The following is a 245383-nucleotide window of genomic DNA, read 5'->3' as shown; positions in this document are numbered from 1 at the left end:
TTTGCAATATATGGCTGAGATTTTTAACAGAACATTTAAATAACCAGTTCAATCACATTAGCTGTAATCGATAGCGGCATTTTATGATGACTTTGTTAGAGTTTGTTTTCTTCTTATTTCTCTTCTTCTTCTAATGATAGAGTATTAAGATGAATACATTTACAAAAATATCATTGTAAGATTGGAGTCATGTATTGTAATTTACAGATTTAGTTTAAACTTTGTTTGGCTTAGTGAACAACCATATTTACCTCTATGTATGTCTTTATCTCATATATCCTCACAGTTAAATATACACTCATGCATGTATAAATGTCAAGTTATAATTATCAGTCAATAAATATATTATACATTTTTAACAATGAAAATTTTCCTGAAAAGAATGGCAAATAAAAAAATAGTCTTGATTTTTTTAAGTTACAATATATTTTTAATTAAATAACAACGCTGCTCGCAATGTTAATATTCTTTTTGTTGTATTCCTTTAAAGCTTGATGGCTTATAAAATCGATTTTTCAGTTCTGTAAGTTTTATCGCTCTCCATAGCTCGGTAGTGCTGAGACACTTTTAAAGATAAATAACTGTAGTAACGTAAACTTGAGGCCATAATAGATTTTGTTCAGCACAAATCAAAACAAGACCGTAGAACATTTTTCGATTTTTATGGGTTCACAACTCTCAGAGCATTTGGCGATTTGGTTCATTTATGACCATTTGAGTTAGGCTTTTAAGATTAATAACAATGCATGATTTTGTTATTGAAAATTCAATTAATGGTCGATATTAGATTTTGGATATTTTTTATAGCTGTTGATATGAAGGTTTCAGTGGCGTGTTATGACAGGCGATTAAAAGTGGCGACAATGCAACTGCAAAAAGTCGTGAGTTACCGGAAGAACCATCCACCTGATACCACATGATATCAGAGCAGAATATTCACGACCACAAAGTCTTGCGATATATATAATGGGTTCAGCAAGGTGTATTATACCAACGCCAAATGCTTGAATAACGACAACGCAATTGCCAACAAATTGAACGACTTATTGTTGCAAAAATGATCGTTAATAACGAGTAATAGATTTCAGTCATTTTCTTGCATAATAAAGCTCCTTTCACGTTGCAAGATTTGTGAATGATATGCTGTTGCAATTAGGATGAAAATTTTCACCACAGCCGAGGTATTTACCAGACAACATCTTCTGATTGCCACTTATTCGGATCGATGCATCATGGCTTGGCACATAATTTCGATATGACGAAGAAGTGCGAAAGTGGTCGATGATTTTCGTCGAAAATTAATTTTAATGAAATAAATATTGATTATTTGAATCTATCATGTCAAATATGATTGAAACCATTTTAAATTCAATTATATAACAATTTGAATTTGAATGAACAAATACTTCAGTAGCCATCACGTAATTGAATTTGATAGAAAATGTTCGAAAATCCTAGCCAGGCTAGTTTACGTTCAAGATAATAAATGACAAAAATGTTATATTTCCCAATTCATTAGGGACCATGGTCCTTTTGGTCTAAGTGTTTACTTATCCTACTAAAGAATTATTATATAAAATCAGACAGTATATTCATTCTCATTTTATTCTAGTTAAAAAAGATACAATGCTCTCTAATACGTTCGAATAAGTAACCGAATCAGCATACAAAAGTCGTCGGATTCAAATGCCTAAAATGTTATTCAAAACATTAGTGATAATAATTACAGAACATAAACTGGCCAACATTGTTTACGCGCTTTGCTTGTTTTGATAAATTGCAAATTGCTACTTATTATAACTCTGATTGAAGATATCGAAGCCATTAGATAGTCAGAGTCAGAAACTGATTGCGTCTCTAATCAGTTATTTCGAACAGGAATGACATAGTGGAGGCCCCCTCTTCCTAGTAAAATGCATTAGAGAGTTAAATATCGATACTGTTAAATAGTAAATTGCTGTGGTTTTATACTGTGTTATATCTGCACTCTATATTAGTAGTCACCCTGACTAAAATATCTCTAAAAAATAAAAAAATCTTGGATTTGGTGAAATAAAAGCTTCCTCATAAGAAGCAGGTGACTAATCAAGATCGCCTTGATTTAAGCGCTATCTGAGATCAAATTTATGAAATGTATAAAAACTGTTTAAAGGAAACTTCATGTATTGTTGCGAAAGATAGGATTTAAATGGTATACAGATAACCCACGAATAGGTCTAATGGAACTTCCATATATATGTTTTCAGAAGAATACAATTTTTAAAACCATATAATAAGATTAAGGAAGACTTGATATTCTAATTTATGCATTTAGATAAGATATTAATATGTCGAAATAGATCATTGAATCACTCAAGGTAAGATGATAATAAAAATAGTATAAAGACTACAAAAGTTGACGGAAAAGGTAAATGTTAGAATAACGGATTAGGTTTTCTTAGTCATAATATTTACTAGTAATCAATTGAAAATATATTGTCCTTCATGCTAGGCTGACTACCATTGAGAATCGAGACATAATATGTTTTTGCACAGATATATTGAAGAATAAATTGACAAATCGTAAAATCATGTTACATAGATTGGACAACAAGCGTTAGATGGAAATTACCAGCTTAATTATTGATTTGAATAGCGACTCAGAAAATGAGCGATGTTAACTGTTGTTTAAGTCCTTCGAAAAATATATGCATTAGGTGTGCTATAATGTTATAATGTAATATAATATTAATGTTAAATAAATTATATTTGATAATGTTATATTTGTTCCACTATTTTATATAGATTAAAATTTTGTTATATGTCAAGGGCAAAATGTACTAAAACTCCAAGTTAAATGACGTGAGTTCATTGTTTTATTGAACGGACTATATATCAAAATAAAACTGAATTCTCGCATTTTATCTGATTTATGGAGTGAGTATTCTATAGGTTTATTTTAGATATATGCCAATAGTTTAACGTCGGTAACAGTATTACTTAAGATATTGAAATAGCAAATTTTTTTCCTTGAAAATCCGTATTGGGCTAACTAAATATTCTAATTGACTTGTAGGTTCTAACAGCAGGCCGCAACGTGCCACGTTACACACCATTCGCGGAACAATCGATCTTTTACGCATTAAGTTTGGTAACTGTGTTATCAGTTGTTTTGAAGGCGTTTATTGGCCAAGTACAGCTATGATTTTATGGTGTTGAGCTGATTTTATAGATATGTAAAAAATTATTTTTTATAGGTTAGTAACATAATCCACACATAATTAATGAATATTCAGCGCAATATAGACTTAAATATATTAAATATATGTTATGCAAAGATTTGTTAAAAAAATAAGGGGGCAACACTGTCTGTATATAAATTATTGCTCATGGCTCATTTCACCCTATTTTATAATTTAAATAAAAATATATGAAAAAAATCGACACGTGATCTACTAGTCTATTATATTGAAGATGTTATTTGTTTATGATATTTCTTTAATAAGGCATTATTTATGCACAGCACTCAACATATTAATTGTAATATTTTTTACATAAGATGCTGGTACTTGCATAATAATAATTAATATGCCACACTAGTAATTAATATTTAATCTTATATGATGGGAATGTAATAAAGATATTAAATATAGTCCTTCCAATAAAACAGCCAATGCACGTCATCAAAATTAATAACTTTACAACATCGCAATGTTGCGGCATTATATTTGAGTTTTGACCTTTTGACTTTGACAGGATACTAATCTAAATCAAATAATGAAATAATAATTACGTTATAAAATATAATTTATTTTAACATTATAGTACATTTAATGCCTATATTATCGAAGGACTTAAACTATAGTTAATCAAAGAGGCACAGTTGTTTCTAGACTAGAGTTGTTTTATTGTATTTACATTGATCAGGAGGTTAAAAATATCTAATGAATATATTCATTAGTAGATTTATCTTTTTACGTTTATTTATTCTTTCCTTCGTTCCTGTATTTCCTTATCGTTGTAATTTTTTCTCAATTTCTTCTGTTACTGCCTGTGTACATTTTCTTTCATAAAACTATATTTAATCACTATATTCTCCTTAATGCATCTGCCATATATGAAACAGTTAGTATTAATTGTATTCATTGAATACAATAATTGTATACATCATTGTATTTATAATCATTGTATTCTGAACAATTACACACATATATATACACAAAAATCTTTCTATACTAATCTTATATTAATTATATACTTATATTTAGTTTCTTTCAGTTACTGTTACTTTAACTATCAGATTAACATAACTGTTTAAGCCACTTTCCAAATTGTTAATTGCTAATATATGTAACAGTTGTTTACAATTTCACCAATTGTCAATTTCTTTTTATACCTATATGATGAAGTTTATCCAGTCCAAAGGTGTTATTATAAACAATGCTTCTTCTTCTTTTTACAGGGTATCATGTGTACAGTGTAAAAAAATAAAATACACAAAAGAAATATTCGATTTATATTTATCGAGTGACAAAATACCAATTCTGCTCCAGGAATAAAGCCATGCCTGTTTCTACTATGAACAATAATATATTTGCAATGAATGATTAAAAGATATTAAAACTAACCAAACCTAATGAAACATTATTTTGGCTTTTACTTTTTTCCACCAATTTTTGTTATTTTAGAGGCTTTATTAGCGTTTTGTTGTCGTTCGACCTTCGTAGAGTAAAGACGTGTTTGGAGCGACGGTCAGTGTAATAAATTTGAAAGTGTACTACCTGTGCCACAAATGCGATTTTAAAAAATAAGTAAAAACCGTGACGACAATAACAGTGTTAAAACTGCGCGTTAAATGTTTAGTGAAAATGTGTTTAAAACGATGGTCACTGCAATAAAGTAACAAAGGTAAAATTTTGGGGGCTGTTAAGGGTCGGAGGTGCATCATCTGTACCACAAATGCGGCGTTATAACGGTTCTGAAACAAATACCGGTACTGAAATTTTTGTAAAAACGTGAATTAAACTATTCATTAAATAAAAATGATTGATAGAGAGAACCAGAGACTAAATGAGATGGAAACACAATCCTCAACGTCAGGTGAAGCTCATCTGGCACAACAGAATCAAATCTTTTGTCAAGAAAACCATAAGAGAACGCAAAATGAGCAAGCTCTCTATAATGCGTATATTAACGAAAAAACAGCCCGACGGAATCTGGAAATTGCACTAACAAATATGCAAAAACAATTAGATGCACTACAACTCCTAATAAAAAACCAAAACACATACAATCCAACTAGCATTCCCGTAGTGAACCAGTGCACTGAAAACAAATTGCCTGTAAACTATGAAACAGACGAGGAAGAATTGCAAAAAGAAGTAGGCTGGATAACAGTTAAAAGAAATAAGAAACGAAAAGCAAACTATACACCTGAAGCTTCACCACAACAACCAAAAACCATTAAAGCACAAGAATTGAATAAAGAAATAAAAGTGCCGAGACCACCTCCAATTATAGTAAGTAATGTCACAGACTTTGACTTGCTATATGAAACAATGAAAACAAATAATATACTATTTAGAGCAACAACATTAAACAATGGACAAATCAAATTAAACGCCGAATGTCGTAAAACTTTTACGAAAATTGCTGAGTGCTTGGAATTCCTAAAATTACAATGGCACTCGTATGAAGATAAGCAAACCAGAGACATTAAAGTAATGGCAAGAGGGCTTCCACCGACAGCTAAAACTACTAAAATAGTGGAAGAGTTAATAAAAAATGGACTTAAATGTACTGACGTCACAAATATCCTGAAAAAAGAACGAAATAAAAATAACAATGGAGAAATAGTTGTCCAGAAGAAGCCTTTACCACTGTTTATGTTATCATTCCAACATAACACGGACATAAAAGCAATTTATGAAATTAAACAAATTCTAGGAGTCGAAGTAAAAATAGAACCTCTTAGAAAGGCAAATCTTGTGCCACAGTGCAAGAGATGCCAATTACATGGACACACACAAAAATTCTGTAAAAGGGAACCAAGGTGTGTAAAATGCTCAGGAAAACACATCACGGGAGAATGCAAAAAACCCAAAGGAACAAAAGCGAAATGTGCGAATTGCAATGAAGCGCATCCAGCAAGCTACAGAGGATGCGTAGTTGCGAAAACATTCCAAGAGAGAAGAAATAAAATCAGTCAGGCTAAAGAGCAAAAAACAGTGACTCAAAATAAACAACCAAAAATGTACAACGAAGTCAACGATGAAATGACCTATGCTCAAAGCATAAACCAAACCGCTCAAAAAGAAACAAAAAAAGAAGACGTTACAACCAACGAACTGCTATTGAAACTTATAGCAAAGCTGGACAACCAGGAAAAGATTATTGAATCGTTTTCTGAAAGATTACTTAAACTCGAAAACAATAGGGCGGTGGCCTCAAGAACTAAAAATGGCAAGTAAAGACATCCGCATCGCAATTTGGAATGCTAATGGGATTCAGAAACATCACGCTGACCTACAAGTATTCCTAGAATTGCAAAAAATAGATATTTGCTTAATATCTGAAACCCATTTGACAAAGGAATCCTTTATTAAATTTAGAGGATATCACTTTTACCACACCATTCATCCAGCTAACACAGCAAGAGGAGGAAGTGCAATAATAATAAAAAATAATATATGCCATCATCAAGAACCCGGACTCAGTTTAGCAGAAAATCAGGTAACGGCAGTAACTGTTATATCTAGCAAATACAGGGTTACATTAGCTTCCATATATAGCCCTCCAAGATACAACCAAAAAAAAGAAAATTACTTGAATGTTCTAAACAACCTAGGAGAAAAATTTATAATCGGTGGTGATTTCAATGCTAAAAATACAAGATGGGGATCTAGAATGACGACAACTAAAGGTAATGAATTACATAAAGCAGCTGCTGAGCTAGGGTGCAGTTACATGTCGACAGGAAAACCAACTTATTGGCCTACCGATCCAGAGAAAACTCCAGACCTGTTAGACTTCTTTATAGCTAGAAACATAACCACTAACTACATGGAAGTTGAAGAAAATTTTGACTTAAGTTCAGATCACACACCTGTGATTTTGACGCTGAGTGAAAACATTATAAGAAAACAACAAAATCCAACATTAACCAACAAGAGGACAGACTGGGAAGGATTTGTTGAAGAAATAAACAATCGAATTCAACTAAATGTTCCCCTTAAGACAGAAGACCAATTAAATTATGAAACCGAAAAATTCGTTGCAGACATCCAACAGGCTGCTTGGAATAACACTCCAGAAATTAAAACTTCAACCAAAGGAATAAATTACCCGAAAGAAATCAAGGAAATGGTAGCTGAAAAACGAAAACTACGGAAAAAATGGCAGCAAAATAGAACACCTGAAAATAAGAATATCTTAAACAACATAACACAAAGGTTGAAGAGGGAAATTTTGGAAATTAAAAACAATTCCATAAATAACTATCTACGAAATTTAACAGACGACAAGAACACAGACTATTCGCTCTGGAAAGCCACTAAATACCTAAAACGATCCTGTCTACATAGTCCTCCGATAAGAAACATGCATGGAAGTTGGGCACGCAGCAACCTGGAGAAAGCAGAAGCATTCGCTGACCATTTAGAGAAAACTTTCAAACCAAACGAAAGTGAAATTGAACATACTTTACCGGACATAGACGGCGAAAATTCGACAATTCAATTAACAACTCCGAAAGAAGTCACCAACGTTATTAAAACAAACATCAAGCCAAATAAATCACCAGGCTATGATTTAATAACAGGGCAATTGCTGCACAATCTGCCAAGAAAGGGTATTATAAAGCTCACTAACTTAATCAATGCAGCATTTCGACTGAAATATGTCCCAGACGTTTGGAAAATGGCTGAAATAATAATGGTTCCAAAACCTGGAAAATCACCAAATGATATAAAAGCTTATCGACCTATCTCACTGTTACCGATGATAGCTAAGGTATTTGAAAAGCTCCTCTTGAAAAGATTAAAACCAATTATAGAGAGAAAAAACCTAATACCAACACACCAGTTTGGGTTTATTACCAAACATTCAACGATTGATCAAGTGCATAGAATAACAGATGTTATTGAAAAAGCCTATGAAGATAATAAAGTATGCTCAGCTGTATTCTTAGATGTAGCACAAGCTTTCGACAAGGTATGGCACAAAGGCCTCGTCCATAAGCTACAGAAAATATTACCGAAGCAACACACCGAACTATTAAAATCCTACATCACAGCCAGAATGTTTAGAGTGAAACAAGAGGAAGCTTACTCTACAATAAAAGAAGCTAAAGCAGGTGTACCACAAGGAAGTGTACTGGGGCCAATTCTGTACCTACTTTATACATGTGATATACCACAAATCGAAAACATTACAATGGCTACATTTGCTGATGATACTGCTATTCTTGCTGTCGGAAACAATAGCGAAGATGCAACCAGAAACCTACAACAGGCTACTGACGCTATAAATAAATGGACCCAAATCTGGAAAATACAAATTAACCAAAACAAATCTGTGCATGTTCAATTCACCTATAAACAGGCCGCGCTTACACCATTGACCATAAACCACACTGTCATACCATACAGCAATAATGCTAAGTATCTCGGAATGACACTTGATGCAAAACTACGGTGGAAGGAACATGTCAAAAAGAAAAGAAAAGAACTTGAGTTAAAATATAGAAAAATGTATTGGCTAATTGGAAGAAAATCTCAATTAACTATACATAATAAATTACTTCTATATAAACAAATATTAAAACCTATATGGACATACGGAATACAATTATGGGGATGTTCCGCAAAAAGCAACATAAATCTAATACAAGTTTTCCAGAACAAAGTCCTAAGAAGCATCGTAGGTGCACCCAGATATTACCGGACCATTTATTTACATCGAGATCTTCAGATACCGACTGTCAATCAAGAAATTAAAAGAATTGCAAAGAGACATGAGGAGAGACTTCACTCTCATGTTAATTTCGAAGTATTACAACTCTTGGACAACACCAAAACCGGACGCAGACTCAAAAGGACCAAACCATTTGAACTTGTGTAGTGTGTTGTAGTGTAGTGCAGTGAGGTGCATTAGAAAAAACTCAAAGTGTTAAAACAATTATTATTATGTTAGAGACTATGTAGGACTGATGAGTCCTATTAGATATATACCTAGATTTAAGCTATTATAAGGACAAATTGTAGGTTAGTCGGCAACGACTAGTAACAATGTATATAATTATAAAAAAAAAAAAAAAAAAAAATTAGCGTTTTGTCAAGAGTGGTCCAATGTTCCATCTTGAAATATTTACGTCTCGTCTAGATATATAAATTGAGATAAATAAGCTTTTAAAAATTATTTATTATTTAAAACATTTATTTAAAAGCAACGTCTTAAAGTTTCATTAAACCTCTTCGTGGGTTATCTTTACACCATTTAAATCCTATGTTTTCTATCAGGCTATGAAGGGATGACATATATTCCTCAAAGAACTGCATAACCTAACCTAACATAAGTGTTCTATGGATGCTTTCAAGATTAACAGTTTTCTCTAAAATGAATGGTGTTAAATGGTGTTTATATCGAAAAAATCGCACATTGTTTTCATACAATTCATAAATTTGATCTCAAATGGAACTAACATCAAGTTGATCTTGATTCGTCACTCGCTTTTTATTGTGCCGTTTTTTGTACTTCCGTACTGGTGTACTATCAGTTCCGGACACTGGCTATTTAATGGTTTTGGTATTTTTATTCCGAATTATCCCACAATCTAAACAAAAGTCATAAATTTATCAAAACAAACGCCAAAAGAACATTTACCGGTTTATAACCACTGATTATTATCATTAACGTTTTGAATAATCTTGCAAACATATGACAACGGTGTCGACCAATATCCACACAAATCGAATTTTATAGATCGATTCGGTTATATGTTCGGACGCATCATACCTTATTCTGTCTATTGAATTATAGTATTGCTAATTAGTAAAACGAGAAGAAACGAACGAAAACGAATTTTACGCTTTTACAAACTGAATTTGGCATGAGTGCATTCGATAGCATCGATGATGTGGTTGGGCTGCTTTATTGGAAGCACTACATATAGCTTTCCTACATTTTAATAAGCACAATTTAATTTATTAAAAAAATGCAATGGTGAAAAATTACTCAGACAATTAGTCTAATAAACTAAGTCTAATAGACAAATAAGCGTTTGTGTTATTATTATTCTTTCTTAATGCTACATAGATATGTATTGATAATTAAAAGTAATAATAAATTATTTTTATATATTAGATGATAGATTAATTTATTATACTTTTTTGACTACAAGCTGTTTATTTACTTATATATATATATATATATATATATATATATATATATATATATATATATTTATATATATATATTTATATTACTTTTTAACTTTTTATCGAGACATAGTTTTCAACCAATCTTAAATCTTAAAAAGAAACAAACTTCTGCCCAGTTAGACCATGTGCCATTGTCCGAAATATATAATCTGGATAATACGATAATATCCTATGGAAAAATATTTAATATTTTTATATAGATTACTGATTTTATATATAGATGACTGATTTTTATTCGTTAAATACTAGAAGGTCTTTCGGTGTCCAAAACATTGATGTTGACAGTCTTAAGAATTTCCATTAATGAGCTTTCATACTCATTTAGTGTTATCAAAGAGCACATTATTTCCTACACTTTTTCACTAAAAATTGGATTTGAATCAAATCGTAGTACACATTGGAGGTAGATAATTTTTACTCTCTGATTTCCGGACTAGTTGAGCACTAAATGTCACCTTTTCTATACCTTGAACCTTAGATTAATTTTAGCTTGGTGGATACAGCCGTATTTTTCCACGTGGCCAAAACTTCCCGAATCTATATCCAATGAAGCAAGACACCTTTTCATGTCCTTAAGCTCATATACTTAGTACTTATAAAACATATCTTTTCAGTATTGCTTTCAGTAACTCTGTAAGCCTTTTTCGTTTTAATTATTTCCTTTTAAAATGAAATTTAATAGTATGTTGATTTTGCAACTAAACCCTTCTTAATTTTTAAAGCTGCCCGTAGCCTTGTTTACTCTTATGTGTGATGGCTTGTTTTCGAAAGTCTGACTAAATTAATGTTGTATGCTGCAAATTTCTCCTTTATAATTATTAACTAACATAATTACATTATCTCCAGTGGTTTATAAGTTCGTCATTCGTTGAGCTTAACCTTTGCCTCTCAGTACTAATCAAAAATCAAAATAATGTAAATCAAAAAATGCTTATCGGGAATTAACAGCTTGATGTGTCATTTACTTGCGTGTACTTTACACACTATCCAAATTCTAAGTTAATGATAGTTCGGAATATTAAATATTTTATTTTAGTCACCAATTTAGTTTCATTAATATTATCGGAAAAGTTATAAAATAAAATTATAACTTTAAACAAATAAATTAATATTAAACCAACAAAAATTGCGACGAGAGCCAATCCTGATGGATTACGTCGAGATAGAGCGGAACGGGTAGGCTTTTAGATAGGTTTAAAGAGTAATCAGATCCTTTGTATACATCTTCCGACTATATCTGACAGTCAGAGTGCACTGGTGCCCTAGAAAGACTGACCGAAATACCATCGGCGGGGGACGCGATAGAATGGCGAGGGTTGGATGTGCAATATGCATACAATGGATACGATATTAGTTGTCCTTCACACAAACAATCTAGTAATTTATGTTGAAAAGGACGACTGATGTTAATGAATAGTATTGTCTGAGACAAGGATTATTTAAATATATCAATTTAATAATCTTTTGACGCTATCCTTTTAGATGTAAAAATGATATGGGAAAATTTTAATTTTTTCAAAGTTTGTATACCCTTTTTCAACAATCCACCGGGAGACAATAAGTGTTTTTATGATTTTATAAATATCACGCCTATACTTTAATTTTAAAAGATTTACAACAGATGATTTTACTGTATGTTAAGTCGCATCGGGTACATTTGTAAATTTCATGTTGTAGCTTCACCTACGGGATTCATTTTTCAGTATCATTTCGTCGAAGTGTGAACTTATGGTTACCATGCTCCATCGATTTTAGCATGTGAATACTGGTTTCGATATTTTAAAAGTGGCGATTTTGACTCCGAAGACAAGGAGCTTTCTAGACAGACAAAAAACTTGACAACAGGGACTTGAAGGCATTCCTCGATGAATCCATCGCTGTCGACAATAGTTGATGTATTTGAGCTGAGCTCTGCGCAAAAAATGACTGGAATACGAAAATAAGGAAATACGAGCAAATACTCAACAATGTTATTCTTCAGCATGACAAGGCTTGACCATATGTTGCAAAATCGATGAAAATATACTTTTAAACATTAAAAGGGGTAAAAGTGCTGTCAATTAATTGTATGTAATGGTGGAAAATAATTAGTTTACGCACTTCGCTGCTATTACACACATTTAGCGCAAGTGAGCGCTTAAGTGAAAATGGATCATATTCTCCAATAACGTGTCAAAGAAATTTTGATTGTCGAGAGATGCTTAATAAACTATTATAAAGCTAGGAAGGTAATTCTAAGCATTTTGTGGAATAACAAACTATTATTTCGATTTTATACTGTTAACAAATAAAGCTATTGATATAGGTTATTATATGTTAGGTATATGAAATATGACTAGAATTTATTGATAGTATAATCGATTATCTTCTATCACGACATCTTTACTAATTCGGCAAATATCAAAAGAGATCAGTTCTGATGTTTTGATGCTTTCACCGTATAGAACAATGGCGTAATCATGTTTTTTTTTAAATTAAAACGGCATATATATATATATATATATATATATATATATATATATATATATATATATATAGACAGTGTTTGAAATTTATATGAATAAATTCGCATTAAAAAACGCGAAGAAAACCTAAATCATATTAGGAAAATTAAGAAATCATCCAGTTCTTATCCATATTAATTTCCCTCAGTGTGATGAAGCCTTTAGAAAAGGAATGACAAAAAGAAGATGCAGAGGCCGCGTGTATCTAAACGATTCGTTTGAGTTAACCAAGTGCAGCGGCCTCGAGCGCCACTCCAGTCGGGCTGCACTTTAAAAATGCAGAAACGGACGCCCTCGCCGCCTCCGCGCTGCCTCAGCACCGCCTGCAGCGCGTCGATTGCCCTTTTAATTCGTCCGTCATCCGGGGAAAGAAAACAAATGACGAATTAAACGGCTATGAGCGTGTTGGGCGGATATTGCCGGTTATTGTTCGATTGGAAATTAACACCAACGATGATATTACTGTTGAAACAATCAAAAAATTATAGTATACATCTTTTTGGTTAATAAGTATAAAGGTAGAACTAACTATTATGATCCAAATACTGTAATTTACTTATATAAGAAATCTCATTTATATTTAAATTCAATGTTTTCCATATAGTACAAAGATGGTTCAATAATTCCTTAAATAATTCAGAGACATTTGTAGTATCGAACATTGTTAGTTTTTACTTTATTCAACTGTCAAAGTTTCATTTTAAAGATTTAATATTTGTTGTCGATTGGAGTCGATTGTTGTCTCGATTGAAGATTGATAAAGAGAACAATTTTAAAAATGTAGTTTTGTGGAATTACGTACTTGTGAATTGATACTCAAGGATATTGTTTTGAGTCATCTCTAAATCATTGTGTCGAAATATTTGATATTTGATGCTTGATGGTACAGTGTTAGTAAAAAGTCATCATTTGAAAATTGGTACACATTGTAATTACAATTATAGAATTAAATTATAATAAAAACTTGCTCTTTTTTATTTTTTCTGTGGACTTTTTCACTTGAATGAGTTGATTAGACATATTCATATTTAAATCTAATTATTTATTTATTTGGTAGTAATGAATGATATCGTTATTTGTGAGAATGTTTACCATTATTCCACATTAGCTGCATTCTGCGGCCAAAAAGTATTGAAACTATTGTTACGATTCGAGCATTCTTCATGATATAGTTTACATTGCACAGCCATATTGTTTGAGAAATGATAAGAAAAGATCAAAGGTTTGACAACTAACGGATAATCTGTTGTAAATATTGTATATTTGGACGGAAGAAGCTCCATCAAGAGTAGCCTATTAGTTGGAAAGTATACATTTTAGGTAATACGGCTATAACTATCCGGCCATCTGGTTTAAAACTACCTGTATGGTGAAAGAGTGAAACGGGTTGGACTGTTTTCTAGTTGATGAGAACCTTCAGTATCACTTTTTATCGCCGTTCAATAAGTCGCCCTTTCTTTCTGTAAAATAAAACAGTTTTTGTGTAAAATAATAGTTTTTTTGTTTAATAGCCATTCATATATTTTAACTTAAATAATAACTAAATAAAATATATAATATATTAATAAAACAACTTAAAATAATTAACGATATCTCCAAGTGTGGTCTATAGATAAACGGTAATGATACAAGATCTAAAGATTATATATATGTTATCAAAATATTTGTTTAGTTATATATCTTCAGTTTCTTAATGTATAATTAATATATTGATGCTAAACCGTAAGCCGAAATAAATAAAATAAAGTAATTATTCTTGCTTGGCGATATTAAGAATATCATGAATTTTAAATATTAAAAATATGTATAAAATTGAAATTGTTGGCCTTAAAATTCTTAAGTTTGTTGATTAACAAATATAATTAGACAAGACCTATACCGAAATGTCAATTAGTTTATCATAATAACGCAGAATCCTTCTACTAATCTATAAATATAGGAAGGGCTCGAAAGATTTTTCGCCCAATTTTTTATCTCAGAATCCGAATTTATGATTGTTAATAATACTTATATTTGATAAAAATCTATTTCAAATTAAACAAGATTAATATAAATAATGAAATAGAATACTCATTAATGTTGGCTTTGTTTTAGCTTCTGCGGGGGCAAGAGGGCGAAATGCGGCGACATCTGGCGACCACCAGGTCCTCGTGACAACATGAACACGTCGCCGGCGACGGAGAACACCTCTCTGGTCAACTTTGCTCCCCACGAGGCTACATACACAATCACTCAGATCGTCCTCATCGGTACCATAGCGGCGATCCTCTCACTGGTCACGGTGGTGGGAAACATCATGGTGATGATCTCCTTCAAAATCGACAAGCAACTGCAAACGATAAGCAATTACTTTCTGTTTTCTCTCGCGGTCGCCGATTTTGCCATCGGCCTCATCTCCATGCCGCTCTTCACCATTTCAACGCTCCTCGGTAAGCTCTATTACTTAATTGTTTTAAGTGTTCGAACCTTATTACCCCCTTTTCTATCATATTGTTCAGTAAAAATAAATACGTTATTTTTCGAATGGTTCGTTTTGATAAATTGTATCTCGTGCTTTAAAAGCTCGATCCGTTCGTATAAGTTAATATTTCGTAACAAAACATCTTATTTGACGGTTTTATGAATGGCTGACTTAGTTTTGTTAAAGATGGACACCAGTAAAGTTAAAATACCCTATATTTTATAGTTTTTCTTTGATAAAGATGAAAACTCAAGCCAAGCGGCTGAAAACGTACATAAAGTTTATAATTAATCAACAGCCAATAAAGTACAGTTTTTATTTTGTTAATTCCGCCCCGTTAACTTTGATCTGAAGGGAGTATCACTCTCTGGAAGGCTTCCAATTCCCTCTAATCATCCTGTAATTATTGAAAATGTGGATGAAATCATAAAAATATCCGAGTTTGATAATCATTGTAAGCCTGTTGTTATTAAACAGGAGCTAAATATTGCAGCACAACCCATTTAAAATCGTTCCGAAAAGCGTGTATATAAAAAGGAGGTAGATGTGACCCATACGAGTTAAACCAAAAAATCTCAGGGATCAGTTTCCATTCAAGAGTCGAAATTGTGTTGAATTACAATAAAATAAAGTTAAAGAGAAAACGGCCGTGCTTGAAGCTCAGTGAGCCGACATAACATGGTATCAAGGATTGATGGTCAGGGAGGTCTTGCTGAACGTTTGGTGTGATTGGCAAGAAATCATATAGTATCAGCTGCTCCTTACTGCCAAATTCTTAGTTCGAACCTGTACTGTCAACAATTGGAACGTTTGAAGGAATAAGCTGACAACTTAAACTTTTTTAATTAAGACTACACCAAGCCATACGTTTCGATAGTAACTCGATAGAAGTTCCTGAACGTTGGTTGAAAATTGGTACACACTTGTGATTAAAATAAAAGTTTTTTTTCTTTGGACTCTTTTCACTTGAATGAGTTGATTAGACAGATTCATATTTAAATCTAATTATTTAATTATTTGGTAGTATTGAATGATTTCGTTATTTGTGAGAACCTGAATGTTCGTTGATGGTTCTTATGCGTCTACCTTACAGTTTGGACCAGACACTAAATGATTAATTTTTCTTGTCTATGCTCAACTATCTTGCTGCTGAAAAATCTGTGTCAAGGGTGGCTGGTGAAGATAGACTATCCCTAGATTTTGACAACTCTAATGAGGCGGGCACAATGGAACTTTCAAAATGGTAACAGTATGGTACCTGGACAGCTCTTTGTACCAGGATAAATACTAGCACCTAGGTTTACGCCAGTTATATATACATATTAGTATTCTACATCTAGAATTCCATACCTAGCATAAATTTTATAATTTATTAATATAAACTATTAATGAAATAAACAAATCATGTTAGTTAATTCCAAAATATTTAGAATCATTAGGAGTACAGTGCTCTGGTATCTGGCTCTGGTATTCGGATAGGGTTAATTCTCGAAAACTCATCATATTTTTATGTACGATCTGTTAACTATAAATACCATAAATATCGATGAATTCTCATTACGTAAGATTACAAAAAGTCATAATTACATTATTACTTTCCGATTATATACTAGAAAGACAGCAATAATGCTTACTTGAGAAAATATTAAAAACAAAGAATATAATGAATTTAGAATCAAGTAATCTCAAAATGGAAAAGCTGCGGTTTTATTTGGATTGTGGACGATTTAATAAAAATTATAAATAAATGGAGAGATAGTATATGAATACTCATATTTGAATAGTTGTCATCTTTTCCTGCACCCACAAAAACACATGCGTGTACAGTTGATGTTAGATTTAAGTCAAAATAGTATCGGAGGACCAATCGAACTAACAGTGCGACCTGCTATCATGTTCGAGATAGTACTAGGATAACTGTTTGTACCACCTCGTCCTCGATTTTACGAAGAGAATGGTAATCTATGAGGTTGAAAGGGATATCTGCCCAAGGCTGGAGGGGCTGTATTTAACAATATATTGCTGACTCTAATTTTGTCTTTTTCAAATATTTATATATAATTAACATAAAATTTATTGGAATCAGTAAATTTTATCTGGAAAAATTATTAGTTATACAAGGGTTTATATTATATAATTACTGATAATAGGAAGTTTGATGATTTATCAACTAATATTGTAATAAAACTAGCTATTGTAAATTATCTTTGTTGTTTTATGTTGATTTATACAGTATATATGAACAGAAATATGTTTTTTTATATTAGGGTACTGGCCATTAGGGCCTTTAATCTGCGACACCTGGCTAGCCCTGGACTATCTGGCCAGCAACGCTTCAGTATTAAATTTGCTCATAATCAGTTTCGATCGTTACTTCTCGGTAACGAGGCCGCTGACATACCGCGCAAAAAGGACCAATAAGAAGGCTGCTTTTATGATAGGGTATGTATCAAATCAGGTCCAGCTTCATCAAGACTTAAACATCTGTTTTATGTTCGCATCCATATTTTATTCATTTGTAAACCCGTTTAGTCAATATGTCTCATTTGAACTATATACTTTAGATTTTTATTGTATGCTTTGCCTTCCGTATGCTTTTTTTATTTGGTTATCTTTCTCTTTGGTATCATAACATTATTGTTTGTAATACTGAAAATTGTTAGCCTTTTTATATATGTTATTGTGTTAGAATGATATTTTGTGATTTTTTTTGTGACAGTGTTTGTATGGTAAATTTTAACAGAATTAAAAATAAGATTATTACACATAAAAACAATTAGCTATTATAAATAGTTTATCGTAATGGTCTTGATAGATAAGGGTTATCAAGTGCCAAACCAAAACCCATTTTAACATTCAAATGCCATAATTTTTTAGTTTATTATTTCACATTTTATACAGTGGTAATCGGGTACTTAAAGTATATAAAAATATGCTTGGCTATGTGCTATTTTATAAATCCTTGGATATATGTTACTTGGATATCTATTTGAAGCTACTTTCTAAGTAGCCACTTAGTATCCAAAGGCTTAAATCACTTCCTGGACATAGTTAAAGATCTATTTTAGCTATAAATATAAATATAATAAAATACAATACTTGTAACATATAAAATTCGTATATTATAAAAATGTATATGTGATGTAATATACTTTAAAAATGGTATCCTACTTTATGGTATGCTGGGCATTTGGTATTTTTTTATCTCTAAGCTATTGTAAGATATCCTAGTGAAACTGTAGAATAAACCAGAAGTATTAAAAAAATAATTGATATTAAAATGATATTGAAATTATTGATATTAAAGAGTTCAGCGAAAGAATTATGGATCTCGTCACTGCTGTTATTTTTCGGAAGATTTGCAAAATACTCTACTGCAGTTATTAGCCGTTAAATTGATGAAAATCATTTTGCACGAGAAAATTTGTTGGATAATTTGATTTTGAAAATGTCTGGCGTCAGAGGGAACTAAATAATTTACAGTATTTTTTATATCCAATTGTCTTACAATAATAATCCAAATTCAGTGTTTTACCAAGTTGAAGATAACATAAGAATTCGTTTTCAATTTTAAAAAATGACGTTTACATTTTCTTGTCAAATACGACTGGCCCTTAGCATTTTGTCGTGATACAGTGGAAGATACATATTTTATCCATAATGATGAATTTGTGCACAAGATCCTTGCTTGCTGTCTAAAAAAATTTACTTTTAATTTATTAATTAAATTTTAGTTATGTTCTAATTAAACATGGGATATTCATAATATTATATTTAATCTATTAATTTATTATAACGACAATTGACTTATTATTATCGATTCAAATCCATGCCAAGATATTTGGTAACCTCTGGGGAAAGTGGCAGTTCTTTATGTACCGTCCAAGTCATGAAATATTACATTAGCTTCAGATACATATACAAATATTTTGACAATATCTTCATCCTTACATCTTCCAAAAAAAACAATAATCCTCTTGACACACTCTCTCTCTCTCTTTCTTTGTATACAATATTCAGATTATAGATATCCAATCTGCTATAATATATAATTTACTATTATAGTTTATTATTAATAATCAAAATTGGTTAAGTAAATATTGTCTGTTGAGTGATGAGTGAGAAAATGATTGAACTGGATTCTATAAATATTTATCAGAATTCGCATAAAATTCTATAGTTCTATGCAGTTCCTGAAGTATACTGATAAGCAGGATTTTAGTTTTTAATAAGAATTTTTTAATAAAAATATAAATGATAATAAGTTATAATTAAAAGTTATTTGTTGAATGAGTATATTAGTGTTTTAATACAATTTTAGGAGTGCTTGGGGTATAAGTTTGCTTCTGTGGCCTCCGTGGATCTACAGTTGGCCCTACATAGAAGGCCAACGGACGGTTCCGGATAATGAATGCTACATCCAATTCATCGAAACTAATCATTATATCACATTTGGTAAGTTTGTTCGAAATTTTAGTTAGAGATATACTACTTTTTTATAATTTTAGAACTATTTGTCGGTTTACTTGAACAATACTTATATTATTCAAGATGCGATTTAATTTGTTGTTTATTTAGGTACTGCAATAGCTGCCTTTTATGTACCAGTATCTGTCATGTGTTTTTTATACTGGAGAATCTGGCGAGAGACTGAGAAACGACAGAAAGACCTGCCCAATCTACAAGCAGGAAAAAAAGATAGCAGTAAACGCAGTAATTCTAGGTAAGTATGCTGCGTTCATTAATATTAGGTAATCTCATATCGAATCGAATTTATACAGTATTTGGTATCATTGTGCATGAGCCGTTAGGATGTTCAGATTTAGAATAATCTGAGTATTTTTATATGAAGTATTGTAATGAGATGGTGTCGATCGTTATACAAAATATTTTGTTGCCTTTATTGGTTTGATATTACCGAAGAATAAATTAAATTTAGTAATACACTCTTAGATCTTTTAAATTGGAATAACTCACTTTTCTTGTTCATGGTGAAATTATGGACGGTCAACTTAGTGATTAATAAGATAATATTAAAATATAAATTTAACAACGTGGACTGAAGTCATCGGATAAGTGAGTTCAAAATGAAATGAACTCTTCTTGTAACTTTTGATTGGAACCCCTGCAATTAGTTCAAGAGTTCAACGTATTATTTTCGTTTTGATAACATTATTCTAATGCTTATCAGATAAATTATATGTTATTGAAGTTAGTGTAGTGAACGTATGTCTCATTTAAGTAATATCCTGTTGAGGTAAATGCAATTTTAATTTATTTTATTATTGCTAGTATTTTAAATTGAAATGAAAACTTAAAAGCTGCAAAATTATTATACAAATATTGACATTATTTTAAGATGAGGGAAAATAATAGAATATATTATAGAACATACTAAGGTAATAGGTCAATTGAATAGTCCATGTTTTTTTTTTAGTTAACCCTAACCCTCAATGCGTGTATAAATTTGACAGCTGTCGGATCATTAGTTTGTGAATTATAGCATTTTGAGTGAAGCAACTTTTGTTACTGCGAAAAAAATGGATAAAAAGGAATTTCGCGTGTTGATCAAATGTTGCTTTTTGAAGGTAAAAATACAGTTGAAGCCAAAACTTTCGCAGTGGACGCCCAATAGAGGTTGTTACCGACGAAAACATTAAAAAATCCACAAAATGATTTTGAATGGCCGTAAATTGAAACTGAATTAAACAGCAGACACTCTAAAGATATCAACTGAACGTGTACATCATATCATTCACGAATATTTGGGTATGAGAAAGTTCTGTGCAATGTGGTGCCGAGCGAGCTCACATTTGACCAAAAACAACGACGAGTTGATGATTCGGAGCAGTTTTTGAAGATGATTAAGCATAATAAACCCGAGTTTTTGCATCGATATATGACAGTGGATGAAACAAGGCGCCATCATGTCACTCCGATGTCCAATCGACAGTATTCCGAGTGGACTGCACATGATGAATTCGCTCCAAAGCGTGGCAAAACGCTGTCGCCTCGCAAGGTTATGGCGTCTGTATTTTGGGATGCGCTTGGAATAATTTGAAGAATGAAGAGGTGATCGACGAAATTGAGGCCTATTTTGAAGCAATAATCAGTGTATCATCATTGAAGGGAATTATGTTGAATTAAAAAAACTCATTTTGCCAAAAAAATTTGTTTTATTATGGTAGGCTATTCTTTTGTAATATCTGATATTTACATGACCCTTTTATTATGTTTTGGCTCTGCATTTAGTAAAATAAAATAATGAAATGCGATTTTAAGAGATTATGTATGTATAATTATTCCTAGTATTAATTTTTGTTTATATTTTAACCGATTTAGAAATGTTATGCAGATTAGATCTAGTGCTTTGAGTCCTGAACCTACAATTTGTTAATCTTAAGAAATAAATTTTAAAGCTTACTATAGTCATACATTTTTACACACTAAAACTTTTGTTTTTTGTTAGGTGAGCGGATACACATATTTTTTATGGGATATTATTTATTTCTCAATTATTTTTTAAATTTAACTTCATTTTGTCATATCACATGTACTATTAGTTATTGTACTACTAAATATTTATTTTGTTTGTTAGTCTAAAGCTCCTTTAAGATATTAATTTAACTAACTGCATTTCAATACATGTCATAGTGTTACACTTCGTTTTCTTCTCAAGATAAAATATAGACTGACGGCTCTTCAGATATTCAACTCACATAAAATCCTCTATTATCTCGATTTCTTTTCGTAGAACTATTTTCAATTAATTATTAATTATTATTTGTTATTTAACATATTAAAAGTAATTCGAGAAAGTTGTCATTTGAGTAAAAAAAGGATTGAATCAGCTAATTTTTATTATGGTACTTGGTTACATTATATTTACGTTATGTGATTTTTATGTAAAATATTTAGTCATGCTTCGCTTGAAAAGAAAAGTTTTGCTGTTTTGAGAGACGATCTTGAGAAAAATAAAATGAAAGAAAAAACTCAATGAGAAAAATCTGAATGTAGAGAAAACTCAGTTTCCTTTAGATACTGAAGGGGAAGTTTATTTTTGACTAACTATTCGCATAGTCCTTCAAACGAAGAATGAAATGATACAATGATACAATGTGTTAGGAGAGTGAGAATAGACTTATATTAAATGCATTTTGGTGTGAATATTGTTTATGTTTACATGAACTTCAGCAAGGATCAAATTAATTAAGTTACTTTTTTTCAATAAGAAGTTTATTTAAGTTTCGTTTTCATTTCTATGAGAGTCCCACAAATTGATATGTTTTTGTTCCCATATCTCGCATGTTTTATTATGTAAAGGTTTGTATAACCGATTGCCTCAAGTGACCGCTTTGGGTAGTTCAAGAGACCCTGTAGGGTCTAACACTTTTCTATTTTTTTCTCTGAATCGATCTGTGCTGGTTTGAAAAAAAATTGATGAAGACTCTGCTCTACCTAAATTTAAAACACTTCGAAGACAAAGTTAAAACCTTGATGAGATTATTAGCTCCGTTCACCAACTGTTTATAAAATACTGTATTCTAAGGGAATTACTTTAGAGAGGATAAAATAAATTTGTGACAATAAATACATAACTCGTTTGCGCTTTATTTCAAAACTTTTTTGTAATATAATTTAAATGGATAACCATAATAATAGTGTATATTTGGGGAATATATTCCTATATAATTGATAAGTTTCACTATATACCTGCAATTTTATTAACTGTATATTAGGCCTATAAGATATCTTTACAGGATTTTGAAGCTTTACTGTGAAAAATCGGTACGGTGTATATTATTCAAACTATTATCCATTGATAGTCGCTATTTTTTCTCATCTTTTACGGATATCATACTTTTACATCTCGAAAGTACTATGTATCTCTTGAGTTTATCCACGAATCGATCTGTTTTTTTCGAATTTACAGAAATGAAGCGGTGCTCAGACAGGTCATGATTCATATATCGGAACAAGTAGAAATCATATCTAGGCCTGGAGAATACGGCGGGTAGGATAACATTTCGCATTTTAACGTTTCTGAGTATGTTTTCACCAGTGAAAAATAACGTTGTTGGGTCTTTGCTCGGACTCGAACGCATCAAGTTTAGTCGATAGTAATCCCTATTGATAGTTTCATCGTGTAATTAGACTTAAATTCCCGTCTTCAAATATTTTTGGATTTCGAGAACTTTCTTTGTCAAAATCACCTCTTTTAAAATGTCGAAACCTTTAGAATTTTTCATCAAATTAAAGTAAAAAAGTAAAATTCGATATTTACACAGTACAAATTCGGACATTCAACGCACTGAAAACAACAATTTTTGTTCATTTTTGCGTAATTACACACATATATATACTGAAAAGTGGAGCCTGTTAGCAAGGCTTCTTCATGAGGTTGGTTATAAATGTAGTCAAAGCAATTAATATGCACTAATACCATCTGTTGTAAATCCTTCCTAAGGCCTGATAATTATTAGCTATATTAATTCTGAGCCTTAAAGTAAAATCACAATTATAAAGTATGTTTTTCTAAAAATATAATCAAAATCAATCTCATTATAAAGTGTTTAGATGTATCGGACCTATTGCGAGTAAAATATAGTAAATTTTTTTTGTTATAACACTTGACATCACAACTAAATATTATTCAAAACTGTGGTTAAGTAATGTTAAGGTTTATTAAAAATATAATAATTTGGGTTTACCCTTACATCTTCAATATTATTGATTTAACGCACGTGAGACACGTGAATCAAAAATAACGTTATTCAATCAGGAGTATTAACAGTACGAAGGTTACATCAACGTGGATGCGAAAATGAAAATCGAGTCAATAATATTGCTGATGATAAGAATATAAGAATATACAAAAAATAATAAGAATATTTAACGATCCACACTGTCCATTGATAATAGCAATTCATGTTAGGAAGTGTTCGTCGACGGGGTCTTGCCCTTTGGACAGGGCCCCGTTTTCGGTAGCCTGCACATTTAGACGCTTCTAGGTAGCACAGTTCAGTGTTTACGTTCCGTTTTGATTCTGTTCGTTGGATGTTCTAAATGTGAAAAGGCCGAACGAAACGATTCACTTAGCTAATACCCTGCATACAGTGTATTCGTCTGCAGCGATGAGGCTACGAACGCCTGTTCCACCGTAGACGTGGAGGAATGGCGGAGACCTCGCTCAGAATCGTCTACGGCGGACACGGACTCGGTCTATATGCACAGTACGGTCAGCGTGGATCCACAAAGAAGAAAAAAGCCGGTAAGGGAAATTAGTTATTTATTAGGTATTTTATATTGATCAACGATATACATTCGTTATATTGCGAAGAATCAATGTAAACAACTATTAAATGGTTTTGATTTTTTCTACATAAAATGATAGTTTTTATTAATATTTTGAATAATAAATGCATTTTCAAAATTCATTACTTGCATTGTTTGATTTAAACAAATCTGTTGTGGAAGTTAATCAAACACTTTTATTAGAAACTGATGGTAGGGCTCCATCATATCCCAGTTGCCGGTATTCTTTTCAAAGTTATGATTTTTATGTCAATTACAGAGAATGACCAAACAAGTTCGAAGGCAATGAATTAAAGTGTTATTAGACGAAAACAAGCTAAGACAATTTAGGGGTTGGTGAATCGGTATTTCCAGACGCTTACATGAGATGGGAAAGATCAAAAAGAAGGCAAAATGAGTACTACACGAATTGACTTAAAAAGCTATTTCACGCATTTCAAATATTTTACCAAAGACGTTTCATTACTTGCAAGATAAAAAAGACAATTTTTTGTGACATAGTGTGACTGGCGGTAAAGAGTGAATCTACTATAAAAATTTAAAGAGTTCATATATTATGTATATATGAACTAATTCATATATTACCGCAGGTGTTATTCGATGCCATTTGAATAAATTGAATGACATGTTGTTGCAACAGCAAAGCAAAAAGGCAAACAATAGTAACAGTCGCAAAATCATCCTTTTGCATGACGACGCTCGTCCACACGTTGGAAGAGTTTTGATGGATATACTGTTATAGCAAGTTACATGCGTACTCACCAGACAAAGTGCCTTCTGATTACCACATATTTAGATCTATGTGGAATGGTTTGGTTGGAACACGGTTTTGGAAATGCTGAAAAAGTGATTTCAAAATGTGTGAAAACGGATCGATCGCTGTCAAACCAATATCGTTCTTTCGACATGGTATTGCCATGTTGCCAAAAATTGAGTTTCAGAAAATAGTGGATGATTATGGTTTCGGTTTGATTTGAATATTTTGAAATATTATACCAACTTTTGCCAATGAATGTTATTTTAAAGCGGAAATATATCAATATCAGAATACGTGCATCCACCTATAGTTTCCTAATCTTGCGACAGAAATAATGGCCATTCCAAAAATATATAATTTAAATAGATAATATTGATCTCGTTACGCAGCAAACTCAATAATCCGTTAAGGCAAATAAATAAATACACATATGTAGCGATACAAATAATTCTTATCAAACTTCTTTTTAATTTAATGCTTTTCCAAGAGATTTTTTAAAACTTTTTTAACTTGTCTAAAATTCTTCAAATTAGTGGTCTTGTTGGACAAATAAACTTACTGTTTTTTTAAGTTTTTAAGCCATTTTTTAAGTTAATTGTTATTCTAAGGGAAGCAGGATAATGTTTTTCATCGGAACTGTACAGGTTTTTAGAAACATTGCCTTAATTGAGGAAGAAGATAGCTTTTCTTAATTTCGTTCGTCAACTGGTGCAATAATGACAAAATGACTTTTTAGTTATAGTGTTTCAATGGAAACGGTAATTGGATTAGATTATTTGGTTTGTATTCTTTTTAAGAATTAATTAATTTAAGAATATTTTCACTTTTCTTACTTCCTTATGAAATACTTTATTAATTTATTCAATTAGAACGTTACATCGAAAATCAACAGGCCGAGTGAAGCCATTATGGGATTTTGTTATAAATTTATCTTGATTGGTTTGGACTGCGAATGCCGGTTTTATTAATTTTCGTTCTGATTTCCACTGTATATATTCACTTTGGGCAGATTTGGAAGCTGTACATATCTTGCTAATAATTATTAAACTTTTTCATGCATCTTACGATGGTTCCGTGCGAGTGATTTGTGTGAGTGCTATATGATTTGTCAAATTCAATTGGCAAGTTGATGTTTACTAAAGAGATGTCGTCTCGCCATTGTTTCTTAAGATTGAAGTTTTTGGTACTTTAAAGTCATATCATGAAGAATACTAAACTTTCATGATATATGCACCGTAAAGACGTAGAACTTGAGAATTAATAAAGAAAATACCAATGAATTGCTAACTAATGAATGGCCTTCTATTGTAAATCTCAATAGGATTCAGTTAAAGCAAGTACAAGAGTTCAAGTGTTTATAATTAGTAATATATGAGAAGATAGCAGCATCTACCGCTAACAAGTCGAATCGGCCGAGCACTTGGTTAAAATAGTGGGCACGGAAGAGAGGAAATATTGCAATCAAGACTAAAATCCGGTTCTTTCGAATGCCTATCTTACCATTCCTTCTGTATAGCTTTGTGTTTTAGACACTACTATAATTGGACTTCTTGAGTTTAGATATTTCAAACGTAATGCTCAAGGCAAATTCTTCATGTTTCTCACTGAGATAGAATTAGAAAAAAGTCATTCTTTAATATACTATAAGCACAGATGTGAAAAAAATTCAGCGATGCAGATCACAATGGTTTGTATATAGATGTCGAATGAAAAGTCAAAGAATTGCTCACAGACTTTTGTGGCGAAATCATTCTTTTGTGTTGGAGATACAGAGAATAGCTTCGAAAAAGATATGGATATAAATAATAAAAACTGATATAATAAATAGGATACTATCATTGTTAGAGGTCAGATCAGTTGCAGCTGACCGCCAGCTGTGGCGAAATTTAGTGAAGAATATTCGAATTCCTGTGGCACTAACAGCCGCGGGTTGGTTGAGAAGTAGAAACCCCTCCTGCGCATCGGCTGTGTAAAAAGTACTTTTTTACGAAAAGAGTCAATACTTGATAACGTAGCTTAATGTTCAAGAATAGCTAGCTTATTTTGAACAGATTTTTTTTGTTCTGGCCTAAAACCAGGCGCTGGAATGCATCCCGCATGCCTGGTCGCGGAAACTTGCCCTGGAGTGACAAGTTGGACCGGGTTATGTGGGATTGCCTCTGGGCTTACCAATACACTAAACCGAAACCGCCTCACAATTGACCCCTGTGGATCGCTACTGCTACTGCATTAAATTTGGGGATATGGCACCCAATGATCGAGCAGCCGTTATTGGACACGAGGACTCGGCGATTCTATTGATTCACGAACCTGAGTTAACGCACAACTGGATATTGTCGCATGTGTGTGGTGCCAAGCTCCCAGCATGTCGACCAGCTCGCAAACAAGCGCGTTTTCAAAGGAACTTGAGCTGAGTGGTTGTGGTGTGGAATGATTGAGATATGAAGTGCCTGATTTCTAGAGTGTCAGTTTCCCTATAAATTTGATTATTTCTGGCAAACCATGAAGCGTTTAATATTCTTCTGTGGAGCTTATTTTGGAAAACTTGAAGCCGTTTGACCAGATTGGGTGTAACAAACTTGAAGTAGCCATTAGATCCGTAGAGAAGTACAGGCCGAATTAACATCTTGTAAAATAAGCATTTGATGGAAAAGGGAAGTCTGCTAGAATGGCAGATCAGAGAAGATAGGATAACTTTCTGGATGAGACCTAGGTATGTGACATTATCTAGCCATGGAATTATTGCGGTGTCGATCTTAAGTTGCGAGACGCGCAGTGCGGAACACTACTTATTGAAAATGATGGCCTGGGTTTTTAGGGGGTTGATTTGCAACCTCCAGAATTTAAACCACTTGACCGCATGATCGAGCTGCTTCTGTAAACGTTCATGAATTGTAACTTCGAACCTGGCGGCCGTGAAGAAAGCAGTGTCGTCAGCGTAAAAATGTGCTCCTTTCTCGGCAGATCTGAAATAAAGAGGTTAAATAAGGCTGGGAATCTTGAGGTACGCCAGCATCGATTTGTTTTCGACTGGAAAGTGTTTTCCTGATCTTGACTTGTCCTGTCCGAGAGATAGGACTTGATGTGAGTGGACCTAACCGCTCTTCTGGGAGGCCTAACCACACGCATTTTGCGACCAAACCGTCGTGTCAGACCTTGTCGAAGGCTTTGGTTAGGTCCAGAAAGACTGCTCCAAGCTTTTTACGTTGGTCAAGTGCGTGATGGATGTGTGTGGCCAGATGCGTAGCCTGATGGACGAATGAATGGTGAGCGCGAAAGCCGAATTGTTCATCAGGAATGATGTTGTTTTCCTTTGTGAAATAGTTGAGAGCGTAGAGTATTGCCCTCTCAGCAAGCTTCGAAATGGCATTGAGAAGGCTGATGGGCCTGCAGTCAGATGGATGATTTTGCTCCTTTCTTGGGAATAATCGCTATATGTGCATGTTTCCAAGACGCCGGAAAATGTTGCAGTCTCATGATTGAGTTAATGATGTTTGCCAGTTCCGCGAGCTGCTTATGCGGGCCCTTTTTAACTGGGTAATCGACATTCCGTCGATACCTGGAGAAGTTTGCCGATCATAGTCTGTAGAGACTTTGAATTATTAGATATTTTAATTAGAGCGAATATAGCTTTTTAGATTGAATTAAATGAATTACTTCATTGCGATAGATAACAAAAAATAAAGACAAATATCAATGAAAATATATCTAAAAATATACCTAATAACAAAGGTATAGAAATTATAACATCTACATCTTTTTAGACCGGTTTGAGATGAATATTTTACGAATAATTATTTCACGAATAAAAGGCTGTCTTAATTGCTTTAGATCCAATATTTTTACGCTTTTTCAAGTTAATACATTAGGGTTTTTATTATAATATTTTATGTTATTTTAAGACAAAAAATATTTAGCCTGGATTCATCCAAATATTGACATAGCAATTAAATACATATAGTATATTTATTTAGATTATACTGGTATCTCAAAGAGGTGCTCGAGCTCGAGGTTTTAGAGGAACACTACGTCGAATCCACAGTTGGTGCGTGACTTGGTGGCATTCGGGGAGAGATGACGGCAGCGACACCGAAGAGGAGAGCCCTAGCGAGCAGGGCCAAGGCTGCATCACTCCCGTTTCTCTCGACACACCTCTCCAGAGTTCCGTATCCAGATGTACATCGTTGAACGTCATCAGGTATCTTCATTATATCGCTCTCGTTCTGCCCTAACTAGTTTTTATGTTGTTTTAGGGACCCATACGCTGCACGAGACATAGGCTGGTCGGGAGGTGGTCAAGCCAACATGACCCCGACACGTTTTGTGCCTAGGGATACTCGAAGTTTACCGATGGCGAACAGACTGGGCGGAAGATCGTCCTCGACGGACAGCGTCTACACCATCCTGATACGGTTACCGGGCGACTCAAAGGATGGGCCGCAATCCACGGAGGGACCATCGATCAAAATGATTCCCGAGAGCCAGGTGGAGGAGGATGACTTCAAGGTGAACTCGAATTCGGTGGGTCACGTGAATCATTTGAACAGGAGGCCCTCAGCAATGCCTGATATTAGGATACCATTGAATGCCAAGGGTAAGTGCTATGATGTGATATTTTTTTAAGTTTTAATTTGTCAATTCATGCAAAAATTAACTAATTCATTCGCTTTAAATCTTAAATATAATAACGATAAAATTATTTTATAATTTATAAATTGTGTTAAATATATATATATATATATATAATATATTAATATAATATAGTTAATATATATATATATATATATATATATATATATATATATATATATATATATATATATATATATATATATCGGGGCGATCCGATAAGTACTTAGTCTCACCACCCGATAGCGCCACTAGCGCAAAAGAAATTTACGATCGTGTAGTAGTCACTCTCGTAGACGACTACTCTCGAACTTTCAGTCGAATCGGACTCGTAGTTTTGTTTTGACTGCAAATCTGGAAGCAGGCGTGTCCGCGGATTTTTGAAAAATAAAAAAAAAAGAATATCCGTCGGTGATTTGGTTCTTGTTTTTTGGAAAAAAAACTTGTAAATCGCGCAGTAAAATTAAAGAACGTCTGGATGCTGTGTACGTTGACTCTTCTCCTTCTATAGCGATCGTCAAAAATTGATTTAATGAGTTTCAACGTGTTCCCGTGGTTTTTGATGAGCCACGCCTAGGTACCCCGAAAATGGTTGCCATGGAGGATGATAACATGACAAAAATTCACGATTTTATATTAGCCATATAGCTGAGACAGTAGACATCTTAAAAGACCGCGTGTCATATACTACATGAAATTTCGGGCATGAGAAATCTGTTGGCGTGTTAGGTGCCGCGTTAATTCACTCCGGACAACAAGCGCTACCGTGAGACCACATCAGAGCAGTGTTTGGCGCTGCTTAATCGCAATGGGAAAGTAGACACCAGATACCAAGAAACAGTCGAAACAATGGACTTCATCCGAACGTGCGAACGTGTTCTGAAGAAAAAGATACTCTTCCAGCATGACAACGAATCGGTTCACACCTCCGTACTCGCTACGGCGAACTTGGTCTAATTGGGTAGTTCATAGCCTAATTACCATCCACCGTATTCTCCAGATTTGGCCCCAATCGATTTTCTTTTCGATTCCGAACTTCACGAAAAAGTCACTTGCCGGCAGAAACATGAGTCGAATGAGGTGTTCCTCGCCGCCACGGAGGCCTACTTTGCAGACCTCGAGAAAGGGTATTCATTCTTCAGATGGGTCAAAGAAGTTACAGCATCGCTAGATCAAATGTATAGAGCTAAAAGGAGACTAATGTTGAGAAATAATATCGCTAGTTTTGCAAAATGTTCGTTTTTCTTTAGTAGACTAAGTATTTATCGGACTACCCAAGCATAAAAAATAAATATTCAAATTATCATTTAAAATAAAAAAAACTAATGGAAACATTAACTACATCATTGCCTTTAGAGCTTAACTAAAAATAATATCGAATTAATATTTTAAATTTATAATTAGTAATTAACTTAAATATTAGATTTACGCAGTTTTTCAAATAAATATTCAGATAATCATAACCAAGAAAAATCAAATTAAGCTAAATGGAGTCTTCTTTATTGAGTATGGGTCAAAAAAATAAAAAAACTCTAGAAGGTACTAAAAAAATCATTGAAAATGTAAAATATAAAAAATTGCTTTAATTGAATAACACTCAGAGTCATGACTTGAAATATAAATGGATTGTTTAACCATCAGAAAGAACTCCAAGGAATCCTTGATATTAATAAGATAGACTTGTGTCTTATATGAGAAACATAGTTTACTAAGTAATCTTTTATTTCTAATTAAGAGGCTATGAGAATTTATTCAGGCATATGGTTGTGAAACTATATCGACAGGTAAACCCACATATTGGTCAACAGCTCCATATTATATGGAAATTGAAGTAAATCTAAAACTAAACTCAGATCATTCACCAATTGTGCTGACTTTAAGTGAATACATCATATGAATGCCAAGTAGCTGTCTGGTTAATAGAAAAACCGATTGAATAAGTATTCGAATAACATTAGAAGAAAAAGTCAACTTTGAGATGGAAAAGTTGATCAAGGATATTTAGCATTCAGCGGAGAAAAATACAGTAGGAATATACGTCTTGTCGGTCGGAATGTGTAGCTGTCAATACGATTGTTTAACGTATCATTCACCAATATTTTTGTGGAAGGAATTCGCACGGGAACAGAAAATACCGGTTGAATAAAAACTTGTTTATTTTGATCTTAAATGATACATGTGTTCGACGGGAGAGTGGACAGGATATTAGGTTATGTATAGGAAGTACGGAATCGCTATGGAAGTGGTACTGTTACAGGGGGTAGAGAAAAAGAGAGAGAAGTTCTTTTCTTTTTCCATGATGACCAGCTAGAACCATGGTCCCGATTTCGCTTCGGGTTCAGGATAGTGAATGTTTTGCGGGCAACAGAGACCCTGGGTTACGACTAGGATTGTCTGTCGACTAGGTTTATGGATGAGTAGGGATTTAATCAAGGTCGTGTTCTAAGACGTCTATGGAAAACCTTACACTGAGCATGTTCGTAAAATTCTTCACAAACGGGATGCCTGACTCGAGTGTTCACGTTTCTCATAAACCATGGGGCATTGAGTAACGCGCAGACTTTTTCGGATTGGAGCACTTGGAGTAGTTTAAGCTGTCTCTCAGAGATATACCTGTAACATAGCTGTGCTCCGTCCAGAGTCGCTTTTTGGGGATTGGGAGAAAGAGAGACTTGTATGGCTGGGAACCGCATAGTATCAATCCACCAGCGTTGCCAACCTTTGAATTTAATATAGATGTAATAGTGGTGGTCTAAAGGGTTGTAGCGGTCGTTACAATACTAAGTATAGATGAAAACTAGACCCCAATAACTATTGAAGAGCCAGGAGGAAATGGTATTATTCCAGAGCTGAGCAAGTTAAAATTAAGTTGAATACATTCCAACTGAGACATGAGATTAAATAATAAAAAAATTACACCATGAATGAATTTCTGCGTGGACTTTGATCCAGCCTCCACAAAAATGAGGATGGAGGTTGGGCCAGAGATAATCAGGACACGACTATAAAATTTGTAGATCACCCTGAGATAATGTTTCATTTCATATAGTGGATAACATTAAGTCATTACTTTACGTGACTGAATAGGAAATGATAAAAATTTCTTTTGTCACATCGACTAAAGTTAAAAGTGAAATAAAAAATAATATTAGCGCAAAAAGGCGGGGTTTGACCTCATTACTGGAAAAATCTTAAAGGAACTTTCAAGAAAAACTCTAATTAAAAACATCAACCTAATAATGCTTCATTTACACTACTACATGTACCACAACTGTGGATGGTGACTGAAGTAATTTTCATTCCTAAACTAGGAAAGCCATCTCATGAAACAGCATAACAACATTACTATTGCCGACAGTGTCCATATTATTTGAAAAACTTGTATTGAAAATTATTATTAAAGCGAATTATTGAAGAAAAACGTGTTATTCCAGATCGTCAATTTGGTTTCAGGAAACAACATTCCACGATTGGTTAGGTTTATAGAATCACCAAAGTCATATAAAAATCATATAAGTGAAAAATAAACTTTGTTGTTTGTTAAAACATGTTGTTCAAGCTTTCGATAAAGTATGACATGAGGGTTTAAAGCATACGACTAAAATGCTTTTCGCTGACCGATTTTCCAAAATTTTAGATACATTTAACTAACCGATACTTCACTATCAAACAAGAAGTTACCTATTCTAAAAATAGGAAAATACAAGCAGGTGTGCCCACAGGGAGATGTATAGAGATAAGTCCTTTATCTGTGGCATATTCAATGAAAATATCGTTGTTACATTTGCAGATGATACTGCAATTCTAGCCATTGAAATAACTGCACTAAATCAAGTGAAAGGTTACAAACAGCTATTGCTCAAATACAATGCTGGACAGAAAAATGGCGCATTAAATTGAATCAAGATGCATATTACAGTGCATACTGATTTCACCAGCAAGAAACAAGCACAATCCGGGATAAATAAATCAGCAAGTAGTCCCTTATGTAAATAGAGCCAAATATCTTGCATGATCCTTATGTGAAACTCAGATGAAAGCCAAATGTTAAGAAAAAATGTGAAGAATTCAAGCTGAAGTATATAAAAAGCTTTTGGTTTACCAACAACTCTTGAAACCAGTATGGATTTATGGTTGTTCAACTTTGGGCTTTTACGAGCCAAAGCAATAGAAATATTATACAAGATTTCAAAATACGGTACTGCAAGATATTATAATAACAAGATATCGTATCCCAATCATTTTTGAATTCAACTTCATCAAATTATATCTTTCTTATGGCTAATTTTCGATTTCTGCGAAATAAGTTGACTTGTAATACAAGCAAGAATCGAAAGGATTAACATTCAGCAAATATGGCGAATGCGAAAAAACTTGTCGCGTCTTTGTTAGATTCTTGGTTAGAAACTGGAGAACTGCTTCCGACAATGAGCGGAAAAATAATGATCCCGTATTCTTAGACCTTTGTTAATACTCTGGTCTTTCAGATCAACGGCGCAAATTTGGTTTCCTGGAGTTATCATAAATCTCCATTAAGATAAACATTAATTCAGAGGCTAAAATGGGGCTTTGAGTTTTTATAAACATCCTCTCACTTGTATATTAAATAACATCATCTTAGATGACGTTATCAATATGATTTGTTATATTATAAGCGGCTTAGCGCTAACAGTCTTTAATTCTAAGATCATCATTAATTTTAGTCTACACAGATCCCTGTAATGGAATTTTCGACAGACTCATAAGACTTTTTGTTCTTGTGATTGTTCACAAGTTTACATTGTCATTTCCATTACAATACTATGTAAAATATTCTAGAAACTGCTTCTTATCCAATTTTTTTAAACCGTTGTCATTATACATTTCTAATAGCATTTAATACGGTTTGGATGTACTTTTCTTCAAGTTAAATCCAGAAAACTACAAACTTCCGCAAATACCACTTAAATATATTCAAAAGGGTAAAAATCCGTTTTTTTATATAAAACTCCGAACTCAGCTTTCGCTATAAAATATCCATAATAATCAGAGTCATCTTTTAAAAATGGGTGGAACTAATTTTTAGCCAGCTCTGCTGGTGAAGCAATCAAGGTAACAGGAAATTTCCTGCAGAAACTGTTGCGATAGTTGCCAGTTTGAATCTTGTTGCAGCATGGTTATACATTTATATTGGTCATTGTGTATAATTGTGATTGTCCATTAGGCAAAAATTCAGCAAAGAAAATCATTCCAGTCATGCCAGTAACTAGAATGGGTTAGACTACATGTCTTCTGGGACGATCTCTAAGTGACGCGGCAGTTGGTTCTATCTTGAGGACCGTGGTTCGAAGCCCACATTAATTATCAGTCCAGGTGAACCTTTGTTGGTAAACAGGAGACTTACAAATAAAAGAGTCGAACTAATTTTTACTCTCAATAACATGAACAATAACCTATAGGTTTATTGCCTATGTTATAAAAAAATGTTTTTTGTAAAATTATGCTTATTATATTAAAATATATATTGGTATAAAAATAAAAACTACTATTATTTCATAACGTTCTAAAAAATACTTAGCAATTCTAGTAATTAAGGATATTTTATTAAAAAAAATCAAACAAAAATTTTTAAATAATTTAATGACGTCCTCGAATATTTTTTGTAATGTTAAATTTGTTATTATTAAAATAACTCCTTTATTCTACTAAATGAATGCTTAATTTATTAAAAAATATTATATAATAATTACGACATTAAGTTTTTTTACCATTAAAATATTAACCTAATTTTTTAATTACTAGAGACTTCAAACAATTTGTTTCTTTCATGTACCATTTTTTATGCGGTTATCTAATATATAAAAAAGCAGTTTGGTACAATATTTAGTGTGCTATATTGTAATATGAATAAAAAGTTATGTAATGTATTACAATAGTATAAATGTCTTATTTGAATGATTGTCTTATAATCATTCAAGTTCAGAGATGCAGATTATAATGGTGTAGACATATCTATCGAATGATAGGTGAACGAATTTCTTAAAAACCTGTGTGACAAAATCGATCTTTTGAATCGAGGACAGTGAGAAGCTCAGAAAAAGACATGGATCAATATCGAGACCTGAAAAATAGGGACTAATATTATCTGAGACTAGAACGGCTGCGGCCGATCTGTAATTGTTTCGTGTTGGTTGGGAAGTACTCGTACTAGTGACTCCCTCCCCGACTGCTGAGGTGATGATATACAAAGAATAATTTTTAGGTTTTATTTTAGTGTTTATATGCTTTATATAATATATATATATATATATATATATATATATATATATATATATATATATATATATATATATATATATCTTATTCTATCTTATTCGCTATTTAGTCTTCGTCTGTATCTTTCAGATAATTTTGTATTTCTCCCAATATTGGTTTTATATATTCTTAATCTATTTAGGTTTTCCTAAAAACTCAAAAATTAATACTAATGGAAACTCCAAAATAAGGCTCCAAGGTAGTTTTACATAATCAAGCCTGAAGAAGCATACATTCTGTTATAATTTGGATAGTGATATTAAACCTTCACTTATGTTAGACCCATAAACTATTTTTAAAGGATTTTCGCATATACTAGGCAATTTACGGATTTCATCTTGAAAGAAAGATTTTTGAAGCTATCTACGAATCAATACATTTTTTAGTATATTCACTAGAAGAGAAGCGCTGTTTAGACAGATCATGACTCATATCACACTACACTACACTTCCGATTTAATGTTTCCAAGTATGTCTTGCACCAATTTAACATGCGGTCAAGCGTTGTCAAGCTGAAAAAGAACATTGCTGCGTCTTTGCTCGTATGCTGGCTGTGTTTCTCGCTCAAACGCATCAATTGTAGTCGATATTGGTGGTTGCGTTCTCGCCAAATACTCAGCATTACTTTGGAGCCATGGCATTGCTGTGTCGATGTATCAGGTGACTGCCCTGATTATTTCACTTTGGATTATCAAAATGGATCCATTTTTCATTACTAGTAACAATACGATGCAAAAAACCTTCCTTATTTTGCCGTTCAAGCAGCATTTCACATATGACCCATGTCTCTTAGCTTCAATTCATACAGTGCAAAATATGCAAGCTTTTGGATCATTTACATGTTCTTCAAGTGATGGCAATAGTTTCTTGTGTTACTTAACAATCAATAATTATGCATGCTGTTAATAACAATTTATGCATACTTTGTTGCGTTTTTCAAGGATCATCATCGAGTAATGCCTTCAAATCCTGGTTAATTTTTTTTGCTGTCCAAAACACTCTTTGTCTTCGGTTGATATCGATGGATTGTAGTTGTCAAAAGCTTCACATAACAACTTCCTTTTTTTACAAAAACACAACACACAAAACTTCCCGCAAATGCGATTTACTCGTTATAAATGCAGAAATTTTCAAAGCACTGAAATTGTTCATACTTCAACGAAATAACATACACTGAAAAGTAGAGCCTGTCAGTTCTCAGAGCCTGTATATTTGACAGCATTAAGGCATATTCATACCTAATTTCTGGCTAGTGCAATTGTCATATCTTAAAATCATTCACCCAACACTCCACGAATCTATTTCACCAAGAGTTACAGCTTCTACACAAAAAAAAAACTTAACGCTTAAGTAAGAAAACATATAGACATTTTGTGTCTATGTCAGCATATGTTCTGTACTCCCATCATCATCATCGACCATATTTTAAAATTGAAAGGTTTATTTATTTTCTACTTATTACATTAATACAATGAATCTATTTTTTCTAATATGTTATTTCTTAATTTCTTCATTAACTTTGAAACCGAAATACTTTTTTGGTGAAATGATATTCGCATGTCAAGAGATTGAAAACATAAATTAACATTTTATTAAATTGTTAAGTATTTGTTATAAAATACATCAGTTATTAATCTTCGTTTTTATTTTTATTTTTTCATTTTTTACAATAAAGCTTTGCTTATTTTGCTTTAATTAAATGAAGAAGTTAAGTGATTTCAAAATTACGTCTAATATAAATGTGATTTTATGTGGATGTCGTAGGTATTCCGAAGCACATGGGAGGTAAAACTTTACTAGCAAACGCGACCAAGAACCATGGCAAGAAAAAGAAAAAGACGCAGGAGAAGAAAGCGGACAAGAAGGCGGCCAAGACGCTGAGTGCCATCCTGCTGACCTTCATAATCACGTGGACGCCGTACAATATCCTGGTACTGCTCAAACCGGCGACAGCTACGAGCGCCCGCATCCCCCAACAGCTATGGGACTTCTTCTACTACCTGTGCTACATCAACTCGACGATAAATCCCATGTGCTACGCGCTGTGCAACGCCAGTTTTCGACGGACCTATCTTAGAATTTTGCAGTGCAAGTGGCACAATAGAAATCGAGCGGCCGTCAATCGTGGATTTTACAATAACTGAGCACTCATCGTGATTTTTTAGGTTAGGATGATGGCGGTGCCTCCCTACTCGTCCGGTCACGCGACGGCGCGTCCTGAAATCGATCTCGAGGACGACAGACTCATCCGTTCACCAACCACTCAATATTTCGAAATTTACAAATGTCTATAGTACAAAATGCCCACAGTGTTGAATACAATAATCAATTCTCATATCTATATCGAACCAAAAATAAATGAGTCTAAATATGTATGAGTGAGGAAAAAAGAAACGCACAAAATATGATGACACGAACAAATTTAAACGAAACAAAAATGGCCTAAGGTGCGAGGCGCGCCGAGACAAGTCGGGTGGGTACGGAGGCCCGCCATGCCACACGGTTTAGGATAAACAAAATATTTTTTAATCATGAAGGGTATTAACTATATCGATGGGTAATTTAAGCATAAACCATTGTAGTGAATGGGTTCGGTATATTTGGAGAAATATCTTTTATATTACACATTTTCAAATTATCAAAAATATGATTTTCTTGTAGTATTTTTCTTTAGTTTGTGCTCTTTTGTCAAGAGGATTTGTATGTCAGCAATGGAGCTACAGGTAACATAATTCATTTAAATTGTCTTGAATTGGCTAATTTATTGGTAAAATCTGAAATATTGTTTTTTGCATATTTAAAAAAGAATTGATAGAATACCCAGAATCTTAATGCCATTAAAATTTGATTAAATAAAATCTCAGTGGCTTCTTTATATCACTTTTGATGGCCATATGCAAATAACTGTTTGTTAATGTTACTTGTAAGGTTATATATTTTCTATTGTTTCGTTTATCTGCCTCAATGGATACTGTTTTCAATTCCTGTTATTTTGCTAAATATGTTTTATACATTACTTTAACAGCAACGTAAGAAAATGTCAGTCTTCTCAGATCTACAAATCTTAAATAAATTTCTAACATATCTCCGGTTGCATAATTATTGATCTATATGTAGTTTTTATTTTACTGTTATTTTCCATTCATTATATAAACGGAGTGAAGCACATTAGGTTAATACCGAACTGATTATGTTTATTTGTGGTTAATATCACTGTCATTTCATAATCCAATAGTTCCTTGAAACGCTAATTGATTATATTCACTCTACTTATTGGCCTGAGCTCTTAACTTGGTTGACATTGTAAAGATTTTGAACTAGACTGTTTACATATTACTGAGCATCAAAAGGAACTCAGCTGTTGACTTCATCACGCAATGTCCTAGTTCAATTCGGGGTTTTATCAAATTAATAGTTTTGGAGAATAAGGCAGTTATTACATCCATTTTCAAACTTTTATTCGAGTAACTGATATAAATAAAAGTTTTTGGAGCTAATCTAAAATATTTTCAAGATCGTTATATATTATGTCAAACAAAAGTCGTATTGGCTTTATTTATTACAATTTTCTGATATGTAATCAAAAGCTTTTCCAGGCAAATACCATCTCCAAATGTACCGACTAACCATGTGAGCAGAGGAAAGTGTACTGTTAACAAATGAAAATCATAATCATCACCTACCCAACTAAATGTCGTGTTGTAAGTCGTGGGATCCCACAATGCCCACCCTTTGCCCTCTTTCAATCATCTCTGTATTCCCCGAAACCGAACCGGTCCTATTCTAAACCCCGGCATCCCATTCTAACCGCGACGAAGAAGACGCGCGTTTCTTCCTAGCTGTTTTTTTTATATCTGTACATGTATTTCGACGCTCAATAAGTGTATAATATATTGTGCGTAACAAACAGTTTGAACTCCAATAAACAGGAATAAACTCTGATGCAAAAGGAAATGAACCTGGCCAGACCTCTAAGGAGGAGGAACCTTCGCGAGCTGGCCACAATTCAACCATCCTTCTTCGTACTCCAACACCCCTCCCCCTCCCCCACTCCTCAACCATCTACTCACTAATTTTAAGGTATAAAAGAAATTTGACAAAAATATGTGAATATTTATACATATAGAGGCTGTGTGTTAGATTTAGTTGAAATTTATTGGTATTACGACCAAGAACAAAATGAATATTCATGTGCAGAAATATGGGTTGTCTTCCACTCTAGTCGAGGGTAGTTTTCGTTCGTCGCACAACGCGTATAATCTTTTATATTAAAAGATTTATTTTTGTCTGGACGTCTGTGTACAGGGGATGATTTTTGTTGGTTGGTTCCTTAAAAATATAGTAGGTTAGTTAAATATTAAATGCGTTTAATTAAGTTTATATTTGAACTATTTGTATATCAGTTTTACATTGGATCTATTCATCATCAAGTAAAAATATTTATTTTTGAAGACTTGTTGGTAGTTTTGAATCTCGCTGGGAATAAAATTGTATATATTCGTAGGTGTCCCTAGAGTCTGAAAACCCTCTGATATGATTCACCGTAAAGTCACGGGAGGTTGATAACTAATCTTAATAAAAACTATAAATAACGAATATATTATTAAATTGAATTAAAGTTTAATTTTCCGATCATTTAATATGAATTATTTATCATTAAGATCAAAGTTTAATTGTTTATCAAAAATAATAGTTTATGGTAAATTATATTGTTCGTGACTCAATCAAACACTGTATATCTTGAGATTAACAAAATACCTTTTTAAAACATTTCACTGACTTAATACTGGTAAAAACCTCAATTGTAAATACCATGATTAGAAAATCTATTGAATCTATGATTTGATTGAAATTTTTTTGTGAAATGTTGTCTTTCTCCCCCCTAATATAATTTGTTGAATTGTTTTAATGAAATTTGTATATCGAATTTTATTTTTGTGTACCTACAACTTTTAAGGATCAACATTTAAATGTTTATCGATAAATTATAAGTATCATCATGATCATAAATCGAGGTGTTGATTGAAGCTGGACAACATTTATGTTAAGAACCAAAAACGATCGACCGAAAACCACCCTCGCTGCTGTTTTGCAAACTTCTTATTTCTCGTCGTGGCGTTTTAGGCTGCGAGGAATTGCTCGAGATCATTTTTGACCACTGTTTACGTTATTTTCTATGACACGGTCAAGCAGACTCTCTTTAAATATAAACGTGTAAATTAGTAGGGTAACAAACAAAGATGATACAAACACAACAACCAACAAAAAAGTCAAGAAAAACACTACTCTCTTTGTCTTCAGTTGAGCCTTTCGACAATAACGATTTCTTTTTACCCTCCACTAGGCGCAATAAGTCGAATTTTTTGGACTCATCATCAGGAAACGAGAAACGACGAGAGGGACACGAACGAGAATCGACGGGATGTTGTATTTAGGCGGACGGATTTGAGACTGAGACTCGCTGCTTCGAGCGGATGTGAGCGAGCGATGGGAACGATGTAGATTGATTGGAACGTTTTTTGCTCATTTTTTATGTGTGTGCGTCCTAAAGTTGTTGTTTTTCGTAAATCATAATGAAAAATATATTTTATAATGAGACAAAGTCATTAATAAGGATTTTAGAGAGAAGACACTATATCCTCTGAATCCTTTGTATATATACGTTTTATTTTGTGAAATGTGATTTGATATTCGGTGCAATAACCATATATATACTAAGTTATAAATATTTAATAAACTCAGCAGCTATTTATATCATATCAGAGGATGTTTTAAAATATTGTTTGAAAATATAAATGTTTTATTCAAAAATACTGTCGGATGTATAAAATACATTGCATTACGCCATCTATCCGTAATCATCATCAAATTTTTACAGGTTTTTATTCGGATATGGTCTTTATATATATATATATATATATATATATATATGCTATCCTATAAGTAGATATTTAAAGGTTATATGAGATGTAAATCTAACACTATTACGCCAATTTGTCATCATCATCACCATCATCATGTCTATTATCTCACTGAATTGATTATTTGATAATTAGTATTTTAAGTAGCACAATCGTTTTTTAATTTTCTGCGAGTTCGTAACTATCATTAAGTTTTTAAGTTTGTCATAAAATGTATCATTTTCTGCTTTTTATTTCTTTAATTATAAACATATCCCTGGAAAATAGTTAAAAACAAATACCTACACAATACATTTTCTATTGAGTATCGTTTACACCAGTATGTCAATTTATAACCATTATTAGGTGTCTTATATCACTCATCGAATTTTTAACACTAGTGTACAGCCATCATCAGGGCTGTTACTGACACAACTTTTTTATTTCTTCAAAATTTTTAATTTAATGTAATATTTGAAAATAGTTCGATACTAAATGTTTTTGCGTATATATAATTCATATTCAACTACTTCTCTAGTTATTGTTAATATTTTTGGAAAGCGATATATGCATTTTACAAAAAACTAATAACATTATTTTTCAGAAAATCCTATCGTCGTGATCATGTAGGCTTTGTAAATTCTTTTCTACAAAACTTCATTTGCTAGCAGAATTCGTAACATAGTAAATATTCTTCATTTTGTGTAACTCTGTATCGCAGTATTTAAAAAAAATTAATGTGATAAGAAAGAATTTCAGTTTAATAATATGTAATTTATTTTAATATATTATTTTGTTTGTTTTTAATCAGCAGTGTGAGTTTTTAAAGGTTGAGTATTATATTTTTCATATTACAAAACTGAAATTGCTTTCTTTTTGATCTAGCGGATCCAACAGAACCAGAAACAGATACAATTGATAAATAGGTACGTGAAAACAACAAACACAAGTTTAAATTAATAGAATCTCTTTATTATTTATTGACAAATCAGCAAATACAAATTAATAAGTCAGAAATGAGTAATAATATATTTTTTAGGACATCTTTATTAGGTACTCTTAACAAAATCTTAATTATAAATTAATTTTTTACTACATTTCATTTGTACTTAGATTAATTCATAAGCAAGACGAGTGCGAGAAAATACATCAATTTGAATAATAATATGTGTAGCAGATTTGATTTATTAAAACAGATTTCTGTTTTTAACTATTTTCCATTGGTTAATCAAAAGAAGAAAATTTTTGGCAGGTAGTTTTTAATTCATATCTGGCATATTAGATTTTTTATTACAATTTTTAATAGTTTAAATTGTATTATTTATATCTAAATGAATAATCTAATCTTAGGCATTATTTTCGTTATACATTCAGGGTTTGTCAATTTTCAATTTTCATCTACTACCTGATCCATTTTATTATTATATATATAATTTTATTATTTCTGATAGATATATATCGGCTTGATAATAACCTGATTGTATTTTGATCTTGAGGTTCCAAAGTGCCACATAATATAAAAATTTCTTAAATAAAATTTTAATTTAAACTAGTTTTAAACTATTTTTAAAATAATAATTTTCGCTAGTCAGCTCCTCGTTCTGAAGCTTCCTGGTATAATCGATCAATAAAACGGTATATTTAGGAAAATAATGAGTTAAATTCTATGTTCTGTATTCTTTAACTCCATGTTTATTCATTACCCCATGTTTTAAAATCAACAGCAACTTTTACAGCATTTTTGCATTTTTTCAAAGCTTTTAGGTTCATAATTTCGCTTTTTCTACGACCAACAACTTAAGTTATTTCTGCTTGTTTTTCAGTTGTCAAAATGTTATGTCCGGGCTTAGTTATTGTGTAATTGGAATGAGGTAACCAGATATTAAAAATTTCAGATGATTGCTATTAAAACATAATATGAAACATTCAGATAAGATATGACGAAATAACGGAATGAATACGTAATGCTGATGCTAAATACCAGACTTTGTTGGTTAGCAATGTAAAGGTATTTTTTATATATCGTTTGTTGAGAGTAGCGCACTGAATATCACATCATCATTATATAGGGTGTTTGTGCTGATAGTTTTGTGTTACGCTTTTGTTAATTTCACACACAAACACCAGTGTAAATGTACCATTCCTAATCGTATCAACTAAAACTTACGACATGTGTACTTAAATGTTAAACATTTATTAGTTTTTTAACAATTTTGTATGTTGTAAAATATCTAGTCTATAATTGTAAAGGAGAAAGGTGTTTAGGAGCTTTTTTTAATTTTAACCGGAACGGACCGATTGTCGCCGTTCGAACTTCCAAAAACCTTTCCCACACATACCCCCCCCACTCAATCGGGGGGAACGGTGACGGTCGTCCCGACGGTACTTATATATCGACAAGTCGACAAAATAAAAGCAAAAAACCAAAAACAGACAACAGAAATTGTGCAAAAAAAATACATCTTTATGCGTGTAGAATCTGGTGGTAATTTTTTCCTTTTTCTTCTTCTTTTCTTCTGGCCTTCCATTACGAGTCGAATCTTTATTATGTTCTAAAGCGAAAATAACTAAAAAAACCCACACACACATACATACTCACACTCAATTATACCGACAGACGTCATGAGTTTGATAACATATACCACCTCTGAAATATAATACTAATAATAATAATACTAATAATAAAAAGGAGAAATAATATACATAGTGATTTGTAAATGATGTTATTAAATAAATTGTTGTTTTATATATTAATTTTAAAAAAAAGTTTTATTAAGTATCCCATTAAACTCACTGAAAAACATACGGGTATTAATATTAGTGTTAATAATGAATTATTGTATAAAAAGTGAGATAATAAAATTAAAACCAATTTAAAAAGACCAATCACATTTTTATTAACGTAGTATTAAGTGTTTCTTAGCTTTATAAGACCCACACAGATCGACGTACACTATGATCCTATCATTTCCAACGTAAACAAATCTTTTTCAGTTTATCTTTATCTTGTTTAAGAGCATAACTAATGTAGCTCATGTGGATGTGATCTCATTGATACACTACCGGCCAATGTCTAATAGATTTTTAGGAGCCCATAGATACAGAATTCAAGTAGATCTGTCAACTCGTTCATAACTTGTTCACGTTAAAAATTGACGGGGTTACCCCGTTCTTTTTTATAGGCAAAATAGAATATCGTATAGTAATAAAATTCTTATTTCTAAAAAGTGTAGTATTATACAGTTTCACGAACAACCGTTAAAAGTGTATAAAAAAAGTTTTTTAATAGAAATGTATCCTCTCCACTTGAAATCATAGCCACTTAACTCTAAGGATTTTAGTAGTCTATGTAGTTTACCTAGTTTGCAGGGTTATACTTAATTAAAAGTATTTCAGTGCGAGATATTTTCTCGCAGAGTTTAAGAAACGATCGCGAGAATCGTAGAAATAAAGAACGAATTGTTGCGACATCCGTTCGTGGAAAACCAGTTTTATCGACAAGTAGCTAATAGCAGTGGTAAAAGTACGAGAGTATACCATTCAAGAATGACTGAAGTTCTTTTATCAGCACTGTCACTACGTGGCCGGTAATGCCTATGAATAAGAAGATATTTCTTTGTTATTGCTTTGATGTATTTCTTCTGAGAATTTTTTTTAGATTTTTGTTTTGTTTTGGGCTTATATGCATATAAGTTATGACATATGAAAGGGTTTAAATACAGAAAATATTAATTTACTTTAAAATAGTATTTAGTTTAAGGAACGAAGAGGCGACTTGTTGAACGGTGATACAAAACGACACAGAGTGTCTTATTACAAAAGAGGTAAAAACATCTCATCGTTTGCACATTCAGTCTTAAACATGCAGCGTAGTTCATAGCCAAGGTCGCAACTATAAAGAAACGATCACAGGGATGGACGTGGTCTAGACAACCTAGAGTTTTAATACAAATATTTTAAAGTATAGCCTGTACCTTCCTCCGCAAGTTTGCTTTTGTTGATCTTATAAATGACACTGTTTTTACACAAATTTCCATGGTATCCATATAAGGAATGGTTTCCCAAGTTTTGGTGACTCATAATTCCAACAGCCTACAGATCATAAACTAAACCACTGGAATCCGCCTTTGGTGGATGTTTTAATTAAAGTGTAAGGTTTTGTCCAAATTCCAGTAGGCAATGTGAGTTCACAGTAACTCCAGTTCGCTTTTGGTGGTTCCGCACCTTGAACTGGGCTAGGGATGTGTTTCAAAGCTTGAGGGCTTCCTAATTCAAGTAATTTATGGTTAGCGGTCTTTGAAATAGATATTTCTTTATAGTATCAAGTAAAACATTGATACTTTATGGCACAGCCTTTTAAAGAATTAAGTTCATCGATACAGTATTGTTTTGATTACCCACAATGCACGTCATAAGTTCGAAAGTCGATATAATCGCACAAAATATTCACAAGCTAATTTCATTGTTTGTTTTTAAACATTGCCAAACATTGCAAATAGATATATAAACAGCAACCTGCATATATTTCGACAGCCTTCGGAAGTTTTTATTTTTCCTTTTTTATTAAAAAAAATTATTTCAAACCATGAAATTACAATTTTCTTATAAATTGACAAAATTTATTGAACAATTTGTATTTTTGGTTAAAGAATCGTTTTATTTGACTATTCGCCTGTTTAAGTTATAGATGTTTATGATTTTTTACAGATTAACAAGAAGTTTAACATGTGACAAGGATGAACCCTATTTCAGTTTTTGATTTATCACTTATCGGCTGATTTTATGTACGCCGAAGCGTAATAGATTTTGGAATTTGATATTAGATTATAACTAAGTTTTAATTTTTGCAATGGAAATAATTACTCTAGCAAATGCCGTTTTACATATTTTTTAAATTATAAGACATTGTGAAAAAACTATATACTGATGAATTAACAGATTACAAGATTAACAGGTTTTGGAGAAAGGTTCAAAATGTGGAAAATGAAAATGAAGACTACTTTTCATCGCTGGTGAAAGATAATAGCTGCATTTGCTCATTAGGAAAAAAATATGTTTTTTATTTAATATTTTAAATTTTTATTTATTACGATATTCTAAACTAAATAATATAATGGGTTAGTCTCGGAGAAATATTATCGCAGTCAAGGCTGACTAAAATTTGGTGTGATCAGCATCAAAAAATTAAATTAAGTGAAACTATTACTTTGGTGGTCTGAAAACACAAAAGTTACTTTCTGATCAGCTCAAGAACTTAGGCATACAGTTAAAGAGAATAACACAATTGAAAAATTAAAATATAATACAATTAAATAGAATTAATATTAAGCCGACAAATTAAAAAGACACATTAAGAATCAGGCTTTACTTATTTTATGTCCTTTTTACTTTAAATTTTTTAAACCAATGTTTATTTCTGATCTAATTTTTGTTATTTGTGATAATTGTCTATACATATAGTATAAGAGTTAACACGCATTTGGGTTATAAGCTTTTAAAAAGTTTTCACATTTTTTCAATAGAATTAATGAGGTTGATATATTGACTATATTAAATATGATTTACGTTGATCATGTTTTGTTGAAAACATTGTTCTAGATGCTTCAGAAAGTGTTATTTTAATGTTGAAGATGATCAACATCGCCTATCATCGGTTGTTCTTTACTTGGCCAGACTAACCGAATTATATAATTTTTTTTTTAATTTAATTACAATATTGAAGCAGGTTTTAATATATTGTCAGTTGCACACATTCATGTTTAAGCGGAGTGTTGAAAGAAAATAAGCAAATATATAAGTCCTTGTAACATGACGGATATTGTATAATAACCTCTGAAAAAATCTGTAAGAACTAAAAGAGTGTTATATGGCTGGATATTCATATCTAGATAAATCTGGTTATCTAACGAATTAGCAGGTGTACTGTGACAACAGAGAACAGATAACCTCAAACGAGACCGGCCACCAACTTTTGATGATAATCTTCTTAATAACGTAGTTTACTTAAAGTTTGCCATATGGCAATAATTATCAACGAAAAAAGTAATCAAGAAAACAATATTATTGGTACTAAATAATTTAATTTAATTACAAAGTATATCGAGTTAATTATAATATGCTTATTTAGTTAACAAAAATTACATACGTTGAATAATAAAAATAATTACTTCATTTATGGTTATTACACCATCAACGTTCAATACATCTGTTACACCTTAACAATATTAAAATTTATTTAATTAATTTTGGCGAAAAAAAGTTAACTCGATCGAAAACAGTTTCGAAACTGGTCATAATCGTGCAACACAAAAGGCAATAAAAGTAACTGAAATAAAAGTTAATAATGGTTATAGAAATTTATTATTTTTATTATCAGCACAAAGGAGAAAGTTAAAGCAAACGGCGACATTACGACACAAAGGTAAATTTGATTTGTATTAATTTTTGGTAGATATGGATGCGATTCAGAATGCACGTAAACAAATTGATGATGTCTACGATCAGGCTGGCGAAACGTTCGAAGGATTTTTTGCTCCGGTTCGGGTTTATGTGAAGAGTGCCTTCTTTTTTTTGTTGGTGATTATAGATGCAGTTTCTTACACAAAATGGTATGAAAGGTAAATATGATTTTAATAAATTTTAGATTAATTAAAATGTGTGTCATCAATTATGTCGATTAATTTGAAATCGTCTTAAATGGTTTTTTACATAAGAAACTATGAATTGATTTTGGATTTTTGTATATTGAAAGTATTATTGTGAAAAATTGTGTGTGTTATATTATTATTTTTCAGTGCTGTCTCTCCATTAATTGTTCTAATTTTCGGACTGAATTTCACATTACAGTAAGAACGTTCTAAAATTAATATAGTAGCTTAGTAACTAACGCGTTAATTTAGTATGGCTCAAAAATAAAGTGGATACATTTGAACGGAATTTTATAATATGAGGGTTACCATTTCCAAGATCCAGTTAAAAGTTTCCAAAGTGAATATTTGAAATAATTTATTGTCCATGTATATGGGTACTAAAATAATAAAAATTTCTCAAAATACTTTCTTTAGGTGTCAATATACTTTTGGCAGTGTTTCTACCAATACTGGAAGGCAGTGGATGAACCACCTTTTAGCAGCACACGAAAGTGTTTTTATTCCCCCTAGATATCTTCCTTCAGGTGTCGCTTGACAAGGGTCAACAAGAAGTTCTGGACATCAAAGTACCTCTAACATACATTTGCAATAGTTAATGCAATGAAATGCTACAGTAAATAATTAAATATTCTTAAGCTATATGGTAGATAATCCACTAAACTGGCATTAAGTTATATGATGATAATAAACAAAATCAGCCCAATCAATGTTTTCAATTTTTGACGAGTTCGTAAAGAGATGTAGTAATTAAATTATCATGGAGTAAAAACTATAGTTTATATTGACCAATATTTGACAATTTTTATTGAACTAAAACTAAAGTTTAAAAGTGAACTAAGAAAGTCATGTCCAGTCGTTTAATAAGTCACAAAAAATCTAAGATATGCTACTCATAGTAGAGAAAATGGTTTGTTTTTAGTAGGCACTATGACTTCTCCATCAAGATATCTGTAAAATATTTAGTTATTATATGATTTGGTTGCTTCATCATATGATTCAATTTATTGTTGATGGAATTAAGAAATATTGTTAAGAAAAGTTATTCAGAGCCTTTATATTCGAGTCCGATAGATGTTTTTGTGTGATGTATTTTGGCATTTTATAGTCTCAATCTTCAGATCCTTATCGATATATTACCGTATATGCGGAATTACCTACACCTGGAAAAGAGGAAGCAATAACTGGAGATAATTATGCATTGTTATTGGTGCAACTATGCAGTTTTCATTAATAAAATTATAAAATTAAAATTGATATTATTACATTATCTAGTGTATTTACCAAATTAGAAATTAGAACACTAAATTACTTTGTGTTTTTAAATATAAATAAAAGTTTGACGAGAAACTGCTCGTGTCCTTTCAAAAAAGTGTTTATACAAGATTATACGATTTAAGAAGATTATCCAAAATTTGTAAATCCAAAAAAATTTATTTATTTGTTTTTGTATTAAAGTAAGGACTTATTAAACGACATTTATCATGTATTTTAAACATTGGATCTATTAAACTATTAGTAACACCAGAATGGTTACCATTTCCACGACAGTGAGTTTGCAGCAATACAAAAATTCTGGTATGTTTGTTTTAGTTGGTATTTGTGACTCGGCGTAGAAAGCAGGACCTATCATGAAGTAAGTATTACATATTAGGGTTTAAAATTAAACAAATAAAATTACATATTTGCAAGCAAGAACTGATATTTATTACTTAATTGTTCCAGAGTCAAAACAGTTATCATATTCAGCATCTCGTTTCTGTTCTTTACGTCTATTGCAATATTAATTGGTAAAAGCCCTCCCCAACATCCTGACGTCGGACTAACACTTGTAAATAATTTTCTTTTATAGAATTATATAATATACGCATAAAAATATTGTGTATTTCCATTGGTTTAACTTTGTTGGCAATATGATCGTGTTATTCATTACTAAATTTGTTACAATGAAATAATATGTGTATAGTAATATATTTTTTCGTTTCATTAGAAAATTAGGTGCTAATACACACACTGAAATATGTATTTCATAACAAATATGCAATATTTTTGTTCGGTTGTTTACTGCATTCGATGATGATATAGAAACTCTAATCTATATTGATTTATATTATGAAAATAGACATAAGTATTAACATGATGAGTAATATCGAAGAATAATTTTATAATACTCTAATGTATTTAGTAGCGTTGGGAATTATCGATTGAAAACAGTGGAATCGCCCAATAGTCGCAAAACAATCGAACTAGTCGATAGACAAATAAGTATTCGACGAAAAATAGTATAGTCTATTCAAAGTTATTTTGTACATACGTCATCTAAATTTGTGACGTCAACACGTCGCAATGTTGCCGCATCAACTCTGAGTTTTAGTTCACTTTGGCTTTGACATACAACAAAATTCTAGTTTAAATAAAATAACGAAAGAAAACTGTTAGCAAACAAATATAGTTTATTTGAACTTTATAGTATATTTAATACATATATTAACGAATGACTTTAAACTAAAATTAAGAACACAGGTGTAATAGTTTAATAGGTTAGAGTTGTTTTATTGTATTTACATTGAACTCTTATATCAAATATATATCAAGTAATGTATCATATAAAAGTAATGTATTTTACTTTCATTAGAGAGCATATTTACATTTTTATGTTTAGTTCTTTTTTCTTTCGATGATGTGTTTACTTGTCAAGTCATCTTGATATCACTGTATTTTTTATTTGTTCTGCTACTACCTGTGTACATCATTCTTGATAAAATTAATCATTGAATTTTAATTAATGCATTTACCATATCTATAAAATAGTATTCATCCTGTCCTCATACATTCTAACCTAATGCTCATGTTTAATTCTGAACAATTACAATCATATCTATGCACGTATATCTTTCAGACCGTACAATACCATTTTCTACAGTTATACTCTATTAATTATGTGCACAGCTTTAGTTCTTTCCACTCTTATTACTCAGTTTCAGAAATGTCCAGAATTGTACAGCATTATCACATATCCTGAACGTTTCCTTTAGTCTCTATCACTTTCCGAGTCTCTGTTCTAGTCAATCACTAAACTGTTAACTTCCAATCTGTCTAAGACATGTTCACGATTCCACCATTTATCAATTTCTTCCTTTGTATGTTTAATCGAGTTCATCCAAACCGAAGGTATTATTGTCGACAATTCTTCCTTCCACATATCTAAATAATTGTTGGAATATCTTTTTTGACCAGCACCTCTATTATAATTTATTATAATTTATATTTATATTCGTTGCTATCCCCCATATCAACTCGATTGAATTGAATATACAGTGATAGGAAGGAAGTCATAATATTATGTGACCATACTGTTGAGCCATCTGATCTACTATATATCTTTTTCAGGCTTATTTCTCCAGGTTCTTAACAATTGATTTTCAAACCATAACAGACACATGTTGTTGTTCATTTCTCCATGTTATTAGCCTTGGACCAAACCTTGGGCCTGAAATAAAACCATTCTTTTTCCCTGCATGAATAACAATATACCTGCAATTAATTATTAATAAATATTGTGACCAACAAAACCTAATCAAATTCTATTGTAACTTTTACCTTTTCCACCAATTTTTGTTGTCTTTACACTTTCTTTTGTTACTGTCTTGTAGCCCCAATGAACCATTTTGAAATATCCAAGTTTTATCAAGATACACAAAGTCAAATAATTTATCTTCCTTGATTTTATTCTACGCTTAAAAATTGATTTCTTTTAAAGCAATGTCTGTAGTGTATGAAGGGATGTCTTATATCCCTCAAAAAGCTGCATGTCCCTAACTCTTTTACATTTTGTATACTTTTGTATACTTTCCAGACTAACAATATTCTCTGAAATAGTTTTATTAAATTATGTTTATATCGATAAGATTGTTTGTGTACTCTCTGTTCTTATACATTTCGTATATTTGATCTCGAATAGAGCTACTGTCAAGATGGTTAAGATTCGTCACCCACTTCGTATGTAGACGGGTTTACTTGGTTGAATCTAACATATTGTTATTGATTTTGTAAGCGATGTTAATCACAGTACTCACACTAATATTCAGGGCAGCAGCAACGCGCTAAAAACATTTTCAATAAAATTACAGCAACTTATAATATTTAATATCATCAATATTCACCTTTCTAACGGTATTTACGAGCAAGAAATTTATTAAAGACCCAATCAGTTTAAGACCCTGACTATTTGTTGTTTTCGGCATTTTCAAAGAAAGTAATATGGTGTATTAGACAGAGATCTAAAATTTTTAAAAATAATCAAAGCACTAAAATAACGTATGCCGATTTATAACCAGTAGTAATTATAACTAACATTTTGAATAATTTTGCGTACGTTTGACAACCGGACGACTTTGACAGGTTAATTCGGTTTCACGTTCAAACTTATCATACAGCATTATGTCCTTTTTTAACTACAATAAAATGAGAAGACAAATAGACAGGCACTACATTAAACATCTTGATGACGTATGTATAAAAAAACTTTGAATAGATTATAATTATTATTTCAGTCAAAGAAGCGTGCATCGATGGTTTCTTCTATTCGCAATAACAGAAGGTGTACGAATTCCTTTCTGTGTTATTTTTGAGAGAGGAAAGAATGGAGGCAATTGCTCAATTCCATTACGTTCCAAGCAGCAGCTTCATTTTAAATGATGTAAAATTATTCTTATACTTCATAATATATTTTATTTGCTTGTAAAGAGGAATGGAATAAGGATCCCAATTTTTTATCGTATGTTCTCAATCAATCTTTGTCAACTATTTGACTGCTTCGCCCTTTTTAAATAAATTAATAATTTTATTTATCGTTAAACAGGAATATTTTTAAATAATTATTTGTTGAAACTTCAAAATCATATAAGTAAAAAGTCAGACATAAAATAATGTATTTTCTTGTCAAAACCAAATACTTACCATGCAAAACTCACCAATAAATCCGTCAAGTAAAATAATTTTTTAAAATATTTGGATAGGTTATAGAAAAACATTGAATTTAATTTCTGCTGTAATAGATACTAAAACGAAACATTACTTATAAGTTTCTGTATTAACGGCAAATGTATCTGATGGAATCCATAAAACAATATCAAATGTTTTTAGTTTCAATTTTGCGAGAAGTACAACTACTCTTTGGAGGCGGTAGATCTTACCACAGAAGATGGTTATGTGATAACAGTACACAGAATTCGATGCCCCAGATATAAAAAATCATGTCCAGATCAACGTCCTGTGGTTTTGATGATGCATGGAATAACAGGTACGAACAGTGCCCTCTATTTTATCTAGGAATTCATCAGTTACTTAAATTCGTTCTTTTTGTTACGTTTAATGAAACTCAAAACCTAAAGTGTGAATAAAAACATTATGTAAAATTACATAATATAGGTAGTTCAGCTGATTTTATCGTACAAGGAGTTGGAAAATCTCTGGCGTTTCAATTAGTTGACCAAGGTTTCGATGTATGGATAGGAAACCAACGTGGTAACTTTTACTCTCGAAGGCACATCATGTTGGACGCCGACTTTGACCAATCTTTTTGGGACTTCAGGTATAAATTTACTTATGAATACTATATATGTTTATTCAGTGACAATTTTAGTTAGAAACATTGCTATTTCGTTTTGTAAAATTATTTTTGAAAGTGAAGTGAAGTCTGTTACTGATGTAATGCATATTAATTATTAGGTCCTTATAGGAGGACGAATAAAGTCCATAAAACTATTTTAGAAATTAGTGGTAATGCTGCTCCATCACATTATTAGAGACTTTTTTTAATATACCAATAGTCATTGTTAGTCACGTCTTGTCAATTTATATATACGGCGTAGAGTACCCTTTTTTGGGATGTTTCTACCACAACCACCATCCTCTGAATCTTAACTATTTCACGGGAAGGACTCAAGTGTAGAGAAACACCAGGTTTTTGCACATTTACTGGGAGGATTCGTAAATCTGTTGATGGGATAAAGTTCTTGGAAAATATAGTATTATCTCAGGATCGAGTTGTGTGTCCACTATGTTACGATGCTTCCAGAAAGCATCATATAAAAGACTCATGTACAAGACATTGCGTTGGGAATACTTCGACAAACCATCGCCTTGATTCACGTCGGTGTATATAGTTGATTAATAAATTAGTACAATAGTACAGTGAGTGATAATATAGTCTAATTGAAATCGTCAAGGAAATTTGAAGTTCTGTCTGTGAATTGCTGGTGCAAATAATATAAACCAAAAGGCTCCAATGGGGCTACCCATGAGGTTCTCCAGTATCGACAGGAGAACAAATTTTATTAACACATATTATAGCTTAGAATTTGATGAATTAATTGTTCAAGGCGCTTATATTCGAAAGGAAAGATCGAAAAAGACGAAAGAGACGATAATTGACTAAACATTCCATATACAACCATTTCAACATCGCGGTTTCATTGATTGCCAGAAAAAAAAAGAGTTTTCTTCGGCGTATTGCGTCTGGTGATGAGAAGTTATATACTACGATAATTTTAAGTGCCAAAAAGCATGTGTTAGTAAAATAGACCCATTTATATTGGCATTTAAACAGAATACCCAGACCATAAAGTCTTATTTTACATATGATGGGACCAGCTAGCTTTAATGTATTACGAGTTGCTAAAACCGATAAAATTGTGATAGTAGATGTCTATCGACGCCAATTGAAAGACCGAACATTGTGTTGCTACAAAAAAACAATGTCGACTAAAAGATGCAAAGTCATCCTCTTGTATGATAAATCTCGGCCACGCGTTGCAACAGATATGAAGATATATATTTCACATATGTTGTAGTTCGATAGGAATTCCACCGTACCCAGTCTGTTCACCAGGCATAACACCTTTTGATCACCTGTTTAGATCGACGTAATATAGTTTGACTGGTACAGGTTTTGAAATAAATAAATGCAAAAAATGATCGATGATTGAATCGCTGCCAGTTCAACATCGTTCATTCGACACAATAAGTGTTTTTTTAAAGTGATTAAAATATATACAAGTACCTAATATGAGGTTAAGGGTGTAATCATATTTATACATATAATAATAGTTCAACTCTTCCGGTTCAACCCATAGTTCCCTAGCTATGCAATTCTAAATATAAAAGGTCCCTGATCCTAGTGACGTTTTTAAAATAGTAAAACCTATCATCAACTTTGATATCTATTCATACCTCCTATTCGTTCTTATATTTCATTTTACATTTATCGTATGTGGCACAAGCTCACCAATATCTCACACCATCATTTCACTTTTGTGAATTAGCTTTACATAATTTTTTTTCGGAATGATATAAAACTTCAGATAAATTGATTGGCTAACCAATTATTTCTTTTTTAGCTATCATGAAATAGGGTTATATGATCTACCAGCTATGATCGATCACGTTATAAAAACGACCAACCAGACGAAACTAACCTATGTGGGACTATCTCAGGGCTGTACGGCATATTTGGTGATGACTTCTCTAAAACCACAATATAACAATAAGATATTGGTGGCGAATTTGATGGCACCGGCTATTAGTTTATACAACAACAGAAATATCCTATTTAAGCTGTGGCAATACACCAATTTTATTGTAGAGGTAAATTTGAGTGATAATGCAAAGAAACGGCAAATTGTTTATATTTGTTATTAAATTCGAATTTTAGTTTGAGAATTTTGGAAATCTCAAATGTATTTATTCGAAGATTTTAGTTCGAAGTCAATTAGTAATTAATTAAATTATTACAGTTACTAAATAATAAATTTATAGCTAAATATAGTTATAAAAATAATTATTAATTAATTATCAATTGTTAGAATTTTACGTGCCCAAGTAAATATTCCGCTATTTGACAAAAGTCGTAATCAATAAGGGTTAAATTACACATTCGTCTGTAGTGTCTTATATAGTGTGATACTACGTAGTACTGATTCTGTTGATACTTATATTTTTTCTTGTAAAAAATGTTATGTTTTCAGCCGATTAAATCTTGAATTTACGAGATTTTTTAATATAAATTTACACCTTTAAACTCACTCCAATTTAGAGCAAAGGTCTTGTAGTGTGTGGTTTAAAAAATAACAAAGATAAATATAATATCTATTAGTTGCTTGCATGTATTATGATTAGCGATATCGATAGGTGAAAAGAACCTAACAGAACTCTATATTTAACATATGGCTTGAAAAGTCTCGGGCTTAACACATAGATGGCGCTAGTTTTATTGCAATCACCGCTTTTCCAGTTAATACTTCAAAAAAATTGTTAAAATTTTATGAATTTCTACTCATAAGTTTGTGAGTTATTGTGCTAAGAGTGACACTGTTTTTGTTATTTTTAAAGCAATGGACCAAAAATGATTTCGTGTTTTAATTTTACACTGCTTCTTGGTGGGAAAAAATATCGTTCAAGCGAAACAATACCTTGAAAAATATCATAAGGACTCCGTTCCATCAAAAACAACAATAAAACGTTGGTTTGCTGATTTCACACGTAGTCGTAGACACATTGATGATGCAGTGGACGCCTAATTGAGATGGTAACACCAGAAAATATCAAAAAAAAAATCACAAAATCGTTTTGAATGATCAAAAAGTGAAGTTGTCGTTGTTGAAAAAGAAGTCTCTGTTCAAAGCGGATGGTGCGTTTGCTCACTGTTGACCAAAAACAAGACTATGTCAATAATTCTGAGCAGTGTTAGGCCATATTTAAACCTAACAAACATCAATTTTTAGCGTCGATATGTCACAATGGATGAATCATGGATCTATAACGTCACTCCGGTATCAAAACTATCGTCATCTAAGTGGATAGCAACTGATGAACATTGTCCAAAGCGCCCGGAAGCACAACAATCGGCTGGAAAGGTCATAGCCTCGACATTTTGGGATGTTCGTGGTGTAATATTCATCGACTATTTTGTGAAGGAAAGAACAGTAAATATTATATAGCGTTATGGAGCGTTTGAAGGCTGAAATTACAGAAACGACCGCAAAAAAAAATTGGTTCATCAAGACAAGGCACCGTCTCACAAGTCAATCAAAACATTGCAAAACTACATGAATTGAACTTCGAATTGCTCCCACATCCATCGTACTCGCCAGATTTGGCTCCTACTACTGACATTTCGCAGAAATCAAAAAAATACTCACCGGTAAGAAATCTCGCTCGAATGAACAGGCTATCGCTAAAACTGAGGCCTATTTTGAGACAAAATTTAAATTGTAGGTTCGTCCATCGATCGATGGACGAACCTCTAAATAAGTGGTAATGACATCTTAAAGCGGCTCTGGAATGATTGTGTGGCTCTTGATGGAAATTACGTTGCTACGGAGGCTAATTTTGAATTAAAAAACCGCGTTTTCCAAACGATCGTCATCTAAGTGGATAGCAACTCGTGAATCTTATCCAAAGCTCCCGAAAGCACAACAATCAGCTGGAAAGGTCTTTGTTACGGCCGGGACTTTTCAGATCATCTATTATACATAAGCTAATCACGGAAGGAAATAATTCAGAAATTAATTTTCAACATTCAATACTTTTGTTATTTGATTTGCAGAAATCCAAAGCCTATCAAATACTTTTAAAAAGAAGTACTGATGCTGATCTGTCATAAGCATATTGATACCTTTGGTTTGAAGGACAGAAAAACCCAGTTCAAGGTTTAAAAGAACAACTTAGTAGTTCAATCAACTGATTCTACATGTTTACATATGATGAGAAAGATCTAAAAAGAGGATACATAGCGATGTAACTGGCGATGAGAAGTATATGTACTACTAACTCTAAGATTAAAAAGTCATAAGTTGGGTTCAGGGTAGCCATCTACATTGACACCGAAGAAGAATATTTATAGCTATAAAGTTTGCTGCGCATATGGTGGGATCAGCAAGATAATTAGTAGAGCATTACGAGCAGTTAAAACTGTTACTGCAGATCTCTGTCGACGTCAGTTGAATGAACTGAATGACGCAGTGTATCAACAAAAGCAGTAATAGTAAGCAACAGACGCAAAATTATTAAAGTAGATAACGGATGGCTGAAAGTTTATAAAGGTGTGATTTTGTAATCAAATAAACTCACTATCGGATTACTAGTTAGTTTATAATTAATGTATTTCAGTCGAATTGTTACAAAAACAGAATGCGATCAATTGTCGATTAAAAATTAGCGTAGGCAATAATCAATCATAATTCAACAGACATTACCTCTTGATGAAATATGACGTAGATTTCCTTATATGCTCAGTAGTTGATGGAAATTACTAAATAAGACAATCAATAATTATAATTAAATGTTATTTAATAATTTACGAAATTGGTCATTATTATTGGTGATTAATTAATAATTAGTTCAGTTAGTATTTACCAGTACAGTCACTTGCTAGTATATTTTTAATATTAAATATTAACGTTTTAGCCGTTGTTTAACTTCTTTGAGATCCACGAAATTTTAAGAAGAGACCACATCACATCCCAACTTCTGGCGTATCTCTGTGTCGGGCCTCACAAAATAGCCAACTGGATATGTACGAAACAAGTGGGTAAAATTCTGTCAGGAATGAATGGAGATGAAATAGATTATGTAGGTTATTTTTGATCATCATTACAATAAAACGAAAACTAAAATATTTCTTTCAGGATATATTCCCAAATACATTTTACAACTATCCATCTGGGACTTCTGTGAAACAATTACTTCACTTTCTCCAAAGCAAAATATCTGGTAACTAATCAATTATTATTGCAAAATTTAAACAAAACCTGTCATCAAATCTGTCATCACATATATCCAGAGATAATTTAACAATCACAAATATATGTCAAAAACTACCATATCCATAAATTATATGATTAAATAAAACATAATACAGAAAAGAATATATAACTTACTGTATTATTCAATTAAATATAATATTACTAAATTATACTTTTAAGGTAATTTTAGCCATTATAATTACTATGACCAAAATCCAATAATTTACAACAGCCTAACTCCACCCCTATATGATATATCAAAGTCGACGGCACCTGTAGCGGTTTATTTTAGTCGAGGAGATGATTTCTTAAACGTGGAGGTAAATCTGACATTAGACAACTAGTAATACTCTATATAAATATCTTTACTATAACTTTATATAATTTATGCAAAGTAATAACAGATGGCGCCATGAATCAAAAATGTCCTTAATATAGACATATTAGAAACAATAATGGATGAAAATTATTTTAATACAGAAACTTTTTTCAGACTTTATATAACGAGCTGAAGAAGATGCCAAATGTCGTCCTAAAATATAAAGTTCCTAATGATAATTTTAACCATGCGGATTTCATACTCAATAGAGACATTAATAAACTATTATACAACAAAGTTATTGGAATTATTAAAAAATATAATTAAATATTAGTTTTATTTACTTACCCTACAAATATGGCTTATTATACTATTTTTTTAAAAATTCAAGTATGTTGTAAATGAAATTAATTAAAGTGATTGACATTTTGTAACAATTAAATTTCAAAAGCTGAATTCTGTTTTGTGTGGGCACCTAATGAAACGCAAATATTTTATGTTTCTTAAAGTAAACTTTAATTGTAATTTTATTTCTTATTTTACGTCATTATTTTACAAATCAGAAGGAAACTCATATTAATGATATTTTTTAAAACATATAATTGACAGCGTTTCAAAACAAGAGATGGTTACTTCACAGGGGTGCGGAATTTAAATCAATAAAAAATTACGTTCACGTCAAATTTTTAATATCCGGGTTTCAATTAGAAAATATTTGAAGAAATAACTTTTTTAATTATTAAGGAATAAGTTTTATTTTTTTATGTATATTTTTTTATCTCTTTTTACCAACTATGGGTTTATCTGGACTGGGCCTAAAGTTTAACGTGGGCTCCGAACCACGGTCCTCAGCATTAAGCCTACCGACTGGCGAGTGATCAACTTTAGAAATAACCTCGAAGAAGACATCCGGTCTTACCCAGCCTGGTTATTGGCGTGACTGGGATCATTTTCCTTGCCAGGTTTTACACTCTTGCCTAGGACAATCACAAACATAAATTTACGACTATGCCCCCAGTAGGATTCGAATCCGCGGCTATCACAACAGTTGGAGGACAAACATTTTATTTTGTGTTAGTTTTATGCGAATTGTGTTCTACTGGTGGTCTCAAAAATATTGTAAGAAAAAAATGTAACTTGAATGTGAAACAATTTGACAGCCATTTTAGAAGAAAGAAGGTTTTCCCATTTTTGGGAAGACCTAAGATAGACATACTTAAAATTTAAAATGTCTGAAAAGAGGTTATAAGGATTTCGATGTGAAAGAAATATTTGGTACATATTAAAATAATGTAGATATGTTTAGTTAAAATTTATTTTCATTCACAAATTCACAATATTCTTTCTACTTGTTTTCTTGTTTCAGAATACTTCAATTGCTGTGAATCATTTTAAAGATAAGTGAATTCTTTTATTATATCAACGTATTTCATATTCTGAAACTGTCTCGTCAAACAATTATACAAAAACACATTTTTTTAGGAAATAATAATCTTTATAGAATCAAATCAGTAATATATTTATTATAGATAACATAACAAATAATTGGTGTCCTCCAAAAAAATACTCGTTTCCAAAAAAACTGCAAAAAGCATTTTTTATTATTAATAATGTGTTTCTCTAAATAATACCTTAGTTAAGTCATAACAACTAAAGATAGTTAGGACACTTGTATATAATATTTTACTAAGTCGTAAACATTTTTATTATATTATTATATTTGATTAGTTTTATTATTTTTATCATTAATTATAAATATATTAAAAAACTACCTATCTTAAAAAACATTAAAGTTTATTGTTCGTATAAGTTTTAATATTGAATAAATTATGTTAATTTGGGTCAGTTCAACATATCTACTAATATGTACTTAAAAGGGCAATTATTAAGGAAAATTGGTATTGAAAGACAATATATAGACATATGAGTTAAAATATTTCATCATTTTCTACAACTTTTTCTTTTCTCTCTGGTAACACGTCGACACCGTATCGATGTTGGTCTGGCGATGATGAAGTAATCTATTTTCGAGGTTCTTTAGCATTTAGAAACCGTGTGCCAACCAAGCCATGTTGAATTGATATGAACAAATTGTAATCCGAAGGCGCCATATTTGGTGAGTACTCTGCTGCGCTTGAACATTTTATTCCAGCTGTAACAGTGTATTCTCCACACATTTTGTAACGAGTGAATTCTCTTGCATGTCTGATTCTGCGTCTGTTACGGGCTATTTTTAATTTTTTGTAATAATAATTTATTGAATTTATTCAAATGAAATCGGTAGACATCTGCAGTAACAATTTAATTCGGTTTTAACAGTTCATAATACACTACGCTTTGCTGATCCTACTATATTCACAGCAACACTTTATCGCCATAAATATTTTATTTCGGTATCTAGGCGGATAGTGCTTCTGGTCTAACCCATGACTTTTTGTGCTTGGAACTGTCCTACTAGCGCCACTTTTAATTTCTTTTCTATTTTTGCCTGGCCAGCAATGAAAGCGCGATATTGAAACACTTTCACATCATTCTTCAATTGCTTCTACACTCTATGAATGTTGTTTGAGAGTTTAAACTGGTTTGTTGTCCAACGAGTCTTGCTATTCAATATCTTCGAACTTTTTTCATTGACATTGACATTCATTTTGATTTACTTTCAAATGTTGATAATTGATATGTTCAAATCAAAACAACAAAAGTAATAAATATCTAAAATGCAATTTTGATCGTCCCATAATTTGAGTTTTGGTACACTGAATACTAAATGAAAAATGTAGTTACTTTAGGAAAGAAATGTTAAGACTGTCGAATGTAACAGTTTGAATAGTTTCTATTAACATTTTAAACAGGTGTTTCTAAATCATTGAGGAAGTTTTGTTCTACAAAATTAAAAAGTTTATTTGATACGACACAAAAGTGTGATAATTTATAAAAACAAATGTTTTAAGTAATCTTAATGGTATGTATTTAAAAAGAATTATTTGTTACAATAATTAAGTAATAATAATAATTCGTGCACTGTTATTTAATGGTAGTTTTGTACTTGTATGTTGCTAGTGAAGTTCATATTTGTCACGGCTTAACTATTTGTAATGGCACTATTTTAAGTTATCATTTTTCCTTTTTTCTAAAAGCTGTATAAAACAAATAATTTGGAAGTCGTATTTGCCAAAATAAATGGCGAGCATGTACTAAAGAGGTTCCGGTGATGCAGACGTATGACTTGGCGTTACTGTCAATGGATTAGGTGCTGAAGTTTCTTCTCTATTTTCTGGAGTGATAGAGCGTAATGTCTCCTGTGTTCTGGGTCTGCTCTTGAGCTTAGCTGATTGAATGCGCTGTTGCAAGATCTGGAACATAAAAATAGGGTATTAGTTAAGTTTATTGAAAAATAATGGAAGCAGACATACCTGTTGTCTTCGGGTTTCGGCCTCATCTAGCTTCTCTTGTATTTTCTGCAAATTGACCGGACTGCTTTGGGTTTCCTGTAATTGTAATATGCGTTTGGGTAGTTGTTTGGAGGTATTGTTATCGTCATTGTTGTCGTTTTCGTCAAATGTTATTTCAAAGGCTAAACCATTAGCTGAAAGATGTTTTTAAATTAGCTTGTTATTTTCGATATTTTGATTTTTCGATATTTACCTCCTTTTTGGATATTATTGACGTTGGCGTTCTCCAAATCTTCGAGTTGCGAGCTGTCGATTTTGTTGGACGCATTTGCGGATCTAAACGAGAATTTTAAATTTATTTATTTAAGGTTTTCCATAAATGATATGCAGTAGCGGAGGGATGGTTTTTCACGTATTCTACGATTCTTAGACACCAAGATGGATATTATAGCATTAGTTCAATCTCAGCCGGATCTAAATGGCAAAATTATTTACAGTCAGACTACTTGGATTTGTGGATTTGGATCTAACTATGCTGACCAAATACAGCTCTGGCTATCCGACGAATATCTACAAATGGTAGAAGATCGAAAATAGGCAAAATGAATGGATGTTAGCAAAACTAAAATTAGAAAGGAAAGCTTGCGAGAATTGTGTGCGAGTCAGTGAGAGTGTGAGAATCAGTGGGCGATTTGGAATTTACTGCGTTGAAACTTGAATATCGAACGTTGTACCAAACACTTACGTTAAGAAACTGAGTGGCAGGAGTAAATCTACCAACAACAACATTCAAAAAGCAGCTGGAACCTTCGTATAACAATATCTTGAACGATGGAGGGAGATTTTGCCGAGATTTTGAGATTTGATTTTTTGGAGATGCCGCATTACAATCATGCTCCACAGAGTTCCTAATCAGAATTAATCGTCGAGCAATTGACGTTCCAGAATTTTTATTTCCTGATAACGAGTGACTCACCGTAACGACGGACTCGATCAAATGACGACAAAAATGATCAAGGCTTGTGGGAAAACGTTGCTTCAACATGTCATGTTCTAGTCACACAAATTTGGCAGTCGGAGTGAGCACCATCACCATGGAAGAAAACGACAATTGTTTCTATTCTGGAAAAAGGCGACTGTAGATACTGTAAGAACTATCGAGATATAAGTATCCTATCAATTGTCTAGAATGTTTTATGTGTTTATGAAGATTGTATAAACAAGATTTTAAAAATCTTTCAATGTAAAAAGCTGAGAAGAACAGGGTTCGACACCCAATCAAACCAATGCAATACAAATATATAAATTCCTTGACTTATCTGATGTTCACTGATGATAGCACTCTATTCGCTGATATAGACGTTGAGGTTTTTAGAATTTTTTATGATATAGATGGCATCACAGAATAACTGATGGATCGCTTGTCCATCGATTGATATTGGGAGTTCAAGTACTTGTGATTAAAATAATATAGGAGGAAAAGATGGCTCTACTATCGAATAATCCGAATTGACCAAGCTATAGTAGCTTTTGTTTCTTTAAGATGGTAAGTGAGGAAGAGAAGAAGTATTGCAAAAAAGTGACAACTTCTGTGGCAAAACCCATGTTTCGAGTGGATGATGTAGAGCAAGCAGCTCCGAAAAAGACATGGATCAAAATTATCGAATGGATTGATGTTGATGATGATAATATAAAGAGTGAGTTTTTGATATTGTTAACGAAATACTATAAATAAGACCTTAAAATAATACTGCAGCATATTAAATTGTAATTGTAGTTACATCATGTTATTCTCCGAATGTTATGTTACTAGGCAACAATGATTTTTTTTCCGAAACAAGAAGTAAACAAACAATTTCGAAAATGTTTAATATACAGTTAATTTTTAACAAATTGGGGTGGTGATACAAGAGGAATTTAGCTATAAAGTAGCTATATTCAATTATTTCACGGAGATGATAAAGTATTTTCAAATGTTATTGTTACTATGGGATGACTAAAATATATAGATAATATACGGTTGTTTTTGGAAAAAGGATATTTCCATCAATAATAGGTATATTAATGCTGGCGTAGCCGACTGGATTATTCCAGCGAGACTCTTTTTTTCCTCATTTAATTGATTCGCCGTAATAAAGGAATCTTCGCCTTGTAGATTATTTGAATGTGATTCAAAAAAAAAGGGCGAAAATAGCGAATTGATGCAAGAAACTCATTGCTCTAATTGCAATTGCTTTCAAGTTATTCAAATTATCCCTAGACTGTTGTAATAATTGTTGACTGTTCGTAACAAAATGAATACTGCTGTTCCACAATTTATGTACATTTACATTATTTTTACGTAGAAATAGCTGCTTCAACTTTCGATGATAGATTATTTATATCATATCGTGACTGGTGCCCAAAGTCTGATTTTATAAGGTTGTAATGCTCAGTCATATTGTTGAAAACCAATGAAAACGTTTCGGACGAAAAATACTGTTTTCCGTAATAATTAGTTAATTAACTTATGAATACTTTGAATCTTATCAACCATCCAATAACGGTCAGTTAAATTAATTTCACTTAATAAATAAACAAATAATTTCAAAATATAGTAAAAGATAATGAGTAAAGATCGATAGACATTTTTAAGACATTTTCCAAAAAGAGCAAAATCTTGTTGATTTAAACTAATAGTCATGAAAATATTTATTCAGTATCTATGGACTTATGAAATTTCCAGATAGATGGCGAATGATTAAACAATATTTTATAACACAAAACTGAAATTACATTTCGTTTAAACTTACACAAAATATATATTGGCTTATTGACACGACACGATAGTTTAAAACGAACAAAATTACTGTACAAATTTAACAGTTTTTAAATTGTCAGATTAACATTTAACAATTTAACAACTTAAAAAATGTATAGTCATACCTGGTTTCGCGTCCGCGGTTGGTGTTGTTATCGGTGCCGTTCTCCATTTGTTCCACGGTGACGTTCTTGGCCGCACTACAACCCATCCTTCCATGTAATGGATAAGCGACCGACTCGTGTTACCGACCCAACTAAACGTGGCCGCTTTCCACACTTTCCATGAATGTCGCCGGCGATTCTATTGATACAGGCGATTGATCGATTCCCATTATATGACCGGCGTCAAATAGTTGTTAATGGTGGCGATTTTTTTTGTTGTTAGACTCGCTGATTTTTTCCGAGAAACCTGACGCGTTCCTCGAACTCCAGACCTTCCGGGTATCTAAGCTGGCGATGACAGTTAACAATTAAAAATTCAATTGCGATTAGGAATGTATGCAATTTGTTTGTGGATAAGGAGGCCGCAAACCAAGGCCGAAGTATAATAATAAAACGGTGAAACGTTTTTATTCTGTGTTTCTCGGTTTTAACTTAGTCAAACAAATTAATTAGCTGGTAGTTAGAATTTCGATGAAGTAACAATTAATAGGTGGGACCTATTAAAACTGATATGGAATGCGTTTAATTTATTATAACTCTAGTGTTTTCAATCAATTCACGGAAATTAAAGAGATATGAAAACTAGATTTATAGTTGCAGAACATTATTTTTCAACTTGTTAAAGAGGTCGTAATAATAATCTGAGTCTATTGTTTTACTAGTTTAATGCTAACAACAAAAGCCCCTTTTTATTCAAAACACTTTTTAGCCGATTTCTGAATACCAATTAGCTTCGAAGCTGATATATCCGTTCCATATTATTCCTTAGCCTTATTTTAGTTCAGAATTATGGCGGTAAACTAGAGACTCCTCCATAGTGGTGAAACGAGGCATGCAGTATTTGAAATGATGTTGAAACTAACATATGAATGTATTTTTATTTCATTATTCAGTTTCATTGATGTCTTAGCAAAATATTCATGACAACCTAGGCTTCAAACTGTTTTGTGGACTCGGGAACAAGGTACAGTTGACTCTGGAGTTTAAAGTTAGTGACAACAAGCAACGGCATTTGCTGCTTGACATGGAAAATTTTGGATGAATATCTTTTAACTATTATTATATCTTTTATCTTAAAGTTAACAACATAATTGCTGTTTATGAAACGGCGTTAATCCATAGGAAGTCTACTAAGTGGCATTGCATGTACAAAAAGATATTGTTTGATAGGCTGACAGTGTCATTGATCTGAACTTTTCAAAATACAGGGTCTAAATAATATCTCCGTCAACGACGAATATTCCAAAACGATAATAGCTCATTTCTTTCAATCCAAATTGAATTTTAACCTAACTTATAGTATTTATTTAACTTAACTTGTACTTAAAAGAATATGGATAGCACGCCGTTCCAGAACAACATTAAGTGCTATACAGCGGTTGCCATGATGGACAATTTTCATGAACAATTGATCTGACCCCGCTAGATATTTTCTAGATTTTTTTAAATCTTTGCTAATAACAATCTTCAATGCCAGATACTCAGACTCAAATATATAGAACTAAACCATATTTTATTCTTTCATGGATTGTAATATTGAAACCATTTGATTATATTTTGTCCTTAAATACCTCCTTAAATAGTATTCCAAAAAAATGCTTGTTATGGCCTGTAAAGTACGAACTTAAATAGGATACATATATAGTTAGGGGAGGCAGGGAAAGCTCTATGAGAATCAACCACTGAAAACAAGCTTTAAATAAATGGATATTGGAATTTAATAAGAAGAAGATATATGGACATTATAAATTAGCAATAGACACACTATTAACATGAAAAATAATGAAATAAAAGTTTTCCAATCTAAAAGTATAAGTGAAAGGACAAATATCCAGATATCAATAAAAAGCTTAAACTTCAGAAACATAGAAAAAATATTACACTTACAATATTACACATAGAAGTATCTATATTATGATAGGTGCTTGCACGTTTTGTAATTATTATTTCACCTTAAAACATTTATGGAGCAAAATTTTTACAATATATATATTTATTAATTATTGCAATTGTAAGCCCAAATAATTTTTACAGTTTTTCCTGTAATTCCAATTGCAACATAAAAAAACGATGTTGGTTTAGCAGCAATCATTAATTCATATTTGCATATCTTCAGCATTTCGTAGTCGTGCTAGCCAAGCTTTGCTATATGGATTTGAACAAGTGGTAATCAGAAGACACTAGTTTAGTGAGTATTCTGGGTGCGGTAGAATATTCCATTCGCACTACAATCGTTAAAAATTCTTGCAACGTGTGGGTCAAATGTTGTCATGTAAGAGGATTCATTTGTGTCTATTTGCGTCTGTAGCGACCTTGAGGCATGTCTAATTTTATATCGTGGAATAACTGTGTACAAAATACAATCACATAATGTAAACACCATTATTTCATTTCGTTTTTACCTCTATTCACCGAGCCATATAAACAATTCCCCAAACGTCTGTCGCTGTTTCTTTTTGTCGAAATAATACTTTGTTTAATTGACATCAGTAGATATCTAAAATAACAGCTACGTGTGGTTTTAGCAATTGGTATTATACTACACTTTGATGATTCCACCGTACAACAGGTATGCAGGGCACCCTATATAATAGCACCATCGCACAGCACCATATGTACAACTCATGAGTTTCTGCTCTTGGAATTATTGTAGTGTATCCACTTTTTATCACTACAATACGCCACAGAAAACTCGTCCTTTCGCCAGGTAGATAATAAAATCGCGATGTAGAAACTATTCAAAATAACATTTTCAGATAATTCGTAATTCTTCGGCCGTATAATACGTATTCGTAATAAATTATTTGAGCTGGGGTTTTGTCAAATAAATGTTGCAATTCTGCAATTGCCTTCGATTTTTAGTCCTCTAGGCTGCATTTTATTATTGATATCAAAAGCTCCAATTTTAAATCGCTGAAGCTAAAACCAAATTGGATATGATTGATAATTGAGATTTAGCGGTGCCGCATCGCCCTAGGTTTCTAAATGTGTTTAGTAAAGTTGAGAAAAATGTTGAGTGTTACTGTATTTATAGAAATATTAAAACCATTAACTTTAATAGTTAGGCTAGGTATTTAAAAGTTTTTACATTGATACTACACATTTTTCCAAATATATATCGCTGATCACAATACATGCAAGCACCTATATCCGTTAATTTTGAAGCCTAACAAAATCAAGAGAATTTTTGAAAACAATAATGGAAACAATACAAAATTATAGAATAATTAAAACAGTAAAATAATGCAACTGCAAAAAAATCCAAATTTACTAATAAAGGAGAAGATTTTTTTCTCTGTTCAATAAGACGGAATAATTAGTTATTTGTAGTCAACTACAAACATAGAACAGTCAGGTTGACAATAAAAGTATGATGATCAACATTTCAATCTTAACCAAAAAGGAATTTTTACGGGAGAAATAATGCTTATACATAATCTCTCATTACAACAAATAACACATAATTTGGTTTAGTGCTCTTATATAACAGGTGAATTGAAAAGTCCCCGGCCTACCATAGTAAAACAATTTTTTTTGCCAAAATTAGTTTTTTTTATTCAGCATAATTCCCTTCAAGGGTGATACACTAATTATAGCGGCCCTTCAACTTTTAGATACCATTTTTGTAGTACGATTTGTCCTTTGCTTCAAAATAGGCCTCAGTTTCGTCAATCACCTCTTCGTTTGACGAAAATTTTTTCCCAGCGAGAATTCTTTTGAGAACAGGAAATAATCACTGGGTGCGAGATCTGGAGAATACGGTGGATAAGGAAGCAATTCGAAGCCCAATTCATAGATTTTTGATACGGTGTATTGTCTTGGTGAAGCAGCACTTTGTTTTTCTTCAAATGCGGTCGTTTTTCGGCGATTTTGTCCTTCAAACGATCCAATAATGCTATATAATACTCGCTGTTGATGGTCCTTCCTTTTTCAAGGTAGTTAATGAAAATTATTCCATGTGCATCCCAAAATACAGACGCCATAACCTTGCCAGCCGATTTTTGCGTTTTCCCACGCTTTGGAGCGGGTTCATCGTGTGCAGTCCCCTCGGATGGCTTGTCCACGCTTGATCATCTTCAAACACAGCTCCGGATCATCAAGTTGTCGTTGTTTTTGGTCAAAAGTGAGCTCACGCGGCACCCACTTTACACAAAATTTTGTCATACCCAACCATTCGTGAGTGATTTGATAATGATGTAAACGTTCAGTTGATATCTTTAGAGTGTCTGCTATTTCATTCAGTTTCAATTTACGGTTATTCAAAATCATTTTTAAATGTTTTCGTCGGTAACAACCTCTTTTCATTTCACCATGTCTAAACTTAACATAGCAACCCTTGATAGTTGATTTTCCTGGGGCAGTGTCCGAAAACTCGGCATCAAGCCAATTTTTTGCTTCAACTGTATTTTTTCGCTTCAAAAAGCAATATTTTATCAATACGCGAAATTCCTTTTTATTAATTTTTTTCACAATAACAAAAGTTGCTTCACTCAAATCCTATAATTCACAAACTAATGATCCGGCAGCTGTCAAATTTATACACACATCTTTTGAGGATTAGGGCCAACTAAAAAACATACGGATTTAATTCTAGTAGTGCCATTTATGTGTCAGAGCGGGGGCTTTTCAACTGACCTGTTAATAACAAGTCTTGTTTGCGACATGAAATTCAAATATTGACTGTTTTAGAAGATAAAAACATACCCAATTATACATCATTGCACAATGCACACATTTGTAGAAAATACATGATTTGCATATGTTAAATGTATAGACATTTATAGCTAGGCGTTGAATTTAGAAAAAAAAATCATTTATAGCTAATTTAAATCAAGCTTGGGGAGATACTAAAAAATACTTGATTTCCATGTAAAGAAACTGGAAGAATTAAACATCAAATAAAAATATTTTGGATGTAAAAATAATTTGATCGGAAACAAAAATAATTTGTGAAGATGTTCCGAAATAGTAATGTACTATTAGTTAACAAACTTTAGATAAATATACTAAAGAACATTGGCAAGGTATTCTGGCACTCCAATGAAAATGATCAGCACATATTTGGAAATAGACTTTGGAAGACTATAAGTAATTGCAGCCTGAATCAAGAACGAATAATTCACTATATTAATAATGACAATGATGAGGTGATATATTATATATTGTTATTATAATTCATACATATATTATTTAGGAGATTATGATACTGAGGAGATCATCCAATTTTTTTTTAATAAACAACACTAGAGGACGATTTTTCTTATCAAAACTTTATGTATTATTGATTCTCTGTATTAAAGAAAGCTAAAAAATAAAAATAAAAAATACAAAGCTCAAATATAAATAACTATGAACTTACTTGTACAAACGTTCACTTGACATCAATACTGGAAAGCTTCAAACGCACTTTGGACTTCTAAACGTGGCAACTAAATTGAAAAATTTCCCTTACACGGCACATGCGCTCCAATATTCTGAAGACAGTCATTTGTTTACATTCAATGGAGATGATTGACGCCTTCGTTAACTATTCATTGTGTGTGTATGCATATGGAGGGCTGGGGAAGTGGGAGGCACGACCCTTGATGGATTTCCATACGCGTGGATCAGGTCGATGGAGGTCGAAGTCCAGTAAATGGCGTGAAGGCGCCAGCAGGCCGTTCGATTGTATATAGCTATGGGTGATTGTTGCTTTTTGTGTTGACAGCTAATGGGATTTCCATTTTTTCTATAGCTTTCATTTAGAAATCGCGTCGATCAATATTTTCTGAGTCTTTATTGATTTAAATTTTATTCACCTGCTTCCATGTTTTATTTCTGTTTTAATAGAGTGAAGTTTATTTCAGTAACATTGTTGTTTTTTGTGGAATATTAATTAAACTTCTTTTAGATATGCCGCATTATTTACATTACTCATGTTTTTTATAGCAAAGCCAAGACTGAAATATATTCAGAATAGGTATGATAACTAATTTGGAAAATCTGTTAAGATTCACAAAATAAAAACTCACAATCCATTAAGTAGCACTTTTCTAATAACAAAAATTCTAGTACTAATCAATCAAGAAGTTCCTTTGATATTTATCAATAATATATGAAACAATACTTTTAAAAATTAAATTTACGCGTCCTGAGATTTCTGATATTGTTACATTACATTTTTAAGCTTCTTCTATATATTAATCGGCTTAGCGAACATTTTGCCTCCCTTTTTGAGGAAAATAAGACTATCGGGAGGCTAGGACTTTGGAACGATTAAAAGTTATATGGATGAAAACATTCTAGCCTAACATGTTTGTATAATATGCTCTAGAAATAAGTAAATTCCAATAAAACGAAATACGCCCAAGTCAAGCAACCAGGAGATTTGAGAAAAACTATCTCAGTTGAAGTTCTCTAGCTTCTTCTCTAAAATTAGGAATTAGAATCCATGTTTTGAAAAACATTCCTAACACAAACATCGCAGTTCACGATCTAAGTCTAACAAAGACGGGTTTTAATGATAAAGTTGCATGGAATTAAACTAGTCTACTAGACTGTGAACACATACTTGTAGTTCTGGATGTACCTAAGTAAGATTGCAGTAGGCCAGTTGCTCGGTCGTAGGCTATAAGAACGATCTGAACCTATAAAAACCTGTGAAACTATTATATACAGGCTATACCACGAAAATTTAGGTAAAAGGAATAAAATTCATAAGGTCTTCAAAAGGCGGCGAAAATAATTGTGCTACTGCTGCAAGCTATTTAGACGGGACAATGACCACGTATGTATTTTATTTGGCCTTTCAGAATGGTGTTGCTTCATTAGATCGGTAATATTGTCCATACATTTTAAAAACTTCTTTCAGTTAAGATAGTAGTTTTCTAGTAAACTAAAAGTTTTTGTTGTTGACCCTTCATCTTCCATGGCTTATATTTATACATTAGGATATGACTTGGTTTCTTGGATTCTATTAGTATCGTATAATTTTCCTTCCTTACCAGAAACTTTTGCTTTACTTTTTTAATTTGAAGGAATCTGCAAATGGGATACATTCGATAATTTTAGAAATACATACGTAATAATTCTGATTCTCATTAAATTCTCAGCAGTTCTTTCTAAAGTTTAAATTACAAAAGAATAAGAGAAGACTCAAAATGTATGAAGCTATGGAAATGGAATTTTAGGCCAAATTAAATCATCAGGTGAGCTAGCTCTACATTTAAATTAATGCGCTGAATACAAATTGCGGCTATGTAAATAAAAAATGTAGTCAAAGGTATGTTCAGTCTGAATTATCCTATCGTCAGATATTGTCTCTACAGACTGTCGATTGAGTGGATTTTTGGATCCTATGGGATCTGTTCGAAAGATAGAGAAAAGTCGTAGCTAGCGATGAACAAAATTTGTAATGAATGGAATGTTTAAATTTCATCTTTTATTCTTTTTGAAATGACATGATAAAAATCATTTATCTCAACATTCTAGGTTCTAAAGGCCAGGTTCATATCAGATTCTAAAAATTTCTCGTTTTCAACAATTCTTTTCATCGGTTTGAATAAAATTTATTGTTTTATTCAAATTCTTACTGTACATTCTGATTCTGTCAGTAATCCACAATCGAAGAACAAAGAGAGGAGGCGGACGATTCCTTATCGGGTACAAAGAATAGCGATCAACTGTTCTTCCTCTTTTATCCCACCTCCGCCATTTTCGTGATCTTTTTCTTATTTCCCAATTCGGACTCTACCACCTAGCGCTTCTTCGTTTTTTAGTAATTGAACATTTGTCGCCACCAGATCGAGCAAATGCCGCCTCGGCCGCGTTTGGCTTACGTCGTCATTAAGGTTTTATCGTTATTTGTTAATTAGAGATAAGTGGTTTCATTTCTATAGAAAGAAACTATTGGACCTATAATAACAAAGAACGTTGATCTATTTACATTGTGTGATAATATTTTATCATCTTTCTGACAAGAGATCTTCTTTATTTCAAATTTTAGCGAGAGATGACCAATTTAAGTCAATATAAGTAGTAAAATTGTTCTAGTTAGTATGATATTTAAAATAAGTAATATTCAATTGAGGTCAAGTGAATCTTTAATGAGTCTTCAAGTACAAGGTATTTTTCGATAAAGGCCGGTTGACATGGAAAGAAGCTGTGTGTAGGTATTGAAAAATATTCTGAAAAATTCAAATATGATATCTTGAACAGAACATTCTTTAGAATGAAATTTCTCTCAATGTAATATATCTAGGATTTGGAGGAAATTTGAGTGATAATCTGGCTTATGTTGAGTTATGACTTTAGAAAACCCCAAAGAGGTCTAACTCTAATCTAATGATAGTCAGACGCCACATGTAAAGCTATTCTGCTAGAAATAAATATCGTATATATTTATAATATTAACTTGGCTTAATTGATGATCTGATGATAATAGGATGAAAGAAATAAACCGGCTTTTTTCGAAGAAGTGTGCATTAATGAAGGCGTCAGTCCAAATTCTGCTCTAAACAGTCAGAGAGCACGTGTGTTTAGGGTGTATACTGACCATACATAGTTCCTTTAAGTAGTAGAGTAGAGTTCCTTTAAGTATTGAAAATGGAATACTTTGAACTTGCAGATGTCAGACTGTAACTGCCTGAAAGTCTTAAATCCATGTTTTAGTATTAGCTAAACAAGCCTTTGGAAAATCATGTATTGTTTTAATTGAAATATTTACTTTTCTTCTATGCGCATCATTTAAAAAAAAGTTCTCTCGACATGAACTGAAGATATATTTCTTTGAGAATAATAATTCAAAAGAGAATTAAGTACTTGCAGTAATATTTATTTGCTTTAATCAGATGTCTTAGAGATTTATTGCAGATCTTTACGTAATCAATAGTTTGGCATTCATTTATCTTGAGGTATGTGACAAAGCAATGCGAACTATTTAAAGTAATGTGAATTGTAATTAACCCATAACTTTTGCTCGAACGTAACCTTTGTTTATAATAAATGCTTGTGTGTATTTTGTAATCAGCGATATCTATCTGTTAAAATATAATCAATATTACTATATTAATATTTAGTTATATATAATTTAAGTATCAATATAAACAACTCTTAAACAACCTAACCTTCTAATGGACTTTTTTTAGTTAGCCCTAACTCTCAAAAGATGCGTGTATAAATTTGACAGCTGTCTGATCATTAGTTTGTGAATAATAGCATTTTGAGTGAAACAACTTTTGTTAATGTCAAAAAACTTGATAAAAAGGAAATTCGCGTGTTGATATAATATTCTTGCCGAGTTTCTGGGATACTGCCCTAAGAAAATCTACCAACAAGGATTGGTATGCTAAGTTTAAGCGCGGTGAAATGAGCACCGAAGACGGAGAACGCCGTTCATGCCCAAAAGAGGTTGTTACCCACGAAAACATTTTAAAAAATCCACAAAATGATTTTAAATGTATAACTTGAAACCGTAACTTGAAATTCAATGAAATAGCAGACACTCTAAATATATCAACTGAACGTGTACATCATATCATTCACAAATATTTGGGTACGAGAAAGCTCTGTGCAAAGTGGGTGCCGCCCGAGCTCACTTTTAACCAAAAACAACGACGAGTTGATGATTCGGAGCAGTATTTGAAGATGATCAAGCATAATAAATCCGAGTTTTTGCGTCTATTTGCTGCTGGCAAGGTTTTGGAGTCTGAATTTTGGGATGCGCATGGAATAATTTTCATTGATTACCTTGAAAAAGGAAGGACCATCAACAGTGACTCTAACATATATGTTGAATTTTAACATTTTATGTTGAATAAAAAAACTAATTTTGCCAAAAAAATGTGTTTTACTATGGTATGCCGGGGACTTTTTAATTGACCTGTTATATAGGCGCTATTAATCAAAATTGAATTTTCGGCCTATATTTTATTTGTAATTTGCTTCGAAGAAATCTGCTGTCAAAGTACTCTACATGACTTATCATCATATATCCATCCTCTCATTATATCATTATTATCATCTCACATCAAGCTCCGTCATATCTCAATTGTCGCTTTTGGTTTCAACGATTTAAAAGTGGTGATTTTAATGTCAATGTCTAAGAAAGGCGTAGAGGATAAAACAAGTCTTGTTGGATGGAAACATAGCTTAAATTCTCAATAAATTTTTCGATAGTTCAGCTATTGATGAATCAACTCCTTTTAAAGGTTTATATGCGATTAAACTCAAACGGATGGAAAATAGCTACGACACAAATTGAACAGGAATGCAATTTAGAACCGTTTCAAAAAGTGTTCTGTGGCGTATTGTAATAGGCGATAAAAATCTAACTTGCTATGACAGGAGAGACATTCATCCAGCTGTATTGACATAGTTGCCAAATATTCATGGTCATAAAGTATGATCAGGAAGATGTAGAGTATTACGAGCCGATATAGCTTGGATTAGCGCATAGCATCGAAATGCTGAAAATGTGCGAAAATGAGTCACTATTTAATCAACATCGTCTTTTTGACACAGTATCGCCAAAACTTTGGAAGAAACTGTCTAAAAATATAATTGAAACCATTTTTTCAATAAAAATGTTTTTAAATTGAAAAAATTATCAGAATACATGCAAACATCCAAAAAAAATGTATAAAACAGCTTAATAACACATATATTTAACAGTTCCCAAAGCGGTTCCAAGTCAATAACAACAATCTACCTAATCTAGTCTTATTTATACCGAATACAAACGACGATGCATTTTTCTTTGATCTATGGCTTAGTTCAATAGTTTTATCATACGTTTTCATCAAAAGGAAATGAAGTTCTTGATCATACACTGTAGAGATAAGTCCTTAAGTTTTGTTACTGATCATAATTCTACAACTGCCTAGCTTAGTAATCTATATACATATTATTCATTAGTCGGATTTTTTAATGCTGAACCTTTCTTTTCGGGTGGAGCTTTTTTAAAACTATTTAACTATTTATATATTTACCAAATAGAGAACGCGATTTGTTTCAATCAAGCAGGCAACTACTAAACAACTACCTATATTGATCAGATATGATGAATATATACACCATAGTTAAGACTCAGGATAAGGCTGATAGATGATATTAGATTTTAATTAATTTTAATTTCATATGTTAACAGTTCCTTTCTAATGCCTGCGTTTAAATATCTCTCATCAAATAATCATCATCAATCCATAGCGGTCACCCAGAAATTATGTCTGCTTCTCAACCAATTGAGATTATCTATTCTTTACTAAATCTTGTTACAGTTGGAACAGTCGGAGTGGCCGACAGCTGTTCTGGCTGGTCTCGGCTATTGTTAATTTTCACTTTGTTAGATGATTTTTTATGATAATGATCCGTGAATTTTTCCGCGCTGTTGGCTGCGTCTGCCACCTAAAAAGCTGATTTCGTCACAGACGTTTGTAGAGAATTTGTTCACCTTTCATGCGAAAGACCTGCCCAAATCATTGTAATCTGCATCTCTGGATGTTTTCCTCAGCTGTGCACTGATTGTCGCATCTTAAAGTAATAACTTCATTTAAAATACGGATAAGAATATGTAGAATTTGCCTTTAGCATAGGTATCCCACATTTTTAATGCTTTTGAAAGTGCCTAAGTCTCAGAACCATGCAGTATTGCCAAAATAAGCGTTCGCAACTTGAATTCTTGCATTTGCTCTAACATGATCCCATTAAGATTTCCAATAATAGGTAAACCGTCAATTATCAATATTTCAGTCTTTTCTCTCAGACATATAAATTAGCTTTAAAAGAATTATTTTAAATTTGAAACTCTATTGTAAAAAACGGTACAATGTTTTATTCAAAGTATTGTCCATAGATAGTCGCTAGTTTTTTCCACCTTTCAGGGAATTTATGGATTCCATTTCGAAAGAACGATGCATCTTTTGATGTTCTCCATAAATCGACCTATTTTATGGTGTATTCATAAGAAGTGAATCGCTACTCAGGCTGGTCACCGATTACTGTCGCAACAAGTAGTCATCAGAAGGAGGAGGGTTTGGAGGATACAACGGGGTGGGGTAGCACCTCCCATGTTTTCCAGTAAGGTTTTACCGGATTTGTAACATGGGGTAGAGCATTGTCATGCTATTGCATATGTAGAGCATATGTCATAGCATGCAATTGTAGTAGATATGGATCCCCATTAATGGTTCCATCAAGTAATTTCTTCTTTCAACTTTCAAATCCTCCTCTTCAATTTTTGTTGGCTCTCCAGAACGCTCTTTATTTTCGATGCCAAAATCACCACATTTTAAATACAGAAACAAGTATTCACATATTGAAATCGATGTAGCATGTTTTTCATAAAGCTCCACACAGCACTGGATGAGCTGATGATTTTCTACAAATTGAAGCAAGAATGTATAAAGTTTCCGCAAATGCGATTTACTCGATACAAATACAGACATTTTCAATGCACCGAAAAAATTATTTGTTTACAATTCGATGAAATGGCTTATACTGAAAAGTGACTCTTATCAGTGAGGCTTCAACATAAAGTTGTTTTCAAATATTCCTGATGCGATTTAATACACGGTAAAACCATCTACTGGAAAACATTTTAGATGAACGTCTCGGGGTTGCCCAGCTATTCGTTATCCTGTTCTAGTTGTCGCTGCTGGCACCCCGCCCGTGTTCAACACCTGGGATTATATTTCTAGGTACTTTGTTAACCGTTATTCCACGATGTAAAATTCGACATGCCTCAAGGTCGCTACAACATTTTAAATAAATTTACAGGTCTGATATTAATTTTCATTAATTCTTAAGCTATATGGTTCATCAAATATAATGACAATGACAGATTTATTCAAAACAAGGCTGATTAAAACCTGATTTTTTCTTACCAGAATCTTTTACTGGAGATTAATGTACGCTGAAAAATAAACACCGCTCTTATATCACCCTAACAATGTCTCCTATTACCATATCGTTTGTTCGTGATGGATAAATAACATGAAATATATTACAATTTGTCTAAACGAGCAGCAGTCGCAACATGGCTCGCTACCGCCGTACAAGGCCCGACACGTCCAACAAAACGAATAATCAATCGCGGTAATTGTTGATTTAAAACAAAACGCAATCGTCGACCAATGACATATTGACCAATCGAAATGGCAGCGACGACAAAAACCCGTCACGTTCTTAAACGCGAATGCGATTGGTCGTCGTGGGACAGAACAATATGCCCCTAGAAGGGCAACGCAGAAAAATGGCCTTTTTCTGTCTCCCCCGAACACCTGTAACAGAGTAAAGAGCGTTCCTTTTTTTGCGCTTCTAATTATTGTGAACGCCGCCTTCTGTGATCGGCCAGACGGCCTGGCTCCTACAATGTGGCCTGGTAAATCTATCCATCGTTGTTCGTCGACTATTACCGATGCCATTCGGCGATTTATATAATTGATTGTGCGGCTCTGTACGGAAGATGGCGCTACTGGTCGAATGCTGCTACTTATTAACAGACTTGTTTATGACTGGAAATGCTGAATTTATACGGGAAGGGTAATCTGGTTGGTTACAGAGGAATTTTTGCCACTGGTTAGGTAGACATATTCGAATAAAAAAAATCAGATTATTGCAATTTTATAACACCTTCATATAACCTTGACAATCTTAAGCTCTAAATTAATCATTATGCAGTCAGCATTCAAAAGAATGTTTTTTAGTCAATAAGTTCTCGCTGGTACCGAAACTGTAATTCCTTGTCTATTCAGATCATGCTTGATATAATCTCTTATGATATCATTCAACTTTCCTTTTACTATATTACTTATATCGAAGGTATTTTTTAATATCTATAAACATTATTGAGGCACAAAATATCAATTATTTGACTATTTAAGAAGTCAAATATAAGTTTATAACTGAAAATACGATAATTATGCCTCTTTGGAAGTATTCTTCACATTATATACTTTTTAATTATTGAATCACCATATTTTGATCGAATGTCTCAAGAAGATATTGTAAAGCTAAAGTAGAAAAATGTGTTTTAGTAGTATTCTTGTCGAGCATCCTGTTGGATGCTTATTTTAGCCTTGATAAGAGTGGAGAATCAAAGAATCAAAGAATTCATTTAATTTCATTAAGATTTAGTTTCGAAGGTTAATCGAAGATCAATCGAAAAGTCGGTGTTAATGTTTTTGAAGATCTGATAAAATTAATAAATGTAAGATTAACAGCTGATTTAGCGTTCAAGTAACTAATAATTCCATCAAGTAATTACTTAATTCAACTTTCAAATCCTCCTCTTCAATTTTTGTTGGCTCTCCAGAATGCTCTTTATTTTCGATCCTGTCTGAGTAGCGATTCACTTCTTATTAATACACCATAAGATATGTCGATTTATGGAGAACATCAAAAGATCGTTCTTTCGAAATGGAATCCATAAATTGACTGAAAGGTGGGAAAAACTAGCAACTATCTATGGACAATACTTTGAATAAAACATTGTACCGTTTTTTTTACAATAGAGTTTCAAATTTAAAATAATTATTTTAAAGCTAATTTATATGTCTGAGAGAAAAGACTGAAATATAGATAATTGACGGATTACCTATTATTGGAAATATTAATGGGATCATGTTAGAGCAAATGCAAGAATTCAAGTTGCGAACGCTTATCTTGGCAATACTGCATGGTTCTGAGACTTAGGCACTTTCAAAGGCATTAAAAATGTGGAATACCTATGCCAAAAGCAAATTCTACATATTCTTATCCGTATTTTAAATAAAGTTATTACTTTAAGATGCGACAATCAGTGCACAGCTGAGGAAAACATCCAGAGATGCAGATTACAATGATTTGGGCATATCTTTTGCATGAAAGGTGAATAAATTCTCTACAAACGTCTGTGACGAAATCAGCTTTTTAGGTGACAGACGCAGCCAACAGCGCGGAAAAATTCACGGATTATTATCATAAAAAACCATCTAACAAAGTGAAAATTGACAATAGCCGAGACCAGAACAGCTGTCGGCCACTATGACTGTTCCAACTGTGTCAAGAGTTAGTAAAGAATAGGTAATCTCAATTGGTTGAGATGCAGACATAATTTTTGGGTGACCGCTATGGATTGATGATGATTATTTGATGAGAGATATTTAAAGCAGGCATTAGAAAGGAACTTTCAACTATATATGAAATTAAAATTATTAGCCTTATCCTGAGTCTTAACTATGATGTATATTATATTCATCATATCTGACCAATATATGTAGTTGTTTAATTTTTGATTACACGCTTCCTTTTATTACTTTGCCTGCTTGATAACATTATTAAATTATTAATAACGATTAATATCTTTTCAGCATATAGTTAAAAAACCGCGTTTACGTTTAAACGTAATTAAAACCGCGAGAATATAGTTGGTTTATATATATATATATATATATATATATATATATATATATATATATATATATATATATATATATATATATATATATATATGTTGAAGTTTTAAGTAAGAAATTCTTATTTAAATCTAACAAAATGTTGTAATTTGGTATAATATGCAATAAATGTAAATAAATCTGTATTTAATTTGTATAGGGAATTTTAATTTTTTTAATAAGATTATCTTTAATCTCACTACTTTTCTCTTGTCTGCCTCACAATGTGTTAACCACATTGTCCGTCCAGACGTCCATCCTGCCTTTTAAAATTATCATGGCTTTTAATAGAATTCGTTTTGAAGGTTTTTATTATTTTTTGGGCTCAAAATATTTCGGAAAATTCACCAAAGCTATTCAGTCTCAGAAGAAGAGTTAATGGAATACAGAATTATTATAAATGGCCTAGGTAATGAGCCAAGAACTAAATTTCCAATTACTTTATAAAATAACATACTGATTAAAGAAGTTTACCCTTTTTTATATACAGTTTGGTTTATACTTCTTTTGAGTTTTTGTTTAAATATATCTTTTAATATTACAATCTGACTCTTGATTCTAGACTTAGCGGTCGTTCGTAGATTATTGGTTTTCGAATTGGAACCGTGTTTACTAATTAAAACTCTGTAAAGAAGATGAATGCAGTCTGTAAAGATTGCGAAGCGTAGTCAAGTTTTAGTTAATAAATACAGCTCCAATCCGGAAGCTAATATTCATTAGCGGTTGTTTTTTTTGCAATTTTTTCCTAGCAGTGTACTAATCAACTTAATTTAGTTTAAGTTCCTCAATAAATAATTTTATTGTACATCAATATAAAAATAAACTAAAACTCGAAAAGAGTTAATGCAGCAACATTGCGACGTTCTAGTGTTATTAATTAAGATGACGTGAGTTCACTGCTATTTTGAGTAGGCTACATTTGCACTTTAGCCACGCCAACTTCTTGAAATGTTAGTCACTAGATTTGGTGCTAGATCTTGCAAAGAGTAGAATCATGTGGCTCTGTAAAAGTTTCTGATGCACTATATTATATAAAGTGTTCTATTTTTCTTTTTTATATTTTCAAACTGCAATTATAGTTGATTCTTTAAAATAATTTACTTGGCCAACTATTTGGAGTTGTGTTTTCCAAGAAGGCAACTAGTTTCGAAGACCCCGACACTCTGTTACCTGCGGTATGATATGTATCTACAGAAGGTATGACCTTACACTATGATTATTTTGTATGGCAATTCTGTGCATTTTTGCAAATTTCTGCATTTCACAACCAACTTTTCATCTTCTGGTTCTAATATTCAAGGGATTTTGAACTGTATACTTAACCTTGATCAATATCAATGTGAGCCATTGTTGGGACATCATTTCCAAAGATTATTGACTTATGGAAAATTATTGATATTATATGTTAAATATTATTATGCTTTTCTAGCAGGTAATCACCAAAAACATCGACTGTGCTATTTGAGAATAAGTCAATTTAAAATTATTTACGATACATTTCAACGTGATTTTTTTTATGATGATGTACATGAATGTATTGAGGAATACAAAATAAAGGCGAGTCGAAGACGAGCACGTCACTTCGTGAAACACCAATTATCCTGATCGCGTATCGGTTTTTTTCTTTTTCGTGCAAAACGACGATAGACCACACGCATCACTAATTATTCTAGGATTACCGATAAGTGGAAATGAAAGTTTTGTGGTGGGGTGTCGAGCTCACCCATCGCCAATTAAGTATGTTGTTTCGATTTGTTCGGCTACTGCCTTAATGGTAACTCCACGAGCGAGTCCGTTTCGAATGAATTACACCGTAGAAGGATTAAAATGGCCGTTAAATGAATGTCACGTAGGTGCACCAAGATAAAAGGTAAAATCCACCCACATTAGAATGGTACGGTAGCCGAGCGAGGGAGGTTTTTGCTTAGTGTCGTGATGAAACCGAGAAATTTTTAAAACATCTTTCACACCATATATTTTTTAAACGCTATTAAAATATATACATATGTTAAAAATGTTTTTGACATAGATGATAAAGAGACTTATTGGTAATTTTTTGTTTACTCGTCAATATACGTAATATATTTTTATTAATCTGTTAGAACTTCAACAACCTGCCCATGGGCACTAAGTATTTTTTAATTATTTCCTTTATACAGTATAACTATAACGACATGTAGAAGGTCGCTTCAGTAAGTGATCTGCTGTACAAAATTATAATTAAAATCTTATTCTAGAGACTTAGAGACCGGACTAGAGACGTACTTTGCATAAACACTTTAAATCACACTCGTTATGGGTTCTAAGGCGAAATCGCGCTGAATTAGTTTATTGGTGACGTAAATATAGGGAATAACTGTGAATTAATTTCGACGCTTTTTCAATTCTGCAGCTGCTACTCTATTCATTTGGTCAACTGTTGAGTGGTGATTTCAAAATTTGCACTGGGAATCCGGTATTTTTAGTTATAGTTTTATTAACACGTTTTACAACAACATTAATTATTTAATAAGAAATAAAAACAGGTTGACGTAGTTTTGACAATCTTTCCACAATCACTCAAAGCATTCCTAGATGTTGTCAAGTGGAGTTCGGGTAAAAGTATCGTAGCTGAAGCTGTAAGGTCACAAAAGGTAGATTAAAGATTAAAAATTCTCAAAATTTGTAAAACTATTCCATAGAGGGACATCATGGAAGTTTGAGTAGAAAGAGTGCTATTTCGAATATTCTTAAAGGCAAGCAGTCGCACGAAGTTACAATCGATACTCAGAAAACAATTTTCATAAAAACTATAAGCTAACCTGACGGAACAATGACCACGTACATCCCTGTGGCCGTTTCTTTAGAGAATGACAGGAGGAGGGTTATATAATGCTGGTTACATATTCATGCTGGCCCTGAATATCTCGACCATGTGCAAGGGCCATCACCTTTAAAACTACTTGAATGGTTAACAGGTGAAATTAGTTGATCTGTTTTATAGTAGATAAAAATCTTCAGTGTCGCTTTGTATCGCCGTGCGATTAGTCACCTCTTTCCTTCCCGCAAAATAAAATACTTTTCAAGTTATGAAAAATTATATGTATATGAATTAATAGTTTTTGGAAGTAAAACCCTTTATCATTTTATAACTTATATGCGTATATACTGTGCCATGGTTATAAGCTCGGAAAAACCATAATTGTTAATCTTACTTAAAATCACAAAACCGTTAATGATTTTTTTCAATATGTAGGACTGTTTGTCTGGTCGGTCGGAATGTGTGGCTGTCGATAACGATTGTTTGTCCGAAGACTCAGTACATTTTTGTGGAAAAAATTCGCACGGGAACTGAAAACACTAGTTGAATAAAAACTTGTTTATTTCTTGTATAGTAGTAGTAGTCTTTTATATCCGAGAACCGCATGGTGCCAATCCACCAGTGTTGCCAACCTTTAACTTTGATGTAGGTGAATGCGTGGTGGCCTAAAGGATTGTAGCGGTCGCTACAAGTATGACCAGCTAAAGACTTACAGTCACTTATACAGATTACAAATAGCATCGATTGTATAATTATAATTATACCGTATATATATACATATATATATATATATATATATATATATATAACCATGTACCATATATATATATAATAATATATGGTATGTGAACTTTTCATCCTAAATCGTATCAAAATAAAGCCAAAGATGTTCGGATCTTCGGAAATGGATTAGATCATGATTGTAATATAAGATGGCTTAAGATTTAACAATGAGCTGAAGTAAGTGGCTAGTTCAATATTAGCGAAATCGTGTTGAATCGGGGTTGGTGAGCGGACTGTTCGTGTCTAGATAGCTCACGCGTAATTATTGCTTGCGACCAGGCCTTTTACGGCCAATTATGTCTCCGGCGTAGATCAGCGGTCAAACCAGATGCAGCTGGTCGGCTCCCAGACAAAAACAATGGTCGCTGGTCGTCCAGTTCGGCCTCCGATCGATAAAAGGCCTTTCCCAGGCCGATCGATGAATAATTGATGGTGCGGCACCGGCTGTCGACATCTGGCACAGACAAAAACCGTATTTATGTGCGCTGACATATATTTTCTAATGGCACCTACCAGGGTGCCATCGTTGCTCGAGAGCGGACAGTCTTCCTCGCGCTCAACTTACCTTTTGTCTCGACCGGATTCTGATAGCGTTTTCGTTTCTTATTCAGTTGACGTCGTACATCAAAGACGATAGTTTAAATTTTTTCCCGCGCGTGTATGAGTGATCGGAAATATGCGGATTTTAAGATTTCTTTTCAGGTTACTTCTATTTTCCCTCGTTTAGTTGGTACATAATTTAGATGGTACATCCAATCCAAGTCTCGAGGAAGTCGAGGAATGACTATACACCTTAGTAGCCTGCTCTACGTTGGCCGCCATTTTTTTGTAGCTTACTTTTCTTCAAACTCAAATTTCTATACATCTCAAGTAGGCTACTCGTACGACGCTCTTCGTCGGAGAAATCCGTGTGTCTTGGGTTGACGTTTCTTTTGGGGGGTTTTGCTCATTAGGCGCCATGTGGTTCTGGGCTCTCTCTAATATCTCAAACCACGAAGGGGATAAGGAGTGCACCAAATAAATAGCACTAATTGGATAATACACGGAAAGATATTTTGCGACGGAATTATGGTTATTTACATTTAGGAAAATTGTTTAGATTTGTGACAGGGAAAAGAATTATGATTTGAAACAATATAAAATATCGCATTGTAACAAAAGTCTGCTAGAAACACTTATCTATCAAAAGGGATGTCTCATGGGCTCGTTGTCAAGTGTTCCGGATAATGAGAGTTTAGGAACCGGGTCTAAATAAAGTCGTGCCAGAAGTTAGACCTGGTAGAAGAGAAACCTGTCAATCGGTAAAATCGTATAAACGAACGTGCAAAATACTTGGGCTTTAAACATGGATATTTAAACAAGTTAACTTATCAGAAGCCCATTTGAACTAAGCGTAAACAACTCGACAGCAGGGCCATTAGTGTGAATTGGTTAATAGGTCACTACTCGCATTTAAACAATGAGTACAAACAAGCAATTAACTATGAGGCACAGCAAGTAACAACAACATCGAAATATTGGAACTGTTGGGCGGTCAGTGGGAGAAGACGTAAAGCTCAAGATATGTAAATCCCACTCTCAACAGATTCATATAGAGGGATTGCAACCGCGCTCACAGATTGAAGTTATCTTATAAAAAAAAACAATACAAATATTTTAAAAGATGAACAATACAGTAGCTTATTGTTCTGAAACATATGATCATGAGACAGAAGAGAGAAAAAGAAAAAAATACGAACCGATTTCGATACGTCACCATGTCACTTTATTTTGAAATGTCCTCTTAAGGGCATGTTTTTAAAGGGTCAAGCTTTGAAAATATTTTAATTTTTTTTATAACATCTTTATTAGATACGCTTAGTACAATCTTAATTATTATTATTATTACAATTAATTTATTACTACTTTTCCTATGTGCTTGGATTAATTAACAAGCAAAACGAGTGCGAGAAAATACATCAGTATGTATTCCTCAATTATAAAATTATAATTATTTATTAATTATTAACTTATAGCTATAGTTTACACTAATAATACACACTAAATGTTCACACAAGTTCGTATGGTTCTGTTCGTTTCAATCTCCTGACATCCTGCGCGCTGTCCAGCAGTTGTAATGCTTCCACGTTAGTATGATTTCGTAATCTTCTTTCGTGTTTCAAGGCGAAATCCTGCACAACTTCGCAAATCCATTTGATTTCCAGGTCATCGTGCAGTTCTTCATTGGTTACATAGCGATAGGCATTGGTAATCAATCGAAGAACCTTGTTTTGACAGCGCTGTATGACTAACTGATTTGAATTTTACTTTTAAATAGCCATTTTTTTTTAAATGTATAGACTAGAATGTCCTAATAAAATAATAAACAAATGACGGCACTGTAACTGTAATGGTGGGTACAGACCTGAGCATTTGAAGAAAATTTCGTAAGAAAATTGAAAATGCGCATGAGCAGAACTGAATTCGGCGAACATTCATGCCGAACAGGTTTCAACATTGGTTCAAAGTCGTAGTGCGCATGCGCTTTGCCTAGTTCCAGTGGTTGCCACATGACTCAGCGCTTGACAACGAACAAAACTTAGTTCTAGGAGCCGCGGATCGGGCCAACAAATTTGAGCGAACGTGGATAAAATTGGCGGGATTACGAATGACATATGTTTTGGTTTCGAGAAAATAAACCTTTTTTCCTTGTAACTTAATTATTACTATAAAGATGTTTTCTAATGATAAATATGTGTTTAATATCTATTAATTATTAATAATAATATATATAATTATATAAAAACCTCATAAAAACAAGAAAGCTTGATTCTTCTTGATTTCTATTTTGCCAATGGTAATTGCAAAAAAACGTGTCATAAAAATATGATTTGTTTTTCTTATTTTTCATTGAAGGAAATTACATTTATTAATACTCTCCATGGTACAATATTTGTCAAATAATACGGAAAAATATTTCGCAACTGGTGAGAGAAAATATGTTTAATAATAATCCCATATAAAATAATTATTAACAACATAAAAATAGTATGTTTGCCAAGGGTTGTTGGAATATTGTTTGTCGATATATTAGTGTTCAGAGCATATATGAAAGTTGTGTAAATACTAGAAATAGCAATTGAAAAAATACAATATCATATTACTACTAATTTTATTTAAATCGTAGAACAATGCAAACATTTTAAAATCTGACGAAAACATCAACATGTAAAAATAACCACCAATCAATCGCACTATATTCAACAATGGCTTTTAGCTTCTGTCCAAAAAGACCTTCGACCTAAAATATAAAGTAAAACTCATTCAACACAGTAATTTTATAAAAGAGTCACTTACTCATGTTATCCTTTAGCCAGCAGCTTCAAGGTGTTACTCCTTAATTTTTTCCAAGATATTCTCAAATGTGCTTGTTAGAAAGTTTATATCTTACTTTATAATTTGAAAAGACACTAGCTTTTTTTTGTTCTGGCCTAAAAACCAAGCGGTGGAATGCATGACGTATACCTGGTCGCGAAGACTTGCCCTGAAGTGACAAGTTGGACCCGGTTATGTGGGGCTGCCTCTGGGCTTACCAATGCACTAAACCGAAACCGCCTCACAGTTGATCCCTGTGGATCACTACTGCTACTGCATTAAATTTGGGGATATGGTACCCACTGATCAGGCAGCCGTTATTGGGCACGAGGGCCAGGTGATTCTATTGATTCGCGAACCTGAGTTAACACACAACTGGATACTGTTGTATGGGGGCAAAAGTTATGACTGTAGCGACGGATGAGGTCGTTTCAGCCTGGAAAAGGGGGGAGCTTGGCGGTGACGCGGTGTTAAGCTCCCAGCATGTCGACCAGCTCGCGAACAAGCGCGTTTTCAGAAAAACTTGAGCTGAGGGATCTATAAATAAAATACTACAGTGGTATAAACATAATAGTTTTATGACATATTCATATTCATATTTTCTTCCTTATCATAACTTTGTTTATTATGTTATCGGCCAGAATTACAATAATTTCATATTCTTTTATAAACGCGTAGACCGTACATATTACTTTAGCAAAAAGAAGAAAAAGAACACTACACGTACCATCGAATTCGAATCGATTCACAAGATATGTTATTTTTGTGAAATGTGTGGTTATAAACAGAATAATACATGCCGAATGAAACGATGAAAACCGTCAAATGATTTTTGGAGATTGACACTTTCCGAGAGGAATCAAACCCCGAATCCATGCCGAATCTTCTCGCGGACACCGAACGTTCGCTTTGTTCAAGTCCTCACCATAATATTTTTAGAAGAGATGAACACTGAAAACATCTTGCCTTTGTTGCATAGACGGGTGAAAAAAATGCTCATTGTTTCTTGTTTGATTTTTCGCGAACGACGATCTGGATGGAGCACGTCTCCTAGAATCGATCGATCGATAATGACGGCGGTTATTGGCCACATGATGGGACCGCTCCGGCGGACCAGACTGCCTGGCTCTGCGCCATTACGCAGCGTCCCGCATAGTTTACGGTCGTCGCGAAGCGTCGTCTCGTGAGAACGGCCGGCAAAAAGTGGCGGCCGCTGGTTGCCCGCAGCGCGCATTACGGCCCCTGCCAGATTCTATCGCGTACCCGATAAAACTTCTTTCTTTCAGCCGTTTCATTAAACAAAACGGAATTTATCTACTCGTTTGCCGGCCGTTTGAATAATGCCAGCATTTTTCCCTTTTTGGGCCTCGCATGGATACCGGACCACAACGCACACCTGTGCAATAGGTACGACTTCAGGCCGCGCACTAAATCGATAGATTTTCGTTTGTCATAACTCCGATTCAGGGGATCGAGATATGAAAACGGATCAAGTTAGTTTCCATCGAATCCCCATTTCAAGGTAAACAGGCTGTAAATAAATAGGGTACACAAGTATAGTAAACAAGTAGAATAATATGATGACTAGATAGATATAATGTTAAAAAATAATAATTTTTGAAGCTACCTGTATAGCTGTACAGGTTGTATAATAACACAAGTTTTCAAATTCGGGTCAACATTTGAACTCAAGTAGATGCGAAAGATTCTTAATATTATGTAAATGTCTGATTTCAGATATTCAATCCGTATGTCAACATTGGTTCTAGTTATAGAACCGACTTCAAAAAAGAAGGAGGTTCTATGTTTCTGGACCGATTTTCAAAATTATTTTTTCAGGAAGCAAGTCAGGATCTGATGGGGGAAGGGAGGTAGTCGAAAGAAACGCTCAAATTTCAAACGCACGTACAATGTTTTCACATATTTTTATCTAAAATCATCAAATATTTGTGTATAATGTTATTGCTGAGCTGATGTCACCGAAAATCGGAAGTCGTTCAGTGCAAAAGCCGTTCAATTAGCTTTTTAAGCACTAACCATGCCATATGTGAAGCCCTAGAAATATTGAGGACACCTGATTCTAAATTGTAACGATTCCTGGCGCGGTTAATAACTTTTTGTTGTTCTGATTTATTTAGATTGTCAAATCATCTAAGCGTAGCGGGTCCTGGGGCCTGAAGCGCTCGTTATTTTCAATCATTCCTTCTTTATTCCTATTTTTCCTCATGCTTGGCCTACCCCTTATAATATTAAATAAAATAACTGCGTAATTTATTGAGTATATATCTGACACTAAAAATAGTACAATAAAAAAATTGAACCGACTTATATAAATAAATAAGGAACTCACTAAAAATTTAAAAATAATCAAACTTTAATAGAGCACCTAATATTAAAATTTCGTCAATTTTCCAAAATAAAGAATTTCTTGGTAAGGTTTAAAGGTTTGGGAACTAGTGTTTTTTTTCCAATTTGATGCAAACTCTTGGAAATAGCTGTTTAGATTAAAGTCTTATATTACTAGGGTTTCGTTAAATTTCACAGTACCTTAGAGCTTGTACATGTCCACTAAGATCAAAATAATAGATTATAAACCGTGTATACTAATAAATACACATTTTATAGGACACTACAAAGATACCAACAGGAGTGCAAGTTGATTTTGGTGCAGTAGAATCATTTCTCTTTGTTGGAATTCGTATAGAATATATACATTGTCGAATATGTTTAATAACATACGTTTGAAACGCTTGTATGTTCATCAGTGTTCTAAAGCTTTATATGTTATCATTTCAATGCCGTAATAAAGACCGTATAATAGTTTTATTCTAAATATAATTTAAGCTCATAAAAAGAAATATGTAAAAATAACAATAAATATGATAATATTGTATATAATATTATTAAAAGCACGTAAAAACAAACGAACAATCGTTACAGTCTTCGATAAGTCTAATTCTAGAGCCGGTCGGCTTAATCGCGCCATCAGTGTTTAATTGATGCATTTTTGTCACAACGCTGTCCGGGTGCAGATGGCCATTCGCGGAGCCCTGCCACTAAAAATGGCCATCTACGATGTCGACCGGAAAATCGAACGGATGAGTTTATTAAAAATGGCATCGGCGAGTGTCGGGCGAGTGATTAAATCCAAATCCGATCGCTGGATGCAGTCTAACGCGTTGCCGATTAAAGGTGTTCGCGATGATTTATATAGATTTTTCGTCCAATTAGTTAATGGCGGCGATGGAATTGAAATTAAGTGCGAATACCTGTCGACGGTGCGGTCACATTTCATTTGTTCATTATTTTTAACCGTTTTTCTGCATTAATTTGATACTTATTTATGTACATCTATAGTCTAAACAGGTTTTTGTTGGGTAGTCTCGTATCTTTAAAACTCTAACTATTCTTAAGATACTTGAAACGGAGAAATTGTTCTTTAATGATTATATAACACACAAGGAATAAAAAAAGAACTGTAAATTGACTTCCGTAATTTTTTTAAATCTGATGATTTTTTAAAACTAATTATTCATTTATTTCTCAAACCTATAACTATATTTTGACATTCACCATTCCTCGTTCAAAATGATTGATTCATTTTTTTACTTTTTTCTAAGACCCATAATTCGCTCGAAACGTATCTTAAAATTCACTTGGAATTGTCTTAGAAAGCGTTTAAGTGTTTCCACGCAGGGTTATAAAAATTTTGTTTAAACATTTGTTAAAATTTCCGTGTCCAATTTCTATAGAAAACGATTTAAGGCATTAGTTTCGTGTCTTCATGCAGTTTCTACTGTGTTCTTTTCTAGAGTTCTAATTTAGAGAAATGCTGCTATATTACAAAAGTAAAAAAACATATTTTTCGCCAAATTATGTTTGTTCGAGGAAACGAGAAATATTTTTACCATTTTATTACATGTCTTTTAATATAGTAAAAATCCAAATTTTGTTATAGTTTTACTTTAATACGACAGAAAAATGTCTAGAGAAAACTCACAACTAATTGCTGCTATGGCTTAATTTGAGTCGTTATATCTGAAAAAGCGTATAACGTTCTTGAAATGTATATGATTTAGTTAGACATTCGGTCTAACCCACCCTGGTTACTGGCTTGACTGGGAAGAATTGTTCCTTGTCAAATTATTCACTGTTGCCTATAAAGATATTTACAATTACAGTCACAAACATAAAATACATCAAAGCATCAGCAGGATTCGAACCCGCGGCTATCGCAATAGTAGGAGGACCGTCCTGTCACCTTGACCACTGCGTTAACGAAGACCGCTCAGTGATATTTAATTTCAATCCTTGTCTATATTAGGTCTTAAAATTATACATAAGATAGAGATATTTCCGATTTTTTTTGTTTTGAAAGCTCTCCTTAAAATAGTATAGTTTATGATGGGAACTAATATCAGCACATTCGACACTATAATTAATATGAATTTCTATATAAATTTAAAAACTGTTTTATTTAACGGAAAGAAGAGGCGACTGATTGAACGACGATACAAATCAACGCTGTGGATTCTTTTCTACTAGAAAACAGGCCAACCCGTCTCAGTCGCTCACCATTCAGGTAGTTTTACAACAGATAACCGGATAGTTAGTGCAGTATTATATAACAAATATAACAAAATGATGATCTGGGTTTTCTGAGGGTTGATTTGCAACCTCCAAAATTTTAACCACTTGGCCGCATGATCGAGCTGCTTGTGTAAACGTCCTTGAATGATACCCTCGAGCGCGGGCTTTTGATGGAGCTAGATTCGTTGATGACACAGTGTCGTTGTCTTTAGGTTTGGTGTTTTCTGCGAGATGGAGGTATTTCATTTGGGCCTCGTAGGTTTTTGCGAGAAGCTCTACTTTTTCTTGGTCAGTGAAATATCATGTAACCGCTGACTGCAGTGGGAGGGATGACATTGTGAATTCTATATCATTGCTTGCCAGGTCGAGACGGCCTCCATGACCCCCTTGCATGCTCTGTTGGCCTGCCTTTTGTCTGCAACATCGAGTACAGCATAGACAATCTTTGATGCGAATTTCACGTTTAACAGAAACAGGAAGGTTGTTTCTCTACGGTTGAGGTTGTGATGAAATTTCCACTGAGGCAGATTCGTGAGCAGATTGAATATCGCGAGTTAGCTTGAGTACGGCTTCCTCGAGCTGTTTTGTAGTGTTAATTTTCGGAATTATATCGGATTCCAGGAAAAGAGATTGGTAGTTCTGCCAGACGGTCTTTTTCTTGAATCTTGTGAGAGGTGGCGCAGTTCCCGAGTTTGAGAAAGACCGGACGATGGTGGGGGCCTAATTCGTCAAAGAATCGAATTTTGGAAGGGCGATTTACGTCTTGAAGAACGAAGAAATCGAGGAATAATCTCGCATCAATCGCATTTAAAATACTTTCTTAAGTCAACATATGTTAAACTGTAACGCAAGAAAATATACGCACCATCTTCCACCACCGCAAAAAAGCAAAAACTCCTGTAGCTTGGCCGATTCGGCTTATTACTTTAGCAGTAGATTCAACTATATTCTTCTATGTTACTGATCCCAAATATTGATCCACTGAACTCCTGCATTTGCTCTAACTCGTCTCCACTTAAATGTACAATAGCAAGTTGTTGAGGCTTTTAACTCGCGATTTCAGTTCACCAAATATTTAACTATATAGAAATTAGACATATTATCAAGCTCAAAGGGCCAATTTGCTTTTAATGAGCTCTTTAGGTGTATCAAATCATAAACTATGTTTTTAACTCTTTATGAACTTTATTCAATATTTTTAATTCTACATGTTATGCTAGACGACTTAATTATTATTTTGTACACAGTACTTGTTCCGTTTTTACACATTTCTTAATACTCTATTTTTAACCTCTTTTTTATATATGTCAAACGTTATTTCTAATTATGTCGAGGGCATCTGATCTACATTTAAATATGTAAACGCAACACAGGCCATCTGTCAGTTATTAATGCTTTCTATTAACTTTATTAACTCTCAAACGAAAAGTTTCTGCATTGCATATTCTATCTTAAATATTAATAGAAGCCTCAACTATTCTCCCAGGGAATATACTGATGTTATCAGCGAACATCAGATCGGTCAAGGAGTTTGTACCATCATACTGAACGCCAACAACTTTCAGTCTTTTTCATATGAACAGAAGAAAGTATTTTTTATAAACTAGATCGAATATTACAAGCGTTGTAATTTTGAATTAACAGCAACTTTTGAATGTACACTGAGGTATCAAAGTATATACCGGACAGATGATAATTTTATGACTTTATCTGTACATATCCAGCAACTATTTGGTACATTTACTGGTAGTAGATGGCGCCCGGGCAAAAAAGGCCGTCGGCTGAGTCACCGAACAGGTCCTCGTTATTTATGCAACCGGCGCGAAGACAATGGTCGCGAGGGACTTTTGACCGCGGCCGGTGACCACTCCGGAACGACGAAAAAAGCCGACTTCAGCTGAGCGGCCGCTCCCGCACGCCGTACGGGACTAATTGGATATTTTCTGGGCTTTTTTTGCCGCCACCGATGCGGTAGCCGCCGCCGCCACCGCCGCTGTCGCCGCCACTCGCTACGTGCCCGAAATACTGAATGTCTTGGGGGGTCAACCATTCCTCCGTTACGTCGTCCTCATCATTTTAAGTACAACAACAACAAGATTAACTTCAAATATCTCTAAACTACTATAAAGGAATAAGTAGCTCTTTATCAAGCAACCATTCCCCACTGAAAACATGATACGGTTTTGTTACATAATTTTTCTCAACCAAATCTAAATTAGCCAAATATTAGGAACAACTACATACAGTCCGTTCAATAAAACAGTGAACTCACGTCATCTGAATTGATGACGTCAAAACACCGCGATGTTCCCGCATCATCTCTGAGTTGATTTCTCATCAACAAAATTCTAATCTAAATAAATCTAATTAAACAAAAATACTATTGTGAAATGTAAGTACATAAAACTACAATTAATTATACAGTTATAATAGTTTGTAGGTTAGAGTCGTGTTCTAGGAGCGCTTTTATGTAGTAATATCCCCTGGAGGCAACTGTGATTGAATGATTTTATAAAACTAGATTTAATCATTGCATTCTCTCTAATGTATTTGCCATATCTGCAAAACAGTTAGTATTCTTTCTCTTATTAGTATCTATTCTCATGTATATTCTGAAAACAATTACACACAAATCTATCAATCTCGACAATAAGATTTCCTACAGTTATCGTATATCACTACATAGTATAAAACAAAGTCGCCTTTTCTGTCCCTATATCCCTATGTGCGCTTAAATCTTTAAAACTACGCAACGGATTTTGATGCGGTTTTTTTCAATAGATAGAGTGATTCAAGAGGAAGGTTTATATGTATAATACATGCATAATATACTAAGGCAACATTGCTAATTTTAGAGGTTTCTAACGTGATGTCGTAAATTAACCTATTTTTTTAGGCTTATTTAGCAATTAGCAAAAACGCTGCCTAACCCTACGAGTTAGATCAAATTAATGTACTACAGTATTGTACACCATAAAAAGGTTTACAAAAAAGTCCGCGATGGTATATGTTTATCTTTTAGGGATAACCCACATTAACCATTTTTATTGTTTACTTTTTACGTGAGAAAATGGCTTATTTACGAAGCTATTTTAAGCAATACGGCATTAATCCTTATCGAATTAAGTACCTTAAATACAGTGTGCAATTAATATAGATCAATATGGTTCCTTACAGCATGTAAATTAAACAAATATTTTCGGAGATATTACAAATTTAAAATTTGCGTTTAAAAATGTGTAATGTAATAAAAATTGTATGAATTTAGATATTCCAAAGATAGCAGGAAATCTTCATAGTAAGTATAGGGGAAGAGGAATTGTTTTACTCCAAATTTAATGCGTGCAGGCCAAGGGCAGTAATGAATGAACCAAAAATACTGGATCGATTTTAATCATGTTTTCATTGAGTGACATAGGCATATATATTTTATGCCCGTGCAAAGTCGGAGCGGGCCGCTATGTTTTTATATACAACGTTCATATTTTTTCTGTAGTGTATTTAATTTAGTATCAGCATTGCACCCGTGCGAAGCCGGGGAGGGTCGCTAATGAATTATATAATCATCTTTAGTTGTTTCGACTCTCATCATTCTTTCTTGGAAATTGTCACCATTCCTGTTTCTAGTATGAAGAACAATATATCTGCAATTAGTTATTAATAAATGTGAGGACTTATAAAACCTAATTAAATTTTTCAAGTTCAATTTTTATTCGAACGTTCACCTTTTTCCATCAACTTTTTTTGTCTTAACACTATTTTTATTATCACCTTTGCCATGGGTAACCATTCACTAGTCACTTATCTAAATAAGCATATTGAAATATTAAATTCCCCTGATTATATTATAAGCTTTTAAAAATTGTGTTCTTTTAAAAGCAATGTCTGGAAGTTCTATTAGACTTTTTCGTGTTTTATCTTTACGCCATTTAAATTCAATATTACGTAACAGTCTATGAAAGGATGCTCTACATCTCTCAAAGAGCTGCATATTACCAAGCTACCTATGTAATAGTAGTAAATTATGTTTATGTTGAAAACACTACTCACTGTTTTTAACATCTCATATCATTTGATCTTTGATACAGCTAATATCAAGCTGTTCTTGATTCGTCATCTCTTTCTTCGGGATAAGGACGGTCTCATTTCGGTGAATCCAAGAATATATTTTTAATTTTTTTAGATTTTTCAGTGATTATCTCCATACTAATATTCAGCGCAGCTGCAACACGCTAAAAATATCTTCAATAAAAACCGCAGCAACTTAATGTTTACCTTAAATTTTACTGGAATTTTTTTACTCCATTATCTCGTTCCTGTTTGAAGTAACTGATTAGAGACGCAATCTGTTCCTTCTGGCCTCGACAGTTTCAATCAGTGTAATATTAGGCGCGATTTAAAATTTGTTAAAATAAGTAAAGCGTTAATACAACGTTTGGAGGTTTATAATCTGTAGTTATTATAATTAATATTTTGAAGAATTTTGCAGACGTTTGATAACCGGGCGACTTTAACAGGCTGATTTGGTTAAATGTTCGGGTTTATTAGACAGCACATTATCTTTTTTAAATGGAATAAAATGAGAAGGAAAATATTTCCTGACTCGATCTACCAGTATATGATGATGAGCTTTACTTGATTAAACTTAATGAATCGTAGTATTTCGCACATAATGTATTGATAAAACAGCTGGCGACGTCGGGAATGTTATTATCTTGATTATCCCGGATCATCAACCGCTTTGCATAGTACCTGTCACTAATTTTTTTTATTTAATATTTAAATGATATAGATATCTCCTTTCTACTTATATAGATATTAAAAAGCATCATAAGAACGATAATCGTCTTGGATACACATGTTGTCTCTGTATGGGATACATATATCTCGACGTTTATGTAAGTTGCCAAACATAAGAATTGCAAATTTTTTAACAGTTGGCATATTGTATCCTCCTAAGTGCTCCCTATATGGAAGTTTGTCTGAGTTAATGGTAACGTAGTTGTCATTTTGTAATCTATTAGAACCGGTGTTGAACAAAGCGACCAATTGGTTATGAGTTTGTAAACACATCCCCAAGGTTGCCACAATATCTCTCTTCTCAATCTGCTCGATGTAATAGTATAGACAGCGTGCGTTAATATTTACCCTCCGTCACTCATAAAATATATTGAAAACAAAGAACCAATTTGACTGTATACTTATCCTTGAATCTTGATGTTGATTCAAAATTACGATGTAATAAATTACAATGACGCAATTTGGAAGTAAGAATTGAATTTACGAATTTTACGTAAAAGAATTTCGATTGAAATGTGGCTTAAGCTAATAGTATTTTGAATGGTTCTGCTGACCTATTTAATAATGGAAGTGAATCTTTTCCTGATGGGCAGCAAATACGGAGGCCCACAAAACTTGTGAGAGCTTTTTAATAAATTTAAAGCTTATGTTAATTTTATGCATAAAGAACGCCCCAGGTACCCAGGTACTAAAACATATTACAAAACATTGAATAGTAAGCAATTGGGTTTAAGCCGAGTATAAATAAAAATCTTTTGAACTAGCTAGAATCGAATCAACAGTTAATAAATGGTTTTATTGTATGGAAATGGTTTTAAATGAAGATAATTGGCTGCAATAAAAGTTATCTGATAATCTCGAAAAATAAGAAATTTTCATTGGTTTATATATTTGGTATTAAAATCAAATACTATGATAATTAAAAGTATGTGTTCCACAGTCACAAGCTCATGCTTTAAGAAGCTGAGGGAATCAATAGCTTCATTTTTGCATGAATAAAGAGTCAAAATCAAAAGGTGTAATATATAAGGAATCACTTCTAATAGTCCTCAGATTAATGGTTTCTCTATAATTGATTTGAAATTTTCTTTTGATTTTATCTTTTCCAGTTTAATGTTTTTAATTATTTATTAGATTGTTCCTAAACTCTAGTAACCTAAAGAATAAGTATACATAGGTATACATCTAGTACACGTCCTAGATATATAAAGGAGATCTAGGACGTGTGTACACATTTACTTTGGTTAATTTTAATTTTCCAGGATTGGGTCCAATTATTTATATTGTTACTCACTTGTTATAATATTCGAGTTGCATCTTCGCCATTGTTTTCGACAGCAAGAATCGCAGTATCATCAGTAAATCTACATCAGCATCGTGGAATTAAGGTAAATTTTGGTTTAATGAAACATGGATATTTATCAGTCTAGATGATATAGTATTCCAAAATATTGCAAAAATTTGGAAATAGATTAATAAATATCCTCAAAATTAATATTATTTTACCTAAACTATATTCCTGTTATCATAAAAATTGAGAAAATATTTGTGCGTATAAGTATTTATAAAATGTAAAGAACTATGTGGGTGGGGTGGAGTCAGAGGGGGCAAAGGCGAATGTCGCGCCCACGCATCGGTACCAACAAAAAGAAGTGGCGGTCTCTAGTTAGTGCGGCTACCGCTTTATCCATTGTAGTCCTCCTCGGGCCAGTTGCTTTATGGCGCACGGCATCGCTGTTTACGACCACCAATTACCGCCATTTTATCTGATAGATTAATGAATTTGCGAACGGCGAACGATGTACGCGATACATATGGAACAAACCGCGGAGCGGTGCACTGACGCGCTGCGAAGGAACACCACCTTCTCTTTCGCGACAACTGCGAACATTTTTGCTCATTCATTTTATTTTCCTGAAAATTTTCTCAGCAATGAGAATATAGAGAACGATAAAAAAATTCATTTTCTTTTCATATCTTCAGTGTTCACTTAAATTTAAAAAGTTACTGATACTTATTTTTAGACCACAATTAATTATAAAAAAAAACTAGCGGATCCAACGGATATTGTTTCGCACCAACATTGGCTGTTTGTTTGGTTGGAATAATTTATTTTGACAACTATTTAAAATGTATTACACCGCTACTAGTCGTGACCGTCTAACCTACAATATGCTTTTACAATAACTTAAATATGGATATATAACAGATCAATTGAGAAGTCCCCAGCTTACCATAGTAAAACATATTTTTTGGCAAAATTAGTCATAATACATAATTCGCTTCAAGGTTAATACACTGATTATAGCGACCCTCCAACTTTTCGATACCATTTTTGTAGTACGATTTATCCTTTGCTTCAAAATAGGCCCCAATTTCGGCGATCACCTCTTTATTTGACGAAAATTTCTTCCCAGCGAGCATTCTTTTGAGATCTGAGAACAGGAAATAGCCGCTGCGGGCCAGATCTGGAGAATATGGTGGATGAGGATGCAATTCGAAGCGCAATTCATGGGTTTTTGCTATCGCATTCATTGACTTGTGACACGGTGCATTATCTTGGTGAAGCAGCACTTTCTTTTTCTTCAAATGCGGCGGTTCAAACGACCCAATAACGGTATGTAATAGTCGCTGTTGATGGTCCTTCGTTTTCCGAAGTAGTCAATGAAAATTATTCCATTCGCATCCCAAAATATAGACGCCATAACCTTGCTGTTGTGAGTTAAGAAAGTGAGCTCGCGCGGCACCCACTTTGCACAGAGCTTTCGCATAGCCAAATATTCGTGAATGATGAGGTACACGTTCAATTGATATCTTTAGAGTGTCTGCTATTTTATTAAATTTTAATTTACGGTCATTAAAATTCCTTTGTGGATTTTTTAAATGTTTTCGTCGGTAACAAGCTCTTTTGGGCGTCCACTGCGTTAAACATACTAATCCTTGATGGTTGATTTTCCTGGGACAGTGTCCGGAAACACGGCATCAAGCCAAGTTTTTGCTTCAACCGTATTTTTTTTCTTCAAAAAGCAATATTTTTCCAACACGCGAAATTCCTGTTCATCCATTTTTTTTCACAATAGCAAAAGTTGCTTCACTCAAAATGCTATAATTCACAAACTAATGATCCGATAGCTGTCAAAATGAGCTGACACGCATTTTTGAGAGTTAGGGCTAAGTAAAAACATATGGATTTAATTTTAGTAGCGCCATCTATATGTCAGGCCGGGGACTTTTCAATTGACCTATTATCTAGAAGGACTCATCGGCCCTATCTTCTATCTCTGATGTAATAATGTTTACGTCTCTAACACTGCTGTTTTTCTATTAAATGCACCTGTTACTCTACATTACACTGCAGAAGATCAAAGGTTTTGATTCTGTTTCCTGTTCTGATGTTATCCAAGAGTGGTATTATTTTGATATTGATATGACAATGGAAGAATACGGAATGGAGAATCTCCTAGAAATGTTCTTGATTTTCTGAGTCATAATCGGTATCTGGAGGTTTCGGTGTAAGTAATTAATACTGTAGTAACTGGGGTCACCTACAATACTCCTAAGAACTTTGTTCCCAAAAACCTAGTTTTGCATTTATATTACTATTCGCGCAATATCCCCATAATTGGCCATATGTCCATTCCATATGTCAATATAACTTTTAATACTTGCTTGAATAATAGCACTTTATTATGTATCGATAATTGTGATTTTCTTCCACTTAATTGATATATTCTCCTATATTTTAACTCCAATTATTTCCCCTTTTTTACATTTTCCACTCAGCGAAGTTTTGAATTAAGTTTCATTCCGTGATACTTAGCGTTGTTACTATATGGAATTATAGTATTATTTATTGTTACTGGTGCTTCTGCAATCTGATTATATATGCTGCACATGCACATTTACTTTCGTTAAATATTATTTCCCAAGTTTGGGTCAAATTATTTATATTGTTAGTAGTCTGTTCTAATTTTCGTGTGGCTTTTTGTAATTGCTTCCTACAGCTAGTATAGAAGTATCATCAACAAATGTGGCCATGGTAATATTTTCCATTTGAGGTATATTACATCTGTGAACTAGATTAAGAATTGACTCCGATACTTTCTCTTGGTATATCTCCTTTAGTTTCTTTTATACTGCATTGTTGGCTGTAACATTTTCTGTAGCTTATGAACAAGGCTGTTATGCTATCAAAGATTTGTATTACATCTAAGACCATAGGAACATACCTTTATAGTTTCAAAGGCATTTTTGACAATAAAATAAATACTATGATAATAATAATATCCAATCAGTGATTTTGTTGATAAAAAAGATGGAACCTTACCGCAGTGCCACCTACCGAGTCCAGTTGTGAATCTAAACTATTCTTAATCACACAAATTCATTGATAAATTGAAAAATTATATATAAAAAGATCAGCTATACCCAGTATGCGTAAGTACTATAATGGGTTATATAAACTATTTTACACAAATGTTTTTTACCTATTTTTTTTGTTGTTCTCTATGTTAAACGTGTAAAAAGCTACCTACACTTGTCCTATTGGGAAAGATAGTTAATCTAAATTTAGTCCAAATGTAATAATTTTTGATCTCAAATTGCATAACAGGTCAATTGAAAATTCCCCGGCCTGACACATAGATGGCGCTACCTTTATAATTAGCCCTAACCCTCAAAGGATGCGTGTATAAATTTGACAGCTGTCGGATCATTAGTATGTGAATTATAGCATTTTAGAAGCAAGCTTTTCCTATTGTGAAAAAAAAATGGATAAAAAGGAATTTCGCGTGTTGATAAAATATTGGTTTTTGAAGGGAAAAAATACAGTTGAAGCAAATACTTGGCTTGATGCCGTGTTTCCGGACACTGTCCCAGGAAAACCAAGCATCAAGGATTGGTATGCTAAGTTTAGATGTGGTGAAATCAGCACCGAAAACGGTGAATGTAGTGGACGCCCAAAAGAGGTTGTTACCGACGAAAACATTAAAAAAATCCCGTAAATTGATTGTAAGTAAAATGGCAGACACTCTAAAGATATCAACTGAACATGTAGATCATATCATTCACGAATATTTGGGTATGAGAAAGCTCTGTGCAAAGTGGATGCCGCGCGAGCTCACTTTTGACCAAAAACAACGACGAATTGATGATTCGGAGCAGTGTTTGAAGATTATCAAGCATAATAAACCAGAATTTTTCGGTTGATATGTGACAATGGATGAAATATGGCTCCATAATTTCACTCCGAAGTCCAATCGACAGTCATCCGAGTAGACTACACACGCTGAATCTGCTCCAAAGCGTGGGAACGCAACAGTCTACTATGCAAGGTTATGGCGTCTGTATTTTGGGATGCGCATGGAATAATTTTCATCAACTACCTTGAAAAAGAAAGGACCATCTACAGCGACTATTACATAGCGTTATTGGGTCATTTGAAGGACGAAACCGCCAAAAAATCGGCTGCATTTGCAGAAAAATAAAGTGCTGCTTCACCAAGGCAATGCACCGTGTCACAAGTCACTGAAAAGGATGACAAAAATCCAGGAAGTGGGCTTCGAATTGCTTTCTCATCCACCGTATTCTCCAGATTTGGCCCCCAGCGTCTATTTCGTGTTCTCATATCTCAAAAGTATGCTCCCTGGGAAGAAATTTTCGTCGAATGAAGAGGTGATTGCCAAAACAGGCCTATTTTGAAGCAAAGGTCAAATCGTGCTACAAAAATGGTATCGAAATGTTGCAGGGTCGCTATAATCTGGGTAATTTGGGTAGAAATATTGAAAAATTTCGGAAATCATCAAGGGCGAGCTGGAGGCTATGGCAGTACCGAATTAATACTACTCCATGCCCCAAGTATTGCACGCCTATGGGCCCCCTATCCATAAGAACACGGAATGTCAAATATCCTTAATTTTCATGTGCTTGCAATTTGTTTTCGTGTTGTTCCTGATGCCCCTAAGACCCAATACTTTGTTAATTTGCTTATAGGATATTGATACTGCACCAAGGTATTATCAATACTCCATTTAATGGTTGTATTTGTATGTATTGTAATGGTTACATTTTTTCTTCAAAAGGGAGGCATTATGCTACATTTCAGATATTTATTTTCAAGTTTATAAATATAATGTTTAATACAGACAATACAGGTAAGTTACAATATCAACGAATTTTTTTGGTATCTGAGTTATTATAAGCAAGTTACACTATTATATATGAACATTTATAAGCCGTTTAAACAGTTTAAAGTTCATAAAGAAGGTATAATAATGGGGCACAATTAGAATAGTGCAAATAGTGGAACAAGTTCTGCATATAAACGAAAATAAGGCATGAATTTATAAAAAGTATACTAAAAAAGGGCTTGTTAGCAAAATAATAATAAGGAAAGTTATAAAACACTTTTTCAATATTTTCAGATTTTGGATCATAATTTAGTTAATGTAAAAGCATGATGTAATTCTTATGGTATCTAAAATTTGAGGCGCTACCCAGATAAACCACTCATTATTCGCCAAGAATGTTACTGTATGTGGTTGAAAGAAATGAAAAGAAAAGAAAGAAAAACTTGATAATACACTCGTGTTTTCTAAAGAGCACCTAATGAACCTTATGGATCACCAGTTGGCATCTGTGGGGTATCATTGAAGTTAAATGAAGTGTCTCCTAAGTGATAAGGCATATCGAAATTATATTAACAATATTAGACTTACTGAACAATTTAATTAAAAGGTGCAGTTACAAATGTAAGTGAGAGCATATTTGATAGTAATCACTATATAAACAAAAAAGTATAATCTTAAAACTTTGTAGTAGTAAATAAATTAAGAATAAACTAATAAAATATATTTTGCCCGTTAATAAAATTAACTGATTCAGCCTCATATGTAATGGTTACATCACAAGCTGATGAAACATTATTCACCAACATCCTTTTGTATGATATAATAATAAGTCACCGCGTGGTTATTTTAAACAAACAAAAAAACAGTCAACTGCAACAAATGAAGATGAGCAAGAGGTGCGCGAATTTAGAGATCCAACAGTGGAGGGAAATAAGAATTAAAGAACAAAAAACCCATAAAGGGAGACTGTAGAAACAAACGAAAATTTTGAAAATCACTATTAAAATTTAGATTAATTACCCATCGTAATCGCAGTTAGACTTAGTCTAATTACCATTGTACTCTAGAGACACAGAATCGATACTTTTTGTTTACAAACGGCATATCTAAGAATAATTTGCAACTATAACAAGCAACATTTCACAACATATGCTAATGTACAATATCAGGCAGCCAGCAATAATAAAAACGCAACAATTACAGAGGACTGAACCTTGACAATCGCGGCGTATTTACTTACCGCCCACCGATCAAACGAATAGGTATGGGGACGACAGTCGCAATCGCGGTACCACGTAAGCGACGCTTCGCGGGCTTCGGTGCGCTCGGAGCGACCCCGTGGGATCGGCGATGGTACGGTACGCACGGTCGTCGTTCGCGACGAAGGAGGGATTTCGACTTGGCTATATAAGGACACCGCTCCATATAGGGTCAAAGTGCTAGTCCGTTTATGGCGTGGGGCTGGCCCAGGGAGACGAATGGGCGAGTCCAGGCCTGCGTTCAACTCGACGAACAGACCGATTTTCTGTTCCCGTTGGATGGACGTGTACCACTTCAATTATATGCAAGGAACTATGTTTAACGCTAAATCAAAGGTTTATTGATATTATCATTGTTATAAGTCATAAATTGGATGTTTGTTTTATTCCTTGGAAAGAATAGACATGTTGATACTTACTTATGATAATTACAAAAACTTTTTATTGATAATTGAAATCATCATCGCCGTCATCAGTTCATAACGACGCTGGAGTATATCATCTACTTCACAATCAATACGCTGCAGTTTGGTTGATAGGCCAACATTGTTGGGATCACAGATACTATTGAACTTTTATTCTTCAGACTCATCTTCGATTCTCTCTATGGTCTTATACAAATTATTGTAATCTGCGCTTTACTTTTGGTTTATGAGTCATGGCATCATAACAATATCAATTTGTGGTTGAAATCATAGAGAATGAAACAAAATGTACCCACGTAACGTTCATTCTACATAGAAAGAAGTATTTGGATTAGCTTAGCTTGTGAAATATATATTAATAAAACGTAAATTTGGGCTTGAACTAAAAACTGATTATAGGACGTAAATCGATATTATCCTTATATGTCAAGGTATTGAAAAAATAAGCCAATTCTTATTTGTCACATGTAACCATTATTCAGAATCTTTAAAATAAAGTGATCTCAATATCTCCTTGGAACCTTTAACGAGTATGATCCACAGTAGCTTCTCCCTTCGCTTCTTCAACAGTGATATGTTCAATACAACGTTCCTCTATTTGGTGACCATATTTGGATTATTGATAGGTAACGAAGCAATTTATTCAAAATTATCATCGTTTTCATCAACTTGTAACACCATGTATTAGTGTTGGTGAAAGAAAGCGACTTATTTCTAGAACAAGCAAATTTTTAAACACGAAATTCAATATCTGCCAAACAACTGTTTTTGTAGCTCCATAAATTTGAACAGTTTTCTACTTAATTTATGGATTTCCTCACCAGTGATTCGAATGATTCCATCTTTTAGTTTTTGAATTGTTTCTATATATTTTACCTCCAAAAATAAATTATCAATATCATGGTTTTGAGGCGTATTAATATAGGACATCAAATATCGAGCACGTACTAAATTAGTAAGTGTAATTAATTCCTGTTATAAAATTAAAACTTATAAGTGTAGTTTTATCTTCCACTGAAAGTTTCTTGATATTTACATTCAAATGAGTTTATATAAATTACCCTTAGTATAGACTTCAGTTATTTGTTAGCTATAAATTACCCAAAAAATATTAAACGGCCAACGGAGATAGTTTCTCATTTTCAAAATTGACCAATCACATGTATTATAGGCGATCATATAGTGTTCACATTTGATCACATTTGATGTGTTTACGAACTCCAGTATTTCCCCTGTTCCATACATCTTATATTTGAGAAGCGAAATCTCCCACAACTCTAATTAGGCAAATTATTTTAGCAGTGTATGCTATTTTCTTCTCTGAATGTATTACTGATTCCAGATATTTGAATTCTAATATACGCTTCAACAGCGTGACATGAAGTTGAGTTTTAGAATAGAAGGTTATTCGTCGGTTGTCATTACCTGAAAAGACACATCAATTCTGATTGTTTCTGAAACTAAAGTTGTTATTTTGAGATGTGATACTACACAATGGAGAAACAAAGTCAGAAAGTCTAGAATGGAAGGTGAAGTGGCCTCAGAAGAGTAAAGATCATAGAAGGCGGTCAGAAAAATCTTGATTAAGAGTGAGATTTGACGAAGTAAGTTGGTGCACCAACAGAAACGCATTAGTTCGATTTGGTAGATAATCTGCCAAGTACTTATCATGGGTTGATGAAAATGATGAAGTATACTATGGGATTAAAACTCCAAAATTTGCAGGCAAAACATTTTAATTAAACCCAAATGACAAACCGTGCCAATAGGCGTATGATCAAATGCATTTTCTATATACATGGATATTGTCAACAGAAGATACTGCAATATTTTGTTGCTAAATTTGGTATTATTAGATTCGAACCCGCGACATTCTTGGTAACTAAGTGGGCAATCTAACCAATATTGATTAAGTATTATTATATTTGGTTATTAATTTTAATGTTTCTTGAATAATAATTCATTTGACTTTATATCACCAATTTTAAGCTATATTTAAACCAGTTTAGGACATCATCTATAAAATAATAGCTAATTATTCACAATATAGCAATATAATTTATAATATTCAACTTTAAGATAAAGGCCTAAATAAGTCTTTAAATTAAATAATTGTATTATTAGGTTATAAAAAAAAATAGTAATGCTTCTACTGTTTGTTTATACAATTTTCAATAAATTTTCTGTTTTTAAATATAGCTAAAGTTATAGTTAACTTTTATTTTTAACGAGTCTTGATATCTGCTGATATTCATGCTATTATTTCAAACAGATACAGAAAATCATTATTATAACGTACATTAACTATTTCTGACTCAGATTACTTATATATATTACAGCAGCTTATTGAGACTTGAAAATTTTCCAATATAACTTGTACATAGCTGCAATTTCTCCGTATGATGAGAATATGCAGACAATAGAAAGACACTAGCAAATGTGAATATCAGTTGCATCTAGTTAGATCAAGCACGAGTGTTTAAGTACTTTGAATCATTAATATTGCTCAAGAAAGTGGACATCGGTGGCTGAAGTAATCAGTCAAGTTGGTAAAATTTCGAATGCGTTCAGTATTTTAGAATAATATGCTATGACAATGGTGCTCTGAAAAGCAGCTTTCACAGACAATAATTCTGTATTGGAATCATACAACAAGCTTCCATCGAAGCATTTCAGGCAAAAATATTGAAGAAAATATGTGTATTTTTGTTATTTCCGATAACGCAGCATCAACATTCGAGACAAATTCATAATCAACATCCATTAACTGCTTAGCAAAGATTTAAATTGTCACGACGGAGTATAATCGTTAAATATTGAAGTTCATGATCGCATTCATCGCAGTTTTGGTGCAACCATTTTTCCTTATCAGTGATGTTTGACGGGAGAGCATCAATTTTGTCGCTATCCAGTATTTTTATTGTTGATTTATTATATTAAATAAATCTCCTTTAATTACTAAACGTATGTAACTATTAAAGGGCACTAGAACATTTTAAGTTTGCTTAATTATTTTCTGTGACATAAAATATTAGATAGTAAAACGTCTTTAAAAGTTCCATGGCAAATCTTTTTCATGGCAAAATATACAATTTGCCTTTCTAGAAGAGTTATTAAAGCAGAAGCAAGTTGATCGGTGGTACAACCAGAATATATTATATAATTCGGTAGAGTGTCCCGTTTATTTTTATGTCGTGATTTTTTAGCAACTTTCTATCACTGCTCATATCCCTTTTTGCATTTGATACACGTTCACCAAATAACTGAACAAGAGGAAATAAACTAATGGTACATGACCGGAAGTAACACTATTCATTTCTTCAATTATAATTATGATATATTGGCCAGAGTATACTGTAAAATAACAAAACCGTAATGGATATTAACAGTTTGCCTGAATATATATTTTTAATTATTGCCGTTTCGGTTTAAATTAACGTTAGGATCAGTTCTTTTTTATGTTATCTAGATTGTACTTTTGTTATTTAGATTATTTAGATAATTAATTATTTTAGGCTTGGTAAATAATTTTACTTTATTGCTTTATTTGTTTTTATGGTGGATTGACTAATATTGTGGTTTGTCTCCTCAACATTTTACATTTTTTCTTTAAAAGATGCAGTCTATGTAAATTGTAGTAAGAAATCAGATATAAAAAAACTAAAGGGTTAAAGCTTCTCGGTATATTATACTGTAGCGACCTTGAGACACCCTTACAAACTAACTACCCAGAAATATAATCCCAGATGTTGAACACGGGCGGGGTGCCAGCAGCGCCAACTAGAACCCGATACCGAATAGCTGGCAACCCCGAGACGTTTATCTGGGATGTTATGAAGGGTATTTCCATTCGTTGAGTGCTCAACCATCGTTTGGTTTAGACGTGCCACCATCGACTGCCCAAGCCTCGTCTCCAGGTAACACCGCTGTTATCCGTTTTATTATTTGTATTTTTATATTACTTCAATAAATAAAGGTCACATAATGTAAACACCACTGTTTCATTTCGTTTTACCTCCATTCATCGAGTCATCTAATTTACTCTAAAGTGGTGACCCCGACGTGATCTTTCGCAAAATTGGGTTGGACTCGTTAATGGAGGGTACGTGCAACATGTTGTATTTTACGTGGCCGTTATATTTTTTGTTCCAACATTTTCAACATTTTTAATTTCGATTCGTTTTCGATTTTCCCGTTATTCCTTCAACATTACATTCATTTAAACATTTGTTCCTCATTAAATTTTATTTTAGTGCTGGAACAATGAACCTTAAATTTCATTTCATTATTTCAAATTCATTTTTATTTAATATTTTGTCCAAATTTTATTTCTTTCACAATCTTTTGAACTCTTAGAGATTTTTACATCACTGTTTAATCATCAGCGTCTCATTCAAGTGCCAAAGCGACGATGAAGCCACGGTATCTGTAGGACGGGAAGATATCAACTGCCGTACCAGATCGCAACCGTACCAACCACCACCGTTTCGATTTATCATATGTTTCAAAGCCCTTTTCATGTAGCACATTTTGTTTGGTATATCAGTATTTTGTATTTGATTTTTTTAATACATTTTTGTATCTTTATTTGCTTAAAATAATTGTATGTAAAATTCTGGCAGGGGAGTATTGTAGCGACCTTGAGGCATGTAGAATTTTACATAGCGGAATAACGGTCTGCAAAGAAACATCCTTACAAACTAACTACCCAGAAATATAATCCCAGATGTTGAACACGGGCGGAGTGCCAGCAGCGATTATATTCTGAACTTGATTTATATTATATTAAAAATATCCATTCATTTTCATCATGTCCAATCTATAGGTGAAACTTGGGGAGATTGTTAAACTTCTCAGCCAATACGCTGCTGTTGGTGCCCCAAGCCCTCGAATCTTCTTGACCAAACTTCGTCAAATTTGACCTCGGACAACATTAGTCTTCTATTTTTCGGATCGCTTTTGTTGGGCTTGGTTCATGTATTTTTTGATGCTGCAACTTCCAACCATATGGCTGATTCCGTCACAGAAGACTCTGAAGAATCGGTCTACCTTCCATTCAACCGACATTTTTGTCAAGATATCAGAGAGAAACACGTAGAATATACCTGAATCATCATATTTGAAAGACGCCAAGCTTATAGACGTCAGATTGTAACAGTATCTAAGTGACAGAGCCATACAAAAGAATTGCTGATTGGTTGTCATATTTCCTCTCTTCTATACGAAATATTTTAGAGAAGATCCTGTAACTTGGCCAATTCGACATATAATTTCTGTAGTAGATGTCAATTTCTTCTCGACTATTACTGATACTAGAACAGGCACAGTAAGGTACAAGGTACAACGGGATTCGATTCAGCGACATTTTACTAGCAAAGCAATACAGTTTTTAAATGTACCTAGTTAACTATCGTGCCTCTATTTCACTATTAAATCTTGTAAATGTGTATTGGATAAAAATGAATTTTACTTTTCTCATGTTTATTCACAGTAAATGGATTCATAAACACTAAAAAATGATTGACGATTGTTTTCACAAACCAATTTTGAAGCCTGCTTTGCAATATTAAAAGAGTTTTACCGATATCGGAAAAATATAGTCGGGTGAAGTAAAGTACCTCGAGTTACATTGTGGATACAAATTGTTGTAAGTTGTCAATATTTTGGCGTTTTTTCTCCATAAACTGAGGGGAGGGCAAAAATATCTGTCCTCCTCGGCTTGTTTCTTTGCGAGATCTTTCTGAGAAGTCTCATTCGTATGATTTTTATCAATACTTTTCTAGCAACTGATAGGAGACGTATTTTTCAAAAGTTTGTATTATTCTTACTACGGTTTGCTTTCAATGTTGAAATAATTATTACTTTTGTACATGCTGGCAGTATTATCAGTAGAGTATTACCGATCCTTGGTAAACTTGATGAATTCAAAATTGAAGACCTTTACAATTCCACCAAAATGAAAGAATTATATATTTTTACTAAAAAGCAACGCAAGTTTATAGTTTGTTATGGTTTATGATCTTTAAATCATGATCTCTTACTCTCTGTTAACATCATCAATCATGTGTTTATACATAATATGAACTAATATTAGTATTGTTTATTTCTTATGTTTGTTTGGCTATTGAGGATTTACAAATTTACTTTAATTATTTCGAATTATATATTAAATAAACCTTTCGGGTTTTGTTGTTTTATTATTGTTAATGAAGATTTCATATAAAAGGTTCCATATAAATATATTTCTTAGCTGGGTGTATAAACTGTGACAGTTGAACACTATCAAAGAACATTACATCTCGAGACGTATTACTCATGATAACAGTAATTTAATTTAAACAATATTTCAAGATTAACAATACAAGTCCTAAGAAGTTAAATAATAATAAAGTTATGTAATGATGTAACTGGTCATGGTGAGCTCTATAAAAAGTTAAAAGAGCTAAGAGCTCTATAAAAATATAAAATCTATAAACATATTTTCAAAAAAAAATCATATAAAATTATAATAGTTTATAATAGTTTAAAAGAAAAAAAACTTATTAAAATAAAGGGAAAATTGTTGCAATGTAAAGTAAAAGGCCTTTCAGATAATTCAACCAAATTGGTATTTTTTAGTAAATTATGCAAATCGAGCGCAATAATAAACAAAAAATTGCTTAAAATAGACCAAATGTGGAAAATATTAGGGAATATTGTGAATAAAAAATCCCCATTTTGTTTTAATTATTTCGAATTATATATTAAATAAACCTTTCGGTTTTTGTCGTCTGAAGTATCATCGGTGTCCGAATTATGAAGCGAGCATATTTTAATGGTTATTATCTAAGGACACTTAGAACTTCTTTTATATATACCCTTCTATAGTGGCCTTTTTTAAAGTAAAATATTATAGTAAATAACAAACTACTATATAAAATTTTACATACTATTGGTTCAAACAAAAGATAGTAAGACGTTTTTATTTTCCGTATTAAAATCGTCAACTCCAAACCTCCTAAATTGGTATTCATATTGGTACTGGAATTTATTGGAGTAATGTTGAATGTTGGTGGCTTGTAATGTTATTCAGATCAGCTATATATGTTTGTGTTAGTGTGATTGCTTGAGCTTCCTAAAAAGTGAAAATATTTCATCGGTAGTGTCATATTATCCATATAAATGTAAACTGTCGAAATTTGATGAATTTTTCTGAGTGAAAGTTCTTGTTTTCGAGGTACATGCAGGGTTAACTCATTTTGTGTAAGTTCTATATATTTCGTGTTTTCACTATTAAACTATTTACTAATTGATATTTTCAACCTCGTAATTAAGTTCAAGAAAAGCAGCAGTTTAATTTACTTGTTTACCTAAATTATTAAAAAAAAAATAAAAATAATTATAGAATCAACAAATTCCCAAGAAGTTAAAACTTTAATATTTGCCCTCTTATAAGCTTTATTTATTAATTGTTAAAATCTTTAACATTTCCAACCTTTAATTCCAATATTGTTCCCAATGATTTTTTCCTGTTTCCTGGCTAATTTTCTGTCTAAGAATATTGTTAATTAAGTATGTAAATTATGTGAAGGTATGCCTATGTAAATTAATACATTATTTTAACAGGTATTTTTAACTACAATAGATTTTATATACAATACAATACAATAGATACAATATTTTATACAATTTTACAATATATATATATATATATATATATATATATATATATATTTATTTTTTTTTTTTTAATATCATTTGGAACATCTTATAATACTTTAATATATTATAATATTGAATTGAATTCTGACTGTACAAAAACGTTTAATCAATATTTTAAATGCTTTAATAGACAGTCATATTTTATTTAAAAATATATTATGTAATAGTATTAAATACCAAGTATCATAATTAATGAATTTATAGAATCTTGAAAATGATTGTTAATGAATATATAATATATATATTTGAGTAGTTTTGTCACAGAGATAGAAAAGAATTTAAAATGTCATCTAGCATTTACATCATGGAAACATATAATATTCTATAAACAATATAAGATTGGTAAATATTAATGTAGAGATATATGTAACCTGAAAATAACCTAACAGTATACTTAACTTAAACAATATAATGTTTTATAAACAATATATCACGGCAATTAAATTTATAAATATTAACTCAGTGATATAAATATATAACAAGATACATAACTTAGTGGGATGAAACATCCACAAATCCTTTTATATTTATTTATCAATATATCAATAACAATTATAAATATATATTTAGTAACATATCAGTCTAATACTAGATTCTCTATGCAGATTTATTAGCAACAGTGTAATATTTGTAAATATAACGGCAACAGGAAAGATAAGTAAAGTTGTCTGGCAAGTTGTAAACGTCTTATAGATGGTTATGTAAAATCACATTAGTGAGATAAAGTGTTGGCTTATATAAAAAAAAACTTCATGAAGAGTATGTCTTATCTCAATGAAGTATGAAAATAGCATTTAGGAATAATAGCTTAGTCCAACATAGTGTCGGTTTAGCTAGATTACAATTTCAATCTTCAAGTCTCTATTCAATGTTTATATTGGGAAAAGCAAATTTTATTATAATCTTGTCAATTTCAATTTAAATATTAGCTCATTGTTATAACCACTTTAATAAATAAGGCGTAAACTGGCGCAATATCTTAGTGAATTATTATGAAATTAAAAGCCAATCAACGAAAATTATTTCACATGAAGAAAAAACTAAGGCAATAATTTTTTTGAGCAAATAAAACTTTTTCTTTTTTATTTATTATACATTTATATATTATATAGAAACATTCAGTTTTGATGCTCTAAAATATAGTATTGCAGAAAATTCTCACAACACTGATTTTGGTTTCAGTTTTTGTTTTGATAAATTACACATTAGTTTCTCATATCTAATACCATAACTCATATCTAAATCCTATTGAATTGACAACTCCATTCACTCTATTGTATTTTGACTTCTTTTGGATATTTATCTTATGTCCATTCTGCTGCGTCATCAGGTTCTTATGTTTCCTATATTTTATTATTGTTAATGAAGATTTCAAGATTCCACATGAATATATTTCTTAGCTGTGACATTGACTGTGACAGTTGAAAACTATCAAAGAACATTACATCTCGAGAGGTATTACTTTTGATAATAATAATTGAATTCAAACAATATTTCAAGATTAAAAATACAAACCCTAATAAAATCAATAAAAACAATTTAAAAAATTGTTCATGCAAACTTAAAATAGTTTAAAAGAAAAATATTACTTATAATCCTTATTAATATAAATGGAAAACCGTTACAGTGTCAAGTAAAAAGCCTTACAGATAATACAGCCAAATTGGTATTTTTTAGTAAATTATGCAAATCGAGAGTAATAATAAACAAAAAATTGCTTAAAATAGACAAAATGTGGAAAATGGGGAATATTGTGAATAAAAAATTCCCATTTTGTAATTTATTTGACTTTTATCATTTAGCGCATTATTCGCTCTTACCTAGCGAAGGAAACAAGATCTTCTTAACAAAATAAAGTTTATCATTCTAGAGCAGGTGTCACCCAAGTTATACCAGGTTATTTTTGCCGTCAGTAACTGAAGAGAGCTCTTTGTAATATGGTATGTTTAGAAACCGTTCCAAGCCACTGATCGCCGATATAGTCTCTTCAGTGCTTCAGATTGAGTCTAATATTATGTCATAAAGCTCTTGAACGATCTAATGCTGATGAGGAAGCGCTATATTTGTTTGCTCATTTAAATATTAAAGTTTAAAACATATGGACTATATTTATAACTATATGGACAAAAAATTAATAAATTAAATACTAAAATTCTGATAAGTGACCAATCCAGTTATACCAGCATCCAGTTAGAACAAGTGCAGGAGTTCAAGTATTTGGAACTAGTAACGGAAGAAGAAAGTAGCAATTATGTCTGAAGTCGCATCGGCCAAGAGGCTGCGTATGAAAGAAAAGATCAACTAAAATCAAAATTAAAATGTCGCCCTTCCAACACATATTTTCTGAATGCCTTTGTATGGCTTTGAATCTTGGACACTGTTATAGCTCGACATATTTAAATTTGAAGTCTTTCAAAAACAAATTTAAATTAAGTTTTGAGAGTTTTCGCCAAGATGGAGTTAAATATATTTCATTGATAAGAAATAGGGATAATTGGACCATTTGTTGAATGAAAAGAGAACGAATTTCTTCCAGATTTTTGTAGCGAAATCGATCTTCAGTAAGGAATATGCAGCGAACAGCTCCAAAAAGCTAAAACAGATACACTACCGACCATGACACTGCTGGACCGAGAACTATTTATTTACCAATGATGATGGAAAGAGTTGTTCATTTAGAATAGTGTTTCTGGCAAAAAATGCACTAATAAGTGGTATTAAATGCCTCTGTGACTTTGTGATTGAAATACTTGATTGTTCGATAGCGAGTTTTTCTCATGTTTTAAAAAAAGTCCTACCTAGGCTAAGCCTCTTGATATTCCTTGTTGTAAATTATCACCGTATATTATTTAAATCAGCTACAACCAGATTTTGAAAATTCGCAGGATCTTTAATATGAAAATGCCCAGTCAAATCCTTTTGAACTGCAGAGCCCAATTTATATTTGTAACTTCTTTGTACGTCAGATCTGATTTCGCTCATCTATTTCAAAATTTTATTTTGAAAATTATATAGTTTGTAATAAATCTTATTTTTGTTTTCAAAGATTGAATTAAGAAGGGCAGTTGACAACCTCACTGATTCTGGAATGGAAACTGAAAGCGACCTATCACTTCAAACCATCCGAAGGCGTAGTAAAAGGGGCAAAATGGTCCTGATCGAAAGAAGTAATGGTGGTGGCGAAAGAGAGGCATGTGAGATATTTTGTCCTATGTACAAACTGATAGAAGTCACGAGTCAGTTGATAACTTCAAAGAGAACAGCCTTTCTGTATCAGATTTAATAATTATTATGATATCTAACAAAATTTTAGAAAATATGTCAGGTGTATATGATTTTGTCTATAATTTTACAAGATGACACTCAGACCAACAGCATAATTTCTTGAACAAAAGATTACAGTTATATGACTGACGTTGCTTATCATTTTCTTAACATGGCACTTTTACATTCATAGTATCAAAGTTAAGACTCTTTGATTTTAACTTAGTAGGTTAAAGTAGACTTGCGTTTTATTTTAAATATTTTTATGTCGATAAAATAGTTCGTTGAGTCTCAAGCCCTACAAAATTTTCGAGGAGGTTTAAAAAGGTTTTTTATCTTTAATAACAATGATTTGAATATCTATCTCTTGTCCATTAAAGGCTGTAAAAACATTAGCTACATACATGAGATAATTAGGGGCTTGCAATATTTCCCCTAAATAGATCTGAATAATTTTATAGTGACTAGTACTTTAATCACCAGGTTTTTATTGCTAGATACTATTATAAAATCTAGTTTAAAATAAAATGATTACAAAAATTAAATGGGACAGAAGTTTTAAAAGTAGGAAATGTTTTTGAAGTTTCTAACGGTAACTACACGACGTGCGTGTTGTGACAATACGACGGCGATAAACGATGGTCGGCACGTCTGAGCTAGACGCCTGCGCACATCCATAGTGCGAGTATTGGCCGTGGGAGAGCGCGCTGGGCGGCGCACGGCCCGTCAGTCGCTGACCAGATTCCGTTGGTGCTTGTATCGTTGCTCGACGAACCTGTTCGCCGACGTCGTCCACTCTCGTATCGCGTGTCGTCGATCTGAGCTGTCACCGACTTTCGCGGCGCGTGTTTAGTTTTGTTTACAATTCCCAAGCTGTGGTGCGCGATGGAACCCCCCGGCGGGAGAGATTCCCGGTTCAATCTCGGCTACAACATGAACCTGCTGAGCGGCGAGCCAGCGCCTGAGATCTACGGCAGCTCGTTGGGTAGACCGTCCACCAGCCTGCAACAGTTGTCGCCGCGGCACACCATGGTGACCAGCGCCTGTGGCACGAGGACCACCCTCGCCAAATCGGATGTCTGCTATGATGACCGCGGCATGACACCCGGTCAGCAGGCTATGGGCCTGGAAGCCTGCGGCGTCAACGACATAGGCGACGAACCCTACGGCTCCATGCAGGCGAAGAAATCACCGCCCAGTAACGGGAAGAAGACCAAGGGACGTGTCAAGATCAAGATGGAATACATCGAAAATAAACTGAGGCGGTACACAACATTTTCGAAGCGAAAAACAGGAATAATGAAAAAGGTCAGCTATAACCTCAATTTTTGACAGTCGAGTCCCCTCTCCAACGTTGCCGTACTTTCTTGTTTTCCTCGTTGGTTATTCCCGGTTTCTTGGTGTTATACACACTTGAAACAAGCTACAGTTTTCATCTGTATTTCATAACAACAATTATTATTGGTTAATTTTAATTAAAAGTAAATTTGCCGATATTTATAACGGGGTAAATATTTCCATTGTATATTCTCGACACGGTATGGCAACACGATCCACATGTGAGAGAATGCGCGCGCACCCGCGGCCGTCTGTTGCTGCGTTGCCACCAATTGATAAATATTAACTAGCATCAACAATATGCGTCTTTAATGGGCAAATATCTGTATTAATGCGGTCCAGATCGGGATTTGGAGCGAACTATGCGATAGACCATCGGGAAAAATGCCGATAATAGACCGGTTCCTGTGGTTTTTCCGGATAAGACGTCGATAAATCGGAAAAATATGGCTTCACCGTACGTGTCGAAACGACGATTTAGATAAAGATGACTAATGTGGAATTGGTCTTTTCTCTTTGCAAGATTTCGTGTAGGATATGTGGAAATTTGCGTCGCGATCTTTTCTGTAACAGGAAGTTCGGTTTTGTAGGTTAATTTTTACATGGTTTTATTCAATCATGAGTACCTTAATGATTTATAATTATGGACACTCTGCTGTATGGTTTTTTGGATATAACTCAACTTTGTAATTTTGTTTGTTTGTTGCGATATTAGATATTACCATATTTTGTTACTGATGTTTTTTTTTTTGATTGGTGACTAATACTGCGACGTGTTATTGATTTCGATTAATATTGATGGTTTTATTTGAATATCAAAGAAAAAGAAGCCTAAGTAAATTTTATACTTTATTACTTTATATATATATTTATTTATATGTAACTAATAGCATTTCAACAATTTATTACCATATATGCAGGCAGGTCTGTTTCCAAATATTCAGACTATGAAAAAATGCTTTTAGTTTTTTATATTTAACGTTTTTTAAGTTTCTTTTTGATCCTAATAAGTAAATGACAGCATAAATAAACTGCTTAGAGTGCCTTTAATGCAGTGAAAGCTTCTCAAAACGTCAATCGGATTATCTGGAAGCCATCGGTCTATTTCTGGTTTAATTTTCAGAGCAATTCCAGTATATTTTGGATATCACACAAGATCAGTTGCTAAATTTGGATGAAATACATTCGATTAATATGATTTTCATGAAATTCTTTATCATATTTTTTTTCGATTGGACATTATGGTCGGTCACTCAGTTAGTATTTGGAGTTCATTAGGTTGAATTTTATGAATAAAGTTGAACCCAGGTTGAATATTACATATGCTATTTAATTCTAATTTTCCTATGGTTTATACAAAAGTATCTGTTATATGATTCCATGAAAATATCAAATTCCTTCAAATTTATGTAGGATTAGACATATTATTTGACTTAATGGGACTTATAGTGCTATGTAAATAGGTTTAGGCACTATTCATTCAAAAGATAGTTAGAAGGAGCTGAGAATGTGATTGATGAAGTAGGACTTCCTAGCAAAGTATCCATTATACACTTACAAATGCGGCACCTCTTTCAGTCGCAGCTTTTTTTGCCGAAGTATTAAAGCATCATTTAGACTTGAAATTTACGTTGCAGTTTATGTCTTATGAATGAATTATTGGCTGTCGGATTGGAGCAGCGTTTATTGACTAAAACTAACCTACGTTTCACGATCATTACACATTGCTTTTTAAGAACGGGAATTTTGATACTCAAGCTTTTCTAACCAGGTTATCCAATTTAAGTAGGTGTGTTGAGCTACAGTTATTGATTGATCAATCGATTTTGTAAAATATTAATATAATAGAATGTGATAAGGCATTTATAACTTAACTGACAACATAACTTCATTTCTGAATTCTATACCATATCTTACTCAATGTTGCCATTTATTAAAAATCCTATTTTTATGTATCGTATTTAAGATGCTGTTATAGTCAATCGGGTTTGAATGTTTTCTACTCATATTACTTTCCATATTTCAAAAGTTCTTGTAACAGTCCTTAACACATAAAAATAGATAATAATGTCTAACTTATTTTAGTACTGTGGAGAATAGTAACACACTATAACATTTATTGTAATGTTAAAAAACACAGTATATTTATTATATTTTAGCCACATTATTCACTTAATATTGATTACGTATCTGGATGTTACGACACGCTTTTTCTTAACAGTTAGGAGATAATTAAATTAATTTTGATTTGTTTATCCAATCTAACAACTTGACTACGATACAATTTTAATTACTCACATATCGCCAGTAAATAAACATATCATATAATCATATTCCAAACTAAAAGATTTTATTTCTCATTTTATAAGTTGGTATTGTATTTATAAACACTGCTAATAAAACTAATGCTAACTATAATTGTCGTAATAACTATGAAATAACATTATAATCAAAAAAATGTAAATTGTAAAACGTTGTGGTCCTCATTTAGCTGTTTCTATTTATATATTCGGGGATATTTTAATATTTAAATTTATTCCGTGTTGTATTTTATGAAATTTGATCTCAATCTAAATCTTATTACAGTTTCTGAAAACAGAGAATTCATTTTTATCGTATTCGTTGGAAACATATTCTAGGAATACCGCCCATGGATGGTCGTTTGCGTTTTAAGGTATATCTGTTACTACAGAATCCGTTGATCAAAAGTGTAGACGTTGAGTTGTGGCGTTGTCGTAATAGTGCATTTTTTGAATCAGTACAAAAACTGCTTTATTTTTTGGTTGCCATCAAATATGTGTATTTTCATTCAAATTATCATTAATGAGACTTAATATCTCAAAAATGTCCATTTGTTAAATTTTAGTGTGTTTGAAAGGATTATTCCACGGGAAACAATTTTTTTATTCTTGACTGACAACTGGCCAAACCAAAAATTTTACTTTGATTATTATTCCGAATTCGCAGTGTCTGCTGGTTTAATACTGTGTAATCTGTACCATTTGAGTTTATATTTGTATTGTATGTATGTGTATATATTTGCTAATGAAAGGAACACAAGAACGCTGTAAAAAAGTTTTCTAGGATATCTAGGATATGTTGAATTATAGCACTCAAGTTTCTTTCATTTATTTAGAGACAAATGGAACACGAAAAATATTTTTTCTTTAACATATTTTTATTTCAATAATGATCATCTCTCAAAAATAATGGTAGTACTAAAATAATATTTGGTTTTTTCCATTAATAGGATTTTTCATTTATTTTCTGACTTCAAAAATATTGTTAGATTATTTTTCAACTTAATGTTGACTAACCATCGTTTGTTTATCAACAACAAATTTGTTTATTATAGAGCTGTGCTAGTTTCTAAGTTATATTTTCTCTAAATATAAATGATAAGTATTTAAAATCATATTTCATACAATGGGAAAAAAGAGAATATTAATAAAACACAGGTCTATGTGAATATATGTTATATTAACAATATAATAATTGATTCAATCATAGCAATATCAGCTCTTTGATAAACATTGCGCAGGTCATCTCAATGAGTATACTACTTGAGAAATTACTAGAAAAATATATGATTGTGGAAAACACTGAACCTAAAGAATGTCGAATATCTATCTTAAAGAGAGCTCTCTATCTTAAGCTTTATTAAAGTTGATGGTTGAGATAATTATTATTGATATCGGTGTCATATGGAAACGTATATGGATGTCAATTTGAAAGTACTGTTCACATTTGTTATGCAATTGATTTAATACCGCAAAATCGTAGCGGAGTATATAAATACGACCTTATTAGTGAAAAAAGTTAAATATGCAGTATTTTGGATATAATGTATGTTGCTTAATATATAGTAAGACAACTTATTGGGCTCTTTAAAAGAATACGTTATCTTCTATTAACACTTCATCATCTCCATCTTCGTTGTTCCCGTGACAAAATTCCATTTAATTTTAGTATACAGAGATCAGAACGAATGAGTATTTGATTTTTTAAATATTTTAATTATTATAGGTCGAAAAGTTCACATTTAGTAAACAGGTAGTTTTGAATATATATATGATGTGTTTGCATATGTGTAAAAAATAGCAATTTTAAAACTTCATGGATTGTGTGATCCAATTGGATGATGATTTTTTGCTCTAATATGGCAAATATTTCCAGAAATTATGTGTAATTTTCAGCCATATTGCTTTTTACTCTTTTGAAAACTGCTGAAAGAATAATGCGTATTGTACTTATAAATATCAGAGACATTCAATTCTGTTATACAATTTGTATGAAATGTAACCAAATATTTTCTCAAATTTGAAAGTTCAAATTGTTTGGCGAAGAACACTTTAAGTTAAAATAGAAGAATTTGTAAAAATGCGTATACGGACTATTAGTGTATTGTGTTGGCAGTTCTTAGATATTGTCTATCTTATTATTAGATTAGATTTTATATATTTTGTTCTTAATTTTCTTCAGTAAATTAGTTTTCACTTAAGTATTATTATGTGTGACATTAGAGTATGGACAAATTAATAAAAAAAAACAATATAGGGTGTTAAGTATAAATGATGTAAAATATTTTTAGCTTGAATTAATGAATCAAGTTATACACAATCAAGAATCAAGAATAAAAATAGTAATAAAATTCGTAAATAAATATGTAAAATATGTAGGAAAAAATCAGGTATAGAAATAAACAGAATATAGGTTCACCTAAATAATGTATTACATTTTAAATGTATAGTTTCAAATAAAGAATATTTTCAGTTATAATAAAGCTATGAAAGCCAAATAATGTTACAGTTTCATGACAAACTCCTCAACTGAAATGGGGAACCTCATTATAATATCTTAATAGAAAAAAATACCGAATTCATCTGAATATAAAAATAAAGAATATCAATTTAAATCGGTCGACGGTGATTTCATTGTCATAAAATGCGTGTATAGCGAGGAGTAACGATAAGATGTTCGAAGAATACATGTTTCTGGGAAACTCCGCGACGTCCGGCAACGCCGCCGCCGACCGCGAACTTCACCGATAAAAAATCGGGCGTCGATACGCATCTGTCCGAAACCGTCGATCTCCGAGCCCCATCCCTATGCGTCCCGGCCCGTTTGCTCCCCTCGTTTACCTTTCCCGACGAAACCGTCGACTCCCGTTGTTCGCACCCCCCGGGGTAGGCCGTGACCGTAGTAATCGAGCCCTTTGTGTGCACGTGAACCGCGTAATTGGCGCGCTCTCGGCCATTATTATTATCCGGGTACTGTTAGGTGGTACCGCATCGTCTTCGGGAGTCGTACGGCACTCGGAAGTGGACTCGCTCGTTTCGTGCCGCTCTACGTCTGTCTGCGTGCTTTTTTCGTCTTCTTCTTCTTCCTCTTCGTCGTCACCGTTGTCGTCTTCTTTTCGATGTCGGTGTTTTTTGTTTGCTGGTGTCTTGTACTGTTGGATACGGTTTGAACATATGGTCGATGTTGGAGATCGATTGATCAACAATTGGCCATGGGCCTTTTTCTGCTAGCAATTGCTGATGACATTTGTTGAGTGCGCGGGTGGGCTGCCGACTGAAGATCTCTACCAAGCAATAGTTTCTTTATTGAGTTTCTTTCCTTTGTTACAAGTTTATTTCATACTAAAAGTAATTAAAATGTATTGGGTTATTATTTTTTAAAAATAATTTCTATATTTTCAGTCTTTCAAAATAAAGTATATACACATTATCACTTTGAATGTTATATGTATCTCTTCACGCATGCTTTTGAATTTGCATTGCATATATATTATTTTACTTATTCAATATGAAAATTATGTTCTTATATATGTAGCATTATATAGACTAGACAATATAAAATCTCTACTGAAAACCATTTACAGTTTTATAATTTTAATTATTTACATGTTAGATTACGTTGCTTAGTACAACTTTAATTTATAACATTATTTATTACTATTGTTCATTTGTATTTGCATCAATATGCTAACAAGTAGGATAAATGTGGGATAAATACATCAGTATGTGTATCATATATTAAATTGAAATTAGACTACTTAAGCTAAATTTTAGTTTAACGCCTATACACTATACAAGTTCGTCTGCCTTGGTGCGCTTTCGTCTTCTCATTTCTTGCCTGTTGGCCAGTAGCTGTATTGTAATGTTTTTCATGTTTTAAGGCGAAATCTTGAATAACTTCGTAAACCCATTTGGTTTCGACGTCATCGTGCAGCTCTTCGTTGGTTACGTAGCAATAAGCATTGGCAATTAATCGAAGAATTTTGTGTTGGAATTGTTGTTTAGTTAAAGGTTGTTTTGATGATTTAGTACAACTTCATATTAGAATCCTATAAGGCCATGAGATATGAGACCAATCTCGTTGATTTTCGGTCAAGTTGGGTGCATCTGTCGACTAACGGGTACAGTTCTTTAATTTCGGGTCTGATCTGTTCTGATTTTTGTTTAACATGATGTTTCCAATTTTACTTGCTGTCGAGATCGGTATCGATGTATTCCACCGATTTTGCTTGAAAAATCGGGCTTCCGTCAAGTGATATAATCAGGTTTTTATCATTTCGCCGCAACGCAGTGTTATATAAAACTCTCCACTTATTGTTAGGACTTACACTTGACAGACCCATTATTTCTATTTCAATATGAGATGTAGAAAAGTAGCAATTTTGATATGGTTGATAAAAAGCGTCAGTTCAATCTAAGGTACAACCCAACAGTGTTGGTCATGGATGACGAAAGAAGACTAGGTTTTACTTTGCTTTCTTGATTGAACTAATTGCCTAACAAAATAGATAAAACGGTTGGCAGCGATGTTACCTGGTGACGAGGCTTGGGCAGTCGATGGTGGCGCGTCTAAACCAAACGATGGTCGGGTACTGAATTATTAGAAATACCCTTCAATAACATCCCAGATAAACGTCTCGGGATTGCCAGCTATTCGTTATCGGGTTCTAGTTGGCGCTACTGGCACCCCGCCCATGTTCAACATCTGGGATTATATTTCTCGGTAATTTGTAGACCGTTCTTCCACTATGTAAAATTCGACATGCCTCAAGGTCGCTACACCTTCTTGAACCCGTGATATTAGAAAGGATTTCATGAAAAGTCTGATTAGTAAGCCTAGAGTAAAAATCAAAGAAAAGTCATATAAAACTTGACATTTGGCAATTTGCGTCAATATAAACTATGTTTGATTTAAATAAACCATTTAGAACAATAGTTATTTGTTTAGAATTATTTGTTTTTATTTTTTTTTGCTTGAATTTGAACCTGTGATATTAGAAAGGATTTCATGAAAATTCTGATCAGTAAGCTTAGAGTAAAAATCAAAGAAAAGCCATATAAAACTTAATAGATTTTTTAAAAGCCAATATGCTTGAATATTTTTGTTTTGTTTTAGAACAGTAAATATTAATAAACACACGTTTTTTTCTCTGCTGCATTTATAGTTAACTGAATCATATTGTACGTATTTGACTGTTTAATATTTGTTTACCTTATTTTTTAATATTTTTAATACCTATTATGAATATAAAGGAGATTGTTTCACATTCATAATGCATGTGAAAGGGACATACATCATACTTTTTGATATATATTAAATGGTACATGGGTATTACCGGATTATTGTTCCCACTATGGGGATTATTCTTTAATCAATTCCTTTAAAGAAAATGAAAACTGATAGTGGTGTCGTTCACTTGCGTATAAGTTGGTACAGCTTAGCGGAAGACAGACAGACAATATAGAAATGCAATCATCGTTCTCAAAAGGCCGAGAGAGGCCGAAAACAGTAGCCGGATAATCAGCAGTCTCCATACACGGTGACACTTTTAATAAATCTGTCCGAGATTGGATGATGAATTGGCACGTTCGAGACCCGTCCGCCTATGACACAGCGAAGCGCCGACAACAGATCTAATTATTGTAATAAGAGGAAACGTAAAACGGCTACGGCGTTGGGTTCGGGACATAATGCACGATGTGTGGAAGAGGAGAAATGGTCATTGGTTTTTGAATATTGAAAGCATTATTTGTTTGACATTTGACAATTTGCGTCAATATAAACTATGTTTGATTTAAATAAACTATTTAGAACAATAGTTATTTATTTAGAATTATTTGTTTTTATTTTTTTTTGTTTAGTGGGTCAGATAAAATTAAACTTGAAATATTTTTCTAATATCTGAAAAAAAATTGTAATAAAAACTGCAAAACTTTAGGTTACATTGAGTATTTTTTTTGAGAATATATTCGTTATAATGTTATATTATTATGATGGTTTATCCAAAAGGCATTCCCATTCCCTTTAAGGGAGAACTTACTCCATAAATATCAAGTGTTAAGACCTGATGCTCTTGTTTACAGATTTTTTATTTTTTGCTCTTGTTCTGTATTGTTTTTGTAATTTTTGTTTATGCATGACCCAGTTTTCAGTTATATTTGTCAGCAATGTTTTAGTAATGAAACCTACTGTTGATAATATGATTGTGATAGTGTGGATGTCCTTTATTTGCCACTGTTTTTTGAAATGACTCTGTGAGATCTTGGTTTATCATTGGTCTTGGTCGTCATTTCTTGGTTTACTAACATAGAGTGTCTTGCATATTGATCCAGCTTATCATGCGTTATATATTTTCTCTATTCTGCATCTATACCTACATTTGTCATTATTATACATTGGATCTTATATTATATACTTAAGGTTCTGGTCTTGGTCCAGATCCAGTCTTATATGTCAGTATTAGTCTTCAGATCCATTCTTCGCAGTTGGCATTGTCCAGTTTGTGTTAGATGAATGGGGTTTTCTCTTCTAAGCCTCTTATCATTTCTACATTTGCCTTATAATATTTTTCGATGTTGTTGTTGATCATTGAAAAATACTTTTCCTGATTGGGGTTGTACATTATTATTATTAAATTAAATGTTTATTTTTAGAGTTATATTTTATGCCAAATATATTAATATCTAATAACTTCAGTATTTAAATATGTTACAAAAAATGTTATATTTGTAATATTAACTTTATTTAATCGATTTTGGGAATTCCATTTCGTCTGATATCTTCGCATTGGCGCTATGTCATTAAAAATAAGCTAGTGTCACCTAATGAACATATTTAACGAGCGGAACTAACGATAATAATTATTCCTTTTGTTTTAAATTACTTTAAAATTTCTTAGGAACATTTACACCGGACGCTTGGTTGGGATGTGATTGCTATTTGGGATGATGCAGAAAGAATCCAGCAAAGAAGCAGGCAATCCGAATAGTCCGAATATAATGCATAATTATGATTAAAAAAAAACAATTTGTCCGATACATACAAGTACTGTTTTACCTTAGCATTATTATTTATAGTTTTAAGTAGTTTTTCTGCCACTTATCAGTAGATTGTATAATTTTTTTAATGGCAATTACGTACAGTTTTATTGTGGGACTGTTAAGAATATGTTTAATTTAATATCTAAGAAATTTATTGATTAAATGTTGTTAGATTATGTATTATGTTATAGTATATGTATCATACGCCAATATTTTCAGTTTCGTTGTTACCATCTTTCTTCATACGATGTGATTATTTCATATATGTGATATATATTGATAGGAATAGATACGAAGGTCAAATCACCGTTTTTGAGAAATACTGAAAATTTTATTTTAAGTATATTTAAAGTAATTAAAGTTTGCAATAAAAGTTTGAATCCATGCGACTTTTCATAGCTTTCATAGCATAGTATAGTTCAAAGTTTAGTTAGCCATCTGTACTATCAAAATAAGACTTAATAGCGATATTCATTTCATCTTGTGACTTGAATCGTATCCCCCAGAAATATTTTTTTGGCTCAAAAATGGCCAGAAATCACACGTTACCAAATCTAATGAATAATGAGAATATTGTGTAACTGTGACATAGTTTTGAATTAAATAGTGATGGTTTACGGCTTTATGGAATTATGTCGTAACATAACGTCATCCCTGTGATAAAATTTTATTTAAATTTTATTGAATTCAGTGGTGGTAGACCATCTAGTGCTCTTTTAGTTTTATAAGGATTTCCCGGCTTGTTTTGCCATAAATGATGTATGCTTAACTCTGTTATTTGAAGTTTTTACATTATCGCATGGGTTTCCTCATATTATTTCTGTATTTTGTTAAACTAAAAGTAAAAATTTTCATTGCCAATAACAAGCTTACTAATAATTTACTGAAGTTTTTTGGCAAATGGCAAATTTTTAACTTCTGTTTTTGTCAGTTTATGAGGTGCATATTTTACAGCCCTTTTCAAATATAAATGTTATGTAACATTAGTTTCGGTTTGCACTAATATCAATGTTTTTCCAATATCTTTTGCGGGGTTAAATCATTGTTAGAGTACCACCGAATCAGCAATCAGCAATCTCGTTCCCACATACACTTTGTGTATGTATTTAATCATAATAAATCTTTATTCCAAGGCCCTCTCGTGAGATTTTTTCAATTTGGGCGTTCATTAATGAAACATTTCTCAAACATTGTTCATGCGAATTTAAACTAAATGGGCATTTAGAGGTAAAAGGCTGCGTTATTTTATAACAAACATTTGTTTTGCATGGTTAATTACAGTGATTTTTCTATTCTCGATATTGTAACATAATTACTATAATTTTTCAAGTTATCCAACTTCTTTTGCTTTTACTTCTGGTTAAGCTGACATGTTATGGTGTCAACATCTATCAACATGGAATAATTATAAAAATACCCGACATAGATTTTGTCCTTATTATTTTTTAATATTTAATATAGTTTATTAATTTTATGTATAATTTAGTCTTGTTATTTCCAAATTACTTATTTTTTTACAGTCAGTGACAAAATTCAACCAAACGGACAATTATATTTTTATTCATTAGTGCAGATTGTAGGTGGTACAATAGGTACCATCTCTAGTGCATCCGAAGCACATTGTCATCTCACCGCTGCATTTGTCAAGTTTCGTACAAATATTTGGTTGTATTAGACCAATCGAGACCATTAGCCATCGTCAGCTCACTTCCGTGGGAAACCTTTTAGCAGGTACCGCCTCGTTTGTAATTCACACGGAACCTTTACGGTTCAGAAGTACTTCTCTCCACAAATATTCGAGCTTCGATCAGTTCAAGTCGTTCAGTATCATGCTTTTATAAAGCACATGTATCTGGCGTATTATTTTGTATTATTTTTGATTTTATTGGGAATTAAGAAAATTTAATAAAATTGTATGCATCTTCTTTTGATTTGTTTCAATTTATATACATTCTGTTTTTATTATAAGAATTATAATAAAAACTTATATTAAATTTTAGGATTCCAATTTAGTGTCGATCATTTTAGAATATTATTTTCTTATGTAGAAAAAAAGCAAAAGAGTATTCTTAAATATGAATATTATCAATACCTAGTCAAAAAAACACCATTTTGCCTCATGAACGATAAAAGTATAAGTGGATTTAAACAAAAGGAAAATTATTTATTTGATACTGTCTGAAATAAATATCAAAAGACCTTTGTAGCGTACAAATTATTAGTATAAAAGCCAATTTTAAAGCTAGTTCGACATCTTGTTGTGACGGATGAAAATGGTTATTTATTTTAATTTTAAGTATCTGAGAAAACAACCATTAGCAACCATGTCAACCTTTATTTGTATTATGTTTATGCATATATTTTGATCAGCGAATTGTATTGCTGAAAATGTGAAGTATTAATGTAAGTAAATAGTTATATAAGCACCCTAACCTAACCGTTAAATTCGATGGTTTTAACATTTATGTGCATAAAGTATAAGTTTTATATTAAGTAGTTTCGACATCAGTGTATATAGACGCCAGTCATAAAACGTTCAACATTACATTTTCGATATTCATTATTCTTGTTTGGTTTGGATAAATCTGCTGCTGAAGCGTATCAAACAGATTTAGAAACTAATGGAGACACTGCGGTTGCCGGTTTTGGCTTCAACGATTAATGGCCTGGAGGGTCAAAAAAATATGAAAATACTGAAATCCAAGACATATTGGTAGCAAGCCGAGCTCAAACTCTTAAGACATGTTCAGAGAGCTTAGCAGCTGCTGGATCAACAGTCTTCCGAGGTTTATATCCGATATTAAGGATCCAAAGGAAGAAAAACCAACTATTACACAAAGTGGAATGTAATGCCATCGAAGAAATACGAAAATTAATCGTTAATTGGATCGTTGTAAAACCAATATTGTTCTCTTAATACGGTATATTGTACCAATGATTTTGACCAACGCTTTTAAAAATATTTCTGTACTTAAGTGATTTTAAAGTGATCAAATTGATCAAAGAATTACAAAAGAAAAATAAACCTCCTGAATATGCCAAAAGAGTCTTCAAGATGCTTTTTTATGTATTATGTTTTATGTTTTACTAGTTGGCCACATGGAAAATCGGTTAAAGATTTGGCTAATGCTTTTGAAGCAAATTCAGCTCTTTGGTTTCAGTATATGAATTTTTTGATAATATAAAATAAAAGATGATACAAAATAAATTTCATTTTCAGTAAATTTTAATGAAAGTAAATCTTATTAAATGTTCCACCTAATAATCAAAAATGAATTCCATAATGAAGGATTTGATTGGCTCGTTAAAACAGCGCCAGCTCGAAACCTGTTTCTCGACGGAGTAACGAGATGTATGACTGAACATTCACACCTGATCACTAAATATTGGCCGATATTAACCATGAGCCTAACTAAGTAGAATCGCAAACAAGCAACGACACGACCAGTAACCGTCTCTATCATCTGACAAATACCGAATCGAAATACCGAGTAAAAAAGAACGAGTTACACCAGAGATAAACCAATCAATATCCGAAGAAGCAATTAGTACCTCATACGATGTCTCGGCATCTGCTTTTAATATTCAAATCAGATTGATATTAACAAGCCTCCGGCTTGTCCGACGACGACGACATATTTCCGATCCCCCGTCCCTCCGACCACAATTAAAATTATCTGAAATGAAGAAGAGGCAGGTGCCGCGAATTCTGTGTTTTTGTCGTTACTCTCTTGCTTTTTATTTTAGCAGTAAAATATCGATATATCTAAATGAAACTTACTTACTGACTAAAAAGGGTTAATTAAACATAGTTAAAATATAGTAGACATTGTGCATTGTAAAATGGGAGAACTCCGAGGACAATAAATTCAAATAATAATAAATATTTTTTTTACCATTTCTTTTTTCTTAAAAATTTTTTATATATTTTATATAAATAATTTTTTTTAAAGTCTCCTTTTTGCGAGGGTTTATCTGGACTGCAATACCTGGAACTGGAATTGCAAACATAAATTTATGACCACGCCCCAGCAGGATCCGAACCCGCGACTATTGCATCAGTAGGACGACCGTCCCATCGCCTTTACCACTGTCTCCTTTTCCACTGCCCCAACCAAGCCGGCTTTTTGCCACATATATATTAGTGTTAATAAGTAATTTGACGTATATTTAATAAGACGTTTTTACATTTAACTTCTTTGAATGAATTTGAATTCATCTGTGAAATTATTGTAGAACATTTTGAGATATTAATTAATTAACAAAAACAAATATTACTGAAACGAAATGACCAAAGGCGGAATAACATCTGTTAGATTTAAACTGCCGACCCTAGTTATAATTCTGGAATTATTTGCAATTATAATACCTTAAACCAATTAACCCGTTTGGCAAACAACACCATTGAATTAATTTAAACATAGAATATCACAATGACAATCAAATCACAATTAAAAAAAAAACGATAATAAAATAATTTGACTTAAATTGCAAGTCGTCTCGCCCATTTTACATCTAGTCTTAAAAAAAAAACTTGCATATTAAAAGGCACATTTATTAGGTTTGATTAAAAAAAATACACTTTTTACATATCCAATATTATTGTTCTTCGAGGTTAAAAATAGGATTATAACAAATATCTCTTTTCCGTTAACATAATTCATCTTCAAGAAATAATCTAATTATCTAATGATGTTAATGTATTAATGTAACTTTTTCGTTCAATTGAAGTTTTTGTGCTCGATTTCATATTTCATAACTTTTGGGTTATTGGTAAAAAAGGAAAAAGCCTCATTTCATTATCACAGTCATGGATAAGAGTTAAATCTATCACTATGATCTCGAATCGACATAAAATAACAAGGCATAAACCAAACGGTTCTTTAGTTTTGTATCAAGTCCATGTTAAAAATCGCCAGTGTTAGCTTTTTGTTAGTTTTTTGGGATACAATAGTTTTGTTTGTGCATTTACCTCTAAACTAGTAATATAATAAACTTAGATTGTTTTTGCAATTCTTTGTCAGATTAGCCCCGTTTTATAGAATAAACTAATATTTGGCATCAAATTAACGGACCTGGTCACATGCTAGAATCTGTATATTAATTGAAGTACGGAATGTTTACACGTCCGGCTTATTCGCAATAGTTAGCTCCACTTACCTTGTATTTTCATACTTCTTTTCATCAAACAAAACGTAATAGGTGTCATCGAGAGGTATTTACTATGCTCAGGTATAAATATAAAATAATATGACTTTTACACTCTTGTTGAAAAATCTAATGTAGAAAATACGACATTTAAAAAACATATTAATAATCCTTTGCTACCGTCAACAGATGAACGATGAAGATGACCAGAACGGCAGAACTAAATGTGCGTCTCTTTTTTTTCTGTTCATTTTATTTTTGTTTCGGGTTCGGGTTTTCTCTCATTTTTTTTTAATAAGCATCGTCTCGGATGTTGCCGATAAATTAAAGCCTAATTAGTGCGCGTATCTTTCGGATATTTCGTTTTAATTATGAGGAAAAATGGCCGCCGCTTCCAATCGTAAGTCATTTGGTAGCGGATCTTGCGAAACGTTGACAAATATCAGCCGGTGGAACATTTCTGCTCGTATAATAATTCGAATTGCTTCTTATCGATGTTGTTACTCTTAGTTGCATTAATCTATAATGGTGTTTTTATCTTTTATTCTCACTTTTATTTATAATAATAGTAGGTTTACTATATTTCTTATTTTGGAATTATTAAATGAATATCTTAAGGCATATTGTAGTATTTTATTGTTTTTAACAAAACTTCTAGTTTTTGCTGTTTAACGAGAATTTTCTTGATTTTAATTCCAAAAGTGAATAAATCGTAGATTGAATGAATAGTAGTTGTAGAAGCTACCTGAAAAATAATTGAGTAGTAGTCGTAGTAGGAACTCGGAAAAAAATTACTAATTAAAACCAAAACGATTGGTAAGGCAAATAGATCTTGTTGCTGAACTTGAATAGTTTATGATTTAAAAACTGTTAATACAAAACAATATAATAATGTAATAAACTAATAGTTGCTTTTACATAAGTTTATTAGGTTGTAATAATTTGGGAATATTCGAATGCATAAAAATTTACAATTTACTTAAATGTTTTGTCAGATTATAGAAAATAATAGCCTGGATTATTGAATTTTGACAAATCAAAGAAAGGTCTCTATGATCTTATATGTTAGTTAGCGCGATTTGTATAATAATGGCTCGTTTATGGGTTCATAGATTTATGGGGGCGTTACCAATGGGCATCCTAAAACAGAATTGGAATTTTGCAGTGGCCTAATGAACTTGATCCTTGATTCTTGATCTTTGGCCTAATGAACTTAATTATTAAGAATAATTCGATTGCCTTTTAATGTTAATTGATTTAATTGAGAATAAACATATAATTCACGGGCATATATAGATTCCCAGATTGCTTCAACTACAAAAGAATTTCAGCATCCCAGAACACAGAACTTTGATCTAAAGTTATGGATTGAATCTATTCTAATCTAAAGCTGAGGAACCCAGACATTTTATTACAAACGGTATTACTTTTTATGACCACCTGTGAATTTTAATATAGATATATCAATTCATCCGTATATATGTTATATCATCCGACAAATATGGCGTTGGATATTCTAATAAATCGGAATATTAGTGTCTATTACATTTAAAATTAGCTCAGCAAAATGTTTATATTATATAGTGTAAGGAAATATTTACGATCCAAGGCGTCGCGATGACATCATCAATGGGTTTCACGAGAAACCTGAGCCGATCGGTCGCGGCATCGGGAAGGTCTGCTGAAAGTGATGAGTGCCTAGTTTGTGTGATAAAAGGCCGATATCCTTTATTTTAATGGCACCTCAGTCCCGAGCAACCGTCGGTGCGTGAACACGTTGAGACCTTCGCGCTACCTATTTACCCTACCTGCGTCGAGCACGGTTCGAACTGAACGGTGGAGTGGAAAAAAACATTCGAAACAAAAGAATCAAAAAACCCAGGGAAAACACCGGCGAATGATGACAAGCCAAATAGGCTTGCCGGAAGTAGCCGGCGATAATCAGAATAATCATAATCAAGTCAATTGGAAACAAATGTACCAGGAGTCGCGCAAGGAGAGTGCACGGCTCCAGGAACAAGTAGCCCATCTCTCCACACAAATAGAAGTACTGACAAATCAATCCAGGCCATGAGCAATAACTACCCAACAAACAGGATGCAACAAAAACCGGAACATCTAATATCAACTTGAAAGCAATGAGCGGTTAAAAATACTCAGCGAAAAACGAAATAACAGACGACGAATCCAGATCCAAAGACGGGTTCCAAATGCCCAATAGCCGAAAGAAAAAGAGGCTCACACTAATGAGCCACCAAGAGAAGAAAGCAAAGTTAACCAGGCCGACTGTGACAGATAATGACACCAGCAATCCACCAAGTAAAAACCAACCCCTGTCTAACTCCCACACCAAGCACCAGCGAAGCAGCCAAACCGGCCAACTTCAAGACACCAAAGCAGCTAGTTCCCAAACTATCTCTTATATAATCTCTCAAACTATAACTTCAATCAAAGGCTTGACGCGCCCGCAGATATCTGGAGAATCTCGAAAAGTCTAGCGGGGAAAGTAAAAAAAGACATTCTCCCCCTGAAATCTGAAGGGTCAGGTAACATCGCAATCTCACACAGCGAAGAAGCCGAGCTCCTGGGCGAATCATTCAAAAAACAATTGGAATGCCTACCTTTTAAAAAGGGAAGTGGCGCCACTCGAAACAAAAACGTCATCAGAGAGGCCAACATTCTAGGGAAAATAGCGCCTCCAAACTATCTCCAAAATCATTTAGTTTCATCAAAGGTGTTACAAAAAATCATCAGCAATCTTAAAAAGGCACCTGGATACGATGAAAATTCAGTATTCCAACTCAAAAAGCTTCCACACAACTAGCTCTCGGAATTAACCAACATCATAAATTCCATCATGCGGCTGCAACACCTCCCAAAAATTTGGAAACATGCACACATAGTCGTCATTCCGAAAAAAGGAGCAGATTCGCCTTCAGACTACAGGCCCATCAGGCTGCTTAGTTCAATGTCTAAGATTGCTGAAAGAGCGATCCTTTTTGCACTCAACCGGTTCACTGCAGAACTATTCCATACCAGATGAACAACACGGGTTCAGACCCAAACATTCATGTGCACATCAGACCACTAGATTGGCCGCAGAAATTCACTTCGCCATGAAGAAAAAGCACAAGCTCTGAGCGGTCTTTTTAGACCTAACAAAAGCGTTTGACAAAGTTTGGCACGACGCTCTAATACACAAAGCCATCGAAGCAGGTTTACCCGAGGACCTGATAATTTTACTGCGTTCCTTTTTGTCAGATAAATCCTTTCAAGTAAATCGGTAATACACTCTCCAGTCCTAAATCAGTCAAAGCAGGAGTCCCCCAAGGTTCTCCATTGGCCCCAGAATTATTCAACCTCTTCATGTCAGACATTCCAGTGAGAAAGATGTTGAAACTCCCAATACGCGGATGACACAGCTTTCTTCACCAGTTCCCGTTCTGTAGATGCCTCTCAGAGAAAACTTCAAATTCAATTAAGGGCCACAGTCCAATGGTTCACACTGGTCGCCACAGTGCTTAACCCTCTCATCTGTAGAAAAAGTAAATTGTCTCCAATGATTAAAGTTTTGCTTTACAAGCTGCTTATCAGACCCGTCATGTTATATGAGTTTTCACCAAAGTAAATTATGGGAGATCTATAATCAAGAAGGTAGTACAAAACTTAAATATTAAATAGCGTGGTAAATATATCGACACTATGTAATAATTATTCATAGTTATAATTCAATAACAACAATCATGTGTCACAAAACTTATGCTTTTATTTGATTGTAAAAAGACTGATTGAAATGGAACAAGTCTATTTTCAAAGTATAATCAAAGAATGTACCACAATTAAACTATTTGTTCGGTTGTCGTCTACACGGATGAAATTGGAACAGAAAAATTTATAGTACACGTACCCTATACTATATTTAACAAAAACTAATAATGTTTGACCTATATCTGCGGCCTGTCCTTTGCCAAAACACATTTAACGAAACACCAAGTGATGTGCTTTATCTATAAAATTAATGGCGGCATTTCGGCGTTTTCACGTGGGCCGCAAATAAATATTTGGACATCACATCATGTCCAGTTTTTTGGATTTGTTTTTTACACATATTTATATCTGAATGAGAGCACGTCCTAGAGGCCACCGTCCACTAGTTCATGTCGTTGGCTTGACAATTTTCGGCAGATGTTACGTGACTCATTTTATTGTGAATCGCTTAGAGCAGATCATCAGGCTACAGTTGTATATGTGGAAAAATTACTTAAAAACTTTCAAAAGTTATTTAAAGATTTTAGTTTAATTTATTACATTATATTTGAAGCCTGCAAAATTGCAAACATATAATAAATAGTTATTTTGGTTGTGATGGTTATTCTGTAGAAAATCGCTTAAAAGATACTTAAATATTGAGTTAAAGTCAATAAAAACTGATATTTAGATTTCTTTGTGTAATATCTCTTAGAATATTTTAGAGGCATTTTTAGTCATAGGTTTTAGCATTTTTAGCTATGGTGACGTGAGAAAAAGGGGAATAAGAACTACTCTTAGTTTACGTGTACCTAAACAAGTTAGATCTTGTTTTGTTTTGACGAAGTCAAGAAGGATATGAACGGAGCGTCTGTGCCTCATTGCATCGCTACTTATTAACTTTTAATGCACAACAGGCCGTATATCGGTCTTTCGGCCAATCGATCATATTTATTACGATATCCAAGAACCAATTGTGATTATTAATATTATTTGATTATAAGTAGTTATTTGAACTATAAGCTGTCCAGATGAGATAACGACCACACGTCCATCCCTCTGGTCTTTCTTTAGGAGGGAGGTGTAATATTATACGATTAGTACTGCACTAGCTACGGACTGCACTGTAAGTGAGGGGCCATCTGGTAAGAATGGTGTTACGAGTAAGATGATTTTTACCTATTTTTACCCTCAGCCTGAAAATGTATCATTAGAAATTGGGATAAAAAGGTTTATTTATGTAAATTATTAACAGCACTTTGAGAATTATATGAAAACCTAAAAATGAGTATTACGGACAATGGAAGTGGAGTTGTTCTTATTATCCCTTTTAATTATTTTTGAATCAAATTCTGTTTAGTCTCTTATGTCTACAAAAACATGAACCTTTCGGAAACTGAAAACCTTTCGAGGGCCTTTTCAATTACAACTGTATTACAAGGAAAGAAGAAACTACTTTTTAAAAAACAGAAAAGGGCAGAAACATTAGAAAACAATACGATGCTAGTTCATTAAATGAGTCAGTCAATTATATAATATCTATGATGGTTGATCATTACTTATGATATGTTAATATATCTGAAAATGTGCAGATTTATGAATCTGGAAACTCAAACGAGCTGGGATTACAGGGCCTATGGCAAGTTTACGATTTTTGTATTGGGCAGTATTTTTTTATTTACGCAAAACTAAACAAAAAATAGTGCTTTTGCATGCCCCAAAAAGAAATTTAATTACGTTTTGTATAAAAATAAATTTAGATTATAACACATTAGAAAAATTATATTTTGCTACATATACTTATTCTGATTACTCTTGCCACCTGGTGGATCTCATTAGCCTTTACTTTGATTCTTATTACCTTGGGCAATGGGAGCCAGTATCACTTTGCTTATAATGAGTGTTTTTTTCTGTGTTGTGAAAAATATATGTGTGAAATCTATGATATATGAATTTTGTATATTAATAGAGTAAGCCTGATTAGCGTGCTTATTTTGGGTTTATTAGAAAGTTATTAGATCTTAAGTCTTTCCCGCACTCGTCCATAATGAATCGATCATTTAGTTCTATACTTTTTTAGCAGTTATATAGAGCAATTAATACAATTTAACGACAGTTAATATGATCCTTTTTTGATCTTAATATAATTGTATAAATTTCTGCTATTTATTGATTAATTACTTCGTTAAACATGCAATTTAAAGTAGAAATAAAAGTTTTAAAATAAAAAATTTTGGTTTATGGTTGTTTTTTTTATTTCAGGTTTTTCTGAATGTGTATTTTGTATGTTTGATTCTTCATAACAGCTTCATTATAGAAACTCTAATATCTTATTATATAAGTATTAGTTTGATTTAATTTTATTCCAAGATAGATTGAAACCTTCTTTTATTTTAACTGAAATAATTTTTGGAATACCGTTTGAAGGAAAGTACTGTTGAATAAATTGTTGAATTTAGTTTAAAGTATATTTTTATTGATATATGCAAAACTAATAAACATCAAGCCACACTCATATATTGTGTATGAATATGTTAATGTAATATATTTTACATTTGAATGAAGAATTCCTAATTCATTATAGATTTCTGTGTTGCTACAAAGATTACGTCACTGCATTTGATAACGTCGTAATGATTCCCTGTAACGCCATTAATACCTACATCTTCATCGCCAAACATCGTTATCCGCGCCCGTATAGAACTTCTTATATTATCACTATCATTAAAAACTCGAAATACTTCGACATTAAAGTACATTATGCATGTATTTCTTATGTTCAGTATAATTAGTTCTCAATGTATGACGTTGCTCTTTATGAGCTTAGGCGTGCCAATAATACCCATAAAAACTTGGAATGGACTTGATTTGATTTTTTCAATGTTACATGGGGTACTTACATTACATTGCATTCTAGCATCAAATTTTAATACATTTTTCTCAATGATATATAGACATAATTTTTTTTCATCTTTTATTATATTAGCTCAATAATATGGTAATTTTACATTTATTTATTGCTACTTCTTTGATTCTTTTTTTTTATTACTTCACAAGCAAGACAAATTCGAGATGAATACAGCGGTATGTATTTCTCAAATGAAAATTGAATTAAATTATCTTAAACCAAAGCTAATAGTGATAATTACACTCTTTGCGTACATTCATGTGGTTTGGTAGATGTCGGTTGTTGTATTGCTTCCTCTTTGCTGTGATTTTCTTTGCTTCTTCCATGTTTTACGGCGAAATCTCGTTACAAGGATAATAATACATAGAAATCATATAGCATCGTTTTTCCTTTATATAAAACATTATATAAATAAAGTAACTGTTATTTGGGAGTATTATGTAACAATTTATTACATGATGCGTGTTGTTTATAGTAAGAGTTATAAATTAGCAAAATTATTCTCAATTATATTAAGAATTAACAACATAGAAAGATTTTTGATTTACGCGATTTCTTGTTTATCTTGATACATATTCCAAGAAATGATTTTTGCATGTTTGATTTTTGATATTTAACATTTAAATTCGTCAGATTGATCTAAAGAATGGTTCAAGTAATTCCACGCGTTCAAAGGTCTAGATATCTTGGACAATTGCTAATAAATAGAATGATCTTTATACGACCATTTTGATGAGATAGAATGTACCCGAAAGCATTAGTTAATTAAACTAATAAACATTAGTTAATTCAAACAAAAATAAATAGCATTAGAATTAAGAACAGCAGTCTTCTGTATGGTGACTTTCTAATTTAAGGACGATACGCAAGCAAGGGAACGCAAAGCAAGAAAGGAGCATCGTAAAGATGGCGCATAGTTCTATAGTGTATGGGGTAGTCGTAATAAGACAATTTAAAGAAAATTGTGTTCAAGCAAAGAATCTACCTAAACCGGTCGTATATTGGTATCATCTCGTTAGGTCATCTTCATATAGTCTGCTTTACTGAAAGAATCATTGACAAGTTATGAGAAAGATATTAACGTTATAATGATGTTAATTGATTTTGGAAATGTATTTTCGAAATTAATATAATAACTAATTAATATAATCATTGTGAACAAGTGACAGAAATTGTTTTGAAAATATTATTATAATGTCGAAATACTGTTACTAAAATTAAATCACTCTACTTAGACTTACACCCTTAATAAGAACATTTTCATTAACCGACTTCAAAAAAGGATGAGATTCTTTGTTCGACTGTATATTTTTTATGTTCGCCGATCTCTCCGTCAATTACGGACCGATTTTCAAAATTCTTTTTTTATTAGGTAATCCTATGGGTACTAAATCAGGATCTCATGGTGGAATTCGGGAAAATCGAGGGAAACCGTCAAATTTCAAAATATATAAGTATAAGTTTCAATAATAATATTTTGTGATAAATACACAAAATTAAATTACGAACAAAACCTATACTATTTGTTGCTCTTACCGGCTTCAAATTGATTAGTTTGTAGTAGTTCAAATCATATTGTAAATAGATAAATAGGTTTAGGTAGGTATTAAGCTAAATTGTTAAAACGTTTTTTTTATGTTACAAATTTAAGTTTGATTACTTTTCACATTTTAGTGAATTCCTTATTTTATTTATTTTATTTTACACCCTTCGTTTACTACACGTATGCCTGGAATGAAAATATCTTTGCAAAAACATCGAAAATCAAAACATTAATTTTGGTATTACGATACATCGATGTATCCTGTAGATTCCATAGTTAATTTATTTACATTAATAATTGGATATAACGTAGGATACAACCTTATTCCACGCGTGGTGAAACATATATAATAATTATTAAAGCAGTAAATATAATCACGTATATTTTATTATTACGGATCAATTATTAGCGTGATTTTATTTTTATACTTTGAGATTTTAATTTTTTTGTCATAGCAATACTATACACTCACGAGGACATGTTTATTTCTTCTTGCAATAACAATCGCTGCTGTAGGTTTAAGTAATTTTTCAATTAGTACCATGGCGAATCTTATAATGTTATTTATGATAGTTTCGTTCTTGTGTGCGGTACAAACAGTTGTTTGTTTCTTTTCTTGTGACTGATGAAAAACCTAGGAGACAATTAAGCTGGACAAGGTACTATTTTCGATTGATTATTATGATATTATTTAAAGCACTTGAATTACGGCAATGAATTTAAACAATAAATGGGTGATATTATATAATTAAAGTTAAATATTAAATAAAAAATGTTTTAATAGGTAGAAACATATCGATTTATAAATGATTTCCATTTTTTATTGATTTCCATTTTTAATTCCGTTGTTTGGAGTGGTATTTTTTTAAAAACATTTTATTGTATTATTATTAATTGGTGTAATTAATTTATAGCGTTTTAAAAATCCGTTCCCTTTTCATATAACAAACCATTTCCCTCAAAAAAATCATTATTTAGAGAATAAATAATAGTAATGTCTAATTTATCAGATTTTTTTTACCGAATAAAATGTTTTTGTGGAGTTTTTACTATTTTTTAGTTTTACTTTAATGTATTAGTATTTGATAATACTACTGAAAGACATTATTTTAGTAGACGTTCATACTCTAACTAGGCAAGCATTTTGAAAATGATTTTTGTGATGATATAGTGATATTGATTTTATAGAACAATGCGGTTTATAAAGTTGCATGATGAACTAATGGAATAATTAAAGATCTATCTAAATTATTCGACTAAAAGTCTGGAGAATTATGGAAGGCTCGATCAAGTTAGTTTCCTAACTAATTGATACTATGATATGTTATACTGATATTTCAGCAACAAAAAGGAAAGAGTTTTGGGTATTAAATCTCCACCACTGAAAAAAAATGAGATATTATAATAATTTCAAGTATAGACAGCTCAGCAATAGTTGCTCAGCTTGTTCAGTTATAAATCATATTTGATGAGATGCGGAGGGATGATTAAGAGTTTTGACATTATTTTAGCAATACATGTATTTTATATGGTTTTATGATCAAATTATGAACGTGTTGGTGTTAATAACATTTGCTTCGTCATTTTTGTATAGATAAGGATTAAGAAAAAATAATTTCCAGGATGTCAATTTCGTCATATTTTGCTTTTTATTTTCGAAAACATAAATATGCAATGCGAGTTCATTGAATATTGTGTGGTGTTTTGATGGCTAGTGCTTAATCCGAAAAATGTTAAACATATCGAGGTAACTTGTCATATATCAACTCGTGAAATTGCTAGAAAAATAAACATCCACTATAAAATAGTTTTAGGCCATATCAGTGAATTACTGAGATACCTAACGTAACGTGCAACAATGATGTGTAAAGATTTTTCGGATTGAAGCCCGAATAATGAGTATATAATTTTTTTTTCTTTCATCTTCGTTCTGAATTTTAACTATTTTATCGATTATTGAAAGCTCGCTATATGTACAAAATTAATTACCAACATTAGTGTTGCATGAGAGTCATCATCATCATCATCCATAGCCGGCGTTTGGGGGAAGGGTCTACTTCTCAACCAGTACACTGCTGTTGGTTTCACCAAATCTCCCCGGTTTCTCTGGCTTCGGAAAAACCATTTTAATCTGTGCCTCTGAAATTCTTCCTCAACTGTACACTGATTGGAGCATCTTAAACGAATAACTACGTTTCTAACATGATATCGGAGAAAAATAGGTAGAATTTACTTAAGCTTCATATGTCCAACTGTAACAGAGTTGAAATATCGGAGCCATATAGAAGAATTGGCAAGATAAGCGTTTAAAAGAAGCAGAGAAGAAGCTTTCTTCTTGTAATAATTAAGAATATCTATATATATTAAATAAGTAATTCATAAAAATAATCTCACTGAAGAAAGGAGTATATAAAAAAATTGTTTTAAATATATAAATTGTCATGTTAGGTTTTACTTGTACTTTTTACACATTTTTTTACATGTACATATATTTACTTCTCGATGATGTTCTGGACATTGATGAACAATTTATTTTTTATACTGATTACTAAGAAAGATACCATTTACTCAACACCTACCAGTTTAATAGATGACATAGAGATCGGCAAGCACCCGTAACCACGGGCTATTTTTTGTTAATATTACATTAAACAAATGATATATTAGGCATAAAAAGTAGTCGGATGAAGACTTATTACGCCTTAAAGTTCGCGTTTTATGACGTGTTCGCTCACTTTTTGAACAGTTAAAATGCCTTAAAATGTCATTAACGGGAACGTGAACACGAGCTGTAAACTACTACGATTAATGGTGAAAAATCGTGAAGATATATTTTACTGTCTTTGTAAATGTATGTTTATACTGCCATACTGCGCAGCCTTTGGCCTAAGCAACATAATTACTCGACATTTCCTAGAATATGTTGATAGAGTATAATTAAGATACAGATGAATTATTACATATATATGTATATGTGTGCTTGTATGTGAATTAGCTTTGAAGCGCTTACGTTAGATGGCGCAAATTGTGTTATATCATATTGGATTATTCACTAAAAATATCCTTAATCCTCTCTCTTTTATTATGTGTTTTGTTTGTCATTTATCCGACTTGAGTTCTACTCCCGATGGTGTAAAATATACCGTTTGTCTAGTTCCAACAAGTAACGAGTGAATAAAATATCATTTGCGGAATTTGATGGATGTAATAAATATGGATGGATGTACTTTGTTGATAAAATCTGTGAGTATTGGTCGTCACAGAAAAGGTGAAATATTTGTTGAAATAAAGTTGGCAGGAGATACAGCGGTCAACTGATGGATGTTTAAAGATAAAACTTATTTCAATCCGAGTAATGACAAAGCAGAGTAAAATGAAGCAAGACAAGCAAATGAGATTTCGCCGAATCGTCATCAGGACAATAGTAACACCTGCTGAAAAAATAGAAATAGTATTACATTTTAGCAATTAGAACAATATAGTGCTGTGATGTTACATATACATTTAAAGTGGATTCTCTCTTTAACTCATATCTTGTTCATATGAAATTGAGCAAGGAGTTACATGCTATCCTAATCTCTGTATAAGTAACATTTTACAAGTTGGAGTGGAGTAATATTTAGACATTCTCTATTTATATAGAATCAAATATGCATATAGAATTTATTATCTCATTCTGAGTAGTTTTGATCCTCAGTTTCTTGTTCATGAGGTCGGCACTGCGATTGCTGTGATTTTTGGGAGAAGAGTTACTTTCAAATTTCAAGAGAATCTTTATAACATAAATACTCCATTACCACATTACCAAGAAATAATTACCATTACCATTTGATCGTTTTAGTTTTTCACTCTTGAATTATTTGATCTATGAGTAATGTTAACTTTTCCATGATTAAATTTAAAAAAAACTCCTTAAAATGTATAGTTTTGCTCTAAGATTAGGAGAAATATAACAATAAAAATGTCACTATATGCTGTACATAATGCTGTAGAATTGTTGTTACAAAGGCTACTTTTTTAATTCTTACTTTAACATCTTTGTAATATTTACTACTAAGTGTAATACTAATAAGATTACTATATTTTGAAGCGCTCTTCATATAAGTGTTGGCTAATACTCACCCGATACTTAAATAAGTTTATTTAATATATATATGAAAATGTATCGTCATTGTAAAATTATTTCGAAATCTAATAGTAAGCTTTGGAAATATATGGCGCTACTCGCAATGTTGCTTATATGTACGTTCTGTATTTTCTTTTTGTAATGGTACTTCTAAATGATTTTCGATAGTATCAGTAAATCAAGATTACGTCGATAACAAATGTAAGCTCTAGAGATAAAATGAACATGGATTTATTAAATTATTCCAATGTTTTTCCAGTCAGTTTGCGAATTCGTTTTCTGGAATGTCTTTAAAGACCTCTTCGGTTCAATTTTAATCTCCTCGCTGCAAACTGATGTCATCAAAGCGTTTCTTTTAATACTATATTAATTATATTATATACCAGGTGTAACGGAATGTTATTACGGTTTTTTTTCGGAAAAAACTGCATAATTTTCAAGAAAATGGAGAATTTATTTATTCAAAGGATCGGCCATTTGATTCTATATATCTTGTCCATTTTTCAGGTAATTTATGGATACCATTCCAAAAAAACTATTTTTTCTTTGAGCCATTTTCTAACATCTTCGAAATTGGCGAAGTTTCTTTGCAAGCGCCTGTCCCATTAATTCGAAAAGTTCAAGTGCTTTCAACGCTTCCTTGATCGGTTTTGCTTTATGAGACGGCGCATTATCTTGCTGTAAAATCAGTTTAACGTGTTTTCGAGCCCATTCTGAACGTTTTTCGATCAATACATGGTTCAAATTGATAATTTTTTGTCAGTAGTGATCACTGTTAACAGTTTCACACTGTTTCGACAGTTCGTAATGCACCATGCCACTCTGGTCCCACTAAACATAGAAAATTGTCTTGTGCCCAAAACTATTTGGTCTTGTAGTCGATCGGCCGGTTTTACCAAACGATAACCACGATTTTTCCTTTTTCCATTTACCTGCCATATCAATTGTCCCATTTTCCCATCTTTTGAAATTTCCACATTAATCGTAATCGGTAGATAATCGTTTCTTGGGCCATACTTAACGTTTCTGCCAATTGTTTTTGAGCTTGGTTTGGGTCCTCATCCAATAACTCTTGGATTTTCACATCTTCAAGCGTTTTCGGTCTACCAGAACTTTCTTTTTCTTGTAAATCACCACTTCTGAATTTTATTATTTCCACGCCTCACATGTTTCTAAGATTAGAGCATACTTACCTTAAGTTTATACTAGCAAACGATGACTTTCAACAGTTTTTTTATTTTGATTAAATAAATAAAATAATGCGTGCGGAAAATGTACGTTTTCAGGCACTTTCGTGATTCGTTTTCAGGATTTTCAACGAGGTATTAATCTATGAAGGTGTTACTTTTGCAAAATGTAACACGTTTTTCTTTAAAACTTGATGTCAGTAGAATAAAATGACATATATGTCATATCACAACATTGCATACTTAGGCCTAGCGATATCTGTTAAACTGGTTACTGGTAATGACTTTACGGTACACCTGGTATTAGATTTATCAGCAGTACGTAGGTTTATTTAAAAAACACTTCATAAAACGAAATGTGTAAACTTTTGGTTTTTAAATTGGCATTATAAAGCTTTCGGAGACACTATATCACGACCCAGATTGAAACTTAGCATATTATGATTCTTTTCGATAAAATTATGACTCAGAGCCCATTGTTGGCATGCATTTTGATCGTTTTGCACGCATAAATCCACCTTTAAGCGCACATATGGCCCGATCATCTCGCGTCGGTTACCCAAAGGTCCAGCGGGCTCATCCGCCCGCATCCCTCCCCGCTTACCGTCGTGCGGCGGTCATCTTAAGCGGTAGACGAACACATGTTCGATTAAAATTCCGTGACGGCGATTTATAAAAATGATAGTGGCGGCCGGTTCGGGCCCGTCGCTCTTCCGCCGTACGAACCCGACCTAATTCCGCGCGATCACGACTCATCTAATTATATAACTGTAAGAAGAGCGGGACCGGTGGGGTGGTCCATCGGGCCGATCCCACACGTGACCGTCACTTCCTTAATTAATTCCGAATTAGAGGCGCGGACCTATGATGGCGCTCGTCTTGCCAATTGGCTTTGATGTCGATTTAGATGGTCAAGATAATCCCGGTAGAATTTCAACGTCACAACGAATAAAATCCGGTAAAATGCTATATTAAACATTTTTAATTTAACTCCGTTCTTTGATTTTCGACTTGTTTCCTTTCTTTGATAAGTGTTTGTATGAAGTTTTTGATGATTTTAATTGATGTTCAGAGTTAATATTGTTTATACTTCTAAAGTATCTTCTATTTTTCTTTATATGTTGTCATGTTGGTTGTAGCAAATTTATTTTGGGTGAAAAATTTAATATACAACGAACATTGCGTAAATAGGTTATATGCTTTTGACTTGAAAACAAGCGACAAGCAGACAGATTTGAGACAGGACAATAATACTGATAACAATGCATTTTAACTAATTTCACCATAAATTTGTGCTCCATTGTTATTTCAGTCAACGTTCTATCAGATGTAATAGTTCAATCAGGTTCAAACAGCTTATAACACAATAATATGCATTTCTACTGCTACTAAACATAGACATTGTGTATTTTTCGAAATATCAGCTATCTCAGACCTAAAAATAAACAAGAAACCTTGCAAAAAATAAAATAAAATTATTGACTTCGAGGTGAAACGAAAGAATCAGTAGGTATCAGAAGTTTTGTTTCGGAATCGATTTAGGACAGAGCAGGGACAGTTGGGTAGGATTTTGTTTAAATTAGCGTAGTGTGTATTCAAAGAAAACATTAGAAGAGTTATTCTTAAGTTAGTTGTTTATTTATTGACTGCACATTCAATCGGATCAAAAAACCTTATCAAATCACTTGCTTACTATATTAAATTTACTTAATAATGAAAAGAGGCGATGTTAATTGAACTACCCAAAGGGCTCTGTTGTGCCATTTAGTTATACTACACATTAAAACGTACTACACGCAAAAGAAGTAGTTTAATTAATTTAGTCACTCTCAGAGGTCATGCATTTATAAATACCATTCACACTGGAGGTGCATTTAATGCCCATTATCTCCAACTATAACATAGTACCCACTCTTTTCTAGTAGGAACGTGAATAGAACTCGGCACCCACAAGATAAAAATAGACATCCTCTTCAGCGTCTGGAGGAAGTTAACTTTTATTTACATTCTTCTTGTTAACTTTTTTATCAAATATCTTAATATATTTCTCATTATTCCTCTTCATCAGACTCTGAGGAACTTTTAAAAATGTCTCTCTTAAGCTTTTCTATCTTCCCGCTAGTTTGAGTTTTGTGTGCTAAAGTAAACGCATGTTTGTCATGCGCATAAGTGAGTGTCTGTCAAAACAGCACGACTTACTTTTCCTTCGTGTTTGTAGCTGTGTATAAATATATAATTATTCAAGCGTAGAAACGTTAAATATTTTACATTAAAATCATATAATAGAAAAAACAATGGAACCAAACACCATAATAAATTTATGGGTCACTTTAGCTCAAATGACCTCTTCCTCGGATTATTTTTTATATATAAAATAACTCAATTGTTAGTAGAAAATTAGTTCTCTCTCGTAACGAATTGCTGTTGGAGCCTTTTTATTTGTTGATTCCTTTTGCGCTCTGGTTGCTCACAGTTGACGATTTCAGCTAGACTTTCTTGTGAATTAATGAAACACTTCTACTTAGCACTACTTACTCTATTTGCACTATTAATTACAACTTAAATGAACAAATGTGATCTTTAACATAGGTCTTTCTATCCAGACTTCGTGACCCTGATTTATTAACGAATTACCACGAATTGTAAGGTTAGTGAATCTAGCCAATCACGTGACGTTCTGAACCTAAATATCAATTGAAAATAGTTTATTTTTGAAGCTTAAGGCATTAACAGTAATCATGTTGAGATCATAATATACTTAATTAACGGTCGTATGATGACATTCGTCATTTTCTACTAAAGATTACTAAATAATTAGCTTCCTCATCTTCCTGATTCACCTAATGTATCCGGCTCGTATATATCAAATAGCGTCAAACTAGACCCGACGGCTCAGTAGACCCCGCTCTGCCCTACTGGGTTTCTCAGATCTACCCAAGAGTTTTTACGTTTGGGATTTTTGCAGAACATTCTTTTGATCACCCCTCACACTTTTTCAAAAAAAGTTATGGTTACCGGGTAATCAGTGAAAGGTCTGAAAATGTTGATCAGGGTTGTGCTCGTTCAACAAATTTGGGTACCTTCCAAGTTTTAACTATTTTCCTATTTGGAGTAAACTCTTCAAATATTATAATAGTTTTATCAATAATTACGCGTTTCATGAAAGACAACAAAGAAGCCAAGACAATCTCAAATTTATTATCGTACTTTAGGAGCATTGTTTCTTTGTTGGAGTGTGTAGAAGCCAATAATTATCTTAAATATACTATCTTAAGAGGTTATGTAACTCGTGCAGACTTATCTTTGAACATTTTTATATTTCAAAATCTGATCTATTCAAAACCACAACGGACAGGGTAAAATATTTAATTTTTTTAAGTGGCTTGAAAGAAATATGACATAAACCTACTATTTAATCAGGACAAATAAAATGTCCAAACAGTTTTTGATACTCCCGAAGATCCATTAACTAAATGTAGTATCCTGTATGGTCACATTGTTCACATATTGAGTTGTTTTGAGATTTAGCACCAGGTCAGATCTAAGTAGGAATACGTGATCAGCATTTTTAGCCTCGTTTTGTCGTTGTGGTCAAACAGAAAACATGCACTAATCCATTACGAAATATCGGCATAGTTAGAGGGTGACACCTATGTTAATGCGCTTAAATAAAGTGTTAAACATACGATACATGATCGCAACCTGAGTATGTAGAAAAGAAAATGTTGCCCGCCAAAGACAGCTTAATGATATTTGTGTTAATCGGATATAATGTGGCGGACAGTGCCTGTGTTTCGAAACTTTTGTGTTTCCGAAGAATTAAGGAGGAACAATAACGAACAATACATCGGAATAGTTTATACGTTAACTTATGATATGCTTGATGATTCATTTTCATCCCATTATTTTTTGATATGTTTTTTTTCTTAATCTCGGACCGTCTGTGTAGAATAATATGACTAATAGCAAAACAAATCTATTATTAATTAATATTAATAATATCTTTTCTAGATATTGACATACAATAAGGTTTTCTCTGAAGTGATGACAAAAGAATAACTTTAGTGTGTTTTCAGTTACATTTTGTTGATTGACCTTAAATTATTTTTTATTTGCAAAAGTCTTACGTCTAAGCTACATTAGTTTATAAATTATATCTACATTCATATTTACGTCGTATTTGCACTTATTTTTGGTTAGTGTTTATAAGCGCAATTAGTCTGGATAAATATTTACTAATTTTGCAATTCCTTTGTTGAATTTTAACGTTAACAACCAAATTTACAATTATCTTAAATATTACATATGTAATTAATGGCATATTTGGCATTAAATTCTGTTAAAATTAATGTTCTGCAGAATGTAGCAATGTCATGCCTAAAATAATGACCAAAGACAGAAATGTCGATGCCAGAATAGTTCGTCAATTCTGACAAGATTTAGTGAAGAAGTCCTGCAATAGTAACAGCAGCGTATTGGTTGACACTCTTCCCGATTGCTGGTTATGGATTGCTGTTGTTAAATGGCTAAAGAAAACTACAAATCAAAGAAATATGTATAAAACATGGTATTTGCCACTTAAGTTGCAACATCTTCCGGACCACCTATTTGACTATTTGAAATTATAAAGCTGCTTTGTTTTTAGCTAATGCTTTGATTCTTACTTTTCTGGGTTTTCAAACAATTTACTAGTTGATTTGATGTATTGAACCTCTCTCTAGGTCCATAATTTCAATAATAAATGAAAAAACATTATCCTCTATAGCCATTCGTACATCAGCGTTTTATAGAAAGAAGCTATAAGTTGAAAAAGAAGAAGCAAAAAATGGCAGAATTGAATAAAGTGAAAAAGCTAATTCCTGAAGAATATTTAGAAATTAAGAAAATGAAAAGTTGAAATCATAATTACTCGACATCTGAAAATGGGACTGGTGAAGTTTGTTGTAGCGTGATTTTTTATAATTTTATAGAAAAATAATTGAAGTTAAGTGACTTTTGTGCATAAGTATAGCAGTCTAATATGTGAGGCCACAAAAAGTGGACTTAGGAAATTAAGAAACATCTACGCTTTAAAGAACATCTCCAGTCCGTGGATTCCTGCACAAGCATCGCAGTACACGGTATATGGCCACCAAAGGAGAATTAAAATTGCTGGGAATATAGACTGTAACTTACAGAGAAGCTTATAGTTCAAGACGTACAGCTAATACAGTTGCCAAAGGTAGATACAAGTAGCTCAGTTAATCCACTCTAGACTATTAAAGTTTGGTGTCTCGTAAACTGGGAAACCATTCCATATAGAATATTCCACGGAAATTTGGGTAAAAAACGCTATTCAGAAAATCATCAAAGGCAAACTGGTGGGTAAAGGTATAGGCGATACTCACAAATAATTATATTTCAACTATGAGCTGACCGATGGACTACATTGGTTTGGTCGTTTCTTTAGGGGGGGAGGTATAGGGAGAAGGTGGGTGGCGTATTTCAGACTGGGGAGAGATGTGGGGAGAGAGTCGGTCCAATAAATCGTCACTTCTTTCCGTAAATTAGAGTAAAATAAAAGTTTTGGTTTTAAACCCTATACATTTCGTAGCTTATATGTATTGGGTCTATAAATTAGTTTTAACGAATTTTTTTAGTTGGAAGCTTTATTGTGAACAATGGGTAGAATGCATTTTATTCAAAATACTATCTATCGATGGCCGATATCTTTTACCGTCTTGCAGACAATTTACAGATTCCATATCGAAAGAACCGATGTATCTTTTGGGGGTTCCCACAAGTCTATCAATTTCGGTATCTTCATTAGAAGTGAAACGTTGCACAGACAAGTCACCACTCATATGTCGGAACAAATAGTAAACAAAAGTAACAACATATTTAGTCGTCTAGAGAATACGTCGGATGGGGTGGCACTTTTTTTTAATGTTTCCAAGTATGTTTTCAAAGGCTTTGCAACATGTGGTGGTGCGTTATATGATTTACTCAGGACAATTCCAGACATTTTCATAGTACTCAAAATTGTGTTATGACTGATTTTTTGTAATATACATACGACAAAAAGACAGATACTGAAAGTGAAGCCTGTAAGGGAGGCTTCAGCATAAAGTTGGTTACAAATATACCCGACGAGATTTAATACACATTAACACCATGTGTTGTTAATCCTTTAAAATTAATTTATAGACCCGATAATAACTTTAACAATAGTAAAAAAAGATTAAATGATCATATTAACATTATTTCCGAATCTGGTTTCAACCAACATGCTGTACAAAAGGGGTACTTTCCGTAGTTTTTTCCGATATAAAAGTTGTTTATGCCAAAGCTAACTTATTTTGTAATAAAAAAAAAACAAGCGTTATTACTGAATTATTATTCATTATATAATATTTAGTAGACGCCATAGTTATTAAATATCGATAGTTGTTAACTAACACTTTTAGCGTCAAGATACAATACGCTCCGTATTATTCTCTATATGAAATGAAAAAAAAATCCTTCATTATCCCGATGAATAGACGAAAAACGCTCTCTTCGGCCGGTATCCATCAAACCAACAATAATGACGATAATAGAGCAGATCGAATGCGACTGTGAGTTCAATTATTAAAATATTGTTACAGTAAAAATATTGAAGTTGCATTTACAAGCCTCATTATCCGTCATAATGATGTACAAAGTCAACAAAAGGTTTCGGGTTTTTTTTATGGAACCATTGTTTAACGTTGACTATATTGAGCCTAGTCATTCTATAAAAAAAATTCAATTTATTTGTATACACACACGCCGAATAGTGTTTCATCAACAAGAAAGTAAATTTGGTTTTGTAGTTTGAAATAAAACTCATTTTTTATCTGCGTGAATAAACTTTAATCAGTTGCACACCATTTTCCGCGGAAATCTTTCATCATTCTTCGGTCAAATGCAGAATTTTGTTCTGAGATTAAAATTATTCTTTAGCGGTGTACAATAAGTTCATTACATCGTTCATTCTTCATATCACGATTAACATAGTTAAGCCTTTAGTAAAATTTTTACTCAAACAAATATTTACTATCCGACCTGACATATACACAATATTTATTTACTAATACGGTATTGAGCCACTATGTGGTTTTAAAACAGCTGCACTTCTTTCCGGAATTGTCTCGGAGAGAGTCTATAGTTTCCAGAGGAATGTTATCCCATTCTTACACTAAAACATGCCCCATTACTTCAATGATGTTGGAGAAGGAAATTATTCCTTCTTAACCATTAGCTCTAAAACTCTTCTTAACCATTATGTTGGGGACTGGCGATTGTACTTGCCAAAGAAAATGTGTGATGATATTATGATACTTTTCAAACCAAGATTGAACTTTTTTGTCTATGTGTATGGGCGCAGTATGATATTGGAATAAGGAAGTGTTCGGTAACATTAAGCTGAATAGCGTTTTCGTCACTGACACTTCCGCTAACCGAGCACCAATGATTTTTCAGAACAAAGTATATAATACACTGAAATATAACCTGTAAAACTTGGCATGTAAACTGAGCAATACATACGTGTCGCAATGTTTGCACGAAAACGGTGTAGCTAATATGCAACAGTAATTATGTACTTTACTACAAGGTATTTATATTTTCATTTTGTCAATCCCCTGTATATATTGTCATTAGATATAGTATTGAAAAAAATATTTATTTTTTGTGGCAGTAATCTAACAGTTAATTATTATTATCTGTTCTTTCGGTTATAATAGCAACTTTTAATATTTGGATTAGCTGATTGTCTCAGCGTTAGGAACAATGTTAATTCACTAAAGAAATTGTTAGAGAATAGCTGTTACATAGATTTTGGTGTCAATTAAAAGAAGTATTTGGAAACATTATTGAAATACGAATATTGTTCAAACATTTATTAACAGATCTTGCTTAAAAATGTAAACATTCTCTTTAAATAGCAGAAAAAGATTTTTTAACTTGCGTGATGTTTTTGAAAGCCATATTTCGGAGATCATAAAATTAAAATATCGAGTATCGTGAAGAATATGTGCAAGACAAATTAAGATAATTGATTCAAAACAACGAATCTAATCAAAATATAGACAATATTTCAGCAAGATGGGTAGAACAAAATTATTTTATTAAATTATTGGTTGAAATGAGGAGGAAATTAAATTACTGTATATAACATTAAAAATTCAGCATTTAATCTCTGTAGAGCATTTAGGAATATTTAAAGAGATATTTTAAAGATCCATCAATCTAAAAACTATTAAACAAACCAATTTATCTGTTAGATTTGATGATTTTTAACATTCCTTTGTATAAAATAAGTTTTAGAAGATAATAGTGACAAAAGATAAAGTAAATATAGATAAAATAAACTGTTTCCAGGCATCTAAAGACGCCCGGAAAGCTTCCTTTCATTCGGTGTTAATATCGTCAATAAAAATCTTTGAGCGGAGTCAGATTTCTTTCTCGTTCTATTTAGGGTATCTTTATAAAAGTGATGAAATAGAAAGGAACTTGTTTTTAAGCATTTTATGATGGTATAATGGCCCTTTTTCATACGGTTTCAAAAGTAATATAATTTTCCATGATTTCCTTTCATCTTTAATATGTTTTGGAGTACGTTTGTCACAATTTCTGAGTGAAACTGAGTAACAATGAATGACTTACTGACTGAATTACGCAAGTTCTATTTGCACAGGTTTTCGCGGTTTTCAACAAAATCTAATGTGGTAAAAGACGACCACCAGGAAGCTCCTCTTAACACAAGAAAGTTGTTAAAAAAAAAATAAAAAAACATTGAGGACTAACGTTAGACTTCAAATACAATCAAACCTAATCGAACATATCAAGATGATGATATAAAAATATATAGTGGGTCGAATTGGTAGAGGAAATGCTATTACACCGAGGAGGCGTTTCTCCGAGATCAGGAGATCAAATAGTATTCCTATCGATTCAGATTCACCAATAGATAGATCAAGAAGAAACGAAATTATCGACCATTGTAGCGCTGAATCGCCCGACGACATTCAATCACCCGACAAAGATCGATCAATATAATAATAACCGTGATAATGTAACACTTCAACCAGCTACTGTCAGTTCAATTACGGAAATATTCACGGGGGAACGGCGGAGGCCGGGGGAGGGGGGTTTAGTTTGATGGAGGCAACTGGACAATGATGCGCAATTATGTCTCTAAACTGGTATTTTTTTCTATTGAAATTGTTGATGCGTCACGGAGACCGGACCAGATGTACGTAATTAGTAGTTGGTATCGGTCAATTTCTAGTCGATCAGGTATCGACGTATCACGTGTTCGGATAATCGTTAGTCGGAATTCGAAACGCTGATATTAAATTTCACCCTGTGCCGGTTTTTTTCCTCTTCATCTCTGCCGTCGTCGTCGCAGCTTGGACAACGGAGAAACATTCGATTTTCGTGTTCATGAATATGAATTAGCGATTGGTCTCGATCAACGAGTCCGAAAATTAAAAAAAAAACGATTTTTAGATCCTATCGCGAAACGATTAAAATATCCTCTAGCTAGGAACTCGTAGGTTCAAGACGCGGACTTGAGTGGAATCTCTGATGCTCTCGAAACGGAAGATTTAAATAATAAAAAACTTACCACGGTTCTGACTAGATATATTATACATTTATTCACTATAAGAATCGATAAGAGATTGGTATCCTGTCATTTTAACATAATAAATGTCATTTTTATAACTAAGAAGAAACATATTTGTTTACAACAAATTGATCTGAAGATATTAAGTTAGTAACCACTTGTACAGCTTTGTTCTGCACGCATTCCAAAAGGATTTCGGTACTCATGGCGTATTAGTGTTGTAGATAGACAAACAAAAGTACTGCAAAAAATGCTTCTTGATTTTTCCACGTTTACTAAACATATAATATCCCAGTTTACCAAGCATATTATCTACAGCTTTACAATTAATAATTAGTGTTAGTTAATTTACAGTTTTACATTAAAAAATGAACACTGTTCATAAAAACCTAAATTAACAAGAAATCGCTCTGAGGAGTTTTGATGTGAATTGAGTGAATTGAAGATATTAAAAAAGATTAAAATATCATTTAATAATGCAACAGCTGAAAATTAGAGAAAAAACGATGACAATGTATCCGAGGGAATTACTTCTGAGGGGTTACTAATAGGATGAAGTAAATTTGAAGAAATAAATAACTTATGAGCGTTTTATTTTAACAGTCCCTATATTGTTTGATGATGGAGTATTTCATATATTAACATTAATGAAAACCAGGAAGGTAAATGCCCTAGTTACGAACTTATTGACGCTACGATGTTGAAGCATCTCCCAAAAAAGTGTTACCGATCATCTTATTATCTTCAATGCTTTTCTAAGATTGGCCTTCTACCGAAGCCAGTGGAAAATAGCCCAAGTAATAATGATACTGAAACCAGACAAACCAGCTCAAGATGTGACATCATACAAGTCTTCAATCTCCTTCCGGTAGTTGGAAAACTACAGGAAAAAGTCATACTAAATAGAATGCGAGAACATCTAACAGAGATAATACCAACTCACCTGTTTGGCTTCAAAGAGGACGGGGGTGAGCAATGAGGCTCTAGCAATGAGTTAACTGACATCATTGTTAGAGCACTGGAAGACATATTGTAGAAACAATATTGTAGTGCAACCTTCCTTGATATTAGCCAAACATTCGATCAGGTAATAATAGTAATCAACTACTCTACAAAATAAAAAAAACGTTACCACACTCTCTTAAAAAGAGATTCTACGAAGTAAAATATAATTCTTACACATTTCAAATGTACGAAATTAAGTCAGGAGTATCAAAAAGCAGCATACTGGGTTGTTTTATATGTAATGTTCATAGTAGATATACCCATTCATGCTTATACCACTACAGAGACGTATGCAGATGGTACCCCAATCCTTTCAACACATGAGAATTACTACTCCGCATCCGGAAGGTTCTAACTACATCTGACTATGATCGAAGCACGGCTCGAGCAGTGACGTATTAAAGCTGATTATACACTATTTTTACATACAGTTTTAATTAATACAGATGAGTTGATCAAGTAACCTTCACACTCAAGGAAAAACCGATAAATACTTGCATCATGATCGATCTCGCACTTGGCGCAAGCATATATGGATCAAAAAGGATCGAAAGGGACTTCAAGCTTCGAAGCATGTACATGTCACAGTTGTTAGGCGGTAATAAAATGGCCATCTATAAAGTTATACTGTAATATACATGTGTGATATACAGATATGGGGTACAATCTGTCACTGTAACATCGAAATATTAGAAAGGTTTTAAAATAAAATGATGAGAACTATGTTTAATATTCCACCATATATGAACAATAAATATGTGTACCTAGATTTGAATCTGCAAACACGCAGAACTATCAGTCCAGACTAGACCAACACATTAACTAATTAATTTCTGAATTGCTTGGCGTGGGCGAAGAAACCAGATCTAGCATCAGGATTCACAGACAGAAGATGAGGATGGCATAAATAGGTGCACAACTCAGTTAAAGATGTATGTACCGATGAAAATCTGACACCATATTAGAGTATGGGTGATTGTAGCTCGGTGAATGGAGGTAGGATGAAATAAAACGGTGATGGTTACGTGTTATGTGACCGTTATTTATTGATGTTATAAACATATATAAATAAAAATAGATAAAAGGTGGAGCATCGCAGTGTTACCTGAAGACGCTTGGGCAGTCGATGGTGGCACGTCTGAACTGACTCATGGTTAGTAACTGAATGATACAAAGTACCCTTCAATGATATCCGAGATTAACTTCTCGGGGTTGCTAGATTTTCGTTATCGTTTACTGCCCGGCGTTTACTGGTTTACGGTTTAGGTCATTCTCTTTGTAGGTTATTCTAAGATGTAAAATTCGACATGCCTCAAGGTCGCTACAAGATTAGTATTTCAAGGAAACATATTGCTAATTTGTAGGCTATATGAAAAAATTAAAACAATGAATTATTAGTCAGTTTTATAACTTTAGGTATTTTAATGATTACTTTGGCCGTTGTTGTAGTTCATATATTGATGTTTTGTTTTCTTTCAGGCCTACGAGTTATCGACACTGACGGGTACCCAAGTAATGCTTCTTGTCGCCTCGGAGACCGGCCACGTGTACACGTTTGCCACCAGGAAGCTGCAGCCCATGATCACGTCGGAGGCGGGCAAGGCGCTGATCCAGACCTGCCTGAACTCGCCCGATCCCCCAGCGGGAGCGGCCGGCGGCGACCAACGGATGTCGGCCACGGGTTTCGAGGAGACGGAGCTCACCTACAATATCTCTGACGAGGATTCAAAAGTAAGACAGATGGTTTACGGATCCCATTCCCATCCCCACTCCCTGGCCAGCCAGGGGCACTACTCTCACCTGGAGCAGAGCCACCTGGGGCTGGGGGGATCGCCGCAGCACGCCGGTTACTCGCAGGCGTGTCCCAGCCCGCTACCGCCGCCCCATCAGGGTTACGGCCATCCCCAGCATCCCCATGCTCACATGCACTCTCACGCCCCCCGGTAGGGGGCGCTAGGGTGTTGCGATCGCCGTCCCTGTTTGTTTGGGATCGGCTGTGAGTGTCATTCATTTTTTATATTGGCGTTCGTTGACGTCCAGTTTTCATAACGGCATGGCTGAATGGTTAATATTATTAGGTAGTCGCGCCAAATTTATGAAATAATAGCAACAGTTACTTGTCAACATTTTCACAAGATTCTATATGAAATAAGACTTTACGTTATGAAATAACTTAGATTAGAAAACAATTTTAAAATTTCAACGAATGTTGATGTTAATATCCGTAATCTCTTAAAAATTGGACGTGTCGGAAATTTTATAAAGGAATAAAAGTATACAAATAATAAATATAGAGTGGCCCGTCAAAATATAGTACAAATTTCAAAGGTTTTGTGTAACCATTAAAATATAGCCGACAAGCGTATAATCTTCCTGAACTAATTGATTAAATATACTGAAAAAATTAGCAATATTTTTTTGTGAACACGAGCTTTTTCTTTTTAACGTTAAATAATTTTTTTAAAAAAACTTATTTTACATATTGTTTTGGTGGTCAGTATCCACACGTTATGTTTTAATTAAAATAATTTAAATATAATTAAATTAAATATATTTAATTATAAGACATACTTAATATTTTACTGCTCATACTTTATGTATTTTTACCTTATTTTATGATTTATTTGTATTAAAATAAAACAATTAATAAATCATTTAGAAGTATGACAATCAAATAATTGTCAATAAATAATTTATTTAAATTCTCCATAATTTGTATTTAAGAAAAAAATGAATGGATCTGTTTTTATTCGCTTAATTTTTTTTTGTTATACTAATAGAAAAAAGAACTTTATAGACGTATCATGAATAAATGTCAGACGATATAATTTCCTATCTTTTTTTAATTTATCATTAGAATCTTGTAAATTATTTATCCAGTTGATTAGTCGTAATTGAATTTTAAATGTGAAATACATATCACATTGTCTTAGTTTTTAATATAATATTACATATTTTGTTCAGTAATTTTTTAAAATGTTATCAAATTCATTTCATTATTCGTGTTTTTAACAAAATATAGAAAGATAATAAAATAAAATTCATAGAGTTAATTATACATTAGGTTAGAAATAACTTAGTTGGTAAAAACATAAGAAAGTTGACTTTTGGTGCCGCGGGTAAACGATTTGGCTGCCAGTTTCGTCGATAATATACGTTAATTCGAACACTAGGCAAGTTACTAAAAACCCCAAAAAGTTATCATAACTAAAATCCATGTAGATACATGAAGTAGAGAAGCAAAATTATTTAAATTAATTCTAAAAGTTAATCAAAGCATATTGCTAGCATATTAATCAAAGTTACGACAAACTATTTAGTTTCTAAATTAATTGGAAGAATGCATCTTATTCTCTTTTTGACAAAAATGTATTTCACCAGACAATTTGGAGACTGTATTATCATTCATTGTATTATTCTGTCATTATTTTATCACCTTTGCCACCTACATTTATAATTTAAATCAGCATAATTCTTTTTACAATTTTGTTCAAAATATTTTTGATATTATAACATTTAAATAAAAGAAAATGGGTTTAACATAATCATAAAAACAATATTTTCATCAACATAATCATTTCAAAAGTAGTCTTTGTTTTGTGTAATTTTAATATAAGAGGCGGTTTATGAAAAATAAAAATCCCTTAGTGAATTTAATTTAGATTGCAAACCAAATTATTCATTAAAGATCAGTAACATGTTAGTTATACTATTAATCCCACTGAAGAATGTTAAAAAAATATTTTAAAAAACCCCAAGCATCACACGGACGACCGATTTTTACATAATTCTTTTGCCATCTATCTTTCTCAATTGAAAATCTATACATAATTAAGATCTATATTTAATATGTATGTTTAATTAGTTGTTGTTCTAACTAAATTATCCATGTTTGGCGAGCAGTCGTCAGCCGCTTATTCGTGTAGGTGGTGCTCGAATCGACACGGTTGGAGCACTGATAGTGACATTAAATATGAAATGTTAATCGGATCGTTCATTTCGTTTGAAACTGATCGGAAGGCGATTAAATAAGGGCCGTGTCACCTTGAGGGTGGAGGGGGAGGTTGTGGCTTTGCGCTATAATAAAGCCCCGGTTTGGGCGCTTTTATCTTACGCTCTCTCACTCTGTTTCTCGTCCTGCTCGTGTCCTGTCGGCCGCTCGTTAATAACCTGACGCAGGTTAAGTTGGCAGCCATGTTTTAATTAAACGCTTTACATTTAATTGCCGCTTTTTTTCAATCCGTCATAAAAGCCATTCCCACGCCACCAACTGACTCACTTGGGCGGTTTTTCCTTCTGATCATCGTCGGTTTTCTTTCGTTTTCCATCTGTTATCGTTTTAGATAGGATAGCTCCAATTATAATTTGCGAAATATACTACGTCGAGAATATATAGTGATGAGATTGTTTAAGTTGAATTGAATGATCATGAAAATGGTGTAGGTGCCATTGTTTTTTGTTCTAATATCCTGTGTAAATTATTTCAAATATATTCTTGTTTTTTTTAGATATTTGATGTTATAAATCTTTGTTTCCTTCGTTTTTTTGAAATTCTTTATGTACTTTCCGATTATTCAAGCCGCTTTATATGATTACAATAATTCAGCAATATAATTATTTGGAACTGTTTCTTGAATTCATTGATTGTCCAATACTTGTTCATACAACTGTTCCTTTTCAATGCTGTTTTGTATAGAATTTCCATAAATATTTTCAATTCTTCATTTACTTATTGATTGATTGAAATTTTAATTTTTTTATTTCTTTTTATTTTTTTAACTAACTATTTGTGTGAGTTTATCTGAACTGGGCCTAAAGTTTAACGTGGGCGTTAATCCCAGAAGACATTCGGTCTTACCTAGCCTGGTTACTGGCGTCACTGGGATCATTTTCCTTGTAGGATGGTACACTCTTTCCCAGAACAATCACAAATTTTAAACAGTCACAAACAAATTTACGGCCATGCCCCAGCAGGATTCGAACCCGGGGCTATCGCAACAGTAGGAGGACCGCCTTTACCACTGCGTCACCAAGCCGGCTATCTTAATTTTTATTATAACTATAATTATATGTCTAATTTGACACTGATATCTTGCTTCAGCTTAGTTTGGCGAAAAGAAAAACCTGGCTTGGTAAAATGAAGACACTAAAACAAGTGGCACCTGCTTGTCCACACATTGAGCATATCGGAAATTAGTCGTCGTTGATTTCACGGCCGCTTGCCCATAAGCGAATCCAGATCAAAGCCCGAAAAGGCCTAATTGACTCACCCCTCTCGTCGAGAGCGTTCGTCCACTCCATTGAAGACGAGAGAACTTTCGTTCTTGCTCCGTTTTTTTCTCTTCCTTTGAACGTTTTCGTCGTTTCATTTGTTTAATTGCCTCGAGACAGCGGAGGGAGAGAAGATTCGTATCCTGCTTCTCAGGTTTCGGTTTCGCTTACGCTTACCATCTAAGTCTGATTTCCTGCCACATATGTAAACCGAATTAAATTAATAACTAGTCAACACACAATTTATTCTATATATATATATATATATATATATACATGAAGATTATATCGTCCAAAGCTGAGGAATGGCGTATTTGTTGATTCACATATTTAGACAATCTTTTAACATTTTTCTTGTTACATGTTGCTTCATACTTGGGTGTTCTCGTCAATACGTTTATCTTAAATCAAGGAAACCATTCAAAATAAAAAATTGTTGTAAATTGTTCATAAACGCTTACATTTAAAAACATTTAAAAAAGAGACGAAAAGCAACACATAATCTGATTCGTTCCCGTGGAGGTCAATAGTAATGTGCTAAAATAATTGGTCTAGATTAGTAGTGTTATTTGTTATCTGCCAAGCGAAAACTATTTCCATTTGTTTTCATTTCAAATTGTTTTTATTAAAGTTGTTATTGCTAAACTTGTGGGTGGAAAAATAACATAAATATATAGGAAATTGTCATACATTTTTAGATGCTCATGTTATATGTTGCAATACTATTGAAAACGTATTTATTATACACCTATTTTCACTTAAAATTCTCGTAATTTTCATTTTGTACAATAGTTTTAATTCTAACTATACTTATTCATATATCAGGCCATAATAACTTTATTTAAATATAGGAATGTTTTATTTTTCAGTAATCTCCAAAACTTGTTTAACTGTATAATAATTTTTCTTTGTTTTTTTTTGTGTTATAAGCTTGTTTATATATTCATCAATACCCCTCCCAATTGTTTTTGTAATTATTTTTGGACCACTATTAGATTTACTTCCAAATATTTCCTAGTTTGGCATAATTTTTTTAAAACTAGTTAATAGATTTATTTTTTGTGTCCGTATATTTTAAATTTTGCCGAAAATTTCAGAAGAAATGTTCCAAAATCATAAATAAAAATATTTGCTATTTATCTTTGGAGAATTTCCACTTGTTCCTTGCTAATATCCATTGATATTTTCTCAATACTATTATATGTTTAACACAAATAAGTGAAGGTAGATATAGAATAAGTGATAGATATTAACATTATTGTCAGTGTCATTCATTCTTGAAACAATAAATTTACGCACACATGAGTTATGATTAATCCAATTAATAATTTAAGTATTCCTGTGAGCGTATATCGATTTAAAACTGCATGAATCAATCAATTACTATTAAAAGCCAACATAAACCTCGCGACTTGAATATTAACAGTGTTTTTGTGAAAATCGCTTAACTCTCAAGATTCCCACCACCTCGATACTTGAATTATACATTTTTTAATTAATAGTTCAGATAATACTTATTTTATTATCAATCTGTACTCTTAATGTAAATCTCAATGTTAAAAAGAAGCCTAACATAATTTAACTAAAATTTTATGTTTTGTCACAATCTGCATATATTGTTTTTTTAATTTTGTTTTTGGGTTAGTATATTAATGTTCATTTAAACCCAATTGGTCAGTACTACCAACTTGCATTATTTTACCACCTTTAATTTAATATACATTGGATAATATAATGTTTATTAGAGATATTAAAGATTCATGAAAAATTTCTATTGCCACCAAGTACTGACGATTTATCTCAATCCCGTTAAGGATTGAAGCATATAAAAGTAATTTACAATATGTTTTTAAAACATTTATACCGCAATGATAGTGAGAAGTGTAGATAGTAAAGTAAAGCATTTTCATATCAAGCATCTTCAATAGAAGACTGGATAAACCAAACAGCAATTAGTTTCATTGACGTAAACTATGGAAAAATACTTCCTATTTATGTTCAATTTTCATTCTTTGTCACTGTTTTAATTAAAATTTTAGTTTATAAGATACGGATTGCAATTAAACCCCAGAAGTTTCCAATGATGTCAAGTGTGAACCATGCATATCATCTCCAGTTCCATTCAAAAATTTTATTCCATATATAAAACTATATTCTATATCTATAATCAGTTATAGACTATACATTTGACCATACATTTTCCATTATATAAATGGCGAACGAATATATAATATTAATCTCCATTGTCTTTATTAAATGTATTTTTTTAAATAGTTTCATTTAAAATTACAGCACTTAAATATTTTATTATATCATACATTTTAAACGTTTTATAACATTAACAAAGATGGATTTACTGATGAGTCCGATAGTTTCGCGTGCCCATTTAGATAAGCCACCATTTACAAAGGTTCGCTCCTAATTCGATTGATTAATTTACAACTTTACGCGACCGAGTGCTTTTGCAGCAGGTCACTTCACGGTCCATCGGTCTCACGACCGGCTCTTTTTAAGTCCACCGCCCAATACCAACCATCAGTTCTACTAAAATAGATGAGAAATTATATATAGGCGCATATTAGTTGAATTTATTATGAATACGTGCCAATAACAGTATGAATGAATGTATTACCTTCAATATTTGTGAAGTACAGTGGTTTTCGATACATTCAGTGTTTATTTTGACTAATTATTCTTGCTTAATAAGTAATATAATTTTCTACAACTTCGATTGAAATAGATTTTTCCGTAAAGTTAAAAAACAAATTAAATAAAAGCTGTCCTATTAGTATTGAAATTTTTTTAAACGTGTGTTCCTAACAATGACTAATATTCTGTTTATAAATTGCTTTTAATGTTGCAATGTTTAATTTTTCAAATTTTATTTATCTTTTCATTGCCAATTTTACTGAGTTGTATATCCTCTACGTACAAGACTCATGCATATTTTATTATTAAGATAGTCAAGAGTTTTAAGATATTATTAGCCTATTTAGCGTTATAATATAGTATTTGGTCTACATATTAAAAATTGGTCTGCTATTTTATAATTTCTAGAATATGGAAAATTGTTAAAGTAATTGTTTAATTTGTATGAACACTTCTAAATTTTAACAGCAGCTGGTAGTTTTTGCTTAATAGATAAAAAAGTTAGGAGAATAAATAAATGACAATAAACTGTAGAGTGGAATATCGGATGATTTTTGCGGACTAAATTTGCAATTCACGAATGTATTTTGAGAAACTTTATTGAAAACATTTTAAGAAGAAAGAATATTTTCATTACGGTTATTAGTTTCTTTTTTTGAACCTTGATTTTCCTGTTCTAGATACTAATAAATTGTACTAGTTCCTGTCCAATGGAATAAATAAGATGCCAAAAAGTAAATTATATTAATTCACATATAGTTCTACATGTATACAAAACATTGCGTTACCATTGTTAAGATTGATCATGACAGTTCATTACATCAAAATAACATCAGCTTTTTGATTTTGAATATATCTATTTTTGTTATTAATATTTGGTTTAAAAACAAGGTCAATTATGGAATTACAGAAAATTTATTAGCTAGAGCTTTTGAAATTAAATTAATGATGAAAATTATTGATACATTTCTAAGAAATTTAAGAATAATTCATAGTTCAATAACCTTTTGTTTCTAAAATAACTTGGGACCGACATCAGAAGAATGTAACATATAGCGACATATTACCTGATTTTATTACATGTAAATTATGACTTAATCGATGCCAGGAATACGATGAACAGTTAAAACAGAAGTTTTAAACGATTATGTGTCGCTCCATTCATGCCCAATTTTGTGTAAAACCTGATGATATCTCGAAATATGCGCGGTGATCGTCAGCCCAACCAAAAATGGACAAAAAATACGACGATATATCGCATTAATACTAGATCGCCTACTGGCACTAGACGCGACCTAGCCGTTGGCGCTTTCCTAATAAATATTCATCAGGAATCTAAAACGAGTATATTACCAACAAATTTTCAGGATGATTTATTGAGAAAACCAGAATTAGATAATTCATACTTAAAGCTTATATTTTCATTAAATTACATTTGTGTTCAATCTAATTCAGGAATAATTAGCGTACTTAATGGAGTACCCTGAAGATCCGCGACATCCTCTTCTTATAAGAAAACCTTGAAATAATATAGTGCAATTGGTTAATGCTGTTTTATATTCTAAAAAAAATGTTGTTGTAACTCGGTATTGTTTTATAATATTGGATTATAAATACCAGTCTGAGGATTTTGGAATTGAAAATAATACATTTATAAGATACGGAGTTAAACCTGATATTTAGGGAATTCGAAATAAACAACCAAATAAGGAACACTGAAGATTTAAACCTATATTCAGGTCAACAGAAATAGTGAATATGGAGACAATTCTGGTTTAAAATGATACAGTTTAAGTTGCTTATAAAAAAGTATTACTCTAATCATAACCAAAAGCAAATATCAACTGAATATGACCCATAAATATATGGGTTTTAGTTGAGTCAACTTTTTTGGGCTAATTTGATAATTATATCATTATTTAAAATAAATAACCAAGCATTTTAGTAACAAAAAGCTTATTTTAACTATACGCTTACTATTATTTATTAAGGTGTTAATTTAGAGCTATTGTTATGGTATACTGAGGAACAACTTATAATATTTTTCTGACGTTTCCCCGATTGAATGTTCATCATCAAGCAGCTATTGTCTGGCGATTGTCGGAAATAAAGGGTGACGCGTGTGACCTCCAATATGTCACCGTGGCCATCGAATTGCGTGTTTGCCGTTGACGATGAGCCGTCGATAAATAATACTCAATAACTGGCCATTATACCGCGAGCGAGATGGTCTTATCGTCCCGATCCATGTACGGGTGCCCGTTCTAAAAATCGATGCAAATGCACAGTTAGGCGAATTGCTTATTCCGATCTCTATCGAAGTCCGTGCCGCTGGCTCATTGACATTACTTCCTTTCCGTCCCGGCCGGATATACGAACGCATTGACGCCAATCAAACGGTTTCCCAAAAGGTAAATTGGAGACGGTCGCTGCTTTGCACCGATGTCCACCGGCGAAAGCCAAGAGATTTTCATGTCCACCAATTCGTTATATCTCATAAGTTTAGCTCATATTTATTATATCACATATCAATTAATAATATGTGCACCATGTAATCGAATAAAGTGTTCAATAGAATTCAGCCCAGAAAACATTTCACAAGACCTGAAAATTTTACAACAAAATCAACAAAATTATTAGTATTTGGAAATAAATGAACTAACCATAAACACCCTTGTGTTACATAGGAATAAGAAACAACTAGGTTTACATGAAATTTTATTTAATAATATTTATAATGACCACAAAATATAAAATCATTCTCAATCGAATATTACAAAGACATAGCTGGTTCAAATACTACTGGAGACACTTTTTTGCAGGCTGTACTATAAACTTTGCCTAGAAATAATCATCTCAATTGCCATGGTAACGCGGCTACAGAACATGGATTATCATGTCTTAGGAATCCATATGGTTGTTTGAGATATATTGTCATTTTTTATTATTCCCTTTTGTGACATGGCTATTTTGATTTACGCTTTTGTATATCTTCAACGATGTTTGTTTTGTTTTTGTCTTAATTAATTATGTAATAGTAAATAAAGTAATAAATCCGATAAGTTGCAGTAAATAAAATAAAAATTAATTAACTAATACTTAAACATAACTTCCAAAGGGTTTAAACTTTTGGAGATGGCATGTTAATCCTAAAAATACATTTCATGATGTTTCACTAGTATTATCATAAAATGATTTCATGCCAATCGATGCATGATGAGATCATATAAATCTATTTCCCTGGCGAAAAATTTTACCCATCTTTGGTTTCATAATATCTAATCTTTTCATAAAACTTATTCAAATATATCGTGTTCTTAGCTGAAAGTATGGGGTTGTATAGTGTGTGTTGCCCAGTTACCTGAAAAATCGGCTCTCCTTATATTCTAATTCTACTTCTAGTTTTTTAAATATGAGTATAGGATATGTGTAATTTTTTATATATTTCTAGGCTCCTCACATTAAATAAAATTTTATCCTGTATGATGTAAACCTACAATTTGTACATTTCGTTTTCTAACATTTTTCACATAATTTATCCGCTCAGTACTTTGATTCGGATTCGGATTTATTTCAAATAAGAAACTAGGCTTCAGTTAAATTTTAAGTAACATAACATAATATTTAAAGTAACAATAATTCAGAATAGACCTGAAGGTCAAAATGATAATACTGCTCCATAGCTGGTAAGAAAATGTCAAATCTACCGGGTGTTCGGGAATTCTCTTTACAAGGGAACATACAAACTCAGTTTACCCAGACATTCATAAAAGATATCTTAATTTCATATAAACCTCTCCTTAAGAAACTGATACTAAGGATGCGGTTCACTGAGTTTCAAGGAAATTCATCAGCATTTAGTAAAACCTGATATTGATAAAACTAAAAGAATTATTTCATATGGAATCTTATCGAAAGAATTAAAATAAACTTGCTTAAAGTACCCTTCAAAACAAATCCAACCTCACGTATTTTAAGTTATTAAAAAACTAGGATATTTTAGGTTTTCTTTTTTAGACTTTTAGGTTTTAACTAATAGATAATATTTTTTAATCGGTTTTACGTTATTTAGTATATTAAATAATTTAGTGTTCGAGGTTTATAAGTGTTTTCGCTACCATCATCTTGACCATTCAGCCAGAATGCGAACGGAAAACGTCATTTTGAATCGAGGGTTTTCAGAAAATCCTGCGCATTGTTCCAGAAGCAATCGTATTTTTGGGACACGTCTCTTGTTGGTTTTTCGAACGTTTGATAATAAAAAAATAATAAAAAATTAACTGCAAACCTGTAAGCAAAGTGACCGTGGTTTTCGTTTAGAACCAAAGCCCACGACGGCGTAGGCAGTGGGCTTGTGGGACATAGTTGGGACAAGCTTATGACTTCATTTATCATTTTTAATAACCATATTTGGTCAGCGGATACGAACCTACCTAAACAGGTAAAATTTTCTTGAAAACTACTGTTCCGTTTTTAACAGTTAAACAATTCGTCAGCTGATTGTTGAATTAAATAGTTAAAAACGCGATAACATCAACCATCGCATGCATTATTAATCCATCTTTTAAACACGTTCGATGGTTTTTGCTAAATTATTCATTATTTCTTTCGGTATCGACACTAGCTGTCACGGATATTCCATTTATTACTTCACTGTTCACACCATTTCTTGCAAGAACATAGTTAATAATTTATCCTAGCCAGAAAATACATACTGTTAATGTACGATGTACAGATAGGTCTTTTAATGACGTTTAGGTTAGGTTCTGTATCATCCAACCGTTTGGTTAGTGGTCTAAATTTTCGGAAAAACCAACAACAGATATAGTCTTTTTTTTATTAATATGAGTTGTATAAAAAAGGACAAAATATAGCTGTTATAATAGAAAATATTTTAAGTGTATATACTGTATTTTTAGTGATAATAATGAATCAAACTTTTTACGGTACACTGAAGTCTCGTGACCATGGCCATTTTGAACTGTGTGCCATCTGAATGGTATCGCGCTATACTTAATGATATATACAAATGTTCTATTGATAATGATAATAATTAATAATTATTAGAAGTAATGTTTTTTTTCTCAATCTTATGGTACAATTGGGCCTTGATCGCCCACTTGATCGCTGTAAGTTATGGTCTAGTCTGTTTTACTTAGTAGTAAGTAGGGTCCTTGTTCAAAGTGGTCGGTTACTTAAACTTTGGGAGAAATCCGAGATTCATGTGTATCATAAAAACGTAACATGTATATAGTCACATATAGATTAATAACAATTAAAAATATTTTTATATATATTTGTCATGTCAATATTTATGTTCTGTTATTTATTTTAGATTATTTGTTTTTTTTTACATATTTTTTTCTCTTTTTCTTTGACCAAAAATGCAGCAAACGTGACGGGACGGGGAGGAGTGTCGTCTTCTCCGCCCGTCCCCTAGACTAAGAGTATGTATTTTGTTTTTATTTTTAATTTTCCCTCTATTTTGTGAGTGTTTTTTTTATATTTTTGACAAAGGAGTATCAATAAATGTGCGTACATTCCAAATGTGATATATAGCTTATTTATTATTGTTGTTTTCATATTTATTGGGAAGGCTTAACTTGGTTATGTGTTGGGGTTACTACTGAATATGACAGCTACTCTAAATTCTCAAAAAAAAAATCGAAAAATTTTAATTTTCGTCAATAAAATTACTTGACAGGGTTGTCATTTTTATTATTCATCATCAAAATATAAGAAATATCTAACATAGTATGGTGCGCATTCAAAAAGTGACAAAAATTAAAGTATTCATATTAAAATTGATCTAGTCCAGATTGTCATCTTAATTAATCTACGGCAGTCTTAACACAGCAATGTTTTAATGAAATCCTCTCTTCATATTTGTTATCTAAACACAATAAATATAATAAAAGTTACATTTAAAGAAATTTAATGAAAAGTGTTCATATAAAAAATCACTGAGATATGATCTTTATCATAAATTGTCATATTTTTAGAATACTTAGAGAACAAAAGTGATTTTATTCAGAAAGTTCCTAAAGACTGAAATTAAAAAAAAACAGATTAACTTGTTTTGTTTGCATTGTTGCCATTTTATTACAATTTTACTATTTTTTGCAATATTGAATGTGGGGGTAATATTGAATTGAAAATGGGGTTTAGAACCAAAGAAAAATAAGAAATTAAAACTATTATTGTGAAATATTATATATATATATATGCGTATAATATAAATAATATGTGTGCAAGGAGCAAGGTATTAAAGGGCATTCAATAAAATAATTCATACTATATTACAGTGTTGCCAGTTTTATTATTTATCACCTAAGCGCAGAAAAAAATCTCGAACAAAAACAAAATAAAAATGAAGAAAACATATATTTATACGATTCCATCTACCACAAATTAAAGCTACGTCTCAGCCTATGCATTTCTCTAGCCTAACAGTAATCAATTACGAAATCCTACTTACAACTATGGCACAAAGGAACACTTACACCCTAATCTTAATTTGTTCTAGTTACATATAATCATATTCATAGTAACCTAAATTCTAAAAGGTCTGTCAACGGTCGGCCCGACCAATATCCGGGGGGAATATCTGAAACGAAAAAAAAATCGATTTAATCAATTGATTTATCAGTGTGTTGTTTCGTTCTAATGCAACGTCGCTTTTAATTGATTTTTTATCGATTAATTGATTTTTTGTCGAGAATGGGACCCCACACATACCCACAGTTAACGCCTTCCATCGTTTCGCATTGTTTGTGATCATTTTTTATTGGGATGTATATGAAATGTGTAAAAGTAAAGAAGTTCTACAAGATCTTTACGAACTTGTTTATTTATTTTTATTTAAGTTTAATGTAGTTATATTGTAAAAATTATTATATTTGTTGGCGGGGAACTTGACTGAGTTCTCCACATACACCAGCGTATACACATACACACACAAACATAAACATTGATTATACAAAAAAAAGATTATCATTTAATAATAAATAGTTCTTTATTTGTTTTTAATATTTTCTTAATTGATTTTCAACGCCTACCGAGATGCAAATTGTTGTGTGGGTTATCATCAGACCGAATCGAATTGTTGCTAAATACAGTCAGAATATGCGTAACTATTACCTTCTTAGGTTACCGATCGTTTTTTGTTAAATACGTTTTTAATTTGAACTGTTATGTTACGTGGGATCACCCTCAGTATTTTTTTTGATCACTCGAAATCATCAGCTGACCAAACTGAACCTGCTTGAAAGGTGGAGGTCGTTGAAGGTTATTGCTTTAGATTTGTCCACGAATATATATTCTATCTTAAGTTTGTGTAGCCAACAGCTTTGGGGAACTTTATATTTTAAATTAGATTCGATATTTAATATCTATGGGTTATTATATTAGTTGGCTAGCATGTTCCCTCTTGTCATTATTTATCACTTCATTGGGTTATATTTCATCGAATGAGTATCTTATATTGAGCATATTATATATTCATCGACATGATCTAATCATAACTATCTGGTTAAATAGTCTTTTTACGTTATTTTGCTCTGGATTTGTTTCATAATCTTTTTTATTTATTGTTCTTTCGTGATAATTTCTGACAATTTCTTTTTAAATGTTGTTGAAATTTTTAACTGTCGTTTTTTAACAGTAATTTTTCGAATTATTCATAAATTTACTTTGTTCATTGGCATTGTCTATCAATATTTTCTTTGGTCTCATACTTATTTATACCTGGTTTTGGGAACAATATTTTTGCTGCTTTAAAATTTTAAATATATTTTTTGCTTTTCCCCGTTAATTGATTTTTTGTTATATTTCTATTTAATATTCCGATTCAGTGTACCGATAAGTTTTGTCGAATTGACCATCCTTGCATTTGGAATAGTAATTACTGATATTTTTGTTGTTTCGTTTACTAATACCATCATCATCATTATCAGATAAGTTTCAAGTAGGCAGTTTATTTGTTTTGTTTCTCTTCGACATTATCCAAATTTGGAAAAATCCGGTTGTTGATCGCTACTAAATTCGCGATAATTAAATATATGTATGTACATTTCGAACGATTAAATCAATTATCCTCCTATATAGGGAAAGGCATTTCTTGGAATAAGAATGCCCATCAACAATAGACTCGTTGAAATACCATTGAGACCACACAACAATTGTTAACTGAAAATCAGCAATATACAAGGAAAATATCCAATTAAATTTTATTGATTTGATGAGAGAGTAATTTGATTCTTCTGTAATATGGCTCTCAGTTGAGATCGATTTTAGTAAAAACAAGGTTAAAGTTATGTTTTTCATCATCCTTATTGTTAGTCCAAATTGTTAGTTTAGATCCATGATTAACAAAGCTGTTAAAGCGTCATCATTGTAAATTGGCTTACATTTCTAGCAAAGAGAGTTTCTAGTAAAATAGGTGAATTGAGTTTTAGATAATATTGTTATTGTTTAAATATAATGATTTCTACAACAATTGGCTAAATTTTGATATCTTCATTACTAGAAGCTGATATTTTTAATTATTTATTCATAATATTGATATGTTGTGTAATTATAGTGTTTAATTACTTTTGTACTGATCTGATTTAAGCTTAAACCCAGGATATCTACGCCTTTACAACTTTGTTAATCATGGATCCAAACTAACAATTTTTTTAAATTAAATTTATACAATTTTAACGTTATATATTCAATAAATTAATTGCGTTTTTTGTAAAGAAAAAACAAAAATACCTACGCCAACACTGATTTTTTTGTCGATCTCTACATGCATGTATATCGAATAGAATTAAAAGCAAATAATAATAAAAAATACAGTAAAAGCACACATTAAAAAGAAGCTGTATATAGTTACTCGCCCCTTACCTACCTGTCCACCAAACCGCTTCGACCTTCTTGACCCCGGTCGAGCCGCGGCAATATCGCGTCCTCTGTGACCGACTTCTTCGGCGGCCGCCTGCAGGAGGGGGCAGGGGGCCGCCCATAGCACCTGTTCCTTTCCGACGTCTCCCACGACCGTCGCGCGAACCCCCGCGTTTTCTCGTCACCACCCGATGTCGTTTGGGGGGTACTCGTTCAAATCGCCGATCCCCCAGGTGCCTGGGGGTCACCTGAGGGGTAATACGGACGTCGAAACGACCAGATGGATCGGCTACGGTGTCGATCTCCGTTACCCGATCGTCTGTAACAGAAAGAAATTGTTATGTAACTGGCATAGCGATTTTTTAAATTCAATTTGTAATAGTTTTTACATATGAATCAATAAAAACTTTATCTAAAATATTGTAACTATATAATTTTTTCATATTATTTGCTTTTTTTTTCTATCAAAAACTGTTATTTTCTATGATAATGTTGTTAATTGTAATTATTTTAAGTTATTTTTAGTTTTTAAGAGGGTGTATGCTCTTAAGATGTATCGATATGCATGTTGTAGACAAGCACACCTGTGTGTTTCTCCATCATTTTTTGCCAATTTTAATTAAAATTTGATAATTTGTTATACTGTTTCTGTTTAATTAGACGGAAAATAACCAGATGTGCTTGTGTTTTCTATTATATTATCAATATTTATTATATTTTTCTGGAATTCCTATTATAAGTTTAGTGTAGTTTTCTAAAAATAAATTTATCTGCAAAAGCATGCGCAAGACATCAAATGGAATATAAAGAAATTAAGGGATGATAATGAAGAAATATTAGGTACTTACCCCTGAGAGGACACCGAGCAGCAGGAGTCGACGATAGCACTGGCGAGCTGGACGGAACCACAGTCGTACCCAAGAACCAACTGCGCGGTATCGCGCAAGTTTCGTACCGGGCTGCTGACGGTACCGACGCGGTGTAGCGCTGCTGTCGCGGTACCCGCCCCTTAGGCAGTCTCATGCGCCGCCGCCGCCATATATGGCAGCGCTATTGTTGCAGGCTACCGGGCTTTCAGATGGCTAAATGAAAAAATACGGCACGCGTTCGCAGGATCATCGCATAAATTGCCCAGCAGGAATGTACACAGGGCGGCATCACGCGTTCTCTCTCTCTCCGCGATCGTCTTTGTGGTTCTTTCTTTTCCTTTGGGCTGCTTTTGTTTGTGGACCTTTTTTCCGCCTTTTCAATTTATTGTTACGTTTTGGTTTTTTTTAGATATATTTGTAATACGAGGTGTGACCTTTTGATACCAACTTCGGTTACTCTCCTTTCTGTTAAAGTAGAGATACTACGGCCGTACCGTGTTACAATATAGGTGAATTAATTAATGTATTGTGTATCAGTACCGGTCATATGTTTTTTATATAATGTTACAATTAAAGCAAGGTTATCTATTAATTGAGTGAGTGATGACTTGTTACAACGACTTACTAACTGCCGGTCGTTTCTATTAGATTGATTAGAAAGCGTATAACTGAATAGAAATCATGTATGAAACGAGCAACCAAGAAACCCTTTGTTTTAAAGAAGAAGAAGCAATCGCGGCACTAGGATTATATCAACCGAAAGGATGCGGGTTAGATGGAATAAGGTCGGCGAGACTCTACTAACGAATGTTATACCTGCTATAGAAAATTGAGTGGTTAGAGTAAATCTACCAACACATTAAAAAATTATCGAGGCTACGTAAAATCGCACTGTGATGAAGGGAGTTCTTCATGTAACTCGACAATCATAACAGGGGCTATCAACCCCGTCAATAATATACATTCCAACAAGAGACAAATTACCATGATTATTGAAATCACTAATATATGGCAAAATAATTGGGGGCCAAGTGACGACAAAACTGAAAATGATCAAGATCGTTGAGAACATAATTTAAATAGCTTAATATTTTGCTTACGCCAAGAAAAACGATAACTGTTTCATTATTGTTTGAGATTGTTTATAAAAATTATGCAAATAAGACTTCATGTTTCCCTCATAATTATTATTGTTCTTCAGGCATGTTGAGATGAATCCATTAAGCAGCATTAATTAGCTAGAGCAAGTGTAATAATTCAAGTAGTATCTCGGATTAGTAATACAGGAGAAGAAAGTGGCTGAAGTAAAAAAGGCGAATTGGCAAGGCTGCAGGAACTTTTGATTCTCTAAGATGACTGTGGTGGTGAGGAAATGTTACAATTAAGATTAAAATACAGCTCTTTTGAATGCTTTCCAATTTTTCTGTTTGGCTTCAAGACTTGAGATTGATACAAACTGCTTAAGGAAAATTTTCGGTGTTTCTCATCTCTCAGTTTAGGTAATCGTACGAATATAATTGGGAATGCTTTTGAAGAGAAGGAAATTTGTTCAGCCGTATTTCTAAGCGTGGCTCAAGCTTTTAATTAAAACCAAGTACGCAAATAAATTACGTAGGTAGGTGACCCGTATCCTACTTGGATCAATATTATATTTAGTGTAAATTAGTAGTGCCCCTGTATGAAGCAGTAACTATGGTTACATTTGCTGATGTTACACTACTTACTACAAGTACCAATATTAAGACAACAGATAGTGACAACACGCTCATGTGGAAAGAACATTTTAAAAAGAAATGAGCAGAACTTTGATAAGAACCAAGGTAGTTGCTTGGACGAGAATCCTAATTAACACTACACAATAAACTTTTATTATATAAACAAATCTAGAAGCCAGTGTGGAACTATGGGGTTGCACGAAGAAATCTAATGTTGTCCCATGGTATATTAGAAGGGAGCACACCCACAAAGATCTAAGGATACCAACAGTCAGCGAAGAAATTAAAAGGTTTGATAAAATGTATAAGAAAGATTCGGTCTTGGAACCAAAACTGTTTAAACTAATTTAGTTATTTGTGAAAGCTTTACCGTGTTTCAAAACTATGCGGAGTCCACCGGTGGCATTAGATCCATCATTTTAATTAAGTGTAGGTTCTATACTACCAGACTAGACTTTAAGGACAATATGAATGAAAAATTACGATAGTTGTAGGTAATAACTTGTTATAATATATGTGCCATGTACATTTTAAAAAAAGGTGTACAGTTAAAGAACAAATCCAAAGGAGCTTGAAAGAAGGCAGTCGAATTAAAGGTGAACAAATTCTTCACAGACTTATCAATATCGTTATTAAGATAGTTATTGGAAATATAGAAGGGATCAGGAATAGTGACGAGATTTGGAGAAGTATACACTCTCTCTGAGCGCTGGCAACTGATTAATGAGGGGGGTGATCAATTCAATAAATATACAAAATCAACTTTTTAACACAGTGATGGCAAAATTATGCTTTATGGATGCTTCTCTGGAAATGGATTGCTCATCGTAAAAATGAAATATATAGTGAATAATCCTTTTATATGCCTCGCTTTTGATTTAGAATATTTCAAATTTCAAGCCCTTATCACACAACCAAAGTAAAATAATATTAAATTCATTTGAATTCAATTGAATATATATATATATATATATATATATATATATATATATATATATATATATATATTCAATTGAACTGAAATATGGATTCTGAAGTGGTCATGTTAATATGAATTTAATATTATTTTGCTTTGGCTGTGTGATTGTATATATTAGTGAATATATATATATATATATATATATATATATATATATATATATATATATATATATATAGTACATATATATAGTCAATAGATTTGTTTATTTCCATTAAGTTTTAAAGACAATTCGCATGATTTAAGGGGCGATAAAATAACAATTTCGCTACCAAATATTAGGATATTGAATTATTTTTGAATTTCAAGTCTTAATTATTAATTTATGACAAATTCTTAGTAGTTTGTATATTTTTACACAGAGTAAACCTTATTTTTAAAGGGCAAATGTATAAAGTTTCTCCATATATAACCGGTACTGTATACTATACTTGAAAATATCGACGTTGTTTAAGATGAAGATACTTAAGATTACGTTAACGATTTTTATTTATTTATAAGTGAATATCTCTAATGATCTCATGAGAGCTTAGTCAAGTTTCTGATTCAAAAATATATATATTTATATACAATATGTTTGAAAATATTTCAAATATAATTACATTTTTTATTATTACATTCACTTAATGATTATTAATGCTGCTGAATTTTAGGAAATTATTTATTATCTTCTTACATTACAATCTTTTCAATTTAGATGTTTTGTTCGACTAATTAAACTGATAATTAGAAAACTTGTTATGAGTGATGTAAATAGATTCAATAACAAGTTATTATATCGATTTTAAAATATAATCTACGTTATTTTTAGATAATCTTATGAAATATGGCGATTGTCCTTTATATTTCGGGTTTTGAGTTCAAAAATAATATATATTGCTTTTCGAAATATTTTTTGTGAAAATCGATAACATTTTCAGATATTTTTCATTCTAAATAATATGTTTTAAGCACAATTTTTCGTGGTAAAGATAATAGGTATTTGACCTTTTTATTATTTTTTTTTTAGTTAAAAAGAATTGACTTCTGGCGCCCATGATGACCCCTGTTTTGAGGAGGCGGGTGTGACTCGTATAATTATATGAATCTGACTGAGAATCTACGGTCAAAATGAAAACCCAGAACTTTGCCATGTATTCTAACAAATTCAGCAGATTTTTACATCAATGTTTGGTTTGTTATGCTTAGTTCTGGTCCATAACAACCGACCGGTAGCTTTTGTGCATATTCAGTTATTGGGAGTAATTCGCAAAAATTAAATCTGAAAAGTATTTTCAATCGTTAGTTAGTGTTTATTGTCGTGTTTCGGATAGAAAATTAATCTCATGTTCGAACTCTTCATCGTCTGGTGCAGTAAAGGAGTATTTCATCCATTTTTCGTTTAATACACGGCACAACTCAAACCTATCAATTCTGGTGGGTAATAATCTCTAGTTATGGTTTCATTTTGTTTTACAAGTTCATACTGCTTTGTGATCGCACCGGAAGTGAGTTTTTCACTCTTGTGAAGTCAATTTTCAAGCATTTAACGGTACTTCAGGTCTTCTTCGACCAATTCTTCAATAGCTTCATAACTTACATTTCTATTATTAAATTTTTATTTATACATTTGACTTCTATAATGCAGCGCCAACAAGAATCATGTCAACAAATAAAACAATTAAATGTTTTAATACCTTATACGACCGGAAATTTTGTTAGGTTTATTTAATCAAGGATGTTTTTGTTTGATTTACACGATTATACAGTTTACTTTCCAATGTTTTTTAATTATTCATATATGACTGGATATAAATTGTGCAACCTGCATACGAGTTGGTTTTTTGGTTCTTAATTCTTTATTAAACGGATGATTCACAATTGACGTAATGTGGGCGGAAGCACAAGTTTATTTAATTTTTCGCAGTTGTTGAAAAATAAAACCTGTGTTGCAATTAAGTTCTGTAACATCGTGCTCTATTGGGAATAACGTAGATATTGAGTTATATGATTTCAAATTATAGGTGTAATGAAAATAAATTATTTTTTTTTATGAAATTGAAGGCTTCATTCAACATACTTAACGAACCAAATTTCTCACAGCATAGGTTCAAATTAAGATTTAGGCCGAAGGGGAGCAGCTCATAGTATATGATTCCTTCCCACTCCCAAACAAATGGCCATCGTTAACGCCTCATCTGAAGTGCGGTATCTGAAGGTGTCGGCGTAAATAAACAGTTCTATACTGTTTAGGTGCACTTACTATGGTTTTTAAGATTCTATTCTGGAAAACTTGTAGCATATTTACATTGATTTTCATAGAACATTCGCATATTTGAATTTGGTAGGTCCATATAGGTTTTAATACTTTACTTCTTAACCAATACTTCCAGCGAAGTTTTGCGTGAAGATTCATACCTAGAATACTTAGCATTATTAGTAGATAGACGGATAGTGTTATTTACTGTTATTGCTATTTGTGCAGTCTGATTATACGTGAACTGCACATGTACTTTGATTCTTTCATTTTCCAGGTTTGGCTCCAATTATATTGTCACAGGCCTGTTGCAATATTCGGATTCCTTCTTCACTATTGTCTGCGACAGCAACAATCGCAGTATCATCAGCAAATGTTGCCGTTGTATTATTTTCCATTTGTGGTATATCACATCTGTAAAGTAGATGAAGAATTGGCCCCAATACACTTCCTTATGGTATACGTTCTGTAGCCTCATTTATTGTAGAATATGTTGCCTCTTGTTTGACTCTAAATATTCTGACTGTGATGCAAGAGTGCTACAACTAAGAATATAGACTTTTTATCATCATACACTTTTTTAATGACATATGTTATTCTATGCACATGATCAATGTTTAATATCCTGAATGTTTGTTATTAAACCCCAAATGGTTGATATTAAATTTTCTCTCTATAATTTGTCCTAAGTGATAAAATTCTCTCTCTAGTGTAAACTGATCGGACTTTTACAGTTTATATACTGGAATAATAAATTATTTCTTTTTACTAGGACTGATATACAAAATATTCAATTTAAAGGCTAGAAATATCAAATAGGGTATTAAGGCTATTATATAAGTAGATACACGACAATCTGATTTTGCAAAATGCAAAATGTGGCTCTGTAAAATATTACTAAACCTACACAATTCCGTCCAACAATTTAAATGATACCAAGTTATCACTAATTATTTGTATCATTTGGCATGGCTAAAATTATAACTGTTCAACACTTCATAAGGACTTTACTGGAAAAAATTTCACCCTTATCAGAATTTATCTAGTGTCGCTGTGATCGTTTTACAGTTCGCAAGTTGTTTATCATTTTTATCGTTATCTGCATCTCGTCCCCCTTTTAAACACATTTTACTTGTATTAGTAGCGAATCTATTGACAGTTCTTACTATTATAGCTTTGTTTTTTTCTCGTTTTAAAAACTTCTGAAAAGTTTTCTTGTGCTTTGGGAACTCAATAATCGCTAAGGCCACTCATGGATAAAACCACCTAAAACAAATAGTTTTATTATACCTAATTCGTTTTTTCACATTTGCCTTTAATCATACATGTATTATTTTATTTGTAATCCAAAATGATTATATTTCAAATTAAAAAAATATTTTTTGATGTAAAACAATCGCCAGTAGCGTTATTAAAGAAGAGGAAAAAATGGCAACAATAATGAAACAACTCAAACAGTAGGCATGGCGTGTATAATAGAAACAATTAGTTTTTTTGATAACAGATGGCTACAGTAGCGACATAGAGGACGTGAAGTATCGAGAATGATTTTTATTTTAAAGCCTTGTTAAAGCAGCTAGGAGGCATCAAATAAAATTGTTGTAAATCAAAAGAAGCGTCTGTCGAATGCGGAACTAAACTGACCGAAGAAGTAGCGTTCGCTGGCTTGGTACTCGTTTATCCGCTGCAAAACGTACACAAAGACCTCACGCGTGGACTATATAACTATTTTATTTCTGTATATACAGGAAAAAATATGAGAGGACGTTTTTATCATTTTTCAGTATTATATTATAAACGTTTATTATTTTAAATTATTTGGAACGTCAATTAAAATAATTTGGTTTGTCGTTTATGGGGTTGTACGTTTCCTATTTTTGACAATTTTTAATCAAATCAAATGAAGCTTAGAAATTATTTAATTATTATAAACTTAGTTATTTTAAAGAAATGCAGAAATAGTTAATGCAAGCTAATTGTTATCCTTAGCGTTAAACAGATAGAATGCTTCGGTTTCAATGAGACAGGATCGCTTATACAATTCGTGATTTATTATAATATAGATTATCTCACCAGCAACCACATACTTAACATAGGCTGCTGTATATACCGACTGAAGTATATTTCAGCATATCTCAGTTTCAGTGAGTTTAACTTTTTGTATAAAATTCCCCCAAATGTTTTCCATCCAGTCTTACAAAATATCCGTAGGCCCACGTAACGTTAAAGTCATGGCCTAAGATAGAAGCGGATCATTATACTTTCAGCGCAATTTTATTTTCTTTTTCTTTACTTTAGAGATTACTATCTAAGGATTTACAATTTTTTCTTCATAATTAATTTGTTCTTCATAAGTGTCATATGAGCAATACCATAGTCGGAAAATATTTTAGAGACTACGTTTTCACATGTTTATTTCTATAAAAACAGTGGGCACAGGTCCCGGCGTTGACTCATTGAGTGCAGAATCGTTTTTACGATCCATTTTTATTATCAGTATCCATTTTTTTTAGCAATTTACGTCTCGTGATGGGCCAATATTGTAATGGGATAGTATATAAATCATTCTAAAAATACGTTTAATTATTAAACTGCGAATTGGGGCGTCTATCAAGATTTGAAATGAAGAACCTGTTGAAGCTTTTAAGCCACAATTTTAATACTCAGTGTTACAGTTTATATTTTATCGACCAATACATGTTCAATTAACCAAAAACCTATGTGTATATTTAACTAGGCAGTATCCGCGTAAACTATTACCTTTAAGGCTTTCTCTAATTTCCAAAGCTTATAAACTTCCGTTTAGTTACTTAGCTTACAGTTTTATAAGTATCCAATGTGATCTAAAACTTCTGGACGAAAAGAAACCACGTTTTATTTTTCTATTTTCAAAATATCAATACCAATACTTTAAATATACAATTGACCCTTTTTGCAAGGTATTATCTTTCAAAAATGACACTTAAAATCTGGCTCATCACTATGCTGCAACTATCGCAGCAGTAGGAGGGCCGTCCTGTCGCCTTTACCACTGTTATAATCAAGCCGGCGAATGGCTATTTTTTGAGGCTTTTAATCCGTATTGGTATTGGTTCGCAAATATGTGTAATACTTTTTTTGACGAATTATGAAGTTTATTATCCAATGTAAATAATATAAACATAACGCTAGACGACTAACTTCTTATGTACATTTTAGTTTTATATTTAAAGATTCAGCAGAACGACCACATACATTATGACGCAAAGTTACTTTAACTAAAGATTGTGGAGCTTAGCGTTTTCGTAACGAAAGACGTAAGGCGTTTTCTGTTGATTGTCATTGTGTTCGTTATTGTCAACAACTAATGCAATTGAAGCAGGTGACTTAAAAAGACCCGAATTAATGATTTGCTTAGGTTCTAGAGCTCATGATGGGTCATTCCTTCCCAATGTCATCAAACACTTGGTATGACCTTATTTTTTTTAGTATTTATAGGGCTTTTTTAGTATTTATGAAGCTTGATCGGCCTTTACTCATGATTGTTGTCGCACTTTATTACCACGCATGATAAACTTTTCATCGTCTCTAATCATTACTTTCAAAAATGTTTTAATTTCATTTTATAGCAATAGTGATTCAGATACAGTGAAACTAGCCCCATTCAATTTGACTTCTTCTGGTTTCCAGTTTTACGTAAATATTTCGAAACTCTTTTCATAATTGGCCCGTCAGGAGGAAGTTAATTTTCCTCGAAATTTCCTAGACGAAAACGAGCAAAACCATTTGTGATACTGCCATTAGCTTAAGCACTCACTTAGCGTATCACTTTAAATGTAACACAATTGTTACGCTTTCGGTAAAAAGTAAAAAAGGAAGTGTAAAAAAACTTATGATGAAAATTACATTCCAGATCTCCATTTTCACAGTGAAATTACATAAAATTGAGTAAATGAATAACGTTATCTTTATATCTAGAATATTCTATGAACTAACATATATGATTTTTAGTGGGCTGTAGTATAATACGCTAACAAGCATACAGTTCATAGAATATAAACTGCTGTATAGTAATGTTGCAGTAGTAAAATGCTATAGAATAAACGTGTGGTTATATGCGACCTTTAAAGTTTTCTTTTAAGTGAAACTGAAATTCCTTTCTCGCGAACTTTGTATGTAATCATATGCAAATTTGTCTTTAATTATTATATTTAAGTAGTTGTACTATTTTTCTATATTTTATGTATTAGAAAGGAATCTAATTGGCGTATATATTGGCCGTAGTTTTAATGTTATTAAGTTTAACGATGGATTACACCATAAAATAAGATATGTAGTATGGGCGGCTCCATAATTGCTTGTTTTTTTTTTAAGAAAACCGCTGCTAAGTATATGATGATGTTGCCTCATCATGTTTTAGCTTACGAGTTAAATTAAATGCTTTAAAAAACGCTTGATGGTAAATACTATAACAATTCATAATGGAATAAAGAGAAACTCTCCATCAACATGACAAGCAAAATAAAATATAAACACAACATTATTAACTGAGTACGTTTAAAGAATAAATGTGGTTTTGTTTCTGTTGAAAATATTTTCAATAGGGAGCCAGAATATTTTGTAGACTTAAAATTGAAAATATTTTCATTAAGCCTAACGTGTACTAGTTTTTCTTAATATTTAATAACTGGTTTTGTAATAACTCTTAATTTTAGATAGTATTATTTAACCCAAAGGAAAAAAAACATTAAAATCATTTTAATTGTATTTTGTAAGATACAAAGAGCAGTCCCGAAATGTATGTAGAATGCTTGGAACAACTGCGAAAAAATCAACGTTTTTTCCATAAAATGTTATCGGCAATATAGGCTCGTAAAAATCCAATCGCTTCATTTTGCAGACGTGACCTTCTTCTGCTTCTATCTTACGTTTGAGATAATGCGCGACACAAACCCGAGATTTCGGGAATTCGTTATGTACGGTCGTACTCTTTTTATGGCCCACGCAAGCTTAACATATAGATGACGGCGTTTTTAAGTTTGTTTCTTTTTTGTTTCAGGTAAGTGTTCTTTTGCCGACCGATTGTGACGGTGGTAAGTACATGTCACGGTTTCTGATACTATAAAATGCAATTTTAACGATATTAAATATATAGCCTTTATAATATGTTGGCTGAAAAGTCATAAAATTTGTCAAAATTACAATAATATTAAAAAAAAATGGCCTCAAAAGTTTCGGGCCTAACACATAGATGGCTCTAGTTTTATTGCATTCACTGCTTTTTCAGTTAGTACTAACCTTCAAAAGAAAGCTGTTAAAATTTCATAATATTCTACTTATAAGTTTGTGAGTTATTGTGGTAAGAATGTGTAAGAATAATTTTGTGTTTTAATTTTACACTGCTTCTTGATGGAAAAAATACCATTCAAGCGAAGCAATGGCTTGAAAAGTGTTATAAAGACTCCACTCCATCAGAAATAACAATAAAAGGTTGGTTTGCTGACTTCAGACGAGGTGGTAAAACCAGAAAAAATAACTAATATCGTAAATATATCAAAAGAACATGTGGGTTTTATATTTCATGAGCATTTGCCTATGAGAAAACTCTATTCACAGTTTTGTGTCACGTTTGCTTACTGTTGACCAACAACAACGACGTGTTGATGATTCTGAGCAGTGTTTGGCCAGGTTTGAACGTAACTAATGGAATTTTTGCGTCGATATGTGAGCATCACTTCACTCCGAAATCAAAACGATTGTAATCTGAGTGTGCAGCAGCTGGTGAACCTCGTCTAAAGCGCCCGAAAGCGCAACAATCGGCTGGAAAGGTTACAGCTTCGGTATTTTGGAATATGCGTGGTGTAATGTTCATCGACTATTTTGAGAAGGGATATACCGTCAACAGTGAATATTATATAGCGTTATTGGAGCTTTTGGAGGGCAAAATTGAAAAGAAACGACCGCATATGGTAAAGAAAAAATATTGTTAGGTCAAGACAACGCACCGTGTTACAAGTCAATCAAAATAATGGCAAAATCACATATTTTGAACTTGGAATTGCTCTCACATCCACCGTATTTGCCAAATTTAGCTTCCAGCGACTACTGTCTGTTCGCAAACCTCAAAAAATTGCTCACCGGTTATAAATTTCGCTCGAATGAAGATGTTGTTGCTGAAACTGAAGCCTATTTTGAGACAAGAAATAAATCGTTCTACAAAAGTGGTATTGAAATGTTAGAGCTGCGCTGGAATGATTGTGTGGCTCTTGATGTAGATTACGTTGACGAATAAAGCTAATTTTGAACAAAAAAAAAACACCTTTTTTACGCCCAAGACTTTTCAGTCCATGAGTTCGATTTTTTTTGCAGACACCAGGAAAGATATTGATATTTTTTAAAAATATATCGGAAAATAGTTGCGTTGCGATATTTCGAATAAATATTGAAAATACCAATATTTTTAAAAATGTTTGTACTCTTGTTCTCTTGTTTGTCAATATTGTAACAAAAAAGTTAAATGTTAGAAAGATTCCAGAGCAAAATATTAAGGAACATATACATTCCTCAAAGTATAAGGAAAAGGTATATGTATCTAGATTTCAATATGAGATCAGTGAAGCAGGAAACAAGTTAGCATAGCATAAAATAGGCTTGCGCAACATCCAAACGAGCTGGTACTGGCGCTGAGTGGAGTAGGACAACAGCACGCGAAGCTGAAGAGATGTGACATCTCCAGTTTCAACAAGAGATTTTCATAGATGGATGGGAGCCGCTCCTGTAGATAGAAGCCCTCTCATAAAGAACATACAACAAACAGTTTAAAAGTTGGACAACTCAGTGACTTATTGTTTTGAGACAGATTGCCATTGTGCAGTATACAGTAGAAAACATAACAGTTCAGAAAATAAAGAAATTACCTTCTTATTATAAATTATCTGAGTTAAGGTTTTTGATATCTTTCCCGAATACCACACTTGCAAGATCTGTTTCTTGGCAATTTGTTAAAGAGTTTTGTAAAAGTTTTAGTTCCCATGAAGAAGTATATTTTGAAGCAAATGCCTATTTTGAGTACAAAGGTATTGTTAAAGCATTTCTTAGTGATTCGTTTTCCTATATATAGGATATTAAATAAATACATTAAGTAATATTTGTATACTGAAATAAATTAATTTTCCTTAGTCAAATTTGAAACTTTTCAGTCAACATATTAGATTACAATATTTTTTATTATTGATTTAGCATAAGTAATAGAATACATATCATTTTAATAACTTGATTTTAATTTTGCAATATCACCCTACTTTATTATTTATGTTTTGGTTGCAGAAAATGATCTTTGGTTTAACAATATTATATTGTTTTTATAAAGAAAAACATTTTTATTAATTATCGGAATCTTTAATAATATTTGTTTTGATAACAAATAATTTATTTGAGAATCGGTATTTTTCTGCTATTTTCATTAAAGGAAAATAAGTGCTGTTTAGTTACCGACATCAATAAGAACAAATTATAATCTGAAGCTGCAACATCTGGTTACTATAGCTCAGACTTTGGATGACTTGTGTATGTGCGATTTTGCGGGTCATTACATAGGCAATCACTGTCTTATTACAGAATCACTCTTATTATTGATCTTTTGATTATCTCGAACTATTTAATAGCGATACCCCATAATGGTTTTATTCTGTTTGAGTAACTTGTGTAAATGATAAACTATACCCAAATGTACCAAAATACCACAGCAGTAGGAAATTCTAATTAATTACAATTCTAAAATCCTAATTTTTTAGGGTACAGTCTTTTCTACAGCTTCTTTCAGAACATCATTCATTTTTCTTTTGTTGAAGCACATGTTATACATAAAAAGTACTTCTTTCAAAGTTTTGTTTGCTTCATCTCCCATTTTTAACGAATTATTTTAATGAATACATTCATTTTTAAAGTGTTCCAACTTCTATGAGCATCCTTGAACTGTGCTTTTAATTTTCAGATATCTTTATTTTAAAGGCAAATCAGATTCAATATCTTATATATTTAATATTTTAGGCATTAAAAGAAAATTGGTTTAAAGAAAACGGGATTACTTTTTATTATTATTCTAATTGATTCTAAATAGTATCTATTTTTACAAATCTATGTGTATAAAGCTAGTTTTATTGTTTGTATTATTCATAAAACTTTACGGTTTTGGTGACTATAGTTTAAACAATATTACAATTAGGTTTGTCTAGTAATGTCGGAACATGAGGTGAAATATTATATCATATACAAATTAATGTCTGAGGTATATTAGAAAAATGTCATTTTTTAAGTGTTAACTTAAGAGATGTTTTAGAGATTAGAGATAAATTATTATTTTAAAGCGTCTAAATCAATGTCTTTCATTATATATTTCGCTTCTTTAGCTATATAAATGTGTATTTTATTTTCAAACAGCTAAAGTATCGATAACTACCTTAAATAATACAGTTACAAATATCAATACTATATATTCAATCTTCAATCGTTTTCATCACAAAGTATATATGGCAGATACGGCATAATTTCGTTGTATACTGCTGTTTATCGCATATTAAGAGGGAAAACAAATAGTTATTTCCGTCAATGCATTTGTAGAATTTGGGAATTTTCTTGCTAATAATGTTGTTAATGCTGCACAATATAAAGTAGATTTTAAGGAATTGCTGCAATGCATTAATAGAATTTAACTTCCATTCAACTACCACAAATATAATTTATGTTTCAGGAAACCGGGGTAGTTGCTAGAATTTTAAGGTCATGATCAGGAAACAAGTATAAGGGATGGACAAATAATATGAACATATGGAATACACACAATATTTACTTATTAATATTTTTTTGAGTCACCATTTGCTTTAAAACAACTACACTTTTTAGCGGAATAGATTCCAATGGATTGTTCTATTCTTGTATCAAAACCTCCCCTACTTGCTTTAATGATGTTGTAGATGATAATTTACTCCTCACTCCTCATTTTCGCTGTAAAACTCCCCATAGCGGCTAAATTATGTTTGTGCATAATCTAATTCTTCTCAAACAAATACTGAACCTTTTTGACTATGTGTATCATCTTGGAATATGACAGTTTTTGACAGTAATATGCTAGTCATAGTGAAAGGAACTTCATCATTCAGGATGTCGATATAGTCATTAGTAGTAATTTGACCAGTGATGTAAATAAGAGGACCATTTGAATACGAATATTAACTCTCAAATCATAACAGAATTTGCCCCAAGTTTGACTGTAGGAAGCAGGCAGTCCGCATCACAGCCTCATTTTGGAATTCTCCATACATAAACTCGTCCATTTGTAGACAAATATGTAAACAATGATTCATCAGACCGTACTACATTCTTCTCGTCATCAAATGCGCAGGTTTTATGATCGTTGCACCACTTCTTTCGCAGCTTAGCGTGGGTTCCGGTATAAAGGATTTCCCAAAAACCACCCTTTCATGAAAGTTAGCTTTGTGTTGATTTTTGCTCCCGTTGTGCTGTTTTTTTCGAAACAGCATTACTCAAGCGAGCTGTTCTGTCACTTTTGCTTCTATGGCTGTCACTTTTGTTGCCTGGTCGCAATCATTTTTAAGTTTCGTCAGTCTCTATCAGTTATTATTATTATTTTTTAGGTTTGGCCCACTATTCCTCTTGATGATGATGTTTTACCATATGTGTTTTATATCATTACCGTGGATATTGTTACTCGTGAAACGTTAAACATTTCAGCTGTTTTCGTCACAGACGCTTTAACTAACCGAGCATCAAGGATCTTCTTTCGAAGTCTGAGAGATTACACATTTCACAGGTCACTTTTTCGCAGAACAAAGCATATAATACATTGAAATATAATCCGCAAGGCTCGACTTGTAAACTCAGCAATTTATACGCGCCGCAATATTTACATGGAAACAGTGATTCCAACATGCAATATTCCATGATGCTGTATTTTTGTGTGTCTCCAATGAAGCCCTTCTTGCCACAAGTGTCAACCATCAAGTAGAACCTTTGCTTTTTTTTAATAAAATTGAGATATTTAGTATCCCAATATTTTTTTTTATTAACTTGTCTTTATGATAACTTAAATCTAAGTATACAACTAGGAGGACCCATCGGCCCTATCTCAGTCTCTGGTGACATAATGTTTATACATGTCACTGCTGTATTTTTTATTATATGCACCTCACTACACTTGTAATTCTCTTGATTTCTTGACTGGTTGTGGGTATTTGAAGGTATCGATGTAGATAGTCAGCCCTGTAGCATTTGGGTGCACCCACAATAGTTCTGAGGACTTTGTTCTGAAAAATTTGTATTTTGTTTATGTTACTCTTTGCAGAACATCCCCATAATTGAACTCCGTATGCCCTTGTAGGTTTCAGTATTTCCTTATATAATAACAATTTATTATGTACTGACAATTGTGATTTTCTTACAATTAGCCAATGCATTTTATTATATTTCAATTCCAGTTCTTCTCTTTTCTTCTTTATATATTCCTTTTTGTTTTGCTTCAAGATTCATTCCGAGATATTACTATATGAACTGGTAGTGTTATTTATTGTTATTGGTATTTGCGCTGTCTGATTATACGTAATCAATGGAATGATATATATAATGACGTATCATACCAATGGAATGATAGTATTGTTTAATGTTATTGGTGCTTGTACGGTCTGTTTGTAGATGAACAGCACATGCACAGATTTACTTTCGTTAATTTTTATTTTCCAAGCTTGTATCCAATTATTTATATTACCACATGTAATCGCAGTATCATCAGCAAATGTAGCCATCGTAATATTTTCTATTTGTGGTATATCACAAGTGTAGAGTAGATAAAGCATTGGCACCAGTATATTTCCTTGTGGTACATCTGCTTTAGCTCCTTTTTTTGTAGAGTAAGCTTCTTCTTGTTGAACTCTAAACATTCTGGCTGTAGTGTACGATTTTAGTAGTTCGGTGTGTTGTTTTGGTAATATTTTCTTTAGTTTATGGAGAAGGCCTTCACGCGAAATCTTATCGAAGGCTTGTGCTACATCTAAGAATATAGCTGAGCATACTTTTTACTTTCGTAGGATTTTTCGTTAACACATGTTATTCTGTGGACTTGGTCAATTGTTGAATGCTTGTTAATTCTAAAAACCTAATACCAACACCCAAACTGGTGTGTTGGTATTAGGTTTTTTCTCTCTATGATCTTACAGCATGAAAAAATATTCTCTTCTAATTGTCTCACCTAGACTACTCTCTACAACTCTACTGACTATTGGATTTAATGAAATATTGTTATAGGTGTTTTTTCATGCATTTGCTGTTTATAAACCCCCTGAAATGTCCATCGAAGCATTTTTTAATAAACGAAGATGGGCATCGTGCGTGCATCGATCGTTATGGCTGTCAATAATCCGATGAAATTAATTAAACGTCGACGTTGAGATCCTGTCACTTCGACGTGGGAACTCGATCCAGATCGCTCCCGGTACCAAAAAACGCTGCGCGGTGGAAAATGGCGAATTTCCAGCGAGATAATTGGCCGATTCCCACGCGATGCTCATTGTTGCCTTTTTCATAAATTAATATTTTCGGTGCGGAGCGGTGCCGAGTAGAACTGGACCCGTTTCTCGGCATTTTTCGCATTGGGGCCGACGGTAATTATGCCGGACGTGTCCGGAATTTCAGACGCCGACATATGGAAAAAAGAAACGGGCCGGAGACGCTCATTTTCGAACTGACAGCAATGGGTATTACTCGTCTTTATTTTCTTTCCATTGTTGCTCGTAAATATTGATGATGGCTACGGTTTCGTTTTTTATTTTGTCGGATTGGTGAACAATGGTAGGTTCAAGATAAGAACAATTAAACTCCTATTTGAAACATTGTATAATTTCTTCTTTCTTAATTTTTATTTTAGAAAAATACTTAATAGAGCAGAAATATAACGTTTACAAGGTACAATTAATGTAATATTTATCCTATTATTAAGGTGTATTAGAAATGTAACTCAATAAATACCGAACCTGACTTATAAAATGTATCTCCTTCAAGGATAATACTTTTAGTCTAGCCCTTCTTCGAAATGTACAAAAAAAACATTTTTGTAGAACAATTTGTCTTTTGTTTTCAAAATAGGTTAGAATTTGGGCAACCACTTTTTCATTTGAGTCAATCCTCTTTCACTGGTGTATTTTTTACTTCTTCACTCAGTGGATCCAGTTTTATCCTTTGCTATTTCACCAATCTTCTATTTACAACCATTCAATACGATTTTGGAGTCTATTTAATATTTATTGAACAATTACTAAATTCATTAGCAACCAACATTATTTCCGAATAATGTGATTTTTATTTCTATTACAATGTCTTCCTTCTTCCAATAGCAGAAGAAAATTCCTTTTCTTTCGAAAATTTGAAATTCATTTTTGTGCTTATTTTATTCAAATTTCTATTCTGGATCATAGCCTCATATTTACTTCAATGTATAATCAATGATTACATGATTGATTAAAAATCGTTACATTGGACACCATACCACCACCCTATTATGTTGAAAAACATTGGAGAGACACCAGCTCGAGTCAAATGAATCTCTCGCATCTTCATAATTAATCGAAACCTTTTTTTAAGAAAAAATTTAAGTTCCTATTCCAATTTTATATACCAATACTGATCATTTTATACTATACAAACCAGAGATACTAGACACGTGAATTTCAAACTTCGAGTTAGATTGTTCTACACATAACAAAATCTGGAAAAACCACTTGTCCAGATGAGATATCTAAAAATACCTTTATTCTTTATATTCCACTAACATTTCATCTTTTATCTTTTAACTAAACTTGCATTTTGGGTTGAAATTATATGTTTAGGGTAAATTAGATGGCTCGGTGAATTGAGGGAAAACGAAATGAAACGGTGGTGTTTACATTATGTGACCATTATTTATTGAAGTAATATAAAGATGTGGAAAATAAAAAATAGATAAAACGGATGGCAGCGGTGTTACCTGGTGACGAGGCTTGGGCAGTCGATGGTGGCACGTCTAAGCCAAACGATGGTCGGGTACTGAATGAATGGAAATAATAAACATCTCGGGGTTGCCAGCTATTCGTTATCGGGTTCTAGTTGGCGCTGCTGGCACCCTGCCGGTGTTCATCATCTGGGATTATATTTCTGGGTATTTTGTAGACCGTTATTCCACTATGTAAAATTCGACATGCCTCAAGGTGGCTACATATGTAATGATAAATATGACCGAATGGTTTATATTATTTAGCATCGGTCCTTCTACTAACGTAATAGTTGCGGGTTCGAATTTTAGGCAAAGTATCTACTACCAATACGCTGCTGTTGATGCCGTAGAATATTCATCACCAATCTCACCAATGTTGACAATTAGCCGCAACCATCCTGGCCACACACAGTATTTGTCTCCTATTTTTCAGACCGTTCTCAATGATTGTCTCATTTCAGAGTACGACTTCGAAGAGAAACAAAATTTGCCTTGTCATGCGATTCATATGCATTAGTGTAACTTGACTGCTCCCTTTTATAACGAATGATCTATCCTGATTAAATTATTTGCTCAATTGTGATCTATAACGTTTTGCAACCGCGGCCTGACTAGTGGTTGGACGTTTTTGATAAAAGATTGTCCTGTTTAAAAAAAATGGGCGTAAAATAAAAATTTTATTTATATAAACCTTTTTCTATAATAAATAGGTTGTATATATGTATATAAGTAAGTTTGTTCTTTACATTTTTCGTTTTTATTGAAAAATTATATCGGCTAAATGGTGACCGCGATTCGCTATACAACTTTCGGCTCTTTTTAAACGCATTGGTGGTACATACTGATGCTTTTACTTGAATATTGAAATATACTATATTTAACATAAACTTTAATATTCATGGTATCCTACAACATCTGAGGGCGAATTTCTTCAATATCGTGACGAATATTATCTTTAAGATGTTGAATCGTTTATATGAATAAATAAACTTTTAATTTTAAAAAACTTCATAAGAAATAGTCTGGTGCTGTTAAATCCGGAAATCTGGTTGGTTATTTTCAAAAAAATAGGGACCAATGATGTTTCTAGCATGAATACCACACCATACAGTTGTTTTTAGTGAATGCAATGGCGTCTCATGACTTAATTGAGAATTATGTGTTCCCCAAAACCGACTGTTCTGTTTGTTGACGTTACCACTGAGAAGAAAATGGGCTTCATCGCTCATTATCAATTTAGACAAAACATTTTCAATTTTACCAGACAGCCTTAAAATTGAATTACCGTACTCAACTCGTTGATTAGGATCTCTCGGTAACAGTTTTTGAACTAATAGAGTTTTGTATGGGAACATTTTCAAATCAATTTTCAAGATTCGCCTTAAATTGCGTGCAGAAATGTTTAACTGGAAACTACGTCTCCGAATTGATGTTTTTGGAGACTCTACAACATTATCGGACACCAGAGCCACATTTTCAGAACGAGGCATGTCTGCTGTCATGCCGTACTGTCAAAAATTCGCATGTAAACGATAAATTCTGATTTTGTGTGGCCCTGGACAATTAGCATATTTTTGACGAAATTTCCGCTAAGTGACAATAATGGAACGATTATTTTCAATAAATATTGTCACTATTTCTGCTCGTTCTTGAGGTGTATATTTATCCATAATAAAATTTGGACGTCTTCACAATACAATGGTTAAAGCGAGACTGAGCTAAACGTCACACAACCAAGATTGCGCGCAATCAAAATGGTAGCGGGTCCCACCTGTTATGTAGGTTTAATAAGAATATGGAATGAATACTGACACTGTTGTAGGCACTATTGTAAATAATTGGCATATGCTACTAGACAAAAAATATAAAACTAGACAAGAAGATTCCAGACATGCAAGAAACATTTAGGGCGCATTGGTGGTGTGAAAAAAGCAAATGCAAAGGACATACATCGATACTATATGTAATATGTGAATGTACATAATTGAATATACTGGTGCTTTTACTTCGATATTGAAATATACTATATTTAACATAAACATATATATTATTTACTAATTATTTTCAGTTTTTTATTGAAGAAGAAAGGTATACTAGTAAATTTGAGCAACAAGATAAATGTCTATTGATACAAGTTCGAATTTATTTTGTTTTATTTTTTTATTATTTTTTGTTTATTGTCTTATTTTATTTATTTTCAACTTTCAAATCCATTAATTCTCGTAAAATATTGATAAGTGTATTGGCATTATGATTAATTGTTTGCCAGAGAGAAGCCTTAGCTTAGTTTGTTTCTTAACGAAGTACGGACATGTAAACAATATAAATGTCGAGCATATAGGTAGGCCTCGCAGATATTTGCCGGCTTGAACCCTTTCGTGGGATATAGTGTGTGTTAATTTACGTTAATATATTGAATAATAAAAATAGAATTGCCAACATTACACTTAAAATTATTCACTAATTAAAATTTTATATGAAAAGTTCGTACAACAAAAACAAAGTGGGGACTTTCCTGGCCAGCGCTGGCGACTTAGTAAGCAAATCGCTTCGGTCGTATCCTCGGCGCGATGATTAAGCTCGCGACTTTGCATGCTTCTGTCAACGATCCACCGCCGCCGCCGCCTTCCATTTATTTAGACCGTCTAATTGGCAAGAACCAGCTCGATTTTTGCGCTGATATTTATTAATGCGTCCGTTCGTGGGAACTGACCGACTGAAAAGATCATAATTTTCATTAGTAATTAATCGGCTGATATACCGTGATCGACTCCGCGAGCTCGTTAGCGCCGTTCTCGTTCTGCCGACCGTAGGTCGTTTATGATTTTTCATCGGCCAGTTTTTGCGCGGGAGCGTCGGGGGTGGTGTGGGGGGAAATGCATTCGTTACGATTTACGTTTGTTCTCACGGCATGCGACAAAAATTATGTTGTCGGTGATTAATCGTCGTCAAACTGGATCGAGTCTGACATAAACAGAAACTATTGACAATTTCAGTTTTTTTGTTTGTTAATATTTTCATCGATATATTAAAGCACGAAATTTTTTAAAAATTATTAATTACTGTAGGGTTATTTTTAAAACCAGGGCGTAAAAGATTATATTTAATAAAACAATAATAAACAATTTAAAATCTTAAGTAAATAAAAACGGAGATCCAAATAAGTGATATAACAGCTACTTCATAAATAAATGGCAAAATAAATAAACCAAATAAGCGGGCGAAATCTTGATATCGAGGTGGTCGGGTGATAATTCCGAAATCATAATGAAAATATACCTGAGCAACCTCTTTTCAATGACAAGGATGAAATTAGAAATATACTTGAAATATAAAAGAAGTTGGTAATTATACGATAGAAAATTCTAATGTCAGGTAATAATAAAATTTGACAGTACTGACAGTTAAATAAATGTATGGACAAATATTGACAATGATATAATAACCAGGATGGTTAATAATAATCTTAGTCCATAGTAGTCAATAACATTGACGGACCATCATTATAAGAGAGTAATCCTCCTCCTATCTCCGAGTATGATGAACGTAGAATGCAAACAAGAGAAAAAGCCAGATGCAAACTCGCTAAATACGCTATCACCAAGAGCCGACAGAAAGCACATTTGGTTACATTTATATATGCTCCAACTTTGCAATATTATGATTTATTAACATATACATACATATACAACATATAGCCAACAAACAACATATAATGGATAATAACAATAATACTAGGATGAAGTATCACATGTGCACATGGTAAGAAGGGAAAGTAACACACGACATACCAGCTTATGCCCCAACAGTTGCAACGATTAAACTATTATCTTCGATTTACCATAATTTAAGAATTATGGGGAATATACGAGGATTCGTAGAAATAAAAAAATGGAGTACAATAAAATAGATAACGATAAATGGATAGTTAAATAAATATAGGTCAATGGATAGAGAATAATGAATGGAAATATAATAAATGGATATTTAATAAATAATAAAAGGGAATTAAAAAGAGAAAACTGGAATACTTTGTGAACAAACTCAGCCTTTAATGAAACTCAGCTTGGACGGCACAAGACACACTAAAATGAACTGAATAAGGAAAAAGTAGTGACTTTGAACGTCGCGTCTTCACAAATGAACTCTTGAATAAATGATTATGCATTTTTAAACTTCTTCACTAATCTTGGTTCATCAATGCCTAGTTTATCCTGACAGGTTCTTTCCAGGTTAAATTACCAACAAATATCAATGTTTGATACTTATCTTTAACAATATCGATATTTCTTCACTCTAATCCTATTTTTCCACGCAAGTGACTTGATGGCCGGAGAGACATCTCAAAACAACTTCTAAACACTTCTTGAAAATCACAGGTTTTCGTATCGAACTTTTTCAGCTTCAGTCCTACTTTTCCACCGAAAATTAAGTTGATGACCGGTAGGCGAATTCTCAAAACAAAAGTTCGATACTTTTCTTGGAGAACCATAAGTTTTTAGTATCATTTTCATCATCATCTGATCATTTTTTCACTTTAAATAGGCATTTTTGAAAGAAAATGTTTTAATATAAATTAACTAAAATATTTTTTATCATTTTCTACAATTTTTTCCCAGCTTTATGGCAACATGACAATGTGTCACAATGTGTGAAAAGAATAATGTAGGTTTCGCAGCGATCTAATCATAGATCCATCGCACTTATTCAGCATTTCGGAATCGCGTGCGAGCCAATCTATGCTGCATTGATGGAAACAATTAGTAATCAGAATGTGTTATGTTTGGTGGACTTTGCCCATTCAAGCCGCAACAGTGTTTCCCTCATAACTTTTGCAACGCGTAGCCAAGCATTACCATACAAAACTTTACTTTACGCCTCACACAATCACTCGCAATGCGTTGTTCAAATTCTTCAATTGACATCAGTAGATATCTTGTTGATCTCCACCATATATATACCAAGATTTTACAACAAAGGCTATTCCATTTCGGTCTCGATATAGTTGGCTGTTGTGGACCAAATCATGAATTTTTACACTTAAAATTGTCGTAGTTTCCATCGTATGTCAAGATCTGGAAGTAGCTGACTCATCAACTGCTAAGCTGTATGAAAAGTCTTGGACAGTCCGTTCAATGAGTCTTTCATTTCATTATCTTCAAACATCTCTGGTCCTCCAGGTAGTTTTTTAAAAAGAAAATATAAAAATATTGTTCCAAACTTCCTATTCGTTAGATTCCAATCAGAAGGTTAATATTTGTTTTAATTTAGATATATATTTCTTATTAGTAGCACATTTATCCAGCATCTTTTTCGCCTCTTTTATAAGGTAATTGTAGCGTATTTAAGAATAATTAAGAATGTTGTGGCGATATATGTTATTTTATTGTCAACTAGAGAGCAATCTCTTGGGGCTGGAGGAGTACTTCGCTTCTTCTATAGTTCTTCCACTCGACACCAGCACCCTTATGTTATTTGAATTGAAATTTAGCTTTAAGTGTAATTTTAAGGATTTTTTAAAATCCATTCGACATATCTCTTGACTCTTGATTCAAATTGTTATTTTTTCCTTTCATTTTATTGGTATATTATCGATTTCGAAAATTGACGGATTTCATACTTTAAATCTTACCTCGTAAATATTTAGTGAAGTTTATTGAAAACTCAGCGTGGTTCTCTCTAAGATCGGATTAGGTGACTGATTACAGTGGTTTAGACATGATTGTCAAATGAAGGGCTTGCTAATTTCTCGTGCACTTCTGTGGAAAAATCTACCCTTTAGATGAAGCTTCCGGTTCCCTGAATTATTTTAATGGATATTGAGCAGTTTCTTTTTTATATTTCAGTTATTATAGTTAAACAAATTATGCATCCATTTTATATTAATATCACGAATTTAGGTCATTAGTATTAGTGAAAGTTTTTATATTATATTTAATGAATTTTACGAGCTTCAAATTAAATTGTAATTAAATGATGCTAGATCGTGATGGAGAGGTCATAGTGAATAACACAATTATTGATCGAACAAGTATTGAGTTGACAGCATAATTATTTTCGAATAATCCTTCGTATTGTCAGTTCATTTTTCAGTACCAATGTTGACCGCCAGCGTCCTAGTTGGGCCGCATTAAACTATCTTCAATCTAGTATTTATAATGTACATAAGTGTATTTATAAGAATAATACATGCCTTTCCTTTTAAAATAATTAGTTATAAGTGATAATATTATAGAAGCGGATGATATGTGCTTAATACAGCGGGATGAGAAGATATTTGCCATTTAAGTGATTTATTGTAAGTTTTCACACAATATTATGACATCAACATTATCTGGAGTTATATGGAATATATTTTAAATGTAGTGTTATACTGTATTAAATCGCATCGGGTAGATTTGTCATATTCATCTTATACAACTTCATATTGAAGCCTCAAAGTTTTCAGATTTACTTTTCAATGCGTTGAAGAAATCTAAGTTTGCACCGAGTAGATCATATTTCCGTGAGTTTCACTTTTTTACTTCATTTTGAAGAAAAAGGTGGCGTAAGATCAACGATGTTGCGTAAAGCTTATAGCAACCGTGCTTCATCGATTTCAACATGTGAATACTGGTATCGACGTTTTAAAAGTGAAGATTTTGATTCCGAAATCAATGGTTAAAGAGCGTCTTAGACGGTCCAAAAAATGTGAAAACGAAAATTTTAAGCTATTACTCAATGAAACCATCAATAGGGATCGTTATTGACTACAAAGTATGTGCTTGAGCCAAGCACTGTACGAAAAATAGCCGGTATACGAGCAAAGACACAACAATGTTATTCTTTAGCATGACAGCGCTCGACCACATTTTACAAAACCGCTGAAAAAATACTTGTAAACATTAAAATGGGAAGTGCTACTTCACTCGCCGTATTATCCAGACCTTACTCCTTTTGATTACTACTTGTTCCGACATATGAGTCATAACCCGTAATAATATACCGATGATTTTTTAAATAAAATGCACTTTACCGATTTTTCACGAAAAATCATATAAGAGAAGAAATAATTTAAAACTAAATCTATAGGGCTTAATTATTAATGAGATTGCTTCGAAAATATATATAGTGTTTTTTAGATGAGCTATTTAATCTCACAAACAAACAAATAATGTTTAATTTAAAAACCCTGCAATTTAATCCATCATTAACTCTTTTCGAAGTGAAGGAATGATAATTTTGATTTTTCCGCTGAAGTAGCTCTTAATTTTTGAGCTGATCAATGTATTTTCAAATTACTAGTTTCAATTTTTTCTGGATAATCAACTACATAACATCTCTTCTGGCCCTATTCATACTACTAAACTATTTAATGATTATTTTTAAGGTTATAGCTCGCTGATTGGAGGTTTGACTGTTATATAATATTGGTATAAAGATACAGATTGATGAAGATCGAACGGGGCAGTTGATGGTGACACGTCTACACTGATTGATGGTTGGAAATTGAATTATCCAATGTACCTTTAAATGATATCCGAGTTTGTTTACTTGTTCAAAATCTGGGATAACATTTTTGCAAATTCGCTATATTATAATTCAAAGAACTGATTGGGTGGTTAACAAAATTTTTGCTTATGGTTGTCTGCATGAACACTTTTAAAGAACCAATAAATGTGAAAATCTTTGCCACAGCTATTTCTAGTTTGCTCTAAAAATTTCTCCAGGCATGACATAACATTGAGGTACGGGGTATCAACATTTTGCTCCAAGATCAACGTCTCGAGGTTGCCAGATCATAGTTTTCGTTTATTCACCGTCGTCATATTATCCCGCACATATTAAAAATCTGACAACATTTTTGCAAATTCGCTTAATTATAACTCAAAGAAGTTATTGGCTGGTTGGCTGCTTAATATTTTTACTTATGGTTGTCTGTATGAACACTTTTAAAGAACTAATAAATGTGAAAATGTTTGCCACAGATATTTCTAGATTGCTCTAAACATGTTTCCAGGTATGACATAACATTGAGGTACGTGGTATCAATATTTTGCTCCAAGATCAACGTCTCGAGGTTGCTTCGTTATAATTCAAATAACGTATTGGCTGGTTAGCTGCTTAACAATATTTTTACTTATAGTTGTCTCCATGAATACTTTTAAAGAACCAATAAAGGTTAAAATGTTTTCCACAGCTATTTCTATGTTGCTCTAAACATTTTTCTAACTATGACATAATTTTGACGTACGTGTCATCAAACCCGCTTTTAATCGCTTTGATGTAGCTGTAACTATAAATTTGTAAAAACTGAAAGTTGTTCAGGAAGATGTCTGCTATTTAGAACTAAAAATATTGCTGCTACGAAGGCAATATGCAATAATATGTATTGCGATGTAACGAAGGTTTGACTATATTTAAGCATTAATTATGGAAATATGTCTACTGTATCTAAACTTTTGTTGTTTTCTGCAATACTGTTGATATGGAAAAACTTTGAATTCGTCATTTTTATGAAGTAAATATCGCATTGGAACCGCAGATGTGGCAAACGAGAGAGAGAGCTCGCCGACAATACACCACGATGTAATGAAGCTCTCCGATAGTATAAGAGCGACAACTGGTTTTATCGCGGCCCTCAAGACCGTTTGTAAAGCTACGTGTAGGAAATTCCGGGCGTGCTTTGTCGCAAACGCATCTCGACCAAAGACCAAAACAAAACCAGCACGAAAAACGACCAAAAAGAACGGGGCAGAAAAAAAACCGACAAACAACCAGAAGGAGCCCGATCGACAGCCATCGATATATACGAACCGAATCGAACGGCAAAAAGAGAAAGAGATGAAAAAAAAACGGCAATTTTTCTCACGGCACCGGTACCCAAATGTCTTGGCTGAAGAAACTCGCGCGCAACAAGGACGGCACGACGCCGACCGACAGAGATCGCCTACCGAACACATGGTCGGCATTTTTTTGCCCGTTCCGGCCACATTGCGGCGTCGGGGGCGGTTCCGGGTGGCGTTTCCGGTCGGCGGCGACCGTTTCCGGCCTTGAGCAGCGGCCGACGACGAAAGGGGGCGCCGGAGACGCTGCCGGAGGGTAGTAGGCGGCGTCGGGGCGTCAGGTGGTCGTGGCCAGGGGTCAGTGGCCGCCTGATCAAAGACTCCGGCGCCAAAACGCTTGACGGCGACCGCGCGGGGCCCCAGTGACGTGCCCCCGGGGCCGTCGGCTTCGAGAGGAAGCCCGGAGATTACCTGATTACGAGGATGGTTTGATTTTACTCGATTTTCGACACGTCGTTCTCGTATAATCGATTCGCGGTCCTTTACATATTGAATGTTATGTTTGTAAGTCAGTAAGAATTCCAGTGATTTTATCACTTGATTCGGACTCTTATGTTGATATACATTAACATTTTCGATATCATTGGGAAATTATTGCTTACTGTTATTTGGTTATACTGGTAACATTTCATGATTGATCATTTGCAGGGCCTCAAATTATTTCCAGCATAAAAAAAATTGAACCAATCACTGATTTAAATTATCATAATTAATATCTACTAAAATAGTTTTGCATGCATAGCATTATATTGTAACGGATTTGAAGTGAAGACTATAGTTAAAAGGCAAAAGTAAATCAACTAACATTAATATCACAATACGAATGGCAATGTTCACTAAAGAATATATAAATAATTCATAATACATCTACTCCTGAAAAAGAGCAATAGTGAAAAGATTAAGAACTATTAAGGAAGAAAGATTCCATCAGTCGTTAAAAAAATATGTATACATGAAAACAAACAAGCAGAGAAGGTCAGATCGGATTTCATTAATTACAATTAAGTCAAAATTTTATCCGCACTTTGGATTGTATTAGTAGCCAAATATATATCATCATAAATTATCCTCTTTAAACCCCTTAGAAAGGTTTCATCAATTTTTACGGATAAGAAGCGACTTGTTACATTTAATTCGATGTCCACAGTAGATTCACTTATGAGAACAACACATATTACCCATAAAATTATTCAAACTTACTTACAGTGATCTGATGTTCCTTAATAATTTTAATAGCTCTAATATTTGTGGATATATAACTGATTATTAAAAAGCGAAAATAAGAATTAAATCAAAGTATTATTGACCAAGGTACAGCCAAAAAATAGATGCAAATTGCATATTGCAATGATGCAAAAAAAAACCAGTTGAGGAATTCCAATCTACAAATTTAGATTAATATTATCTGATCTAAAAATAATGCATCACATACCACCTGAAATTATATTCTTTAAGCACCCCTGAAGTCTCATACCCGTATATGATTTAATCCGCTATTCATCAGCGAGATGTTTCTCTACTGCTTCTCAACATGGTGGATTTAGGGGTAGGACCAGCTATAGGAACAACAGACCTTCATCGAAGTAATAATTTAAATTAGCCAAGATACAAGAGTATTGTCTAATATGAGGGAAATTATTTTATTCTAAGCGCTATTTTATATTCTAAAACCTGCTACCAATAGGTCAGAAATATTATTTTAGGCCCGTAAATTAGTTTTAAGGGATTTTTTTGATTTGAAGTTTTATTGTAAACATTCGATACACTGTATTTTATTTAAAGTATTATCCATTGATAACGACTAGTTTTTTTCCTATCTTTCAGGCAATTTACGGATTCCATCTCGAAAGAATGATGTATACATTCGTGTAGATGTAGATATTCACGAATTGACCCATTTTTTGGTATCTTCCTATAAAGTGAAGCACTGCACAGGCGGGCACGACTCATATGTCGGAACAAATAGTAGTCAGAATGAGCAAGGTCTGGATCTTACGGCGGGTTGAATAGCACTTCCCATTTTAATATTTCCAAGTATGAAAATATACGGTTCTGCAACATGTGATCGAGAGTTGTCATGCTGAAGAATAACATTGTTGTTGTCTTGCTCGTATTCTGTCCACTTTTGACTCAAACTCGACTCAAATGCATCAAATGTAATAAATAGCGATCTCTATTGACAGTTTCATCGACTAACACCTTAAAATCCTCGTCTTCAATTTTTTTTGCTGCCCAGAACGCTTTTTATCTTCGGTGTCAAAATCATCACATACGTTGAAACCAGTAATCACATGTTAAAATCTATGGAGCATAGTTTCCAGGCAGGTCACGATTCATATGTCGGAACAAATAATAATCAGAAGGAGCTAGGCTTGGATATTACGGCGGGTTGAATAGCACTTCCCATTTTAATATTTCCAAGTGTGAAAACATACGGTTTTGCAACATATGGTCGAGCCGTATCATGCTGAAGAATAACATTATTGTTGTGTTTGCTCGTATTCTAACCGTTTTTCGCACAAAACTCGACTCATATGTACTAAATGTAGTAAATAGTGATCTCTATTAATATTCATGAAGTAACGCCTTTAATACCTTAAATTTTTTTTGCTGTCCAGAACGGTTTTTGTCCTCGGTGTCAAAATCACCACTAACGTTGAAACCAGTTTTCACATGTGAAAATCGATGGAGCATGGTTTCCATAAGCTTCAGCCACTTTTTTCTTCAAATTGAGGGAAAATGCGGGAAGTTTTTTTGCGATAATTTACTCGGTACACATTCAGATATTTTGAACGCACTGAAATCATTTTTTGTTTACATTTCGACGAAATGACGCATACCAAAAAGTGTGTGAGTTGGTTAAAAATATACCCGATGTGATGTAATACACAGTAGCACCATCTGTTGTAAATCCTTTAAAATTAATTTGTAGACCTAATAAATGCCAAGTTTTAAAGAATTCTAGGTATTTCATTCATTTAGATAACCAAGATACAATTGAAGAACAGAGCATACGGATTACAAAAGTTTGATTAGATTGAAAGATAAATTAACGGATTCACATCCAGAAATAAAAATTGATAATCTCTAAATCCAATACAAATGCGTCTGACCATGAGCAGTATTAAAGTTTGATTAGAAATGTGCGAAGTCTTGGCGGTACACAGCAAGAGCTACGTATAAACTGAGAAGTAGAACGATCGTCGGCTGATGATTGATGATGATGAACCTAAACTGATTAAAATTATATTTACTATAAAACACATCCGTTTTTTATTTACATCAGTAATGATTCCAATCTAACTTTAAATATTTTTATCGTGTTAAATACTTATAATCAGGTGAAACAAATCTAGATTAATGTCTTTTGGTTACATTTTTTCATTAAAAACAATCCCGGTTTCGACTGGTTTGGAATTAGTAATTTATCTTCAGAGTTAATTTAAAACCTCTCATCTCAAACACATTTTTATTATCCCCAGACACATTAACAAGATCTAATTATTTTTTAATGTCATATAATTGTTTTTTTTCTGGTCCAAGGTAGTTATTAAGTGTATTTTTTATGCCGGCTTTATTGTTGTAATTTTTGTTGAAGCTTTTATCGTTTATTAGTGAATATTGAAGCATTTTTTTCTCATTCTCTGAATTTATAAAGAATTCGCAGCAAATAAACTTCTATTCTGTTGTGTTAAAGACTTATTACTTAAGAACATTTTTTTATAGATTGGCCATAGAGATACTCTTAAGGAAGACGGTTCAAACCCTTTGAATAATTTCCATATCGGAAAAATCATGTCATTTTTCGATTAATTTAATTAATTTCAATAAACTTTTTCCCTGATATTTTACGAATTTAAGCTAACTACTTCATAACATCTCTGATCTCTCATCACTAAATTCAATTGCGTAAAATGGCTATATTCATTTGCATAGTTTGGGATCAAATAAAGTATTTTAGTAAACATTTTTACTGAAGAATATCATATCCATGAAGAACATACTACCCACCATATCCCGCTGATCATCATAAATTGGTCAAACTGATACATCATTAGCTACATATATCTAGGCATCATAAGTATGTCAGTTAAGTTTAATATGACTTACTCATTTACCATACTCTGAATACCCTGAATACTATCAGAATATTAAAGATGATAATGAGCTTGATACTTACAGAATGTTAAGTACTTACGTAAGTATTGGTATTACATTTCCTACATTGAAGCATTTCCTATCTTAATGCAACATTGGAAGGTTTAGTAAATAATTTGAGCTGGCTTGTTAGTCAGTGTTCTAGGCGATGAAACAGTACTTGATCGAATCCCACTAGGGCAATTGTGTTTTGTTCTTTTAGGTGTTTTAGTTACAGTAATTTTTTTCGGTAGATGTCTTACGCATGTTTCTTAAACTGGATAATCCTAAATGTCATGTGGTCATAATTGTTTTTATTGATGGATTAGCCCCTAAAGAAATGTATACTAAATTGATAAATGTTTCTGATTCTGCTCCTTCGTTGACAATCGTTCTAAAGTTGTTATGGTATCCATACCGGAAACCGAGATGGGTGCTGCTTCTGCTGAATGAAAAGCAAATATGAGAGCAATTTTCGCAATAATCTTTAGACTAAATCAATGGCGATCTAATTGTTATTGTTCGGAAATTTACCATCATGGGTGAGACAATGTTCAACCATTACACCCCACATGCGACACAGCACTGGAAATAGTAAGAGGAAGCCGTTGATTCAGTGCCAAACAAAGCGGAGACAATTAAATCTGCCAGAAAGATTATATGCCAATGTTTACTGATTATTGCTGTTTTACTTGAGGATAGAAAATTACAGGCTAATATTAGAAGCCTTGGCTTGGAAAAGAAAAAAATATTTCACCAGGACAACACACCTCTATATATCAACTATTTGTTTGACCCTCTTTTTAATCTACTCTCGATTTGTTTCTTTTTTGGAAAGGAATACCGATGTTAGAGAAACGATGAACCAAGTATGTTGAAGTCAGAGGAGATTATGTACAAAAACAAGATAATTTTTTAAACTGAAAATAGCAGCCTTTCATTATTAAGCCGAGAGTCTTTTAACTTGCCATCGTAACATACCTTCTTCTATCAAATAAAATGGCAAAAACAGCGCTCATAATCATGATTTATTAAACAGTGTTAGTATATAAATAGTTAAATAAAGTACACTTTATTTAACACAGTTTTGACAAAATATGTACAAATTTAAATAAAATAGGGAAAAAGGAAAAACATTTTTCTATTTAATATCTATTTTTTTTACTGTTGGTCCGTCTGTGGTTTATTAGCTTCAAAGACAATTGTAATGTCTGAAAACCATTATGATTACATTGTTCCGTTTAACAGCGTGGGTGTTGAAAGATTCTAATCTGCTGTACATTGCAGTTAAAATGATATATCTGGGATTTTTATTGTTTAGATTGTGTACTAAAGGATAGTGGTTAAAGAGGCCTTTGCTTTGTATGATCAAAGGCTGATTATCTTGATTAGCACGAGCAATGACTTCGTACCCTGTGTTTAATATTAAATAAAGTGGGAATTCATGGAGACATATTTTGTTTAAAACTGTAAACAAAGCTTATAATATAGACACTTTAGTCATCTCTTAGTTTCATAAACCTAATTTGTTAAATTTCAAAGGAACACAATTAGCTGTGAGTACCGATTACACATTTGTTACTAGTTTCTCTTTGACGCTTCTGAAGACCTCAGATATCCTAAGCTATTAAGATTTTCTGAGCATCGGTGTTCCCATATTCCTATAGTTCAGAATTAAATACTTTAAGTAGGTACTTTGAATAACTTCAGTCCCTTTTTAATGGCCGTACACCCATAACTACGATGCCTTTGTCATTATTTCAGAAATCTAAGTGAAGTGGTGTTTTGAACAATTTCGAGCATGAAGTTTTTGGTACATTATCGGACTTTCATTCCTGTTATTTTATGGAAATTTTGAAATACAGCGAAATAGAGCCGTACTCTACTATACAGCGATTTATATGAATATTATTGAAGTATTTATGCAATTAATAGAGATAATTTTAGTATATCTATATTAATTTTAAACTATTTTATCGCAAACAGGTGGTGATTAATAAATCAATCGCCGGTATAAACGATATCCTTAATTTTAATCAACTCTTTACTCGACTAATATAAACGCCGTATACAAGTATCCCCGTGGATTATTGAAAAATTAATACACTTATTTTTTACTTTTTGCTCTAACTTCATCAAGATAACATGCCAGAAATTAGAATGAACTGAATAAACAACCATCTTGAATGAAGGGGTAGTAGCAATGAAAGCATATTTCCATTGTCTTCTAAACCCTCATTTCATTACATTCTTAGTCTATTAGAATATCACATAAACAATAGAAATTCATTGAATAATTCAATATATTTAAAATTGTATTGTTCTACCGAATGACACATATTATTGGAAAATCTAGTGCACCATTACTTTGAAGCAATAAGTATATATGTTTCGCTGTTACTTGTGGAATATTTTTTAAGTTTAAGGTTCTCGTAATATAGTATGTAAACTTTACGTAAGATTTGAGTTTGTTATCTTCTGTACCGTAAAGGTTGCCAATAAATGATTGTTGATTTTTGAAGCAGAATCATCCTGTAACGAGGTCCTTTTCCACCTTAATAGTTTTGTTAATCTTTAAATTTTCCACATTTGAGGTTCAGAAATTCCAGTATAATTATCAAAAAATAAATACATCAAATTGGCTAAAACGGGGCTGATCTTTCACTTAAATTGGACGATATCATGTACTACGATTTAAAGTTTCACTAATGAAGTGAAACAATTTAATTACATGCCTTGACTTTGCCTGTCATGTGTTTAAGTAATCAGAATTTGAGGCCGGAATCTATACCAACAAGCCTACAGATTATGAACAAGATGATTATGGAAGTCTTTGACAGAAGATCGATTATGTGCTAGCAAGTATGTGATTAATTCAAATTGAAATCTCACGTAAAACATAAGCTGACATCGTCTTGTAGATGCAAACATGGAAAAATATTGGTAAATTGGTTTAGTATAGGTCGTTCAATAAAACAGTGAACTTATGTTATCTAAATTTATGGCATCAAAACGTCGAAATATTACTTCATCAACTTTAAGTTTTAGTTCATTTTGGCTTTTACATATAACAACATTTATAACACAAATATAATTTATTCTAACATTATAATACACTTAACGAATGTCAAAAGACTTGAACTACTATACAGCAACAAAAATTAGTAGGCTAGAGCTATTTTATCATATTTACATTAAACGTTTTTCCACACCACCTATGAGGTAGTGTTCTAGGCGTGATTTTTACACTTCGGCATTTTTAATTAAAGCTCTGATGTTTTGAAGAATTTTGCAGACATTTGACAATCGAACGAATTTTATAGGGTGATTCGGTTACATGTTGCGACGTATCAGACAGCATTATATCTCTTTTTAACTAGAATTAAATGAGAAGGAAAATGTTCCTTGTCTTAAAACGAATTTAGAAAATTTATCCGACATAGTGATGACGTGAGTTCTCTGTTATTTTGAATAGATTATAGGTATATAGGTAAACTATAGCTACTTGCAGTATATATTTATAGTTTTAAGGTTTACTAAGACGTTCAATTTCGTATTCTTAATTAATCTTAATGATTTTCCATATTTTGAATCATATATTCCAAAATAACCGAGTTGAAAGCATTAAAACCATTCTGTGTAAGTTATATTTGATAGAGTTATTGGCCTATAAATTGGTTTTAAAGGATTTTTTTAAATTTAAAGCTTTATTGTGAGAACTGGATATAATGTATTTTATTCAACGTATTGTCCAAGGATAGCCGCCAATTTTTTCCATCTGTCAGGGATTTTATTACGGGTTCACGGTCACAATTCATATGTCGGAACAAGTAGTAATCAGAAGAAGTAATGTATGGAGAATACAGCGGGTGAGGTAGCATTTTAATATTTTCAAGTATGTTTTCACCGGTTTTGCAACATGTGATCGTGCGTTGTTACGCCGAAGAATAACAAATTGTTGAACGCCGAAAAATTGTTGTGCCTTTACTCGTATTCCGGCTGTTTTTCGCGCAGTGCTCCACTTAAACGACTCACTCAGTTATAGTTGTTGGCAATCATGTTATACCACACCAAGTTGATATTCGACTTTGCCCTTGTTGTCGATACATGACCAGGTGGCCCTATGATTGTTTCGCTTTAGTTTATTGTAATAAATCCATTTTTCACCACTAGTAAAAATTCTATGCAAATAAGAAGTTGAATTAAAAAAGTAAAACTTCCTGTAAATGTGATTTACTCGGCACAAATGTGTTCGACATTTTTAACTTATTGAAAAAATATTTTGCTCGCACATTCGATCAACGAAATGACATATTCTGAATAGTGAAGCTTGTAACAGAATCTGTTAAAATCCTTTAAAATTAATTTATAGGTCAATAACGATGAAAAATTAAATATAATAATTGTTGTTATGAAATATAATATAATATACTGTATAGTCAAACACAATACAGTACGATGCTACGAACGCGATACAAATAACAAGACGCCTACTTAACAAGAAATAAAAGAACATATTTAGACATCTAATATTGTTATCAAATGTTCTTCAGATAATGTTAGTATGGTATGGCTTCTATAATATTTATTATTATTCTAATTTCACACTTCAGAACCACCAATTACTCCATCGTCGACCAAATATTTACAGTTTAACCTCGTACAGTTGGTAAATATTTAATGGCGCTTGGATGCATGCGTATTATATAAGATGGACCATATTAAGATTGTCCCAAACAATCCGAGTAGGCCGGTAGCTGCGCACAATCGGCAACATGAAAGCATAAAGATCCCGGCGAGGAACACGCGTTCAATTATGTTCAATAAGCGATCCGATATTATCGCTCGGACTAAAATCTGGCCTGTCGCCCGTATCTGCGTCCCGAATCTGGATGTTATTGCCAGGCCGATGGTAATCGCATGCGCCGGTCGCAATTACGTGCGAACAATGGCCATTATGTTGTTATCGGAACGGTGACCACAAAAATATTGACTTATTATATGCCGCGGACGAAGATGGAGGAGGATGCGACGATCAGAGCTACCCACGGCGGGTTTCACCGCAGCCATAGGTGCTGAGCACTGATACCCTTTCGATATCATCGGAAAGAAACATGTGCATTGATTTAGTGAAAGGCCCGATCATTTCTCTTTTCTATAATTTATATTTTTTGGGATAATAAAAATAAAATGTTAGAAAAAAATATTTAGATAAATATTACATATAGGACGTTCAATAGTGAACTCACGTTATCTAAATTTATGACGTCAAAACATCATAATGTTGCAAATAAAATTCCAGCATAAATAATATAATGAAACAGAAGGAATATTATGAAATATAATTTATTTTAACATTATAGTGCATTTCATGCATATATTATCGAGGGTCTTAAACTATAGCTTATTATACAGTCAGAATAGCTTGTAAGTTAGGGCTTTCTGTTACTACCTGTATATATCTTTCTTGATGAAACTATATTTAACCACTGCATCCTGCCTAATACATTTGCCATATCTACAAAGCAGTTTCTTCAATAAGTATTCCTTCTCTCCTCATACATTTTAACCAATATATTTTCTGAACAATTACACATGTGCATAGATTGCGCACTGTTATCCTATATTAATTCTGTAGTTACCTTTAATTGTTTTCATTCTTGTCACCGTGTCTCGTTAATTGTTAGATCATAATCTCACATTCGAAATGTTCCATAAAGTCACTGTCACTCTCTGATTCGATATTCAAGTCAATAATTAAGCTTTTAATTTTTAATCTTTCTAACACTGGTCCAATCTATGTAAGACCATTCCACCATTTCTCATTTTCTCCTTCAATATGTCTAATGAAGTTCATACAGACTAAAGGTGTTATTGTAAACAATGTCTCTTATCCCACATATCCATATCATTCTCGACCTGCATGTTTATGTAATAATTCTTTGTTACACCCTATATCAATTCAATTGCATTGTATGTGCAGTTACGGAGGAAAACAATACTGTCGGACCATATTGATCAACCATCTGATCTGCCATGTATTTTTGTTCAGGCCTAGTATCAATTAAACGTTTCATTTATATTTGCCGATTAACAATTTGAAATACTTCAGTTTTGGACAATATTTATCTTTTTCTGTCAATTGTTGTTGTCGTTATGCTATTTTATTAACGTCTTGCCATAGCGGTCCGATGTTTCATTTTGAAATATTCATACCTTATCTAAATACACAAATTGAAATAATCAAGTCTTCCTTGACTTTATTATATGCTTTTAAAAATTATAATATTCTAAAAACAATGCCATGAAGCTTCATTAGACCTCCTCATGGATTATCTTTACACTGTTTAAATCCTATATTTCTTAACAATATATGAAGAGATGTTCTACTTCTCTCAAAGAGCTCCATATCTCTAATTTTCTATGGATACTTTCCAGATCTTATGTTTATAATGAAAAGACTTACTGTTTTTCATAGATTTCATAAATTTAATCTCTGATTGAGCCAGCATCAAGGTGATCTTGATTCATCATCCGCTTGGTATTAGGACCGTTTCATTTCAGTTAATCCAAGATTATATCGTTTTAAATTTTTTGAGATACTTTGGTCACAGTTCCCATACTTATATTCAATACAGCTGTACCACGGTCAAAGATATTTGCAATAAAAACCGCGGAAACTTAGTATTTAACAGTAACTATACTTATTTCTATAACACATTTTACTGGTAAAACGAGACCTTCACTATATCGTTCCTGTTCGAAGTAACTGATTAATTGTTATTTGTTTTGTTTTGATGAATTTTACACACATTTGACAACCAGACGACTTTTGTAGTCTGGTTCGATTACCTGTTCGAATGAGAAGGAAATTATTGTCTGATTTTAAAATTTGAGCGAGGGCTTGAGATGTAAAATATTATTCAATAAGAATAAGAAGGAAAAATATAAGTTTCGATGTAAGATACAGAAGAATTAAGTTAAAAGAAAAGATATAATACCTTTTTTTGGATCGCCAGTGCTTCAAAGTGTGGTTCATGGTCGTCACCTAATCAAACTTTTATTTGTAACACTTTCTGAGTATCATTAGTCAGTTCCTCTTTGGTGGCCTTCCAAACAGCAATTCTTCTACTTAAAGCGACGACTAAGCTTCAATGTCCTAAAGTTCCAGTAATCCACGGCTACAGGACCTTTGAACAATTTCAGTCCGCCATTAAAGTTAGACTCTTTAAACCAAAGCAAGATTCCAATTCCATTAATCCCAATCTTGAGGGAATTCGGAATTCCACAAGAAATTATAACTTATCTATATGCTAAGAGTGCTTTGAGAAAATTGTTATATCAGCAGTTAGTTTCGTTCTGATTTGTTTATTCGATGTGACTGTTAAAGTTCGAGTAGATTTAACAATTCCTTGAGCAACTTCGGAGCCTTTGGTAGACAGATTCATAGTGTATTAACATCTTATACGTCTTCTTTTCCTTAATAAATAAGTTCTATTCTAATATATATCAAATATTTAGTTCTATATATAATCAAAACGTTTAGCAAGGCAGTATTAGAACTAGTTATTATTTAATAAAAATATATTTAGTTTGTACAACAATATATATATATATATATATATATATATATATATATATAATATAGATGTACAATATTATTAATAACTTCATTCATGCAGAACAGATCAATTCATTATAACCGAGCAGATCGATAAAAACAGCCGATATATTTTTATTGGTGATCATAAACCATAACTAAAGCAGAAAAAAAAAGAAGAAAAAGAAGACTGACAAAAGACGCTCGAGCTGGTAGTGAACGATATTTCACGGTCGATCGCGTCCCCCAGTCCCGAACGCCACTTGTCGACGTGCTCTACTTATTTGGTGACACGTGCCCAAGTCTGGACTGTCGGAAGGTTCGGATTTTTGATTAAGATGAGCACGTCAATTTGACAAAATAATTGGAATGAAGCTGTTCCTTGAATTTTACGTGTGGTGTTTCAGTTGGATATCGTCAAGTTTTTATTTGAGGATGCATGGTGGTATCATCAATCCAAAAATGAAAAATATTTCTTCAGAAGTATTTTAACTGATTGTATTAGGTACCATTTAATATTGAAGAATGAACTTTTTGGATTGAAATAGCATATTTTTTCTAAAAAATGGCCTTTAATAAGAAAATTAGTTTCCTGGGTATGTTTCAATCTATTCTCCAGCAACAGACGAATTTTGTGGTGAAAGAAAAAAACCAATAATCTTCAAAATACTAGTTAAATACATTATGTGGAAGAGATAGTATCTAGTGAATTTGGCGTGTAATATTATTTCGACATTTATAATCCTAACATGTTTTTAATGTTAATCGATGGATATATTGTATTATAGTCCTATATATTAACGTCGTTTCTAAACCTTCTAACACAATTTCATATATATTTGACAGAATTTATTAAAAATGCTTTTGAACAAACAAGCCTAGCTACAAGTTAGGTGGTAATAATTACAGACCTTAAAACATAAAATGAATAGCAAGAACAAATAGTATGCCATAAAAATTATCAGGGAATAGCATTAGGCTAAATATATATCTTTCTAAAAACGCTATATGAACTTTTTGGTATTAAAAACAACTTGTACTAACGTATAATTTTGTAAAAATACCCGAGATCATATATTATTGAGTATGATTAAAGCTAAATCGAAATCGTGATATGATACTGAGCAAACTTGTGCTGTTTTATGTTATATCTAAGAAAAATGTTTGATTTAATTTAATTGATTCCTTTCATATTGAACTGAGTATACAAGGTGAATTTTGCAATTAAAATTACGTGGAGATATTTTTTTAATGATATTATGTAGGTAAAATATTAAGTGCAGTGTAGGTAATTGTGCTCTGTTTGAAAGTACGAAAGATTTTTATGGTATTCAGGTACAATGCACCAGATCCAATTTTATTCGGCTTAATTCTTAGTATAATTTGGATATATGTACAATTGTTTACATAGATCGAAATACTCTTTCTATCAATATAGCTAAATCGGACGAGATCCCCATATACATGAACGGGTCTGACCAATTGGTCATACAGATATTTAACGGAGAATGAGGGACATTGCTTATGACCTGTTGCATCTGAATAGACCAATAGAAATGATTTTCGAAATATGCGTGCGTTTTGACGATCAGGAATTGAAATTTTCTCGATGCGAAACAGCAATACTCAAATTCAAAGGAGAATTGCTTCATCTCTCATTCATGTTTGATTGAACTTGTAATTGTTTTACTATTATTATCGATTATCCTGTGCATCATGCTTTTTATAGAAATCAAAATATATTCTTTATTTCAAATTTCATTGAATTTTTCAGCGCTGATCCCGCATACCTATATAATCTATATAGGACTAAATGATAGCAAGGGCAAACGCAATCACTAGTATTAATTTTCTGAGTAAACATCTTTAAGTATTTGAACACTACTGTTTCTTCGATTTTGTTTTCGTTGAGAATTTAAATATTTCGCAGTTCGCCAATCAAATAGGTGGTTAAAAGTTGATCTTAATGAAATGAGCTAAATTGAATTTGATATATTTGACCCATTTAATCTAATAGATTAAATATTTCTATACGAGTCAATAAAGTTACCTAAATATGCAATCAATAATAACATACCATGTAAAAAAATATTTGCTTGCGAAAAATTCAGGAGACTTAGAACACTTTTTCATTATAAGTATTAGGTTGTTGTATATATTTTAATCAGCAGTATTTATGGGTGAAAATGCGAAGTATCAACTGTTAAATTCGATGGTTTTGACAATTCTCTATAAAAACTATCAGAATTTTTGAGTTATTCAGTATATGTAAAAATTAATTATGGATGCTAAACATTGTATTTTTAACATGCATTACTTTCGTTGTTTGATTTGAAGAAATCTGCTGCCAAAGCTCATCAAATACTTTTACAAATTTTTGATAATGTGGCTTGTTATACAGCAATTGTTTTGGTTTCGTTTATTTCAATGGTTTTGATGTCAGTGAGAAATAATACCATGGAATATTAAATAAGTTAGGCGACAATGAATTGGAAGATCTATTAGATGAAAACACAGCTCAAATTCTAAAATGAATTTTCAACAGCATTTTCAGTTGGTGAATCCAGCGTCTAAAAGACGTTTAAAAACGATGAAAGAGGTTTAAAAGGAGGGAAAATTTCTACTATCAGAATTAACTGAACTATATCAATATTGTAGTTTCATTTCTTGTCAGGCAAAAGAAGAAAACGCGGCTTTTGACGCCAAGAGTTAATCCAGAAGAGTCATCCACATTCACACCAAAGCAGAATTTTCCTAGTCTTAAGCTTTTGAAATGTATATTGTGACATTAAGTATGCAGGGAAAATTGTAATTTATTCCGGACTCTTAAAACCGACTGAAACTGTTACTGTAGATGTTTATCAACGACAGTTGAAAAATGAAATGAGTAATTGCGTGCATAATTATTGCGAAAAAAAACAGCAATAACGAATAACAGATGCAATTTCATCCTCTCGTATGACAATGCTCAGCCACACGTTGTCAGTATTGTAAGAATAGATAGTGTTGCAGCTCGAATAATTTAGCAGGGCTTTACTGTCATACAATTAACGCCATGTTGGCAGAAATATAAGAAAAAGTTATAGAAAATGATGGAATATATTTTGATTAACATATATTGTTCCAATTTTTCCATCTAATATTAGTTCCGTTTGAAAACTTCTTGGTTATTGCCATATACATTCATCACTTAAAGTACTGTAGGATCTTATAGAGAACATGTTCAATCTATAGTTCATATAGTACTGTTTGTACCTAAAAATTAATCTATTAAATCTCATTTAATTACTTCCTATGTCAATTAGAAGAAACATTGTCATATATTAGTAAAACTGGATGAAAATAACTCGAATAATTAGAAACCCTGTAGTTGGATAGGTTTCTTTGTATATAAACTATGAATTTATTTAGAACGATGTTTTCGTAAATTTGAGAATCGCTGGTTACTTTTATTCCCATCTTTCCAATAACATTTAAAATTTATTTCACTGTTAAATTTATTCTCCCCATCTATTAATAATTATTATGATTAAAAATGTACCAAGAAACTAATAATGTCAATATTAGTGAGTTAGTGTACGGATTGTTTCATAGTCCGGCCTATTTGCCAGGCTTCTCAATTTTGTGATAAACGCGACTTCCTTCCTTCCAAATATCACTTCAGCAGTGGAATACGAAATTTATTAAAGAATTAGGAGGTTTAGTCTGTCCTCTTATTAAGGACAACGTATTAATATATTCAATTGTCGGCTTCGTTGGCGCAGTGGTCGCGGCAACAGGACGGTACACCTACTGTTGCGATAGTCGGGGATTCGAATCCTACTGAGGCATGGATGCACTTTATGTTTATGATTGTAATAATATATTAATTGGCAATGACACAACAGTGAAAAATCCGACAAAGAATAACCAGTTACGCCGGTAACCAGGTTGGGTAAGACCATCTTCAGGGATGGTCTCTAAGTTGGTCACTGGCCGATCGGTATACTTAATGCCGAGGCCTGTGGTTCGGATCCCACGTTAAACTGTAGGTCCAGTCCAGGTAAACCCTCGTCGGTGAAAGGAGATTTGTTTTATTAATATCTTGGAACTTCAGCAATCTGTCCGTGGGTAAATCCGTTATACAATATTACTACACTGATCTATAGAAGATCGCTTCTTCAGTAAGTGATCTGTACAAACTTAATCTAGTTCTTATTCTAGAGACTATTCTAACTTATTCTAGAGATTATTATATCGCTCTCTATTAATCAATTCATATGATAGCATGCGTTTGAGTCTACGCATTTCCCTATTATCGCGCGCATTAAACTATTTGTTGAGTGCAGTTGTACTAACAGAGTACTATGAGTCACACTCGTTATAGGTTTCAATGGGATATCGCGCTGAATTAGTTTGTTGATGACGTAATATGGGGATAGACGATGGCTTCCAACACTTTATTCTAGAACCTCTGAAGGATAGCTATGTTAAATTTGCCCACAATTAAATATCATAGGTTCAATGGGCCTAAGTATTGACTTATAACATTATAACAACAGAAGAACCTTATTATCTAAGGATAATTTAGATTTACGACCTGTCACAGCCTATACATTCGGTTTAGTTTAAGCCCAACCTGTTTTGCGTTTTCTCCCTATATATTTTTTCCATGTTAAGCGTCGATCAAAATGCATTCCCAGATATTTAACATTGTCTGCTTGCCGGAGTAAACAATTCATAATTATTCATTTTTACTGCGGAACAGGTCCTTCTACAAAGGGTGAATGTCACATGGGTAGATTTTGTATCATTTGCTTATTATATATGCTATATTATATATGTATATATATATATATATATATATATATATATATATATATATATATATATATATATATATATATATATATATATATATATATATATATATATATATATATATACATAATAGTATACATATAATAGAAGAAAATGATAGTCTTCTCCTATCGTCCTATAAGTCTGTTACCTGTGATCTCCAAAGCTTTTGCAAAACCATACATTAAGAGACTCAAAATAATCAAGAGAAGAGAGAAGTATTATTACAGACCATCAATTTAGCTTCCGAAATAAACATGGAACAACACAACAAATACACATTTTAGCCAACCAAATTAACGAAAACTTATGTTAAATAATAAAAAATATTGCTCCGCTACATTATTCGATATAAATCAAGCTTTCGGCAAGGTATGGCACACTCTACGGCAGGCAGCTTCTTAAATTGAAAAAGCTTCTGCCCCATACACACTTTCAACTACTGAATAGCATTCATAGCTCACATACAGATACAGCGGTCTTATCATCACACGAAGATCCAATATCAGCCACAGGACACCTCCAACTTCGTCTAAACAAAGTTGAATTGTGGTTGAAAAACCTAGCGTATCAAAGCAAATGATACAAAATCTACCCATGTGACATTCACCCTTTGTAGAAGGACCTGTTCCGCAGTAAAAATGAATAATTATGAATTGTTTACTCCGGCAAGCAGACAATGTTAAATATCTGGGAATGCATTTTGATCGACGCTTAACATGGAAAAAATATATAGGGAGAAAACGCAAAACAGGTTGGGCTTAAACTAAACCGAATGTATAGGCTGTGACATCTTCTGTTGTTATAATGTTATAAGTCAATACTTAGGCCCATTTGAACCTATGATATTTAATTGTGGGCAAATTTAACATAGCTATCCTTCAGAGGTTCTAGAATAAAGTGTTGGAAGCCATCGTCTATCCCCATATTACGTCATCAACAAACTAATTAAGCGCGATATCCCCTTAGAACCCATAACGAGTGTGATTCATAGTGTTAGTGCAAAGTACTCTGTTAGTACAAATGCACTCAACAAATAGTTTAATGCGCGCGATAATAGGGAAATGCGTAGGCTCAAACGCATGCTATCATATGAATTGATTAATAGAGAGCGATATAATAATCTCTAGAATAAGTTAGAATAGTCTCTAGAATAAGAACTAGATTAAGTTTGTACAGATCACTTACTGAAGAAGCGATCTTCTATAGATCAGTGTAGTAATATTGTATAACGGATTTACCCACGGACAGATTGCTGAAGTTCCAAGATATTAATAAAACAAATCTCCTTTCACCGACGAGGGTTTACCTGGACTGGACCTACAGTTTAACGTGGGATCCGAACCACAGGCCTCGGCATTAAGTATACCGATCGGCCAGTGACCAACTTAGAGAACATCCCTGAAGATGGTCTTACCCAACCTGGTTACCGGCGTAACTGGTTATTCTTTGTCGGATTTTTCACTGTTGTGTCATTGCCAATTAATATATTATTACAATCATAAACATAAAGTGCATCCATGCCTCAGTAGGATTCGAATCCGCGACTATCGCAACAGTAGGTGTACCGTCCTGTTGCTGCGACCACTGCGTTGTGTTGTTTCATGTTTATTTCGGAAGCTAAATTGATGGTCTGTAATAATACTTCTCTCTTCTCTTGATTATTTTGAGTCTCTTAATGTATGGTTTTGCAAAAGCTTTGGAGATCACAGGTAGGACGATAGGAGAAGACTATCCTTTTCTTCTATTGCGGATTATATATATATATATATATATATATATATATATATATATATATATATATATATATATATATATATATATAAACCTGGTCTTGGTCTAATCGCTCCAATTGATGTCCGTCAATTCCGCTTATATATGGCAGTTAACTTTTATCAACGAAATCTGATCTATTCCTTGAGGTTGACCTGCTCCCTGTTTGGCGTGGATAATCAGGTCGCATACGAACGCATAACCTTTGGGAAATGCGTGGAACGACATTACATATGCAGGGTAGATATCCACACGATTAAGTGCGGAGTTTCTCGTGGGATCCTGCCAGAAGCAGTAGGAAGTCCGACCCTTCGGGTGCTGACAGACAGACGTCGTCTTTTCAGTTGGCGGTGGCGGTTTTTTTTCGCGAGTTCCGCTAATGCTTCGCCGACGAGTACGACGTATTTGTTGTTCGTCATGTCGGCGATCGAGGGCTGGCGATTTAGCGCGCCATTGTCGATAAATCGCAGATAAATCCATCGGGCGCGGACAACGGACAACGTCCTCTCGCCGTCCCTGTCCCCCGGACAATTAATACTCGGCCGTAATGAGGCGGCCGCTTCCAAATTTGACGAAGACCGGTCGGCGCGGACGCATAGACTGCGTGGCTTCTCCCATAGCCTATTGCGGTTTTACGACGCTCCCAAATGGGGTAAAGACGAGACCGGCCGCAGAAACTGCACCGACGGAAAAACGACAGACACTGCGACTTTTTTTTTGCTGCCCCTGCCGCCGATACCGGCCGGCCAGCGATACACTACCGCCCATAGAAGTATCGATCGTCTCTACTCAACCAGCCAAACACTTTTCGGATGTTGTTTCGTCATTAAATTCGATTAATACTTTCAGAATTTTGCTTTGCAGCTTCCAAAAATATTCTTATAAGTATATTTTATTTTAAATAATTACGTCTTGCATTAGATATATTTAGTATAATTTTAATTTAAAAATTAATTTATTACTACTGTTTTGTTGTAAATGCCTTAATAACCAAACAAGGCGAGTACCGGTTTAAGGAATACATCAGTTTGTATTTCCCAAACTAAAACTAAATTACTTAAGTTTAAGTTAAGAATAACACATATACACTATACAAGTTCGAGTGGTTTGGTTCGCTTCAACCTTCTGATTTCCTGCATGTTGTCCAGTAGCTGTATTGCTTTCACGTTGCTGTGGTTTAACAATCTTATTTTATATTTTAAATCGAAATCTTGGATAACTTCATGTATCCATTTGATTTCCAGGTGATCCTGCAGCTCTTTATTGGTTACATAGCGATTTGCATAGGTAATTAATCGTAGAACTTTGTTTTGGAACCGTTTTTAGTCCTACCCCGTATTTGCACTCCATAGGTCCAAATTGGTTTTATGATTGACTTATAAATGAATCTCTTTCATTTTAGATAAAGTTGAGAGTATCCTCCCAGTACCAGTACAGTTATTTGATTTTGAGTCTGATCTGCTCTGCTATTTGTCTGACATTTTTTCCAAATTAATTTGAGCAATCTGGCCTCCGCCAAGTGATATAATTTGATTTTTATGATTTCGTCGCAACGCAAATTTAACAAGGACAGATTTGGATTAATAGCTCCATTTTCTGCATTTTCCAGTCTCAGGTCCATTTGTAGATCTTGTTGACTGCCACTTGTACTTTTTCTACAACCTTAGGCAAAGATATATCCTTTGTCATGATAACTGTGTCCTCGGCAAATGTTCCAAGTACTATTTCTTTTGTTGTTGGGATGTCAGCAGTTTAGAGCAGATACATGAGTGGTCCCAAGACACTACGCTGTGGAAATTGGTTTCAAAATAGAGAATGCCCCTTCATACGACCTAAATTTTCTTAATCAAAAAATATGACTACAGCAGTTGACGATAGTTCCGCGGTAGCAATTTCCTCAGTTTGTAGATTAGCCCCAAATACCATACATGCATTCAAAAGCTTCGAATGTCTTTTCAACAACTTCTGTTACTCTATGCACTTGGTCTATTGTCGATTGCTGATTTCGAAATCCGAATTGGAAATCTGGTATTTCTACAAGTGGTTTAACACGTTTTAACAGTAATAAGTATCAGATGAGAGCGCTTTTGCAAAATTTCAATTTTTTATTGATTGTTATTAGACATGGTACTGGTTTAGCTGCAAATAATATAAGTTTTTACTGGCTACCGGGTTTGTTTCTAATTTGATTTTATATTTATATATCTGCACAAGAGCTATGAAATGGCGAAAAAATGTAATGCTACAAAGTTTACACATATCTATTTCACATACAAAAAAAAATATCTGCCAGAGATAATTGGTTCTAGCATGGCACAGGATACCAAGCTCCTGAATGAAAAGACCATATTAAGAAGAAACGAGCGGAATTTTGTATAATGCTCAAATAATGTAGTAGTTACTTGGACGACAATCTGAATTTTCACTCCATACCAAACTGTTATTTTATAACCAAATGTTGAGGCCAATGTTGAGCTACGGTGTGCAACTATAGGGTTGTTCAAAAACATCCAATGGCTACGTAATCCGGACTTGGACAAAGTTCTTCGTAACATTGTCAACGTCCCACATTATGTTGGTAGTCAGAACATCCATAATGACCAAAGAGTACCAATAGTCTGCGAAGAAATTAAACGTTTTACGAAAAAATACCAAGCGAGATTTCCTGAACATACTACAACTCATCATACTCAACAAGTGACAGCACATCCATCAAACTCTAATTAAGTTTAAATTAGAAATCTTAGATCTAAACTTTAGGAACAATATTAAGGAAAAAATAGTTGGAGGTGAATAGATAGTTAATTTTTTTTTTATTAACAGTCACGTGACATCCATATTCCAACTAGTTATTAACTATGACTACTAATTATCCTTCATATTGTTTTCCAAAATTAATTCCAAAACCGAAACTTATTTAACATTGAATTGATGCACTTCCACTGACGTACTTCACTAAGTTTTAAAATACGAGACAGTTTTCACACATAACGATATTATCATAGTTCAAAGAGTTTTTGTCTCTCCAACCTATAGGTTAGTTCATTGTTTCCGAGCAGTTGTAGTACTTTGACGTTTTTGTGATCGCACAATCTTTCTTGGTGCTTTTTCCCGAACCTTCTAATTTCTTCTCTGACCGTTGATACCCTTAGATCTTTGTGGGTGTCCTGGTTTCTTATATACCATAGGGCGTTAACATTGCTGATGGCAGCTTTATTTTGGTAAGTCTGGATCGTTAACATTTCTTCGTGCAACCCCTTAATTGCATACCGTAGGTCCACATTGGCTTTAAGATTTGTTTGTATATTGCCGAGTGTTCGGATTGTCCTTCAAACAACCATAAACATAACGACTCCGACGAGAAGTTCTTAACATGTCCATACCAAGAACCATAAAGTTCAGACCTTAAAGCCGAACCTCTCTCCTTTACTGTAATTACTGTAAACAGCTGTTAGTTGTTGGTGGCCACATTGTCATAGTGGTTGGACACGTGCCGTTTGGAAGTTAGGACTACTAAGTTAATTTTAGGAAGATTAAGAGGTGGCATCCTATATCAGGCCTGTAATATACACCTGTCAGGCCCAGGATATATTAAAATTTTTTCGTGGTATAATGTTTTACTTAGCATTTGTTTATTTGACAACCCGACTGCTACCGTCTCTTCAAAATAGTCACCTGTAGTAGTGTACTCCCATACAACATTTTTTAACTTTTGTAAAATGATATAAATCTTGCTTTCACGGGATCTTGAACCATAAATACAAAATGCTACTAATTGCATTACTTGAAATAATTTATGAATAAACAAATATTCCCATATATATACAAATATAATATATTTTTATATTTGCGAATTAAATGTTGTAGGTTAGATATGTTATACATTAGTATTTTGTGTTTTTACTTCATGGTCATCCGATATGATTTTTTTAATATTGTATCAAAGTTTTTAAAAAAAGAACACATTGAAAATATTAGTAATACTCAAATTAGACTTCATATTCTTGTATTATTTTTATGTATTGATAAAGGAACATTCTCAAAATCATATTTCGTCTTCGTTTCATGTATTGCTCTTAATGTTTTATTATATCTTACATTACTTACACCTTTTTCAATCAAGATATGTGTAGTACAAATTAATTTGTTACTATTGTTCTGTTGTATTTGTATCAATTTGCAAGCGAGACGAGTGTAAAATAAGTACATCACTATGCATTTGCAAATTTATATTAAATGAAACTACTGAAGCTAAAGCTAAGAGTAACATTTATACACTATACAAGTTGATGTGGTTTGGTTCCCTTCAATCTTCAAATTTCCGCCCGTGATTTCCTATTCTTTCATATTTTATGGCTAGATCTTGTATAACTTCTCAGATCCATTTGATTTTGAAGTTACCATGTAGTTCTTTGTACAAAGTAGTGATGTGTCTTAGTAATTAATCGATTGATAATTAATGGTGCCTTAGTGCAACCCCATGTTTAGTTCAAAAAATCTAAATAAGACCTATTATTGACTGAAATATGAAACTCTAAGTTTTCTTTAGAAATGATACGACTCCAGCAATTTACAATAATTCCATGGCATATTGTAAACGATGTCGTGTTTCATCAAATGGTCACACAAAAACACGATTACTTGCCATATTCCCATGAGAGCTTCATGATGCTGTGGTCACTACTTGGTGTCCTAATTCTATATGTTGAAACACAGATTAGTTAATTATGAAATTAATGGGCTGCCAATGAAAATAGACGAGAGAAGACGTGGCAGGTACCTAGACTATGATTGGGAGCGTCATCTTCTTGTACCTGAGGAATACATCATGAGAATCCGTAAAATATCGACCCAGCTCAACATATCGGGATCGCAAACTCTTGATATCTCTAATAGCCATTTAATATTCTTGTATAATATACAGACCGTTGTTATGATAATTGTTACATGTACAGGATGTGCCGAAGGAGCTGCCAATAATTTATGAACTTTATTATAGAATTTGAGTGAATTCAAGCCAAAACGCGCCCACTTATGTCCGATAGTGTATATCCTCGCGATGGCATTCTTTCAGCTAAAAATAGATCGATCGTTGTCGCAGTCCGTCGATGCATTTCTTCGGAAACGCTGTTCAGGAATTTGGACGATGAAGTGGACGCGTTCCAGCGCATACGATGCAAATGGTCTTCGGGTCGTTATTGTTTTGAACGCGCATTTTTTTCTGGTCGCTTTCGTGCTGGTGGCGGTCGCCGTGGCCGATGAGAAAACCAGACGAGAGGCAGCCGCGCGGCCGGCCGTTTTTGCCCTGGTTCCGGTACCGTATCGGCCGCAGATGCTCCCGTTTCCAATACGCGACAGCGTATCAGCAGAAGCGCGTAGAAAAACGGTCGCTTTCGAGAAGGTGTCGACGAGAATTCTTAAATAACCGCACGGACGTTGATTGCTCCGATGATACTTGAGCAGGAATGAGCAACTGGAATCGCTCTTGATCTGATGGGTCTTGGTTACAGCGTCATATTGTTGAAGGGGGTCAAATAATGTATAACTAACAGAAATATTGTATTTTAAATGATGATAATAATGTAATGTAAATAAAAAAATTTAAATTAACTTTCGTTGAAACGTACAACTTTTATAATATATTTATTATGTATTTACATTTACTTTTGTGGATATCACAAGTGTACAAATTAAACGAAAAATATAGTGGAACAATTCAATAAACATAATAAAACAAAAGAAAATAAACACAATAACATAATCATAAAATAAATATAAGTAAATTAGTAAATTTATTCCAGATAATTAATGAGTTTAATCATTATATTTGTGAACAGTTGTCAGTATTTCTTCTTAGTATTTCTTCTTTCTTCTAGTATATATTAGAGTTGAATCTGAGGGGACTATTCATCTACTATTTGATATTGCCTCTTTAGTCATTTGATCAGCTTTTCATTCCTACTGATCCTCATATGCCTGGCAAATGAGGTTTCCCTGTTGATATCATAATTTATAAATGCGATATAAATTATAAATTATATTATATATGCGATAATTAATTATAAATATAATAAATATATATTATATATATATATATAATAAAGGCGGCCAATCATCAGGTTTATTCTTAACACAGATACTCATCTAAACTAGCGCGGAATTTGAGCGTAACCTGTTGTTTTGTCCATTCATATAAACTATATTTTATCGAACAAATAATTTATTTAAATTTTTTATTATAAATGGAATTTTGTGTGCCAAGTTTTTAAAATGTTTCAGAATGGTCAAAAGGAATCGACTCTCTCCGAAACATCTGCTATAGTGCTACAACGCCTTCAGAAGCGGTTGAGACATGGCTAAAGATGTTCTGTGCATGAAATTCTTGTCAGCAAGCCAGAGTCACAAAATATTATCTAAGCACTATGAGGTGTTTAAAGAAGGCCACTTGGTCAATAGCAATTTATATGATTTGTAGAAAAAAAACTATCGGATTTTGCTTCAATATGCTATTGCGGAAAAACGTGAAAGAAAATATGTAGCGAAAAATTAAATCATTTCAGGATAATATATTTTGAAAATGTTTCATTGGATTATTCATGGACACTTATAATGTATTAAAATATAATTAGCATTACGTTGTATAATAATAATACATTAGGATAAATAATAAACATTTTCTGTTTTACTGACAAATTTGCGATAACTATAGAAATATTTTTATGAACGCCAAGAGTAGTAAATAAAAATGAATAATTGAGTATTACATTATTAGCAATAAATGAATCACTTGAATTGTTATTACACACAATGAAATATATCAGTTAATGTGAAAATACAACCTTAATTAATTTGAACGTAGATTAATTGTTATAAAAGAAGTGATAGAAATGCAGGGCGATAGAAAGAAATATATATAGACGTTACTTCCGTGATTACCGGTTTTTCATCTGTCTTGAGTTAATTCCTATATCAACGTTAAAAAAGAGTAGCTTTAAAAAACTGCTATTTCATTTGTTTATAGTGAAGGTGGTAATTTTTAAACGAACTGCGTCCATGATTTTAATAGTAATCTTTAAATTGATATAGAGTGAAATAAAAACAAAAAATCTCGCGCGTCAAAAATATTAGTGGGGTGAGAGGAGAGGTTTAAAAATTTATTGGCAATCGATCATTTTATAGTGACAATAAAGAGGTATGTACGTGTTTTAGACATATTAGGCATGGATTGTGAAAGCGAAAAAGAAAAATTAACCATACTGACTGTTATTTTGCTAGCTTGAGCGTTTTTTCCTTTTCTTTTAACACTTTTAATCGTTAATGGCGTTTCGTTATATACGGCATTTGAAAACGCAGCTGAATGTTTTTTGCAGGCATAGAGGAGAAACAGTAAATGTTTGAAATATTTCTCCGGTTTGTTCATACTTCGATTTAATAGTGAGAAAAAAGATTAATTAGTTGGAGAGATTTCTTTTCGTATTTGCATTCGGTATAATATTCTTTGTTTTTTTTTTGGAACTGCAATTTCAAAGTTCTTTCCATATGATTTTGCTTCGTTAAGGATTACCTGTTTTAAATTTCAGTAAAAGAAAATACATTTTTTAAAAACTTGTTAAATTCTTCTTTCTGAATCTGATCTGTTTCTATCATGTTCAGAAAAGCACAATAGAAGAAACTTTGCTTCATATAAACGACCTTTCAATTGTATCTGAATATTTAATCTGTATGAACGATATTTTATAAATCCATATTAATGGTTTACACGAATAATTATAAAACAAAACTTGATTCCGTGATTTTAATGGGAACAATTATAAATTATCTTTATCGCTATAGAAACACGGTTTCGTTAGCTACATTGCTAGATTAATTATTCGTGAAAAAAAAACAATTAATTTGTTAAATTTAATTGATAAAAGGTATTAGGTAAAAATCTCAGAATATGACCAATTGTCTATGTCCAAATAAATAAGTTTTCAAATGTATATATACACAATTCTTGCACTCTACCAAACATACCGATCGCCAAGTATAATAATCCAGCGATATCAAATAAAGTACTTTTTTGAATGTAAAATACGTTCAAAGATATTCAGATACATTTATATTGTAAAAGAACATAAGATAGTCATAAAAAATTAAGCCGCTAATGTAAACGAATTATATTGTTATGCTTGTTTTCATTATCTTCAATCCATTTGATTATTACCCACATTAGATTTTAAAATGCCCATACTTAGTTTTATATCGATGTTAACATGATTTGACACTTTTTTTCTTCAATTTATTGTTTTTTATTTGTAACAATTAACTACATTTACAATTATAATAATAATTGCTTGATCTCGATCATCAATCTCATATTACTGAGGTCGCATCTATACCATTTCATCATGTTGAATTTGTATTGCTCATTTACTTCAAAATAACTTTAATTTTGTATTTCTAACCCTTTGAATGTTTTATGTTACATGAGTTATGCCTTTAACATTGTCATTAAATTTTGCTCTATAACTCTAAATAACAATTACCATGACACTACTTCAATACCATTGATGACAATATATTACTGAGTAAAAACGCCTCTTTAAATAGTCGATTGTACTAAACCCTCCTCCAGTTCAACACCTCCTCATTACAAAATAGAAATTACGTAGAATATAAAAATTTTGAATATAAATTTATGATTAATATACTATACTCAAATTTTTCTGATCTTGTTTTTAAAATTTTTAATTAAAACTTTATTTTAATCTTAATTATCTTAATCAACCCAAAAGACACGTGACCTGCTTTTTTTTGCTGTTTTGTTGTTTTTAGTTATATCTCATCTCAATCACTCTCTATCATCAAGTTTTATTTGTTGCAGGAAAACGAGTGCGATTCAAGCGCGGTTGAAGACGACGAGGACATGTCCGATGATGAGTCCCTAGAACCTCCCGAAAAGAAGATTTTGATCAAATCGGATTCGACTGAGAAAATTATCGAGACACCGTCGACAACCACCAAGGATCGAACGTCGCCCACCAAGGAAACCACTGCCAAAGAAGACGAACAGTCGCCAATCATCAGTCAAATTAAGAAGATCAACGATGCTCTTATACTGTCAAATAAGGCAGCAGAAACATTGTCGTCGAGTGGAAATCAACCGGTAGTTTCAAAACCAACCACCCCTAGTCCGAGTCCGAACATTCAAGCTATCCCATTACTGGTCCAGACTCCGAATGGAGTAGGTTACGCCAGCGTGTCCGATGGAATGATTTTAGGCATGGTACAAGGATCCGCCGAGCCCAAACTAATAGCTATGCCGTTGAGCTCTCTACCAGGTAGTATCGGAACAAGTCTTGCGGTGACCACTAGCGTTAAAGAAGATAATCATCGGTAGTGCATTGCAGTTTGTTTTAAAAGCATAGGAATGGTTTGAAGAAATGTGTTCTATTTCGATTAATCATTCCGTGTCGGTTAATTGAATGAAGAAGGCCTATTTATTTATCGACATAAGATGGGGAAACGTGAAGTTGATGATTCTACCGTAAACTCAGTTTATCATTTCTGTCATCACAATTCAAATTTAATTTTAATTGTTGTTCGTGACGGCATATTTTTAAGATATGTGTCAAGTACTGTAAGCTAGGAATGCCGAAAATATCGGTATGTCGATATCTTTTTAAATTAAAACAAAAATTGAAGATATTCCTTAGACATTTTAAAAACCTTTTAATTATTTTTTATAAACCTTTGAAATTGGTACTTAATTAAAAGGTTTAATGCATTTCGGTACTTAATTTTAAATTTTTAAAAATGTTTAAGGAATGTATATTTTTTAAAACATCTATATATATGGAAATATCGTTCCCCGAATATCGATATTTTTCTATACAGCCGACATCCCTACTATCCCTAAGTATTTCAACGTGCATTTAAATAATAAACAGACCTTCACTGATGACTAACCACATGCTGTGTGCCTTTGTTGACTGTTTTTCTTATCTGTATTTATTTTCCTTTTACTTTATAATAAATATCTCGGTAAAACTTGTGAAGACTGTTAGAAATTATATTTTTAGATTTATAAAACTTATTAAAATCTGGTCATGGAATGGCCGGATTGAATCGCCTAAAACAGACAAATTGTTACCAAAATTGTAATTATTAGCCCTAAGTTGTGCGCTAGTCACTATATCATAATTAGTTTATTATTTGTTGATATACTTGCCGATTTTGTGTAATTATATTTCCTCCCCTTTATTTATGTACTTATAAAATGTTGAGTTAGGGTAATGTTGCCTCTCTATTAAAAAAAAACTATATAAAAAGGTGCTTTAGTGGTAAGTGTTATATGTGTTTTGTTGGCGTTGATGTTTATACCAACAATTCTGGATTTGTATCAGGAAATATTTTTATACCTATCAATTCTATAATAAAAAAAATGTTTTATAAATTATTGAGTGGTTTTTTATATGGAATACATCCTTCTTCCGCCCCGAAATTTTTTATATATTTATCTATATATTATTATGATCACATTTCTGAAGCTACATATTTAAGACAACAGAATGTGAATACTCATATTACTAATATGGAAATTAAAGTAAAATGTTTTTTACTGCTATATTAGTTTATATTTATATATCAATAAACAAGTAACAATACAATATATATTACATTTCTAAAATCATTACACATCATTAGGATATATTTTCTTTTTTTCATAGTTATGAAATAAGGTGAGAGCTCTCAGCACATCTATTATCTCCTGTACCTCAGTTTTGTGAGGTTTTGATTGTATTCGGTGTCTAAATTGTTCTATACAGATTCATTGCTAATAGATTTACACAATAGAAATTCGAACACATATATACAATTTTTTTTAATGTTATTTCAATATCAATATTTCTATCTTCGATTTCTATTACATTTTTAGGATATTTATGACAACAGTTTATATTTTAACAGATCTTTATGGGGAATATATTACTGGATGGAACAATGGAATATTTTTGGTAAAACGTCCAGTATCTCATATCATTTATTATTAGTATTTAAATTGTCACTGGCTATTATTTATAAATTTTGATGACGATGACCACTGGTGATAGGTTTTGTCTATATTGTTCTGTTGTACATTTCTCTATACCACTACATGACACGAAAGGCTTTAGCAAAGGATACGTTACCGGTTTTAATAATGGATCTTTGTCCATTTCTGTTTGGATTCTTATTTCCATGCAGGCCAAAGCAATGACTGAACTAATTATTTTTACCAGTTTAACAGTAGCAATTAAACAATATCAGAATTTAATATGTCAATTGAAATTGATTTTCTGTTTTATATTAAATAAAATCACGACATTAATTAAAGGGCTTTTAATGATAGGCGTGCGTGTCTGATTTTTTTATTATATAGCATTTCTTATTAAGTGATTTTAACATCTCTAAACCTTAAAACAGTCATTTTAAAAAGTTAACTTGATTAGCTTTAATCATTTAATACAAACTTATAAACACATTACACATTTAATTGTACCAAGTACATAACATTTTTTGTAAGATTAAAATGTGTCCTTCAAAATGGATTGGATAAAATGGATTCAAGAAAAGATAAAACCGAAGAAGTTACTCTAGTACAATATTGTAATGTAAAACAAGACTGTCTTTTCCAATGGTAAGGCGCTCGCAAACCTCAAAACTAAAAAATATTGATGTTGTAGAATATATAGATTCTATTAATATAGCAGATATGCACAAGATCCTTAATGAGTGTGAGATAGTCTATATAGCAAAAATTGAGGGCATAATAAAGACATAAAGACCAATCTGTTGAAAAGTGGCCATAAAATTCAGTTGATGACAGAAGAGTGCCATGACAATCCATCTTTTGGGAGAAATTACAATATAAAAAAATTATGAGATTAATAAATATGACAACCATATTAGGAAAGCCTCAGTATCAAAGCTCTTTGCTCTATAGATGCAATCTGTGGCGATAGCGAAACATCGGCTAATATTAATCAATAAATAAGACTCCAATTCGAAAGCCAGTATAGACAGTTCAAAATCTGCTCATTCTTTTTTTATAATGTTTTTCAACGACGACTTTTCGAGGTTAGAATTGAATTATGAGGCAAAATCTGTGTGAGGTACAAACGACATTATTTAACATGACATACGCTTGCTTAAATAGGAAAACATGACTAGATTCCAAGCCTCAATACCAGAACCCCAGAGGGATTTACAGATAAATATGTATATATTGATTGGGAAACATCGACTAGTTCTAGATAATAAACGCCTCTCCAGCTCAGAAATCAATAGTCCATAGGTAACCGACCGTCTCAGGTCTAAAACAATTTTGGTTATATACAAGAAAAATATTATAAACTATAGTTAAAACATTTTGGTTATTAATTTCTTTAGATTTCCATCCGACTTCTAGCTCTTCTGACGTCTCGAAAAATTCTTAACATGTTACTTAAACTTACAACACACTGTATTTTCAACATAACTTCAGAAATGTATTTGATACATAACATTAATTAAAATAATAAATTATAATATTAAAATATATTCAAGCAACTATCTCAAGAACTAACACTCACACACTTTTTTACATGACATTTAATTAAATCTTATTTCCATTAAGTTTCAATAATTGACAATTCAAGTTTGATTACTTTCAGTAGTTAAACAACTTCAGAGCATCACATATAAGTATATATGCTCTTTCTTTACTTGTATGTTAAAAACATAAATATCGAATAATAAATAAAGTAATACAAGTTTGTATATTAAAACAGAGAATATATGTATAAAACTATTTTGAAATTGATATTTTAGCATGTATGTTAAATCAATAACGAACAGAATTAGATAATTTATTTCTAAAAATTTAGAAATCCATATTAAATAAATGTATTTGCGAGCATTAAGTGAACTACTGATTTTTCGAAACTTAGATCTATAAAGTAAACCATCAAAATAATTGATACAAGTTTCAAAGAATAAAACATCATATAGTCATCTATGACATTGACCGCCGGCATCTTGATGAATTTTGGCAGAAACGACGAATTATCTACCGTATAAGAGTTGGCAGAATAATTAAATAATTGGCAGCGCGTCGGCCAGAGTCAAACCAAATATTTGTTTATATATTGACTACATGAAGGCTACTCCTGGTTAGTTGATTTGGGCGTATTTCATTTTATTGAAATTTACTTATTTGTAGGGCATATAACACAACATTTTAGACCCAAAAACTCTTCCTCGATATAAGCATTAACCATGCCAAATTACACGATTTCAGGCTTTCTTCAAAAAGGGAAACAAAATGCTCTATGCGAAGCTCAATGCTGATTTATTTATAAGATAAAGTTATAAAACTATTTTCTTTAAACCAAGAGGTAAAAGCTGCTTTATGGGACAAGAGATTTTTTGCAATATTCCGGGGTTAGTTAATGTACTTCTACAGAGGCTTCAGATTTTATTTAAAGCAGTTTATTGTGTACTCATAGCTCTTGTGGATGTCGTACATCAAGCATAATGTATTAAGTCTCCTTACGCATATAAGCTTCATTCATTTAGATCGACTTTACATTTGTCTATATAACAGGTCAATTGAAAAGTCCCCGGCCTACCATAGTAATAGTTTTTTTTATTCGACATAATTCCCTTCAAGGGTGATACACTAATTATATCGACCCTCCAACGTTTCGGTACCATTTTTGTAGTACGATTTGTCCTTTGTTTCAAAATAGGCCTCAGTTTCGGCGATCACCCCTTCATTCGACGAAAATTTGTTCCCCGCGAGCATTCTTTTGAATCTGATAACACGAAATAGTCGCTTGGTGCCAGATCTGGAGACTACGGTGGATGGGGAAGCAATTAGAAGCCCAATTCATGGATTTTTGCCGTCGTTCTCACTGACTTGTGAAAACGGTACATTGTCTTGGTGAAGCAGCACTTTCTTTTTCTTCAAATGCAGCCGGTTTTCGGCGATTTCGTCCTTCAAATGGCCCAGTAACGCTATGTAATAGTCGCTGTTGATGGTCCTTCCTTCTTCAAGGTAGTCAATAAAAAATATTCCATGCGCATCTGAAAATACAGAGGGCATAACCTTGCTAGCCGACTGTTGCATTTTCCCACGTTTTGTTCATTGTGTCCACTCGGATGATTGTCGATTGGACTTCGAAGAGAAATGATGGAGCCATGTTTCATCCATTGTCACATATCGACGCAAGAACTCGGGTTTATTACGCTTAATCATCTTCAAACACTGCTCCGAATCATCAACTTGTCGTTGGTCAAAAGTGAGCTCGCACGACACCCACTTTGCACATATCTTTCTCATACCCAAATATTCGTTTTCAATTTACGGTCATTCAAAATCATTTTGTGGATTTTCTAAACGTTTTCGTCGGTAACAATCTCTTTTGAACGGCCGCTGCGTTCACCGTCTTCGGTGCTCATTTCACCAGGTCTAAACTTAGCATACCAATCCTTGATGGTTGATTTGTCTGGGGCACGTGTCCGGAAACTCGGCATTAAACTAAGTTTTTGCTTCAACTGTATATTTTCTCTTTAAAAAACAATATTTTATCATCACGGGAAATTCCTTTTTATCCATTTTTTCACAATGTCAAAAGTTGCGTCACTCAAAATAATATAATTTACAAATTACTTGACAGCTGTAAAATTTATACAGGCATGTTTTGAAGTTTAGGGCTAACTAATAAACATATGGATTTAATTCTAGTAGCGCCATCTATGTGTCAGACCTTTTCAATTGACCTGTTACTTTTTTTTATGCGAGGATAGAAGTCTAAAATGTTCCTTGTAATTAGAGAAAAGACATTTATAACCAATAACGTGACGGTTTTTTATAAAAATTGTCTCTTGATAAAAAGATGATGTATAACAGTTTTCATTTTATTTTTCAGAATGACAACCTATCTGGTCAGGACAGCAGTGACAGTTGTAGCGATGCGGAGATGAACGATAATGACCACGAACCACTGTCAGTGTTCGTCACGCCAGACCACGAAGTGTTCAGCGCTATTTCGCCACCTTCCTCCCCCAATGATTTGAAAAGTGCTACGAAACCATCAACTGCCACTACTACCACCGCCAACCCCCAAATGCCATTGCTCAGTCCTTTACTATACCAGACCTCGCAAGGTATGATGTACGCGACGCCGTCCAATGGTGGAGTATTAGTCGGTTTAACACAGAACGACAATACTCCCAATCAGCCCCAATTCATCACGATACCCCTCTCCATGGTGACCGCCAATGGACAGTCATCAGAATTGGATTTGACCAAACGAAATTGAGATGAGACCCTGTCGATTTTTCTTGAACTATGTTCTTACACGTCTAATATTATACAGATAAATAATTGCAGGAATATTGGGAAGATATATTCGTTTCTGAGGTCTACTTATTGAAGCTAACTTATATTTACATAATAAGCTACATAATATTTTAGGGATTTACATTGATTGGTTTGAAATTGATATTTTTGTGTTAAAATTACTATTTTTTAGCTTCGGTATGAAATTAGTACCTTCCATTATATAAGACATCTATCTGAAAAGATGTACCTATTAGTCAATAGATTAGTGGTGTTGGTCACTGAAAAAGATATCGATATTTCGATATATCGTTCTCTATGTTTTTTAAAAAATAAATGTTAAACCTTTCAAATTAATAGCCGATTTTAAAGGTTTTTCTTGAATTATATTTAATCTATTCTAAAATATCTAAAAATATCGGCTAAAAAATATCGATATATTGATATATCGATATTTTTTCTACATCCCTACATATAAAATAATTTCAATAATTACATCTCAACCCAATTTAGCTAAATAATTGAGAAAAATCACAAATCACAAGACAAGTCTTCCTTGTCTTTGCAACTAAATATGTTTTATGTCAATTTGTAAAAGTCAAAGATAACACCGTATAGCAGAATATTTCATTCATTTAATTCAATAAACCACATTTTAAATCGAAATAAATGAATATAATAATAAAAGAAGAATATGCTTTTAAAGCATATCAGCTAATATCTTTGATGATACTCTAGATGTTAATTTATAACTAGTCTAAGAAAAAAAGTGATTATTGAACAATGTTATTTGAAAGTCAAAGGAGGTATTCTAGCCGAGAGGCACGAATTTTAGGTATTTTTTCAAGTGAAATAAAAAAACAAACAATATTTTTACTACCTATTTTTTTATTGGATCTTTATTTTTAGCTACAGGCTGATGAAGTCTTTGTCCCAAAAAATGACATGACCCTCGTTGACACGATTTTAAGTATCCTAGTAATCTGAATAATAAAAACAAATTTAATCTGGAGTAGATCGTACAAAAAAAAGTTAAATATTTATATATATATATATTTTAAAGTCTCCTTTTGCTAACTATGGATTTATCTGGACTGGGCCTAAAGTTTAACGTGGGCTCCGAACCACGGTCCTCAGCATTATCATCCCAGAGGACATCCGGTCTTACCCAGCCTGGTTACTGCCGTGACTATGATCATTTTTCTTGTGGGATTTTACACTCTTGCCTAGAACATTCACAAATTTTAAACAATCGCAAACATAAATTTACGACCATGCCCCCCAGCAGGATTCGAACCAGCGGCTATCGTAACAGTTTAAATAATTTTATTCGCCCTATGACGGCTTTAAAAAAACGATAAACTTTTTTCTTTTAATTTGACATTGACAATTTTGACAAAAAGAGTCAAGAAAGTAAAATGGTTTTACTTTAATGCGATAGAATAATGCATAAAAAGGCTCATATACACATTCATAGTAGAATTTGAGATGCATATCAATCGTCTCGAAAAAAGTACCTACAAAAAGTTCTATAAAAAAACATTCGTTTTTAGATACCGCGTCACTAAAACAGCTAAATCTCAGAAAATAATTATAATTTTGAAAAATCCTCTTAAGGGCATGTTATTAAAGGGTTAAAACTCAGTAAACTCAAAATATACATGAGTATATCAACAAATATATTCAAAAATGTAGCTATAGCATAAAAAAACTGGTAATGGATTAATCATCTAAGAACAGATTTTAATCTTGTTACCAAAGTACAAGTGCGGCGAATTAATGCTACGAAAATCACAATTGATAAAACAAAATCCGAATACATACATATATTGTCAATTCTAAGAAAGAGAACAGATATAACAACAGAACACAAGAATTTAAGAGAAACTTTCAACGTTTGTTAAAAAATCAAGTCATTGAATTTACACCAATATTTAAAATTAACTGTTCTACAACAAACTACAATACCCCAGTTATGCTGTATGTCTATAGCTGTACGTCTTGGTGATGCATTTGTATTGCCTATTTCATGGTTTAATAAGTCTTTGAATATATTTGAAATCTCAAAGCTTTATAACTCTGGAAACTACATCAGCACGCCTGTAAATAAACTTATTTGATTGGCTTAAGATATGTAGTATATGCAATAGCCAAAATGTACAACGTTAGTACGTCGCAATATTGCAGGTTTGCAAATATGAACACAAATCAATTTTTATAAACCGATTCTGTTAGGGTATAATGAGAATGAAACATCTGCTCCAAGTTTAAAAAGAATTTTAGCTTTTTACAAAGTGTATTTGGTAGTATATTCGACGTCACCTATAACGTACATTGACTGTTTTATTAGAATGACTATGCATCTCTGTTACATAGAGATCATTTAATACTTTATTTAATTTCTCATATAATATGGTGATATCTTTATAATTTCCAGATCCTCAATGTGGACTTAAAGATGTAAATATAATCAAATTTAATATTTTGATGATTTGTAGTCTCTTAACTAAATAACCTGGAAACGAATATATTTTCTCTAATATTAAAGACAACAATTATGTTAATTCTCAAAGAGTTCCTACCCTTGCATCTGCCGAAAATGAACCAAAAGAAAAAAGTAAATACGAGATACCACCAAACGTGCCAAAAATGAAGCCGAAATATTCGAAACGCTAAAGACTGAAATTATTGTCATGGTATTCGTATCTTGTAATCGTCGATCGGACACATGATAATTGGTCTATTTTGCGTTAAGTTCGTTCAGTTGTCGACCAGTTGATGTGCCTTTATTTTCTAAATGTGCTCAAGTTTTTTTAGATTATTAGAATCGTAAAACTAAAAACGAACCGTTTGTTGTTATTGTTGTAATTTGTATTTATTATTTTGTAGAGTTTATATTACGAACTCAATAAAATGTCGATAAAGGTAATATGGTTGTTTTATTATGAAAAAAAATTATTATAAAAAATATTGTATCATCATATGGTTGCATGTATTTTGATCACCGATACCTATTGGTGAAAATGCAAAATATCAATTCCATTTAGTTTTCCATTTATTAGTATAATTAATAGTTAATTATTAGTTATAATTAATTTAGACACTAATCATGAAACGCTCAAAATTGATTTTGATTGTTCTTGGTCATTCATTGTTTTGCTGTTTAATTTGAAGAAATATGCTGTTGAAGTATATTTGTAGAAAAATATAGCGATGTTGCTTCATCATATCCCAATTGTTCGTTTTGGTTTCAACAATTTAAAAGTGGTTATTATAATGCTAATGGTAAAAAACGTCATGGACGACATAAAACTCTTAAATTATTTTTAAAAGGCTTAGAAGAATATTAGTGAACTGTTCCCAGATGTTTACATGCAATGGGAAAGATGGCTCCACAAAAATGGATGAAAAGTGGATCTACTGAGACAATCGCAGAGGAGTCATCCACATTGACACCGAATATTCCCCATAATCAATATCATAATGTTTTAGTCTGCTCATGGTGGAATCAGCAAGATGTATTACGAACTCTAGATGTATACCAACGTCAGTTGAATAAACTGAACGATATATTGTTGCAAAAAGACTATAAATATCGAGTAAAATACACAAAATCATCCTGTTGTATGACAAGCCGAGCCTTGTTGGTAGGTTTGTAGAACATAGACTGTTGCAGCTCAAATGAGAAGTTGCCGCACGTAAGGTACTCACCTGACGTAAAACCCTCTGATTACCACTTGTTCAGATGGATGCAGCATAGTTTGGTTGACACAGAGTACCGTACCGAAGAAGTGCAAAGATGGATGATTGTGATTCGATCACTTTCGACATGGTACCACCTTATTGGCAGAAATATTGAAAAAAGGTGCAGGAAATGATATTAAAAAATATTTTGATAAATATATTGCCATCTCCAATTTCCATATTTATTTCCAATTCCAACAATAGTAACGTAAAAACAGTTCTTATGATTTATAACCACGTTGTTTTATAATCAAACGTTTGTAGCAGTAGCGCCATACATAAAACAGAAATAAAAAAGATACATTATTTATAACTATGTTGAATCAAGAGTAATTTTTAATTTGAATAAAAAATATGAAAGTATTAATAATTATATTCAGTATGCTCTGACAATCGAAGACATTGAAAAACTATCATGGCTGTCGTTTAGTATTTATGATTTTATCAGTCAATAGCACGAGATTAAAAGTCACTTAACATTCATCCAACGCCAATTGACTCAATTTAATTCCTTTCTTATTATTGTTTTTGTTACAGACATATACTGTGACCTGTATAATAACTAATTATTGATCTAAACATGACTAAATTGGTCTTACTGTTACTCATACAGTATGTTTATTATTCAGTAAATTAGTCGCAATACACACACACACATAGACACAGATATACACACATATATATATATATATATATATATATATATATATATATATATATATATATATATATACTCACTTACGTGTTCGATCTACCTCAGTCTCTTAGTTAACTTTGAATGACCGTAAATTGAATGAAATAGCAGATACTCTAAAGATATCAACTGAACGTGTTCATCATTCACGAATATTTGACTATGAGAAAGCTCTGTGCAAAGTGGGTGCCGCGCAAGCTCACTTTTGACCAAAAATAACGACGATTTGATGATTCAGAATGGCTCCATCATTTCACTCTGAAATCCAATTGACACAGTCATCCGAGTGGACTGCACATGATGAATCCGCTCCAAAGTGTGGGAAAATGCAAAGGTCGGCTGGCAAGGTTATGACGTCTGTATCTTGGGATGTGCATGGAATAGTTTTCATTCACTACCTTGAACAAGGAAGGACCATCAAGAGTGACTATTACATAGCGTTATTGGACTGTTTGAAGGATGGGATGAAATGGTCCAAAAACGGCTGCATTCGAATATAAAGAAAGTGCTGCTGCACCAAGACAATGCACCCTGTCACAAGTCAGTGAAAACGATGGCAAAATCGATGAATTGGGCTTCAAATTGCTTCCTCATCCACCGTATTCTCCAGGTCTGGCCCCCAGCGACTATTACGTGTTCTCAGATCTCAAAAGATTGCCCGTTGGGAAGAAATTTTCGTCGAATGAAGAGGTGATCGCCGAAACTGAGGCCTATTTTGAAGCAAAGGACAAATCGTATTACAAAAGTGGTATCGAAAAGTTGGAGGGTCGCTATAATAAAAAGGTTTTACTATGGTAGGCCGGGGACTTTTCAATTGAAATGTTACCATAGTTATTTATACTGAAGGATACATACATACATAATATAACTTTACGGAATTTCGTTAATATTTATCGTTTAATCAAGTGTTCACATGTGCCTGCAATGGCTCTCAATATATTTTGAATTATCCTTCATTATTTCAAATGTATTTATTCAAAATCACCACAACGTTATTTAATTTTAACGTTAAAATAATCGTTTAAAATCTTATTTTAGGTAGTTTTAAAATCTTATATTGAACAAATCCTAACAGTAATTTAATAAATAAACCGCCACCAGCTAGGCAAAATTAATATTGTATTTACATTTTCTTTTCTTCATTTCGACTTTTGTGTCGGGTAAACGTTACCTATGATCGCAAACATATATTTTATTTTACGATATTAATAAGAAGAAATTAGCAAAATTAAAATCTCCGGTAAATAAAATTTAGTTATACCTTGGTAAATTCGTGTAAATGTATATATAAATGCTTAAGTGGTTTATCTCTTGTTGTTTAGAGTGTAGCATAGTCGATGGCTTATAGGGGGGAGAACTTAAGAAAGATTTTTACGATTCTTTTTTAAAAGGAGACATTTTTACATTCTAGTATTAGTATTAGCTGGTTATTGTTTCCAACAAGACATAGGGATAACAAGTTTTCACTATGGCTGTGTTGTAAATATTTTAAAAGTAAAAGAGACGTAGGGACTCTCTTAGCAACTCAATCATTAAAATTTTAAATTTCAATTACATCTAGTCTAGTCTAGGGGACCAGTCTAGGATCCAGGATCTTCAGAATATAATTCAGTCAAATTGGAAACTTTCAAAAGCAGACCTCGCTAAGATAATAAACTTTGAAGAAAACAAATAATATCATCAAGACAAAAATCAATTGTTCCAAACGCATCATTTGACTTCAACATTTCAGCTGGAATACCTATCTCGGAGTCGAAAATCCTGAAATTATAAAATTTATAATAATTTAGTCAGCTAATTAAATTAATTACCCTAAGAACCTAATCTAAACCTAAGCATTAAAATCGTTTATGGAAATAAGCGTATCCATACTTTTTTGCTAACTCTATTATATATGAATATAATATATAATATATATGAATATTTTTTCTGAAAACCAACTTGTTATTTTTAACGTGGGATCTTCGATATTTTTAAAGTTTTACGGATTTTTTCGGCACTACTCGCGTAATCGATACGAATGCGATTTTTTACATATGGCAAAACGAAAACACGAAAAAAACTGACTGTTTCCGTTAGCTCTCTCTCGCTCTCACCGAGACGACGCGTGTGCACCGACAGTGGAATGTTCTGTCGTGGCTAGCTAGAGAGTTGCCATCGTTTATTTTTACTGATACGAAAATAGTAAAAGCGAGAATGGATCGGGCGTCTGTTCTAAGATATGTTTGGACTTAATTCGGCCCCAAGAGCCAAGAAGCGTTTCCTCTAGCCGCGTGGATTGGGTTATTTTCGGTTATTATTCGACCTCCTGACGAAAATAGCGCTCCTGCTATATAGTGCCGTGTTCACATTTATCTTATAAGGATGGGCTTTCCTTGCATTGTTACCGGTTTCACTAAATAAAAATAGTTTAATACATTGAATGATTCAGAATGATATATTACATTATAATTAGCATAAGATATATCATACAGGGGATAGACAAAATACTATAAACACCATGCAATATAGTACATCTTGTTGCATACTGGCAACACTCGTTTCATCAAAATAATACGACGCGTATCTATTGCTTATATTTCATACCAAATCTTCTAGATTACATTTCAATACATTATACGTTTTGTTCTGAGCCAATTAAAACAAGCTACCGGTGAATTGTATGACCTCTGAGACTTTTTCAGATGAACGGCAGTATTCACGGTCATGGCATCGGCGAATAAGAATTGTAAAGAAATATAAAACAACCGTGGCAAAAGTGACAGCCGAACTCCACACTCACTTGAGTTTTGTCAAAAACAGTACAAAATTAACGTTCATAGAAGAGCTGCGATTAGAAAATCCTTTACAAGGCTAAGCTGCGAAAAAAGTGGTGCAACGATCATAAAACTTGGACACTTGATAATTGGAAGAATATGATATAGTCCGATGAATCATGGTTTACATAATTGGCCTACAAATGGCCGGGTTTGTGTATGGAGAAACTCAAAAAAACCTACAATCCGGACTGTTTGTTTCCTACAGTCAAGCATGGGGGAGGATTCGCAACAAAACGGATGGCGGATAATATTATGGTATTCAGCTGATCGTCTCATTCACTTCATTGACTAGGTTACTGTAAATGAACATCCCACCGTCCTCAATGATGAAGTTCTTACTATGACTAGCATATTGCTGCCAAACAGTGACGTATTCGAAGATGATAATACGTCTATACACACAGCCATAAAGGTTCAGTCTAAGTTTGATGAGCATCAGAATATGATAAAATATATTCCTTGGCTAGCATAATCGCCAGACGTCAACATAATTGAATTGTTATGGGGAGATTTTTTACGTCTCCACCATCCATTAGATTGGGATAACATTCCATTGAAAACCGTTCTAACAATTTAGAAATTTATTCCGCCAAGAATTGTAGCTGATTTAAATCAAGTTGGCTTTATTAAAAATCACAAGAGTTGTTTTACGACAAAAGAATGAATGTTTACATTTAAAAAAGCTGTGAGCCCCTTGGCTCTCGTTTTGTATCTGAAGGACGACGCTTTAATACCACTTTAGGAATCAAAAATAAATTTCGTATGCGAACTACCTCCAAGTTAGCAAACTAACAAACTTAGACTACTATTGTAAACTATAGATTTATCTAGTTTTAGAACAATATATAGCTGTATGTAGCGAGTATGTGGAAGGAAAGAATGTTTATATGTTTGTGGAAAGAATTTATTGCATTAAATTGTGGTAAATGATTTTCCTTGATGAATATCTACTGTCATGTATTTATAACATTTCTTGCATATTTCAGTAGTCGTCCAAATTATAAGATGCAAATGTATTGGAGTTATACATTAATCAAATAGATTGTTAGTTTATTAAATAATAAAGCGTATTTGTAACGTATTTCAAATTATAGTTTTGGTATTGGGTATTGGGTGTTTTGGCGGTTCCTTTTTTTTTCTTTTACCAAGTTAACCAGCTAGAACCAAATAGTCTTCTGCCGATTTCGCTTCGGGTTCGAGGTATGATTGTTTTGCAAGCAACAGAGACCCTGGGTTACGATTGGGATTGTCGTAGCTGGTTTGTGGATATGTAGGGATTTAATCAAGGTGTTCTTGTGTTCCAAGGTGCCTATGGGGAACTTTACACTGAGCTTATGAGGTTTATGAAATTCTTCACAAACGGGATACCTGGTTTGTGTTGACGTTCCTAATAAACCATGGGGCATTCAGTAACACGTGGACTTTTTTGGATTGGAGCACTTGTAGCAGTTCAAGTTGTCTCTCAGGACTGGACCGACTACCATTTTATACAGCTTCGTTTTCTGGGGGATTGGAAGTTTACTTTTTCTGCAGAGGAATGGAAATAGTAGGCTGTATACGCCATTTCCTTTGAAAATGACGTGCTTAATTTGGGCAGACCATTGAAATCTGCGGTCGAACTGGAGACCGAGGTATGAAACTTTCTGGAGCCATGGGATAGGGACTTTATCGATTTGGAGGCGATAGGCGCGGAACTCCTTGTGGTGGAACAGAATAGCCTGAGTTTTGCTCGGGTTTATCTGTAGCCGCCATAATTTGTACCATGCTATCGCTTCGTTCAGCTGTACTTGGAGTCTGTTACGAATAGCGTCGGGACAATAACCGGTGAAAAAAGTGGTATAATCTACATAAAATGCTGTGTGCGAAAGTTTGTGGAGCGCGAAATCAGCCATATGAAGGTTGAATAGGGCTGGGGTTAGTGGAGCACCTTGCAGGACTGCTGCGGAAATCTGTTTATGAGAGGAGACTGCATCACCGATCCTCACTTGAAAGGACCCACCGTCCAAGTATGAATCTATCAGGGTTTGGCGCTTCCTGTAATTATTACTTGTTATATCACTATGAAATAATTGTTTTGATTCATAAATATGATATACAAATCTGAAATAAAACACATGTTATTATTATAATTGTGTATTATTTCAATTAAACAAAAACATATATAACACAAACCTGCTTGTATGGATCATAGAAGCACTCCCTGTGGCATCTATTGCCATTGTTAACATGGCAAAAAGACTTCCATAATGATGTAAATATTATTACTTACTTGTACTTTGTACCTGTGGCATATCGACTATATTAGTCGATATATAATGGGAAGAAAACAGGTATGGCAACGTTATTCTATAATACTCCAACACATAATATTTTAAGGTCAGTCTCTTCGTTCAAATCGATTCTAAACTATTGTATAACCCTTATTCATTTTAATTCTTGGACAGCATCTGGAATATAGATTATATAATTTAAATTAACACCTAACAAACCATCTTTCGATCTTTTTATGGAATACTGTTTGTTTGGTTTATTAATACGAGGAAATTAAAACAGTAAAATTATCTAGTGTTACTTGCGCACTTGTTTAGTACTGGATTTTCAATCGTAAGTGAATAATATTTAGATCCGGATAATAAATATATAATAGTCTATAATTATACAGTTTTATTACTATTTGATTTATTACTATTTGATTGTCTATCAACTATTTGATGTCAACCTCAAAAACAAATCAACCTATAGAGATTTATATTACAAGGGGATTTTTAACATTTAATTATATATAACTTATTTACTATATTTAACTATAATATATATACATATATATATATATATATATATATATATATATATATAATAGAAAAATAAAGTTATGTAGCAGAAAGGGCTAGTTACTAGTAGGGCCAATGCTTAGTTTACGTTTGCTATATTCGCTAAAGATATAAAAAGAATTGTTGTTGGAGACAATAAGCAAACACCACATATACCATAAACAATGAATAATACTATGAGGTGATATACCAACAACGCTAAGTTTCTTGAAAGGAATGTCGGTACAAAAAAAATTCCGATGGAAACAACACATTAAAA

General features: G+C 32.6%; 5 protein-coding genes and 1 long non-coding RNA gene across 12 annotated transcripts; 3 read left to right on the top strand and 3 right to left on the bottom strand.

The window, feature by feature from the left end:
- Positions 1–15049: 15049 nt before the first annotated feature.
- Positions 15050–39255, top strand: mAChR-A (muscarinic Acetylcholine Receptor, A-type). The gene is made up of 8 exons (XM_076397360.1): positions 15050–15351; positions 17651–17825; positions 19705–19838; positions 19962–20106; positions 24516–24654; positions 29430–29653; positions 29709–30049; positions 38143–39255. The coding sequence occupies exons 1-8, from the start codon at positions 15081–15083 to the stop codon at positions 38520–38522; spliced, it is 1809 nt and encodes a 602-aa protein (XP_076253475.1). The 5' UTR covers positions 15050–15080; the 3' UTR covers positions 38523–39255.
- Positions 39256–48584: 9329 nt separating this feature from the next.
- Positions 48585–60377, top strand: LOC143191915 (lipase 1-like). Of its 5 annotated transcripts, none has more exons than XM_076397357.1 (10): positions 48585–48699; positions 50519–50561; positions 50651–50756; positions 54071–54227; positions 54356–54518; positions 56326–56572; positions 59393–59557; positions 59614–59698; positions 59911–60050; positions 60224–60377. In XM_076397357.1, the coding sequence occupies exons 2-10, from the start codon at positions 50557–50559 to the stop codon at positions 60374–60376; spliced, it is 1221 nt and encodes a 406-aa protein (XP_076253472.1). In that variant the 5' UTR covers positions 48585–48699; positions 50519–50556; the 3' UTR covers position 60377. The 5 variants fall into 5 exon arrangements, with proteins under 5 accessions (XP_076253472.1, XP_076253471.1, XP_076253470.1 ...); XM_076397358.1 differs by lacking the exon at positions 48585–48699 and adding an exon at positions 48757–48895; XM_076397359.1 differs by lacking the exon at positions 48585–48699 and adding an exon at positions 48788–48886.
- A 2616-nt stretch (positions 60378–62993) lies between these two features.
- LOC143191910 (uncharacterized) lies at positions 62994–66595 on the bottom strand. The gene is made up of 4 exons (XM_076397349.1): positions 66367–66595; positions 63695–63777; positions 63463–63635; positions 62994–63402 (listed from the first exon to the last, which is right to left on the bottom strand). Exons 1-4 carry the CDS (start codon positions 66450–66452, stop codon positions 63244–63246), a joined length of 501 nt encoding a protein of 166 aa, XP_076253464.1. The 5' UTR covers positions 66453–66595; the 3' UTR covers positions 62994–63243.
- A 51037-nt stretch (positions 66596–117632) lies between these two features.
- Positions 117633–237965, top strand: bs (serum response factor blistered). 2 transcript variants are annotated; one of them, XM_076397354.1, is made up of 3 exons: positions 117633–118227; positions 158373–158624; positions 234624–237965. In XM_076397354.1, the coding sequence occupies exons 1-3, from the start codon at positions 117805–117807 to the stop codon at positions 235014–235016; spliced, it is 1068 nt and encodes a 355-aa protein (XP_076253469.1). In that variant the 5' UTR covers positions 117633–117804; the 3' UTR covers positions 235017–237965. The 2 variants fall into 2 exon arrangements, with proteins under 2 accessions (XP_076253469.1, XP_076253468.1); XM_076397353.1 differs by lacking the exon at positions 234624–237965 and adding an exon at positions 228554–230128 and having other exon boundaries at positions 117648–118227.
- Positions 156518–156991, bottom strand: LOC143191914 (uncharacterized). Its single transcript, XR_013004668.1, has 2 exons — positions 156832–156991; positions 156518–156768 (listed from the first exon to the last, which is right to left on the bottom strand). It is a non-coding gene; the product is annotated as an uncharacterized LOC143191914 (long non-coding RNA).
- LOC143191909 (uncharacterized) lies at positions 171183–174737 on the bottom strand. 2 transcript variants are annotated; one of them, XM_076397348.1, is made up of 3 exons: positions 174548–174737; positions 173703–174018; positions 171183–171420 (listed from the first exon to the last, which is right to left on the bottom strand). In XM_076397348.1, exons 1-3 carry the CDS (start codon positions 174720–174722, stop codon positions 171366–171368), a joined length of 546 nt encoding a protein of 181 aa, XP_076253463.1. In that variant the 5' UTR covers positions 174723–174737; the 3' UTR covers positions 171183–171365. The 2 variants fall into 2 exon arrangements, with proteins under 2 accessions (XP_076253463.1, XP_076253462.1); XM_076397347.1 differs by having other exon boundaries at positions 173707–174018.
- Positions 237966–245383: the final 7418 nt, after the last annotated feature.

This window comes from Rhynchophorus ferrugineus, unplaced genomic scaffold, assembly GCF_030347505.1.
Source record: "Rhynchophorus ferrugineus isolate W39M unplaced genomic scaffold, kcgeb_rfMv2 rfM2, whole genome shotgun sequence".
NCBI lineage: Eukaryota > Metazoa > Arthropoda > Insecta > Coleoptera > Curculionidae > Rhynchophorus > Rhynchophorus ferrugineus.
This window is presented reverse-complemented; position numbering and strand designations above follow the sequence as displayed.

Coding starts and splice junctions, on each gene's coding strand:
- mAChR-A (XM_076397360.1), top strand. CDS start 15,081: ATGAACACGTCGCCGGCGACGGAGAACACCTCTCTGGTCAACTTTGCT. Junction 15,352..17,650: donor CACCATTTCAACGCTCCTCG/GTAAGCTCTATT, acceptor TTTTTATATTAG/GGTACTGGCCATTAGGGCCT. Junction 29,654..29,708: donor ACATCGTTGAACGTCATCAG/GTATCTTCATTA, acceptor ATGTTGTTTTAG/GGACCCATACGCTGCACGAG.
- LOC143191915 (XM_076397355.1), top strand. CDS start 48,732: ATGGATGCGATTCAGAATGCACGTAAACAAATTGATGATGTCTACGAT. Junction 59,558..59,613: donor ATGGAGATGAAATAGATTAT/GTAGGTTATTTT, acceptor TATTTCTTTCAG/GATATATTCCCAAATACATT. Junction 59,699..59,910: donor TCTCCAAAGCAAAATATCTG/GTAACTAATCAA, acceptor TATACTTTTAAG/GTAATTTTAGCCATTATAAT.
- LOC143191910 (XM_076397349.1), bottom strand. CDS start 66,452: ATGGGTTGTAGTGCGGCCAAGAACGTCACCGTGGAACAAATGGAGAAC. Junction 63,636..63,694: donor CAATAATATCCAAAAAGGAG/GTAAATATCGAA, acceptor AACATCTTTCAG/CTAATGGTTTAGCCTTTGAA. Junction 63,403..63,462: donor CCGAAACCCGAAGACAACAG/GTATGTCTGCTT, acceptor TTTATGTTCCAG/ATCTTGCAACAGCGCATTCA.
- bs (XM_076397353.1), top strand. CDS start 117,805: ATGGAACCCCCCGGCGGGAGAGATTCCCGGTTCAATCTCGGCTACAAC. Junction 118,228..158,372: donor AAACAGGAATAATGAAAAAG/GTCAGCTATAAC, acceptor GTTTTCTTTCAG/GCCTACGAGTTATCGACACT. Junction 158,625..228,553: donor TCTCTGACGAGGATTCAAAA/GTAAGACAGATG, acceptor TATTTGTTGCAG/GAAAACGAGTGCGATTCAAG.
- LOC143191909 (XM_076397347.1), bottom strand. CDS start 174,722: ATGAGACTGCCTAAGGGGCGGGTACCGCGACAGCAGCGCTACACCGCG. Junction 174,019..174,547: donor TGCTCGGTGTCCTCTCAGGG/GTAAGTACCTAA, acceptor TTTCTGTTACAG/ACGATCGGGTAACGGAGATC. Junction 171,421..173,706: donor CGAAGCGGTTTGGTGGACAG/GTAGGTAAGGGG, acceptor TTTTCGTTTCAG/ATATTCCCCCCGGATATTGG.